Source organism: Chiloscyllium punctatum, chromosome 17, assembly GCF_047496795.1.
Source record: "Chiloscyllium punctatum isolate Juve2018m chromosome 17, sChiPun1.3, whole genome shotgun sequence".
NCBI classification, from domain to species: domain Eukaryota; kingdom Metazoa; phylum Chordata; class Chondrichthyes; order Orectolobiformes; family Hemiscylliidae; genus Chiloscyllium; species Chiloscyllium punctatum.
Window position 1 is genome coordinate 88,978,122 of NC_092755.1, and position 270,571 is coordinate 89,248,692.

Consider the following 270,571-nt stretch of genomic DNA (forward strand, 5'->3'; position numbering starts at 1 on the left):
TTAATGCAGCATCTCTCAGGATCAAAAGCAATCTTTTAAAACAAATATAAGAATAAAATGTTAGCAGAGCTTATTACAATTTATACACAAATAGATATCTTGTAACATCGTGAAGGTGAGTGATATCAAATTGCATGTATGTTTGAAGAAATCTGTACAGTCTAACAGAGGGTACACCTAGGATTATGCCAAACTGCATAAACATGGAATTTAATTGATTTTTTTGACCTATTAACACCTACACTTATTTGAAAGATCAATCAGGCTTGATGTATTTTGTCTGAACTACTCAGGAAGTATGAAAGCTTATTAATTCTTTCTTTCTTACATTTTTCATGTCCTATATATCTTTCAGCCAACATCTGCATTCACTCCATGTGCATTTTTGTAGCGTTCATTATCTAACCATCAAAGTGATATGAATTCAATTATCTTTGCAATTTTTTTACTTGTCAACTGTGCTGTAAACAGACAGTGCAAAAAAAGGTCCAACGTTTTTGCACTTGATGCCATTGCGTTCACTAGGATTAGAGTGACTTAAAGCAGAGCCTGTGGTGGATGCGTAAAGTGGAATTGAGATGTGAATGTATAAATGAGTGGACCACTTTGGTAACACTTTTCCATTTGAAAGTGAAGTGTTTTTCTATTGCTGATCTGTCTTGTCATCATTGCCATTGTCAGGGAAGGTAGCAAGTTGAAGATGGCCTAGTGCTCAAACCACCTCTACATTTGTTCCTATTTGATTTCTTCCCCAACTCTGGCCTGAGGACCTGCTCATGAGGTTTCTAGTGTGATCAATGTCTGTCTTCAACCAATTTGATTCACTTTGCATATTATGAAGAAATGTCTGAAGACTTTGATTCTGCAAAGGGGAAAGACCAGGACAACATTCTAGCAATAGTACTAAAAGCCTGTACTCTAGAGCCTTAGCAAACAGTACAACTACAACATTGGCATCCACGTCTCGTCTCAGTCAACGAAACAGCTTGTTGACAATGCTCTCAAACAGCACTTACTCAGCAATAACCTTCCTGTTGATACTCAGTTTGTGTTCTGCCAGGTCCACTCAGCTCTTCACTTCGATACAGTCTTGTCCAAATATAGACAAAAGAACTGAATGCAATTTGCAAGATGAGAGTGACTGTCCTTGACATTAAAACACACTTGAGTGTGATCATCAAGGATCCCTTACAAAACTGTAGCAAATAGAATTGGAGAAAGCTCTTTGTTGGTTGGAATCTTGCATAGTACAAAGGAAGATGATTGTAGTCTTTGAAAGCCAATCATCTCAGTTCCAGGATCTATCCCCAGGAGTTGCTCAAGGTCAAGCTGCTTCATAAGGTCAGAAATGAGAATTTTTCCTAATGGTATGCAATGCTAAGAACTATTTGTGATTTCTCAGATACTGAAGCAGCCTGTGTCTAAACAGAGTGGCATGGTGGCTCAGTGGTGAGCACCGCTGCCTCACAGCGCCAGGGAAATGGGTTCAATTCCAGTCTCGGGCGACTGTATGTGTGGAACTTGCACATTTTCCATGTGTCTGCATGGGTTTCCTCTGGGTGCTCTGGTTTCCTCCCACAATCCAAAGATGTGCAGGTCAGGTGAATTGTGTTTGGTGCATTAGTGAGGGATAAATGTAGGGGGATGGATTATTCTTCGGAGGGCCAGTGTGGACTTGTTGGGCCAAATGGCCTGTTTCCACACTGTAGGGAATCTAATATCTAATCTAAATGCAGCAAGACAGTCTCCAATCTCGTGCTGATAAGAGTCAAATAATGTTCATGCCATACAAGTGCCAAATAAAAGCCACTTACAACAAGAGAGAAGTGAACAATGTTCTCTTGACACTCACTGACACCACCATTGTTGAATCCTGGAGTAACCATTGACCACAAATTGAAACAGAAAGACAAGGGCAACTGATGCGTGGAACACCAACCTCCAATCACGTACCATCCTAACTTGGACCTACATTGCTATTCCTTTACGTCATTTAGTCAAAATCCTGGATCTCCCTTCCCAATAGCAGTGTAGGTGTACTTATGCTCCATAGACTGTAGTTGGCCAACACCTTCTGATGGGAAATTAAATAGAAATAATAAATACTGACTAAACCAGAAATACCTATAGCCCATGATTCCTTCATTTATTGCCACCAGCAAAGAGGATAATGTCACTGGACTAATAATTCAGATACTTGAGTTACCTCCCTGGGTACATGGATTGAAATCTGAACATAGAATCTGGTGAAATTTAATTTCAGTTTACTAAAATTCTGGAATATAAAGCTGGTCTCAATAATAGGATCAAGAATGTAACATTGATTATTGTAAAACCCCATTTGATTCATTAGAGAAGGAAATCTACCATCCTTACCCAGTCTGACCTACATGTAAGTCCAGACTGAAAACCAATTGAAGGACCATTTATGATTGGGCAACAAATGTTGATCTTGCAGTGAGACCTGCATTCCATTCAAGAATAACTTTAGGAATAACCTTTCTTGCCATGATCCTTCTTATCTCTCTATTTGTCCAACAGCCTCCCACATTGCAACACCCTTCTCCCCACCACTTCAATGTCCTCCAGGCTCCTAGCCCTCTGAGATAATTGTGATCCACCAATTCAGGTCTCTTGATTGACACTGCTCCACCCTAGCAGCTATACCTTCAGCTAGTGTGTCGTCAGCCTTTGAATTCCCTTCTCAAATCTTATCCTCTACATGTTTAATGTGCATTTTGAAATGCACTAGCTCAGAAAGTGTGTTATAACTTTCTACCTCACCTTATTCCTCTGTGGCACCAGACTTTGTTTGATAAAGCTCCTGTGAAGTGTTTTGCTACTTTCAGGATGCAATATAAATGCAAGTCAACATCATTCTGGAGGTATTCAAAGCTGAACACCTGAAAATATGTTAAGGGAATCCAATTCACAAGTCACATCTGGCTGCCTACATTGCTCTAATACTTCCACCATTTCCCTGACCTAGAAAATAAGCCAAGAAGTAGCAGAAGAATATCTGAAACCCGCTGAGAGGTTTCAGCCCTTAACTAAATTACATCGACTTGGAATTAGTTCAACAACCCTCTCATTTAACTCCAGAAACCAATTAGCTTTCCAGCTGACTCCAATTCCCTTCTTGTTTAAGGCTTACAACTGGAGTCTGTTATGCTCTCTCATCAAAGATTAAAGAATTTAACATAACAAATAGTGTTTGAGCAGAATTATTGCTTTGCACATTCAAGGCACAAGGAAAATGTTCAGTTTAAAGGGCTAGCAAAAGTAATCTTTTCTCTGATACTTCTGTTACAGAACTTCTCTTATATATCTACTGCAGTATTTTTCTTTCATATCTAGAAGTGCTCTTACCCACAACTGAATGGTTTTATTTCCCATTTATTAACCAGTCAATCACCCTGTGTTTTTTCACTGATTAATTTACATGCAAAGCCTCTTAAGAGCATGATGTGAATGCATATCTTAATACCATGATGATGGGTAAGGCAAAGTCACCATAGTCTTGCCTTCTTATTAGATGTGGAGGTGTCGGTGTTGGAGTGGGGTGACAAAGTTAAAAATTACACAATACCAGGATATACTCCAACAGGTTTATTTGGAAGCACAAACTTTCAGAGCACTGCTCCTTCATCAGGTGGTTGTCCTGATGAAGGAGCGGCACTCTGAAAGCTAGTGCTTCCAAATAAACCTGTTGGACTATAACCTGGTATTGTGTGAGTTTTAACTTTCTTATTGGAGAGAGGCAACTGGTTGTGGCTTAACCTGAAGTTCACCATACCTCAGGCAAGGGAAGAGGTTGAGAAAGTGGGACAGTCATGGTGATCTCAGCCAGTGTAGGAACTGAACCCTTGCTGTTGACATCTCCCACCAGCCATCCAGTCAATTAAGGCAACTGACTACCTCCCCCATTCCTCCCATCATCGTTCAGTTCCATGTGTAGAAGCTTCAGGTTTTTCCAAAAATATCTTCTCCGTGGCCCAGATATTTTTTCCATAATCTAATGATAAACCTCTCTGCTATTTCTGTGAAACCGACACCAGCTCTTTGAGTTGGGGAGAGGATGAGGAGTGAGTTGCAAATCAGAAATCACTAGGTGATTTTTACACAGTTGCCCCACGAGCTTTGTAAAAACAGGGTCTCGCCCTCATGTTTTCCCCACGACCACCGAGGAAATGTTGCGTTTGATTCATAAATGTGAACTAAATGTGCCACAGAAATGTAAGACTGCCAGTTAATGACATGGAGTTCTTTCTTAATTTTCGTGATGCCTCAGTGGAAAGCATGCATCTTTGAGTCACAAGCCCCATTACAGTACCTCAGAATTTGAGTAAAAACTAAAGGTTACCTCTCCAGTGCAATAGTGTTGGAGTGTTGCTCTTTTGTAGGATTTGTCTATCGTAAGGCCATAAGAAATAGGAACAGGCCCTCAAGCATGCTCTGCCATTCAATACAGTGAAGGCTAATCCAACATTCTATACATCTACTTTCCTGTCCTTTCCCTATAACCCTTGATTAATCAAGAATCTATCTGTCGCAGCCTTAAATAAACATAGGGACTCTGCCCCAACAACTCTCTATGGTGAGAAGCTCCAAAGACTCACAATTCTTAGAGAGAGGAAATCCTTCCTCATCTCAGTCTTAAATTGACACCCCTTTATTCTGAGACTATGCCCTCTGGTCCTAGACTCTCCCATAAGGGGAAATATCCTCTCAGCATTGACCCTGTCGAGACCCTTAAGAATTCTGTACATTTCAATGAGATCACCTCTCATTCTTCCGAACTCTAGTGAGTACAGTCCCAATCTGCTTCTCCTTTACTCATAAGTCAATCCCTCTGTACCAGGGATCAGTCAAGTGAACCTTCTCCGAACAGCCTACAAATAAAGATGATCTTTTCATAAATAAGGAATCCAAAACTGCTCACAGTACTCCAGACCGTCTTACCAGCACCTTGGACATTTGCAGTAAGACTTCCCTTCTCTTATACTCCAACCCCATTTGAGTAGGAATGGAGGGTAGCAAATGGTGTTCCCTTCATCAAGAATGGAAATTATAGACTTGTGAGCCTTACTTCAGTTGTGGGTAAAGTGTTGGAAAGGGTTATAAGAGGAGTAAATTGATTAGGGATCGTCAACACGGTTTTGTAAAGGGTACATCATGCCTCATAAATCTTATTGAGTTTTTTAAGAAGGTGACCAAACATGTGGATGATGGTAAAGCAGTTGGTGTGGTGTATATGGACTTTAGTAAGGTATTCGATAAGGTTCCCCATGGTAGGCTATTACACAAAATACGGAGGCATGGGATGGAGGATGATTTAGTGGTTTGGATCAGACATTGGCTAGCTAAAAGAAGACAGAGGGTGGTGGTTGATGGAAAATATTCATCCTGGAGTTCAGTTACTAGTGTTGTACAGCAAGGATCTGTTTCGGGGCCACTGCTGTTTGTCATTTTTATAAATGACCTGAATGTGGGCATAGAAGGATGGTTTAGTAAATTTGCGGATGCCACTAAGGTCAGTGGAGTTGTGAATAGTGACAAAGGATGTTGTAGGTTACAGAGAGACATAGATAAGCTGCAGAGCTGGGGTGAGAGGTGGCAAATGGAGTTTAATGCAGAAAAGTGTGAGGTGATTCACTTTGGAAGGAGTAACAGGAATGCAGAGTACTGGGGTAATGGTAAGGTTTTTGGTAGTATAGCAATCTCGGTGTCCAGGTACATAGATCCTTGTAATTTGCCACAGAGGTTGATAGGGTTCAGAGTGTGGTGCTGGAAAAGCACAGCAGGTCAGGCAGCATCCAAGGAGCAAGCAAATCAATGTTTCGGGCATAAGCCCTTCACTATATCCTTCCTGATTGAAGGGCTTTTGCCCAAAACATCGATTCTCCTGCTCCTCAGATGCTGCCTGACCTGCTGTGCTTTTCCAGCACCACACTCTCAACTCTGATCTCCAGCATCTGCATTCCTACTTTCTCCGAGATTGGTATGGTTGTTAATACAGTATGTTAGCTTTTATTGGTAGAGGGATTGAGTTTCAGAACCATGAGATCATGCTGCAGCTGTACAAAACTCTGGTGTGGCCACATTTGGAGTATTGCGTACAGTTTGGTCACCGCATGATAGGAAGGATGGGGAAACTTTAGAAAGGGTTCAGAGGAGATTTACTAAGTTGTTGCCTGGCATGGGGGGAAGGTCTTATGAGGAAAGGTTTTGGGACTTGAGGCTGTTTTCATCAGAGAGAAGAAGGTTGAGAGGTGACTCAACTGAGACATGTAAGGTAATCAGAGGGTTAGATAGGTTGAGCCTTTTTCATCAGATGGTGATGGCTAGCATGAGGGGACATAGCTTTAAATTGAGGGGTGATAGATATAGGACAGATGTCAGAGGTAGTTTCTTTACTCAGAGAGTAGCAGGGGTGTGGAATGCACTGCCTGCAACAGTAGTAGACCCACCAACTTTAAGGGCATTTAAATGGTCATTGGCTAGGCATATGGACGAGAATGGAATAGTATAGGTTAGATGGGCTTCAGATTGGTTCCACAGGTCAACGCAACATCGAGGGCTGAAGGGCTTTTAGTGCTCTGTAATGTTCTATGTTCAATGCTCTCTGACTTAATATGTTAAACCTGAGTGCTCTCTTAGCTAAACAGAAAGGATTATATTATTATCTTTAAGACGTGCAGCAACAGTATCCTCGGTGTCCTCGACCAATAAGTATCCATTAAAGAACATCACAAAAGTTGAAAATGTCGTCATTATAACATTTCTTTTCTCTCTGTAGGTATGCATAATATTGGCAAGGCAACCATTTGCTGGCCATCTCTAATTAGCCTTGAGCTAAGTTGGCTTACTAGGCAATTGCAGGAGGTAGTTAATTGTCAACAACATTAGTGCTGGGTCTGGAGTAACGTACTGGCTAGGCTTCCTTCTATAAAGGAATTAATTAACTAGATGAACTTTTATGACAATTTATATTAGCTTCATGGCATCATTACCAAACTATATCCAATGTTTACTAAGTGAATTCAAATTTCACCAGCTTCTGTGCTGAGGCCTGAATCCATGTCATGGCTGTCAAGCAGTAAACTTCCTAGACAAATGACGATACTTGCCGATAAAGTGTTATTAGTTCGGCTGAAAATGAGGCTAGTGCTACCATGTTGGTCAAGTAATGGAGCTTTAATGAGTGCCCAGTTCAGTGCATTCAGAGGTCTGATGATAAAATAAGGACAATCATCTGATGAAGGAGTTGTGCTATGAAAGCTGGTGCTTCCAAATAACCTTGCTGGACTTAGCGAGTTTTGAGAAGATTTGTAGTTCAGGTTGAGGTTTTTGATATGGGTTTGCTCGCTGAGCTGGAAGGTTCATTTCCAGACCTTTCATTACCTTACTAGGTAACATCTTCAGTGGAACTCATGCGAGGTCCTCCAAATAATGATAACATAAGGGTTGGTGTTAATCTCTCTGTTCTACCACCAGATTAATGTTTGTAAGCAGGGAAGATCCACAGAGAAATGGAGACATTACTTGGTTAGTGTTTAGAACCAGGTTGACCCAGTTGATTGGAGTTGTTAACCTGGGGCAATCAGGAAAGCCCTGGCTGACCAAAATAACCAGGAGATTTGGAATCTATTCAGTTCAGGATTGACAGCAAGCTAGCAGGTCACAGCCAGTGTAGACTAGACTCCCTACAATATGGAAATAGGCCATTTGACTCAACAGGTCCACAGCAATCCTCCAAAGAGTAACCCTCCCCCTCCCACCCTATATTTGCCCCTGACTAATGCACCTAACACTATAGGCAATTTAGCCTGGCCAGTTCACCTACACATCTTTAGACTGTGGGAGGGACCCCATGCAGACACGGGGCAAATCTGAAAACTCCACACAGACAGTTGCCTGAGGAATCAAACCTAGGTCCTTGGTGCTGTGAGGCAGCAGTGCTAACCACTGAGCCACCATGCCACCCCTCTGTACTGAGCACTGGTAAATAAAGAGTGACTTGGTGGTGGGATACCTGCCTCTGTACAGTTTTTCCAAGTTGGAAAACCAGATCAGGATATGGTCTGATTATTTGAATTAATCGACCTGAATTGTACCAGCAGGAAAGAAGCATTAGAAAAGATGCAGTGTCTGTGCTAATGATGATGAAATTGATGAAGGAGGAAGTGTAGACGGGCCATAGTCACCTTTATTTTCCAGTGGATTTCCAGCCAGTAGAGGATGGTTTGGTTTTAAATGTGTTTCCATGATGTGCAGTTGTTGAGGGAGACTACGTTAGTCAATCATGCAGCTACAGAGGTGCGATGAAGGGTGAAGGTGCCAGGCTGAGCTGCTGTCTAATTTAGAAAAACAGGCCTGTTCTGGAAGAAAATGCCAAATCTATAAATATAAAATGTGTGTATTGTTTTTCTTTATTTTTCTTATTATTTTCTCTCTCTCTTGATTTAATCTTTGCTCTCCCCTCTTTACTTATCTTCCTGCCTTTAATTTTATTCAATTTACTCTTTATTTTTCTCAGTCCTTTATTTTTCTTTAGTTATGGTGACAGAATATTTACCCATTTGTTTACCAGATGTCCCATTGCTCTTGTCATTATCAACTTACACTTCCAGGAAAACCCAATATCTACAGTTAGATGTGATTCTGCAAATAGTCAACACTTGCTGAATAATCCTGAGTGTGTAAATGGCTATCAATTCAAGATGATCAGTTGAACTTGTAATGTGGTTCATTGATGCTTACAAAAATGGCATTGCATTTGTACTTATGGAGTTTGTCTTGGTTAGCAAAAGGAAGATATTCAGGTATAGCAGGGAATGGCAAAACTATACATAGTGTTTTGATTAAAAAAGAGAGAAATAGCAAACAGGTAAATAAATTTAAATGACCTGCAGGTACAAATTCAAATTGGATATTAAGATATAGTAGCCATTACTGAAATATGGTTGCAGGGTGTTTGGGATTAGGAATATATCAGGATATAAGGTTTATAGGACAGACAAGAAAAATGGCAGGGGTGAATGAGTAGCCTTACTGATTAGAAATAAAATTACTTCAAAGGTGAGGGAGGATATAATGAAGGCAAAACATTCAGTGGAGGTTGTATGGATGGAACTTAGGAACCCTAAAGGATCTAAATCTGTAATAGGTGCTGTGTACAAACCCTTTGGTAGCAGCTCTGAACATTGCCAGATTGTACAAATGCAGAAATTAGGTGTGTGTAACAAAGCCAGGGTAGTATTAATGGGGAATTTAAACTTTAACATAGCTTGGAGGAGGCAGACAAACAGACAGGTTTGAATTTAAATGCCAAAGGTAACGAATTTCCAGAGTGCCCTACTTCAGTATGTCCAGGATGTAACAAGAAGACAAGCGATATTGGATTTAGTGATGAGTGATTTCATTAGTAAACTAACTGTACATGAACATTTATCAAATGTTGATTATAACATAATCAGAAGTCACACGACACCAGGTCATAGTCCAGCAGATTCATTTGAAATCACAAGCTTTCAGACCGCTGCTCTTTCGTTAGGTGAAATCATCTGGTGAAGGAGGAGCGCTCCAAAAGCTTGTGATTCCACATAAACCTTTTGGACTATAACCAGGTGTCATGTGACTTCTGACTTTGTTCACCCCACTCCAACACCGGCATCACCACATCATAATCATAACATGATCAAGGTCAATGTAGCATTTGAAAGTCAAAAGTACAGATCAGCTACTCGAGTTTTAGATTTAGGTAAGGCCAACTTAAAAAAAAACTGGGAGAGAGAATATTCACAGTCAACTGGGAAAATCTGCTCATGGGTAAAACAACTGAAGGACAGTGCAGGATATTTAAATACAACACACTTAATACAATACAGAGCCAGTTTTCTCGGAGAGAAAAGCTCTACTTCATAGAAGGACAGCTATAGACAACGAAAGAGATAAAGGATTGCAAAAAACTAAAAGACAGGGCCTATAAAAATGCAAAAAACAGAACAGGTCCTACCAAATGGGAAAGATGCAAAGACCAGCAAAGGGCCACCAAACAACTTACAAGATCTACTGAAAGGGATTGTGAAAGGAAAGTTGCCAGGGACACTAAAATCAATAAGAAGAAATTTTATAGTTACATAAAGAAAAACAGATGGTCAGGAGCAATGTTGGTCCATTAAAAACTGAAAGTGGTGATTATTGTCAATGACTTTGGGGAAATAGCAGACATGTTGAAGCTTCGCCTCAATATTTACAGTGAAAACAAGGATAAGTTGCAGTATGTCCCAAGGAAATTAATAGGAAGAGGGACTGATTAAAATGAATGTAAGTAAAACATTGGTAATGAGGAAATCAATGGAATTATGGACTGACAAATCTCTGACTGTTTTCATTTAAGAGTGTTAAAGGGAGTAGGGGACAATAATGTGGATGCTCTGACTATAATCTTTCAGAATTCCCTAGATACAGGGATCATCCCTCTGGATTGGAAATTTGTTTGTGTCACTCCACTTTTTAGAAGGACAGAGGAAGAAAACCAGGGGATCACAAACAATTCGCCTAACATCTGTGGTAGAGATGTTGGTGGAGTCTATAACCAAGGATGAGGTAAATCAACACCTTAACAAATTTCAGTTAATCAGGAACAGCCAGCATGGATTCATCATGGGTGGGTTATACCTGATAAAACTCACTGAACCTTTCGAAGAGGTGACAAAGTTAGGGGACAGAGGAACAGAAGGCATTTGATAAAGTTCCACATAAGAGATTGTTAACTAAGGTAGAAGCGCACGGAATCAAAGTCAAATTATTGACATGGCTGGGAAATTCATTGAGTGGCAGGTGACAGTACGTGGAGATAATGGGTATGTACTCAAATTGGCAGGATGCGAACAGTGATGTCCCATAAGCATCTGTGATGGGGCTTCAATTATTCATAATATTTATTAATAGCTTGAATAATAGCAAATATTCAAATTTGTACAAGACATAAAGTTAGATGAGATTGTAGACAGTATAGAGGATAGCATAAAAATTATAAAGGGATGCTGATAGATAAAGTGAATGCACTAAACTGTGGCAGATGAATCTCAACATAAACAAGTGTGAGCTTATGCATTTTAGAATGAGAAAGGATAGATCAGGGTACTTTCTAGAGAACTGCTTAGGAATACAAAACATAATTACTAGAAAGAAATATGACACTTTTTTGCCCTGACCTCATCAAGTTTACATACTAACATCAAGTTTACATACTAACATCAAGTTTAGAAAGGAAAATGTATATATATTATATATATAAAATAGCAAGAGAAGAGGGTGCTGATTGGTTGGACTATGGTCGGAATGGTGAAGCAGCAGGAATTGTTACCGGTCTTAGTCCAACTGATTAACATTGGAACAAGCTTGAGTAGCTGACTATACATCAGGAATTGACATACTTTAAATATCTCAATGAGCCTATTGAATTAAAACTCCAGCTGTTTGCAAACAGTATGAATCTTGTAGAAATGAGAAAGTGAGAAGTTTATAGAAGCTTTACAAAAGTACTGTATCCAAACAGCTCATATTCTTATCCAAGTGACAAAGCAGAAAGAGATATCGATGGACAAGAAAAGTGTCCTTGTTACTGAAATGTTCAGAACTTTAAAGTCATTGTGAATGATTAGCTGAAATAATCTTTCTACTCTAGTTAATGAACAATGGCCCAGTCTTTCAAATAAAAATACTGAAGAGCGAGTGGGCGAGAATCTTCATTTCTTTATTAATGACAGAGATCACCTGATGAAGAATGTTGTCCTTCAGGTAGTTCTGAAAATCAGAATACCACACAAGAATTTCTTATTTGCTGTGCTTTGGCAGTTTATTCTGTTGCCATAATGGTACAGTCCTTCTGTATCTTGGGAGTCCCTGAGGTGTCTTTGCCTACACCTCAGCAGCCATATACCACAGCAAGTGTTGAGGTACTGCTCACAGAAAGAGAAGCTCCTCTTCTGGGCGTAGTGGAGAAATTTTTATTTCCTCAACATGTATCTTCAGCATGCCCTTTGCTCCTCTCCTGATCTATACTTGTTCCTAGATCAGGGAGCAATGTCGTAGAGAACTGTGTTACATTTTCACTTCTTTTTCTTCTTTTTCAATTATCCATGACATCATTTAAGTCCTGGAGTCTTCTCTGTTGACGATTTTCCTTGATTGATCTGCAATGCTGTTACATTCAAGTCTTCATCTGGGTCACAACCTAAAGAGCTGCCATTGTTGGAAGCTGTCAATACACTCCACCAAGGTTTTAGCCCTCCAGAGAAATAACAAGTCAGTCTATTCTTCCAATACCTCATCGAAGAGGAGCAAGAGCCCTGTTGGAGATTAGACCCTCAAGCAAAAACAATCTATGGTGATGGGATCAAGTGGAGTGAAATTGTTAAATACACATGGTTCCATTTTAAATGCTAAAAGGCAACCAGAAAAGACACTTGGGGGGGAGCGGGGGGGTGATGTAGAGTAAATTAAATGGTATCTTTACTCTAAATACAACTATTTACGTGTGTGTAAGAAGCTTTACCCAAGAGAGGTCAGATCATATGAAACCGGAGCCTAGGTCCAGACAAGATATCCTCTCTTTCCACTTTCTATGAATTATGCTCAACTATACCTGTTATCATTCAAGACAAGAGTTCAGACCTTACTGTATTGCAATAAGTTGGCAGAACCATTTCCTTGCCTACCTTCCACTCAGTTTTCTTTTCTTATGACTTCAGCATTTTGCCTGCTTTTCTGTACCATCCAGGCCCAGGCTCCCCCTGCATGTGTCTTGTAACTATGTTTATTATATCAAGCTATGAGACATTACAGCACCATGGCAGGGTAAGAAAGAATAGTAAGTTTCCTGGCAATATTAATTTTCACAGGTTACAGCACTACCTCTGGGCAAAAGAACAACACGAGACATCAAAGATTTCAAATGAATGCAGGCAATGCCAATTCAACAATTCTGATATATTATAGATGTAGCATATCTATGCAGTCATAACTGTTTTTCATCTGCATTCAATAGCCTCATGAGGAACCTAGTTATTTTCATTCAAAAGGTGACTGTTTAGTACACTTAAAATGTGCAGTAGGCTTGTTTCTTGTGTGCTGTGGCATCGTGAGGTGAGCAAAGATCCCCAATCTCTCGGGCAAAATGAATTGAATCAATTTACAGCTAATTAAACCAGCAGCAAATGCATTCATTAGCACTAATGTGTTATGACACTTGTATGCTTTCTGCTGTGACAAGTGTTTCTCTAACATCACAATCACCTCTGTAATTTGCCGTGATTGATTGACGGATGCTTGCTAATGCCGGAGAGCTGTGTTCTCTATCTCATACATATTCATAACCTGAAGCAATCGAACAAAAAAAAGAATTATCATAATGGACTTGAATATGCAATGAGTAAATCGGTATCTCCATGTAATAACTTCATTTATGAAATAATTTAAAATGACTGTTTGAGTTTTGCGATTAAAGAATAATTTGGTGTTCTTGCGGCAAGTTATTAATATTTTCAATTTTTTTTCAAAATAATGTCTTAAGAATTCAAAGCAAATGCTAATCAGTACAGTGTGGTAGTGAGACTTCATTAGTAGCATCTCTGTACTCTTAGGTATAATGAATTGACTCAATGCCGACTTGTACTGTGTTAAAAATCACACAACATTTGTATACACCAGTCCAATACCAGCACCTCCAAATCATGACATGTACCGTATAATGTTGACTATGGCTCAATTGGTAACATTCCTGACTTCTTAATTAGATGGTCATGGGCTCATTTTCAGTTCAAGAGATTTGAGTGCAAGATCTAGACAGATGATCTAGTGCAGTATTCAGCAAGTGCTGCACTGCCAGAAATGTTGTCCTTCGAGTGAAATCTCAAACCATAGCTAGGTCTGGTCTCTCAGGTGAACATAAAAAGTAACCTCCTGTTAGTTCTAGCTTAAAGAAGAAAAAGAGACCAAGTCCTGGAGAATAGTCATCCCTCAAGCAATCCCACACGAAACAAATGATCTGATTTAATTGCTGATTGTGGGAGCTTGCTGTGTGGAACTTAACAAGTGCACTTGCCACCTTATGCCAATGTTTAAGTGATGGGTCCTCCCTTTAGAATCTTTTTAATGCTTATGCTGAGTAATCTGAGCTATCCATTAAATGTCTGCTCTTTGTCTCTATTGATCTATTACCCAACCTAGCAAAGGAGTTCCCTTCAGCTAACTCACTTTAATGCCCACATAGTTGCCTTTAGAATCTTCAGGTATCTCATTAGACACACAGGGGCGCATGGTCATGGCTGATCTTATCCTGGACTCCACTCCACCTCGCTCCCCTCCCCCCCCCCCCTCTTTGCTCACTGTAGCCCATTCTTCTGCTTTTCATCAGAAACGTATCTATTTCTTTCTTGAATCTGTTGATTGATTCTGCCTCCATCACACTCTGGGGCAGTGAGTTCCCCAGATTCACAACGCTCTGAGAGAAGTCGTTTCCCCTCATCTCAGTTTTGAACCGACCTCCTCTCATTCTATATCTATGCCCTCTTGTTCGAGACTGTCCCACAATGGAAAACATCTCTTCAGCATCCACCTTTTCAATCCCCTTTAGCATCTAATATCCCTCAATCAAATCCTTCATCCTTCTGAATTCCAGAGAGTACAAGCCCAAACTATTCAACTGCTCCACAGTTGACAGCTCTTTCATTCCTGGAATCAACCTGGTGAACTTCCGAACAAGGAGGAAGAAGTTAGATTATGTGAAGAAGCTAGCTACAAATGTGGAAATGGATAGCAATACTGTTACTTTATAAAACAAAAGTGTTGGTGTCCTCCACAAAGTGATAATGGAAACTAAGTCTGAGATAGTAAGCAGATGGTGAATGAAATGAACAAATACCTTGCTTCTACCTTCTTTCTGGAAAATGTCAGTAACATCTTAAAGCAGGGGGTGGAATGGAGTGAGGAGCTGTGTGATATCTCTGGGGGAGCAGTGCTGAGCAGATTGATGGAAATGTGAGCTGACAAGTCTTCAGCTCCAGATGAATTTCATCCTAGGGTCTTCAAAGAGGTTTCTAATGAGGTAGTAGATATTTTGGTGTTAACTTTACAAAAGCTCCTGGATTTAGGAAAGGTTCCATCAGACTGGAAAATAACAAATATAACCCCTCTTTTCAAGAAGGGAGAGGGAAAGAAACAGGAACCAATAAGCTAGTTAGCTTGATGCTAGCATGGGAAATTTGATCTTGAGGTAAGTTACAGTGGGAACTTTGAAAAGATCAAGATAATCAGGGAGAGCCAGCACGGTTTTGTGGTGAAAAATCATGTTTATTCTATTTAATAGAATTAGTTAAAGGAATAATATGCTGTGGATAAATGGGAGCCTGTGATAGGCACTACGATAAAGTTATTGGGGAAAATGAAAACTCCTGGTGTATGGTGTGATATACTAACATGGATAGAAGACTGGCTAGCTAGAGAAAATCAGAGAAAATCCAAAAAATGGGCCTCTATTTGATTGGCAGCATGTGACAAGTAGAGTCCTGCAGACATCTGTCCCTTTTACAATTCACATCAATTAATGAGATGAGAGGAGGAAGGCCATTATAGGTAAATTCGAAGATGACCCGAAGAGATGTATTAAAATATGTTGTTAAAAAGGAATAGAGTTTGTACGGAGACGTGGATAAATTGAGTGAGCGGACAAAAACCTGGCAGATGGAGTCGATGTGGGAAAATATGAAGTTATTCATTTTGGTAGGAAGAATAAAAAAGTGGAAGAATGACTGCAGAATTCTGAGGAGCAGAGGGATCTTATTGTTCACATGTGTGAGCTACAAAAGGTTAGGGTGGAGGTACAGCTCATGATCAAGAGGCTAATGGAATACTATGTTTTATTATGAAGGGGGCTGAACCATAAGGTAGAACATAAAATGTTCTGTTTCAGTTATACAGGGCACTGATGAATTCACCTCTTGAGCATCATGTCCAGTTACAGTTTCTATTTAAGGAAGGATGTTAAGTGTTGGAGGTGTTTCAGAGGACATTTATCAGATTGATACCTGGAATCGACCTTCTATCTAAGCTATGTGACCATGCAGCCATTTCGAGGCTCTGTGTTCACCAATATTAGTGACCGCACTGGCCTACCCTCATTTTGAGAAGTTGATGCCATGCACAGATATTGGGAGCTTGTGCATCAAAACCAATAACTGGAAGTGTGAAGATACTATGCTTTTAAGGGAGATATGTTCTGGTCTGTTTCTCTAGTACAGAGGGGCTGCCACAATGGTGATGAAATGTCTGCTTCAGATAGGCAGTTGGTAAACAGCTTTTGAGTTCTCCCTGGGAGTTTTTTATTAATGAAGAATTATAAGTGGGCAGGATTAGGGTCCTCATGTACCCAGGAAGGTATTTAGTTTTGCTTTCGGTTAGTTAGTGCGAAGATCTCTGCTGGCTGTTGAACTAAAAGCTTGAGTTCCAACCTGTTAGAGTGAAATTTTAGATGAGAAGCTTCCTCTTAAAAGTCCAAAGGGGCAGATTCTTTCTTTCTTCTGGATTGGAGAGAGGCAACACAGGAGAACTGGAACTGTTTTATTAAATTGCAATTGTTGCCAGAAGGTGTGTATTTGGGATGCTGCACATAGTGGAACAGTTGATGATTAGCAGTTACATAATACATTATATTGTTAAGTATTTCAATAGAGTTGAGGTTATGCCAATCCTTTTTTGGTTTTGTGTTTTAACTGTGTTGTAAGAATAAAGTATGTTTTAATTAAAGTCTAGAGGTGGACTTGGATCACAGCACCTTACACTTACCCAAGACCCTAGCTCTCATATTTCTCTAAAGGCATCTTCTTTCAATACTTTTCAGGGATTCTGATCTGGTCCATAAGAGAAGGCTTAATGCCTCTTATGAGGGTAGGTTGGACAAGCTTTGCCTGTTTCTACTGGAGTTTAAAAACAGTGAGGGTAACTATATTGAGGTGTATTAGAATGGTCTTGACAAGGTGGGCATAAAGAGGATATTTCCTCTAGTCAAGATTGTGGCGAAAACACAGCAGGTCAGGCAGTGTCCGAGGAACAGGAGAATCGACCTTTCAGGCAAGAGCCCTTCATCAGGATCGAGGCCTGTGGGCCGAGGGGGTGGGGGGAAAGTAGCTGAAAGTGCAATATGTAGATGGAGATGGGGGTAATGGCGATAGGTCAGAGGGGAGGGTAGAGTGGATAGGTGGGAAGCAAGAGGGACAAGTAGAACAGGTCAAAAAGGCAGTGCCGAGTTGGAAGGATGGAACTGGGATAAGGTGGAGGGGAAGGGGAAATGAGGAAACTGGTGAAGTCCACCTTGATGCACTGGGGTTGAAAGGTCCGAAGGCGGAAGATGAGGCATTCTTCCTCCAGGCATTGGGTGGTAGGGTGTGGCAATGGAAGAGGCCCAGGACTTGCGTATCCTTGGCAGAGTGGGAGGTGGAGTAGAAGTATTCAGCATGGGTGGTGGGGTTGGTTGGTGCGGGTGTCCTGGAGATGTTCGCTGAAGCGCTCTGCAAGTAGACATCCTGTCTCCCTACTTGCAGAACGCCTACTTGCAGAACACCTACTTGCAGAGCTGTGCTTGTCGAGGGACTCTGATCTCCAGCATCTGCAGCCCTCACTTTCTCCCACTCTTTCCTTTTGTCAGTCAATCTGAAAATAGAGGCAGTGTTTTAAAAATGGAGGGACACAATTTCAGGACTAAGATGAGGAGAGGGTTGTGTGACATTGTACCTCTGCATCAGAAGGTGGTGGAATTGGAGTCTTCCAATATTTTTAAGTCAAAGGTGAATAGATCCTCATTCTTAAATAGGAGAATCAAAGGTTGGAAGGACAAGATGGGATTGTTGAGCTTGAAACACAAACGGAACAGTTTTGATCTTATTGAATAGTGGAGAACGCTCAAGGGGTAGAATGTACAATTTCTGCTTCTAATTCACATGATTTCACGCTCATAATGTATCACCACGAAATTGATAAATGCACTGGAGGAAATCACCAAGTTCTCTTTGAAATCTGTGGCTATCAAAAACATAGAAAATAGTAGCTGGAGTAGGCCATTCAGCCCTTCATGCTCGTTCCACCATTCAATATGATCACGGCTGATCCCCTTTTTTTTCCCATACTCTTTGATCCCTTTAGCGCTAAGAACTGTCTGTCTATATTTTCTTGAAAACAAAATCAATATTTTAGTCTCAAATGCTTTCTGTGGCAGAGAATTCCATAGGCTCAACACTCTCTAGGTGAAGAAATTTCTCCTTATTTCAGTCCTAAATCACCTACCATTAAACTGTGACCTCTGTTTCTGGACTCTCTGATCATGAGGAACAGCCTTCCTACATTTTTCCAGTCTATTCCATCAACTACAAGATAATCTCCAAGTCTCATGACATCATGACATGGAGAAATATCACCATTATCTGTAGTGTTTGGATATCATGGCCACGAGGCTAAAGCAATTCAAGTCGCAGTCTTGAAAACTAATTTCTCAAGGCAACCAGAGATGGCAACAGCAATGTCTATTGCCATTCCCACATCACAAAACCAAGGAAACATTCAAAATGCCAGAAATTACCAGGGTGACAGCATAGATGTCACAAACATTGTCCTCCCCTAGCCCACACCTATGAACTTTATATAGGATGGTCAATACAGTCAAAATCCAACATTGCTTCATAGGTGATTATATACTCTGAATGATATGATACAATATTGAGCTCAAAAGCTTATCCAAAAAGTTTTAAGGTGCATGTCAAAGGAGGAGAGTAAGGTGTACAGCTTTGAGTAAGGAATTTCAGAGTTCAGAAGGCTGTGGAGGTTATGTCTCTTTAAGTCAGAGATAGACAGGTTCTTGATTGGTAAGGGGATCAAAGGATGTGAGGAGAAGGCAGGAGAATGGGATTGAGAAACAAAATAGCCATGATTGAAAGGGGGAACAGATTCAGTGGGCTAACAGTTTGATTCTGCTCCTTTATCTTACTGTCTTATAGTCTTAGGGCTTAACAGCAAAAGGCATGGTCACCAAAAGTGGAACAATGAACTGAGACTGAACAAGAGGCCAATTTTGGAGGGGTACAGATATCATGTCGAGGTACAGGAGTTTACAATGATAAGAAGGGATGAGGGCATGCAGCGAACTGGAGACAAGTTTAAGATTTTTAAAATCGAGTTATTCAATAACCCAGAGCCGATGTAGGTCAGAGAAAAATGATGTGTGAATGGGGCATGGTGTTCACACCATTGCAGGACTCAGTTCACAGCACTCATCAGGGCTGTAACATGGACCTGTATCTTTCCAAGTGAAGTAAGTTAATTCAAGAAAGACTTGATATCAAACCAAGGACTTCCCTTAACTGGAAAGCAACTTTGGAAGCATTTATCGATAGAGCCATGGAAAGAGCTGACATCTGACAGATCCGATAAATAACTTCAGCGGTTAATTCTGGTGAAACACTTCCCGTTGCTGATCATCAGAAGTGAGATACTCATTAATGCAAGACAATCGTTCCTCTCATTTTCCGGCTAAGATCTCTATTGATTGTCAGCGAGTGGAGAACGAAACACATTGCATCTGTCTTCAAGCAACAGAAATCACAGAATTAATTGGCAACACTTGGCTGGTTTCAGAATGAAGAACTCATCACATTGTTCTACTTCATACAGGCCAATGGTTCAATTTTGAAGAATCAGATCTTGGCAGATAAAGCGTGCCCCATCCCCTCCCCTTACTGATGAACAGTCTTTCAGGTACTCAATGAAGTGTAACAGTGTGGTCAATTAACTGTCACTAATCATCATCAATGAATCACATTGTTAACTTTTAAACTATTAAATTGAAGACCTTTTAATTTTTTGCTCTATTTCACTGATTTGATGGAATGGTAGATTGCACCATCATTTTTTATATTAGCTCTCGGAGTGTGGGAGTCATTTACAGAGCCAGCACTCATTACCTGTGCCCTTGAGAAGGTGGTGATTAGCCGCAGTTGGGTGGAAGTACAATCTCAATGGGCTGGAGTTTGAGGATTTTGACCCAAGTCAGGATAGTGTAAGTCATGGGGGGAAACTTGCCGGTGGTGGTGGAAAAATGGGATTCCATTTCATGGGCATTGGCATCGGTTTTGGAACCGGGGGATACGTACTGATGGGACGGTCTCTACCTGAACTGATCTGGAACTAGTAAGTTGGGGGAAAGGGAAAGGGAAGATGACAGGAAGTATGATGGTAAATAAAAAGGTATCCAGCAGGTTGGCATGTGTGCAGGGGGATTTAAGTTCAAGGCAGACTATGAAAGAAGCATTAAGGAAGGATAACTCAGGTGATATTATTAAAGATGTTGGAAATCATGAGGGTAAGAAAACTAGCATAAGGACACTTTACCTAAATGCTTGTAGCATTCTTAACGTGGTCGATGAGTTAACGGCACAAATCATGGCGAATGAATATGATTTGGTAGCCATTACAGAGACATGGTTACAGGATGGTCACAACTGGGAGTTAAACATTCGGGGGGATCAGACTATTCAGAAGGACAGACAGGATGGTAAGGGTGGTGGTGTAGCTCTGATATTCAAGGACGACATCAGGGTGATGCTGAGATGATATTGATTCAATGCAGAATAAGGTTGAATCCATTTGGGTGGAAATTAGAAATTCTAAGAAGAAAAAGTCATTGATAGGCGTAGTCTATAAGCCATCACATTAATAACACCGCATTGGGGTGGGCAATAAACAAAGAAATAACTTATGCCTGTAAAAATGTTATGGCAATTATCATGGGAGATTTTAATCTACACATCGATTGGTCAAACCAGCTCGGTCAGGATAGCCTTGAGGAGGAGTTTGTTAAATGTATCCGTGATAGCTTTCTTGAACAGTTTGTAATGGAATAGATGAGGGAGACAGCTATCCTAGATCTGATCCCGTGTAATGAGACAGAAAAATTAATTACCTCATAGTTTGGGATCCTCTTGGAAGAAGCGATCACAGCATGGTTGAATTTAGAATACAGATGGAGAGTGTGAAGATAAAATCCAATACCAGGGTCCTGTGTTTAAACATGGGAGACTACAATAGAATGAGGGAGAACTTCATTAAAGTAGGCTGGAAACAAAGATTTTATGGTGGGACAGTTGACAAACAGTGGAGGACTTCCAAAGCAATTTTTCAAAGTGCTCAGCAAAAGTATATTCCAGTGAAAGGGAAGGACTGTAAGAAAAGGGGGAATCTGCCATGAGATAAGGGAGGCTATCAAATTGGAAGAGAAGGCATACAAAGTGGCCAAGATCAGCAGGAAACTAGAGGATTAGGGAAACGTTAAAGATCAACAGAAAGTCACAAAAAGAGCTATAAAGGAAAGTAAGATAGAACATGAGAAAATAAAACCTACACAGAATATAAAGACACATAGCAAAGGTTTCTATAGATATATAAAACTAAAAAGAGTGGCTAAAGTAAACATTGGCCCCTCAGAGGATGCAAAAAGGCATTTAGATATGGGATACGGTGAAATAGCCGAAGGATTGAACAGGTATATTGTATTGGTCTTCACAGTGGAGGATACTAATGCCATTGGAGAAAGTGAGGACTGCAAATGCTTGAGAGTGTGGTGCTGGAAAAGCACATAAGGTCAGGTAGCATTCGAAGAGCGGGAGAACCGATGTTTCGGGCATAAGCCCTTCATTAGGATTGAGGCTTGTGGGCCGGGGGCTGAGAGATAAATGGGAGGGAGCTGGGGTTGGAGGGGGAAGGTAGCTGGAAAAACAATGGGTAGATGGAGGTGAGGGAGAAGATGATAGGTTGGAGAGGAGGGTGTGCAGATAGGTGGGAAAGGTGACGGACAGGTCAGAAGGGAGGTGCTGAGTTGGTGGCTTGGGACTGGGATAATGTGGGAGGAGGGAAAATGAGGAAACTGTTGAAATCCACATTGATTCCACTTGGTTGCAGGATATCAAGGTGGAAGATGAGGCATTTCTTATCCAGGCATCGGGTGGTAAGGGTTTGGCGATGGAGGAGGCCCAGGACCTGCGTGTACTTGACGGTGTGAGAGAGGAGAGTTGAAGTGTTCAGCCACTGGACGGTGGGGTAGGTTGGTGCAGTGTCACAGAGATGGTCTCTGAAATGATCCACAAGTAGGTGTTCTGTCTCCCCGATGTAGAGGAGACCACACCAGGTGCAACAGATACAGTAGATGACATTGGTGGAGGTGCAGGTAAATTTCTGATGGATGTGGAAGGATCCTTTGGGCCCTGGATGGAAGTGAGGGGAGTGGTGTAGGCACAGGTTTTGCATTTCCTTTGGTGGCAGAGGAAGGTGCCGGGAGTGGGGTGTGGGCTGGTAGGGGGCGTGGGCCTGATGAGGGAGGCGAGGAGGGAATGGTCTCTCCAGAACACCGATAGGGGTAGGGAAATAATTATCACTCTGATGGTGGGGTCCGTTTGTAGGTGGCAGAAGTGGGGCGTGGACAGTGTGATGTATGCGGAGGTTGGTGGGGTGGAAGGTGAGGACCAGGGGGTGCTGTCCTTGTTGCATTGGGAGGGGTGGGGTTCAAGAGCAGTGGTGCATGAAGTGGAGGAGATGCGCTGGAGGGCGTTGTCAACCACGTGGGAAGGGAAATTGCAGCCTTGGAAGAAGGACGCCATCTGGGATTTTCTAAGGTGGAATTGGACATCCTGGGGAACAGATACAATGGAGGCGGTGGAATTGGGAATAAGGAATGACATTTTTACAGGAGGCAGGGTGGGAGGAGGAGTAATCTAGGAACTGTGGGAGTCGGTGGGTGTGTAGTAAATGTCCATGGTTAGTCTGTCAGCAGGGATGGAGATGGGGAGGTCCAGGAAGGGAAGGGAGGTGTCCGAGATGGTCCAGGTAATTAGAAGTCGGAATGAAAGGTGTTGGTGAAGTGGATGAGCTCCTTGTGGGAGCACGAGGTAGCGCCGATACAGTTATCGACGTTGGGGAAGAACAGGTCGGGAGGGTGTTGGTATAACTGTGGAAGATGGACTGTTCCATGTACCCAACAAAGAGACAGGCAAAGCTGGGTACCATGCTCCAGACACACTCCAGGTCCTAGCTCCCAGCCTTGCCATTTGTTTACTATTCCCTCAGACCTCCTCCTTAATGAGGATGAATGTTTAGTCCTCAGCAAAGGTCTCAGCTTCATCCCACTGCGCTTCCAGATTAATGAGTTTGACACGTGTCGTGACCTCGAACATTTCTTCCGCCACCTCCGCCTCCGGGCCCACTTTTTCAATCAGGATACCCGCGCACCCACCGAAGATCTCCCGCTTCCAACATACCCCATCCACCTGGACACCCCATGCTGACCTGTTACCTGCCCTTGACTTCTTCATTTCAAACTCCCACCGTGACATGGACCACCTCCACCTGTCCAGCCCTCTCACCTACTCCAACCTCCCGCCCTCACAACATGCATCCCTCCACTCCCTCCGCTCCAAACCCAACCTCACCATCAAACCAGTGGACAAGGGGGGGGGGGGAGCGCAGAGTAGTTTAGCGCACCGAACTCTACACCACTGAAGCCGGCGCCAACTCGCCGACACATCCTCCTACTGTCCCCTCGACCATGACCTCACCTCCCATCACCAAAACATCATCTCCCAGACCATCCACAACCTCACCACCTCTGGGGATCTCTCATCCACAGCCTCCAACCTCATTGTCTGTGAACCACACACTATCCTTTTCTACCTCCTACCAAACATTCACAAACCTGACTTCCCCAATCGACCCATTGCCTGCTCCTGTCCCACTGAACTCATCTCTGTATAGCTTGACATCGTGCTGGCCACCTTAGTCCAAGAACTCCCTTCCTGGTTCAGGACACCACCCAAGCCCTTCACCTTCCCCAAGTTTTCTGTTTCCCCAGTTCCCAATGCCTCATCTTCACTATAAACATCCAGTCCCTGTACCAATCCATCCGCAACAACAAAGGTCTCCAAGCCCTTCGTTTCTTGTTCTCACACTGTCACAACCAGTACCCTTCCACTGACACCCTCATCCACCTGGCTGAACTGGTCCTCACCCTTAACAACTTCTCCTTCCAATCCTCCCACTTCCTCCAAACCAAAGGGGTATTAAGGGGAAGCTATGCCTGCTTCTTAGTTGGGTACGGGGAACAGTCCATCTTCCACAGTTCAGAAAATCCCAGATGGCACCCTCCAGCACATCTCCTTCACTTCCCGTGTCACCATCCTTGAACTCCACACCTCCGAACACAACAAGGACAGAACCTCTCTGGTCCTCACCTTCCACCCCACTAACCTTCGCATACATCACATCATCCTCTGCCACCTTCTCCCTCCCTCCGACCTATCGCCTTCTCTCCCACCTTCGTCTGCCTATCGCTTTCTCAGCTACCTTGCCCCCAGCCCCACCCCACTCCTATTTATCTCTCAGTCTTCTGCCCCATAAGCCTCATGAAGGGTTTATGCCCGAAACGTCGATTCTCCTGCTCATCAGATGCTGCCTGACCTGCTCTGCTTTTCTAGCACCACACCCTCAATTCTAATAACATGCCAGTAATTGACAAAGAGACAAAGGTAGGTGAGGACCTGGAAGCAATCATTACTATGGGAGATGTAGTGTTGGGCAATCTAATGGAGCTAAGGATTGATAAGTCTCCAGGCCCTGATGGAAAGCACCCCAGGGTATTAAAAGAGATAGCGGGAGAAATAGCAAGTGCACTGGCGGTAATTTTCCAAACTTCGCTGGACTCTGGGGCAGTGCCAGCAGATTGGAAAGCAGCAAATGTGATGTCACTGTTTAAAAATGTATGTAAGCAAAAGATGGGGAGTTATAAACCAGTTAGCTTAATCTCTGTAGTGGGGAAGTTACTTGAGTCTAATATCAAGAAAGGAATAGCAGAGTATTTTGATAGAAATTGTCCCATTGGGCAGATGCAGCATGTGTTCATGAAGGGCAGGTTATGCTTAAGTAATCTTTTGAAATTCTATGAAGGCAATAAGAGCAAGGTGGACAACGGGGACCCAGTGGATGTGGTGTACCTAGATTTCCAAAAGGACTTCGACAAAGTGCTGCACAAGAGGCTGTTCCATAAGACAAGGATATAGGGCATTATGGGTAAAGTATTAGCATGGATAGAGGATTGGTTGACTGACAGGAAACAGAGTGGGAATAAATGAGTGCTGTCTGACGGCTATCAGTGACTAGTGGTCCGCCTCAGGGATCGGTGTTGGGATCGCAATTATTTACAATTTATAGAGATGGCTTAGAGTTGGGGACCACATATAGGGTGTCAAAGTTTGCAAATGACACTAAGATGAGTGGCAGAGCAAAGTGTGCAGAGGACTGTGAAACTTTGCAGAGGAACATAGATACATTGAGTGACTGGGCAAAGGTCAAGCAGATGGAATACAATGCTGTAAAATGTGAAATCATCTATTTTGGTATGAATAACAGTAAAAAGAATTATTACTTGAATGGTAAAAGGTTGCAGCATGCTGCTATGCAGATGGACCTGGGTGTCTTTGTGAATGAATCACAGAGGGTAAGTCTGCAGGTACAGCAGGTAATTAGGAAGGCAAATGGAATTTTGTCCTTCTTTGCTAAAGGGATTGTGTTTAAATGCAGGGAGGTTACGTTGCATCTGTATAGGGTGCTGGTGAGGCCACACCTGGAGTAGTGTGTGCAGTTATGGTCTCCTTACTTGAGAAAGGATGTACTGGCACTGGAGGGGGTGCAGAGGAGGTTCATAGAACATAGAACATAGAAGAATACAGCGCAGTACAGGCCCTTCGGCCCTCGATGTTGCGCCGATCAAAGCCCACCTAACCTACACTAACCCACTATCCTCCATATACCTATCCAATGCCCGCTTAAATACCCATAAAGAGGGAGAGTCCACTACTGCTACTGGCAGGGCATTCCATGAACTTACGACTCGCTGAGTGAAGAACCTACCCCTAACATCAGTCCTATATCTACCCCCCCTTAATTTAAAGCTATGCCCCCTTGTAATAGCTGACTCCATACGTGGAAAAAGGTTCTCACTGTCAACCCTATCTAACCCCCTAATCATCTTGTACACCTCTATCAAGTCACCCCTAAACCTTCTTTTCTCCAATGAAAACAACCCCAAGTGCCTCAGCCTTTCCTCATAGGATCTTCCTACCATACCAGGCAACATCCTGGTAAACTTCCTCTGCACCCGTTCCAGTGCCTCCACATCCTTCCTATAGTATGGCGACCAAAACTGCACACAATATTCCAGATGCGGCCGCACCAGAGTCTTATATAACTGCAGCATGACCTCAGGACTCCAGAACTCAATTCCTCTACCAATAAAAGCCAGTACGCCATATGCCTTCTTCACTGCACTATTTACCTGGGTGACAACTTTCAGAGATCTGTGTACATGGACACCAAGATCCCTCTGCTCTTCCACACTACCAAGTATCCAACCATTAGCCCAGTAATCCATCTTTTTATTACTCTTACCAAAGTGAATCACCTCACACTTAGCTACATTGAACTCCACTAGGTTGGTTCTGGAGTTGAGGGGGTTGGTTTATGAGGAGAGACTGAGTAGGTTGAGATTATGTTCATTGGAATTCAGAAGAATGAGGAGGGATCTTATAGAAACATATAAAATTATGAAGGGAATAGCTAAGATAGACGTAGAGAGGATGTTTCCCCTGGCACCCTCAAGATTAGAGGAAGCAGATTTAAGAAGGAATTGAGAAGGAACTTCTTCACCCAGAAGGTTTTGAATCTCTGGAATTCCCTGCTGAGTGAAGTTGACGCTAATTCAGCAAACGTTTTTAAAGCTAAGGTAGATTTTGTTTAACAATAAAGGAATGAAGGGATATGGTGAGAGCTCAGGTAAGTGGATCTGAGTCCACAAAAAGATCAGCCATGATCTTATTGAACGGTAGAGCAGGCTCGAAGGGCCGGACAGCCTACTCCTGCTCCGAGTTCTTATGTTCTTATGTACCCATGCATCTGCTGCCCTTGCCCTTCTAGGTGCCCTTCTAGGTGCCCTTCTAGTGCCCTTCTAGTGCCCTTGCCCTTCTCGGTGCCCTTCTCAGTGTCCTTCTAGTGCCCTTGCCCTTCTCGGTGCCCTTCTCGGTGCCCTTCTAGGTGCCCTTCTCGGTGCCCTTCTAGTGCCCTTGCCCTTCTCGGTGCCCTTCTAGGTGCCCTTCTAGGTGCCCTTCTAGTGCCCTTGCCCTTCTCGGTGCCCTTCTAGTGCCCTTGCCCTTCTCGGTGCCCTTCTAGGTGCCCTTCTAGGTGCCCTTCTCGGTGCCCTTCTAGTGCCCTTGCCCTTCTCGGTGCCCTTCTCGGTGCCCTTGCCCTTCTCGGTGCCCTTCTAGTGCCCTTGCCCTTCTCGGTGCCCTTCTCGGTGCCCTTCTAGTGCCCTTGCCCTTCTCAGTGCCCTTCTAGGTGCCCTTCTCGGTGCCCTTCTAGGTGCCCTTGCCCTTCTCGGTGCCCTTCTAGGTGCCCTTGCCCTTCTCGGTGCCCTTGCCCTTCTCGGTGCCCTTCTAGTGCCCTTGCCCTTCTCGGTGCCCTTCTCGGTGCCCTTCTAGGTGCCCTTCTTGGTGCCCTTGCCCTTCTCGGTGCCGTTCTAGGTGCCCTTCTAGGTGCCCTTGCCCTTCTCGGTGCCCTTCTCGGTGCCCTTGCCTTTCTCGGTGCCCTTGCCCTTCTCGGTGCCCTTCTAGGTGCCCTTGCCCTTCTCGGTGCCCTTGCCCTTCTCGGTGCCCTTCTAGGTGCCCTTCTCGGTGCCCTTGCCCTTCTCGGTGCCCTTCTCGGTGCCCTTGCCCTTCTAGGTGCCCTTGCCCTTCTCGGTGGTGCAGGTCACAGGTTTAGACCATGCCGTTGAAGGAATGTTAATGGGTTGCTAAAATGTTGCTCGTAGATATTAATCAATCAAAACCTGCACCCCCATTCTAACTGATTAAAGACTTAACAGCAATCAAAGTTTGTTCAGTACATCACATCATTTGTATGACTCTTCATTCTTTTACTATTAATTCTGTGTCCTATGATCCTGTTCCCACTAGCTACTTGATGATGGAGCATTGCTCCAAACACTAGTACTTCCAAATGAATCTATTGGACTATAACCTGGTGTTGTGTGATTGTTAACTTTGCTGATAAAGGTGCCACTGTGTACCAATGGTAAAAGATGTTGAAGGGGGTTGATAAACCGCCCCGTGTTTACCATGGAGCAAGGCCCACATCGGGAGAGCCAGCAGTATCCATTTTAAAGCAACAGTATTCATTCTAAAACAGCAGCTGCCAGCCTGACCACATGATCGGGAGAAGGGGGCCCAAAGACAGATCCGAATACACACCGGACCAGACACTAGTCAGGACTCCAGACAATGGTCATGACTCACAGATCGAAACCCACCTTATAATCTCGTCAAGGTTCCAACTGACACACACCCATAACCTGATCATGCAAAACAGTCCTACACAAAAGGCAAACACCAAACGAACAGGATGAATCTAACAAACACTTTGGAAGTAACGAAGGGAGGTGCTAGCCTCCAGCCGTCACGGAGAGACAAGCAGATAGCACCCGGATCCATTTACATTAAGATAAACAGCACACCTTTTGTGTATGCTGCCGACTCTCCGAGGACGGCAGGAAGCTTGACATTCACACATACTCCAGCCATGATTGCCACCATTCACACTCATTCATACCCAATCTCCTACACCCTGACTCATGAAGTATATAACTTGTAACATCGCGCAGGGAAGGGGAGAGCGATCGAGATTGGGACCTCGGTTGGTCTCCGCCGGCGTTAAACACTTTAATAAATTACCGATTGTCGAACCGCACTCTGGGCTCGGACTGAGATCATTTCATCCGCGCTAACAATGTGAACATTTCAGTCACTGATGAAGTGATGATCAAGTAGTCTGCTTTCGTCCTGGATAGTGTGCATTTCCATTTCCGACCATATTTTGGAAGGGTCATTGATGAAGTAGCTCAATATGGTTGACCCTTGGACATGATCCTGAGGAACTCCTGTAGCGATGTTCTCTGACTAAGAGGCATAGCTTTGAACAATCATAGTCATTTCCCTTTGTGCTAGGTGCAGATCCAACCAGTGGAGAGAATCCCCTTGAATCTCATTTATTTTTGTTTTTATTTAACCCATTTTTTCTAATCAACCAGTTCAGAGATGTTACTACAAACTTCTGGATTGGATGGGACTTGAACCAGGCCGTCCCAGTCTGGGAGTAGGGGCACCATCAGTGCACAACAAGATGGCCTTGAGATTCCTTGTTGGCCACTTGGTCCAATGCTTTCTTGTGTCACTTTGACTTCTCCTCTGGAATTTAACCCTGTTGTGTATCTGTAATGAGGTGGTGACAGAACTGTGTAGTGTTCACTCCCATTAATAATGTCATGGACGGGTAGATTGGTGAGGATGGTGTTTCTCTCACCAGCTTTCACATGCTCTGGCTCAGGAGCCAACTGAGTCAGTAGTGGCACTCCCAAAAAGGAAAGATATAGAGGCAATAGGATAGTAGTGATGGGAGATTTTAATTTTCCCAACATTGACTGGGATACACTTAGCGCCAGAGGTCTGGATGGGGTAAGATTTGTAAGAAGCGTCTAGGAAAGTTTTCTAGAACAGTATGTCAATAGTCCGATGAGGGAAGGGGCCATATTGGACCTGGCATTGGGGAATGAGCCAGGACAGGTGGTAGAAGTTGCGGTAGGGATTTCTTTAGGAAGAGTGACCACAATTCTGTAAGTTTTAGAATGCTCGTAGATAAAGATGAAAGTGGTCTTAAGGGAAAAGTACTAAACTGGGCCAAGGCCAACTATATCAAAATTAGGCAGGAGCTGGGAAATGTGGATCAGACACAGCGATATGAAGGGAAGTCCACATTTGATATGTGGGAGGCTTTCAAAGACAGGTTAAAGATTGTGCAGGATAGGCATGTCCTGTTGAAGGCAAAGGATAGGAAAGGTAAGATTTGTGAACCGTAGATGACAGGAGAAATCGTACGACTAACCAAGAGGAAAAGGGAAGCGTACATAAGGTCCAGCAGCTAGGAACAGAATGGGCCCTGGAGGAATATCGGAAGAGTAGGACCAATCTTAAACAAGGAATCAAGCGGGCTAAAAGGGGTCATGAAATCACATTAGAGAACAGGATTAAGGAGAATCCCAAAGCATCTTATTCTGATATAAGAAGCAAGTGGGTATCTAGAGAAAGGATTGGTCCACTAAAGGATAATGAAGGCAGGCTCTGAGTTGAACCTGAGAGAATGGGTGAGATTCTGAATGATTACTTTGCATCAGTGTTCACTGAGGAGAGGAACATGATGAATCTTGAGATTAGAGATAGAAGTTTGAGTAGTCTGGATCACGTTAGCATAAGTAGGGAAGATGTGTTGGGTAGGCTAGACGTTAGTAAGGTTGACAAATCCCCAGGACCGGATGAGATCTATCCCAGGTTGCTGAGGGAGGTGAGAGATGAAATAGCTGGGGCCCTGACAGATATTTTTGTGGCATCCTTAAATACAGGTGAGGTGCTGGAGGACAGGAAGGTTGCTCATGTTGTCCCCTGTGCAAGAAGGGTAGTAGGGATATTCCGGCTAACTACAGACCAGTGAGCCTGACGTCAGTGGTGGGAAAGTTGCTGGAGAAGGTACTGAGGGATGGGATCTATTTATATTTAGAAAAGAATGGGCTTATCAGTGATAGGCAACATGGTTTTATGCGGGGGAGATCGTGCCTAACCAACTTATTAGAGTTCTTTGAGGAAGTGACCAAGCTGATAGATGAAGGAAGGGCTGTTGATGTCATATACATGGACTTTTGTAAGGCATTTGATAAGATTCCCCATGGTAAACTAATAGAGAAACTGAAGTCACACGGTGTGCAGGGTGTTCTAGCTAGGTGGATAAAGAACTGGTTGAGCAGCAGGAGACAGAGAGTAGTAATTGAAGGGAAATGGAGAAAGCTGACCAGTGGTGATCCACCGGGATCAGTGCTGGGGCCACTGTTGCTTGTAACATAATAAATTATCAGGAATAGGGCACTGTTGGTATGATCAGCAAGTTTGCAGATGACATGAAGATTGGTGGAGTAGCAGAAAGCATAAGGGACTCTCAAAGAATACTGGAGGGTATAGATAGACTGGAGAGTTGGATGGAAAAGTGGCAGATGGAGTTCAATCCAGACAAATGTGAGGTGATGCATTTAGGCAAGTCTAATTCTAGAAAGAATTATACAATGAACGGAAGAGATTTGGGAAAAGTTGATGAGCAGAGATTTCTGGGAGTACAGGTCCATTGTACCCTGAAGGTTGCCGCACAGGTGGATAAAGTGGTCAAGAAGGCATATAGTATACTTGCCTTCACTGGACGGGGTATTGAGTATAAGAGCTGGCAGGTAATGTTAAAATTGTACAAGACATTGGTTCGGCTGCATTTAGAATACTGTGTACAGTTCTGGTTGCCACATTACCAAAAGGATATGGACACTTTGGAGAGGGTGCAGAGAAGGTTTACGAGGATGTTGCCTGGTATGGAAGGTGCTAGCTATGAAGAGAGGTTGAGTAGGTTAGGATTGTTTTCACTAGAAAAAAGAAGATTTTGGAGGGGACCTGATTGAGGTTTACAAAATCATGAAGGGTATAGACAGGGTAGGTAGAGATAAGCTTTTTCCCAGGGTGAAGGATTCAATAATGAGAGGTCACACTTTCATGGTGAGAGGTGAAACGTTTAAGGGGGATACATGCTGCAAGTACTTTACACAGAGGGTGGTGGGTGTCTGGAATGCGTTGCCAGCAGAGGTGGTAGAGGCAGGCACGGTAGATTCACTTAAGATGCATCTGGACAGATAAACGAGTAGGTGGGGATCAGAGGGATACAGATGCTTAGGAATTGGGCGACAGGTTTAGACAGTAGGTTTGGATTGGCTCAGGCTTGGAGGGCCGAAGGGCCTGTTCCTGGGCTGTAAAATTGTCTTTGTTCTTCATTGATCTTTGTTCAAACCATTCCTAGTAATAGACATGAAAGTTCCTCTTTAACATATACGTTGATGCCACACTATGAGCTGAATCTTACCAGAAATTGGCTCTGATTTCCACGTTTCAAGGTGGGTTTCTCTGCAGGTGGCCTCATGAGGTTTCTCCCACACGGCTATTGTCCCACACTCACATCATCAGTTCGATACGATGCTCCTTCATACCTCTCTCAGGAGCCCAATTCCACGGGTATTTGCCATTCAAAGTTTGGGAGAAGATTTGCAGCTCGGGTGCTCGTTGTTGTGGTTCTGTTCGCCGAGCTGGGAATTTGTGTTGCAGACTTTTCGTCCCCTGGCTAGGTGACATCCTCAGTGCTTGGGAGCCTCCTGTGAAGCGCTTCTGTGATGTTTCTTCCAGCATTTATAGTCATTTGTCTCTGCCGCTTCCAGTTGTCAGTTCCAGCTGTCCGCTGCAGTGGCTGGTATATTGGGTCCAAGTCGATGTGTTTGTTGATAGAATCTGTGGATGAGTGCCATGCCTCTAGGAATTCCCTGGCTGTTCTCTGTTTGGCTTATCCTATAACAGTAGTGTTGTCCCAGTCGAACTCATGTTGCTTGTCATCTGAGTGTGTGGCTACTAAGGATAGTTGGTCGTGTCATTTCGTGGCCAGTTGGTGTTCATGGATGCGGATCGTTAGCTGTCTTCCTGTTTGTCCTATGTAGTGTTTTGTGCAGTCATTGCATGGGATTTTTTACACTACATTGGTTTTGCTCATGCTGGGTATCGGGTCCTTCATCCTGGTGAGTTGTTGTCTGAGAGTGGCTGTTGGTTTGTGTGCTGTTATGAGTCGCAGTAGTCTGGCTGTCAGTTCAGAAATGTTTTTGATGTATAGTAGTGTGGCTAGTCCTTTGGGTTGTGGCATGTCCTCGTTCCGTTGTCTTTCCCTTAGGCATCTGTTGATGAAATTGCAGGGGTATCCGTTTTTGGCGAATACATTGTATAGGTGTTCTTCTTCCCCTTTGCCATTATTTGCCATTAGCAGGACATCCTGGGATTCCTGACACTGGCGCCACCTTTTAAGAGGAACGAGCAACGAATTGAGAGTCACCAGCCACCCATTTAAATGTTCACATTGGGAATTCTGGTTTTGATACACTGGGTGGAAGAATGGGAACCTGCATATTAATGAGGTGAGGGAGGTAATGGGCGATACTCCCCGCTAACAGGCCTCTCACCTTCCATTAGCAAGAAATTCACCGAGATATCTGGGATTTGTTAAGAAAATGCAACATTTTGATCTCGACTGTGAAAATAGCCTCACTCAACATTTCACCCAATATTCCTAAATTTCTCACCATAGTCCATGTCGATCAGACCCTTGGGTTTTGTGTTCTTTAAAAGGAAGGCTAATACAGGAACTGCCTTCAGCCTTAGTCTTCAAAGTAACACTCTCCATTATACTTTAATACTAAATACTGAGGAATATGGCAATAATCGATATAACAGCCTCTTTCTTATAATTACAATAAGTAAGAATGAACCTCTCTGCTTCATATATCCATGTATATGTGCTTGCAGTGTTCTGCTGTCTAGTCTAGCTTAGTCTAGTATTTTTTCCAAGTGTTTTAATTCAGCTCACTCTATGATATTTAGAATTGATGATGAGCAACTCGGACATCGTCACAATGTTGCTCCAGGGCCCTAATATCTTTATACAACAGACTCCCAGAATACATTTGGCGCCCATGATATTCTAAGTGTTACTGTTTCTGTCCTGTGTGGCTATATGACTCTATGATACACTGGTGCAGTACTGAGAAGCTGCAACACTGCTGGACCCTTTATCCACTCAAGTGGATCGAAAAGATCCCAAGGTACTATGACAAAGGAGAGCAGGGGAATTCTGCCTGTTATTCAAGCCATCCTGGCTCTAATCTGTCCTGATATCCACCCCTCAATTGATGCTCATAATTGTTCATCATAAAATAATAATGCTGTGACTGTTTGCAGGAGATTACTGCGCACGAACTGGCTGCTGTGTTTCTTACACTATGATCATCACTACTGTTGGAAAATAAAGTGACCATAAGCATATTGTGACCTCTGGTGGTCACAAAAGGAGCTGTATCAATGCGTTTCTTTCTCATCATGTTTGAATTTTAATGAGTCAGTGAAATAAGGTATATACACTGGCTCAGTGGGTCCAGCTCAAAGAGTCCCAAATCAAATCAAATTGTAAAGCATGTAGGACACACGCCTCGGTACACGTGACAGTAATAAATCAAATCAAATCAAATATGACATTTTGCATTGACAATCGACATGAAAGTGAAAGTGTCTGAGGAATTAGCGCACTGCTGCAAGAACTCCATGGTTTTAGCTGCGGCTCAGCAGAAAGTTCTTATGGTATCAAAATGATTGCAAGTTCCAGTTCCCCGCCTGACAGCTGACCATGAAATCCAAGCTGACTCAGCAGTGTTGTACTGAATGCACGCTGCACTGTGTGGCATGGTAGCGCCAGAGGTTAGCAAACAGCCTTACAGTGCATGGGACTAGGTTCAATTCCACCCTCTCTTTATGGAGTTTGTATATTCTCCCCGAGGCTGTGTAGACTTCTCCCAGTGCTCTGGTTTCCTACCATGGTCCAAAGGTGTACAAGTTATGTGGATTGGCCACGATAAATTGTTCAGGGATGGGTGGGTTAGTGTGATAATGGTGCTCCTTTAACAAAGAGGTAAAAACAATGACTGCAGATGCTGGAAAGCAAATACTGGATTAGTGGTGCTGGAAGAGCACAGCAGTTCAGGCAGCATCCAACGAGCAGCGAAATCGACGTTTCGAGCAAAAGCGCTTCATCCTGATGAAGGGCTTTTGCCCGAAGCGTCGATTTCGCTGCTCGTTGGATGCTGCCTGAACTGCTGTGCTCTTCCAGCACCACTAATCCAGTACATGCTCCTTTAACAAGGCTATGGTGTCCTTGGCTTTTTGTCAGATATCTCATAAAAGACACAGACTCCAATAAGTCTAAGTTTGAAGGGTTTTAGGGCTAGTTTGATCATAGCTAACAGATACACCATCAGGCAAAAGGCTTTTAAGTTTAAAAAAAAATCACTTGTACAATGAACGGGGAGTGGCCAGTTCTCCCAGCTCAGCCTCTCTCTGGTTTGGTTTGGTCTGGTTATTCACTGAAAGCAGTCAGGCAGTGGGAAAAGCTGCTGGACCCAAACAAGCAGGTCCATGCTGATCCACCTCTCTCTCTCTGACTTCTTTCCTGTAAGACCCTGGGTTTCACTTTACCTTTTGTGCCAAGGGGTTTATGGGGATGGTTGCAAGTTTTGGGAACTGCATTATTAAGTTGGGATGATCTGTAGGTTTTTGAACAGGTTAAGTTATTCAGTATTCTGTCTCTTTTGTTTGTGTTTCATTCAATAATCTTCCAAATAAATTCTGTTTTGTTTAAAATTACATGGTTTGACCAGCTGCATCCCTCCTGGAATATCCACATTACACTCACTTAAAAGAACTCGTAAAGTTAGGGTCTGGGCTACTTTTTTGAAATATTTTGAGCGGGTCTGGCCTGGTCCATAACAGATTAGGGGCTCTTTGTGTGATTTGTTCTATCGTTCCAAATGGGGATTAGGATTGTTGGACTCAAAGCCAGAGATATCTGACAAAAAGCCAAGTAGGTGTTAGTGTCTTTGTTCTGGATGTTGAATGTTGTTGGTTTAAACTGCGTTTGGGATAGCAATGGCTCTTTCAATCACCAGGGAATTCCTGGGGGTGGAAGAAGTGACTTTGGGGCCTTTTGAAAAAGGTGATTAAGGCCAATCTGCTGGAATTAGCAGAAAGCAGGGGTCGGAGTCGCCCCCTTCTGTGAGGAAAGTTGAGACAATTACAGCAATAGCTCAGCATTCACATTTGCTGGAAATGCCATCTGAATCTCTAGCGATAGCTAAAATTCTATTGAAAATGAAGCAGCTTGAATTAGAGGCAAAAGAGGAGGAATTACGATTAAAAACAGAGCAAAGAGAAAAATAATGAATCGCTTTAGCAGAACAAAAAGAGAAGGACAGAGAGGAAAGGAAGAAAGAGAGGGAGTTTGAACTTCAGAAATTACCATTTAGACAGGAAAGTCAGCTTAAAAGGATAGAGATGAAGCCTGAAGGTAAGCTGAGTGAGGAAGAGAGTGAGGATGGACAAACACATGGTAGCCAAAGGCCTGGTGAGAAACTATTTAAATATGTTCACACATTGCCTACATTTGATGAGAAGGATGTGGGAGCCTTTTTCATCTCATTTGAAAAGGTTGCTAAACAAATGTGGTGGCCAGTGTCCATGTGGGTTTTGTTGATCCAAATAAAACTTGTAAGTAGAGCTAGTGATGTCTTCACATCAGAGGAGGTATCTGGGGTGTATGAAGAGGGAAGAAAGCCGTCTTAAGTGCACATGAACTTGTGCCAGAAGCCTACAAACAATGCTTCAGGAATCTAAGAAGGGACCCTTGTCAAAGCTACATTGAGTTTGAAAGGATCAAACAACACAGTGCTGATAGGTGAATAAGAGCATTAAAAATAGAGCAAACCTATGATGCTCTTAGAGAGACAATTATTTTCAAATAGTCACTTCCTGAAGTAGTGAGAACTCATGTGGAAGAGCAAAGAGTTAAAACAGCAAGATTGGCAGCCGAAATGGCTAATGATTATGAGTTGGTCCATAAATTAAAGTTTGGCTTCCAAAATCAATTTCAATCCATGAGGAATAGAAATTGGTGAAAATAGAAATTCTCACACTGAAAGGGAAAGGTGAGGGTCCTAAGGATAACCTACCACAGGGTAAAAAGGAAACCCTTGAAAGAGAAAGAGAAGTTAAAAACCTCCAGTATTTTCACTGCAATAAAGTAGGCCATGTGAAACCACAGTGTTGGTGGGTCAGGAAAAGCACTGGGAAGCCAGAGGTAGGAAAACAGGATAAGCCGGTGAACTTTGTTGAAGTGCTAATGGAAAGCACAGTGGGGGCTAAAAAGCTGCACCAGAATGTACAAGCTGGTCAGGGCTTGGTTAAGGAGGAAGTACCAGATCTTCTTAAACCATATACTAATGAAGGTGAAGTTTACTCACATAGAGCAGGAGCAGCAGGTAAAGAGGTTACAATATTAAGAGACACAGGACCATCTTAGTCTGTGATATTGAAAGATGTAGAGATATGTACTTCTGAGGGACTATTGCCAGAAAAGGTGCTATTAACAGGAATTCATGGTGAGACAAGAAGCACTCAATTATTTAAAATGAGTTAGAGTGTCCAGTGAAGAGTGGAGAAGTCGTGGTAGGAATACTGGACAAACTCTCAATTCCAGGAATATAATTTGCCTTTGATAATGATATAGCTTGTTCACAGATAGGAGTGCTGCCTACTGTGGTTGAAAAGCCTGTGGAAACTCAGGCAATGGAATTATTGCAGGACACACATCCTGGGATTTTTCCTGACTGGGTGGTAATGAGGTCACAAAGTCACCAGTTGAAACAGGAAAAATCAAATAACACAGATAAGAAAGTTGAAGTGGAATGAGCAAAGACCCTGTTTGATCAGGTAGTTGAGACAAGCCAGGAGTAGATAGATGACAAAGCAGACATCCTTAGCTCAGATAAATTAACTGAGTTACAACTGAAAGATGAAAATTTAAAGATATTGCATCAAAAGGTAGATGCAGAAAAATGATCCGAATGTATACCTGAATGTTATTATCTTAAAAATGATGCCTTAATGAGGGAATGGAACCATCACATACTCAGGCAAATGAGAATTGGACAGAAGCTCATCAAGTTGTATTGCCAGTCAGTTATAGGAAGGAGGTTTTGCGAGTGGTGCATGAATTACCGGTAGGGGGTCATTTAGGAGTGAGGCAGACTCAAGCTAAAAAACAAAAACCTTTTTTACTAGCCTGGACTGAATTTTGCCAAGCGTGTCATACATGTCAGGTAATTGAAAAACCACTGGCAGTAGTAAAACACACACCTTTAATACCTATTCCTGCATTTGAGGACCCTTTTACAAGAGTCTCAATTGATTGCGTAGGACCCCTACCCAAAACAAAAAGTGGAAATCAGTATTTGTTAACAATAATGGATGTGTCCACTAGATTTCCAGAGGCTGTTCCATTATGCAATATTACAGCCATGGGATCATGTTCAAATAACGACTGAAATCAGTAAGTGGCAAAAATTGCCTTTTATTTGAGCCTATTCCCAAAATACAGTTCTTACAGGACCCCTTTATACACAGTTCTTACATATACACCAGTACTATGGTGTTACATTGTTTTATCTATAGTACACAATGGTTTGAAAGGCTTCTGTCCTGGGAGACAGGAGATGGGGTAAAACTTGCTAAATAGGCAAAAGTGAGGACTGCAGATGCTGGAAACCAGAGTTTAGATCAGAGTGGTGCTGGAAAAGCACAGCAGGTCAGGCAGCATCCGAGGAACAGGAAAATCGACGTTTTGGGCAAAAGCCCTTCATCAGGAATGGAGGCAGGAAGCCTCCAGGGTGGAGAGATCTCCACCCTGCCTCAATTCCTGATGAAGGGCTTTTGCCCAAAACGTCGATTTTCCTGTTCCTCGGATGCTGCCTGACCTGCTGTGCTTTTCCAGCACCACTCTGATCTAAAACTTGCTAACTGCTGACTACTACTTCTGATGGGATTAAGAGTGTCTGTCTGGTCTGCTTGTATAATTAAGAGGTGTTAGTCCTTTTGTTTTTTACTATAGTAAATGTCAGTAAAAATACTAGGCCTATATGCTCTAACTAAGTTAGAAGTTGTATCTGTATTTAATAAAAGAATAAAGGATATTAGACAGCTGGATTGTGAGTTTATTTATTATCTGCTGGTGTGAGTTTCATTCATTCATGCAATTTCATGGAAGCGTTATTTTTCAGTTAGTTTCTTAAAGGGATAATGGCCCAGTTAAAAGGTATTGAACAGGTACTTACTAATTCAGGATCCAGGAGGTAAGGGTTGATCAATATTATAATGTTTTGTGGTATTGTCTGTATGTCACATTTATTCAGAGGTAAACACTGCTTGTAGCAAGGGCTGATAAGGTGTGAAAATGCATTAATGGGTTTGAAAGAGTTGTTTTTTAATTTGGAGACTGCAGAACGGTTATGAATGAATCAATGAAACCGTGTAATAGTAAACAATGGCTTAGTAAAGGTTATGAATGAATGAATGGGAACCTGGTATTAATGAATGTAACGTGCTGGTGGGTGAATTAATAGCGATAACCTATAAGATATCACGATATCTCACACAGCTAAAAGGATTCAAGAGGAATTACTCAAATTTTTTACTAGATACAGACTATCCACAGAGATACAATCAGATCAAAGGTCAAACTTTACATCAAAACTACTCAACAAAGTTATGGATAGTGTAGGAATAAAACAATTCAAATCTACTGCGTACCCTCCAGAGTCACGGGGAGCACGAGGAAGGTGGCATCAGCTTTCATAATACCAAATGGACTGTTTCAGTTTAAAGTCAAGCCATTTGCTACGAAAAATGTGCCAGCCACATTTCAGAGACTAACCACCAAGGTCATTGTTGGATTACCCAATTGTATTGTATATATAGGTGACCTGGTGACTTTTAGTCACACATGGGAGGAACATTTGCAACATTTATCAGACTCGCTCGATCAACTTCGGAAGGCAGGCCTGGTGATAAACTTGGCTAAAAGGGAATTTGCCAAAGCCCAGGTCACCTTCCTGGGCCATGTTATTGGACATGGACAAATGACCCCACAGGATGCAAAAACAAAGGCAATTGGGAAGTTTCCCAAACCAGTACTACAATTCCTGGGATTGAGTGGATTTTATCGAAAATTCATATCAAACTTTAGCAGTGTGGCTGCTCCACTCACAGAATTGCTAAAGAAAGGCAAGAGATTTCAGTGGACAGCGGACTGTCAGAAGGTATTTGACAGCCTGACAGCTGTGTTAACCACCTCCCCGTTATTAGCCATACCTAATTACTCAAAGCACTTCAAGGCGGCTATCAATGCAAGTGATATGTTGGTGCTGTGCTCTTGCAGGAAGATGATGAGAAGGTGGGAAAACCTATTGGGTATTTCTTCTGGAAATTGAACATTCATTGCAGAAATATTCAACAGTTGAGAAGGAGACTTTGAGCTTGATGTTTGCGTTAAAATACTGCAGTGTTTACGTTATCAGTAACACATGTGAGACAATCTTATACACTGGCCATAACCCATTGACGTTTGTGGGGAAATGTAAGGACAAAAAATGCCAGACTGATCAGAAGGAGCTTGCTGTTATTGCCATTCAGTTTGGAACTTGTGCATGTGGAAGGACGGGAAAACGTGATTGCCGATGCAAAATCGAGACTCGAATGAGAAACACAGGCATTCAGCGGCAGGAGTAAAACAGACTGAAGTAGAATGTACTTGTGCATGTTTGCATTTTTATTGTCAATGTAATATGCACGTGTGTTATAGAGTACTAACAGCTTAAGATTAAGGGATTTTAAAATGAAGCCATCTTTGGATATACATTTTTTTTAAAGGGTGAGGGTTAGTGTGATGATGCTGCTCCTTTAACAAGATTAAGTTGTCCTTGGGTTTTTTTTCAAAAGACACAGACTCCAAGAAATCTAAGTTTGAAGGTTTTCAGGGTCAATTTGACTAAAGCTAACAGATGCTGCCTCTGGCAAAAGGCTTTTAAGTTTTAAAAAACACATGTACAATGAAAGGGGAGTGGCCAGTTCTCCCAGCTCAGCTTTGCTCTGGTTTGGTTTTGGTCTGGCTATTCATTGAAAGCAGTCAGGCAGTTGGAAAACCTGCTGGACCCAAAGAACAGGTCCATGCTGGTTGTCCTCTCTCTCTGACTCTTGTATGACCCTGTGTTTCATTTTTTCTTTTGTGCCAAGGGGTGTTTGTGAGAATTGTTGCAAGTATTTGGAACAGCATCACTAACTTGGGATGATCTGTTGGGTTTTCAGATAGATTAAGTTACTCAGTATTCTGTTCTCTTTTGTTTGTGTTTAATTCAGTAATCTTGCAAATGAATTCTGTTTGGTTTAAAACCACATGGTTTGACTAGTGGCACCCCTCCTGGAATATCTGTGTTACACCTGCTTAATACAACTAGTGGACTTAGGGTCTGGGCTACTTTCTTGAATTGGTTTGAGGAGTCTGGCTTGGTCCATAACATTAGTTATGGTAAATACCCTGTGTGGATCTGGGTGGGATGCTCTTTGGAGGGTTTGTGTAGACTTGATGGGCTGAATGGCCTCTTTCTGCACTGTAGGGACTTTATAATTCACTGTCAAAGGTAACATAGAACAGTACAACATAGTATAGATCCTTTGGCCCTCGATATTGTGCTGACCTTTTATCTTACTCTAAGATCAGACTAACCCACATACCCCTCATTGTACTATCTTCCATGTGCCTATTCAAGAGTCGTTTAAATGTCTCTAATGTGTCTGACTCTAGTACCACCTCTTTTAGATAATACTGTGAACCAACTCAGATGTCACAATGCAGAATGAATGCTTCACAATACTACTCTCCTCACGACTTTACCAACACCTATTTATTGGATATGCCTTAGCACCTTAATCCTTACAAAGGCCTTGGATGAACATTTGAAACGTCATAATATTCAAGGCTATGGGACAAGTGTTTGAAAGTGGCACTGGCTTAAGCTTAGAAGGTTTGTTTTTTTTGGTGGGATTTGATGGACCGAAGGGCCCCTTCTGTACTGTATGGTACAGTGAAGAAAATCTTCCAAAAATGCTGAGCCAAACTGAGAGGTTTTCATTTTTTTAAGATAAAATTCTGTTTAGCAACATGAATTTAAAGTTGTTACCCTTAACAAAATCCCATGGCTTTGTATCGTTAATATGTCTTTATTAAATCCCTTTCTGTGCTCTGGAAAAGAGTACTGGATCTAAGGAAGAGTAATGCTGGACCTAAAGCATTCACTTTATTTCTCTTTCTCCACAGATACTGCCAGACCTGCTGAATTCCTCCAGCATTTTCTGTTCTTTTTAACCATTCCTATGCTCCGAGGAAAAGCTATTGGCTTAAGCAGAGCTACGCTTACATTTCTGACCCAGCGTTTTTTTGATTTGCAATTTCATCATATACTTTCTGCTGGAGAGTGTTGCTTCCTCCTGCTTGCTACATTCAGTATTGCTGGAGGTTAACTAAGTGAATGGCACTGCAGCATCAGACAATAGCAGTCTATGCAGGGGACCACGTTAACCTAGAGCAGCTCCAACATACACACAGCTCTTGAATTCATTTATAATGTGAATTCAATGCTGTTCCTGACCCTTTGAAATTGTTAGCAGAGCATGCAATTCCTCTTGCCGGTAATGTTTTTATTCCATTTAATAGCTGGGGTAGTTGTTCTGACTAAAGTGATCAACTGTATGAATTTCTACCTCCTGCTATTATTATTTCAGCCTGAATAGCAACATCCATTTGGTTGGAAAGTGGAAATGACAATGACATGCCTCCATTGTCTAGCGATCGAAGAAAGCAATATGCTTCATTTACTAAAATGCCACATTGACCCAAAAGGAAAATATCCTGCTTAACAGATGGTGCCAGCTGTGCTATTGATCCCTTCTTGTCTTACTTCAGGAGTAATGTATACACTATCCATCTAGAGGGACATGGGTAGCAGTTGGAGGGGAACATGCAATTTCACTTCCGAGCCACTCACCATTCTGACACAGGAACACTACAATTCCAGCCAGAACAGCGCTATGGGTGTCCCTACATCCCAAAGATTGCAACAGTTCAAGAAGTGGAGGAGCCAGTGTTGGACTGGGGTGGACAAAGTTAAAAATCACACAACACCAGGTTATAGTCCAACAGGTTTATTTGGAAGATGAAGGAGCACTGCTCCAAAAGCTAGCGCTTCCAAATAAACCTGTTGGACTGTAACCTGGTGTTGTGTGATTTTTAACACGGTTCAAGAAGGCAGCCCACCACCACCTTCTCAGGAAGGGTAATGAATGCTGGCCTCATCACCAAAGCTCATGTCTCATCATCAAAGTAAAGGTTAAATAGTCACCATCGTTCTTCCATCTGTCTTGCTTTCAGAGTAAAGTGCATTAATTATGACAAGGATGTTGCCAGGATTGAAGGGTTTGAGCTACAGGAAGAGGCTGAATGGGCTGGGGCTGTTTTCTCTGGGGTGTCAGAGGCTGATACAGGGTTATAAAATCATGAGGGCCATGGATAGAGCGCACAGCCAACATCTATGTTCTATGTTCTATGTCTTTTCCCCAGGTTAGCACAGTCCAGAACTAGAGGGCATAGGTTTAAGATGAGAGGAGAAAAATTTAAAAGGGACCTAAGGGGCAAATGTTTCATGCAGAGGGTGGTGTGTGTGTATGCCAGAGGAAGTGGTGGAGGCTGGTATAATGACAGCATTTAAAAGGCATCTGGATGGGTATATGAATAGGAAGGGTTTGGAGGGATATGTGCCAAATGCTGGCAAATGGAACTGGACTAATTTAGGGTATCTGGTTGGCATGGACGAGTTGGACTGAAGAGTCTGTGTCTGTGCTGTACATCTCTAATACTCTACGGTTCTATGGTTCTTGACTTGGTGGTAATCTTCCAGATTTCGAACAGAGAACATAGAACATGGAGCAGTACGGCAAAGAAACAGGCCCCTCAGCCCACCATGTCAGTGCTGACCATAATGCCAATCCAAAGTACTTCCATCTGCCTGCACATGGTCCTTATCCCTCTATTCTCTGCCTGTTCGCATGTCTGTCCGAATGCTTCTTAAACTTTGCTATTGGGTCTGCTTCCATTACCTTCCCCTGGCAGCACATACTAGGCACTGACTACCCTCTGTGTAAAAAACGTGTCTCACACATCTCCTTTAAACTTTCCCGCTCTCACCTTAAACCTGTGTCCCCTAATATTTAATATTTTCATGCTGGGAAAGAGACTCTAACTACTACAATCAAAACCTGTTTTGAACATCAATGCCCAACAAATCAAATCTACTTCCCATACAGAGAATTTGAATGGTGTGCTTCACATTTCACCACTGGACGCAATCCTTTTATTCAATGTTCAAACAGGTCTCTTTACTGAAGAAAGTGAGGACTGCAGATGCTGGAGATCAGAACCAAGAATGTGGTGCTGGAAAAGCAATCGGTCAGGCAGTATCCGAGGAGCAGGAAAATTGACGTTTTGGCCATAAGCCCTTCATCAGAAATGAGGCTCTTTACTGAAGACCCTAGGCCATAGAATGACAGCGTACCATAAAATCCCTACAATGTGGCAGCAGATCAAACGGCTGAGATTCTGAACAGCATCCCACCCAGACTCAACCCCCTACCCTATCATTCTGCATTTCCCATGACTAATGCACCTAACTCGCACATTATGGGTAATTTAGCAAGGCCAATCTACCTAACTCACGTATCTCTGGGGCAGCAAACCAGAGCACTCAGAGGAAACCCATATAGACATGGGGAGAATGTGCAAACACCACACTGACAATTGCCCGAGGGTGGAATCAAGCCAAAGTCCTTGGCGCTGTGAGGCAGAACAACAGAGCCACCACACCGCTCTGAATATTCTCACATGATACCATTAACTTAGACTTGCCAAAGACTGTAGCCAATGGGTGGAAGAGAGAATAAAATCTTAATTAATACTTACATATCCCTCAGCACCTCCCAACTAACCATGACTCTGTGAGAATACTCTTGCCTGTAAGGTTGAGGGGCCAGTTCTCACTCCACAGATTTGAACAGACTGGGGCGGCATGGTGGCTCAGTGGTTAGTGCTGCTGCCTCACAGCGCCAGGGACCTGGGTTCGATTCTTGCCTCGGGCGACTGTCTGTATGGGGTTGGTACATTCTTCCCCATGTCTGTGTGGGTTTCCTCTGGGTGCTCTCACTCCCTCCCACAATCCAAAGATGTGCAGGTTGGGTGAATTGGCCATGCTGAATCGCCCGTAGTGATAGGTGCATTAGTCATGGGGAAATGTAGGGGAATGGATCTGGATAGGTTACTCTCTGGAGAGTTGGTATGGACTTGTTGGGCCAAAGGGCCTGCTTTCATACTGTAGGGAATCTAATCTAGACTAACACCAGAGGGAGTGCATTACAGAGGGAGTGCTGCACTGTCCAAGATGCCATATTTCAGTAAGATGCTGAACTGAGACTCTGGACTGCATTTTACATGGGGGCGATGGGAGGGAAATGGCAGTTAAACATGCCTATTATCACCACGTCCAGAGGGGGATGGATAAAATCCTCTTTGTTCATTCCTGAGATGAGTTTGAATTTTTTTAGAAATATCTTTTTCATCTCAATATGTGTTTGACCTTGTGTAAAGCTAAGAAGGAACAAGCAAGCCAGATTTTACATTAGCAAGTAAAGAGTTTGTTTCATTATTATTTAAAAATTCACTTGGTCAAAATATAAATATTATTAAAATGTAAAACCTGTCCTGAATCTCACAATACACACATGTGGACACATAAATATACACAGGCATGCAAGGAAACAGAGTTGACAGGAGGTGAAATTGAAAAATTGTAATTTTTAAGAATTTTTGAATGCGCCTTTTTGTTGTCTGGAAGTCCAGTGGCCTAGTGACTAATGTAAATTGCTTGTTCTTCTGCAGACAATATCTTTAGAACTATAATCAGTCCCTTTTCCTCAAAATTAAGTGAAGTTTTCTCAAAGTGAGTGAAGTTCCTTTAGTTCTTCGTAAATCTCTATCTCTATGAGATATCCCCATTTGTAACAGAAATAGGGTCTGAGCTTGATAAAACTGTTGAAAAATAGTTGCTATATTATTATTACATCCAGCATTGATGACACTGCCTTCTGTAGCAAGCCAAATAATAATGTTTGTTTTTCCCAGGTGGGGTTTTGATCATGTGACTGCCAGCTATTGGCACATAATAGAGGCAACCCATTCCCCCTTCAACTCTATTTTGATTTAATCCCTGCCTTCCCCTTTAGATTAGATCAGATTCCCTACAGTGTGGAAACAGGCCCTTCGACCCAACAAGTCCACACCGACCCTTCAAAGAGTAACCCACCCAGAACCATTTCCCTCTGACGAATGCACCTAACACTGTGGGCAATTTAGCATGGCTGTGCTAATTTAGCATGGCCAATTCACCTAACCTACACATCTTTAGACTGTGGGAGGAAACCGGAGCACCCAGAGGAAACCCACGCAGACACAGGGAGAATGTGCAAACTCCACACAGTTGCCCGAGGCTGGAATCGAACCTGGTTCCCTGGTGCTGTGAGGCAGCAGTGCTAACCACTGAGCCACCATGCTGCCCCTTACTTTGTTGATCACACAGCATTGCCCTTTGTCGAGAAGGGCACTGCTTGTCACTGGCCACTCGGGTGTTTCTTTTCTTCCTGGTGGTGGAATACTCATAAAGACTGTCGTCTCTCACTGTGTCTCACACCCTGCACACATACAACATGGGTGCTGGGGAAAATACAAGCACTACAGCTGTTAGGTGGTAGTGTGGGGGAAGGGAAAAAATATAACCAGATTTAGAAAAGGTAAAAAAAGCCAACCCATGTGAATGAAGGAGTTTTGATCTCCCATTGTCAAAGCAATCAGGATACCTTTTGAATCAACAATGGGTCTTCAGCTGCCTCTTTACATTTTGAGACATGAGAGTCCACCTTTGTCTCTGGTCATTCCTGCAGACAAGATGTTTGCTGTTCATTGTCACTTTCAACTAGCTTAATGAAAATAAGTTCTTTAGCAGTGTTGTTTCAGTATCTGTTTTTAATTCCCTGCGGAGTTTTGTCATGTGGCTTCTGGAACCATTTTAAAACACCCTTTTCCGACATGTTTAAAGTAGCTTTTCTTTCAAACAGAAGTCCCAGGCATCAAATTGGACAACAGAACGAGGGGTTAGTAGTCTATATGTGACAGTGTCACAACACACTCTCTCGTAAAGGTTGAGGTTGTACAACCACTCCATTTGGTTGACACTCATTTAGTACCATGAACCATCAATTGGCTCAAGATGGGCCTTCCAATCTATTTGGCTATGTTTTAATCAACCATGAGCAATTAGAATCCCTACAGTTTGGAAATAAGCCCTTCAGCCCAACAAGTCACAATGACTCTCCGAAGAGTAACCCACTCAGACCCATTCCCCTACCCTATATTCATCCCTGACTAATGCACCCAACCTACACATCCCTGAACACCACGGGCTACTTAGCATGGCCAATTCACCTGATCTGCACATCTTTGGACTGTGGGAGGAAACCGGAGCACCTGGAGGAAACCCACACGGATACGGGGAGAATGTGCAAACTCCACAGTCACCCAAGGCTGGAATTGAACCCGGGTCCTTAGCACTGTGAAGCAGCAATACTAACCACTGAGCCACTATGCTGCCCCAATATGAATGAATGCATTTCATAGAATTGCTATAGTATGGAAACAGGCTATTTGGCCCAACAGGTGTAGACCGACCCTCTGAAAAGTAATGCACCCACAGCCATTCCCCGACTACTCTACATTTCCCCCTGACTAATGCACCTAACCGATACATCCCTGAATGTAATGAAGGGGAGCAATGGAATCCAGGGTTAAATATAAGCCTGAGGGTCTGGCTGGCAAATCCCAGAGGAGGGGTCGCTACAGGAATAGGCAGAGCAGTGGGGAGGAGTAGGGGAAATGTAGGGAGGAGGAATACCTTGGTGGAGACTCTGATGTACATAAGCTGCCAGAACCAGAGGCATTGCCAATCTCCTGCCCTCGAGCCCAATCTTGATGCCACAATTTAAAGGCTTCAATTGACTGATGGATGAGTTGGTGACCCAATACATTCCCCAAAATGGGTGAAATTGGGACAGGCAAAGGTGGATAAGTGATTTTACACCCACCACAACTGTCATCCCACCCAGAATAGGAATTAAAGTTTTGTCCTGCGGTCACTTTTCAAAGAAGATATGGTGAATCATTGCAGTTTCCTGGAGAGGATTTATTTCTCAGTCGAGATCACTCAAACAGATCATCTGGTCATTAACAGTGTTCTGCTTGTGGGAACTTGTGCACAAATAGGTGATCCTGGATCCTAGACTACAATAGTGATTACACTTCACAAGTTGTTACAATGAAATTTGGGACATTCAGAGGTTCTGAAGAAATCTATTTAACTGGAACTTGTTTATTCATTTCGACTGGTTCACATACAATTCATTATTTTATGCTACAGTGATTATTTTTTTAAAAGTGCAGCAATTTGTTCATGATGCATTATTTATTGAATTGTTTTTTTGCTGGATATAGAACAGAGGAAGGGTGCAATGCTGTACTGCTAACTGCTTTTGTAAGCTGTCAAGGATAATTTCTGAGATCCAAAGACCATGTCAATGGAGAAACATTTAAACAAGGCTCCCACTTGCTTCATAGGAGCATACCAGCTCCTAATTTTAAGGTCCACATAAAAGTCAGTAGGTTTTGAGTGACAAGAGGGCACTATAATACTTTTTTTTAAAAATAGCATCTGAATTTAAAAAGACATAGAGTCAAAGAGTCATACTGCACAGAAACTGACCCTTTGGCCTAACTTTTAAGTTATTTTTCAACATGAATGGGTATGTAGGCAATGCTTCCATTTCTTAATCCCCCTCTCATTGATCCATCTTCTCTCTGTCTCACTGTCTTTGCTTAATACACTTTCTAAGGTTTAAACAGTGTCAGAGTAAAGCTATGACATATGTGGAGGTTGATTTTCACATTCACCATCTGGACAGTAGCACAGCGAAGAGGATAATTTACCTGACCAAGAGCCTGAACGACTTTTGTCAGCTCTGCAAAAAACAAGTCTTGACAATGAAAATTACTCAGTGCTGTCAGAACACTGTCACACCATTCTGTCACTTGCTCACACAAACATATGCCAGCATGCAGTATTCCCCTACTTGCTAGCATAAATCTTTCATCGACTGTCTGGTGATGGCGTGGATAACCTTCATGTCTCTGAACCAGATGCTCCAGGTTCAAATCCTGCTGCAGAACTTCATGATCAAGGCTCATTCGTAAAGTAGCCAGACAGGTTGTCGACTAACTTGTAAGATCTTCCACAACAATCCAATGGCAGGCAAGAAGGGTGGGAGAGATTTCTGGTCATATAATGGAAAGTACATTGGAACCCCCCCACTCACACAGACAGCTGTAATGGAAATTACAAGATGAATGTCAGGACAAATGGTACAGGTTGTACCTCCTTAATTCAGAAACCTCTGGATAATGTGAATAGCAAAGGTCTTTTCCCTAAGGTGTGGGAGCTCAAACCTGGGAGGAGTATTTTCAAAGTGAAACAGGAAAGATTTGAAAAGGACATGAGAGGCAACGTTTTAACACAGAGAGTGGTTTGTGTGTGGAATAAACTGTCTCCATGAATAGAAACGATTTGGCAGGGTTCAGGCCAAATCCAGGCAGGGGAGTTTAGTTTAGTTTGGAACCATGGCTGGCGTGGACTAGTTAGACTGAAGGGTCATTTTTTGTGCCCGATGACTCTTTGAATCTATGTCTTTTTTTAATTTTGAGGATGGCTGGCTAGGCCATTATTTATTACCCTTGAAAGGAGAGACTTGTTAGGCCATTTCAGAGGGCAGTTATGGGTCAACTGCATTGCTGTGGGTCTGGAGTCACCTGTAGGTCTGGTAAGGAGGGTAGATTTCCTTCCTTCAAGAGAATTAATGAACCAAATGAGTATTTATCACAATTGACATCACTAGACTAGCATTTAACTCCAGATTTTTTACTGAATTTAAATTTCACCAGTGGCTTGGAGTGGAACTTGCAGGTGGTGATGTTCCTATGTATCTGCAGCCCTTGTCTGTCTGGATGGAAGCGGTCGTGGTTTTGGAAGGTGCTGTCTGAGGATATTTGGTGAATTTCTGCAGATTTTGTAGATAGTACACACTGCTGCTACTGAGCATTGGTGATATAGGGAATGGATGCTTGTGGATGTGATGCCAATCAAGTGGCCTGCTTTGTCCTGGATGATGTCAAATGCCTTGAGTGTTGTTGGAGCTGCACCCATCCAGGCAGGTGGGGAGTATTCCATCACACACCTGACTTGGGTCTTGTAGATTCTGGTGTCACATGTAGGTCATACCAGGCAAGGACTGCAAGTATCCTTCTCAAGAGGATGCTGGAGAGCCGAATGGGTTTTTGTGATGGTTGATAATCATCTCATGGTCTTCACCATCATCACAGATTCACTTTATTCGTTGAATTTACGGTCCATCAACTTCCACAGTGGTATTTGAGATTTAGTTGTAACAATCAGTTGATGCAGCTCAGGAGTAGCTGGGAGCTGAACCCAAGCCTCCTGGTTCAGAGGTAGGGACACTACCATTGTTCCACAACAGTCACCAGAATATTAACAGGAGGCTGTAGATTATGCGTCCAATGGCATTGACACTACACTATCACCATCTGAACATTAGAATTTAAATTTATGCAGAAGCCTGGATCCTCATGTTAGAAACATATTGACATGACCATTGTGCTATCTTCTCCCCATATGCACCTTGCTGATATCCATTAGAGTGCTGTCCACAGGATTACTGGATGGAAACAAATTTTGTGTTGAGTAGTCTATAGAAAGAGTATATCCTATGCTGTTTTCTAATCAGCCTGTTCAGCAATGTTATTACACACTTTTGGAGCAGATGGGACTTGATCCCAGTCCAGGGGTAGGGACATTACCACTGCGTGACATTCTGCTGCAGTCAGCTCAGCCCGATTTTGGCAGTGTACCTATTTAACTGTGCCACTGCAATGCCTATGTATTGTTCATTCCCTGTCAGCTGTGAGCCAATCTCTCTGGCCTCGTTAATTCCCGTGACTCATTGTAATGCAGAGAACTACTGCAGTGATCTTCTATTAGAAGCAGCATTTACAAAGACATTGCAAATCAGTAAATCACTAGGTGCGCTATCAGGCAGTCACTCAGCCATCAAATTGCCTTAAATCACTCTTCAGAGAAAAAGTAAAAGCATCTAATCATGATGAAGTCAACATGCTCTTTCCTTCAAATTGGAGCAATCTCTGATGAGACGCATTGAGCTACGGAACTCAAAGTTGAATTGTATTGTTTTTTTGAAGGTGTTTATCATCAGCCATTAGTTAATCAGCAAGGGAAACATTTGCAATGAGGTCTGTGAGCAGTTCAACGAATTTTCAGAGATATTTGACCTGGGGGTCATCTACGTTCACCGGGCTCAGCAGGCAACCGCCTCAGCCATTGTTTAATGGAGCATCAGTCCCACAGGTCTCTGAGAGATGTGTTCAGCGGGGAATGCTCATTCTGGGTCAGTCACCGGGGCAACTGTGAGGCAGCAGACAGAAGCCTGTAGATGTCAAAAAGCCTTTGAGAAGAAAGCAAGTAACATATGTACAGTGGCAAGGGGAGAAGGTCACAGTAACAGTTCTGTCCAGCAATTATCCCGACAGTGTTCAGTCTATTCCTCACTACTAGTCTTGTGGACAGAGTTCAATTTGAATACTTCACCCACATCCATTATCACAAATCTTCTGTTACTCTTCTTACTTTGTAAGCTGCCTCGTGAGTTTACACATACCTGTGGCTCAGTCTGCCTGATGCTTTCTCGATTTGCTGAGTAGGCGATTTTTGCAAATCTCAGAACTGGAGACCTTTTTAATCAACCTGTTCAGAAATGTTATGACGCATTCAATTCAAAGCAAAAGGTGTTGAAAATCTGAAATAAGAGAAAATGTTGGAGAAACTCAGCAGGTCTGGCAGCATCTGTCGAGTGAGAAACAGAGTTGACTGAGTTTCCAGTCTGATGTGGCACTTCAACAGGTTCTGAAGAAATGTTATTTCTCTGTCTGCTGATGGTGTCAGATCTGCTGAGTTTCTGATGTTGTCTGGGTGAGGTGTGATTTGAAATTCGGCCTGGGGTGGAGAAACGACTAGTGCGCCATAAGACGCTCAATCTCAGGATTAAGTGCTAGATGCCAAGACCGAATCCACACTCTGCTATATTATTAGTTAATAAGCTTGTTTCGAATTTATTGCCACCCAGACATTGTACACGACGACACCAATGTTGCACTTTTATCTCTTCATACATGGGATGTCGGGGTCACTGGCTGAACCAGCATGGTTTTTAATCCATTCCTGGCATGAAGCGTTCTTGGCTAAGCCAGCATTTATTGCCTATCCCAGAGGGCAATTAAGTATCAACCACATTGTTGTGGGTCTGAAGACACATGTCAATAAGGATGGCAGTTTCCTTCCCTAAAGGACATGAGTGAACCAGATAGGGTTTTTCCAACAATTGGCAATGGATTCATGATCATTAGACTCTTAATTCCAGATTTTTACTGAGTTCAAATTCCACCATCAGCTGTGGAGGGATTCAAACCCAGGATCCCAAAACATTACCCTGGGACATTAGATTAACAGTCCAGTAAGCTTTGTCACTACTGACAGCAGATAAGAGTCATCCACAATGTGGTGGTTCTGGAGTCACACATAGATGTGGGTGGCACGGTGGCTCAGCAGTTAGTGTCAAGAATGTAGTGCTGGAACACTGTGTGGAGTTTGCACATTCTCCCCAAGTCTGCGTGGGTTTCCTCTGGGTGCTCCGGTTTCCTCCCACTGTCCAAAGATGTGCAGGTCAGGTGAATTGGCCATGCTAAATTGCCCCATAGTGTCCAAGGATGTGTAGGTTAGGTGCATTAGTCAGGAGTAAATGTATGGTAGGGGAATGGATCTGGGTGGGTTAATCTTCAGAGGGTTGGTGTGGATTTGTTTGGCTGAAGGGCCTGTTTCCACACTGTAGGGATTCTATGATAGACCAGGTAAGGATGGCAGAGGACATTAGTGAACCAGATAGGATTTAAAGGTAATTAATATTGGTTACATAATCACCATTAGGCTAGGGTTTTATTTCAAATTTGTATTGAATTCAAATTTTACCAACTGTTGCCATGATGGAATTCAAACTCATGACTGGGCATCTGGACTGTTAGTCTATTGACATTAGCACAACTTCACCACTTCCCCTGACCAGGGGAGCTCAATTGTATTCACCAAATATTCCAAGTTTGATTCCCAAAATCTATGGTTCCTCTCCCAGGCAAATCATAAAGATCTACTACATAGAAAAAGGCCCTTCAGCCCATTGTGTCCACTCCAGTCAAAAGCAACCAACCAGCTATCCTAATCCCGTTTTCTAGCACTGGCCCATGGCCTGTATGCTTTGGCATCCTCTGGAAGAAGCGCCTCCTCGGATGCTGCCTGAGCTGCTGTGCTTTTCCAGCACCACTCTAATCTAGACTCTGGTTTCCAGCATCTGCAGTCCTTGTTTTTACCTGGAAGAAACGCCTGTTAAGTCACCAGTTCCAGCATGTTCCCTGGTGTTGCAGCCTGTCCCTGAATGTATCTGAGAGGGGTAATGCTCTCCCAGACCTTTAATTGTGTTCAAGTCCCACTGGATTCCAGTTGCCACCCTCTGACCAGATGGCTATACGTCATTCACCATATTACCAGAGACTGACTGCCATGCCTCAAGAACGATGTATTTTTAAAAACTTATTCATTCACAGAATATGAGCATTTCTACCGGAGTTATCACTTACCATCCTAAATCCGCTGGCAAGGATGTATAGTAAGGCTACCTTGTTGAATCATTACCGTTCATGGTACCTCCACGGTGCTGTTGGGTAGGGAGTTCCAGAATTTTCACAGTGACACTGAAGGAACGATGATACAGTTCCAAGTGAGGATGGTGTGAGTCTTGCGAGGGAACATGAAGATGGTGGTATTCTTATGCATCTGTTTTCCTTGTTCTTTGAGATGGTAGAGGCCACTAGTTTGGAAGATGCAATCTCAGGAGCCATGTTGAATTATTGCTGTGCATTATAATTGACACTCTGGTACACACTGCTACTACTGTGCATCAGTGAAACAAGAAGTCAACATTGAAAGTGTTAGATGAAGTGCCAAACAAATGGCAGTTTTGACTTGGATGGGTGTAAGGTCCTTGAATGAATTTGCAGCAGCACTCATTCAGGCAAGTTGAGAGTATTCCATCACATTCCTGGCTTGTGCCTTGATAGTGGACAGGTGTTAAGAGGTCGGTACTCACTGCAGGATTCCTAACCTCTGACCTGCTCTCATCACCATAGTATTCTTGTGGGTGCTCCGGTTCAGTAATGGCCACCAAATCAATAATGACAAGGTCTTTAAAGGTTGATAATTGGATTGTCTTGTGTTGGAGATGGCTATTGCCTAGCATTTGTGTGGTGTGAATGTTGTTTGCCACTTATCAGCCTCAGTCTGCATGTCATCCAGATCTTTCTGCATTTGGACATGGGATGCATCAATATCTGAGGAGTCACAAATGATGCTGAATAACTCTGGCAGAGATTGATGAACATGAATCTTTTTGATTCGATGTTATCTCAAATCTACATTGTGCATCTTTTAATATTTTCTCGTTTGTGTGAGTCTCAGAGAACATTGAAATCAAAAGTGGGATATGATTAGTTTAACTGCTGAGAGAAAAATTACTTTTTAATGTTGTCAGATTGTAACTGTGAAGCTTAGTGCCTGAGTTCTGAATTATGAATTTATTAATAAATGATCATATAAATGGAACCATGTTGTATGATTTGTCAGATACTCATGTTGATTTCATAACTTGAGTTTAGCGAAGCAAAGATCTGATTCTGCTATTGTTACAACTGGTGTCTAAAAAAAAAGGAAAATTGAACAGGAAAGCAGTAGGTACCATCTGAAATGAGCCTGGACAAGTCCTCAGGACTGCAAGAAGCAAAGATGTCGGGTCCAGCCAAGACTCAAGTCAAAGACTAGCCAAAACTAGGGAAAGAATCCATCATGGATTCAACAAACAGACAGACAGAAAAGGTGGAATAAAAATAGGCTTCCTGATGAAGGGATTATATCCAAAACATCAACTCTCCTGCTCCTCGGATGCGGCTGTGCTTTTCCAGCACCACACTCTCAACTCTGATTTCCAGTATCTGCAGTCCTCACTTTCTCCTGCAAAAATAGATAGAAATTCACATTTAGAAGGTAGGGATAAGAACTAAAGGGGGAAAATGGAGAAATAGGAGAATAAATATAAGATTTCAAACCATTAGAGACCAGATCCAATAACAATAGTGTCCATTTTTCATTTATCCTTATGTGGTCTAAGCTCCCATTTTAAACTGGTATAAATAACATTTATTTAACAAACAGCTAGACTAACAACACTGAACGCAGGCTTTTGTCAATAGGAAGCTTGAGGCTGCTGTCCAAATGCAAATTGTTTCTTCTTAAATAGAGATTTAATGCACTGGTTGATGCTAAAGTATGTATTCTTTATGGGTCAGCTCTGTGACCAATATAGAAACATGCAAGACTTCATATTATCCACTGGGTTCATATTTTAAAAGCTGTTTAAAAACAGCTTTCATTTAATGAGGTGGTTTGCAGAAATACATTGGCACTAATAGCATGAATTAAGCATTTTCTTTGAAACACTGTTTTACTATATTAACAATAACAGAACAATATTTCTCACTTATACTTTTTTCTCTTACTTTATTATATTTGTGCATTGTGAATATTCCTCTGAATTTTTTTCTCTAATTTCTCTGACATTCTGATTCCACTGTCCTACATACTTTTACTTGCTGTTTTGCAAAAGCCTCAATTTCATCTCCCTCATCTAGTAGAACCCAGGTTAGTGTGGGGAGTGGAATGTGTAAAAGCTATCTCCCACGAATCCTTTTTCCTTCTGTGGAAGGATCACTCGACCCAAAACGTTAACTCTGATTTCACTTCACAGATGTTGCCAGACCCGCTGAGACTTTCCAGCAATTTCTGTTTTTGTTTCTGATTCACAGCATCCACTGTTTTTTTCAATTTTTAATCCTTATTCCTTTCTCTCTGCGTTCCAACATTTAATCATCAACAAGTATCTGCAAAAAAAGTAGATAGCCATTATCTCATTGTTTCTTGTGGGAACTCACTGTGACCAAATTGGCTACTGTGTTCTCTGTATTATATCAGTGACTACACTTCAGAAGTACTTCACTGACGGTAAAGAATTTTAGACAGTTTGTGGCCCTGAAGGTCGCTACATAAGTACAACTGGGTTTTTTTCTCCAAATTATATTCATCTATTCTTTGGAGTAGGTGAACAGCACACTTATAGAACGTTAGTTGAGTCGCTTTTATTTAAGCAGATTGAGTCGGCTGATGTCGTTCCAGGATTTATAAAGTGGCAACTCCCTTATCAAGGTTATCAAGAACAGAACTGGGTCAAAAGAGGCTATTGCCAGCAGGTAATGTCGTCAAATGGCCAATGGCTAAAACAACTCGGACCAACCTTAAATTGGTCACTCTGAATGAAACAAAGCTTCTGCAAGAAGGCTTGATGGAACGCAAAGAGGCCAAGTTTACCACAGGTTGAAAGCCAACAGGGATCAGTGCAGACATATTGAACAGAGATGCTCGAACATAACAAAGGCAGATGCTGTGACCCAACACTCCTTACAAGTTCTGGATTAGTGGTGCTGGAAGAGCACAGCAGTTCAGGCAGCATCCAAGGAGCTTCGAAATCGATGTTTCGGGCAAAAGCCCTTCATCAGGAATAAAGGCAGTGAGCCTGAAGCGTGGAGAGATAAGCTAGAGGAGGGTGGGGGTGGGGAGAAAGTAGCATAGAGTACAATGGGTGAGTGGGGGAGGGGATGAAGGTGATAGATCAAGGAGGAGAGGGTGGAGTAGATAGGTGGAAAAGGATATAGGCAGGTTCGACAAGTCCGGACAAGTCATGGGGAGAGTGCTGAGCTGGAAGTTTAGAACTAGGGTGAGGTGGGGGAAGGGGAAATGAGGAAACTGTTGAAGTCCACATTGATGCCCTGGGGTTGAAGTGTTCCGAGGCGGAAGATGAGGCGTTCTTCCTCCAGGCGTCTGGTGGTGAGGGAGCGGCGGTGAAGGAGGCCCAAGACCTCCATGTCCTCGGCAGAGTGGGAGGGGGAATTGAAATGTTGGGCCACGGGTCGGCATGGTTGATTGGTGCAGGTGTCCCGGAGATGTTCCCTAAAGCGCTCTGCGAGGAGGTGCCCAGCCTCCCAAGTGTAGAGGAGACTGCATCTGGAGCAACGGATACAATAAATGATATTAGTGGATGTGCAAGTAAAACTTTGATGGATGTGGAAGGCTCCTTTAGGGCCTTGGATAGAGGTGAGGGAGGAGGTGTGGGCGCAGGTTTTACAGTTCCTGCGGTGGCAGGGGAAAGTGCCAGGATGGGAGGGTGGGTTGTAGGGGGGGCGTGGACCTGACCAGGTAGTCACGGAGCGAACAGTCTTTGCGGAAGGTGGAAAGGGGTGGGGAGGGAAATATATCCCTGGTGGTGGGGTCTGTTTGGAGGAGGCGGAAATGTCGGCAGATGATTTGGTTTATGCGAAGGTTGGTAGGGTGGAAGGTGAGCACCAGGGGCGTTCTGTCCTTGTTACGGTTGGAGGGGTGGGGTCTGAGGGCGGAGGTGCGGGATGTGGACGAGATGCATTGGAGGGCATCTTTAACCACGTGGGAAGGGAAATTGCGGTCTCTAAAGAAGGAGGCCATCTGGTGTGTTCTGTGGTGGAACTGGTCCTCCTGAGAGCAGATACGGCGGAGGCGGAGAAATTGGGAATACGGGATGCCAATTTTGCAAGAGGTAGGGTGGGAAGAGATGTAATCCAGGTAGCTGTGGGAGTCAGGAACTGTAAAACCTGCGCCCACACCTCCTCCCTCACCTCTATCCAAGGCCCTAAAGGAGCCTTCCACATCCATCAAAGTTTTACTTGCACATCCACTGATACCATTTATTGTATCCGTTGCTCCAGATGCAGTCTCCTCTATATTGGGGAGACTGGGCGCCTCCTAGCAGAGCGCTTTAGGGAACATCTCCGGGACACCCGCACCAATCAACCACACCGCTCCGTGGACCAACATTTCAACTCCCCCTCCCACTCTGCCGAGGACATGGAGGTCCTGGGCCTCCTTCACCGCCGCTCCCTCACCACCAGACGCCTGGAGGAAGAACGCTTCATCTTCCACCTCGGAACACTTCAACCCCAGGGCATCAATGTGGACTTCAACAGTTTCCTCATTTCCCCTTCCCCCACCTCACCCTAGTTCTAAACTTCCAGCTCAGCACTGTCCCCATGACTTGTCCGGACTTGTCCTACCTGCCTATCTCCTTTTCCACCTATCCACTCCACCCTCTCCTCCTTGACCTATCACCTTCATCCCCTCCCCCACTCACCCATTGTACTCTATGCTACTCTCTCCCCACCCCCACCCTCCTCTAGCTTATCTCTCCACGTTTCAGGCTCACTGCCTTTATTCCTGATGAAGGGCTTTTGCCCGAAACGTCGATTTCGAAGCTCCTTGGATGCTGCCTGAACTGCTGTGATTTTCCAGCTCCACTAATCCAGAATCTGGTTTCCAGCATCTGCAGTCATTGTTTTTACCTCATTGATTTTAACTCCTTACAAGTTACCCAGCCAGACCATTAGGGAGAGACATTGTATTGCCCAGTTTCAGGCAGAATGTTGGTACCTTGGAGTAAACATATCTTGGAAAGGGGATGGGTACACCTGGCGTAACCTCAATGGGTGCTGTGACCCCTGCATTGTGACCCCATTGGCTGAAGAAGAGAGAGGATAAGAAGGGACACCTGGTAGCCATTCCTTCAGCAAAGTCTTGGCCAACTCCATACAAGACTGACCCTGAGTGCACCCATCACTGAAATTCAGTGAATCAAATTCAACAGCAAAATCAAATCCATCACAGCAGGTAGTATTTGTGTTTTCCAGGCAGTCAGACTAGCTTGGGAACAAGTTAATTTAGTTTGTTGTATAAGAGTTGTTTCTTTAATTTGCAAGTGGTTTAATAAAACTTAGTTTGAACCATAGTCCTTTGTTGGTCTTATACATCGGGGTAAACACATTTCAGGAGTGATAAACTGGTCAAAGTGGTTGTATAGAATATCTCACAGGCAACACTAAAGCTAAAAGTTATTTTGTAATTTCCTTGTAGACCAGAAGTGTGTCTCTCAGCATCATGAGAAACAAGAGGATAAATCTTAATCTAACTAATTGCTTTACATTCACTCACAACTGCAGAATTCTTGAATTTCTATTGGTTGTGAATTGAATTAGCCTTATTATCACATGTACTCACATGTATACTGTGAAAAGTTTATAAGTCCCCACTTACAGCATCATCTTAGGTACAAAGGTACCTAGGTACAGATTCCTGAGTACAGATTCTTATGAAAATAAAATTAGAGAAATAAAGAAATAAAGAAATAAAAAGTTCAGAATATAGGTCATTCTGCTATAATGCGACCGCTGTATTCCTCTGCAACCTCACACTTTGGGAAACCACGCTATGGAAAACCACTATAGAAAATTGTGCTGTAGATGATAGCTAATAGAAAATCGTTCTACCCATTCAGTAGAAAGTTCGTGTTATCCAGACTGCATCCACCATTTGCCAGCTGAGTTATAGCCAATTCGTGCTGACAAAACACGCATTATATCAGAATGCCCTGCAACAGTGCTTCCACCATAGTACAAGAAAAAAGAAATTTTTTTAAAACTAAGACTTAGTCCAGTACATGTCTCTGGGCTCGAGAGCTCAAACTTCAGTACCCGCCCCCCCCCCCCCACCCCACCACCCCCCCCCCCCCCCCCCCCCCCCCACCCGCCCCCCCCCCCCCCCCACCTCCACACCTGCTGCCATGTGAATCCCGGGCCGGACCCACCACAATGTTGAAGAAAACGCCACATGGTGTCACAGACTGACTGTAGCCCCCCACAATGAGACCCAGATGGACACGGACAAAACCAGCCACTGAAGGAGTCCCAGGCTGGGTTACACCAACTGTGCTGCAATGAAGACATTGCAGAAGCTGCAAAGAAAACCCGGGCCATTGAAATTTCAGGCCCGGACCCACCTCATCTTCAGCTGTGACCTAGTCAAATGACCCACCAAAGAGGCAGCGACAAGGAAAGGCCGGATCCACACTGCGTTCTGCATTGCAGTAGCCTCCCGGAGCCTCCTTCCTCGCCCAAAGCTGCCAAATGAGGGTTGAGGTGAACCTGACGTTGAGCTGGCACTGAGGCCACCTCGTTAATGTGAAAGCTGCAGGGAACCCAAACATTGCCACGAGTCCACACTGCTGGGCCCAGTCATCACCGCCAATTCCATTACCACAACCAAGCTCCTCCCCAAGAGGTAAGTAAAATGAAATAAAAGAGAAAAGAAAATGAGAACAGAGAGGGGAAAAATAAACAAATGTTGATGGAGCGATTGAGCCCCATGCTCAGAAGGCATCACCCACCGCCATCTTACTGAAGGTTTTACTCCCATTAAAAACATCTGGTTTTAAGAATTCAAACTCAGCATTAACTGTTTTTTGTTCATTCATGGGATGAGGGTGTCACTGTCTAGGCCCAGCATTTATTGCCTGTCCCTAATTACCCAGAGGGCAGTTAAGAGTCAACCACATTGCTGTGGGTCTGGAGTCACATGACAGCCAGACCATGTAAGTATGGGGGTTCCCTTCCCTAAAGGGCATGAGAGAACCAGATGGGTTTTTCCTGACAATCGATTCATTGTCATCATTAAATCCTTAATTCCAAATGTATTTATTGCATTCAAATTCCAACATCTGCTGTGGTGGGATTTGAACCCAGGTCCCCAGAACATTATCTGGGTCCCTAAATTATTAGTCCAGTAATAATTAGGCCATTGCCTCCATGTTACCGCTCAACTCTCCTTCCACTCTTTAACTCTAATCACCTATATTGCCAATTTTCTCCCTTTGCTTGCAAGGAGGAAAATATAAGATAGCAATTGTGTATCACAGCAACCAAAGACTTCCTCATTATTCTGCATGTCTCCCTCACTTATTCAAAGTGTCTGACTGGCCTGACAAGAACATTTTTCTAATATTGATTTTTAATTTATTTCCGTTTATTTCCTCAGTTCGGCATGTAGACCTCAATGCTGAATTCCATACTTGAACACAAATGATCAAAATATACTTAATGACCCTTTCCCTGCAATTTTGCAAGTTCAAATCTTGAACAAAATGGAAATAATTCATCACTGTGGATTCAATGAATGAAGCAATGATAAAAATGTTCACATTTGAAGGGTAAGCGTCTATTTATCTTGAGAGGGGAACAAGAGATTTTCTTTTTGAAAAATTGGGATGACTTTTACCAAATTTTGAGGAAAATTCCTGGAGAGTTTCTCCCTGTGAGTTTTTCTGGAGTTTTCACACACAGTTCTGCCCTGCTCGCCCATTGTGTGTTGTTATGGACCAGGCCAGACCCCCCCTCAAAATGTTTCAGGAAAGTAGCCCAGACCCTAACATTGCAAGTTGTTTTAAGCAGGTGCAAAGTGGATATTTCAGGAGCTTTGCAGCTGGTCAAACCACTTAGATTTAAACAAAACAGAATTTATTAACAAGATTACCAAATGAAACACAAACAAAACAGGGCAGAATACCAGTAGATTATCCCAAGTTAGTGATGCTGTTCCAAATACTTGCAACAATCTCCATAAACACCCCTTGGCACAAAAGGTAAAATAAAACACAGAGTCTTAAAGGAGAGAGAGAGAGAGACAGTGAGAGAGAGAGAGAGAGAGAGAGAGAGAGACATGGCATCGTAGAATACCCTCTTCCATGTAGCTGTTTCTTGGAGCAGCAGCCCCAAAACACCAGGCAAAAGTGGATACTGCAGATGCTGGAGTTTAGCGTCAAGATTAGAGTAGTGCTGGAAAAACACAGCAGGTCAGGCAACATTTTCCTGCTCCTTGGATGCTGCCTGAACTGCAGTGCTTTTCCAGCACTACTCTAATCCAGCCTCAAAATACTATTGATTGCTTTCAGTGAATGGCCAGATTGCCAAGAAACAAATCAAACCAGGGAAAAGCCGAGCTGGGAGAACTGGCCACTCCCCTTTCATCGTACAATAGTGTTTTTTTTAAACTTGAAAGCCTTTTGCCTGAAGCTGTATCTGTTGGCTACAATCCAATTGGCCCTAAAATCCATCCAAGCCAGACTTTTCAGAGGTGTTGCTTTTACAACCTCTCTGAAAAGAAAAGCCAAGGACAGCATAACTTTGTTAAGTGAGTATTATCATCACAGTGTGTGTCAAGCCTCTATGCATCTACTCAGGCTGTTGTGCATTCATAGTGATGGAGGTACTGGGAGCTCCCAGGATTCCCAGTGTTGGTGTCTTATTTAAATCCCAGCTGAGTACCAGGTCAAGCACTGCCAACCAGGAGCTGCTGTCAATATTGTGAGAGAGAATCAAACAATAGAAGTTCAGGTCACTCTATTGTCAAAAAAATGTTATTAAGGTGGAGAGGGCTCGGAAAAGATTTTCCAGAATGTTGCCGGGAATGGAAGGTTTCAGTTATAAGGAGAAGCTGAGACTTTTTTCACTGGAGGGATAATCATATCGAGGTTTATAAAATCTTGAGGGGTATAGATATGGTGAATGGCAGATGTTTTTCCCTTCGGTGAGGGGGGTTTCAAGACCAGGAGGCGTATTTTTTAAAGTGAGAGGAGAAAGATTTTAAAAAGACACGAGGGACAACATTCTTATGCAGAGAGTGGGTCATGTGTGGAATGAACTTCCAAAGGAAGTGGTGGATGTGGGTGCAGCTACAACGTTGAAAAGACATTTGGATACGTACATAAATAAGAATTGTTTGGAGGGATATGGGCCAATCGCAGGCAGGTGGGACTAGTTTAGTTTGGGATTATGATCGGCATGGATTGTTTGGACCGAAGGGTCTGTTTCTGCACTGTTTGAATCGATGACTAAAAGCTTCTGTGTGCACATGGGTGGCATGGGTGAAACTGCATTGCAAACAGAAGTGCACATTTGTAACTATATTGCTATATTACATCATTGCCAGTCTAATTGACTATCATTGCAATCATGGCTACAAGAATTAAGCTGCACAGTTACCCATCCTAGTGCTATATCATTTAGAACAATGTCTAAGGCTGTACCACTCTTTTCCTATGCCCGGTATAGCATAACTGTATCGCATTGTGCAACAGGCAGGCATCATATACTGAAAAGCCTTCAAATGGTTGAAAATATTACCTTTTCTGGAACAACGGCAAAAGTGAAGAAAAATCAAGCAAGAAACGTTGCATTCATTTCTGGGAACAAAAAGGAGCCACTTACCTTTCAAGAAACAACAAATTTAGTCAATGATTTACAGTCAAAGGGCAGCACAGTGGCTCAGTGGTTAGCACTGCTGCCTCACAGCACCAGGGACCTGGGTTCAATTCCACCCTTGGGTGACTGAATGGAGTTTGCATATTCTCCCTGTGTCTTTGTGAGTTATCTCTAGGTGCACCAGTTTCCTCCCATAGCCCAAAGATGTGCAAGTTGGTGGGTTAGACATGGGAAATGCAAGGTTAGCAGGGTAAGGGTAAGGGGGGGTTTGGGTCTGGGTGGGATGATCTTTTCAGAGTTGGTGTGGGCTGAATGGCCTGCTTCCATGCTGTAAGGATTCTATGATTGACTTTTCTGCCTGGAACAGATATCTCCTAAGAGGCAACGTTGTCAAAGAATGCATCATGCCGGATGGAAGGTTCGACCAGTCCTTTGGGAATAATCTGCTTCTTGCAGTCAACAAGGTGATTGTTTGTGCGAATCTTCATTTAATAGGAAGAGCAAAGAGATGCCCTAGAGGGCATCTCTGATTTTCAAAAGTCTTACAAATGTTCGTATTTATGAACACAATCTCATATGGGGTGAAATTTCAAAGAGCTGATAGCACATTTCTTGAACTTATGAACATCTCCTTAGTATTGTCCTGCATTCTGTTTTGACTTGCATAAAAATCAACTTACAAATGAACTCAGGAATAGAATCCAATTGTAGATTCCCACAGTATGGAAAGAGGCTATTCAGCCCATCAAGTCTGCACTGACCTTCCACCCCAGTCCCAGCCCCAGCCCCAGCCCCAGCCCCAGCTCCACCACGGCTGATCCATCCCCTGGACACTATGAACAATTTAGCATGGCCTATCCATCTAGCTTGGAGATCTTGGTTTTCCCACATCGTGGGTTTCCTCCGGGTGCTTCGGTTTCCTCCAACAGTCCAAAGATATGCAGGTTAGGTGGATTGGCCCCGCCCATAGTGTCCAGGGATGCATAGATAAGGTGCATTGGCCATTGGAAGTGCAGGGTTATAGGGATAGAATAGGAACGTGGGGCTGAGTGGGATGCTGTTCAGAGGGTCGCTGGCCTGTTTCCATACTCTAGGAATTGTATTCTATTCTTTGGATTTTGGGAAGAAACCAGAGCACCCAGTGAGGACACACTCAGAGACACATGGAGAATGAGCAAATTCCACACAGACAATCTCCTGAGAATGGAATCAAACCCAGGTCCCTGGTGCTATGAGGCAGCTGTGCTAACCACTGAGCCACCATGCCACCCAACCACTTGCAGCTGTTTATATCCAATACCGTAATGAAAAGCCTGACCCCAGTGATTGGTTTTGGATTAGAGAAACTATGAAATGAATCTCTGCTACCAGGGTCTAGTCTGTTCTCGACATCTGACTTGGTTTGATCCTCTCCCCTTGTGCTGGCTCAGTTAGCAAATTGTACCTGGCCTGCTGAACAAGTAATCTGAATTTAGGACCGATAAAGTAATTTCAATTCTTTATTCACCATAAAGCTATTGCTACAGCCTTGGTTGGAACCATATCTCTTGTAAATATTTCTCACATAGTCTCCTATCAGACTGGATTCTGCTTATATTATGTTTACCGCATCAGTTGTATTAAAGACCGATTAACAATATCATCTTAATCCACAGTGGGTGGCTGCTGAAACTAGATCCTAAACTCCCATTTGTGGAATCTGGATTCATATCTTACATAGACCGATGGGACTTAATGCACTGTAATGGTACCGTGGAAATTGAATTCAGAAGCCTAGCCCCTACTTTTTTATGGGTAAAGTTTAAAAATACTTCCAAACTAACAACAATTGGCATTCAGAGGCCACAAGGATTGCAGATGGTCGAAGTCAAAAAGTATTTGTTACTGCAGACAGGGATATCCCTCCAAGTTGGAAAAAGCATTGTTGCAAAAGAGGGAAAGAAATATTTACTGCAAAGTTAGCTATGTTTCAATGAACTGAGGATATTTGATTCTGAAAATGGCTAGAAGGAGCACTGTCCTGAAAGACATTAAAAAAAGGTCACCCTGTCTTGTGTCATATAGGAAAAATGTAATCGCGAAGAACAAGATAAAGAAGGACAAAGGTATTCATTAAAAGAACTGGATATAAAGACAAAACTGAAAGCTAAGGTGTCTTTCAGGACTGTTGACACATCGTGTTCTCAAAATATTTCAGTCAATAGCCTGAAAGAATGTGACCCTATGAATAATATGGTACTGGTCAGTAGGAATCTTACCTCTGCACTATTGCAACAGCATCCCTCAAATGGTCCTTTCCATATGTATCATGAGGTTGCAATATCGTGAATATCATTGCTATTAGTAGATGATTGGGCAACAACCTCAATTTCTGATTAAAATGGAAAGATGATTCTAAAAAAAATAAAATGTCATTCATTCACACAGATGTTTTACAGTGCACAACGAGGCCAGTCGGCCCATCATGTCAGCCCTGGCTTGCTGCATGAACAATTCATTTGGTGCCATTCTCTCTGTCTTCACTCCATTAGCCTGCATGAAGCATCTTATTGCCCCAAATCACATCCAACCAATGAAGAGCGTTTTGAAGAGCAGTCAAGGCTATAATGCAGTACAGGATGCAGCTAATTTCTGCACGGCAGAGTCCCAAAAGTAGGACAGGATAAACAACGGGATCTTTTATATTTTAATTGTTGGTTAAGAAATTAAATTGGAGAAAGTGAAGACTGCAGCTGTTGGAGTTCCCCACCTACATTCAGGATACCACCCATGCTCTACACCTCCTCTAAGACTTTCGTTTCCCCAGCCCCCTACGCCTTATCTTCATCATGGACATCCAGTCCCTGTACACCTCCATCTGCCACAACAAAGGCCCTCAAGCCCTCTGTTTCTTCCTGTCACACCATCCTAACTAGTACCCTTCAACTGACACCCTCATCCGCCTGGCTGAACTGGTCCTCACTCTTAAAACTTCTTCTTCCAACCCTCCCACTTCCTCCAAACCAAAGGGGTAGCCATGGACACCTGCATGGGCTCCAGCTATGCCTGTCTCTTTGAAACAGTCAATCTTCTGCAGTTACACTGGCGCCATCCCCCACCTGTTCCCCTGCTACATTGATGACTGTATAGGCGCTGCCTGATGCTCCCACAAGGAAGTTGAACAGTTCATCCACTTCACTAACACCTTTCACCTCAACCTCAAATTCACCTGGACCATCTCAGACACCTCCCTCCCCTTCCTGGACCTTTCCATCACCATCTCTGGTGACAAACTAACCATGGAATCTACTACAAACCCACTGACCCCCACAGATACCTGGACTACACCTCCTACCACACTGCCTCCTGTAAAAATGCCAACTCTTATTCCCAATTCCTCTGCCTCTACCGCATCTGCTCCCAAATTGACCAATCTCACCATAGAAAATCCCAGATGGCCTCCTTCTTCAAAGACTAATTTTCCCTCCCACGTGGTCGATGAAGCCTTCCAGAGCGTCTCCTCCACTTCCCACACCTGGGCCCTGGAACCCCACCCCTCCCAACATAAAAATGGCAGAACCTTCCTCGTCCTTAGCTTCCATCCCACCAACGTCCGGACACATCCCATCATCCTCCATCACATCCGCCACCTACAAAAAGACCCTACCACTAGGGATATATTTCCCTCCCCACCCCTATTAGCATTCTGGAGGGACCATTCCCTCCACGACTCCCTTGTCAAATCCACACCACCCACCAGCTCTCAACCCACTCCTTACACTCACCCTTGCCACTGCAGGAAGTGCAAAACCTGCACCCACACCAGTCCCCTTACCACTGTCCAAGGCCCCAAAGGATCCTTCCACGTTGAACAGAAATTTACCTGCATCTTAACCAATGTTATCTACTGTAGTCGTTGCACCCGATGTGGTCTCCTCTACACTAGGGAGACAGGATTGCGGATTGTTTCAGAGAACACCTCTGGGACACACGCACTAAACAACCCCTCCATCCTGTGGCTGAACACTTCAATTCCCCTTCCCACTCCACCAAGGACATGCAGGTCCTTGGCCTCCTCCATCGCCAAACCCTAATCACCCGACGCCTAGAGGATGAACGCTTCATCTTCCACCTTGGGTCCCTGCAACACACGGGATTGATGTGGATTCCATCAGTTTCCCCATTTCCTCTCCCCCCCCACCTTATTCCAGTCCCAAGCCTCCAACTGAGCACCGCCTTCTTGATCTGTCCACCACCTTTCCCAGCTATGCGCCCTACCTTCCTCTCTGCCCTATCACCTTCTCCCCCACCTTCATCTACTGACTACATTCCCAGCTATCATCCCCCCCCCAATCCCCAAACCCCTCCCATTTATCTCTCAGCATCCCCAACCCACAAGCCTCATTCCTGATGAAGGGCTTACGCCCGAAAGGTTAATTCTCCTGCTACTCGGACACTGCCCAGCCTGCAGTGCTTTTCCAGCTCTCAACTAAGAAATTAAATTGGCCAGCACACCAGGGAGAAGTCTTCTGCTTCTCTTCAAATTGTGCCATTCACCCAAGAGATGTGGTCTTGGTTTATTGCTGCCTGAGAAAACTAGTCCCTCCAAAGGACAACACTACCTCAATACTAGATTCTGATTTCAAGTCCGAGTACTGAGTATTAAGTCCTCAGCTTTCTGAGTGAAAGGTGAAAGGGCAATCTATTGAGTCAGCATTGACACTTTGGAGGAAATTGATCCCACCGTCCAAAGAACAAGATGATGCCAAGGTGTAGGTTTTAAGTGGTATCTTGTCTTCCTTGGTAACAACTGGACTTAGCTAACAGGCCCAAATTTCCTTGTATGTGCCGTCAACACCAGAATTACGAAGAAGAAATTGCAGGTCCAATGCTTTTGACGTTAGATCCATTAACTGAAGGAAACTCATGAGCCTTACTCTATTCAATAATTCAGTGCTTGATTATGTGTCTGGTATCTGTTCTCTGTGTGTGATTAATTAAACCTTGGTGTGGTGACCGAGAAAGAGAAATTGAATGGTAAGTATCTGTAAGCATGAAAGCTGAATTTTAGACAATTGAATAAAACTCCTCCACACAGCCTAGAGTGAATCAAGTTTGCATATTGCAGAGACATACAGCACAACAGGCAATATAGCTCGAATTTCTCACTGTGCATGACCTCTGAACTAGAGTGGTAACACTGTGGAAAATGGTACCTAATATTTGAGACAATTTCACTTCATATTTACCAAGAACAAGTAAAAACATTGTTTAGTAGCAAGCAGTTAAAAGCACAGGTAGGTTTTGCGCATTAGCCTCCTGAGTTTCTAATGACTCCAGATTTCTGAATTTCTTTGCATGAAGGAGAGCTGAAAATGTGTTGCTGGAAAAGCGCAGCAGGTCAGGCAGCATCCAAGGAACAGGAGAATCGACGTTTCAGGCAAAAGCCCTTCTTAGCGTATGCCCGAAACGTCAATTCTCCTGCTCCTTGGATGCTGCCTGACCTGCTGCGCTTTTCCAGCAACACATTTTCAGCTCTGATCTCCAGCATCTGCAGTCCTCACTTTCTCCTCTTTGCATGAAGGAGACCCAATATTACATCAGCCAATCTTTTCACCTGAGCTTTCCAACTGGTAGGTGATATCACTTTTACATTTAGAACAGAATTAGGTTTATTGTCACACGTACCCAAATTACAAAAGAGTTGGAATACAGTGAAAACTGTACAACGTCACCGGAACACGGTACCATTTTAGGTACAAAAAAAAGAGAAAAATGAAGAAAACAATGTTACACTACATTACAGGTATGCATAGCACAAGATGGGAAAATAAATAAAGCTTACAGTCTTTCAGAATTGTTTAATAGGTGGAAAAGGCACGAAAGATAGATCACTGACTTACTATTGATTAGTAAATAGAGAGAGATGGATAGGTAACATGAAAAAAATGATAGAACCATTTGGCTTCATATTCAATATACATAAATGTGTATTCCCCATACAGCAATGGACTTTATAGTAATATTCAGTGATACACATGATACAATATGGGTTGTCACTGTAAATTCTCTGAAGTTATGGTCTCGACATTGATTTTGTTTGCTCTAAAACTCTCTCTCCCAAGCTGAAGCTGTTTCACTGTTATTACCATAGTGTTGTTTTCACATCACATATAGAATCATACAGTACAAAAGAGGTCATTCAGACCAATAAGTGTATCCTGCCAAAGCTACACTAAATCTACACTAGTGCCACTTTCCTGTACTAGGCCCACAATCTTGAATGTTTTGACACATCAAGTGTTCATCTGAGTATTTCTTAAAGGTTGTGAAGTTACCCTCCTGAATTACCCTCCCAGGTAGTTCCCACCACCTTCTGGTTGCAAAGACCTTTCTTCAAATCTCCTCTAAGCCTCCTGCCTTTCACCACGAAATTATGGCCTGTTGTTATTGACCCTTTGACGAAGGGAAACCGCTGCGTTCTATTCAGCCTGTCCCTCTCCCTCATAATCTAAAAAGAGAAACTTTCCAGTTTCCGGAGAGCTGGTGAGCAGAGGACACAGATTTAGGGAGATAAACAAAGAAGTTAGAGATGACATGAAGAATCATTCTTTTACAGAGCAGGTTATGATTGTATGGAATGCACTGCCTCAGTGGAGTGTAGAAGGAGGTTTAATAGTGATTTTTGCAAGAAAACACTCTAAATACTGAATCTATAAGATTACAGGGCTATGAAGAGAGGGCAGAGGAGTGAGACTAATTTAAAACCTAAGCAAAAGGCTATGGGCACCATAGTTTGCGCCCTTTTTGTGTTGTATCATTTGAAGATTCTATATATAGACATGTGATCCTGATCAATAGCTTGTTACTTCAAACTTAGTGATTAAGTGTTTTGGAGTAGTTCTGTAATTGATGTTTTTCATCACATTGTAATTCCCTAGTGCTAACCGCAACTGAAAACATAAATGAAAGATGTGTATCTTCTAAATCTGTACTGCATCACACAAAAGAATAAAGACGATTGACTCCATCTGCGTACTTGTTACAATTTTCAAGTCATTTGAAGGGAGATGGAAAGGCTGACCAACATGTATTAAAGGGCTCTCAATGCCTACAACTATAAATATTTTTAAAAGATGATTTTTAAATTATGATTCTTTTGAAAACTGGATTCACTTTGCACAGATAATAGTGCGTGAAAGAGAGGGATTGTTAACGTCAATGGCTCAAGTAATCGATCAGCTCTTTCTATTGATCAAACAGGAGGTAGCTGTGGGACTGTCTTTTTTCATCGAAATGAAGTGAGGAAAATGAGATTTTGTCTGATGAAAGCACAGTCCTTCTGCCTACCATAACACAGGCACAAATCATCTGGCACAAACTTGATAGAAGTCAAGGAGAGGACTGGAAAAGTTGATACATTTCAGATTAGATGATCTATCATTTTTTTTAAATAGCACAAAAATGAAAAAAAAAATGCACATTGTAATAAAGGCAATTATTTCCAGGAATGAAATCGCCATTGTGAAAGGACACACTTGCAGTTTCTTTATTAGCACCAGATTACGTTAAACATTTCGATCAGTATGAAGAATTTTCTGGGAGGTTTAGATAAGGTTGATAATCCAGGACACTGCGATTGGAGACAGGTAGGCTAGAAGATGAGGTAAATCAATTCATAGAGCAAAATGTCGCAACATTTAAGGCTACGGGCCATGTGCAGGATAATGGGATTTGTGCGTGTAATGACGTTATTTTTGGCGGTGCACACTTGATGGGCTGATAGGCCTTTTCTGTATTGTACGACTCTATGAAATTAGGGGATTTACCAAAGACATCTGCTGGAATCTTGTACAGCCTGGTGGGTAATTGTTCCCTGGCATATTCTCCATGCAACACCATAATCAATCATAGTCCATAGTCCATAGTCTGCAACGTCGCTGTCTTGGCAAATGTAAGTTGCTTGGCCTTTGAAATTTGATGTTCTTGCATCTGCCCAAGATGAAGATTTGATGGTATTGTCCTTCTTTTCAGGAATACTTCACTCGAAGTATATTTGCACTGTTTTATAGGCATATGGGTGAAAGGAAGTGGAAAGATATTCGGCAAGAGTCGAAAGAAAAAGGAGTAATGGAAGGACAGTGATATTTAAAGTCAGCAGCTGAAAATTTCACAATGACATGAGTGTGATAGGACAAATGACCACCCTGCGTCCTGTGGTGATGCGATTCCATCTGAAAGAAACCATGTCAATAAACAACCTTTCAGTCTGTGGATTTGTATTCTTCTGGAACACTGCCATGTGTTGAAAGGATTGACAAAGATCAATGTTGCAATATTACAAGAAGAGCATTGATATCCTAGCCTAGCACTGGCAAGTTATAAGAAAAGACGTTATAGGAGCAAACGGATTCACCAATAGAGACAAAAGTTATAATGTAATCAAGGACATCATCAGCCCAATTCCAATAGCTCAACGACAAAATGGAATTGTGCTGTTCGATATTAATAATGAACATGACTGCATTTGAGATTATCAGTGACTCAATGGTTCGCACTACTGCCTCAAAGTACCAGGGACTCAGGTTTGATTCCAGCCTTGAGTGACTGCCTGTGTGGAGTTTGCACATTCTCCCCCTGTCTCTGTGGTGCTCCAGTTTCCTCCCACAGTCCAAAGATGTTAGATGGATTGGCCATGCTAAGTTGTCCATGGAGTCACGGGATGTGCAGGTTAGGTGGATTGGCTGTGGGAACTACAGGGGCTGGGTCGGATGCTCTTGGAGGGTTGGTGTGCTGAATGGCCTGCTTCCACACTGTAGGCATTCTATGTTATTTCATTGATGATTTAAAGTAAATGAACAGCACCTTCCTTAACAGTAATCAAAGGAAGAACTTCACAACAATATTTTAAAATACTTGTCAATGTTCATGCAATCACAAAATTTAAGGTTGGAATGCCATTTCTCAGCTGAAGGGCAAAAATCAACACTGTTTCTACAATGCAACAATCAGGAAGTGCTGCACTGTTGGTGGTGCTTGTGAAAGAACCAGGTAAATACAGTCTTTTTTTCTTCCTTTCTGTGTTCCCCAAGCAACCAGGTAAAGTATCTCCATGCCCCTACATCCAGTATCCCACCTCCAGATCCCAAAGCATTGGTCATTTGTTCATTATATTAAAAGATTATTGGTCTTCCAGCATGTGCTTTACATTTATTTATGGTCCTGTAAATAGCACACAGCGGGGGTCTTGTGGATAGTGCCATTACCTCTGAGTTGAGAGGCCTGGGTTCAAGTCCCACCAGCCCCAGAAGTGTATCGTTACAGGTTGAGCCCTCCTGAATAGATAGATTAAAATATCACAAATAACAGACAGCAGAGACCCTGCTGAGGCACAGTGGGTAGTGTGTCTATCTCTGAGCCAAGTGGCCAAGGTTCAAGTCCCACCTTTCCTGAGGCATGGCTGAGTAGTTCAACTTTAAAATGTTATAAATACCACACAAACAAAATGACCATTAATGGTATCCTCTGTAGACTTTCCCTAAGCAATGAGTGATTGCTCCCAATGGAGATTATAAGTCATCAGGAACTAGTTGAGGTGAACGATTTCTCCATTAACAGACCCTGATTTCATGATGGCTTGAATCTGGGCCTCTCGGCTCAAAGGTAGATACACTACCAACTGAGCCACAATGCCCCCTCTGTGTGGCATTTGTAATCATAATGACCTGGAGAATCAAGGCCTGAGGATCTCCTCCTGCTTTTCTGAAGATTCAAAAACCTCCCCTTGTCCTCCTGTGGCCAGTCTATAGTGATTCTCTCTCTGCCAATTTTGACACCTTACTCAATCTTCCTCCAGGGTGTTCAAAACAAAATATGTTGCTGGCATCATTGCACCAGGACTTATACATCTAAATGAACCCTTCTCTGGCCTAAGTGGGATATTCAAGCAACAATTAATGTGGTAGAGTAGTGTTAAGAGGGCTTGGGCTGATCATAATCCCTTCCCATACACCATTCTCACTGAGTAGAATCAAGTTAGAGTCAACATGATAACTTCTATGTTTCTCTGTGCGTGCTCAAAATAGCACACAGAGAATGTTATAAAGCAGGAGAAGATCACTCAAACACAGTTAAATCACAGGGAATGCTCTGCAAGAATTAAGTGCTTGTCACAACTCTTATAAGCATCTAGTGCACCAGGTTGTAATATTCAAAGCCATGCCACATATAACTGCCACGCGATGATGTTTGTAATTGAGAATGGCCTAGACCAGTACGTGGCCTATGAAGGTTCTAAGCTGAACAGCTTGCACTTATTAATAGGTCATTCAGTTTATTTAATACATGTTGCGAGGGGATTCTTGGGCCATCATAATGATCTAATTATCTCTTACATTTATTCACCTAAATACTGATGCATAGTTGTTGCTTTTCCAATGATTTCAGCACCGTGAATTTCATTTAAAAGTGTAATTTGAAGGTGGTTTTTAACAAGGGTGCTGGCAGTTTGTTGTGTAAGGGAGTCCTCAATCTCTTTCTGAAAAGCTACTTCTGTTTTGCATTTCATATTTAATACTTAACTGTAATTTACAGTAATTATTGAAAATAAAAGCCTCAAAGTCTCTCAAGTTGCTCTCTCCAGTCCCTAAGCTTAACGTTAAGTAAGATTTTTTATGCAGAGCTCTAAAATGATCAAATACAAGTTTTTTAAGTTATAAAGAAAGGCTGGATAGGCTGGCACTTTGTTCACTGGAGCAGAGGAGGTTGAAAGGTGATCTTACAGAACTTTATAAAATAATGAAGGGTATCGGTAAACTTAATGGTAGTTGTTTTTTCCCCTAGAATGGAGGATTTTAAGACCAGTGGAGAGAGATTTAGAGTCATAGAGAGTCATAGAGCTGTACAGCATGGAAACAGACCCTTTGGTCCAACTCATCCATGCCCACCAGATCTCCTAAATTAACATAGTCCCATTTGTCAGCATTTGGCCCATATCCCTCAAAACCCTTCCTATTCATATACCCATCCAGATACATTTTAAATGCTGTAATTGTACCAGCCTCCACCACTTCCTCTGGCAGCTCATTACATACAGGCACCGCCCTCTTCGTGAAAAAATTGCCCTCAGGTCCCTTTTAGTTTTGGACTCCCCCAAGGGCAAATGTTTTACACAGCGGGTCGTTCGCATGTAGAATGAACCTCCTGAGGAACTGGTAGATATGGGACAATTACAATGTTTAAAGACATTTGGATAAATATATGAATAGAAACGATTTGGAGGGATATGGGCCAGGAGCAGTCAGTTTAGTTTGGGATTATGGTCGGCATGGACTGATTGGATCAAAAGGTCTATTTCCGTGCAGCTGGTAAGTTTGCAGATGACACCAAAATTGGAGGTGTAGTGGACAGTGAAGAAGGTTACTTCAGAGTACAACGAGATGTTGATCAGATGGACCAATGGGCTGAGAAGTGGCAGATGGAGTTTAATTTAGATAAATCTGAGATGCTGCATTTTGGGAAAGCAAATTTTAGCAGGACTTATACACTTAACGATAATGTCCTAGGGAGTGCTGCTGAACAAAGAGACCTTGGAGTGCAGGTTCATAGTTCCTTGCAAGTAGAGTCACAGGTAGATAGGATAGAGAAGAAGGCGTTTGGTATGCTTTCCTTTATTGGTCAGAGTATTGAGTACAGGAGTTGGGAGGTCATGTTGTGGCTGTACAGGACATTGGTTAGGTCACTGTTGGAATATTGCATGCAATTCTGGTCTCCTTCCTATTGGAAAGATGTTGTGAAATTTGAAAGGGTTCAGAAAAGATTTACAAGGATGTTGCCAGGATTGGAGGATTTGAGCTATAGAGAGAGGTTTAATAGGCTAGGGCTGTTTTCCCTGGAGCGTCAGAGACTGAGGGGTGACCTTATTGAGGTTTATAAAATCATGAGGGGCATGGATAGGATAAATAGACAAAGTCTTTTTCCTGGGGTGGGCATAGGTTTAGGGTGAGAAGGGAAAGATATAAAAGAGACCTAAGGAGCAACATTTCCACGCAGAGAGCGGTACATGTATGGAATGGTATTGCATGGTGGTATGTGTTTGGAATGAGCTGCCAGAGGAAGTGATGGAGGAGGGTACAACTATAACATTTAAAAAGCATCTGGATGGTTATATGAATGGGAAGGGTTTAGAGGGATTTTGGGCCAAGTGCTGAAAAATTGGACTAGATTAATTTAGGATATCTGTTCAGCATGGATGAGTTGGACTGAAGGGTCTGTTTCCGTGCTGTACATCTCTCTGACTCTATGGTTCAATGAGAGGTTTTAAACAGCTTGTGAGGCCTTGGGTTTTTTTTAATACTGGAGCAACAGAAGCAGCATGAATGAATACAGTCAGGCTCACACAGAACCAGGGTTTTAGATTAGCTTTTGGCAGTTGTTGGGGTTTCAAATCTGGTTGTGGAAGCTGCTGCTTCTGTCTCTCTGTTGCAGCTTGGGTTCTCATCCTGCTGCTAGAATCGTACACGAGACTATCTATTTTACTGAAATTGCCTTTACCAAGGGTGTGTTCATGCGATGTTACTATATTGCAACAGTTGCTGTTTAGTAGTTAAATAATCTATTAATCTGTTAAATTTTCCAATGGAAATTATACCAATTCTTTTGTTTGTATTTTAACTGGGGGTAAGACCAAAATGTTTTTTAATCAAAGCCAAGTAGTGTAACTAATTAAATTACATCTGGAACACAGCACCTTATACTTGCCTTTAAATAAAATAAAATTTAGCGTCTAGTCGATCTCCTTGATATATTTGAAGGGAGTTTGATCTGGCAAATTACATCTTATGGCACTGTCTCCTTTTAGACGTTTTCAGGCAGGTGTACCCAGCGCTCAAGTGATACCTGCTGGGGTTCTCCCCACAAAAAAATCTGAAAACTATTTGATTTATTCATTGTCACATATATTTTGTTACAAAACACCTTGAAAAGCACTGTTTAGCGTCGCCACTCTCTGGCGCCATCTTAAACACAGAAAAATGAAGTAATAAAGAAAAACTGTTCATCTTTACAGTCTTGTTAAGTGCTCTGCCATGGGAAAAGTAGGGAAAAGAGGGAATAAAAAGAAAAGAATGAAAGGAAAAGCAGGCACAGCAGATGAGCCCCAGGTTCAGAATTCTTACTCCACCATCATCTGACTGGAACGACTATTAAGCACCTAAAGAAAAACTTGCATTTATATCTCATCTTTCATGACCTCAGAAGTGCTTTGTAAATCATAGAAGCGCTTTTAAAGTATGGTCCCTCATGTAAAGCAGGAAACTCTCAATGGCACGGTGGCTCAGTGGTTAGCACTACTGCCTCACAGCACCAGGTTCAATTCCAGCCTTGGGTGACTGTCTGTGTGGAGTTTGCACATTCTCTCTGTGTCTGTGAGAGTTTCCTCCGGGTGCTCCATTTTCATTCCACAGTCCAAAGATATGCAGGTCAGGTGAATTGGCCATGCTAAATTGCCCGTAGTGTTAGGTGTATTAGTCAGAGGGAAATGGGTCTGGGTGGATTACTCTTTGGAGGGTCGGTGTGGACTTGTTGGGCTGAAGAGCCTGTTTCCTATTAGTGAATCTAATCTAATTTAATCCTGGGCATTGCTATTGACCAGAAACTGAACTCCACCAGCCATATAAATAATATGGCTCCAAAAGCAAGTCAGATGCTGGGAATACTGTAGTGAGTAACTCACCCCCTGACTTCCCAAAGCCTGTCCATCATCTACAAGGCACAAGTCAGGAGTGTGGTGGAATTCTCCCTATTTGCCTGAATGGGTACAACTCCAACAACACTCAAGAATTTCAACATCATACAGGACAAAGCAGTGACGGGTACCACTTCCATGTTAATTCCCTTGTTGATCGATGTACAGTAGCACCAAGGTGTACCATCTAGAACAACTCGCCATGGATGCTCCAACATCATCTTCCATAGCCATGACCTCTAACACCTAGAAGGTCAATAGCTAGAGATGTATGGGAATATCAGCACCTGAAAGGTCCCCCTCAACCAACCAACATCCTAACTTGGATTCAGTGATGATCCTTTCACCACCCTAACGTATAAACAAAAGTAATGCTCACTATACCTCATCCACTCACCCCAACCCAATTCCCCACCAGGTAAATTGTTTGTGAGTGGGAAGAACATGTTTTGCATGTTGCAAAATTCCACACCTCTCTCTACCTGCCCCGAAAGTGAATTAAAGCATCAGCCTTCTGTTTGGACAATAAAACACCAATAAAATTATACATAGTGTCATAGTGTACAGGGATGTATAGGTGGATTAGCCATGGGAAAGTCAGGGTTACAGGGATAGGGTACGGGGATGGATCTCGGTGGAGTGCTCTTTGGAGGGTCGGTGTGAACGTGATGGGCCGAATGGACTGCATAAGGAATATGATTCCTTGAAAATAATTTGAGTGGTGGAAATCTGAAAGAAAGTGCATAAAGATGCAGAAAAAATACCGGGCAACACTCTCTTGTCTTGCTTGTTACATCTTATTAATCTCTGTAACAGCAAGTAGGGATCCTCAAAGTAGAGGGTCTTCTTTTGGTATTCGGAAGGACGTTTTCCGAATTTAATTTCCTTCCTTGCCAGTGGAGACTTATTTTTTATTCTGGAGAAAAGAGCATTGGCACTGATGAGCTGTCATTGAGAGGGCACTATCAAGGGAGGACTTGCTGCAAATGCTTGAATTCAATACTTTAATGCACAGCAGGCAATTATTCTCCATAGCCCTGTCACTGAATTGTGTTTGCACAGTCATTAAAATGGGTTGATGCCAATTTAGCAAAGGGAAAGAGGTACGGGTGATTTTTTTTTTAGCAGAATAAGGTCCCAATTAAGGTGTTCTTTCAGGGATGCATACATTTTTCCGTACAGTTGCTGTCAGAGACAGATGCCATGACGTGTGGCAGATAGTGTGAAGCTGCACTGTGAGGTGGAACTAAAAGGCCACAAGTGGCTTAGTTGCCATGATCACAGTGTTTTACCTTTAGATATGAAATGTAATTGAGAACCGAACTGGAGCACTGTTGAAGGACATGAACATTCCTCCATTAGTCAGTTTTTCTTTCATTTTAAAATAAAGTGCAGTCTTTTCCAACACAGAGGGAGGTCCTGTCTGCTTACAAAGGAAGCTCACTTGAGGGCAGGCCAATGGGGACGTGTCTGCTATGAAGTACACAACCACATAAAAACTGCTTTCAAGTACATTAAATAAGGAATCAGTGCTCATGTTAAAATTTTAAGGCCCTCTTGTGGCACAGTGGTAGTGTCCCTACCACTGGTCCATGAGGCCCAGGTACAAGTCCCACCTTCCCCAGAGGTGTGTAATAACATCTCTCAATGCGCTGATTAGAAAAGTAGGTAAAATATAAATGATGGTTGAACCCCAGCAATGGCTAGATGGGCATATTCACTACATTGTTGCATCAAGATGGTGACGTCTTGAAAATTGTCTATAGTACAGAGGAGGAAGGGGATAAATCCCAGGACCTGATCAGGTGTACCTGAGAACTCTGTAAAGTTAGGGAAGTGATTGCTGGGCCTTTTGCTGAGATATTTGTATCATTGATAGTCACAGGTAAGGTGCTGGAAGACTGGAGGTTGGCCAACCTGGTGCCACTATTTAAGAAAGATGGTAAGGACAAGCCAGGGAATTATAGACTGGTAAGCTTGACATTGGTGGTGGGCAAGTTGTTGGAGTGAATTCTGAGGGACAGGATGTACATGTATTTGGAAAGGCAAGGACTGAATAGGGATAGTCAACATGGTTTTGTGCGTGAGGAATTATGTCTCACAAACTTGATTGAGTTTTTGAAGTAACAAAGAGGATTGATGAGGACAGAGTGGTAGATGTGATCTATATGGACTTCAGTAAGGTGTTCAACAGGGTCCCCATTGGAGGTTGGTCAAGATACATCTCATGGAATACAGGGAGAACTAGCCATTTGGATACAGAACTGGCTCAAAGATAGAAGACAGAGAGTGGTGGTGGAGGGCCGCTTTTCAGACTGGAGGCCTGTGACCAGTGGAGTGCCACCTGGGTCCACTACTTTTTGTCATTTATCTAAATGATTTGAATGTGAGCATAAGAGGTATAGTTAGTAGGTTTGCAGATGACAACAAAATTGGTGGTGTAGTGGAGAGTGAATAAGGTTACCTCAGATTACAACGAGACCTTAATCAGATGGGCCAATGGGCTGAGGAGTGGCAGATGGAGTTTAATTTAGATAAATGTGAGGTGCTGCATTTTGGAAAGGCAAATCAGGGAAGGATGTATACACCTAATGGTAAGGTCCTGCAAATCTTAGCAGGACTTATGCACTTAATGGTGAGGTCCTAGGGAGTGTTGCTGAACAAAGAGACCTTGGAGTGCAGGTTCATAGCTCCTTGAAAGTGGAGTCGCAGGTAGATAGGATAGTGAAGAAGATATTTGGTATGCTTTCCTTTATTGGTCAGAGTATTGAGTACAGGAGTTGGGAGGTCATGTTGTGGCTGTATAGGCCATTAGTTAGGCCACTTTTGGAATATTGCATGCAATTCTGGTCTTCTTCCTAGCGGAGGGATGTTGTGAAGCTTGAAAGGATTCAGAAACATTTCCAAGGAAGTTACCAGGATTGGAGGATACGAGCTATAGGGAGAGATTTAATAGGCTGGGGCTGTCGGAGGCTGAGGGGTGAACTTATAAAGGTTTATAAAATCATTAGGAGCATGGATAGGATAAATGGACAAGGTCTTTTCCTTGGGGGGTGGTGGGGGGTGTGGGGGTGTGGGGGTGTGGGGGGACGGGAGTCCAGAATGAGAGGGCTTAAATTTAGGGTGAGATGAGAAAGATATAAAAGAGACCTAAGGGGCAACTTTTTCACACAGAGGGTGGTGCATATGTGGAATGGGCTGCCAGAGGAAGTGGTGGAATATTGAAATATTTAAAAGGCATTTAGATGGGTATATGAATAGGAAGGGTTTGGAGGGATATGGGCTGGGTGCTAGCAGGTGGGACTAGATTGAGTTGGGATATCTGGTCGGCCTGGACGGGTTGGACTGAAGGGTCTGTTTTCGTGCTGTACATCTCCATGACTCTATGACTTTATTTGTAGCAACCTCCGGCTCTTACATCTTCTGCAACCTTCCAATGTTCTGGTTGTAATCACATATACACCCACCCACACAATTCAGCCCACCGCTGGCAGTCAGCTTTCAATCCCTCAGCCCCCGGCTCTGGAAGTCCCCCTGTATGCTAATCACGCCATTGGGATTTTGCCTAGACCTGTTTTCTATTAGGAGACAGAGGAACTTAAAATCAAACAGAATGAGGCTGCAATAACTGCACCAAGTCCAGTATCCCGTCACCAAGTCACCCTATACAAAGAAACCTTGATTATCTAGCATTTGATTATCTGAATTGCAGATCATCCGGACAAGATCGCAAAGTCACAATGCTTGGCTAAGTTGTGTTATCCAGCATTCAATTATCCACACATTTGATTATCTGAACAAAACACTCTCCACCTATGTCATTCAGTTAATCGGGGTTTCTCTGCTTTTACATTTGCGCAATACATGGGCTGTGACCAGTCAGCTCAAAACTGATCCTAAAACAGCCCCTAAACTGAGAAGACCTTCTGAATCTCCTGTTTATTTTTTTCCTTTCTAACTCTACTCAGTACAATGGACTGTGACTGAGCCAGTCTCTAGAATTAGTAGACTCTCTGATTCTCCTGTTTATTTTCTTTTTCTTTTTTATACTGAAGAAACCTTCTGAATCTCCTGTTTACTTACTTTTTGTCACTAATCAGAAAACTTTCTGAATCTCCAGTTTATATCGGTCAGCCAAAACTCCCTGTTTGGCCCAGGTTAACAACCCTACTCAGGGCTCTCATGGTCGATGAGCTCCACTAGGCCATGGTTCCAATACTAGAGAGGCCATTGGTTAATCTGTGACCAACAGCTATGGAGGGAGTTCAGTGAAGGTTTACCAGACTGATTCCTGGCATAGCAGAACTGATGTACAAAGAGAGACTGGATTCTTCAGGACTATGTTCACTGGGGTTTAGAAAAACAACAGGGCATGGATCTCATAAATCTATAAAATTCTAATCAGACTAGGCAGGGTAACATAGATCTTCCTGATGACTGCGGTGTCCAGAACCAGGGATCATAATCTCAGAATATGTAGTAGGCCATTTAGGACTGAGATGAGAAGAAATTTATTCACCCAGAGAGTGATGAGCCTCTGGAATTTCCTGCCACAGAAAGTGGTTGAGGCCAAGACATTGAGTGTTTTCAAGAAGGAAAAATGGTAGTGTTCTTTGGGCTAAAGGGACCGAAGGGAATGGGGAGAAAGAAAGATCAGGAGAAAGAGTGGGACTATTAGGCCATTATCATATTGAAGGCTGGAACTGTCTCAAAGGGCCAAGTGGCCAATTCCTGCTTCTATTTTTTATTAAAATTTGCCCTAATACCTGTTTCTATCTTTCTAACTTCATATAGCCACCTTTGATAGAATTTGTAATAAATGAAGTCAACAAAAATCCAGCATTCTCGTATTTCAAATAAACAATTAATCCAACATTTATTAATATTTCCACCTTTCACATATGTCATTCCTGAAAAGTCTAATCTATTAGACTATGCCCCTAGTTTGAAACTTGCCAGCTCCTACCCAGCAGAACTAGGAACATAGGACCTAGGAGCTGGAGTAAACCATTCAGGCCTTCAAACCCTCTGTACCATTCACTAAGGTGGTGGCTGCTCTGCTTATGGTCTCAACCCATTTTTCTGACTACCCTGACAGCTTTTTTTAAAATATATTTTTATTGAAAAATAGATTTTTTAATATTACAACAAATACAAAATAATACAATTCAAAACAGAACAAAGAAGAACACAAAAAAATTTTAAAACCCAAACCTCCTTTATGTACAAATGTATAAATATATATAAAAAACCCAACTACCTACTTAACTAAATAAATAACAACTAGCAACAAACTAATAAATAATAATAATATATAGCTCAGCAAAACAAAACACTAACTCTTGAATATCAAGATCATTAATTTTCACATATACATACTAGCGAGATTTGAGAAGATTTGTAGCTCAAGTTGAGCTTCTGGATGTAGGTTTGCTCGCTGAGCTGGAAGGTTCATTTTCAGACATTTCGTCACCATACTGGGTAACATCATCAGTGAGCCTCTGGATGAAGCACTGGTGGCATGGGCAGCTTTCTATTTGTGTGTTTAGGTTTCCTTGGGTTGGTGATGTCATGTCCTGTTCTTTTTCTCACGGCGTGATAAATGGTAAATACCACCCCTGGAGAAAAAGAACATGAAATGACATCACCACAGGAAATGGCATCACTATAGGAAATTCTCAGTTTTGTGGTGTACCTTATTTGTTAGAATACCCAAGGGAATATTCTCCATTACAATCTTATGCCAACCCAACAGATCTGGGGGATTTTCGAACATCCAACCTAACAAGGTATTCTTTCTTGCGTAGAAAGTGAGGATCTTCAAAGGTTTTTCTCTTATGTGCATCCATAGGGAATACAGTGGGCAGGCCAAGAAGAAGAGAGATCGGGTCCTTCCCTACCCTTACACCCAAAATCCCCTCCATTGCACCTGCCACAGCGCTCCAGTATGTTTGAAGCCTACCACAGGACCAGAGACAATGGGTAAGAGTGCCCGTACTAACCTTACAATTGGGGCATGTTGAAGATAACCCTGGTTTTAAATTTTGACAAACGATCCAGAGCCAAATGGACCCTGTGAAGAATCTTCAACTGCAAAGCATGGCTCCTATTGCAAATTGATAACTTTCTTGCATTTTCCCAAATATCTTCCCATGCCTCTGAGGAGACCTCAACACCTAGCTCTGTCTCCCACACCCTGCAGAGTCAATCGAACTTATCGGAGGGGCTACCCCCCAGTTGAAAGGATAAAGTGCTGACAGAAAGTGTACTCTTAGTACTCAGCACCCTCCTCTCTATATTAGATTTGTAGGAATCAGTTAAAAGTGTACCCTTCTTTTTGAATAAAATTCCTTACTTGTAAAAAATGAGAGGTCCCTGCTAGATAGCTTGTATTTCCGCGCTAACTGATCAAAAGATATCATTGTGTCTCCCTCAAATAAATCACCCAAGCGAGAAACACCCCTAGCTGCCCAATGTTTGAATTCTGAATCCAGCATCCCCAGTTGAAAACCCAGCAAACCCACTATAGGTGTAACAAAAGATGTTTTGCCAACATTGCCTTCCCTCTGCTGAATTGCTCTCCATGCTTTAACAGTATTGATAACTATTGGGCTGTGGCAATATTCCTTAACTCTCCTCATTTTGTCCAAAAACAGCAAACTAGTAAGGGGACACTTTGCCTGAGAGATTTCAATATCTAACCATATTGAAAGAGGGTTCCCAACGGCCCAATCACTCACGTAAGATAAAAACAAGCTTAGTTGATAGTTTTTTGATGTCTGGGAGATCCACTCTCCCCAATCTGTGAGGTACTTGCAGTTTAGTTAATTTAATAAGGGGCCACTTACGATGCCAAATAAAATAGCTGAACCAGCTGTTTAATCTCCTGAATGTTCGCTTATCAAAAATCAGGGGGTGCATCCATATAGAACACAACAAACAGGGGAGAATATTCATCTTTATAAGAGCTATCCAACCTAACCTTGAGACCAGAAGCACCTCCCATCTTTGAAGGCTTTGTTTGATTTTGTCGAGTAATTGGACAAAATTAGCTTTAAGCAACCGATCAAGAACTGGAGTGAGGAATACGCCCAAACATAGAACCTCCTGTGACCAGTTAAATGGGAATCAAGATTCGCCCTCAAGACCAAGCACTTTTGTAGACCACCTGTAGGCATAACCTCTGATTTTGCAAAATTAATCTTGTACCCCGAAAAGGTGCTGAACAAACTGATGCATTGTATCAGGCAAGGCACCGAAACTGCTGGGTTTGACAAAAAAAAATGAGGACATCATCCGCGTACAACAAAATCTTATGTAATTTTGACCCCATTTCTGGAGCCGATATATTGGGATTCCTGTGAATGGCCACTGCCAATGGTTCAATCACCAATGTAAAATGCAGTGGCAACAGGGGAACAGCCTTGCCGGGTGCCCTGAGAAATACTAAAATTGCTTGATCGTACCCCATTGGTGATGACCACAGCAAAAGGGTCACCGTACAGAACCTTTAACCATCTTATAAAGGCTTCACCCAAGCCAAACTACTCCAGGGTATAGGAGTAGAAAAGGTACAGCTACTCAACTCAGTCAAAAGCCTTCTCTGCATCTCAAGAAATCACCAATCCTTGTGTTGACTGCTGTTGACACGCTTAAATTACATTAAACAGCCTCCTAACATTATTGGAGGATCTGCAGCCCTTTATGAAGCCCGCCTGGCCCTCTTTAACAAAACAAAGGTAACATAGTTACCAGCCTTAACATAAGGGTCTTAGACAGGATTTTGAAGTCAACATTTAAGAGTGAAATGGGCCTGTAAGACGCACAGTCCTCCAGGACTTTCCATTTTTTAAGAATAAGCGAAATATTGACCTCTCTTAAAGGCAGGAGATGATCATAACTGTATGAGTCATTGAACATGTTCAGCATCAGGCCTGACAATATGTTTATAAATTCCTTAAGAATTGGCTGGGAAGTCCATCAGGACCCAGTGCCTTTCCATTCTGAAGCTGCCTCACAGCCTCCTGCACCTCTTGCTCTGACAAGGGGGCGTTGAAGAGAGACTCTTGTTCGGGAATCACACTTGGGAGCTCCAGATCCTCGAGAAAGGATTCCATCTTGGCCCGCCCCTCCTCACAATCCTCAGATCTCTGGAATGCCGCATTAATCTTTTTAGGATTACATGTTAGGTTCCTAGAGCCTTCCCTAATCGATGTAATGGCTCGAGGGGCACTCTTTTTCCTGGTGAGATATGTTAGGTACTTGCCCGGTTTGTCACCATGATCATACAATCTTTGTTTTGTGAAAGTAAGCTCCTTCTTTGCTGTCTGTGTGAGCACGGAATTCAATGCAGACCGCAGCACCATCATCCTCTGTAGCTTGACCAACGAGGGACGGTCAAAGTAAGCCTTCTCGGCTGCCTTCAACCGTGCTGTTGCTGCTGTCTTCTGCCACTTCCTGCTGGCAGAGTAGGAAATAACTAACCCCCAGCATAGGCTTTGGCAATTTCCCAAAGAACGGATGGGCTACTAACTGAGCCTGAGTTAACGTCTAGGAACATTCGAAATTCTCTAGAGAAGTACTCCACAAACTTATTATCCTTAAGGATAAAGGGATCCATTCACCAATACTTTGGGCCCACTATTAGCATCCATAATCTTAACCAACAGGCACACTGGAGCTTGATCAGACATGGTAATATTACCAATCGTACAAGATGCCACCAAGTCCAAGGTTGCCACAGGGGTCAGAAAAGAAGTCAATCCTGGTGTGACATCCGTGTGGATTGGAAAAAAAATGTAAAATCCCTGCCTGTAGGGTGGAGACACCTCTAGATGTCCACCAATTCTAACTCCACACACAGATCCACTAACTGTTTAGTTTGTACGGAGGGTATCTGGGGGCCTTTGAGCAGCCTGTCTACCGTGGGGTCTATAAGACAATTAAAATCTCCCCTTGTAATGATATGCCAGGACTTGAGACTGCTCAATTTAGAGAACGCATCTAGCAGAAATTTGAGAGGATGGGCCAGAGGCAGTAAACATTTCAAACACCATATTCTTCCGCGTTTATCAGGGCTTTGAGGATTACAAACCTCCCGTGTATGTCCAGAAGAAGGGCTTATGCCCGAAACGTCGATTCTCCTGCTCCTCGGATGCTGCCTGGCCTGCTGCGCTTTTCCAGCACCACACTTTTCAACTCTGGTCTCCAGCATCTGCAGTCCTCAATTTCTCCGATGTCTTTAACACACTCTGGTAACTTAAATGGGAGATTCCTCCTAACCAATATAGCTACTCCCCTACTCCTGGTATTAAAAGATGAAAACTAAACCTGATCAAAGCCATTCTGCTGTAGTTTCAAATGCTCCCTATCATCCACCTGCTACAATAAAGCAATATCCATCTTTTCCTTTCTAAGACTCGAGTGTAACTTTTTCCTCTTAATTGGTGAGGGACAGCAACATTTAGATTCCAGAGAGAAGGAACTCAAATTACAAATTGCCGAGCAAGGTCCACCAAAAATAAACACTACATAAACTAAAACCACTACAGTTAACAAACCTACAAAGCTATGTACAATAAAAAGCAAAAAACAAACCAACATATAAAGCGCCAATACCCAAAGGGGGAATCTACACATTCCAAAACCCATTACCCATCCCGCTGTCATTAATGCAACCAGGGAATTTACATACCTGAACCAGGCATAAACTGCTTAAAAATATGTTGCTGGAAAAGCACAGCAGGTCAGGCAGCATTCAAGGAACAGGAGAAACGATGTTTCGGGCATAAGCCCTTCTTCAGGAATGAGGAGGGTGCGCCAAGCAGGCTAAGATAAAAGGTAGGGAGGAGGGACTTGGGGGAGGGGCATTGGGAATACAATAGGTGGAAGGATGTTAAGGTGAGGGTGATAGACCGGAGACGGGGTGGGGGCGGAGAGGTCGGGAAGGAGATTGCAGGTCAAGAAGGTGGTGCTGAGTCTGAGGGTTGGGACTTAGAAAAGGTGGGGGGTGGAGAAATGAGAAAGCTGGAGAAATCTGAATTCATCCCTTGTGGTTGGAGGGTTCCTAGGCGGAAGATGAGGCGCTCTTCCTCCAGACATCATGTTGCCATGGTCTGGCGATGGAGGAGGCCAAGGACCTGCATGTCCTTGGCAGAGTGGGAGGGGGAGTTAAAGTGTTCAGCCACGGGGCGGTTGGGTTGGTTGGTGCAGGTGTCCCAGAGGTGTTCTCTGAAACGTTCCGCAAGTAGGCGGCCTGTCTCCCCAATGTAGAGGAGGCCACATCGGGTGCAGCGGATGCAGTAAATGATGTGTGTGGAGGTGCAGGTGAATCTCTGATGGATATGGAAGGATCCCTTGGGGCCTTGGAGGGAAGTGAGGGGGGAGGTGTGGGCGCAAGTTTTGTATTTCTTGCGGTTGCAGGGGAAGGTGCCGGGAGTGGAGGTTGGGTTGGTGGGGGTGTGTGAATCTGACGAGGGAGTCGCGGAGCGAGTGGTCTTTCCAGAACGCTGATAGGGGAGGGAAATATATCCTTGGTGGTGGAGTCCGTTTGGAGGTGGCAGGAATGACTTTTTCCCCGGGTACAACAGAGTGTTACAAGGGGACATAAATTTAAGGTGAAGGGTGGAAGGTATAGGGGAGATGTCAGGGGTGGGTTCTTTACCCAGAGAGTGGTGGGGGCATGGAATGCGCTGCCCGTGGGAGTGGTAGAGTCAGAATCATTGGCGACCTTTAAGCGGCATTTGGATAGGTACATGGATGGGTGGTTAATCTAGGTTAGAAGTTCGGCACAACATCGTGGGCCGAAGGGCCTGTTCTGTGCTGTATTGTTCTATGTTCTATGTTCTATGTTCTATGATACGATGTATCTGGAGGTTGGTGGGGTGGTAGGTGAGGACCAGTGGGGTTCTGTTCTGGTGGCGATTGGAGGGGCGGGGTTCAAGGGTGGAGGAGCGGGAAGTGTGAGGAGATGCGGTGGAGAGCATCGTCAATGACGTCTGAGGGGAAATTGCGGTCTTTGAAGAAGGAGGCCATCTGCGTTGTTCGGTATTGGAATTGGTCCTCCTGGGAGCAGATGCGGCGAAGGTGAAGGAATTGGGAATATGGGATGGCGTTTTTACAGGGGGCAGGGTGGGAGGAGGTGTAATCTAAGTAGCTGTGGGAGTCAATCGGTTTATAGTAAACGTCCGTGTTGAGTCAGTCATCCGAGATAGAAATGGAGAGGTCTAGGAAGGGGAGGGAGGAGTCTGAAATGGTCCAGGTAAATTTGAGGTCGGGGTGGAAGGTGTTAGTAAAGTGGATGAACTGTTCAACCTCCTCATGGGAGCACGAGGTAGCGCCAATACAGTCATCGATGTAGTGGAGGAAAAGGTGGGGGGTGGTGCCAGGAAGATGGACTGTTCCACATATCCAACGAAGAGGCAGGCATAGCTGGGGCCCATGTGGGTGCCCATGGCTACTCCTTTGGTTTGGAGGAAGTGGGAGGATTGGAAAGAGAAGTTATTCAGGGTGCGGACCAGTTCAGTCAGTCGAAGGAGGGTGTCAGTGGAAGGGAACTGGTTGGTTCGGCGGGAAAGGAAGAAGCAGAGGGCTTTGAGGCCTTCATGTGGGATGGAGGTGTATAGGGACTGGATGTCCATGGTGAAGATAAGGCGTTGGGGGCCGGGGAAGCAAAAATCATGGAGGAGGTGGAGGGTGTGGATGGTGTCCCGAACGTAGGTGGGGAGTTCTTGGACTAAGGGGGACAGGACCGTGTCAAGGTATGCAGAGATGGGTTCGGTGGGGCAGGAGCAGGCTGAGACAATGGGTCGGCCTGGGCAGTCAGGTTTGTGGATTTTGCGCAGGAGGTAGACACGGGCGGTGCGGGGTTGTGGGACTATGAGGTTAGAGGCGGTGGATGGGAGATCCCCTGAGGTGGTGAGGTTATGGATGGTCTGGGAGATGATGGTTTGGTGGTGGGTGGTGGGGTCATGGTCAAGGGGGCAGTAGGAGGAGGTGTCCGCGAGCTGGCGTTTAGCCTCAGCAATATAAAGATCGGTGCGCCAAACTACCACTGCGCCTCCCTTGTCTGCCAGTTTGATGGTAAGGTTGGGGTTGGAGCAGAGGGAGTCAAGGGCTGCACGTTGCGAGGGTGAGAGGTTGGAGTGGGTGAGAGGGGTGGACAGGTTGAGGCAGACAATGTCGCGGCGGCTGTTGGCTATGAAGAGATCGAGGGCGGGTAAGAGGCCAGCACGGGGTGTCCAGGTGGATGGGGTGTGTTGGAGGCAGGAGAAGGGATCGTCAGAGGGTGGGCGGGAGTCCTGGTTGAAGAAGTAGGCACGGAGGCGAAGGCGGCGGAAGAAATGCTCGATGGCTCGCCATGTGTTGAATTTGTTAATCCAGGAGCGTAGGGGGATGAAGGTGAGGCCTCTGCTGAGGATTAATCTTTCATCCTCAGAGAGGGGGAGGTCTGGAGGGATGGTGAAAATACGGCAGGGCTGGGAGCTCTCATCACCTCCCACCACCAAACCATCATCTCCCAGACCATCAAGTCCCTATACATCTCCATCCCCCATCACAAAGGCCTCAAAACCCTCCACTTATTCCTTTCCCGCCGAACCAACCAGTACCCTTCCACTGACACCCTCCTTCGACTGACTGAACTGGTCCTCACCCTGAACAACTTCTCTTTCCAATCCTCCCACTTCCTCCAAACCAAAGGAGTAGCCATGGGCACCCGCATGGGCAACAGCTATGCCTGCCACTTCGTAGGATATGTGGAACAGTCCATCTTCCGCAGCTACACTGGCACCACTCCCCACCTTTTCCTCCACTACATCGATGACTGTATCGGCGCTACCTCGTGCTCCCACGAGGAGGTTGAACAGTTCATCCACTTTACTAACACCTTCCACCCCAACCTCAAATTTACCTGGACTGTCTCAGACTCCTCCCTCCCCTTCCTAGGCCTCTCCATTTCTATCTCGGACAACCGACTCAATACGGATGTTTACTATAAACCAATTGACTCCCACAGTTGCCTAGGTTACACCTCCTCCCACCCTGCCCCCTGTAAAAACGCCATCCCATATTCCCAATTCCTTCGCCTTCACCGCATCTGCTCCCAGGAGGACCAATTCCAATACCGAACAACCCAGATGGCCTCCTTCTTCAAATTCCCCTCAGTCGTCGTTGACGATGCTCTCCACCACATCTCCTCCACTTCCCGCTCCTCCGCCCTTGAACCCCGCCCCTCCAATCGCCACCAGGACAGAACCCCACTGGTCCTCACCTACCACCTACCACCCACCAACCTCCAGATACATCACATCATCCTTCGTCATTTCCACCACCTCCAAACAGATCCCACCACCAAGGATATATTTCCCTCCCCACCCCTATCAGCGTTCCAGAAAGACCACTCCCTCCGCGACTCCCTTGTCAGATCCATACCCCCCACCAACCCAACCTCCACTCCCGGCACCTTCCCCTGCAACCGCAAGAAATGCAAAACATGCGCCCACACCTCCCCCCTCACTTCCCTCCAAGGCCCCAAGGGATCCTTCCATATCCATCAGAAATTCACCTGCACCTCCACACACATCATTTACTGCATCCGCTGCACCCGATGTGCCCTCCTATACATTGGGGAGACAGGCTGTCTAATTGCGGAACGTTTCAGAGAACACCTCTGGGACACCCGCACCAACCAACCCAACCACCCCGTTGCTGAACACTTTAACTCCCCCTCCCACTCCGCCAAGGACATGCAGGTCCTTGGCCTCCTCCATCACCAGACCATGACAACATGATGCCTGGAGAAAGAGCGCCTCATCTTCTGCCTAGGAACCCTCCAACCACAAGGGATGAATTCAGATTTCTCCAGCTTTCTTATTTCCCCTCCCCCACATTTTCTCAGTCTCAATCCTCAGACTCAGCACCGCCTTCTTGACCTGCAATCTTCTTCCTGACCTCTCCGCCCCCACCCCCTCTCCGGCCTATCACCCTCACCTTAACTTCCTTCCACCTATCGCATTCCCAATGCCCCTCCCCCAAGTCCCTCCTCCCTACCTTTTATCTTAGCCTGCTTGGCACATCTTCCTCATTCCTGAAGAAGGGCTTATGCCCGAAACGTCGATTCTCCTGCTCCTTGGATGCTGCCTGACCTGCTGCGCTTTTCCAACAACACATTTTTAAGCTCTGATCTCCAGCATCTGCAGTCTTCACTTTCTCCCAGTGTCCATAAGTAGGCATCTAACCATCCCAACCATTTTCTCTCCTCCTCGCTCGAGCTGCACCACCAACTCAAACAGCAAATTTTGAAAATAAAAGGCAAGTACCCCACCCATCCTTTGGTAACTTAACTACGAAATTGAAAGCACACATCCCAACCGCCCCCAAGCATAGTTCAGCCCAGATTACTACCAATAAAAAAGATAGAAAAAGGAAACCCCAACCAGATTTCCCTTTTTTTTTAAAAAGAAGAGAAATACCTAAACAACATTACAATTTGTACATACTAAATTGTTCGGATTAAGTTAATTATCCACACTGCACTCTCTCCTATTAAATGCTTCCTAAGGTATGGTGCCCAGAATGATTGGTTCACAATCCGACAACTGTGGTCTAACCACGGCTTTGTACAGCTCAAGTGCAACTTCTACCCTGCTGTGTCCATCAATTGTAGCAATAGGAATGACAGTAATAAACTTTACAGATCGGAGAACTTCCAGTTTCAATCTCCAGGCTGTGCTGCATCAGATGAGAGGCACCTGGGTGATTAGCATGGGTGGGAACTATTCTGAACCACCCACCAACTCTGGCACTTAACTAGCCTGGAACTTGTAGAACAATAACAATCTGTATTTTAGTGATATGATGATGTATGTGTCACTGACATCAGCAGTCACATGCTATCAAGATTCTAAGAAGAGAGGGTGGAATGGGTTGTGCAGTGATCAGTATTATGTATATTAGTCAAAACTTTAAAAGAGTTATCCTGCAGCTCCGAAGGTCAGGCAATAAACACTCTTAGGTAAGGTTTAGGTAAGCTACCTGGATGTAGCTTACTAAGAGTCGGCAATAGTACAGTCTAATGGAATAGACTCTTACAAATGTAGGACAGAACACCAGAGACTAAGCTGTATGGCAGCCTAACCCATGAAGAATGACAAAATAAGGCTTTTAAAAGTAAAAACGAAACTCAATTTTTGTCGGTATCTCTGCAATAGCCAATCAGCAAGTCTCCGCTGATGAGAAGTTGAATGTAAGAAGATTTATCACAGGGTCATAGGGTCATAGAGTCAAACAGCAGGGAAAGAGACCTTTTGGTCCAACTTGTCCATGCTGACTAAGTTTCCCAATCTAAACCACGTGTCTGCAGTTGGCCAAACCTTTCCTATTCATGTAGCTGTCCAAATGTCTTTTATCACTCACACTGTACAATCTTGGGATTGTCTGAAAGACTTTAAAGCACTTAACTGACTTATATAAAGGCATGAGGTCTTGAAGTTGTAGATCCGCTGATCCCTTGAAGTAAAACAAAGGAAAGTTTGAAGGGACCCAATCCATACATAGCAGCGAAAAGTAAAATAATGCGGAAAATTAGATTAGATTACTTACAGTGTGGAAACAGGCCCTTCGGCCCAACAAGTCCACACCGCCCCGCCGAAGCGTAACCCACCCATACCCCTACATCTACATCTACCCCTACTTAACATTACGGGCAATTTAGCTTAGCCAATTCACCTGACTGGCACATTTTTTGGACTGTGGGAGGAAACCCACACAGACACGGGGAGAACGTGCAAACTCCACACAGTCAGTCGCCTGAGGCGGGAATTGAACCCGGGTCTCCGGCGCTGTGAGGCAGCAGTGCTAACCACTGTGCCACCGTGACGCCCATAAATCTGATACTAATAATGCTGGAAACAAATAATAGGCTTATCAGTATCAGAAAATTCTAACAAGGGTTAATTTTTCTAACCTCTGATGCTGATAAGTGCTGTTGTATATTCCCAGCTTTTTCTGCTTTTATTGTGAGTATATACCACCATCTGCTGGTGAGTAAAGTTACAACCGATATTATTCCTTGATGTTAAATACCATAAAACCCAACTTGAAAGTTACAAGAGGTCAAAATAATTGCAGGTCAGAAAAATCATCTTAGCAAGAACCAAACAAAAGCCATCTCCCAAAAGCATTCCCAGATTGGTGCATGTCCCACTTAGGCGAGTCCCAGAAAATCCGAACAGACAGCAACCCTATCTTTAAATATTGTGACACTATTCACAATGTCAAGATCGGAGTGGTGCTGGTAAAGCACAGCAGGTCAGGCAGCATCCGAGGAGCAGGAAAATCGATGTTTCAGGCAAAAGCCCTTCATCAGAAATTTCCTGCTCGATTTTCCTGCTCCTCAGATGCTGCCTGACCTGCTGTGCTTTTCCAGCACCACTCTAATCTTGACTCTGATCTCCAGTATCTGCAGTCCTCACTTTCGCCTAACTGACTATTCACATTGTGTCCTACCTATTTGTCCTTGTCGACTTGCAGTGCTCTACTCTAGTCCATGTTATGTAATCTCCCATTGTCCTCACTACTTTCATATTTCAGCCAATTCATCCTGCTATTTTTAAAGTACTTCCTCCTGATTTTCCTGATAAAATTTTACTTGACCATATAGGTAGCAACAGAAGTAGGACACTCAACCACTCTAACCTGTTCTGCCACTCAACTAGGTCAGAAGGGTTTGTATTTGGTTCTTCAAAGAGTTTATTTGGATTCTGACATTGAGGGACATTGAGGACTGTAAAGTTCAATGGTTCTCCGACAGTGTGGGACACACTCTGTGGAATTCTTTTTGCATGACCATACTACCTGCATTCATAACAAGAGTTTAAAAAAATACACTAGAGATGGCACTGATGTAAGAAATACCCAGGGGGACAGCATTTGACCTTCTGAGGAAATTCACCAGCCAGAGCCTGGTTAGGCGAAATTTTCAAACTGTTTTCATGGGATTTGGTTGGTGGATCAGTTTGGGTCAAAGGGCCTGTTTCCGTTTGTAGGACTCTATGACTCTATGTGGGTGCCTTGCTTGCCAGCTAAGAGTCAACAACAATGTTATAGATTTAGTGTCACAGACAGGTCAGACCAGGTAAGGATGGCAGATTTCCTTCCCTAAAGCGCATTAATGACTCAGAAGGGTTTTTGCAACAATGTCAGATTTCTTGACATTGTTACTAACTTGAATTCTCTCTACTGCTATAGTGGGATTTGAACCTCTTCACCTAGAGCTTTAGCCTATGCCTCTGGATTAGTTATCCAGTGACATTACCACAGTGCTGTCCACTCAATTTAAGCTACATGCCAACCAGAGAGAGAAGATCTAATCTCATCCAAAATACTAGCCTACATTTTATTATGTAATGGTTGACACCATGACCAGTCATTTGAAAATGGAATTTAACTAATGCACAGAATCTAAACAGTTTCAGTATTTGATGGGTTAATGAGCTTCCCCATACATACACTCATCAGAGCAGGCATTTGGTAATGTGGATTTCATCTGCTGGCTGCAAAGTTGACAAGCAAATTCTGAACAAATTTAACTAGATTTCAATCTGAGATCACTGGTGGATATTTAGCTGCAATCAGCTCCCTCTGGAGGAGTAGAAGACCACCCCTCCCCTCTCCCAGCTCCGGTCACCCAGAGGTCAGCACTCAACAGAGCCACCTAGGAAGCTGTGGTCTATGCCAAGAAAACAACCATGGAATCCAAATCCAAGGGCAGGACGAGTGGTTGGTGGAGTGGGGTGGGTTTTCAGAGCTGGGGATTGTGGGAAAGAAGGGTCTGCGAGGTCAGAAAGAAATGCAGGGGTTTGCAGTAAGTGGAAACCCTCCCTATCTCCTGCCCTTGTTCACGCCCTCCATCAGACAGTGAATGTCGCACACACGCCTGCTCCCAACTCCCCCACACCAGCAGCCAACAAACACCTTGCATTTCTTTTGCCACTTGAAGGCAAATTACTCCCGACAGGGGCTCTTATAAACAGTCATTAATTGGACACTTAATGATTGGACAGGAAAGTCTATTAGAGTTTTTCCCACCTGCAATGTAATTCTGGTGGAGGGGGCAAGGTAGCAAGGGTTGAATACACCTCCACACCATCTAAATAAATGCCCTTCCTTTCTTTCCTTACCAACTCCTGGATTGGAAGACTTCTTGCACAGTAACCAGCTTCAATTAACTTGTACATTAACATGAATGTTAGAACATACAAAATTAACAGCAAGAAAAGACAGTATTGTTCCACCACAGGATGGTCAAATCATCATGACCATATATATTATCGTCCCCGTCCTACAGTTTCTGTAACGTAACAGCCAACCCCAAACTTTCCAAATAGCAGTTGGGATTCCAAGACCTTTATTAAAAATCACATAACATCAGGTTATAGTGCAACAATTTATTTGGAAGTGCTAGCTTTCGGAGCGCTGCTCCTTCATCAGGTAGCTGTGAAGCAGGATAATAATTCACAGAATTTATAGTAAAGTAATAGTGTCATGCAACTGAAACAATATATTGAACAAACCAAGATTGTTGTTAAGTCTTTCATCTTTCAGAATGGGTTGCTGGTTTCGATTCATGAATATGTAAATCCCAGAACTTATTTTAAGTCACATACGCAAGATAACTTATGGTTTTATAACAAAAGGCATTATCTCAGCTCAGACAATGTATTGAAGGTGTGAGGTCTGTGGGTCTGTGGAGTGAATTTGCATTTGCAGAGTTGTGTTTGCGGTATGTTTTGTTTTGCTCAAGGACAGCACAATCTGCAGGCAGTCAATTCAGGCAGTCAATCCACGTAACGTCTTGTAGGTTCCTACTTTGGAGGTGGAACCAGTCTGGCTCAGGATTGGGATGCAAAGACACTATGATCTTTTGCTATGAATTCTGTGTCTTATGATCCTGCTCCACAGTGACCTGATGAAGGAGCAACGCTCTGAAAGCTACTGCTTCCAAATAAACCTGTTGGACAATAACCTGGTGTTGAGTGATTTTTAACTTTGTTCACCCCAGTCCAACACCAGCACCTCCACATCAAGATCTTTATTGTTATTTTGTCAGGCATATTCCATGTGTGCAGAACAGCTGAAAACTAATGGATTCAGGTCAATGATAAATAAAGTCAGCATTGTCTTAATTGACCACAGAACTCCTCTCTCACTACAGAGCGACATGACTGGTGATGGCTTAAGTCGAGAGTGTGGTGCTGGAAAACTTGTTTTGAATTTTTTGAAGAAGAAATAAAGGAGATTGATGAGGGCAGAGCAATAGATGATCCACATGACTTCAGTAAGGCGTTCAACAAGGTTCCCCATGGGAGACTGATTAGCAAGGTTAGATCTCATGGAATACAGGGAGAACTAGTCATTTGGATACAGAACTGGCTCAAAGGTAGAAGACAGAGGGTGGTAGTGGTGGAGGGTTGTTTTTCAGACTGGAGGCCTGTGACCAGTGGAGTGCCACAAGGATCGGTGCTGGGTGCACTACTTTTTGTCATTTACATAAATAATTTGGATGCGAGCATTAGAGTACAGTTAGTAAGTTTGCACATGACACCAAAATTGGAGGTGTATTGGAGAGCGATGAGGGTTACCTCAGATTACAACAGGATCTGGACCAGATGGGCCAATGAGCTGAGAAGTGGCAGATGGAGTTTAATTCAGATAAATGTGAGGTGCTGCATTTTGGGAAAGCCAATCTTAGCAGGACTTATACACTTAATGGTAGGGTCCTAGGGAGTGTTGCTGAACAAAGAGACCTTGGAGTGCAGGTTCAGAGCTCCTTGAAAGTGGAGTCGCAGGTAGATAGGATAGTGAAGAAGGTGTTTGGTATGCTTTCCTTTATTGGTCAGAGTATTGAGTACAGGAGTTGGGAGGTCATGTTGCAGCTGTACAGGACATTGGTTAGGCCACTGTTGGAATATTTTATGCAATTCTGGTCTCCTTCCTATCGGAAAGATGTTGTGAAACATGAAAGGGTTCAGAAAATATTTACAAGGATGCTGCCAGGGTTGGAGGATCTGAGCTACAGGGAGAGGCTGAACAGGCTGGGGCTGTTTTCCCTGCAGCGTTGGAGACTGAGGGGTGACCTTATAGAGATTTACAAAATTATGAGGGGCATGGATAGGATAAATAGACAAAGTCTTTTCCCTGGGGTCAGGGAGTACAGAACTAGAGGGCATAGGTTTAGGGTGAGAGGTGAAAGATATAAAAGGGACCTAAGGGGCAACCTTTTCATGCAGAGGGTGGTATGTGTATAGAATGAGCTGCCAGAGGATGTGGTGGAGGCTGGTACAATTGCAACATTTAAGAGGCATTTGGATGGGTTTGGAGGGATATGGGCCGGGCGCTGGCAGGTGGGACTAGATTGGGTTGGGATATCTGGTCGGCATGGACGGGTTGGACCGAAGGGTCTGCTTCCATGCTGTATATCTCTATGATTCTATGATTCCATTACACAAGACGTTTCTCAACCCCCTTCTTCTGCCATCTCCCTGGAACCCTTGATCTCCGTATTAATCAATAACCTATCTATCCCCACCTTAAACATACTCAATGACTTGGCCTCCATAGACCTGTGCCATAATGGGTTCCACAGATTCACCACTCTCTGGGTTATCTGGTCAGCATGGACAGGTTGGACCGTAGGGTCTGTTTCCATGTTGCATTTCTCTATGACTCTATGACTGTAAAAGCACAGCAGGTCTGACAGCAACCAAGGAGCAGGAGAATCAACGTTTTGGGCATAAGCCCTTCATCAGGAATGAATCTGAGGGTCATCATTCCCCAAGCATGGGGAGAGATTAAACATAGAAACATGGAAAATAGGTGCAGGTAAGACCATTCGGCCCTTCAAGACTGCACCACATTCAATATGATCATGGCTGTTCATGCAATTTCAGTATCCCACCCCCGCTTTCTCTCCATATCCCTTGATTCCATCTAGCTCCCTCTTGAATATATCTAACAAACAACCCCCAACAGCTTCCTGTGCAAGAGGATTCCACAGGTTCACAACTCTCTGAGTGAAGAAATTCTTTCTTATCTCAGTCCTGAATGGCTTACCCTTTATTCTTAGACTGTGACCCTTAGTTCTGGACTTCTCCAATATCGGGAACAATCTTCCCGCAATCTAACCTGGAGAGTCCCATCAGGATTTTCTATGTTTCTATAAGATCCCCCCTCATTTTTCTCAATTCCAATGAGTACAAGCCCAGTAGATTCAGTCTTTCTTCATATGTTGGTCCTGCCATCCCAGGAATCAGTCTGGTGAACCTTCGCTGGACTTCCTCAATAACAAGAATGTCCTTGCTCAGACTAGGAGGCGAAACCTGCACACAATACTCAAGGTGTGCCCTCACCAAGATCCTGTATAACTGTAGCAAGACATCTTTACTCCAATACTCAAATCCTCTTGCTCTGAAGGCCACCATGCCATTAGCTTTCCTCACCACCCGCTGTACCCTACATGCCAACCTTCAGTGACTGTTCCACCATGACACCCAGGTCTCATTGTACCTCACCTTTAAACTGCCACCATTCAGATAACCATCTGCCTTGCTGTTTTTGCCACCAAAGTGGATAACCTCACATTTATCCACATTATGTGGCATTTGCCCACTCAGCCAGTCTGCCCTTGTCACCCTGCAGACTCTTAGTGTCCTCCTCACAGCACACACTGCCACCCAGCTTAGTGTCATCTGCAAATGTGGAAATTTTTGCATTCAAATCCATCGTCCAAATTGTTAAAGTATATTGTGAACAGCTGGAGTCCCAGCACTGAACCCTGCGGTACCCCCTCGTCACTGAAAAGGATCCATATATTCCAACTCTCTGCTTCCTGCCTGCCAACCAGTTCTCTGTCCACATCAATGCATTACCTTCCATACCATGAGTTTTAATTTGCCTTACTAATTTCTTGTGTGGAAAAAGCCTTTTGAAAGTCCAGATACATAATATCTCCCAATTCACTCTTGTCCACTCTACTGGTCACATCCTCAAAACATTCCAGAAGATTCATCAAGCATGTTTTCCCTTTAGTGAATCCCAAGTTGACTAGGACCAATTCTGTCACTGTTTTCCAAATGCTCAGTTTTTACATCCTTAAGAATTACTCCAGTGAGGTAAATAATAGGTGGAATTTATCTTCCACTTCAGTTTATAATAGAATAGATTACAAACAAAAGCCAAGAATGAAGATTTTCAGCCTTTGACTTATTGCACTTGCCAAGAATGTTAATTCTAGATAAATATTGTTTCCATTCAGCATGTCATGCGATGAAAATTCATTTGGGACACTCCATATTATGCAGAAGATACATACATAGTAATATAGGAATAAGGGGCAGTAGGAATATATGAATTAGGATTCTACCCATCAAGCTAATTCTACCACTTAATGGCTAATCTGATTATGGCCTTAACTCCACACACCCACTTACCCTTGTACCCTTTGATCTATTTATCAGTCAGAACCAATCTAACTCAACATTAAAAATGTGCAATGACCAAATCTCCACTGATGCCTCTAGAAAGTAATTTCGCAGACTAACAACTTCTGACAGAAAAAGATTCTCCTCATCTCCATCTTGTTTGGGAAACCCTTCAATTTTAATTTGTATCCATTAGTTCGAAACTCTCCCACAAAGGGAAACATCCTCTCAGTATCTACCTCGTCACATATTATCAGGATCCTAAATGTTTCAATCAGGTCACCTCTCATTCTTCTAAACTTCAATGGGTACAGGCTCAAGCTATCATCATCCAAGAACCTCAGAACTAAGAGGCACTAATTTAGGGCTGAGATAAGGAGGAATTTCTTCTCTGTAAGGACTGTGAGTCTTTGGAATCCTTGCCACAGAGAACTGTGGGGACACTGACCTTGTTTATACTTCAGGCTGAGATCAAGATTCTTGATCGGCTGGGGGATCAAGGGTTTCAGGAAAATGCAGGAATGTGAACATGAGGAACCTCAGTTTGGCCACGATCCTATTGAATGGCCGAACAGACTTGAGGAGTTAAATGGCTTGTTCCTATTTATCATTGTCTTAAACCAGCCAGCCAGGGATCAACCCCAGGAACCATCTCCACACTGCTTCTAATCACCTTTTCCTTTGTCAAGAGCTGAGCTCTGTGAGAGAATGACTCACTCATTGACAAAGTCCAGAGAAATACCAGTGTTTTGGTAATTTTACATTATAAGAGTGAGCATTATCACCACTGTAACAGTAACAGTTTCTTAATGGCTACACCTTTCTTCCTCCTCAGGCCATATTGAGCAAGTGCTAGATGTGATTCAGTGGGCAATGTCCCTGGCTCTGAGTCAGCAGGTTCAAGTCCCTCTCCCTCTTTCCAGCACCCTTCCCAGCCTCAGGCTCCAGAGACTTGTGAGAGCAATCCAGGCTGATACCTCAGTGCAGTACATAGGGAGCATTGCATTGTCAGAGATGCTGCCTTTGGCTAAGAAATTCAGTTACAACCCATCTGCCTCCTCAGATAGATAAAGCCATTTGCAAAGTACAATTTTAAAGTGTTGGAATTTCCTATGCTAGTGGTCTCTAGATGAATGATAATACTTACAGGGTATCTCTGGGAATCTCTTGGTAGTTGTGAGAGGTCCCAGGAGTAGCTTAGAAATTACAAGCATCATGTCGGGAATGTATCAGCAATTATATGAGGTCCCGGTGTTCTGTGTGTGTGCCAGTATTCACAGGTAGTTCCCAGGTGTACATCAGTATATGTAGAGGAGGATGTTGTGTTGTCATTGATGCATTAGTAAACCAGAGTCCCAGCAATTGCTTTGGGGACATCACCTTATACCCCACTATGGTAGATGATGAAATTTAAATTCAATTAGAATTCTGAGATTAAGAGCAGCTATCTAATAATTATCATGTAACCATGGCCAGTGAGTCACTAATGTCCTTTAGGAATCTGGTCTGCATGTGACTCCAGACTCCAGCAATGTAGATGACTCTGAAATGGCCTAGACAGCCAGTAAACTCAAGGAAGATCAAAGATGGTCACCAAATGTTGCTCTCTAGTAACTCCCACATCTCAACTAAGAATAATACAAATTACAGGTGGTCTTCCGGCTGTATTTACAGGCAGTGTACTGGGGGGTTGTCAGTATTTACAGGCAATTTTCCAGGTTTGCACCGGCAATTTCAGACAGTTCTCCAGGTGGTCCCCCAGGGTATATGTCAGCATTTACAGGCAATACATTAGGAATCTGTCAGTATTTACAGGTATTTCCCCAGGTGTGCACATGAAGTTACAGTCAATTCCCCAGCTGTGCATCTGTATTTACAGTAAATTCCCTAAGCGTGCATCTGCACTTACAGTCAATTCCCTAGGTGTGCACCTGTGTTTATATTCAATTGCCTAGGTGTTCACCTATATTTAAGTCAATTGCCCAGTTGTGCACCTGTATTTACAGTCAATTCTCCAGGTGTTCGCCTGTATTTACAGGCAATTCCCCAGGTGTGCACCTGTTTTTACAGATGGTGCCCCCAGGTGTCACCAGAATTACAAGCAGTTCCTGAGGTAATCCATCAAAAGCATGAATTAGAGTTATAGTACATGATAGTTCATCACGAACAGACAGTGAAAACAGAGGGATGAATTGCTTGTGAGGATATGTCTTTGGAGCCTGGGAGGAATATGAAAGAAAGTTTCAGAGAACCAATAATCATAGTAACCCATCCAAAAAGAAATGATGAGAAAAGCTTCTGACACATTGATATTGGGGCCAACAGTGACAGAGAGAGGTTAATCCATGAGGTGGATTAACCTGGATTTTGTATCCTGTCCAAGATTGTGAGAGAGTGCCTTTAATTCCATGAATTTTGTTTTGCAACATTTATTTTATAAAGGAACTATCGTTTAAACAAATACCACAGAACCACAGAAGCATTGAAAAGTAAAATTAATATTTTGCACTTCAACTAATTTCATTCTGAAATGAAAAGAAATAGAGACTCAAGCAGATCCTTGCAGCTGTGTTCAAGGCATTTAATTATTCCATGCAATTATTCACATTTTCACAGCTCAGTGTACAATATTTAAATTATTCACAAATTCTCCATGTATTGTGAAGATGCGTTGACTTGCAAACCCATTACTGAATTCATTGCGAATCCAATCAGCCTGTTTTGTGAAATTGCCCTTTGCTTCTTAGAATGAAATTCTGTGGTTAATCTAAATAATGCTGGCTCTACAGCAATTTGCAGCTAATTTGTACTGAAATGTACACATAACTATCTTCCAGGTACAGCAGCTAAGGAACTCTTCTTATTCTTTGTTCCAGATACTACTTGTATAATTCCAAATTATAACCCTATCTTTCCTGAAGGCACTGAATCCAATACTTGCCTCATGTCACACTGTGAGGAAAGCACAAAAAAACTGGGAGGCTACCCTCAAAACAAAGCAGAAGTGGCAGATATTCTACATATAAAACTCTACTTGTCCTTACCCAATGTGTTGAATATGTGGAGACCTCTTTGGATTGTATTTGGCAAAATAGACCATAAAATATAGAGCAGAATTAGGCCATTCAGCCCATGCTACCATAATTCTATTTGTTTTAAAATAGTGATGGAAAAGGATAGACCAGATCTAAAAGTTGAAGTTCTAAATTGGAGAAAGGCCAATTTTGACGGTATTAGGCAAGAACTTTCGAAAGTTGATTGGAGGCAGATGTTCACAGGTAAAGGGAGGGCTGGAAAATGGGAAGCCTTCAGAAATGAGATAATAAGAATCCAGAGAAAGTATATTCCTGTCAGGGTGAAAGGGAAGGCTGGTAAGTATAGGGAATGCTGGATGACTAAAAAAATTGAGGGTATGGTTAAGAAAAAGAAGGAAGCATATGTCAGGTATAGACAGGATAGATCGAGTGAATCCTTAGAAGAGCATAAAGAAAGTAGGAGTATACTTAAGAGGGAAATCAGGAGGGCAAAACGGGGACATGAGATAGCTTTGGCAAATAGAATTAAGGAGAATCCAAAGGGTTTTTACAAATCACATAAATGATTTTGATGCGAGCATAAGAGGTACAGTTAGTAAGTTTGCAGATGACACAAAAATTGGAGGTGTAGTGGAGAGCAAAGAGGGTTACCTCAGATTACAACAGGAATTTGACCAAATGGGCCAATGGGCTGAGAAGTGGCAGACGGAGTTTAATTCAGATAAATGCAAGGGGCTGCATTTTGGGAAAGCAAATCTTAGCAGGACGAATACACTTATTGATAAGGTCCTAGGGAGTGTTACTGAACAAAGAGACCTTGGAGTGCAGGTTCATAGCTCCTTGAAAGTGGAGTCACAGGTAGATAGGATAGTGAAGAAGGCGTTTGGAATGCTTTCCTTTATTGGTCAGAGTACGAGAGTTGGGAGGTCATGTTGCGGCTGTACAGGACATTGGTTAGGCCACTGTTGGAATATTGTGTGCAATTCTGGTCTCCTTCCCATCGGAAAGATGTTGTGAAACTTGAAAGGGTTCAGAAAAGATTTAGATTAGATTAGATTACTTACAGTGTGGAAACAGGCCCTTCGGCCCAACAAGTCCACACCGACCCACTGAAGCGCAACCCACCCAGACCCATTCCCCTACATTTACCCCTTCACCTAACTCTACCGGCAATTTAGCATGGCCAATTCATCTAACCTGCACATTTTTGGACAGTGGGAGGAAACCGGAGAACCCGGAGAAAACCCACGCAGACACGGGGAGAATGTGCCAACTCCACACAGAGAGTCACCTGAGGTGGGAATTGAACCTGGGTCTCTGGCACTGTGAGGCAGCAGTGCTAACCACTGTTCCACCGTGCTGCCCACAAAGTTGGGTTTACAAGGATGTTGCCAGGGTTGGAGGATCTGAGCTATAGGGAGAGGCTGAACAGGCTGGGACTGTTTTCCCTGGAGCATCGGAGACTGAGGAGTGACCTTATAGAGGTTTACAAAATTATGAGGGGCATGGATAGGATAAATAGACAAAGTCTTTTCCCTGGGGTCAGGGAGTACAGAACTAGAGGGCATAGGTTTAGGGTGAGAGGGGAAAGATATAAAAGAGACTTAAGGGGCAACGTTTTCACGCAGAGGGTGGTACGTGTATGGAATGAGCGGGCAGACGATGTAGTGGAGGCTGGTGCAATTGCAACATTTAAGAGGCATTTGGATGGGTATATGAATAGGTAGGGTTTAGAGGGTATTGAGCTGGGTGCTGGCAGGTGGGACTAGATTGGGTTGGGATATCTGGTCGGCATGGACAGGTTGGACCGAAGTGTCTGTTTCCATGCTGTACATCTCTATGATTCTATAATTCTAAGTTTGCTCCATTACACAAGACGTTTCTCAACCCCCTTCTTCTGCAATCTCCCTGGAACCCTTGATCTCCTTATTAATCAATAACCTATCTATCCCCACCTTAAATACACTCAATGACTTGGCCTCCATAGCCCTGTGCCATAATGGGTTCCACAGATTCACCACTCTCTGTCTAAAGAAATTACTCCTTATCTCATTCTTTCACTTGGAGGCTGTGCCCTCAGGCCCTAGACTCTCCTATCAGTGGAAACATCTTCTGCACACCCACTCTATCCAGACTTCTCAGTATTCTGTCTATTTAATGAGATTCTCCCACAATCTTCTAAACTCCATTGAGTACAGACCCAGAGTCCTCAATCGCTCCTCATATGACAAGCCCTTCATCCTCTGGACCCCCTCCAATGCCAGCACATCCTTCCTAAAATACATGGACCTTCTTTAGCCACTGCCCAAATGTATTAGTTCACTTATCCAGCAGCTCCTGTGTCTGCTATGCTGATTCGTGAGATAAGTATTTAATATTCAAATTTACCTTGCCAGCAGCCCCCTGGCTCGTGCTCTCTCGGCTCCTGCTGCTGATAAAAGTTTGCTCTCTTCTGACTGTCCATACTTCAAATGTGATAATTCTTTGAAAGAGCCAACATGGGTAGTTTGGCTTCCTTTTGTGTTGAAGGTTCAAATTATACAGTTGGTAGAATGTTTAAGCATCACTAATTCACAATATGTTCCTGCAGGTTTTGATTCCTCGCATGACAGGCCAGCCACTTGATGAGACAAAGCTGAACAAAGCTCTGGCTGAATTGAATGGAACCTTGGACATTTTAGAATCAATGTTTCTGAAGGACCAGGCCTTCCTCTGTAGTGATGAGATGACATTAGCTGATCTGTTGGCCATCTGTGAACTGATGAGGTTTAAGAATGTTGTACATACTGTCATCACCTAATTTGGTTGATGTTGATAAAACCATAGCAAAATTTGCAAAAGGAGAAATGGATAAAATGGTCCAAAGATGAAGAGTACATTTCTACCAATCCTTCCATTGTTTTGGAATTGAACTTCCTCTGCACATCAATTTTGTCTCCTCTTACTATTTTAAGAGACAGACTCCATCCATTGTGCCCACAATTTGTCATCAAAAGAAAACTTGAACTACTGTACTGCACATTGATAAATATTCTGGACACATGTGAAGGAAAAAGGAAATAATTAGAGAAATCCTAGATCTATTCCTCTATTTTTTAAAAATGAATCTGAATTTCGGTCTGACCAGAAGCAGTATACCTCACAGAAGTGACTGCAGCTGAAAGCATTAATTCCATTTTATTTACCCTTTAACTTTACATTAAGCGGAGATCAACTCCTGGCTAAGTATAAAATCAAACCTAGGTTCTACTGCTGGCACTTAGTGGTATGTTGCCAACCATCGTGGTGCTGCTGCACATTAGTTCTTAGATTCGCTGAATAACTCCACGCTTTGAAAATTAAGGCTCAGCTACTGCAAGCCAAATAAAAGTAATAAAAAAATCAAACTGATCTAAAAAGAATCAGTTCTTTGTAAATATAAACTAAATCAATCTATGATTTACAGCTTTTGCTTCAAGCCTTTTCACAGTAATGCAGGTGGGAAAATAAATCAGGTCTTGCTACTCCTGTACTAAACTGACTGAAAATGTAACACTGATTAATTTACATTTTTGTTTTGTTTTTATAAATATTCAGCCACTTGGAGTAAATCGTGACTATTGAAAGATCGTCCAAAATTGATCGCCTGGCGTAACAGAGTGCAGTCGGCACTGGGGAAAACATTTGATGATGTGCATTCTTTCCTTTATCAACTAAGAGATAAAGCCAGGCTTTAAAAGTTAAACCATGTGGTATTTCAGAACAATAGATTCCTGCAAATTAGTCTACTTAATGGGACTAAAATTAACCTATCAAAACCACATGCCTTTAAAGCATCATTTGATTAGTAAAACATGGTCCAAGTAATATTAATAACCATACAATTAGTTAATGACAGCAAATCACTAAATTTGGGGTAAAATTATACCAAGGCTAAACTATCTGGGCCTGTGGATTGTGAAGGAGCAAAAATGGCCTTTAATAGAGTGATATGTATTTCTTGTCAGATGTAGGAGTTTAAAGAGAGTTTAAGGGTTACTGCCGATTATATCTGCCATAAATGCTGCTGGTTGCAAATCTTATCAGATCGAATGGATTGGTTGGAGAGACAGTTAGAAGCAATGAGGAATTTGCAACAGCAACAGTATGTGATGGATGGCAGTTATAGGAAGGGGTGAAAGTCTCAGATACAGTCACATAGCTGGGTTAACTCCAGGAAAAGTAAGAGAGGTAGGCAGCTAGTGCAGGAGTCTTTTGTGGACATACCCATTTTGAAGAGGTATGCTGTTTTGGAAAATGTTGGGGGTGATGGATTCTCAGGGGAACGTAGCATGAACAGCCAAGTTTCTGGTATGGAGACTGGCTCTAATGCAACGAGGGGTACGTTGGTTTCCAAGAGATCAATTGTGTTAGGGAATTCTCTGGTTCGAGGTACAGACAGACGTTTCTGTGGCCAGCAGCGATAAAGCAGAATGGTGTGTTGTTTCCCTGGTGCCAGGATCAAGGATATCTCAGAGAGGGTGCAGAATGTTCTCGCGGGGGAGAGGGGCCAGCAAGAGGTAATTGTCCACATTGGAACCAACGACATAGGAAGGAAAAAGATTGTGATTCTGAAAGGAAATTACAGAGAGTTAGGAAGAAATCTAAAAAGGAGGTCCTCGAGAGTAATAATATCTGGATTACTCCCAGTGCTATGAGCTAGTGAGGGCAGGAATAGGAGAATAGAGCAGATGAATGCATGGCTGAGGAGCTGGTGTATAGGGAAAGGATTCACATTTTTGGATCATTGGAATCCCTTTTGGGGTAGAAGCTACCTGTACAAGAATGATGGATTGCACATAAATCGGAAGGGGACTAATATACTGGCAGGGAAATTTGCTAGAACTGCTTGGGAGGATTTAAACTAGTAAGGTGGGGGGGGGGAGGGGTTGGGGGGGGGGGGTGGGATCCAGGGAGATAGTGAGGAAAGAGATCAATCTGAAACTGGTACAGTTGAGAAAAGAAGCGAGTCAGTCAGGGCAGGCAGGGACAAGGTAGGACTAATAAATTCAACTGCATTTATTTCAATGCAAGGGGCCTAACAGGGAAGGCAGATGAACTCAGGGCATGGTTAGGAACATGGGACTGGGATATCATAGCAATTACGGAAACATGGCTCAGGGATGGGCCAGACTGTCAGCTTAATGGTCCAGGATACAAATGCTACAGGAAGGATAGAAAGGGAGGCCAGAGAGGAAAAGGAGTGGCATTTTTGATCAGGGATTGCATTACAGCTGTGCTGAGGGAGAATATTCCCGGAAATACATCCAGGGAAGTTATTTGGGTGGAACTGAGAAATAAGAAAGGGATGACCACCTTATTGGGATTGTATTATAGATCCCCCCAATAGTCCAAGGGAAATTGAGAAATAAACTTGTAAGGAGATCTCAGCTATCTGTAAGAATAATAGGGTGGTTATGGTAGGGGATTTTAACTTTCCAAACATCGACTGGGACTGACATAGTGTTAAGGGCTTAGATAGAGAGGAATTTGTTAAGTGTGTACAAGACAATTTTCTGATTCGGTATGTAGATGTACCTACTAGAGAAGGTGCAAAACTTGACTTACTCTTGGGAAATAAGGCAGGGCAGGTGACTGAGGTGTCAGTGGGGGAGCACTTTGGGGCCAGTGGCCATAATTCTATTCGTTTTAAAATAGTGATGGAAAAGGATAGACCAGATCTAAAAGTTGAAGTTCTAAATTGGAGAAAGGCCAATTTTGACGGTATTAGGCAAGAACTTTCGAAAGCTGACTGGGGGCAGATGTTCACTGGTAAAGGAACAACTGGAAAATGGGAAGCCATCAGAAATGAGATAATGAGAATCCAGAGAAAGTATATTCCTGTCAGGGTGAAAGGAAAGGCTGGTGGGTATAGGGAATGCTGGATGACTAAAGAAATTGAGGGTTTGGTTAAGAAAAAGAAGGAAGCATATATATGGTATAGACAGGATAGATCAAGTGAATCCTTAGAAGAGTATAAAGGAAGTAGGAGCATACTTAAGAGTGAAATCAGGAAGGCAAAAAGTGGACATGAGATAGCTCTAGAACTCTGTGGAAAGCGAGAGAAGTGATTGCTGGGCCGCTTGCTGAGATATTTGTATCATTGATAGTCACAGGTGAGGTGCTGGAATACTGGAGGTTGGCTAACATGGTGCCACTGTTAAGAAGGTGGTAAGGACAAGCCAGGGAACTATAGACCAGTGAGCCTGAAGTTGGTGATGGGCAAGTTGTTGGAGGGAATCTTGAGGGACAGGGTGTACATGTGTTTGGAAAGGCAAGGACTGATTAGGGATAGTCAACATGGTTTTGTGCATGGGAAATCATGTCTCACAAACTTGATTGAGTTTTTTGAGGAAGTAACAAAGAGGATTGATGAGAGCAGAGAAGTAGATGTGATCTATATGAACTTCAGTAAGGCATTCGACAGTTTCCCCATGGAAGACTAGTTAGCAAGGTTAGATTTCACGGAATACAGGGAGAACTAGACATTTGGATACAGAACTGGCTCAAAGGTAGAAGACAGAGGGTGGTGGTGGAGGGCTGTTTTTCAGACTGGAGGCCTGTAACCAGTCAAGTGCCACAAGGATCGGTGCTGGGTCCTCTACTTTTTGTCATTTACATAAATGATTTGGATGCGAGCATAAGAGGTACAGTTAGTAAGTTTGCAGGTGACACCAAAATTGGAGGTGTAGTGGAGAGCGAAGAGGGTTACCTCAGATTACAACAGCAATTTGACCAAATAGGCCAATGGCTGATGGAGTTTAATTCAGATAAATGCGAGGTGCTGCATTTTGGGAAAGCAAATGTTAGCAGGACTTATACACTTAATGGTAAGGTCCTAGCGAGTGTTGCTGAACAAAGAGACCTTGGAGTGCAGGTTCATAGCTCCTTGAAAGTGAAGTCGCAGGTAGATAGGATAGTGAAGAAGGCGTTTGGTATGCTTTCTTTTATTGGTCAGAGTATTGAGTACAAGAGTTGGGAGGTCATGTTGCAGTTGTACAGGACATTGGTTAAGCCACTGTTGGAATATTGCGTGCAATTCTGGTCTCCTTCCTATCGGAAAGATGTTGTGAAACCTGAAGGGGTTCAGAAAAGATTTACAAGTATGTTGCCAGGGTTGGAGGATTTGAGCTATAGGGAGAGGCTGAAGTGGGGCTGTTTTCCCTGGAGCGTCGGAGGCTGAGGAGTGACCTTATAGAGGTTTACAAAATTATTAGGGGCATGGCTCGGGTAAATAAGCAAAGTCTTTTCCCTGGGGTCAGGGAGTCCAGAACTAGAGGGCATAGGTTTAGGATGAGAGGTGAAAGATATAAAAGAGACCTATGGGGCAACTTTTTCACACAGAGAGTGGTACGTGTTTGGAATGAGCTGCCAGAGGAAGTGGTGGAGGATGGTACAACTGCAACATTTAAGAGGCATTTGGATGGGTATATGAATAGGAAGGGTTTGGAGGGTATTGGGCCGGGTGCTGGCAGGTGGGACTAGACTGGGTTGGGATATCTGATCGGCAAGGACGAGTTGGACCGAAGGGTCTGTTTCCATGCTGTACATCCCAATGACTCCATACATTCAAAACCACCTTACAAAAGGAACTTAGGAGTGTTTTTGGAAGCAATCTTAATTTCTCAGACATAATCACTGTAGCAATATAGTCCCTCCATAAATAAGATCTTCATCTACTCCAGGCACCAAGCAGAGTAACAATTTCCACATGGCATCATCAAGTGGACTGTGCCACTTTACCATAGATTAGAAGTCCCATGGTTTTGTCATCTCCATGTGGGCACTGGGAGTGTCCTTGGGATTTAACAAATTCGGATTCATATACTTTAAAGCACAAAAGAACTGCTAATCTTCCTCTTTTCTGTCTAGCTGAGGCAAGTGAACATAAAGCTTCTGATCCAAATAGGAAAAATCTAAGTCTCATAACATTTTTTGTTAATTCAGATCCCATCAACGACCATTGCACTTGTCAATCAGCAACAACCTGGAAACATCTGGTACTTGTCTAACATTAGAACTCCTGATTCCTCCCACTCCTCCACTCCTCCCTCTACGACAAATCGCCCCCAAGTGGACAACAAACCACTGGACATTTGGGCTCTGTTCCATGCAAGCATCACAGTACATACCACAACTCTTCACTGAAAGCAGGCACACCACACGTTAAACAGTGGTCAAGGACTACAACAGAGTCTGAATTTCTGACACATGGTTCAGACAGGATAAAATTCTCAATAACAACTTCTCAGTAGCTTCTGGTCAAATGCTGAGAGTTCCTCCACTCTATATCACAGACATCTTTCAGTGTTTTGTTCAGACATTAAAGTTGAACAGCTTGTAATATGCCAGGGATTTTATTGCCACCATGACTGGGCAGGCTCATTAGTCACCGAAAATCAATAATATTGAACCCAACTCCGAGGTGAGAAGGACCAAATGTGCCAAATAATAGTGATCTAAAGTATTCATCTTTTGAAGTATTCTAATCCTGATCCATCTTTTGCAACCTTTAAAACATCCTCTCACTGAATCAATTAGCTGTAGTAATGAAGATTTTAAATGGCTTATCACGTGGTATAATGTGATATTATAATGTGATATCAAGAAACAACCTGATCAAAGTATTTGCAGCAATTAATTTAATACCAGGTAAACAGATTCCCCCAATCAATTCATAATAAAATGTATAATTCTTGTAAATCATTTATTGAATTTTGTACAAAATATTTTGTCAGCTTTGATTTGTAAAACAAGTTTTTATGTAAACCATCTTCCCTAACTATACAGTGAATGAAAGTCATCGAGAACCACAGATGAAATTAGCTGCTGAGACATTTGAAGGTTCACTGATGCCCAATTATAAAGTTTGTCAATATCAAAAATTCCTTGTTAGCAGGGGTGACAGGCAGTCAGGTTAATGAATTACAGAAGCAAGAGCATAGCACTAAATATTTAGTGAACCTCTATTCTGAGCTTGTTCACAGAATACAGTGTAAACCAAAGTCGAAGGCTGGAAGTAGACATGCCCATTTTGGTGAACCATTGGATCCAATAACCACGAATACAAACAGAGTCAAGAGGTACGTATCCAAATATATATGGAAAAGCCCTGATTTGTACTTAATCATCCTGCTTTAAAAGACAGCCACTGTACTGCCTTATCAGGTACCAAAGTCATAAACGTTCTGTCCACATAAAAGACCCTGAGCATCCAGCTGCCTGCCACTTCAATGCACCACCATATTTCTTGGCCAACATCTGACTCAGCCTTGCTGCAGTGCTTCAAGGAAGCTCATTGCAAGCTGGAAGAACAGCACCTCATTTTCCACTTGGGAACTTTATAGTCTTAAAAACATAGAACACCAAAGTGTCCCTTTGGCTCTTGATGTTGCACTGGCCTTCTATCCTCGTCTAAGATCAGACTAACCTACATAACCTTTTATTGTACTATTTTCCGTGTGCCTATCCAAGAGTCGCTTAAATGTCCCTAATGTATCTGATTCTACGACCACTGCCGGCAGTGCATTCCATGCACCCAACACTCTGAGTAAAGAACCTATCTGACATCTCCCCTAAACCTTCCTCCAATTACCTTAAAATTATGCCCCCTCGTGATAGATATTTCCACCATGGGAAAAAGTCTCTGTCTATCCACTCTATCTATGCCTCTCAACATCTTGTACACCTCTATCAAGTCACCTCTCATTCTTCTTCACTCCAATGAGAAAAGCCTCAACCTTTCTTCATAAGACATGCCCTCCAATCCAGGCAGCATCCTGGTAAATCTCCTCTGCTCCTAAAGCTTCCACATCCTTCCTATAATGGAAATGGACTCAATATCAAGTTCAACAATTTCAGACTTTAAGGCACATTATCCTGTGTCCTTTTACCCCAAACCCCACACACCAGGCCTTGTTGTCACATGGTCTGCTTTTCCACACACTCCATTGTTAGCCCCTAACAGTCCGCATCCACAGCCATTCATTCTCCTAGGCTGACTATTATCCACTCCTTGGTCCAAGTGTTCTTTTCTCTCTTTGGGCTCTATCTTGACCTATTGTTTCCTCCTTACTCCCTACCTCCACCCTATCTTCTACAAAAAAACTTATTACAACATATAATTTCTGAAGAAGGGTCACTTGACCTAAACCATTAATTCTGAATTCTCTACAAACATGCTGCCAGACCTGCTGTGGTTTACAAGCAATTTCTGTTTATTGTTTGGCTCCCTAGATGACTTGGATTCAAATCCCACCCATGGACTACAATATTTAGATGTCCAACACAAAGCAAAACAGAAATTGCTGGAGAAGCTCAGCAGGTCTGGGTGCAGCTGTGGAGAGAAATCAGAGTTAATGGTTCCAATCGTAAAAGTACAACGTGGTGTGAGATGGGGGAAGCGGGGGGCAAACCATTGCATAGAGCCTGGCAATCACACCCGATAATAAAAAAAAGTTTAACACTTGGAATAATGTTGCCTGGGTGAATTTTGTCTGCGCTCTACAGCGGGGGCTGTATCGGTTTGGCAGCTGTCGATTGTATCGCGCTCTCTGCAGCTTTTGATTGGCCGCTTGTTGGTTACATTGTATCAAGCTCCATGTAGCAAGTTGCGGGAGTGAGTGCGCTGTTGTGTGTGTACTCTGTTAGCTGCTCCACCCCTCCACCATGGCTTCTCGGCTCCCCTTACGAGTATACTTCGACTTGTTGTCCCAGCCCTCCAGGGCCGTCTTGATCTTCCTCAGACGCACCGGAATCCCGCATGTGGAAAAACCCGTGGCCCTCCGGAAGGGTAAGCAAAAGGAAATCGCTCGCATTCCTGCCAAACAGGGCTGGGGTAAATCCGGTGCCTTCCCCTCCACCCTCTTTCTCCCCTACATGCACAGTTTCTAACATTAGGTATGAGCTTTTTTTTTCAGATGTCAAAATCGTGTAAATAACGTCAGTTGGTGAATTTGTACAGCCGAGTTCAGAGTCCAAGTTAAGCGATACAGAGGGATCGTGGTTAGCCCAGAAGTGAGGGGGGAAAAAACCAGCGGCAGGAGTTCAAACCCTACGACAGGAGTTAGAGAATTTCAGTTCGGTTACTTAAATAAATCTGCGATTTCAATTATTAAACAGTGGCTCAGTGGTTAGCACTGCTGCCTCACAGCACCAGGGTACCAGGTTCGATTCCAGCCTTGGGTCTGTGTGGAGTTTGTACATTCTCCCCGTGTCTGCATGGGATTCCTCCGGGTGCTCCAGTTTCCTCCCACAGTCAGATCAGGTGAATTGGCCATGCTAAATTTCCCCATGTCAGTTAGTCAGAGGGGAAATGGATCTGGGTGGATTACTCTTCGGAGGGTCGGTGTGGACTGGTTCGGCCGAAAGACCTGTAGGGTATCTAATCTAATAATAGATCCTTGTAAAAATCCATCTGGTTCCTATTCTTACCCATTGAACTCGCCATGCATTTGTAACAGCTTCAACAAAAAAAACTAACATTAAAATCAGACAGACTGCCCCACTGTGATCAATGCAGAGACCTAGAGATTTGCACCAAAACTTGAATTATGAATGTCACATGTACTTGAGTACAGTGAAAAATTTTGTGTGCAGTACAGGCAGTTCACATTATACAAAGACCATTGAACAGAGTGAGAAATAACAAGTTACAGCTGCAAAGAAGATGCATAAAAAGCAAAGTCAGCAATAGATTTGAAATTTAAAAGATCCATTCAGAAGTTTAATAACAGCGAGGCAGAAGCTGTTCTTGATCCTGTTAGTACATGGGTTTAAGCTTTTGCCTTAAGGAAGAGGTTGGAAGAGCTTATAACTGGGGAGGGAGGACCTTTGATAATGTTGGCTGCTTTTCTGAGAGAATGGAGGGGTGTAGATGGAGTTAGGAAGGTTAGCTAGTGTGATGGATGAAACTGTGTTCATAACTCTCTGTAGTTTCTTCCGATCCTGGGCACAGCAGTTGCCATACCAAGCCATGACACATGCAGATTGAACATTATCAATGATGCATCAATAAAAGATGGTGGGAGGCCTCACAGACGTGATGAGGTTTCTTAGACTCCTGAGGATTGAGGAGGCATTTTTGTGCCTTCTTGACCCTTGCACTAAATGGATAGCATGTTGGTGATCATCGCTCCTCTCCACCTCACCTCCACTGATGTAGACAGGGGCTGGCCCTCCAACTTGCTTCCTGAAGTCAACAATCAGCTCATTAGTTTTGTTGACTTAGAGGGAAAGGATTGGATTACTTACAGTGTGGAAACAGGCCCTTCGGCCCAACAAGTCCACACCACCCCGCCGAAGCGTACCCACCCATACCCCTACATCTACATCTACATCGACCCCTTACCTAACACTACGGGCAATTTAGCATGGCCAATTCACCTGGCCTGCACATCTTTGGACTGTGGGAAGAAACCGGAGCACCTGGAGGAAACCCACGCAGACACAGGGAGAATATGCAAACTCCACACAGTCAGTCGCCTGAGGCGGGAATTGAACCCGGGTCTCCGGCGCTGTGAGGCAGCAGTGCTAACGGTGCCGCCCACGGTGGCACAGTGGTTAGCTTTAAACTGCATCATCAAGCTCTCTCTTTCCTGTGTTCTATCATGCCATTGTTTGATATCCAGCCTCCAACAGCGGTGTCATCAGCAAACTCGTAGATGGAGTTAGGACAAAATTTGGTTCCATGGTCATGAGTGCACAGGGAATACTGTAGGGGGCTGCGAACACATCCTCATGGGCCCACTGGTGGAGGTGCTGCTGTCTATTCTCACTGATTGCAGTCTGTGGGTCAGGAGGTCAACGATCCAGTTGCAGAAGGAATGTTATGTCAACTTGAACTTGAGAGCATTATGTCAAGTAACAACTTACAATGTCATACAGCATCACGCCTTTTGGCCAAAGCTCAAAATTTCTCCTTTGGCAAAATTGTCCACAGTTCAAAGTCCTCAAGATTCATTACATACTGTCTTTGGGTGGAGAAATGGGCAGGCTTAACATGCGGTCCACATGGAGATGGTTGAGCCATCTCTGGACTGTGATAGACTAATTAGATATATTTACAAAGACTGTGTAACTTGTACCTATTGCTATTCTTGCAATAACGTACATTTTATGTAAAACATGTACTTCTTCCCATTAAGATTCAACAGTAGTTTACCCTCTAACACTGCTAATGAGAAAGTTCCTCAGATTAAGTGATGGGGTTGGTTAAATTAGTGTATGGATGGCTGGTTTGTTATCAAGAGTGACACCAAAAGTGTGGGTTCAATTCCAGCACTGGTCAAGGTTATCATGAAGGAAATGCCTCAAACCTCTCCCCCTCACCTGAGGTGTGGTGATCCTCTTGTTAAATCACCACCAGTCATCTCTGTCTCTATTGAGAGAGCCACTATATGCTGTGGTGGGACTATGGTGACTTTACCTTTTTTTTAAAAAAGAGCTGGTATGGACTAGAGGTCTGGTTTCAAGTCCCATCTGTCACATCATGTCGAAACACATTGACTAAATTACAAATAATTTAGAAATGAAGATATCTGGAGCACTCTACCCCAACTACAAACCACTAGTAGTTAGGACTGCAACATACAGCACTATCCTTTGTCAACTAGTGAGTCATTATCAATCTAATGGTGAACATCACTTGGAATAAAGGCTGTGCTGGGTCTTTAAACAAATTATCCTTTCTCCCTAACTTTGTTCTTAAAAAAAATCTATTTAATCCTCTTTTGAAATTTAGTTTCGAATCTGCTTCCTTGCAGCTGTGCGTTCCACACCCTTAGCTCCTATCCACTTGGTTTACTTTGGTAGAATGTTATGGCTTAATAGCACCATTATCTGAACCATTTAAATGTTTGTTAAAATTCTGTAAGTTGCCTTTCTTTCTGATCTGTGGAGGAGTAGAACACATTTTGCAAAAATGTAAAATATCTTGGATCAGTTGTCCTCAAATTTGGTTGAAACTGTAGAAAATGTAACCAAAATCAAGGAAAACGAGCCAGAGATGTGGCTATGAAGGACAGTTCACTGCAGATCTACTAGAAAATTCAGTGACATTACCCTGATGCCTTTGCTCTGTCCATTTTTCTTTATAATATCATTGATTCAGAGTTAATCTTTATCAGGTTTATTTGAACAGGTGAACAGAGGAGCCCAGAGTTCACTAAACTCAATCCAAATCAGAAAGTGCCAGTTATTGTGGACAATGGATTTGTTCTGACTGAGAGGTGAGGTTTTTATTTACTTCAATATAAAAAAACTGAATTCTCCTTACTTTTCTGGCTGAGTTTGTATTGTTATAGTAAACATGAAGAGCAGTCTTCTTAAGTGAAAGGCTAGTGAGTTAGTTTAGACGGCGTGCTTTACAGCACTACCCAACCTACACTTTTCTGGTTCGTGCCTAATTGCCCACAAAACTATGAGATAATCACTTGTTCGTGCCATGGGATATTTTAAAAGTGCTTTATTAATGCAAGCTGTTGCTTTAAGCACATTAGTAACCATTATAATGGTTGTGCTGTCAGGTGCTTCTTGGTCTCTGTCCCAGAACTGCAGCTGATGTTAACGTATGCATCCTAATGGTTTTAAAGGAGGAGTTAGAAAGCTTTTTTTTTAAACAATATATAAAAGCCTCGTGTGTGCAGGTGAAAAGCAAGAATCAGAAAATCACAGCTTTGAAATTTCAAAGAGAAGTTCATAGTACAGTGAGTCTTAATCACAATCAAAAGCAATGCTTAGTACTGTATATCTTTGGTAAAGAACATTGAGTTCCTCTCCCACAGTCTTCAATAAGATACATAACACAATCCATTCTTTAGAATTCCTTTTTCTCTTTAGATCTTCAGTCTCCCACGTACATTACATCAGACGATATACATTGGGGTTGCTTAAGTATGTCCCACATGCAATATTAAATTTGGAGTCAAACAGCATCAAAGTCATGAATGCTGAAAGTTGGTCATTAAAGCCAAAACTTGGTTTTAAATAGTTTGAGGGGAGACCATCAATCCTTTGTACATTCTTATGGTGAAATAACAGCAAAAAAAAAACCTGTATGACACAAAAATGCAGCTTACCGAAGTGCAACTAGCAGTCAAGAGTGTCGAACTGGAAAAACACAGCAGGTCAGGCACCATCCAAGAAAGAGGAGAATCAACCTTTCAGGCATAAGTCCTTCAGATGCTGTCTGACCTGCTGTGCTTTTCCAGCACCACACACTCAACTCTGATCAGTTGCAGGGACAAAGTGAGGACTGCAGATGCTGGAGATCAAAGCAGATTGTGTGTTTTCTACATTTCAATTATTTTATTTTCCTGACCTAAGAATGTTGTTTGCAGCGTTGCTATTCTGAAGTACCTGGCAACAAAGTATGATATCCCTCAATTCTGGTACCCTGTAGACTCAATGCAGAGGGCAAAGGTGGATGAGTACATGGCATGGCAGCACGCTACTGTGAGATATCACGCATCAAAAGTCTTCATCCTGGAGGTATGGACTAAAAAAAGTTTCTAATCAACGTATTTTGCTGCCATGATATTTGGCTCCAGCCACATACTGTAGAGCAAAGAGCATGTGTTTTTAGGCTGTAGGTGTACTTCCACCACATGTACTACAATGATTCAAGAAGGCAACTTAGGAGCAGAGAATAGGCCATTTCGATCATCGTGTCTGCTCTGAAAACCTATCAGCCATGATTGAATGGCAAAGTCAAAAAGTGTGGTGCTGTAAAAACACAGCCAGTCAGGCAGCATCCGAGGTGCAGGAGAGTCGACATTTCGAATAGAACCTCTTCATTCCTGCTCCTCGGATGCTGCCTGACCTGCTGTGCTTTTCCAGCACCACACTTTTTCACTCTGATCTCCAGCATCTGCAGTCCTCACTTCCCCCTGATGGGAGTTGAAAACCTTTTTTCCCACTTTCTTACCATCACCTTTGATCCCCTTGGCAGTCAAGAACTTATTGATTTCTGTTTTAAAACATACTTGATGACCTGGCCTCCACAGCCTTCTGTGGCAGTGAATTCCACAGTTTCACCACACTTTGGCTAAAGAAGTTTCTCTTTAACTCCATTCTAAAGGGTTTTCTCTTTATTCCAAAACTATGCTCTCAGGTTCTTGTCTCTTCTGCCGCTTGGAACATCTTCCCAATGTCCATTCTGTCCAGGCTGTTCTTCTAAACTCCTCAGAGTATAGGCCCAGAGTCCTCAAACGTTCCTCATATGTTAGGTCTTTCACTCCTGCAGTCATTCTCCTGAACCTCCTCTGGACCCGCTCCGGGCCCAGTCCATGGTTCCCGAGGTATGGGGCCCAAAATTGCTCATAATACCAGTAATGTGGTCTGACCAGAATTTTATAAAGCCTCAGAAGTGTGTCCCTACTTTTATATTCTAGTCCCCTTGAGATGAATGACAACATTGTATTTGCCTTCCTAACTACCAACTCAACATACAAGTTTACCTTAGAAGAAACCTGGACTAGGATTCTTAAGTCCCTTTCCACTTCAGATTTCTGAATTTTCTCCCCATTGAGAAAACAATCCACGCCTCTGTCGTTCCTAGCAAAGTGCATGATCTCACACTTGCCCCATTTGTGTTCCCCTCACTTTTATTTCATTTGCTACTTCATTGCCCGCACTCCGAACCTGTCTAAATCTTTCTACAACCTCCCTACCTCCCCAATACTACCTGTCCTTCCACCTATTTTTGTATAGAACATAGAACATTACAGTACAGCACAGCACAGTACAGGCCCTTCAGCCCTGGATGTTGCACCGACCTATGGGACCTATCTGAAGCCTATCTATCCAACACTATTCCATTTTCATCCATGTGTTTGTCCAATGACCATTTAAATGCTGTTAAAGTTGGCAAGTCAACTATTGTAATAGGTAGTGTGTTCCATGCCCCTACTAATCTGAGTAAAGAAACTACCTCTGACATCTGTCCTATATCTATCACCCCTCAGTTTAAAGTGAAGTCCCCTCGTGCTATCTATTACCATCCAAGGAAAAAGGCTCAAAGTGTCCACCCTGATTATATGTCTCAATTAAGTCACCTCTCAACCTTCTTCTCTCCAACGAAAAACAGCCTCAAGTCCCTCAGCCTTTCCTCATAAGACCTTCCCTCCATACCAGGCAACATCTTAGTAAAATCTCCTCTGTACCCTTTCTAAAGCTTCCACATCCCTCCTGTAATGTGGAGACCAGAACTGTATGCAATACTCCAAGTGCGGCCACACCAGAGATTTGTACAGCTGCAGCATGACCTCTTGGATCCAAAATGCAATCTCTGTACCAATAAAAGCTAACACACAGTATGCCTTCTTAACAACCCTATCAACCCGGATGGCAACATTCAGGGATCTATTAACATGGACACAAAGATCTCTCTGCTCATCTATACTACCAAGAATCTTACCATTAGCCTAGTACTCTTTATTCTTGTTGCTTCTTCCAAAGTGAATCACCTCGCACTTTTCCTCATTAAACTCAATTTTCCACCTCTCAGCCCAGCTCTGCAGCTTATCTATGTCCCTGCGCAACCTGCAACATCTTTCAGTACTATCCACAACTCCACTGACCTTCGTGTCATCCAGGAATTTACTAACCCATCATTCGACGCCCTCATCCAGGTCATTTATAAAAACGACAAACAGCAGTGGCCTCAAATCATCTGCAAACTTAGCCAGAATGCCCTCAGTTCTTTCATCCAGATCATTAAAGTATAAAGTGAAAAGTTATGGTACCAACACCTCTAGGCACCAGCTTCCAAGCTGAGAAAGACCCTTTTATCCCCACTCTCTGCCTTCTGCCAGACAGCCAATCTTCTACCCATGCTAGTACATTGCCCCTAACACCATGGGTCCTTACCGGACTCCTATGTGGCAGCTTATCAAAGGCCTTCTGGAAATCCAGGTAGCTTACATCCATTGGCTCTCCTTGGTCTAACCTGCTCATTATCTCCTAAAAGAATTCTAACAGATTTGTCAGGCATGACCTCCCCTTAATGAAACCATGCTGACTTTGCCCTATTTTACTATACACTTAAAAGTACAGAGGAACCTCGATTATTCAAATATCAATTATCAAATTTCAAATTATATGAAGATCTCAAAGTCCTAATAAAAACATTACATCAAAGAGGTGTTTTCCAACACTGATCGTGTCTTTTGTTTACAATGATTAAAAGTGAATTTGACTTACTGAAATGCTGCAGAGAACAGTCCTGGACATCGATGGGAACCCAGACACAGTCTCCAAATGACTGACCGCATGCCCTCTCTCTCTCTCCTGCCCCCCCCCCCAATACTTTCCTGGGGTTCTACACAGGGGTGTACTCTAAACCCTCCCTTCCCCAGATAATCTTTCCGACATTGTCCTGTACAGGGCAAAGGTGGTGGGGGTGGGGGCAGACAGGGGCTCACAAGCGGTGTGCTGCTGCCTAGTCTCCTGAATGGGGAGCGGACTTAATAGTACTCTCTGTGTCAATCCCATTGAACTGATGGGGAGTGGAGAAGCGGGAGAGCGGGAGGCTTCAGCAATGCTGCAGTTCCCTTACACACAAGTGTGTGTCTGCTCAGAAACAAACCCTGGGACAGAGAGAGAGCAAGGCAGGTACAGCGAGGAAAAAAGAAACTTCAGAGTCCCAGAGGAGAGGCATTGAATCAGTTATCGAATAATTAATTATCCAAACGAACTGCCTGCACACCTCGCTTGGATAATTGAGGTTCCTCTGTATTCGGAAATCTCATCCTTTACAACGGACTCAAAAATCTTACCAATGATTGAGATCAGTCTAATCGGCATATAATTTGCCTTACTCCCTTCTTAAAAGGGGGGTGGGGGTGGGGTTACCTTAGCAATTTTCCAGTCCTCAGAGATTCTCCCCGATTCAGTGATTCCTGAAGGATCATTACTAAAGCCTCCACTATCTCTTCAGCTATCTCCTTCAGAACTCTGGAATGTAGCCCATCTGGTCCAGATGATTTATCCACTTTCAGACCTTTCAATTTTTGTAGCATCTTCTCCTTGTTGATGGCCACCATACTTATCTCTGCCCCCCCCCCCCCCCCCCGACTCTCTTGAAATTTTGGGATGTTACTAGTGTGTGCCACGGTGAAGCCTGACACAAAGTACTTATTCAGTTCCTTTGCCATTTGTTTGTTCCCCATTCCAGCCTCATTTTCCAGTGGCCCAATGTCTATTTTGGCCTCTCTTCTGCCCTTTATATATCTAAAAATAAACACTTTGAGTCTTTTTTTTTTAATATTACTGGCTAGTTCCCCCTCATATTTAATCTTTTCCCTCCTTATTTCTTTTGTTGTCCTCAGTCGGTCTTTGTAGATTTCCCAATCCTCTGGCTTACCACTGTCCTTAACCACAATATATGCTTTCTCTTTTGCTTTTATACTGTCCCTGACTTCCCTGGTCAGCCACGGTTGCCTCATCCTCCCTTTAGAATGCTTCTTTTTCCTTGGGATGAATTTTTGCTGTGCCTTCATAGGTAGACTCACTGAAGAGCAGACATAACTTCAGTCATATTTATTCCAATGCACTTTTCCAAATGTCCCACCCTTATCATCACCAAAACAACTTGCACCCAGTTTTCCACCAATCCAGTGTTTGAGGCAGGTGTAACAGTGACGTAGGATGGTACCCTCAGCCTTATTTTCCTTTCCTGTTCTTTGGTGTGTGGCCTCCTTCATTGCCACAACGGAACCTCCCAGTCACCGCACATTTTAATTTCCCTTCCCACTCCCTTTCTGACATGACGATCCTTGGCCTCCTCATTTGCAAATTGGAGGAACAACACTTCATCTTCTGCCTGGGCAACCTGCAGCTCTGACGACTCAACATTGAGTTCTCTAATTTCAAATTACTGCCCTTCCCCCAGCTTCCTTTCTAGCACTTCCCCTTCCCACAATCATTCCTTCACTGACCAACCAGGTCGGGCCCTCTATCTGTCTTCACCCATGCCCAGTTCACTACCCTGCCCCTGCCACCCCCTTTATCTGCAGCTCCCACCCACAGTCCTGAAGAAGGGTTACACCTGAAACATCAACTTCTCCACCTCCTGATGTTGCATGGCTTGCTGGGTTCTCCCCAGCCTCATGCTTTTCTACCGTGTATTATTGTCAACCTATCTTAATGAGTAAGGATCCAGAGGGGAGTAGGGGAGAAATATTAAAATATATTGAATCATTCCAGGGAAACCAGAATACTCTTACAGAATTGACTTCCACTATCTTTTCACTTTAAAAGGAAGTTGGGCAGGTATCAACATATCAGGAATTTAGTTCTCTCTCTTCTGATCATCCATACCCTAAATGTGACTGCTCTTTGAAAGAGCTGAAAATGTGTTGCTGGAAAAACGCAGCAGGTCAGGCAGCATCCAAGGAGCAGGAGAATCGACGTTTCAGGCATGAGCCTTTCCTGAAGAAGGGCTCATGCCCGAAACGTCGATTCTCCTGTTCCTTAGATGCTACCTGACCTGCTGCGCTTTTCCAGCAACACATTTTCAGCTCTGATCTCCAGCATCTGCAGTTCTCACTTTCTGCTCTTTGATAGAGCCAACATAGGTAGTTTAGCTTCCTTTTGTGTTGAAGGTTCAAATTATACAGTTGGTAGAATGTTTAAGCATCACTAATTCACAATATGTTCCTGCAGGTTTTGATTCCTCGCATGACAGGCCAGCCACTTGATGAGACAAAGCTGAACAAAGCTCTGGCTGAATTGAATGGAACCTTGGACATTTTAGAATCAATGTTTCTGAAGGACCAGGCCTTCCTCTGTGGTGATGAGATGACATTAGCTGATCTGTTGGCCATCTGTGAACTGATGCAGGTGAGGTTTAAGAATGTTGTACATACTGTCATCACCTAATTTGGTTGACGTTGATAAAACCATAGCAAAATTTGCAAAAGGAGAAATGGATAAAATGCTCCAAAGATGAAGAGTACATTTCTACCAATCCTTCCATTGTTTTGGAATTGAACTTCCTCTGCACATCAATTTTGTCTCCTCTTACTATTTTAAGAGACAGACTCCATCCATTGTGCCCACAATTTGTCATCAAAAGAAAACTTGAACTACTGTACTGCACATTGATAAATATTCTGGACACATGTGAAGGAAAAAGGAAATAATTAGAGAAATCCTAGATCTATTCCTCTATTTTTTAAAAATGAATCTGAATTTCGGTCTGACCAGAAGCAGTATAACTCACAGAAGTGACTGCAGCTGAAAGCATTAATTCCATTTTATTTACCCTTTAACTTTACATTAAGCGGAGATCAACTCCTGGCTAAGTATAAAATCAAACCTAGGTTCTACTGCTGGCACTTAGTGGTATGTTGCCAACCATCGTGGTGCTGCTGCACATTAGTTCTTAGATTCGCTGAATAACTCCACGCTTTGAAAATTAAGGCTCAGCTACTGCAAGCCAAATAAAAGTAATAAAAAAGTCAAACTGATCTAAAAAGAATCAGTTCTTTGTAAATATAAACTAAATCAATCTATGATTTACAGCTTTTGCTTCAAGCCTTTTCACAGTAATGCAGGTGGGAAAATAAATCAGGTCTTGCTACTCCTGTACTAAACTGACTGAAAATGTAACACTGATTAATTTACATTTTTGTTTTGTTTTTATAAATATTCAGCCACTTGGAGCAAATCGTGACATATTGAAAGATCGTCCAAAATTGATCGCCTGGCGTAACAGAGTGCAGTCGGCACTGGGGAAAACATTTGATGATGTGCATTCTTTCCTTTATCAACTAAGAGATAAAGCTAGGCTTTAAAAGCTAAATCATGTGGAATTTCTAAACGATAGATTCCTGTAAATTAGTCTACTTAATGGGTCTAAAATTAACTGTCAAAACCACATGCCTTTAAAGTAATTGATTAATAAAACGTACTACTTAATAGTTCCAGTAACTTTAATAGCCATACAATTAATTAATGAAAGCAAATTACTAAGTTTGGAGTCAAATTAGACCAAGGCTAAAACTACCTTACAAAAGGAATTTAGGAGTGGTGTTGCAAGCAGTCTTCATTTCTCAGATATAATCACTATAAAACAGTGCCTCAATAAATAAGGTTTCAGTTGTTTAGAGTTTTATGCAATTTCTATTCTAGGCACCAAGCAGAGTAGCAATTTCCACATTGCACTTCATGATGCCTTGTGCCACTTCCATAGATTAGAAGTCCCATGGTTTTGTCATCTTCAACAGGAGATTGGGAGGGTCCTTGGGATTTAACAAACTCGATCCATGTACTTTAAAAGCACAAAAGAACTGTTAATTTTCCTCTTTTCTGTCTAGCTGAGGCAAGTGCACATGGAGTCTGTGATCCAAGTAGGAAAAATCAGAGTCTAGTGACAATTATTCTTAACTCAGATCCCATCAATGCACCACTATGCCAGTCGAGCTGCAACAAACAGAAAAGCTGCATATATCTGGTACTTGTCTATCATGAAGGCTTCATTTCTCAACATCAAGCCTCAGAAAACGACATCAGAATTCCTGCTTCCTCCCACTACCACAAATCATCCCCAAGTGGGCAACAGACCACTGGACATTTGGGCTCTGTTCCAAACATCACAGTAAATACCACAACACATCATTTCAAAGAGGCACACCACATGTTAAGCAGTGGCCCAGAACTATAGAGTCTGAATTGCTGTCACATAGTTCAGACAGGATAAAATGCTGAATATGGCATTCTGAGTAACAACTTTACAGTAGCTTCTGGTCAAAAGTTGAGAGTTCCTTTGTCCTGTATCATTGACATCTTTCAGTGTTTTGTTAAGACATTAAAGTTGAATATCTTGTAATATGCCAGAGACTTTGTTGCTATCGTGACTGGCAGGCTTGTTCTTGAGCAAAAAATTAAGACTGAACCCAACTCCTAGGTGAGACGGATCAGTAATATCAAGTAACAGTGATCTGAAGTATTCATCTTCTGAAGTATTCTAATCTTGGTCCATCCTTTACAACCTTTAAAACGTACTCTCATTGAATCAATTAGCTATAGTAATGAAGATTTAAAATCACATGGCATAACTTGTTTCCTCTAAAATATAATCTGAGCAATGTACTTGCAGGAAACCAGTTTCTCTCAAATAATTTGTAATAAGATGTATAATTCTTGTAAATCATTTATTGAATTTTGTACAAAATATTTTGTCAACCTTGATTTATAAAACAAGTTTTCACATAAACCATCTTCCCTAACTATACAGTGAGTGAAAGTCATCCGGAACCACAGATAAAATTAGCTGCTGAGACATTTGAAAGTTCACTGATGCCCAATTATAATATTTGTCAATATCAAAAATTCCTTGTTAGCAGGGGTGACAGGCAATAATGTTAATGAATTACAGAAACAAGAGCATAATAATGAATATTTAATTAACCTCTATTCTGAGCTTGTTCACAGAATACAATGTAAACCAAAGTCAAAAGGCTGGGAATAGAAAGATGCCCATTCTGACTAATCGTTAGATCCAACAAGCATAAATCGAAACAGATTCAATAGGTCCGTGTCCAAATACAAATAGAAATGCCCTGAAGTGTACTCAAACCCTCTTCATTAAAAGTCAGTCCAAAGTCATGATCGTAAATTTTACCTACCGTTCCCCTGCTTCACTGGATTGAATCTAGCATCATCACCTCTAAATGCTATAATAAATTCAAATCTTCCTGGTGCTGGTCAGAGGTAGTTAGGAGCAAATTTGTAAACTTTAACTGCCAAGCTCCTTCATTATCATCTATAAAATGGCCAAAATATTCATAGTGAGGATAATTGTAGCTGCTTCCAGGCTCCTCAGATCAGTAACAGTTGTAACTGGGCTCCTCAGATCAGTAACGGAGCTGTAACTGGAAGGTCAATAACCAACTATGTATTTTACTTTGCAAAACTGTTTGCAACAATAACTAGGTGTGATGGCCATACACTAGAAGGGGGGACTTCTACATAAGTAATATTTACGAAGCAGAGGAAAACAGCTCTTGAGAATTTAGTTTCCCCAGAGCTTTTTAAACACACTGCTTAATTAAATTCAAGCATCCACCAGTTTAGAGAAAACAGACAAACCAGTATACAAAAAAAAGCACACTTTAGAGATCAAACCCAAAAGTAAGGGTTTCCTCAACTAAATCTCTAAATGTTTTAACTTCACTTCCTGTTCTTCAGGCCTCTCTCATTCAAAAGTTCAATTTACCAAAACGAAAATACAGCAAAGCAACATTTAACCACCTCCATCTTCCAACAGAGTTTGCCTATGTTTGAACAGCATGGAAATGTTCAGATTTTTGGGACTAAGGCTCAGTTCAAGTACTTAGTGAAAAAGAAATTTAAAGGTGGAATGATGCATTAAATAGTATCTTGGGATATACAAGTTCAAGTTTTATTAAAAAGTAAATAGAAAGGTTGAATTGTTGTTTAGTCTAATTCTAACCTTTTTTGTTTACTTTCCTTGGTTGAAGCTAGTCCAGAAGAAAAAAAAAGTTATCCCTTGACAAAACTTAGAACAGTTAAACGTTATAAGGATGATGATGTTGAGATGTGGAAGTGCAGACTGTATAACACAAAACAAAATCATTGAAAAAAAAACTTATAACCACAGCGGATGGAATCTCAATGCCACAAGATATCTTGGACAGATTCCATGAACATTTGTTAAAAAATACAATTTGAGGTGTATGACCCAATGTTACATTCACATTAGAATTACACATGCTGCAACCAATTATTTCAACATGCTCCTGGTTGTTTGCCACTTTTTCAATACAGATCGAATCAGCAGCCATCCTCTATTAAATACCATCTAAATATTAGTTAAATCTGAAGCAAAAGGAAGGTTCTGTTTGCCAGAATCATACCATTCAACTTGAGGTGGTACACTAAAGGTTTCTACATTTCGCACTGATGCTTGTATCTGTAACAGAAATATAGAACTGATCCACATGAATTAAATTACAGATGTGTAAAGTATTCAGAAAGGAACAATGAGAATCCAGGAACACAAAGAAATGCTATTGCAGCAGAAAACCAATTGGGCTTACAGAAATTCACAAGGAACGACATAACTACACCTTCAAAGTCCAACCAAATGAGTACACAACTCATGTGTAATAGCTTTTTAGGTGATGAAAGATAAGAGTTGCAACACAAAGTGCAGTTGTCATCAAGACTAGTTAAAATATTGAGTATTAGATCATAAAATGTTGGAACGGGTGGAAAATCAGTATGTGCATGTTCCACAATGGAACAATATTTCAGCTTTCAGCAAAATGACATTAAACGCCACTAAAGTTTGTATGATTACTTAAGACGAGGAGCCTCAGCTAAACACAAATCTGGGAATAACCTCCCAACATAATGGAATGAAAAAATGGTTGCAACATGTGAGTAATTTTGGCAGCAGAACCAAGATTACACCGATTGACATCTGGTTTTCCTTTCTATATTACCTGAAATACTCAAAGAATTTTACCTCAGTCAACATTCTCCCACTCCATGCAAATTCCTGTCTCCTTGAAGACACCACTTCATAGAAATGTATGGTTATGTGTAGCACATCTCTAGCATCTTAGACAAGAGCCACCTTCGACATAACTGTGTGCCAGTCTACAATTAAATGGAAGGCTATTTGTCAGCATCATAAATTGGCACAATCCAACAGCCCAACAAAGCTTCACATGAACAGTTTTCTATAGTGAACTATCAGACGCAGGAAGCATCTATCCCAGCATGACGCCTGGGAGGCCAGTTGTAGTGATCCTCCTACTATCTGGCTGGGATCAATTAATTCAGAATAGAGTAAGGAATTGAACTTGGCATCCTTGTGATCTAGGCAGTGGATACACCAATTAACACACAGGGATACCAACACACAATTCTACAGAAATTTGAGGAAGTGCAAGGACAACCTTTCATTTCAATGCAGTATTTGCAGTTCATATGAAAAAGTACACTTAAAATGGCACTTTTGCAGTTTTTGATCCAAATACCAAAAAATATGTTTGCCAGAATCTTCATTTTCCATATTATATTTAAAGTGTCTCTGCCTTTGCCATCCATGGCAAAAAGCCATCAGAAATGCAACCTAGGGATCCAGCCCATGGTGGGTTGACAACATTAGAGTCAAATACAACCATTAACAGCAGCAGTAATTAAAGTGGTCATTTACATTAGGTTTTCCTTCATCTCAATGTCCAATTATTTTCCCCAGCTTTCATTTATTTTGGGAAATTTGTGACGCATTGCAATATTCAACAGCACTTTTAGACCCCATTTCATTAATATTTTTAAAGATATTAATGTTAAATCACCAAATTTTACCAGCGGAAATTTATTGTGTAAAGAAACATTAAGCTCTTCAAGCTCCTTGCTAATTATAATTGTAAATACTCTCATTGATTTTTTTTAATCTGTGCAACACCTTTATGGCACATAAAAGGTATCGTGGTTTAAAACAAAGCAAATTATCTGTATAATGGGACTACAAATGACTGACTATATACCGTTATGGTCTCCAGAGAGTATGGGATGAAAACCAGTCAACTTTTTATTCTGAAACAAGATTTCAGGAAAAATTCTAGATGCATTGATAGAATTAATTACAGTAATAAAAGAAGCAAAGCACAAAAACAACAACTAAAATGGGCCACAGGCGCCTGATGCAAATCAAATGAAGCAGTTTCTTGGAGATCTCCACACACAGCAGGTAAACGCTATGCTGCATCCACTCAAATTCCCCTAATCATGAGTAACCGGTTTGCTTAGTGAAGAGAGAGAGTGGGTCGTTTGGTATTCGAAGGATGGTCCTCTTCGTGTGGCCTTTTCCTACCAGTTGATGACTGTAAAGAAAGAAAACAAAAACCCTACCTTTATTAACCAATACCATTTCACTCTTGCTCCTGATCATATCTTCCCAATTCATTGGTACTAAAGCACTCTGCAATTCCCTGATGTTGGTGAAACCCTATTTTAAGTCAAAAGAGCAAATCAATAAAAAGAACCAAAGGGTTGGGACATGGAGGAAAAGCTGTGGATTCAATGTTTTTAGCAACCTTAAGCCAGCCAAAAAAAAAGCCTCAGTTGGTTCATTTACAGACAACATCTAAACTAGTATGGCCACATTCATGAACAGCTAGGCATAACAATATGCACCTCAGTTTGTTTTTCCCATTTTCCATGCAAGCAATCAACTATTTGCATTCGCATGGACAACCTCAAAATCTGCTAGCTACCAAAGCACTGACAAAAAGCACTCGGAATGATTTCTGACGCACATTTGGATTAATGACAGAGGAAAATTTCTAATGCTAGTCTATTCCTTTAATTTTCAGGCAGCATGAATTTATGTAGTACAGAGATAAGAAATACTAACAATTTAATAGGTTCTTCATACGACAATACAAAAGGGAAGAAATAGACCATTTAGCCCTTTGAATCTGCTCAGTTTTTCAAGATGATCACCACTGAACTGTTTGTGCTTCACATTCCACATTTCCATCTACCCCAGTAACCTTAGATACATGAAACAAAAAACAGAAATTGTTGGAGAAAATCAGCAGGTGTGGCAGCACCTGTGAAGAAAAAGCAGAGGCAAATGTTTTGGGTCCAGTGACCTTTCTACAGACCATTAGATATTTGTTCGGGAAGGGGATTAATCCACCTCTGAGACGTGAACCTGCCTCCACCACTTTTGGAGGCAGTGTTCCAAACTCTCTCAAGCTTCAGAAAAACAATTCTTGTCTCCATTTTAAAATGGCAATCTCCAATTTAATAAGTGTCCTCTGGTTCTGGAGTAACACCCACATCCCTTCTACATCCAACCTGTCAAGACCATGCAGAATCTTGAACACCTCACTCAAGTTGCAATCATTATTCTAAAGTGCTGTGGCAACAAGCCCAACATGTCCAACCTTTCACAACAGGACAACCCACTTATTCCAGGAATCAATCTAGTAAACACCCTCTGAACTTCTGTGCACTAGTTGCCCTTAAGACAGTGGTGGTTAAGCTGCCTTCTTGAACGGCTAGAGTCCATGTGCTGCAAGGCAGACCTATAAGGGAGGGAATTCCATAACACTGACCCAGTGAAACTGCTGTATACTTACTTTTATATTCCTCTCATAGTAAAAGATACACCAGTGAGTTCCCTTGATTAAGTGCATATTAACTTTACATGACTCATACACTAGAATACCTAAGCTTCTCTGTGTAATGAAAATTCCAATCTTCAGAAGTTAGACGTCACTGTGTTGCTACTCATAAGCTTTTGGAGAATGATATAGGATACATTTAGGTTAGCTGTGAGCTTACTGAAAGAGGGACTCAAGCTCAGCAAAAGAACCAGAACAGAGTGAAAGGTTTAAAAAACATATTGGTCATGTCATTTAGCAGTAAACTTAGCACCAGTGTGACATTCAGCAGTATGCAAAGCAGAAGGATGGATTTGTTTCAAAAATACCCGTATGATAATCTGGAATGCACACTTGAAAGCAGACTAGATAGTAGTTTGCAAAAGATAACTGAATATATGTACGAGAGGAAAAAACAAGGAAAGCACAGCAAATTAAATCAATGTTTATTTAAAAACATAAATGGGTTGAATGGTGTCTTCTCTAACTGTATAATTCTATGAACTAGCAACAGAGTAAGGAAAGCAGACAAGTGATGAAAGTTTCAGTATGAAGTGAAAGAGGCAAAGCATTCAAATGGGCAATGGGAAAATTCGAAAGGCAAGAAGGGTTCCGAAGAGATGCAAATCACTGATTTAGATCCACAGCAGCTGCCAAAACATATGCCATAAATTTAAACCAACAATTTATGCCATAAAAGCACAGCAGAGATTAGAGAGGATCCCATAATTTAGTTATGTTACATCATGTGGAGTCCATCAACACTTACAGTGAACTTTAATATTACAATAAAACGTTATAATATCTAACAAAACCAACTGTTAGCCCACAGCTGCAAAGCTTCACAGGACCTTGGGGAACATCGACAAATTCAACAGATATCCTACTTTCAGAGTGGATGTCCATCTGCAAGGTCTTGTCTCCTCCATTTCCCTGTTGACTTACTGTAAAAACAAAACCTTTCCTACACAGCTGATTTACAGCATTCTCCATTCAGTTCACATGTGTGTTTGCTCTGTTATATGGAATTTGGATAGTGGTACTGCTGGACATTGGGGAAGTGGACAAACAAAGAATCTCATTTCATGTTTAAACCCATGTTTATTTTGTGTAAAACGAAGAACAATCAACCTTAATATCTCAGCTGGTCTACAGTTTGAACCACTATTGCACATACATGCTTTTCACCACAAAGGTGACCAAACCTGAATGCAGCACTTCAAATCCGATCTGACTCATTTATTAAAAAGTTTCATTTCATGGAAGATTATGTTTATTCCTGAAGGCAAAAATCATGTGCAGCCTCTTGTATATCAAAACACCCACTGCATTAAGAATAAATAAAGTTGTGCTAACAGCAAAAGCGAGCACTGTTGAGAATGGAATTACAACTGCAAGGGTTGGCTTTCCTTACCTGATCAGTTGTGCTTAGGGGCAACATTAATTCCGTCCGGGCATCCATCAGCTGTTTCGCTTTTTTCTTCATATCTTCATCCTTGTTTGAAGCATAATTCAGCATGATAAAAATTAATAGCTGGTGTCATTCGATAGAAACTATGTACAATTCTATAAAGTAACTAAGCAATTAAAAGTTGAAACTGTCTTTGATGAAGAAATTAAAATTAAAACAAGACTTTAAAAAAATGCATTACCCAAGGAAAATCCTGAACCCATTCCAACCATAACAAGGTCCTGATCCAGACCAGCCAATTGGGCCCCCACCCTGCCTCTAAGTTCAAGCTACTGTGATAACTTACAAGTTGTAACTTGAAACTATAGAGAGCACTGGTAGAAGCCCTAATATTCCATTCATCATATAACTGACCATGACTCTTTCCTGTTGTCACTGACCGTCATTTATGTAGGTGGGAAGGAATTACAACAAAGGAGGCGGTCATTCAACACACACCCCTGTTCCTCACCCAAATCTCAAAGATGTTGGCATGTATCCCAGAACACAGGAAAGCCCAGGGGCAAGATAATATCGAAGCTTCTGACCAGTCTTTCAAATGATTTTTGAATATGGATGTTACACCAAGGCACTGGAGAAATAGCAGTGCAAATAAATAAACTGTGTTAGATACAGACGAGGCAACCAATTTCATTTTGAGGAGATGAAATAGGACAAAATTACTACACGTTGTGAATAATTAGCTAAATCCAGGTCTTTCTGATAAATAGAAAAGAAAGAGTTTTTAAAGGTACTAACAATATTGATAAAATGAAATGCACAGAATCTTGTGTATGTATTGATTTTTTTAAAAGTACTGCCATAACATGTAGAGAGAACAGATTAACAGATTGGAGAGATAGCAGTCAAGTGAAATTTAATATTCAAAAGGTGTGCTTCAATGCATCTTAGAAGCAGAAGTGAATTCAAGTGCAAGGGCAAAGTGATAAAGCCAGTCTTAAAAAAGATGTGATACTAGATTGTACACAACAGAAGCAGAGATGACAAAAGTAGTGACAACATTAAACTGCTTTGAATTATTGATTAGACTATTAGAACAATGTTGAAACGTGTGGTGCTAGAAAAGTACAACAGGTCAGGAGCAGGAGAATTGGTGTTTCTGGCATAAGCTCTTCATCTCTGCTTTTCCAGCGCCACACTTTTCAAGTCTGCTTCCAGTCCTCACTTTCTCTGTTAGAGCACCATCTAGTCTCAAAGTCTTACTTTAAACCCAGGTTTTTGACTATGATTAATGCAAAGAAACCTCAGCTTTTTTGTAAGTGCTGGGAAATTCAGAAGGCAACTTGAAAATTATAAACACTGACTGCAAATAAAACAATTTGACTGGTTATGTCTGGTATAAGCTAAACAGGTATAATTTTACAAAAGGAAAGGGTCAGCAACTTTTTCTCTCTTCGGTGGTTAGAATATGATTCACCAGATATAAAGTTAATGGAGTAGAATTTTAAAAATTCAAAACACAAACAGAGTATTTGGAAAAGTATATGTATCTAGATAAATTACAAGGTTTATGGTTGGGTCGTTGAGAGCTGGCAGAGGCAAAACACACCAAATTGCCTGGTATATAAAATTCCAGAATTTGAGAGAATAACTACAGACAATTAAGCTTTTCTGAAATTGCAAAGAAATCAAACAAATGTATTTCCTAATATTTCTAATCCTTATCTCCATAATATGCATTAGTCTGTTCACTTAGGTATTTTTTGGTAACACCCAAGCCGACCCAAGAAATAAAAGCAGCAATAGTTTGTGTGACCTTTCAAGCCTGATCCACCATTCAATAATTTTAATTAAATTTAAATTAATAAGTTAATTATCATTCACCATTTGAGTAGTTTGATTAACTTGTGGTCACCCCAGTTGATAATGGGGTTTGCGTATCAGCACACCTTCCCAAGTGGGTTATGACGATTATAACGACTAGCTATGAGCAATACTACAAGACAACAGCTGGTGTCCATGCTTCAATAATTTTAAAGGATATCTCTACCTGCATCCAAGAGTGATTAAGAGCTTCCTTTGTTGTGAATCTTTTATTTGGGTCCACATTAAGCAGCCGCTTCACCAAGTCCTTTGCTAAGCAGAAATAAGGGTGGAAATTTATTGTGTACAGAAGAAAGTCATACAAATAAAGTTGCCATTTAAAGACAGGATAACATTACCAATTAATTCCTCATGCGCAATTTTTTTTTAATTCTCAGCTTCCGACCATCTGTTCAGCTATAAAGGAACATAGCTTTAATTTAGGTTGGGAATGAGCATTAAATATTTGGTGTCTTTCATTCAAATCTTGCTACTAAAAATTATCAATATCTTTATTAAATTTAGTTTTCTCTGCTTTCTTACATTTTGTCTTTAAAGAAACTGGTAATCCCTCCATATAGCAACTATGTTGCCCAAATACTTTCCACAAGTGTCAATACTGAATTGAACATTAAAGAATTCCAATGTTCATAAATAGCAAAAACAAAAAAACAAGTTGGTGGTGCGAGTGGAGGAGAAGTTGGAAAAAGAGAGAGAGAGAGAGAGAGAGAGAGAGGCGGAGGGGGGAGAGGATGACTTAATAAAATTTTAATGCTTTGAATGCTGATCACATTTCACTCAATCTTTTCCCTTAATTACAAATTACACTTACCTGCTTCAGAGACATTTGCCCAGCACTGCGGGATGAACTTGTAATGTCCATTTATGATTTGATCCCTCAAATTCATGTCTTTGATTTGATCACTAAATGGTGGATACCCACCCAAGCTGAAAAACAAAATGCAGTCTCCATTCTAGTAACTATAGAGGGACTTGGTTATTCACTTTGCCAATTGCTCACCAGATATTCTTCGAAAATAATACTTTGTACAAGACATGGATGCCAAGCTCCTTTTGTTAGACTGAATTATGCAATAAGACAAAAAAATTCATCCTATGAAACATTACATTATCGCTAAGTATCTGGTCTTTGTGCATATGTTGGTGTTGCCTCAAATGCAAGACCAAACTTTTTTGAGGTCTTTAGTATTCACCAATTTTCATGGTCTACTGAGGAGGGTCATGCCCTCCTTTCTCACCAAATAGCAGCTGCATTTTAAACAGAAGTCAAAACAAATTGTACAACTTATGTTCACCCTCCATTTAATAAAACAAATCTGTTCAGAAGCCATAATAATCAATATAGATGAACTGTGTCTTTTTCAAAACTTAATAAATCATTCTGAAGTTTAAGCAAGTTAATATTACATTAATTTCAAACACCGATTAATTCCACATATACTTTAAGACACTTTCCGGCTGATATTTTTCATATAGGAAGAATTACCTATTTGAACTTTTACAGAGTACAAAAAAACAACACAAAGAATGTCTAAACATATGACAGTACAGTTAAGAGTGCACAGAAAAAGACCCACTAGTCCACTCAGCCTATGCCTTCCAGTTCATACATTGCAATACATGAAATTCTCAATGCCAGCTTCTGATTTGCACACAGTTCAAAACCACATGTTGCCAGTCTTTTAATGATTTTTTTTTTAAAATGGGCAAGAAAAAAAACATTGCAGCCTACCTTCAGATGCTATACCTTTCTATATTCTTAAGAAGCAATAACTTTAATTGGCCCACAAAGAAAAGATTTGATCCATAGTGGATGCATTCTAGTAAGACAAATAACTGGAGATGCTGGAAATTTGAAACAAAACCATGCTGGAGCAAGTCAACAAGTCTGGCAGCAACTATAAAGAGAAAAACAGACTGGCCATCTGCTTTTCAAAGCAAGTCCTGCATGCCATCAAGTCACTACAAACACACAAGTGTTTACAAACTAACAGTTCACTTCAAACAAAGTGAAAATTGCAATTAATTGTGCTTCAGTTTACTAGATCACTGTTCAAATAAAAATTTCTATCCGAAAACCAACACTTGATCAGATGAAATTCATGCAAAGCAAATGACTTACCATATGAAAAGTATAACTCCTAGGCTCCAGCAATCCACCGCTTTGGAGTACCCTCCTGCTCCAGCACCCAGCAACACCTCTGGAGCTAGATAGGTGGGTGTTCCACATAATGTTTTCATCAGGGATGTTTCTCCCAAGATCTTTGACAGACCAAAATCAGTAATCTTAGAAAGAATAAAAATAGTGTTCGAAAAGATTAAATTCAACTTTTTAAAGAGACAAGTCTTTGTTATGTATTGAAGGATTCCAGTTAAGCACTGCCATGTTCTCTGTTATATGAAAGAGAATGGAGCAATTACTAAATACAGTTTGCATGGAGCTATCAAGATTTCCCAGCAGTTTGCACAATTTATACAGCATTTAACATGGTTCACCATCTATTATATGAATGCGTGAAGGGTGGGCAACAAATGCTGGCTTTGCCACAACATCTGCAAGCAACTGAAGAGTAAAGGAGCAAGGCAAATTTAAATGGTAGATTTTTTTGAGATAACTGCGCAGGGGGAAAGTTCAATTAATATAAATGAATAATTAGGATAACTTCTTTATTTATTTAACCTATTTTTGTAATCAAACTGTTCAGCGACATTATAACACATCCCTGGAGCAGGCAGGACTTGAACCTAGGCCTCCTGGTCTAGGGGTAGGGATACCACCACTCACCCCATATGCTACTGCGCGCAATACTAGAAATACATCGGATTCAAGTTAGGTCAGATTAACCTATTCGTATTGCTGTTTCTCTGCGGATAATAAGCCAAGGAGATGCAACAACAACACCATGCATTTACCATTGGACTAGTGGGGAACCAGTTCAAATTCCACCAAGCCAGCTGGAGTTCAAAAGAAAATTTATAAATCTGGAAAATAAAACTAGTCCTGAAATGGCAATTGTTACAACACAGGGTAAACCCTCCTGCTTAATTTACACCAGCAACACAGAAAAGATTTATTCCGTGCAATAATGTATGAAAATTCAAGAGGTCAAAAACTACTTAAAGTAATTTTATTTCTTAAAGGATAATGAACTAATAAATATTTATAACTCCTTCCTTTAACCTATCTTCCCTTCTATAATACTAGTCTGATAATAACCTCTGATTAAGATTTACCAAAAATTCAAGTTTTCAAACCCAGCCAGCTGTCAAATCTTCTATTTGAATCTCCCAGTGTCTTTTTTTCTTCTTCTTAGAGATTATGCTTCACAGGACACTAATCGATAAGAGTATCTTTAAAAGCTATTTTTCAGACAATCTCTACCTGCTGGTGGCATGGCAGTTCTCTTCCCAACTGTTCAACGTTCCCTGGTCTTATACCACCATTCTCCCCCCCGCCAAAGCAAAGCATCGGATTGTGTCATTGGCTTTTAAAGATTATCAATATACTAAATTCAAACTTGACTGGAATTTGGTTTTTTTTGGGGGGTGGGATATAATTTAAACTGATTGGCCTAATTAAAATCTGTTTTTGTCTCCAGGCAACCAGCTACCCCAGTAGCTGGACCACATGTTACATTGTATCTTATTCAGAATACTTGGGGCTGTCAGGTAGTTCTGCTAGTTTTTAAACTCCCTTAAAAGGTACAGTACACCCACAATGATGAAACAATCATCATAAAAACTCATCCATTTACTAACATACTTTAGGGAAAGAAATTTGTTATCCTTATCTAGTCTGACAAACACATCCATTCAGACCCATAGCAAAAGTGGCTGACTCTTACCCAACCTCTGAAATGCCCTGAGTGGCTAGAAAAGCAAGCCGCACAGCTCTCAGGATGGAAAACAAATGCTGACTTTGCCTACATCATTCATATTCCATATAAGAAATGAATTAAATTTGAAACTTTTTTTAAACAAACACTAATGAAACATTTTAGGAGATGCTGCTCTCAAATCAGATAGCAGACAAGGGTTTGGGCTATAAAAAGTGTTTTAAAAGGATAGATACATTTTCAGGAAGAAATTCCAGAACTTGACCTAGACGGCTGCTAGTGATAGGAAAATGTAAACTAGGGAAATTTAGTCTGGTCTGAGTCATGATCATTGCATTCCCGTGAAGATTTGCTGTGGTTCGCCAGTGTTGTGTAATTTAAAACCAGGTGCACAACAAGATCCACAAGGAGGATGAGATTTAAAAATTAAGAGCCAGAAAGGAAGATGGTAACAAAAATTGCCATTTGGTCAAGTAACAGTTGATATCAACCAGCTTATCACAATGAGAAGATAAAGAAAACAAAGGTGGAAGTCTTCAATAAACAGAAGTTTAGAATGTTGCCTAATACCAAGGGTACAGATTGTTATGGGGTGAAGTCATTTTAAATACCAGTATATAGAAACAGTCATAATCAGAATCAATGCAGCTACAGAATGTTACTGTACGAAATTTCATGCAGAAAGAAGATAAATGGGTAAAATAGTCCGTATACCATGTAGATGAGATGCAACAGTGGCTGATGTTCAATGCATCGTTTTACTGCCACTACATTTGGTACACTCTCAATACTATTTCAGTTTTACCAGCAGATGGCATCAAACTGCATCAGAATCCATACCTTAATGAGGCAGTTCTCTTCATTGTTCGCAAGCAGTACATTCTCTGGTTTGAGATCTCGGTGGGTGATGTTATTTTCGTGAAGGTACTGTAATTAGATTGAAAATTTAATGTCTTCTGATCTTTTGCATTTTAAACTAAATTATAATTTTGTTATGTTATATTATTCCAGTGTGACTTAGAATCTATGGACATACATAAATATCCAGAATTCCAGATTAATCACTAATGCATCACTCAACATCGAACTAACAACAATTGAGTCTACTGCAGTGACAAGGAAAATGGAGCTTCATCAGAGTTTAAATGTCTTGTTTCAAGCTTCCTAGAAGACAAGATACAATGCATTCACTTGCTCTCTCCTCTCCAACTCAACACGCTGATTTCTTATCTTCCTAATTCTTTGATCTGTGGCTAAAAAAAGGAAGTAAAACCCTTCTGGCCTTGCAACCTATAACAATATCATCTAAATTTTAAAATATTCTCAAGAGAGGAGTAACAACAGCAAAGCCACATTTATTGCCCTTTTCCTGCTGCCCTGCAAGGAACCAGTGGGCCAAATCTCAAATAGCAATTATTCTTTCTTAAACTGCAGTTTTTGCCAGCTCACACCAGAGTTAATTAAAAGATCAAACAAATAATTGGAATAGAAACTGAAAATGCAGGAAATACTTAGATCAGATGGCATCAGTGGAGAAAAAGTTGTTTTAAGGTCAACGATTTTATACCAGAACCAGAGAAAAAGTTAGAAATGTAATAACTTTTTAAGTGAGTGAAAAGAGGAAACGGTGGATAAAGATGAACAGAAATGGTTTGTGAAAAAGTAGCAATCTACAGATATTAAACAAAGAAGTTGGTGGGACAAGTACAAGAATGAATGGTCAACATACAAGAAACAAATAATCAGTCGAGAAGAGGTGTGAAAGGCAGAATTGATGAACAGCTTCCATCCAGAGAGAGAAAACAGAGTAAAATTGAAACCTGTAAAGCAAAAACGAAAGAATATCCGTGCAGAAACTGTTGAAAGTAAAACTGATTCCGGAAAGCTGTAAAGCATCGAACTAAAAGATGAAATGTCATTTGAGCATATGTTGAGTTTTAATGGAAAACCAAAGGATGTCAAGGACAGAAGGGTCACTGCAGGAAAAAGTTGGAAAATTAAAGAAACAGGAAACCAGGAGTTGGGGAGAAGCTGCCTTGCAGACAGAATACAGATGTAGCACAAAAGTGATGACCCAATCAGCTAAGTTTCCCAATGTTCTGTGAACATTAATATATCATGTTGGGAGCCTTGGGGGGGGGGGGAAGGAAGAAGAAAAGAGAGAGTCTTGGGAAAGGGAGCAGAAGATGGATCAGGTGATGGCAACAGTGGCAAAACTAGAGGATGATCAACTGAAATTAAGGCTAGCTGTGTGTAAAGTGAGCGCTAAGAAACCCTATGATAGTCTGGGAAGAAGGAGGATGATTGAAGTGTGGAAAATCAGTTGATTTGTGGGGAGAGGCAAATCCTTAGCAGAGGTAAAGGGAAGATATGTCAGAAGTACTGGTATGGAAGACTGCATCATCAGAATAGAATGGAGTTTTACAGGAAATAGGACATGGAGGTAGATGTGCAAGTTTGCAGCCTCAGCTCAGAAACAGAGAAATCGAGAAAGAGAAGCAAACAGGCAGAGATGACGACATTAAAGTGGGAGATTAATGTGAAAATTGGAAGCAAAGTTGATGAAATTTTCCAGCTCAGGTAAATAACAGAAAATGGCACTGATATATGAATGTATCAGTGTACTATAAACAAATAAAAAAAAGGCAAGAAAGGGTCTTCAGAGGGATAGAAACAAGGAAAATTTAACTGATCTTGCAGTTTTACTTTTCCCACAAGGTAAATTACCTGTGAAAGAGAATTGTTTCGGTGAGGGCAAAGATAACAATCTTTTAAGTAATAATAAATGAACTACTTTAAGCATGCAGAAAGGGAGAAAACGCAGTAAGTAATAAATAAAACATTTGGAACTACTTGGGCTTTTGGCAAGAATGCTAGAATATCCTAGAGATTTGTTTAATTTCCTTCTCTTAGGTTATGGCTGCAGGGAGGATGAATCATGGGTTGGAATATGGGAGTTAAAATTGTCAAAGAATGGGAGGGGGCATATAGTTCTGATGGCCTTTTCTCATCCTTGACATAACCATAAAATTACATGAAACTGTCAAACACAGAATCAAAACAAGTGACAGTTTTTAAAAACAAATAAGAGTTTTAAAAAATCACAATTCTAAATACTAGATATTTAACTAGAGATTTATCACCTTTTGAGACTTCTGAGTCTTTTTTCTTAGGCCCCTCGGAACTTTTGGTAGCGTTTTGACAATGCAAAGTCGTGCTCCCACATGAAGTTCACCAGTGTGACCATTCGTTAGGAGGCTGATGAGATGCGAATAAGTTTAAGCCTCAACCACCACATGTACAAACACATTAAAAGTCAGATGTAATTAAGTCAATTTTCAGGTTTAAAATAGGTTCCAGTAAAATGTTAAATTGTAGTTGGTGGAAGACAGACAGGACTACCTTTGTAGTTCTGGGAGAAAGAGTAACAGATAAATTTTCCTGTGCTTTAGCAATGTCTAGTGTAACACCAAACTATGTAACATTGGTTCAAATTCTACTTCATGCAATTAGCCAAGTTCAGTAAAGGAAGCAGTATATGTAATACTAGTCCTATTCTTGTGATAGTCAATTCATAGCCTGATTTAGTTTCTACCTGCTGGTATAATATTTTTATATTTCTTATTCCAACTCTCTCTCCTAGAACTGCAGGCTTAGGAAATTCTATTCTCAGTAGTAAATAAATGAAAAATGTTATATTCACCAACATGGGTTAATCTAAGAAAATCCCTTTGAATGCAGTAAAGGCAACACTATATTTAGAAATGTCTTTGGTGACTAAAGAACAAACGTGTCCCAAACAATTATATTAAAAGGAGTGAAAAATAAATAAAGGAGATCGGAGGGTAAATTCAGTGACAAATCAGATTTAGAGAGACAGAGAGAGTCACAGACAGAGAGAGTCACAGATAGAGAGAGAGAGAGAGAGAGAGAGAGAGAGAGACAGAGCACAAGCTCATTTTAAAATTTGATACTTTTAAAATTTCAACAACTCAGAACCTCAAGACAACTTCTTTCCACATTTTAAATTTTCATTTTCTGGGCAAAAGAAGTGGTTTGGCAGTCATTATCATTGTTAAATGAGTACTTGCATCAACTTCTACCATTCTACGTGGTGAATTGATGGAACAATTACCAAACTTAATAACTACATAAATATCACCAGAAGGTTAAGGTGAATGATGCTGTTTCACAAAGCTAATAACAAAATTATACAAAAATTGGCTAGCAACTTATGACAGTTCAGTTACTGCTTCTTTTCTACAAGATTTACTAATCAATTTGCACATCATTTACATGCTATTATTTTTTTCCCAGTAAATCCTTGGCATTTACTGGTAAAAGGTATTTTAAAATTCATGCATACTTCACCACTCTTAAAAAAAACTTGGTATTTTGCAGTCCATATTTCTGACACAAATTAACATGTCTGCTTATTTAAATTCTGGAAATCTATAATATTCCACAAGTTCAAAATACTTTGAGATTCAAGCTGGAAATTCAGATAAAGTTAAGCCAGTAGTAACAGGTTACTAAATCTGATGTGCGGCAAGACAACGAGGCACTGCAATGGAATTAAGTAGTAAAAGATTTTAGCAACACATGAAGAGGAAGATCTCTTCTTATCAGCAGAGTAAGGAAAGAGGAAACAAATGAGAATGTTCATTTGAAAAGTGTCTCATGAGACTATTATATTCATGTTGGTGGATTTCTCAATGAAAATCAGTGGCAGAAATTTCGAGGGCCAGAGAAAGCTCACCTCACCCCAGAAGGAAAGTCACAGATGTATAATAAGTCTGTGCCACAACATATTGCAAACAACCCAGATTAGTAGAGGCCATCATCTCTCTGGAGGAATATCCATTCTTTTGAGCTGCCAGAGAATCTGATGTGGGGGTGGTCAGAATGGGTTTGAAACTATACATTCAGACATGTTATGACGCATCTCTGGCTCAGTGAAAGGCTTAAGTGAGATTTTTTTTTTACATACTTTACTGAACCTTAGGTATTTATTTACCATGGTGGGCAGGCTGATTGGTTTGGCATCCACCCATCCTTTGTATTGTGGGGATGAGCTCATGGTGCTTGGCCATGTGGGGAGTACCCATCCTACCATACATGCATTCTATCACACAAGAGCAGGTCTGTTCTTTGTGTGGTCCTGGTGGTGGTGGTGGTGGGTTGGGGGCAGAGGAAGAGAAATGGAGTAAGCAAAAGAAAATAGTGATCATTCCTAAATCTGATCATTACATAACGACTGAGAAAAGGCTGATGTGAGGAAAGGATTATGCAGTCCCAGGCTCCTTGTTCTTTAGATAAGTGAATGGGCAGCTGGAATTCATGACAATATTCCAACATGAACTAACATCTTCTGGAGAAGAAGTAATTAGTTAGAAAAGCAGGATAGGAATAGCGGTTGGGATAACAGACATGTTTCTAAACCAAAATAAAGGGTTAGCTGCTTTTAGTTCATCAGCATAGAAATGAGTTACATTTGTTGCTCACAACATATAATACAAATTGTAGCTACATACTTGGACTGCAAGAAGCATCTGATAGAACAGCAGTTTAGTCGTTTGTTCTTTAAGTCCTTTTGAGCGGACAACTCGATCAAAAAGCTCACCACCTTCCATCCTTTAAAAAAAGGATTAAATTTATCAAAAAGAATTTATTTAGCTTTACAAGATAATCTCCAATTCATACCAAAATAAAATTATTTGTAGCATATGACAAAGGGTGCAAATGAGAAATTATTCAATTGTGTGTAACCATATTTTAATCAGGACACAGATTCAATTGAATTGTAGCTACCGGATAGAACTATTCTTGTGTACGAATAATCACACTGGGATCATTTGGCAAGTTCAACTGAGATATAATGCTTAATACACAAATTTTGCAGCAACCATGCTATAATCCCGTTTCCTTTCAGTGAAAAATGAAATTGGTCAAAAAATTCAAAGCAGCAGCTATAAAAATGCACTGATCATACATCTGAATAACACTTTATGCTAATAGTCATTTCCATTCCATACTTTGTGATTTCGGACACATCAGTACTTTTCTATTAAAAAGGTAGCCTATTGCAAAATATACCTAGTCTCCTAACACAAGGCAAATTATTTCCATGTCTCTTCTTTCATTAATAGCTAAGTTTCTAGAAGGTATTTGATAAAGTGCCATGTCAAAGGTTATTTCAGAAAATAAAAGTTCATGCTTTAGGTGATAGAATATAGGCATTGATGGAACATTGGTTTGCCAATAGGTAGCAAACAGTAGACACAAATGGGTCTTTTTCAGGTTGGCAAAATATATGTGTGCTGCATCACAGGGATTAGTGGAACCTCATCTCTTGACAATTTATATAACTTATATGAAGGGACCAAGTGTACGATTGCTAAATTTACTGATGGTACAAAGTAAGGCAGAAAGGTAAGCTGCGAAGAGAACCAACAGAGGCTACATAGGGATACAGATACTTGAGTAGGCAAAGAACTGGCAAATAGAGTGTAATATGGAAAAGTGAAATTGACTAATTACTTTAAGAAATTTAAAATAAACTTATTACCTAAATAGTGAAAAGGAATGCAGAGCTCTGCAAAGCAGAGGGATCTGGATGTCCTAGTGTATGGATCACAAACGGGAAGTATGCAGGAACAAGGTGCCCTTGGTTAAAGTTGGAGCTGCATTCCTGGAAATTGCAACTTTAAGTGAAACAACTTGCAGTGAACCATGCTTTCCCAAAGCAACTAATGTTAAAATTAGAGTCAAGTTCCAGAGGACAATGTTTATGTAGAGCAGCCAAGTGTTAAAGTTGAAACATTGCACCAGACGTGTGCAGCACTATACATTCCTGGTTGAAATAACATGCAAAATAAAACAAGGAAAACTCCAGTGAAAAGAAAGCAGGCTCCATTCTTATAGAGAAGTCTTTAAAATAAATTTACAGTCCTGGCCGAGTGCAAGTTCCTCGACCACTGTGCCTCTATCTGTAAAGTAGAAAATTATTTTAAATAAATCATTGACAGAAGTTCTTCCATTAGTATAGATAGAAACAGAATTTTTAAAAACTAAGGTTGAAAATGAAGTTTACTTCAGCACCCAAGCAGAGAAATGTTTAAACAAACAAAATTTTTTGACTGTAGGACACCAACAGTTATCGAATGTGGTGCTGGAAAAGCACAGCAGGTTAGGCAGCAGCGAGAAGAAGGAGAATCGATGTTTCGGGCATAAGCCCTTCATCAGGAATTGCCAGCCCTTCAGATGCTGCCTGACCTGCTGTGCTTTTCCAGCACCACACTCCTGACTCTGATATCCAACGTCTGCTGTCCTCACTTTCTCCCATAAAGTCAGTGGTGTCAGCTCTAGCAGCACAACTGGAGGTGTATCACTCAAAATGCTTTACACACAATGAAAATAGATATGACCAGGAATTAAGGAATGTTAAAAGTGGAATAGCACTTTAAATGGGAGAACATTTTAAACATATTAAAGCGAAGACAAGTTTTAAAGAAAATTAAAACGAAGTCTCCCTCCACAGTAAGTAATGAGAAAAGCTATTAGGACGTTATAATTTATTGCAAGGGAAATTCAACACAAAAAGAGGGAGATATCATTCAGGTATACAGGGTACTAATGAAGCCACATCTGGAAATATTATGTAGAATACTGGTTGCCTTGTTTTAGGAAGGATGTAAATATATTGTAAACAGTTCATAGAAAGTTTACCAAACTAATACTTTGGAGTGGGAGGCAGTCTGATAAGGAAAGGTTGGACAGGGATTACTCTCCTGAACTCTACTGAATGCAAGTTGTGATTGTTTTGAAGTACAAGATCATGCAAGTTATTCACAGGATAAATGTGGAGAGGATGTTTCAACAACTAGGAATCACTGTTTAAAAATTAGAGATCTCAAATTTAACATAGATGAGGCAATTGTCTTCTCTCAGAATGCGGAGTTGTTAAAACTCTTTTTCTGAAAAGGTGGCAGAAGCCAAGTCCTTTAAGAAGGTCGTCAGGGATAGACGAATTTTAGATTATAGTCAGATCAACCATGGTCTTACTGAATGGTGGTGCAATCTCGAGGACAGAATAGCCTCCTCCTTACTTTTTTTATGTAGTTTTAAACTAAGTTTACCTGGGGAGAGGCAATCAACATTAGCAGAAAACAGACTTTTATCAACAGTCTGAAGAGAAAAACAAAAATCATTCCAGCAGTTAAAGTGTTAGTGAATACTCAATAAGTTCACCATTTAGTTTTCTCCCCTGTGTCTCCACTACGTTTTTTTTTTAAAAATCTTAATTTTAATCTCTCTCTGACTACACCATAGATAAAGATGGTTTTGGAAGTTATTTCACACATGTACATGCATGGAATTGATCAGTGCACAAGTATTTCCTTTTAAACTTATCTTTAACTTGCTTAATCCAGATGCCTGTTTAAATGATCTATAGATTTGTCAATTTATTACATTTTAGACCAAAGGAATGTTAACGTCATTAAATTTATTTTAGTTCAACCAGTATCATTACAGAAAGAAACAGGACAAGCAGAGGAACCTCAATTATCCAAACATCAATTATCCGAATATCAGATTATCCAAAGGTGTACACAGGGGAGTCCTAAACCACCCTTCCCCAGATAATCTCTTCAGTGTTTCCCTGTACAGAGCAGAGGTGGAACGTGTCAAAACGTTGTGCGCACGTATGCATGTGTGCTACTTGGAGACTTACCCCACAAAGGCAGGAGCAGTCTTACTGTTGGTGTACAGTCTGGCTGCCCTGAAAGGGGTGGGGGGTGGGAGGTGGTGGTGGTGATCAGGCGGGGTGCATGGGCGCAAACGGGGGTCGGACGGTGGTACGGGATTGGAGGCAGGCGGTGATAGTATTGGACGGGATTGGAGTCAGGTGGGGGTGGGGTGGGAGCGTACAGGATTGGGGGTGGGCAGGGTCTCACACACACAGTGTGCTTTTGCCTTGTCTCCTGAATGGGGAGCAGACTTCACAAAAACTCCAACCCTCAGAGGAATCAATTAACCAAATAATCAATTTCCAAACGAAATAGTGCCCGCCCATCTCGTTCGGATAATCAAGGTTCCTTTGTATAAAAAAAATGCAATTTCCACAGAAGTAAAATCAAAAAAGGTGCAACACTTACAAATCCAGTACAATGTAGAACGAGTCTTCAAAATCAAACACCTCCTCAATTTTGATTATGCAAGGCTTTAAGAAAAAAAATTAACAGTATTTATCAGAAATTAATATTTCAATACAATAAAGTAGACACTTTCTGTAACTTACATGGTCCAATTTCTTCAGAATTTCAACTTCTGTTGCAACATTTGAAGTGGAACACTTTGCAGCAGCATCCTGTAGAGGAACTGAATTTAATTAGAAACTTGAAATAAAACAGTTCAATGCAAACAAGCTTGATTCACGTAGTATGAGAATGGCTAAAATTTTAAGACTGTTCAAAGCAGGAATGGTATGAATGAGAGGCAAGACTTCCAGCATCAAAATGAATTGTCAACTGTTCCATCACATGCAAATATTCTGGAATTGCAATTACATTTGGCAGCCTTTAATATATTAGCATACTCCTCAGTAGGAGCAATTACTTTAGAGCAGGACACACCTACAGAAAAATGAGTACTATGAGACATACACTGTCCCGCTCAGGAGATACATTGCATTTAATAGCTTGTGGACAGAATTTCAGGAGCAAACTGGCAAACAAAAGAATGGCTGAACAATTTTTAGATTGACTTGTACACAATGGAGACTGAAGAATTAACAGAATATTTGGCATATTAGTTTACATGAAAACATTCCAAACAGAATTTACAGCTACCTAGATATGTTTGTTAAATCTACTATCTGGTAGCTCAAGACTCAAAGCAGTTCGCAGCTCTAGTGAAAAGTTCTGATCATTTCATTGTCAGAGCCCTCATTGTCACATACGCTGTTGATATTTAATTCAACAAGCACATACACATACTCACACTTGTTACAAATTGAAAAGCATGCATAGAAGAGAATAATTATATGAGATTGTAAAAAAGCCTGTGGTTGATTAAATAAAAAAGGATTCTGTTTTCACAATAAATGTTCCTCCATTAGTCATTTAAATACATAATTTTCTTTCTAGTGAAAATTAGAAAGGATGCAGCTTGGTTACTTGGGTAACCAACAAGCATGGAGCCAGGAATCCAAATACTTTCTTTCTTGAAGCTTCTGACTTATGTCCCATGTCAAGTTCTGCTCCAAAAGGCACTAACTGTTGCTTGTAACTGCTATCAAAAGTAAACTGGGCAATGTGGTCATTCTACAGGTATAAGCCTAAACACATGAATGTCTGTTGACATCTCTAAAATGCCCTCATTAAGTGCACATCCAATCCCAGAAGCAGAGGACAGCTATATCAACTAATTATTGCCTCGGATGGTATCAACAAATTCAATACATTAAGAGGGAACAAATCAGACATTTAGGTTTGTGCGACATAATAGCACATTGCTATTCATTTAGATGCTGAACATTGCCCGACACCAGTGAGGTTCGTCCAATCAGAATTATTACTCTGCCCCTGTAAAATGACGAGAATAAATATCCCACTATAAAGCCATGAGACATATTGTAAATTACAAATCTCATTTCCCATTTCAACTTCTCATTTGTGCATACAAACATATAATCTCCAGGTATGCGAAAAAAAATTGATAGAATAGCAGGTGCTGAACTTGGTCATAAGAGACACAAATTTTTTAAAAAATCAGTAAAGATCCTCCAACATTTTTAAAATGAATTCATGGGATGTGGGCATTGCCGACTGGATCATTTTTGCCCATCCTTACCAGCCCTCGAGAAGGTGGTGGTGAACTGCTTTTTTGTGGTGTGTGTGTTGGAATTCCCATGTAAATGCTGCTTTTTACTTCTAAATGGCAGTCATGGATCTATAAGGTGTGGTCGAAAGAACTTCAATGAATTTCTGCAGTGCATTTTGTGGATGGTACAAACTGCTACTACTGTGCACCTGTGGTGAAGGGACTATATGTGCAACTTACGTCTGTCAAGCAAACTGCTTCAGGTATCAAGCTTCTTGAGTGTTGCTGAAGCTGCACTTATCCATACAAATGGAGAATACTCCATCACATGCCTGACCTATGCCTTTCAGATAGTGGACAGCCTTTGGGGATTCAGGAAATGAGTTAATCAATCCAAGATTTGTGCACTCAGACATGCTCTTCAAGCATCAGTTTAATATGGCTAGTACAGATCGGTTTTCTGTCAATGGTAACACCCAAGATGATGATATTGGCATTGCTATTGCTGAATCCGCCACATGACTGTTCGATTATTTCTTGTTGGAGACAGTCAATGCCCAGCACTGGTGGGACCCAGATTTACTTGGCACTTATCAGCTCAAACCTAATTACTGACAAGGTTTTGTTAGATTTGGATATTATTAGTAGAGGAGTCACAAATATTGCTGAACTCTGTGCTGTTATTAACAAATACCCCCCACTTCTGGTTTTATGATGGACGGAAGGTCATTAGTGAAGGAGGTGAAGCTGGTCCAACCTAGAACAATATGGAGAAGAACCTCTGTAGAGATCATAGAGCTGAGAGGGCTGACATCCAACAATCACAGCCATCTTTCTTTGTTCCAGATTTTACTCCAGCGAGCAGAAAATTCTCCTCTCAACCTCCCCCACCCCCACTCCAGTTTTGCTCGGGCTTCTTGATATCATTCTTGATCAAATACAGCCCTGATGTCAAAGGCAGTCAACTTCCACCTCAGCTCTGGCATTCAGATTTCTTTTATCCACATTTAAACCATGGCTGAAATGAAGTTAGGAGCTGAATGGCCCAGTAAAGCCCAAGCTGAGCATCAGTGAACAGATTATTGCTGAGCAGGATGCTACTGGATAGCACTGCTGATTATCCTGCCAGGACTCTCCTGATGACCTAGAGAAGACGGATGGGGCTGTAAACAGCTGGGTTGGATTTGCCCTGATTTTTATGCACTACATAACTGGTCGATTTTCTACCTTGTCAGATAAGTGTTAGTATTGTAGCTGCTTTGAAACAGCTTGGCTAGTGGAGAAGCAAGTTTTAAAGCACATTTTCAGTAACATTACTGGAATACTGTCAAGGCCCATTGCCTTTGCAAATTAGTGCCTTCAGCCATTTCGTGATATCACATGCAATTGATCAAACTGGCCAAAGAATTCCAGATTCTGGAAATCAGAAACAAAATCATAAATTGCAGATAAAGCTCAGCAGGTCTGGTAGCATCATAGAGAGAAAGTAGACAATATTTCAGGTCCAGTGACACTCCTTCAGATATTTTATCTACTCATCACATCTGGCTGAATATTGCTGGAAATGCTTCAACCTTATATTTTGCACCAATGTATTATGTTACCCCTTTATTAAGGATGGAGATACTCATGGTATCTTCTCCTCCAGCGAGTTGTTCAATTGTCCACAATCATTCACGACTGTATGTAATCGAATTACAGAATTTAAATTTGATCCATTGTTTGTGGAACTGCTTAGCTCAGTCTGTCACTTGTCGCTTATGCTGTCTGCCCTGCTAGTCCAGATCTGTTGTTTCACCAACTGACACTTCGTTTTTAGATATTCTTGGCACTGCTCCTGGCATGTCATCCTGCACTTTTCAATAAAGCAGGTTGAACTCCTGGCTTGACAATAATGGCAAAGCAAGGGATTTTCCAAATCATCAGGTTGCAGATTGTGTTGAAATACAATTGTGCTTCTGCTGATGGCCCACAGCACCACTTGGATGCACAGTCAAGTTGCTAAACATGTTTGAAGTCCATCATTTAGCATGGTGATAATGTGACACAACAGGACAGAGGAGATCCTCAGTGTGAAAACAGGACTTAGTCTTCACATGGGCTGTGCAATGATCAGTCTGTCAGGGACACATGCATCTGTGGCAGGCAGATTAGAGAAGATGAAATCAAGTAGTTTTTCCCTTTTGTTTACTCCGTCACCACCTGCTTCAGACTCAATCTAGCAGCTATGTCTTTTAGGGCCCAACAAGCTTCATCAGTCAGGTGCTCATGGTGACAGACAATGAAGTCCCTCAGCCAGAGTACATTCTGCAGCCTTGCCACCTTCAGTGCACCCTGCAAGTGGTGTTCAATATGGATGACTATTCATTCATCAACTGAAGTGGTGGGGTATTACATGGTGACCAGCAGGAGGCTTCCTTGACCACGTTTGACGTGGGGGCTTCCAGAAGTCCACAATCAATGTTGAGGACTCAAAGGACAACTCTCATTCTAACTGTATAAACAACGTTATCGCCTTGTTAGTGAGTTTACCATGTTAGTGAGACAGGACATTCTGGGAGATGATTTGTTTCCCGGAACAGTGTGTGCAAGTATACTTGCACAAGTAAGACTGTCAAACACAACAACCTGACTAATAGGAGACATCTTTCTCAATATTGGCATTAGCACCCAGATATTGAGGATGACATCTTTTCATAATCAACTAGGCTGAGTTTGACATTGTGCCTTAGTCAATATTATGGTTTCATTTCTTTTTAAGACATTTTAAGCATACAACAGAGAGGTTTGCTAGGCCATTTCACAGGGTCGACAATATTGCTGTGTGCTTGGAGTTACATTTAATAACAGAAAACTTATTAAATGTAACCAGATGAGTTTTCACAATAATATTTAATGGTCATTATTAGACTTTCAGTCCCAACTTTTATTGAATTTAAATTCCATCTGCTGCGATGGGTTTCAGACCCAGGTCCCCGAAACATTACCTGGGTCTCTGGATTACCAATGCAGCAACAATGTTATCACGTCAATACTACCCCAGATTGCATTTAGATGTTTTGGCTCCAACTGAGGCAGTTACGTTTCAGTTGTGGTTGATATATTGTTTTCTCCTAGAATCACTGATGTAGAAAATTTAACAGTCTTTAGTAGAAGCCCTCACTCTGCTGTAGAGATCTGTATGATATTCCTGAAACAGGGTTCAGAACTTAATCAATCACAGTATCCCTACAGTGTGGAAGCAGTTTATTTGGCTCATCGAGTCCACACCAACCCTCTAAAGAGCATCCAACCCAGACCCTTGCCCCCTATAACTCCACAGCCAATCTACCTAATTTGCACATCTTTGGAAACCGACCCAGGCAGGGGGAGAATGCGCAAATTCCACACAGACAGTTGCCCTAGGGTGGAATTGAGCCTGGGGCCTTGGCATTATGAGGCAGCGGTGCTAATCACAACCACCACGCTGCCCAACTCGGATGGAATTAAGGGGAGAAAGGTATAGCAATTCAGCCACCCTGCTATAATATCATTCCCTGTTGCCCAATTCTAAAGTCTAAAACCCAAAACACTAAAAGGATATTTTGTGACCTCCTCTCCATGATGATTGTGTATTTCATACAACAAAGATCAACTCTGCCTTGCATAGCCTCTCTTTAGCCATCGTTTCACAGCAAAAATAATTAATTTTTAATACAGGAAATTACTTTTTGACCAAATAATTCCCCCATACCTTGTTGAGAATTCCCTATCATGTTCGAGACAGAACATCTTCATAACACTAGCTCCCTTCCTACCCATTCAACCACAGATTCCAACCAGTTCTTAATGAACTACAAGGTTCAGTACTCACAATGTCTGTTAGGGACAATTGCCAGATTTTAATCCTAAACTTGTTCATCAACAGTTGCAGTCTGTGCTCCTGGCACTATTTTCACAGCATACTTTGAATAGTGTCCAGATTTCTACTCAATTTAATAACTTGCATAGCAAGAAGGTTTGAAAAGTACAACAGGTCATGCAGCATCCGAGGAACGGGAGAATAGACGTTTTGGGCATAAGCCCTTCATCAGGAATGTGGGGAATGGGGAATGGGGAGAAGGGGGCTGAGGGATATATTGGTGGTGGTGGTGGTGTGGTAGGAGGGAGCTGGAAAGGCAATAGATGTTTGCAGGTGGGGGATGATGATGATAGGTCAGAGTGGAGGGTGGAACAGACTGTGGGAAGGTGGAGAGGTGGGACAGTTCAAGAGGGAGGTGCAGAGTTGGAGGGTTGGATCTGGGATGGGGGGGGGGGGGGGGGGGGGAAAGAGAGAAGAGAAGGGAGGTGAGGAAACTGGTGAAATAGATGTTGATGCCATGTGGTTGGAGAGTCCCATGGTGGGAGATGAGGCATTCTTTCTCCAGGCATCAGGGAACGAAGATTTGGCAGTGGAGACAGCCCAGGACTTTCAAGTCCTTGGCGGAGTGGTGGTGGCGGGGGGAGGGGGGTGGAGGTGGTTGAAGTGGACAGCCACAAGGTGGTAGGGTTGTTTGATGCATTGTTCTCAGAAACGTTTCACAAGTTGGCACCCTGTCTCTTCAATGTAGAGGAGACCACAAGAAAAGCAACAGATACAGTTCATGAGGTGTATGGATGTTCATGAAAATCTCTGCCGGATGTGGAAGGATCCTTTGGGGCCTTGGATGCAGGTGAGGAGGGAGGTGTGGGCACAGGTTTTACACCTTTTACAGTGGTATGGGAAGGTGTCAGGAATGGAGGGTTGGTTGGTAGGGTGTGTGGACCTAACAATGGAGTCGTGGAGGGAATGGTCTATGCGGAATGCTGATAGGGTTGGGGAGAGAAATATATCTCTGGTGGTGGGGTCTGACTATTGGTGGCAGAAATGGCTGAGGATGATGTGCTCTATCTGGAGATTGGTGGGTGGAAGGTGAGGACCAGGAGGGTTCTATTCTTGTTGCGGTTGGAGTGGTGGGGTTCAAGTGTTGAGGTGCGGGATTTGGAGGAGATGCACTAGAGGGCATTGTTGACCACATGAGGGGAAATTGTGGTCCTTGAAGCAGGAGGCCATCTGGGATGTTCCGGAGTGGAACTGCACCTCCTGGGAGAGAGACACTGCCGAGCCAGAGAAGGCGCCCTCACTTTAATGGTGTTAAACGCCTTTGGCTTCAAAACAAAATACATTTAGATTAGATTACACAGATACTGTGCAATTCATTTGGTCATACTTACGCCTCGTTCAGACACAAGTTGTGCAAATTTGGGTTTATGTACAATCTTCACAGCTACTTTCTTGCAGTTTGCCTTTTCAAATGCCAGCTTCACTTCTCCACAAACACCTCTGCAGCATTAAACATATTGTAAAATTAGAAAATAATCAAAATTACATATTGAAGGATAAGACAAACTGCACATAAACCTAAGTTACAGAAGGGACATGTCTTCCTCACACTGAAGATTATACCTGCTGACAATATAACAATTTGCAAGTGCAGTGCTGCAACTCCTTGTCTACAAGTTTGAAATGCAAATTTATAAAATTGGATAGCTCTCTACTTCAATATATGAAGAGCTAAACTGAAATAAGAAATTGCAGAGTTTATAAATGGCACTCAGACTTATTAGTAATAAAATCAATTCAAGAAGAATATACTGTCCATCCTTCATTTTAAATGGTGTAGTTTCACAACAAAAAAAAACTGAGTATTACAGCTCAGAGCTTGTTTACGCTACTGTGGGAAAAGGTCTGCCACCCTGCCTACCCACAGTATGCCCACACAGAAATAAGGAAATCAAATCTGGCCAAACTGTACCAGAAGCATTGACCAACAAGCTGACAAGTGGAACCTGACAGAACCATAGTCATTCACAGACAAGGGAATACAGTTCCCAAAACACACTAACAATAAGCTTCCTGGACCCAGTCAGCACAGCTGTCCCAAAGCCCAAGGGCAGTCTGAAAACACAGGAATACCAAAGCCACACAAAGGACAGGTCAGAGCTTGTGAGAAGATTTGTAGCTCGGGTGCTCGTTGTTGTGGTTCTGTTCACGGAGCTGGGAATTTGTGTTGCAGACGTTTCGTCCCCTATCAAGGTGACATCCTCAGTGCTTGGGAGCCTCCTGTGAAGTGCTTCTGTGATGTTTCCTCCGGCAGTTATAGTGGTTTGTCTCTGCTGCTTCCGGTTGTCAGTTCCAGCTGTCCATTGCAGTGGCCAGTATATTGGGTCCAGGTTGATGTGCTTATTGATTGAATCTGTGGATGAGTGCCATGCCTCTAGGAATTCCCTGGCTGTTCTCTGTTTGGCTTGTCCTAGAATAGTAGTGTTGTCCCAGTCGAGCTCATGTTGCTTGTCATCTGCATGTGTGGCTGCATGCGGATCGTTAGCGGTCTTCCTGTTTGTCCTATGTAGTGTTTTGTGCAGTCCTTGCATGGGATTTTGTACACTACATTACCCAGCATGAGCAAAACCAATGTAGTGTACAAATTCCCATGCAAGGACTGCACAAAACACTACATAGGACAAACAGGAAGACAGCTAATGATCCGCATCCATGAACACCAACTAGCCACGAAACGGCATGACCAGCTATCCTTAGTAGCCACACACTCAGATGACAAGCAACATGAGTTCGACTGGGACAACACTACTGTTATAGGACAAGCCAAACAGAACAGCTAGGGAATTCCTAGAGGCATGGAATTCATCCACAGATTCAATCAATAAGCACATCGACCTGGACCCAATATACCGGCCACTGCAGCAGACAGCTGGAACTGACAACCGGAAGCGGCAGATACAAATCACTATAAATGCCGGAGGAAACATCACAGAAGCACTTCACAGGAGGCTCCCAAGCACTGAGGATATCACCTAGCCAGGGGACGAAACGTCTGCAACACAAATTTCCAGCTCGGCGAACAGAACCACAAGGACAGGTCAGACGGAGAGGCACCAAAGGTCCTCACTCTGAGGACAGGAACAATGGAAGCACCTTACTGTTTCAAAACAGGCATTCTCACCTACCTGCAAAGAGCTGGAATCTCCTGATCCTATCAAGAACTCATTGTCAATACAACGTAACATCTTGACAAGATCAATCAGGACATTCTTCCGATAACTGTTTTTCAATTATCATCATTGTAACTGGATTACTTAATTTCCAAACACATTGTATCTTTCCCCATTTTAATTAACCTTATTGTACAAGATTCCTATAAAACTTGGCTTCGTCCTCAGCTCAAGGAAGAAAACCCTTTATCCACCTGTACAGACTGTCAGTTCTGTGTCAGCCTCATCAATTTCTCTTCTAGCGATATCACTTGTAACAAACAGCTTATCAATTTCACCCAATCTGTCTTGTGTGGTCTCTGCTTTATTGCACTAATTTCTCCAACAGCAACATTAATTTATTCAGTCAATACATTTTCTACTTGATGCTAGATTCGTTTTTTTTTAAATTAGATGGGGAATAGCATTGAACAACTGGAGTTGCATCCCTCATCACCATCCAGGTAACTTTACTAAAAGTGTAGTCAGTTCAGTTGAAATGCTTCTTCCTCCAAAAAGGTACCTCATGCAAACTTAGATCACATAGATGAATGATCATTTTGGGAAAGTAGAGAGGAATCCAAGAGTTCAGCAAATCTTCGAAAAAGAAAATATTAAACTGCTGCTAATAGAAATATCCAAGCACTGCAGAAAATAATGATCTCAACTGGCCTCTTTTCCAGTTGGTTACTGTCTGGTGTTTTCCTAACAATTGTACAGTTGTCAGTAAGAATATTCCAATATTCTAAAGCTTGAATGAAAGATAACTTATACTTACGAGCCAAGAGGTTTTGAAATGATGTATTTATCCCGGAACTCTTTTGGCAAGTTCAATTGGTCATCAGTTGTGAGGTCAGAAAAGACAAAAACTAGAAGTAGAAACATAGAGTAAATCATCTGCTTCATTTAAAACACTGTTTTACAGAAACCTTCCATTTTTTAGCTAACTGACCTGTAATCAACTTAATTAAGAGCTGTCCCACATTCCAGCTTTGCCCAGTCTAGAGTAGAGCAATAAGGAGGGAGTTCAACATGGACCCAAAAGACTGGCCATAGAAATACCATGTTGAATCACTGATAGGTAAGAATTGATTTCCAATTATCTGGCAACAGTAAACAACAAAATGTGGTTGAGGGGGCCAGATTAATAGTCACCCAGGTGTTAGAGGAAGTTTTTCATCCCATCACTTTCTTTGGGCAATTACAGATGAACCTCGATTCTCTGAATACCAATTATGTGAAAATCAGATTATCCCGACAGAAACATTATGTCAAAGACATGTTTCCAACAGTGATCATGTCTTTTGTTTGCAGTGATTAAACAGGGACCGTCTCCAAATGAATGACCTCCCGCCCTCTCTCTCTCTCTCTCTCCAAACTTTCGCTGAGTTCTACAGAGGGTTGTACCCCAACAACTAACCTCTTCCCCAGATAATCTCTCCAACATTGTCCTGTACAGGGTAAAGGTGGAACGTGTCAAAAAGTTACAGTAAAATGTTGTGTGTGCGGTATTTAGAGACTTACCCCACAAAGGCAGCTGCAACAGCAGCAGCACTCCTGTTGTTGATGTCCAGTCCGGCCCCCAGAGAGGGGGCGGGGAGGAGGAGGGGGTTGGTGGGTGGTATTGGACAGGATTGTGGGGACGGGGGAGCGGCGTAGTCAGTGTTGGACGTGGGGGGCAGCAGTGCTGGAGGGCAGTACTGGATGGGGGGGGGGGGAACCGAGGTGGGAGTGCGGTGTTGGACTGGGTTGGGGGGCGGACGGGGCAGTGTTGGAATAGGTTGGGGCTCGGATAATTGATTAGCTGAACGCAATAGTGCCCAGCCATCTCATTCAGATAATTGAGGTTCCCCTGTATTAAGTTTGACTGAGTCAAAAGACTCCAAAGTTTCCAATTTAAAAGAACCTTTTACAGAGGATTCCAGAAGCATAGGAGCTGTCATCACAAGTTTCAATTTCCTAACCAGTTCCTATGGAGTCAGCCATTTAAGCATTCAGCATGGTCCCAAAGCACAGGCAAGAGTGGTGTAATTTCAACAACTATTTGGCCATCGGAATAGCAGGATCAAAGCTTTGATCTGTACTGTGAGAGTTTTCTCTAGATTGTAAGGTACTAGTGCACGTATTCTGAAAGTTCCACTCTGCTATTCATTGAACACCTACATTAAAAAGAAGCACAAGCACCAGTACGGGCATGTCTCTTAAGGAAAATGTTGAAAAGGTTTCAATCTCAAAAGTATTAACTTGAATTCGTGCATCCGCTATCATGACTCAGCATGCTCCAAACTGCTTGATATCCAAATAAAATACTTTTGAGATATAGTCACTGTACAAAGTAGACAATCACACCAGTTAATTCACATACAGCAATGAGATGATTGATCTCTTTTGATGATGTTGGTTAAGGGACTAACGTAAAGCATAATAATCAGAAAGCTTCCATGCTCTTCCTTCTTTAAGTGCTTCCCAGGAATATTTAAATCCCCAGGTCACAGAAGTGAATTTAGGAAACAACAGAAGCCTCCAGACTAACTTCTGAAAGAAATATTTTGAGCGATTTAATTAGTCCACTTTTCAATTTTGGTAGTTTCACTTGAAGCAGATCATCAACTTCCAATTCTCAATTTTTAGCTTTTGGCCCCACTTTCCTGCAAATAAATTTATGGCACTTAATTATGGTTTCTCACTATCATTTCAGCCCCTCTGGTGCACATGACCGGTTTGTTGATGTGACAAACCCCAACAAAAATTAAAACTAGTAAGACCTAGACTGCTTAAATTAGCATCCAAGAATTATAACAAAGATCAGCAATCCCTGCACTTGATCAACTTGGTCCAAAGGAATAACCAAAATTGGAGTTCTCGCAAGCTACGGATGGAGAAAGTGTTCCCAATCCATAAAAGGTATTTATAGACAACGGCCATAAAGTAACATAAGGCACGAGTCCAAGCACAAATTTGTCAGTGATAAATATTTGAAGCAAATTTCCAAGTATACTTGCAAGCAGGTCCAGAAAAGATGCGACCAAATTGGACCAACTACCAATATATTAAAAATACGTTCTTACCTTTGTGTAATTCATGATTAATTGCAATTTCTGCATTGTTGCACAATGGTAATCTTCGATCTTTTCCAATTATCTGGCCATTCAGGAAGGTACCATTCGAACTGTGATCTTCAATGAACACTACGAACGTGCTTCCAGGGCCCTTTTCCTAAGTAAGATCAGGAAATAAATTCTGAAACGGAGGTGTACGCTTTCAATTATTGAACTGGTTTGCTAAAATTGCTGGAAGTAGCACATCTATACCAATTCTACACATGCCATTTTGTACATGTGAGCTAAAGTGTAATGGTGTGCTTCCACCCACAAAGTCAGCCAATGTTAGCATTGGCTATTCTAAGCTTATACAGGAATACAGGTAGAATAGCAACAATCAAACCAAATGGGCAAAAAATGTTGCATTAATTGATCTTTAGATTTCGTTTGGAATTTAAAAGCACTCACTTCCAATTCCACAACCTTGCATTACCAGAAACCTTCAATTACAAATAACATTCCCAATGATTTTAACTGAAGCTGTTAAAAGTTCATCATTTCAGCAGGATATAAAAGAGGCATTCACCCCAGGACACCAGTCACTTTAAAGGATGCATAATTTCAAATTTTAAAATGGACTAATATGGCTGTACCAAATAAACCATATCTACTGAGATTAGATGAGCTGCATTTCAACAGGTCTTGGTTTGTAATTCCACTGTATGACACGATGTTTCACAAACCTCAGGAAGCATTGGTAAGCAAATTAAAGTAGTAATTACAATAACTAACTTTATAAACGTATACTGATCGCAATACAGAATTTCCAAGTTTGTGATTTTTTTTAAGAAAGGAACCACCATCTTTGGAGTTAGGGGAGAAAACTGGCAGAAAACTAGCCCTGGGTGAGGCAGTCTCTGCATCACTAGTAGCCTTCTGAGTATTAGTTTTCCAATTAACAACGGTTGACAGATTCTGCAACTGAGTGGCGCATCACAGCAATCACAATCAGGTTACTTTTCTTGCACTTATGCTCGAACAAGGACATATTTTAAAAAGGCAATCAAATCAATTTTGTTCAAATATGAATCAATATTACGTTTCTTAGTTTTCATATACAGAATATGATTCAGAACAACAGGTCGTATAAACTGACATTCAGATTCTATTCAACCAGACTCAAAAGGAAACCTTCAATGTCTTTTTATAGTCCGAGCTACAGTGTTGTCATAGCTTACTCTGATAATTCTGCAGTGTTTCTTGCTGTACGATTTGAAGTGCTCCTTCCTCTTCAACACTGGATGATCAAAACAATAGTGACATGATTTATCCCTTCCGAACCAGTACTCGTTATCTAAGCAATCTGTGACAAAAAAAAGACGTGGTTGGATGGACAAATCCATCTCAAAAGTTCTCAAATATCTTTCCACAAGATATACTCTCCTAGAATAATCAATGCAAATCAAAACTCGGATAAATAAAAAACATTTTTGAGCGAGGTGCTGGAGGGCGAATGTGCTCACAGAACCATACATTAAGACAAGCCCAACGAAAAAATCAGAAACAAAAACAGAAATCGCTGGAAAACCTCAGTGGGTCTGGCAGCATCTGTGGAGACAATACAGATTTTCCATTTTGGTCCAGTGATCGTTCTTCAGAACCTTCAGTGCTTTCTCTGCACAAACACTGCCAGACCTGCTGAGCTTTTCCAACAATTTAGGTTCTGGTTTCTGACTTCCAACATCCATGGTTCTTTGGTTATTTTTGTCTAATAAAAATCACCCAGGTTTGGAAGAAATTCTTACATACAAACTGTCACTAAGTGAATTAAGTTAATCGGCCATGAGCAACATTTCTCTGCAAATATTCTTAACTCGGCATTGAGTCAAATAGCTAGTGCTCCTCATCTGACCTCACCACAAGTTTCAAGCTGTCAATGAACAGCAGCTAGCCACCAAATATCATTAAGTGTACAAAAATAAAAACAGGAAACAAAGCATATCTGGATATCTGACTTCAAAGTATTATATACTTGTCAAAGTACACAAGGCTTTTCAAAATCATTTCAATAACTACCCTCATGTTTAAATAAATCAAAAAGGAAAGAAGTTTAAAAAGATGGTTAATTTAAGGTGTCTCTCACTGTTGCAAGTCAGCTGCTTCGTCAATTTCTAACACACAAGATTAGGACATTTGCTTGATGACACATTTATTTGCTCGTTCTTTGCTTCCTCAATCTGGCTCAAACAGAAACATCCAAATAAAACTTGGTCAAAAACAGACACTACATTATTGGCCTGTAAAATTTAGAAAACAGAAGCTCAACAATATGAAATGAACATTGAAGGTTAGTATCAGTGCTTCAAACCGGTTTATATCTAAAATATGTTAATTTATTACCAAAAACTTCTACACAACGTCAAGACCATTTTCAGGACAATTCCAAAACTGTTTATTACTCAATGTTTCTGGATCAAAATGTTGATCATTAGAACATAATATCGAGGAGCAAGAAGAGGCCTACTCATGCCTAATTCACCACCTCACACCTGCTCCGCCATTTGATATGATCATCACAGCCACAGCTCCACTCTCCTGCTAACTCCCCATAATCCTTCAATCCATTATTAATTAAATATCTGTATATCTCCTCAAAATTATTCAATGTCCCAGCATACATCCTGCGCTGAAGTAGTGAATTCCAGAAAGTTCCAACACAGAGAGAAGTAATTTCTCTTGATCTGTTTTAATTACTACCCCTTATCTTAAAATTATGACATTGTTTTAGATGGCCACACAAGGAAACATCCTTTCTACATCTACAATCCCCTTAAGCATCCTTTACATCTCAATTTGACCTGCTCTTTCTAAACTCTAGAGAGTTTAGGCCTGAAGTGCTAAATCTCTTTTTACAACACAAACTCCTCATCTGTGAAATCAACTTAGTGAACGTCCTCTGAAGTGTCGCTAACACAACTGCTTCCTCAAGCATGAGGACCAAAATTGTGCACAATATTCCAGGTACTGTCTCTTGTTTTTCAGCCTATTCCTCCTTCCAATATATGATTTATAGTGTCTTTCTTTCCACAACACTAGACAAAAATGAACAAAAATCAAATTATGAAAAGTATTATTGTTACTTCAAGCTTCATTTTGCACTTGGCAGGTTTATCAGACAAGATTCAATGTACAACCTTTTTATTGTAATATCTGAACAATGTTCCAAAATATTTATATTACTGCAGAGATTAGGGACCTGCAATACTTTACTACTTTCCATTTTATAAATGAGAATTTAGAAACAAGCACATGGCCCTTTCAGGTATTGACTCCTTAGGTAAACAAATACAGTGTGATATTTATAATTTCAGACATCTGATTTCATTTTTCTCAACTCAGAACAAGTCTCAAGCTATCACTTCAATAACATTACTTTTGTGCCAACATAACACTACCCAGATCTTTATGTTATTTATAGCCATGACAAAATTCAATCCACACAATTTATACATTTTATATAATCAATTCTCTGTACCACCACAACCTTCTCCTCTCATGTCTTAATGGCATTTACCCCTCGAGTAACTTCAGTTTGTTATACCAACTACTCAGTAAAAGGAGAAACCTCAAATTAAAACAGCTGACTAGAAATTACAGCTATTTTGGGGTACTGAATGGCAACTTAAATCACCAAATCAGCACAAAGAAAATGTAGGGTGGTTAGTGAGCTGGACGCAATAAAAGCTTTAAAACCCTGGTGTACAATGCCCACACATGGAACAGGTTACAAGCTTTTTGAATTTGAAATTTAAGGGCCTACTGACAATACTGACCCTCCCAATCCTGCAAGAAGCACTACACTCAGGCAAAACTTGAATGGGCAACATATTAGACTTTAATTAACAAAAGTTGCTTTTATTTTCATCACGAAGGGAATACTGCATTCTGTAGGTGTTTCTTTTATACTTGAAGGTTTTTTAAAAATAATCTAGCTGACATCAAAAAGTGAAAATTGAAAATTAATGAAAAATAGTCCAATAATAGAATCAGATCAGCTACAGTTTGCGAGCAATTACTGCAAAATTCAATTTAAGCTTTCAGTTTAGAAACATTTACACCACTTTACAAGATTTCAGAGCAGACTTCCATACAGGAGTATAGTTTGGCTGATTTTCCCCTTTGTGTCAATACAAAAAGATCGAATGAAAAAAAAGTGCAGAGGCCGAGGTTCAAGTTCTACCAGTTTCAGAAGTGTGTAATAACATCTGGGAACGGGTTGATCAGAACATGCCTAACTACCAGTCCAAACTCAGAAGCTCACCCAGATACCTAATACAGTACTCAGAATTACCCAGGTCAGTTCAACTCTAAGCACCTAAAATACGTAGGATAGATCAAAACTGAAGTGATGCTGGCTCTTGCCATGTCCATAAGAGTGGATACCTTTCAGAATCAATTGCCTGAAGCACAAGTTCTACAAGTTTTTGTTTTAAAAGGCACTCACCAAAGTTCCAAAATCCTTTTTCTAGCGCCCAGAGGCGTCCCCAAGGTTTAGGCAATTCTTCCACTTCTGGAATGGTAGCAAGATCCTGGGTAGGGTTGGAATCCAGGATGACAGTGCCTGCTGAGGATAGGCTGCTCGATCCAGTGCCGCTGGTGGACGAGGCGGACTGGGACTGACTCTGGGACTGTGATTGGGATGTGCTGGTAACGGTCTCCTTCGACATTGTAGGCTTGAGACCAAACAAAAATGACGATAAAAATAGGAGAGTTTGAGGAGGTGGGGGGGAAAGGCGAGAATGAACACCTCTCCGCAATTCTCGGCGACGTGGTGAATTAAAACAAAAGATGTTCAACCCCAACTTTAAAAAAAAAGAGCAGTGGACATAAACTATGGGAGATTTTCGGTGAAAATGGACATTGTTTATTCTGCTGCATTAAAAAGAGTTGGTGCTAAATCTCAACCCATCGCAACTCGGTACTGAGTTTGCTTCCCATCGGCAAAACAAAAAAAACCTAACTGAATGGAATCAAACGCCAATTAGGCACATATAAAAGGTCCAGGTGTGAACAAAATGTGTAAATCCACATCAATGGCAATAGATGAAAATAATATCAGGGAAGGCTGACAAGGTCCCCAGAAAGTGTCTTTCTCCAAGAGACCAGCTCAGTCTCAACCTCTTCAGGGCAACGTGTACAATTAACCCTATCTTTCCGCAGTATCTAACACACTAACATCTTATGTCCTTTACAGATATAGAAAGAGATTTCGCTTTAAAGCTGTTTACATCCCTCCCATTCTCCCGCCCGAAACCGAGACATGCTGCAACCACGCCTTTGACTTTCACCTTTGACCTCCCTCCCAACCGCTACCCACGGCGCGAGCAAAATATCTTTATCATTCTATTATATCTTTGCGGGCAAACACAAATCACTCCGACATTATGATTCTAAACCCTCCTTGGATTCGTAACGGTTTTATTTATCTCCCGCCCCCCCAAAAAAACGTGGCTGCTAACGCAAGGAATTCTGGGGAAGGGGGTGACGGTTGGGCTTTGACGGTTATATTTTTTTTAAAAAACGAGGACGGGCGATGGTTTGGATTCGACTTTCTTCGACGTCTTTCGCTTCTGCGGTTGTTAAAAGGAGGTGGGAATAACTTTTGGAAAGGCGGAACATTGGGAAAAGTGGATTGTTTTCGGTCGCCATGGCAACCGGGGAGCCCATCGAACTTGCTGTTTCGCCTCAGAGACTCCCATTGGTCAATTGGTCACGTGAATGTCAATAATGGGAGCTACTATTGGTTAACTCGGGTGCCAATCATTACACGGGCGGGGACCGCTTCATCATCAAGGCAGGTTGAGGGGTTGGTTGGGAGGTATGGGAATGAACTGTTTCTCCCTTATCTGGCGGGTAGAAACGGGATTATAAACAACAACAACAACAATAATGTTGTTATTATAATTTTTGGAGGAAGAGTGGTTTACGCTGTCAGATATTGGAGATTGACAGGTTTTTATTTTGGTTTGAATTCTGCTCTCAGTTTGAAGGCAATGGTGCTCACCGAGAAATCTTCCAAGGAAGATGCTGATGCTGGGGCAGAGGCGGGAGAGGGAGAGACTGATAAGGTGGATAAAACAGAAGGAGTTCAGAAGGTTCGTGCAGCAGGTGTTTACCTACATCAACTCGGGGGTATCAGCAGCAAGCCCCCCAGCAGACCCCGCAACTCTTTCAGCAGGGGCAGCGTCGACTTCAAAGTAGGTTCGATGTGTTATTCTGTGCATATGTTCGCGCATGTTATAGCCTGGGCCAGCATTTGTTGCCCGTCCCTTTTTATTTTGTATTTAAGAGCCAACCGATGGAATAGAGTCACAGGTAAGGTCTCCATGTCTTATCAGAGCATAGTGCTGCTCTCCCGTTAGAGAGAGAGAGAGATGGTGTTAGAAATAAAATTCAGTAAAATTTAGACGAGACCCCCGAAACTGGGAACAAGACAATTTATTACGAAGTTGCAGGTAAGGGCTTCAATTGCATAAGCAAATTAGAACTTAGGTTAGTGTACAGTTATACCCTTTGAGCTGAGTGTGGTTATCTCTCCAGACTCCTAATTACCCAATCTCTCTTACTATTTCGCCTCTACCCATCTATGCTCCATGCCCATTGTCCCTTTCTTTCCAAGTTGGCAATTTCCCCCTTGCACCTACTGTCATAAGGCTAAACCCTTACCTCGATGTTCCCCTTTGTAACTTCTTTCATTATCCAAAGGCACATTCCATCCTTGTACATACATCTTAACAATGTATCTTTTTCATGTTTCGCTTATATGTTTCAGTAATCTTAGCTTTTTGCTGAAACTGTTGTTTTAAACATTATGGTAAAAGGAATTATTTTCTTTAATAAATGTACATTAATGTTAGTACTTAATTATCCATAATTATGCACTGAAAAGTAGAGGTACTCTTCCCTAAATACCTGCAGAGTTAACAGTTCTCTTGCTATACCCCTTTGCTGTATGCTTTTTCTATATCTGCAAAAACAACACTTTTCCCCATTTCTAACAATGGTGAGTGGTGGCATAATTGGAGGGTCACCATGCTTCGGGTGAGGAGAGAGATTGAGAAGGAGAGCCCTTCGTGGTAAGCTCAGCCAGTGTGGAAATTGAGCCCATGGTGTTGATATCACTCTGTGTTGCAAACAAACTGTCCAGCTAACTGACCCAAGTAGGCCAACTGACAAGTGTAACAATTTTATATTTTTATTTGTGGGTGTGGCTGGCTGTGCCCATCCCTCATTGCTGTAGGTATAGAGTCGCAGGTAAGCCAGACCAGGTAAAGATGATGGATTTCCTTCCCTAAAGTACATTATTTAACTAAATGTTTGTTTTTTTTTAAAAAATGGCTATCAACAGCAGTTACATGGTCAACATTTTTTTAAAAATGATTTCACATTTCACCATCTGACATGGTGGGAATTGATCCATTGTCCACAGAAATTAGCTTGGGGTTCTAAATTACCAACTCAAGTCCTTTCCTGACCTGACCCAGGGCATCTAGCCTGTCCCTCCATTAAGATCAAAGGAGAAGTCCTCCCAAATGTGGAACAATTCCCCAACCTGGAGAGGCACTTGTCATCTAAGGCAGACATTGATGCGGAGATCCACAAGTGCTGCCTTCAGCCACCTTCGGATGAGTGTCTCCAACAACCATGATATCTGTACTGATATAGAAAACTTATCAATAACTAGCATCTGTGGGCATAGGAGTGTGCTAGTTGTTCAAATATTCCAACTGATTATGTGAATCTCTTGATCAATTTAAAAACACACTAAGTAATAGAAACATAATGCAAGAGGTATACACATCACTGTTATACTTTACTTACAGCATAAATCACTTCAATAATGATGCAACCTAGCCTTAAATAAAACTTAATGGCAGCGAGCCTTCTCACTCTCAGCCTCAACTGGTTACTTGAATGTTGCGGAGATTGCGATAATGCAGTAAACTTGGGGTATTTCAATGAGGTTATTTTTTGCCAGTTTATTGAGAGTGCAAGTTCATAAGGTTTGCTTAAAACAAAGTTTGCTGTGCTAGGATCCTCAACTATAAGGCAGTCAGTGTTCAAATTTTTCTATATTGTTTAGAAATGTGGACTACATTTTTCATCCATGAAGGGTTCAGAAAAGATTACAAGGATTGCCAAGTTTGGAGGATTTGAAATATAGGCAGTGGCCAAATCGGCTGGGGCTTTTTTCCCTGGAGCGTTGGAGACTGAGGGGTGACCTTATAGAGGTTGTTATGAAGATGTGGGTGTACTGTACTTTTAAAAGCCAGTAGAACTACCTGACAGCACCAAGTGTTCTGAAAAAACAGGTTACATTTGGTTGGTCAACTGGGTTAGCTGGTTGCCTGGAGACAAAAACAGATACAAAATCGGCCAATTAGTTTAAATTAAACCATGAAAAATACCAAATTCCAGTAAACTTTGAATTTACTATGTTGACAATCTTAAAAGCCAATGACACAATCTGGTGCTTTGGGGATATATGACCAAGGAAAATTGAACAGTTGAGAAGAGAACTGCCAAATACCAGCTTGTAAAGACTGCACAAAAAATAGCTCTCTTAAGGGTACCTTTATTGATTGGTAACCTGTGAAGCAGAATCCCCAAGAAGAAGAAAAGAAGACATGAATACAGAGAAAACTGAAAGCTGCCTGGTTTTGAGATAAGAAGTTTTGTTTTGTAAATCTTAATCGGGGGTGTTATCGGACTAATATTACAGAAGGGAAGATAAAAGCTATGTTAGAGGAAGGAGTTGTAAGTAGTTGTTTACTAATTACTGATTACAGGATAAATCTGTTCTGTATTGCTGGTTTAAATTAAGCAGGAGGGTTTACCCCATGTCGTAACAGGTTGGGGGCTCATCATCGGGATTTGAACTGGTTTAGACAGATTTGAATAGATTTGGGGGTACATAAAATCCCAGCAAATTTAAACACCTGCAGGTTAGTGTCCTAGATCTTTAAGTAAAAGTTAGGAGAAACCATTTGTTTCCTTTGGTGGCTTGTGGTTGATTAAAGTAAAAGTGAGAGAAATGGCTCTTAAAATTGCTAAAGAGGTTCTGGGATTTGAAGGTGATTCTCAAATTTGCCAAGAAAGTTTAGAAGTTTTAACCAGGGTTTAACCAAGGATAAAAGTAAATCTGAAATTTTAAGGGAATTACTCAAACACTTAGGTGTGGTTCAAGGATTTTTGGATAATGCTTGGTCAGACTAAACTGGTAGGCCGAGCGAGTGAAGGTATTTGCCGCATTGTCAGAATCGTAGAATCCCTACAGTATGGAAACAGGCCATTTGACCCAACCAGTCCACACTGCAGAGTATCCCACCCAAACCCACTCCCCTACCCCATTACTCTAGATTTCCCTTAACGAACACACCTAACCTACAGCTCCATGAACACTACAGGCAATTTAGCATGGCTAATCCACCTAACCTGCACATCTTTGGATTGTGGGAGGAAACTGGAGCACCTAGAGGAAACCTATACAGAGACTGGGAGAATGTGCAAACTCCAGATGGGTCCCTGGCACTGAGGCAGCAGTGCTAACCACTGAGCCACTATGCAACTGTTTTTTTTTCTCTCCGCCTCCCCCCGCCCCCCCCCTTTCTATTCCTACAGTTCCTCTCTCCTAATCTTCCTAAAGTATCTGCAGGTATATATTGTTTACCACTGTGACTCAGTTGAGAGAGTTATTAAGGCCTCTCTCCACAAGTCAAAATGTCTTATCTGGATCTGTTTGATCCAAACTGCCTACAGACAACAATCCAGGTCTTCAGGAAATTTGTTGGGAATTCCACAATTAGAAGATATTCTGGAATGGCAACAGGAAGCAGCAGCCTTTCCCTGAGGATTGGCTGAGAGTGTAGCAGGTTTATTTACTTGAAAATCCTGCTTTATGCCACCCATTGCCCTTCTCAGAGGCGCATTTGTCTCAAAGCAAGCCACGTTCTGTCCACTGTTCTCTGACAAGAACACTGCCTCCCCCCAACACTGCGCTCCTCTCCCTATCAACCAGTCCGGGCCATATACGCATAGAGCTGCGTGCAGCCGGTTTCTGTGGAAATGCATTCAAGTGTGTTTCAGATGCCTGGGGACAAGGAAGAGGGAGTTGGGCCAAGAGGGAGGCTCAGATAGCAGAGTGTTGGAGAAAGACAGAGCAGTGCCTGACACTAACACTACGACATGTACCTTCACCACCCTGTCCCTCTCTCTGTCTCAAATACACAGACCCCAAGAAATCCAAACTTCGCAATCCTCCAGCTCAGCAGCCCAGCTCTTCCTGGAGTGATTACCTCCCTCTTCCTGGTACTCACTGTTTGGCAGGGAATCCTTCTTGCTGTTCTCGGAGGCTAGGAAGAGGTGAAGATGTTGTGTATTGAGCTGTGCCCACTCCAACTGCATTCCCCCACGGTCATGGCATCTCTCTCTGTCTCTCTGTATCTCTCTAACACACAGTATCTGCATCCAGCAATCAAGGCCTTCCTCTGCTCCACAGCAGTTTGCCCAGGCGCTCGAACTGCAAGGTCAGTGGAAAATGCCCAATCTCCCTTTGACCTCCGGCTCTGCCTGAGGCGAGTCCCTTGCAGCAAACCAACGCTTATCTGCATATTCAGATGAGATGTCAAGAGATTATGAAGAGGTTAAACAGGTTATTTTAATTGCTTATGAATACTACTAGAAGCATATATACAGTGGTTCAGAAACATAAAGAAGGAACCAGGTCAGACTTTAGTTGTTTGAAAGAATTAAGCATAATCATTTTGACCGATGGGTGCATGCTTTCAAAATAGATAGGACCTTTGAGGCTCTAAAAGAAATCCTTATGCTGGAGGAGTTTAAAAACTTCCTTCCAGAGATGGTAAGAATTCACGTGGAGGAACAGTAAATTCAGGAAGTGAGAAGGGCAGCAGCATTAGCAGATGAGTACACGTTCGTGCATAAGACCAGCTTCTGGCCAGAATTTTGTCCTGTGAGGGATAGACCATAAGACATAGGAGTGGAAGTAAGGCCGTTCGGCCCATCGAGTCCACTCTGCCATTCAATCATGGCTGCTGGGCATTTCAACTCCACTTACCCGCATTCTCCCCGTAGCCCTTAATTCCCCGAGACAACAAGAATCTATCAATCTCTGCCTTGAAGACATTTAACGTCCCGGCCTCCACTGCACTCTGCGGCAATGAATTCCACAGGCCCACCACTCTCTGGCTGATGAAATGTCTCCGCATTTCTGTTCTGAATTTACCCCCTCTAATTCTAAGGCTGTGTCCACTGGTCCTAGTCTCCTCACCTAACGGAAACAATTTCCTAGCATCCACCCTTTCCAAGCCATGTATTATCTTGTACGTCTCTATTAAGTCTCCCCTTAATCTTCTAAACTCCAATGAATACAATCCCAGGATCCTCAGCCGTTCCTCATATGTTAGGCCTACCATTTCAGGGATCATCCGTGTGAATCTCCGCTGGACACATTCCAGTGTCACTATGTCCTTCCTGAGGTGTGGGGACCAAAACTGGACACAGTACTCCAAATGGGACCCAACCAGAGCTTTATAAAGTCTCAGTAGCACAATGGTGTTTTTATATTCCAACCCTCTTGAGATAAGTGACAACATCGCATTCGCTTTCTTAATCACAGACTCAACCTGCATGTTGACCTTTAGAGAATCCTCGACTAGCACTCCCAGATCCCTTTGTACTTTGGCTTTACGAATTTTCTCACCGTTTAGAAAGTAGTCTGTGCTTTTATTCTTTTTGCCAAAGTGCAAGACCTCGCATTTGTTCACGTTGAATTCCATCAGCCATTTCCTGGACCACTCTCCCAAACTGTCTAGATCCTTCTGCAGCCTCCCCACTTCCTCAGTACTACCTACCTGTCCACCTAACTTCATATCATCTGCAAACTTCGCTAGAATGTTCTAGGTAGGATAGAATAGAATGCAGGAGAGAGAGAGAGAACCTGCACAGTTACCGCCTTTGCTGTTTGAATTCATGTATCGCTGGACATCGGAGTGCATCTGGGAAAATTAACAAATGGTGAAATTCACAACTAATCTTGGAGAAACTGTTGGGCAAAGTTCACATCACAGAATCAGGTAAGTTAATCATTGTTTTAAGTCTGTCCAAGAGAAAGGCTATATTAGTGAGTACAGTGGGTTCTTTCTTGATTATATGTTTTTGGAGAGAAGTCTCTTGATTAAGCTTAAAATATAAGCCACAGCTATTAATTTTACCTGGGGCAGTGTTTGTAGAGGAATAAGACGGTGTTATTTTCTGGGTCTGTAGATTGTGAAGGAGCAAAAATGGCCGTTGCAGTGATATGTACTACTTGTCAGATGTGGGAGTTTAAAGGTTACTGTGGATTATATCTGCTATAAATGCTGTTGGATGCGAATCTTGTCAGATCGAGTAGATCGGTTGGAGAGACAGATAGAAGCGATGAGGAATTTGCAACAGTATGTGATGGATGGCAGTTATACGAAGGGGGGAAAGTCTCAGATACAGTCACATAAATGGGTTAACTCTAGGAAGGGTAAGATGGGTAGGCAGCTAGTGCAGGAGTCTTTTGTGGTTATACCCATTTCAAATAGGTATGCTGTTTTGGAAAATGTAGAGGGTGATGGATTCTCAGGTGAACGTGGCACAGACAGCCAAGTTTCTGGTATGGAGACTGGCTCTAATGCAACGAGGGGTACGTCGGCTTCCAAGAGATCAATTGTGTTAGGGGATTCTGTAGTCCGAGGTACAGACAGACGTTTCTGTGGCTAGCAGAGAAAAAGCAGAATGGTGTGTTGTTTCCCTGGTGCCAGGATCAAGAATGTCTCCGAGAGGGTGCAGAATGTTCTCACGGGAGAGAGGAGCCAGCAGGAGGTCATGTTCCATATTGGAACCAATGACATAGGAAGGGAAAAGGTTGAGATTCTGAAGGGAGATTAGAGAGTTAGGCAGAAATTTAAAAAGGAGGTCCTCAAGCGTAGTAATATCTGGATTACTCCTGCTACGAGCTAGTGAGGGCAGGAATAGGAGGATAGAGCAGATGAATGCATGGTTGAGGAGCTAGTGTATGGGAGAAGGATCCACATTTTTGGATCATTGGAATCTTTTTTAGGGTAGAAGTGACCTGTACATGAAGGATGGATTGCACCCAAATTGGAAGGGGACTAATATACTGTCAGGGAAATTTGCTAGAACTGCTTGGGAGGATTTAAAGTAGTGGGGGGGGGAGGTAGGGTTCCAGGGAGATAGTGAGGAAAGAGATCGATTTGAGACGGGTACAGCTGAGAACAGAAGTGAGTCAAACAGTCAGGGCAGGCAGGGACCAGGTAGACTAATAAATTAAACTGCATTTATTTCAATGCAAGGGGCCTAACAGGGAAGGCAGATGAACTCAGGGCATGGTTAGGAACATGGGACTGGAATATCATAGCAATTACGGAAACATGGCTCAGGGATGGGCCAGACTGTCAGCTTAATGGTCCAGGATACAAATGCTACAGGAAGGATAGAAAGGGAGGCCAGAGAGGAGGGGGAGTGGCCTTTTTGATAAGGGATAGCATTACAACTGTGCTGAGGGGGGATATTCCCGGAACTACATCCAGGGGCGTTATTTGGATGGAACTGAGAAATAAGAAAGGGATAACCACCTTATTGGGATTGTATTGTAGACCCCCCCCCCCGCCCCACCAATAGTTCAAGGGAAATTGAGAAACAAACTTGTAAGGTGATCTCGGCTATCTGTAAGAATAGTAGGGTAGTTATGGTTGGGAATTTTAACTTTCCAAACATCGACTCGGACTTCCAATAGTGTTAAATGTTTAGATGGAGAGGAATTTCTTAAGTGTGCACAAGACAATTTTCTGATTTCAGTATGAGGATGTACCTACTAGAGAAGGTGCAAAACTTTACCTACTCTTGGGAAATAAGGCTGGGCAGGTGACTGAGATGTCAGTGCCGTGAGCACTTTGTGGACAAAAGGATAACTAGGGAGAGAATAGGGCCCCTCCAAGATCAGCAAGGCGGCCTTTGTGTGGAGCCATAGAAAATGGGGGAGATACTAAATGAATATTTTCATCAGTATTTACTGTAGAAAAGGATATGGAAGACATAGACTGTAGGCAAATAGATGGTGACATCTTGCAAAATGTCCAGATAACAGAGGAAGAAGTGCTGGAGGTCTTGAAATGTTAAAAGTGGATACATTCCCAGGACCTGATCAGGTGTACACGAGAACACTGGGAAGCTAGAGAAATGATTGCTGGGTCTCTTGCTGAGATATTTGTACAATCAATAGTCACAGGTGAGGTGCCGGAAGACTGGAGGTTGGCAAACGTGGTGCCACTGTTTAAGAAGGGCAGTAAAGACAAGCCAGGGAAATATAGACCGGTGAGCCTGATCTCGGTGGTGGGCAAGTTGTTGGAGGGAATCCTGAGGGACAGAATGTACGTGTATTTGGAAAGGCAAGGACTGATTTGGTATAGTCAACATGGCTTTGTGCATGGGAAATCATGTCTTACAAACTTGATTGAGTTTTTTGAAGAAGTAACAAACAAGATTGAGGGCAGAGCAGTAAATGTGATCTTTATGGATTTTAGTAAGGCGTTCAACAAGGTTCCCCATGGGAGACTGATTAGCAAGGTTAGATCTCATGGAATACAAGGAGAACTAGACATTTGGATACAGAACTGTCTCAAAGGTAGAAGACAGCTGGTGGTGGTGGAGGATTGTTTTTCAGACTGGAGGCCTGTGACCAGTGGAGTGCCACAAGGATCAGTGCTGTGTCCTCTACTTTTTCTCATTTACATAAATGATTTGGATGCGAGCATAAGGAGGTACAGTTAGTAAGTTTGCAGATGACACCAAAATTGGAGGTGTAGTGGACAGCAAAGAGGGTTACCTCAGATTACAACAGGATCTGGACCAGATGGGTCAATGAGCTGAGAAGTGGCAGATGGAGTTTAATTCAGATAAGTGCGAGGTGTTGCATTTTGGGAAAGCCAATCTTAGCAGGACTTATGCACTTAATGGTGAGGTCCTAGGGAGTGTTGCTGAACAAAGAGACCTTGGAGTGCAGGTTCATAGCTCCTTGAAAGTGGAGTCGCAGGTAGATAGGATAGTGAAGAAGGCGTTTGGTATGCTTTCCTTTACTGGTCAGAGTATTGAGTACAGGAATTGGGAGGTCATGTTGTGGCTGTACAGGACATTGGTTAAGCCACTGTTGGAATATTGCGTGAAATTCTGTTCTTCCTATCGGAAAAATGTTGTGAAATTTGAAAGGGTTCACAAAAGATTTATAAGGATGTTGCCAGGGTTCGAGGAATTGAGTTACAGGGAGAGGCTGAACAGGCTGGGGCTGTTTTCCCTGGAGTGTCGGAGGCTGAGGGGTTTACAAAATTGAGGGGGATGGATAGGATAAATAGGGAAAGTCTTTTCCCTGGGGTCGGGTAGTCCAGAACTAGAGGGCATAGGTTTAGGTTGAGAGGGGATAGATATAAAAGAGATCTAAGGGGCAACTTTTTCATGCAGAGAGTGGTACGTATATGGAATGAGCTGCCAGAGGATGTGGTAGAGGCTGGTACAATTGCAACATTTCAGAGGTATTTGGATGGGTATATGAATAGGAAGGATTTGGAGGGATATGGGCTGGCTGCTGGCAGGTGGGACGAGATTGGGTTGGGATATCTGGTCAGCATGGACGGGTTGGACTGAAAGGTCTGTTTCCATGCTGTACATCTCTATGACTCAAAGTTGGGAGAAAGGGAGATAGTAACTACTAAACCAAGAGTAGAGAACACTGGTAAGAATTTAGCACAGGATAATAAAGAAGCCCAAGAGGGTGGACGAGGTGAAAAGCCTCAGGTATTTTCACTTAATGGAGTGGGACACAGAAAATTCCAGTGCCAGTGATTTCACTGCCAGAAGGTGAGAGACAAAGTCACAGTGCAGGTCGTTAAAGAAAGGCACTGTGGGAAAAGATGTGGTAAAAGAAGCTAAGCAAGTGGCATTAGTGAAGGTAATAAAGGAGACTCCACGAAGAGCTGAAGAACTGTAGGAGAGTGCACAGCCTAGGCAGGGGCTTGGTACAGAGTTAGTATCTGATCTCTACAAAGAATTAGCCTCTGTGGGTAAAGTTTACTCAGAAAGAACAGGGGTAGAAGGACAAGAAGTTTATAATTTTGACAGATGCAGGATCTAACCAGTTGCTGACGGTAAGGGATGAGCAACTATGCACTCTTTCTGATCTGTTATCGGAGAGTGGTCATTTGTGGGATAGATGGACAGAAAATTTGCATTCCCCTATGTAAGATCAGGTTGGAGTGCCAACCCCAGGCTGGGGAAATTACAGTGGGAATGATTGACAGAGTGTTAGTCCTAGGAACTCGGTTTGTTTTTGCAAATTATTTGGCAGGATCCAAGATGGGAGGGACACCCCATGTTGTGGAGAAGCTCAAAGAAGACCAAGAAACTGAGGGAGTAATATCCTGATATTTCTGTGTGGTAACCAGATCCCATTATCATAAGTCAAAGTGCAAAACAAGAAGTGAAGAGAAAGAACAAGGAGTTGAGATTCACTTAGCAGATACCCTGTTTGATGTAATGGTGCATGAAAGACCTGAACAGGCAGGGGGTCAGACAGATGTGTTTAGTCCTGAAAGGCTAAGAGACTTGCAACAGCAAGACAAGATGATGTAAGATATGTATATGGATGCGTACTCCAATAAGGAAGCAGAGAATATTCTGGAGGGTTATTATCTGCAAGATCGAATCCTAAGATGGAATGAAGACCACGGCAGGTTCGTGCAGAGGAGAAAGGGGTCGAAGTGTTGCCGGTAGCATACAGGTAGCACATGAACTAGCTGTAGGAAGTTGCCTCTGGGTACGAAAGACTCAGAGTAAGGTACAAAAACATTTTTATTGGCCTGAAATGCACAAGGATGTAGCTAACTTTTGGTATACATGTCATACTTGCCAAATGGTAGGTAAGCCACAGGCAGTTATAAAACCAGCACCTTTGTTGTGAAGAATCTTTCACATGAGTTATAATTGATTGTGTCGGTCCCCTCCCTAAAACAAAAAGTGGGATCAAGTTCTTGTTAACCATTATTGCTGTGTCTACAGATTTCTGGAGGCAACACCATTACAAAGTATCAAGGCAAAAGGGCGGTAGTAGGAGTTAGTAGCTTTCTTCACACTGTATGGGATACCAGAGAGATTCAGTCAGACTGAGGGTCAAATTTTACTGCTAGGCTGTTTTAAGGAGGTTATGGATAGCTTAGGTATACAGCACTTTAAATCCAGTGCATATTATCGTGAATCCCAGGGAGCATTTGAAAGGTGGCATCAGACTTTGAAGACCATGTTTAGAGCATACTGTCAGAATTACCTGAACAATTGGGATAAAGGTATCCCATTCGTATTGTTTGCCATTAAAGATGCCCCAAATGAATCTACTCCATTCACTCCCTTTTGAGTTAACATTTGGGCATGAAGTGAGAGGCCCTTTGAAATTAATTAAAGAAAAACTGACAGGACCAAAGTCTGAGATCTCACACTTCGATTATGTATCGGAGGTGGGAGAGATTAAATTGAGTAAGTGAGTTAGCTAAACAGCACCTAAAGAGGGCATGGTATAGAATAGGGGGCAGATAAAAGTTCTGAGATTTGGATGTTTTCCCAAGGGGATGACATGTTAGTACTGTTACCAGTAATAGGAGATCTCTTCAAAGCTGGATTTAGTGGTCCCAATCAAATTAAGAAAAAGTTGAGTCAGGTGAACTATCTAGTAAAGATGTCAGATGGGGTGATAAAAAAGGTATCGGATATGTCCTGTGAACATGTTGAAACCGTATTACACTAGAGAGAAAGAACTGGAGAAACAGGTGTTAGTTTCTGCCCTGCAGAATGAGGAATCCAATCCAGAGGATGTGGATTTTGATGTGCCTCAAAATAGATTAAAAAATAGAGTAGTTATTGAGGAGTGGGATAGGTTATTAGTAAGCTGTCTTTCTCGGGAACATAGAATGCTGTTGAAACATTTGTTACTGCAGTAAAAGGACCTGTGTAAGAATCAGATAGGGAGGACTAATGCAGACGTAGGGAATATTGCTCTGATAAAACACCACCCCTATCGGCTTAATCCTTTCAAAACCAGACAGGTCCAGATGGAGGTGGAGACCATGCTCGACAAGAACATCATCGAACCAAGCCAGAGCGAGTGGAGTTTGCCAAGCGTCTTAGTTCCCAAACCTGATGGACTCAATGATTCAGTGTGGATTATTGGGAGTTCAACACTATTACAAAATCTGACTCCTATCAACTTCCTAGGTTGAATGACTATATAGAGAAAGTCGGACAAGCCAGTTACATCACCAGGTTGGACTTAAACGTACCTGCCAGTAACCATGCATTTTGTAACCCCAAATGGGTTATATCAGTTTAAAGTAATGCCCTTTGGAATGGAAAACACACCTGCCACATTCCAAAGACTCAACAGAGTTGTGACTGTGCAGTCTATTTGGATGATGTAATGATCTTCAGTATGTCCTGGAAAGATCACATGGTACATTTGGCAGAGCTCTTTTGAACAACTATGAGAAGCAAAACTGGTGATAAGCTTAAACAAAACTGAAATCGCGAAAGCAGAGGTGACGTTCTTGGGACATAACATCAGTCATGGAATGTTGACCCCACAGAATCCAAAGACGAAGGCCATTGAAGAATTTCCATGACCAAACTCGAAGAAAGAGGTGCTTCAATTCTTAGGACTCAGCAGATTCTATCGGACGTTTTTCCAAATTTCAGCAGTAGCACCATTAACCGTTTTGCTAAAGAAAAACAAAGTTTTGGTGGACAGAACCATGTCAGGAGACATTTGATCATTTGAAAGCCATAGTAACCACCAAACCAGTTTTAGTTGCACCAAACCTTTCAAAACCTTTTAAAGTCGCCATCGATGCTAATGACATTGGAGTTGGAGTTATAGCCCTGCAGGAAGATGAGGATGGGATTAAACTGCCAGCTGGTTACTTTTTGAAGAAAATCAACATCCACCAAAGGAAATACTCTATGATGGAAGGAACTATTGAGTTTGGGACTGGCCTTACAATATTTGTCCGTGACATCCACATTAAATGTGTCGGAGATGGTTGTGTACACGGATCACAATCTGCTTACATTCTTGGAACGCTTTTGTTGGAGTCTTAGGTTCCAGACTTTAAATTTAAAAATCACACATGTTGTGGGTCGTAAGAATGTAATCACAGATACATTGTTGCAGATTTAACTGATAAATACAAATCTCATCTAAAATGTATTTAATGTATATGTTAACAACTTAAGGTGAACTTAAATTAATCTGTTATTAAGGTAATGTGTTTTTTAAAAAAAGAAAATATGATTAGATTACTTAGTGTGGAAACAGGCCCTTGGCCCAACAAGTCCACCGACCCGCCGAAACGCAACCCACCCAGATCTATTCCCCTACATTTAGCCCTGCCCCTAACACTACGGGCAACTTAGCATAGCCAATTCACCTAACCTGCACATTTTTGGACTGTGGGAGGAAATTGGAGCACCCAGAAGAAATCCACGCAGACACAGGGAGAATGTGCAAACTCCACACAGTCAGTCGCCTGAGGTGGGAATTGAACCCGGGTCTCTGGCGCTGTGAGGCAGCAGTGCTAACCACTGTGCCACCGTGCCGCCCTTTACTTTTCATCTTTTCATTATGATGGTCCCTTTTTTTTTCTTTGGGGGCAGGTGTTTTGAAGATGAGTGTACTGGACCTTTTTAAGAAAGTTAAAAGCTAGTAGAATCACCTGACCGCACGCACCAAATGTTCTGGAAAAAAAATGTAACATTTGGTTGGACAGCTTGATTAGCTGGTTGGCCAAATTTGAATTTGTTTTTGTCTCCAGGCAATCGGTTTAAATTATACCATGAAAAATACTAAATTCCAATCATTTGAATTTAGTATGTTGACAAGCTTCAAAGCCAATGACATAATCTGATGTTTTGGGGATATATGACCAGGGAAAATTGAACAGTTGAGAGGAGAACTGCAAAATACCAGCTTGTAAAGACTGCACAAAAAATAGCTCTCTTAAAGCTACCTTTATCGATCAGTAACCTGTGAAGCAGAGTCCCCAAAAAGAAGACAGGAATACAGAGAAGAACCAAAAGCTGCCTGGTTTTGAGATAAGAAATTTTTTGTTTTGTAAATCTTAATCGGGGGTATTATCGGACTAGTATTACAGAAGTGAAGATAAAAGCTAGATTAGAGGAAGGAGTTATAAGTTATTTATTCTCTGTTATACTTTAAGAAATAAAGTTGTTAATTCTTTTAAATTTTTCTTGCCCTCTCAAATTTACAGATTACTGCACGGGATAAATCTGTTCTGTGTTGCTGGTTTAAATTAAGCCAGAGGGTTTACTTTATGTCATAACAAGATTTATAAAATCATGAGGGGCATGGATAGGGTAAATAGACAAGGTCTTTTCCCTGGGATGGGGGAGTCCAGACTAGAGGGCATATGTTTAGGGTGAGTGGGGAAAAATTTAAAAGGGACCTAAGGGGCAACCTTTTGCTGGTGCATGTATGGAATTAGCTGCCAGAAGAAGTGATGGATGCTGGTACAATTACAACATTTAAAAGGCATCTGGATGGGTTTAGAGAGATATGGGTCAAGTACTGGCAAATGGGAGTAGATTATGTTAAGATATCTGGTTGGCATGGAGGAGTTGGAGCAATGGGTCTGTTTCCATGCTGTATATCTCTCTATGGCTCTACTAATCTAGTGATCGTACCACTCTGCCACAAGTAGGAAGTAAATACTTAAATTTGCATAGTGGGCTCCTCCCACGTCCTAAAGCTACCCGGTCCCCATAAAACATTTTTGTTTTCATAGGTGCAATGCATGCCATTATTTAGGATTTTATATTTTAACATTGTTGAGTCAAATACCCTTGCCCACAAGGAAACCAGTCAAAGCGTAACTTTCAAAAGGGAATAATGTCAATTGCTAACTCAAGGTTTTCACAACTGCTGGATTACTAGCAGCCAATGGAGTACTTTTTGATGTATAGTCTCTGTTGTATTATAGGAAATTTGGTAGTCAAATTGCTCAGGAAACTCTCACAAACAGCAATATGATAATGCCAGAACTTCTTTATGACATTTTATTGTGGAGAATGTGCACAGCAAAGTCTGTCAGATGACATTGAATACGTGATCCTGGATATATTTTTAAATTAGTTAGTTTAAAAAAATAACAATTAGCCAGGACACTGGAGAAACCTTTCCTTCAAATGGTACCAGGGGAGGGTTCAACAGTGTTTATCCATTTATTAAAGTACACCATTATGACCAGGTCTGGTTTGAATTGTTGGATGAACAATCTATTGAAACTATTGCTTGTGTTCCATTGTTCAACAGAATAGTTGCTTGACATTTTGAAATTCTTCACATACAATTGCTTTCACATTTCAAAAAGACACAGTCAGAGCACTTTGTCTTGCACTCATCAGGGCATGAAAGAAATATGCAACCTCATCCTCTGAGAGCCTCAACAACTTGTCATTGAGCAATGTTTTAAGCTGGACACTACCAGAGTTTTACAATTACTTTACTCCGTGTTATTGTCAATGCAGAACTGTAACTACCTGCATTTGTAAAGCTCTCAAATGCTCGAAGTTGCAACCCATCTTTGGAAGGGCTTTACGGACAATTGTCCTGCCAAGATTGTCCACAATTCAAACAAATACCAAATCAGAGCTTTGTACAACTGTAACAAAACTTGCACCATTTTATATTTCAACGTATGTAGCTTTCATTAATAAAGCTACTTGCCAATGCTAAAGATCAAGGTTTGAACATAAATAATGCCCACATCTGTATCAACATCCTACATGCTTGCAAAGAATCAATATCTTAATGAGTCTTCCTTTGGTTGTGGTTCTGTTCGCCGAGCTGGGAATTTGTCTTGCAAACGTTTCGTCCCCTGTGGCGACATCCTCAGTGCTTGGGAGCCTCCTGTGAAGCGCTTCTGTGCTGTTTCCTCCGGCATTTATAGTGGCCTGTCTCTGCCACTTCCGGTTGTCAGTTCGAGCTGTCCGCTGTAGTGGCCGGTATATTGGGTCCAGGTCGATGTGTTTGTTGATAGAGTCTGTGGATGAGTGCTATGCCTCTAGGAATTCCCTGGCTGTTCTCTGTTTGGCTTGCCCTATAATGGTAGTGTTGTCCCAGTCGAATTCATGTTGCTTGTCATCTGTATGTGTGGCTACTAAGGATAGCTAGTCATGTCGTTTCGTGGCTAGTTGGTGTTCGTGTATATGGATCGTTAACTGTCTTCCTGTTTGTTCGATGTTGTGTTTTGTGCAGTCCTTGCATGGGATTTTTGTACACTACATTAGTTTTGCTCATGTTGGGTATCGGGTCCTTTGTTCTGGTGAGTGTGGCTGTTGGTTTGTGTGCTGTTATGAGTCCTAGTGGTCGCAGTAGTCTGGCTGTCAGTTCAGAAATGCTCCTGATGTATGGTAGTGTGGCTAGTCCTTTGGGTTGCGGCATGTCCTCGTTCTGTTGTCTCTCCCTTAGGCATCTGTTGATGAAATTGCGAGGGTATCCGTTTTTGGCGCATACATTGTATAGGTGTTCTTCTTCCTCTTTTTGCAGCTTTGGTGTGCTGCAGTGTGTTGTGGCCCTTTTTTTTTCACTAAGAAACGATAAGAACATAATCGTACTACCAGCAGACAAAGGCAGAATGACGGTCATCCTGGACAAAGCAGAATATATCCAAAAAGCACAACAACTACTTGCAGATACCAACACCTACCAAAAGAGGGAGTTTGACCCCACCCCACAGCTCACCAATAGGATAACCAACACACTGAGGAATCTACAAAAAAAGGACAGATAACCAGGTCTGACCTACAAAGAATGAAACGTGAAAGCAGCAACACCCCCAGATTCTATGGACTACCTAAAGTGCACAAACCAGACATCCCACTCAGACCCGTAGTATCACTACCAGGGACACCATCACACAAACTGGCTAAAGAACTACAGCAGAAACTGAAACACCTGATCAGCGGATCCAGACAATCTATACAATCAACACAGGAGTTCTTGGACATCATCAGAAATATAGGCAAGGAAGAAACCATGGTCTCATTTGATGTAACGGCACTGTTCACCTCTATCGACAAAACCCTAGCCAGAGAAACAATACCCAACCTGCTGGACATACAGAACAGACAACAGGACGTTGAACCTATCAACAAAGACGGCATACTTAAACCACTGGACCTGTGCCTCACAACACACTTCACATTCAACAACCAGATATACGAACAAATCAACGGAACACCCATGGGCTCACCGATCTCTGGACTCATAGCAGAAGCAGTAATGCAAAGGTTTATGACCGAGTATTCTTTTCATCCATTATGACTAAAAGTAGGGGAGTGGCCGTACTTAGCCAGAAAAATCTACTGTTCACATTATTAGAGCAGGTGAAAGATGAGCAGGGATGGTTTGTGATACTTAAAGCCTGATACATGGCGGGGGGCAGGTGGGGGTGGAGAAATATGGCATTTTAAATGTCTACTGTCTTCCGGTGCATCCCCTCAAATTTTTGATTACTGCTTTCTCTAAGCTGAGTGTCTTTGGAACACAGCACATTATTATGGGGGGAGTCTTAATTGTCTTTTGGATCCAACAATGGGCAGGATGCCTAGTGGGCCCCCAACTAGTGCTTCACAGGCCAAGCAGGTGGCTGACTTATGCGAGGAGTTGAGGTCGGTGGATATTTGGAGATGTCTTCACCCTACCGGCAGGGATTTCACTTTTTTTTTTCAAACCCACATAAATGTCACACTAGGAATGATTTCTTTCTGGCTCCCTCAGCCCTTCTAGATTCGATGATGGGTTGCAAGATTGGGAATATAACTATCTCTGATCACGCAGTGGTATATTTGGAAGTTAAGGCCAAGAGTGAGGGGCTAGGTTTGCAGACCCTTTTCTGCTTAAGGATTCCAAATTTGTGGAATACGTTTTTGAAAGAATTTCAGGAATTCTTGACTATCAACTCAGGCACGGCTAGTAGTCTGTCTATGCTATGAGAGACCACTAAGGCCTTTGCTAGGGGATTAGCTATTTCCTATTCAGCTAGCTGGAAACTACTGAAGGAGGAACAGCAGCATCTCCTTGAGACACAGTTGAAAGCCGCCGAGGCGGCATATTTTGCACTATCTTCGGTGACTAAGCTACAGCGGGATCAAGGCCCTTCTGGGCTGCCTTGAATTCAATACTGACACAAAACGTGAAGAAAGATCTTGCTTTTGCTAGACAAAGGCTGTTCGAGTATGGGGGGTAGGCCGGAGAAGTATTTAGCATACCTGACTAGGAAAAAATGTGCTCCTCAATCCATTACACCAATCAGAGACAGCGCCGGGGTCCTTGCATACAATGCTAAAATGACTAATGAGGCCTTTTGGAGACTTTACTCTGAATTGTATCAGTCTGAAGGTTGCAAGGACAGGAGGGCTACAATGGAGGCCTTTTTTAAGAACCTAGACCTCGCAGGGGTAACCTTGGCACAGGCCTATCTCCTTAATGCCCCCTTGACAGTTCAGGAAATACAGGAGGCAGCTAGGCAGATTCAGAGTGGAAAAGTGCCTGGCCCTGATGGTTCCCTGGTAGAGTTTACAGGGATTCTGTCAGGGTCGATGTTGAAGATGTACAATCACTCCTATATGCATGAATGCCTACCACCATCTTTTGAGAGAAGCTAATATTTCCTTAATTCTTGAGAAGGGGAAGGTTCTTGAGGATTGTGCCTCATACAGGCCCATCTCTATTGAATTCAGATTTCAAGATTCTGTCAAAGATCCTGGTGCTGAGATTGGAATAGGTGTTGCCCCATATTGTTAAAGAGGACCAGAGAGGCTTTATAAGGGGCTGTGAGTCCTCTAATATAAGAAGATTGCTGAATATGGTCCAAGTTTGTCAGCAACGGTCGATTCAGGGGTTGGTGATTTCCTTAGATGCAGAGAAAGCATTTGACTGTGTGGAATGGCCGTATCTTTTTTATGTCTGAGAACGGTTTGAGTTGCGTGGGGTCTTTGTTAGGTGGGTGGAGGTTTTATATTGCCACCCTCTGTCTGCGGTCATCACCAAAGGGGTGAAGTCTGGGAATTTTAGGATTGGTAAGGATAGTCGGCAAGGCTGCCCTCTCTTACCGTTATTGTTTACATTGGTGATAGACCCGCTGGCAGAGGCCAATAGTCAGAACGTCCACATAACCGCTCCGGAAGTGGGATCGAGGGCACACAAGATTACACTGTACGCGGATGATGTCCTTCTGTTTTTATCCAAGCCGATGACCGCCGTACCCCATTTGATACCATGCATCAATTCATTTGGGGCTATTTCAGGAAATAAGATTAACTTTGCAAAACCGGAGGAACCGCTAGGCCCTAAGTTCCCTTTTAAGTAGTCATGGGCAGGGTTCCGATACCTAGGCATTACCTCCAGGTTTGATCTGTTATTTTGGACTAACTTTGCTCACTTGCTTGACAATATTAGGCGGGATCTCCAGGGATGGGAGGCTCTTCCAATTTCATGGCTAGGCCAAATATCTCTCATTAAGATGAATGTTCTTCCTAGTTTGCTTTATCCTATGTGTACGCTCCCTATAATGTTTCCCAGGTCAACATTGCGGAAGCTTATGGGATGGTTTGGTTCCTTTGTCTGGCATCATGGGTGGCCCCTCATCAAACTTACTAAATTGCAGTTGCCTTAAGGAGGGGGAGGAGTTGATTTCCCAGACATCAGGAGGTATCAATCGAGTTCCCTACTGTCCTTTGTCTGCGATTGGGTAGGTAACGACCCAAACTCAATATGGCTGTATATCGAGGCCTCCTGGGCAAAGTGCCCTCTTATTAACCTGTTGTTCACGGATAAGATGAAGACAGTTATGGACCACTGCTGGAACCCTATTGCCCTCCACGCCTTGACTGTACCAATGACAATGTGTCAGAGTGAGGTCGCTTATCCAAGACTTTGCCACTTACGCCTATAGTTGGCATGCCAGGGTTCCGACCAGGGGTGATGGACTCAAAGCTCAAACTATGGGCAGCGAGAAAAGTTTCTAGTTTGGGAGACTTGTTTGAGGGGAGGTTATGATGTTTTTTGAGCAACTTAGCCGCAAATACGGGTTGCCCGTCAGATCTTTTCCATTTTTTTCAGGTTAGGGATTTCATCCAGAAGAAGACTACACTTCTCACTAAGCCCTATAAGCCCCATACAGAGAGGTTGTTGCTACATTCCACAAGCACCCTTTTGATTAGTGCCCTCTATCACCTGCTGGATGGCAGGGCCTGGCAGGATATTAACCGGTTATGTGAGATCTGGAAGCAAGAGCTAGGAGTGGAGATCTCTTCTCAAACATGGGAGAATACTTGAAAGATCTCAATCTGTAATAGGACATGCACTATGCAGTTAAAAGTTCTGCATAGGGTTCATATGGCAGTGGACCATCTGGTGAAGTTTTTTTAAAAAAAGGGGCATCTTCAATGTGCCCCAAATGTAAAATAAGTGTAGGCACTCTTACCCATTGCTTCTGGACATGCCCCAGGCTCCGTGTTTATTGGAGCGCTGTGGCAGGAGAGAGAGGGAGGCTATTGAGGACTGAAGGTAAAAACAAGAACTGCACATGCTGGAAACGAAATTCTGGATTAGTGGTGCTGGAAGAGCACAGCAGTTCAGGCAGCATCCAACGAGCACCACTAATCCAGAATATTGAGGACTGAAGTCAAAGTAGACCCGATAACTCTCCTCTTAGGTCTACCGAGTTTACTATCTTTAGACGGGCGTGGGAAGAAACTATTTAATGTTCTTGCGTACTGTGCATGGAAGAATATTCCAATGAGCTGGGTGTCTGAGAACCCACTGGGCTTGCTGGGATGGTAGAAATTTAATTCTGGAGCACATTCCCTTGGGCCTTTTTACAAACATGGTTTACCACACAACAGACCATTTTTATAAGACATAGCAGCCCTACTTGAATTATTTAGGTATAGATTTGTCAGCTATCTTAACTAGGGCATTTGTTTAACCAGCATGGTTAGGTTTGTCGAACCCTGGGCCCTGAAGGGGGTCTCCTGAGTTAATACGGATATATATACACAATGCTCCCATTCCTTTGTTTGGGAGTTTTTATGCCGAGCATAGCTGTTCTGTATTGTTCTTATTTTTTATTTTTACTTTTTTTTTTGATCTATTAGTTATTTGCGTATTTATTGGTGTTGCCTTGCAAGGGGTAGGTTAGTAGTTAGTAGACAGTCGTTGTATTGTAATTTGTTTTTTTTTCTTTTTATTGTACCGATTTAAAATTATTGAAAAATACAATGTGTTTGTGAAGTTAAAAAAATTTGCTAATAAATATATTTTTTTTTAAATCTGGTCCAAGAGCAGATCAGAGACTAAGGATACTGCAGTGAGTAAGTTGTCTCCTAACACCCCAAAGTCTATCTACCACCTCCAAGGCACAAGTCAGGAATGTAATAGAATACTCCCCACTTGCCTGGATGGGTGCAGCTCCAATAACATTCAAGAAGCTTCACATCATCCAGAACAAAACAACATGCCTGATTGGCACCATGTCTACAAATATTCAATCTCTTCACCACCGATGCTCAGTAGCAGCAGTGTGTACTATTTACAAGATGCACTGCAGAAATTCACCAAAGATCCTTAGAACCTTCCAAACCTACAACCACTTCCATCCAGATGGAGAAGGGCAACAGGTACTTTGAAACACCACCACCTGCAAGTTCCCCTCCAAGCCACTCACCACCCTGACTTGGAAATATGCTGCTGTTCCTTTACGGTCGTTATGTCAAAATTCTGTAATTCTCTCCCTCCCAGCATCATGGCTGTACAATAAATGGGCTGCAGCGATTCAACACAGCAGCTCACCACCACCTTCTCAAGGGTAAATAGGGATGAGCTATCAATGCTGGCCAGCCAGCAGCATCCGTCCCACAAATGAATTTTTTTTTAAATTGTGATGGAACATTTAATAGACCTATGATTTGCTGGTATAATTTCCAATATGAGGCTAATGTAGATTGATTAATCTGATTTCGTTTCAATTTTATACTTTCCAGACAGTTACTCGAGTGCAAAGCAGCTTTCAGGCAAAGGAATACCAAGAAGAAATCTGCACACATGAAGCACCTATCCACAAAGTATCTGAATTATTTGAGGATATTTCTGATGATGAAATGCTAGATAATGGAGAATTAGATGAAGATCTGGATGGTAAGAAAAACTAAGAATGCCATTGGATTAATGAGAAGCCCAAAATACATCCCAAACAATGGGATGTGCAATCAAAGATAATGAAACTTCTTCAGTAAAGCATGAAAACTTAAAAAAACTGCCCAAGAAATAATCTCCATGTTTTAGTGGGTAATTCCAGTGTTTGATGTGACAGTGCACCATAAACATGAATAAGATACCAGCTTAATGATTGTAATGATTCAATGTCTTTTTTTTTAAAAAAAAAAAAAAATTTTTTTCTAATCAACCTGTTCAGAGATGTTATTACACTGCTCTGGGGCAGATGGAATTTGAACGCAGGCCAAGGTTCTGTCGGTCCACAGGTAGGACCCTACTTCTGCATCACAAGAGCCCCTTTCAAATTCAAATTATAAAATCTACCATGATAGGATACAAACCTGGTTCTCTAGAATGACATTTGGGTCTCTGGAGTCTAGTAATTCTCCCACAAAGCCATAATAATTCAATAAACAGTTGTTTTCCAAATAGGAGCACAATTGGCCTCCATATTTGAATTAAGGAAGAGTGCAATTGATCCAAGTTTTCACTCCTGCCTAAATAGAGCAATCAACTGGGGCAATAATTATTCCAGTTGTTGCCTGGTTATTTAACTTTGAATACTATCTCACTATGTCAATCACTTCAGATCATTCAGGAGGTGGAACTTACCAGGTGTAAGCAATGGGGCAGAGGTCTCTGGCACAGAGTCTGTCCCTGTTCCTCCAAAGGGAAGGCAAAAGAGGAGCAGACCATTAGTATTGGGGACTTCATAGTTAGGGGGGCAGATGGGAGGTTCTGTGAGAACAAGAGAAACTCGTGGTTGGTGTGTTGGTTCCCAGATGCCAGGGTTAGTGATGTCTCTGATCGTGTTTTCAGGATCCTTGCAGGGGAGGGGGTGCAGCCCTAAGTTGTGGTCCACATAGGCACCAACAACATAGGTAGGAAGAGAGATAGAGATTTCAGGTAGAAATTCAGGGACCTAGGGTAGAAGCTAAGAGCTAGGACAAACAGTTGCTATCTCTGGTTTGTTACCTATGCTACGTGCTAGCAAGGTAAGGTATAGGGAGAGAGAGGAGTTGAACACATAGCTACGGTTTTGGATTCCTGGATAATTGAAGCTCTTACTGGAGTAGGTGGGACCTCTGCGAACAGGATGTTTGGTCTTCACCTGAACCAGAGGGGTACCAATATCCTGGAGGTAGAATTTGCTAATGCTCTTCAAGTGGGTTTAAACTAATTCAGCAGAGGAGTGGGAACCTAAATTGTAGTTCGAGTATAGAGGAGCTTGAGAGTAGATCCAAAATAAAGGTTCAGGGTTGCAAGAGACCATCGGCAAGCAAAACGTTGGTTTAAAGTGTGTCTATTTTAACGCCAGGAGCATCTGAAATAAAGTGGGTGAACTTGCAGCTTGGGTCTGTACCTGGGGTTTTGATGTTGAGGCCATTTCAGAGACCTGGGTAGAGCAGGGACAGGAATGGTTGTTGCAAGTTCCGGGATTTAGATGTTTCAGTAAGAACAGAGAAGATGATAAAAGAGGTGGTGATGTGGCATTGTTAGTCAAGGACTGTATTATGGTTGCAAAAGGACATTTGAGGACTCATCAACTGAGATAGTATGGGCTAAGATTAGAAATAGAAAAGGAAAGGTCACCTTATTGGGAGTTTTCTCTAGGCTTTCAATTAGTTCCAGAGATGTGGAGGAAAGGAGAGCAAAGTTGATTCTCAATAGCAGCGAGAATGACCGGGTAGTTGTTATGGGGGACTTCAACTTTCCAAATATTAACTGAGAATACTATAGTTCAAATAATTTAGATGGGTCAGTTTTTGTCCATTGTGTGCAGGAGGGTTTTCTGACACAATATGGAGATGGGCCAACAAGGGGCATGGCCACATTAAATTTGGTATTGGGTAATGAACCCAGCCAGGTATTATGTTTGGAGGTATGGGAGCACTTTGGTGATAATAACCATAATTCAGTTAGGTTTACTTTAGTGATGGAAAGGGATAGGTATACACTGGAGGGCAAGATCCGCAGCAGGGGGAAAGGCAATTACGATGTGATTAGACAAGATTTATATTTAGGATGGGGAAGGAAACTGCAGAGCGTGGACACAATAGAAGTGTGGAGTTTATTCAAGGAACAGCTACTGTGTGTCCTTGATAAGTATGTGCCTGTCAAACAGGGAGGAAGTTGTCAAGCGCAGGAGCTGTGGTTTACTAAGGAAGTTAAATCTCTTGTCAAGAGGAAGAAGGCTTATGTTAGGATGAGATGTGAAGGCTCGATTAGGGTGATTGAGAGTTACAAGGTAGCCAGGAAAGACCTAAAGAGAGAGCCAAGACAAGCGAGGAGGGGACATGAGAAGTTGTTGGCAGATAGGATCAGGGAAAACCCTAAAGCTTTCTAAAGGTATATAAGAGATAAAAGAATGAGGAGAGGAAGATTAGGGGCAATCAAAGACAGTAATGGGAAGTTGTGTGTGGAGTCAGAGGAGCTAGGGAAAGGGCTAAATGAATATTTTTCATCCGTATTCACATTGGAAAAGGACAATGTTGTCAAGGAGAATACTGAGAAACAGGCTACTAGACTAGATGGGATTGAGGTTCACAAGGAGGAGGTGTTAGAAATTCTGGAATGTGTGAAAATAGATAAATACCCTGAGCCAGATGGGATTTATCCTAGGATTCTCTGGGAAACCAGGGAGGGGATTGCCAAGCTTTTGGCTTTGATCTTTATGTCGTCATTGTCTACAGGAATAGTACCAGAAGACTGGAGCATAGCAAATGTTCCCTTGTTCCAGAAGGGGAGCAGAGACAACCCTAGTAATTATAGACCAGCGAGCTTTACTTTGGTTGTTGATAAAGTGTTGGAAAAGGTTATGAGAGAGGATTTATAATCCTCTCAATAGGAATAAGTTGATCAGGGATAGTCAAAACAGTTTTGTGAAGGGTAGGTCATGCCTCACAAACCTTATTGAGTTCTTTAAGAAGGTGACCAAACAGATGGATGTGGGTAAAGCAGTCGATGTGATGTATATGAATTTCAGTAAGACATTTGATAAGGTTCCCCATGCTAGGTTACTGCATAAAATACAGAGGCGTGGGATTGAGGGCAATTTAGCGGTTTGGATCAGATATCGGCTAGCTGAAAGAAGACAGAGGGTGGTGGTTGATGGGAAATGTTCATCCTGGAGTTCAGTTACTAGTGGTGTACCACTAGGATCTCTTTTGGGTCCATTGCTGTTGGTCATTTTTATAAATGACCTGGATGAGGGCATAGAAAGGATGGGTTAGTAAATTTGTGAACAACATAATTGTGGTACAGTTGTGGGTACTGCTGAAGGATGTTGTTACAGAAGGACATAGATAAGCTGCAGAGCTGGACTGAGAGTTGACAAATAGAGTTTAATGTGGAAAAGTGTGAAGTGATTCACTTTGGAAGGAGTAACAGGAATGCGGAGACCTGGGCAAATGGTAAGGTTCTTGGTAGTGTGGATGAGCAGAGAGATGTGTGTCCATGTACATAGATCCCTCAAAGTTGCCACCCAGGTTGATAGGGCTGTTAAAAGCTAACACACCGTATGCCTTATTAAGAGAGGGATCTAGTTTTGGAATCATGTGGTCATGCTGCAGCTGTGCAAAACTGGAGTATTCCGTGCAGTTCTGGTCACTGCATTATAGGAAGGATGTGGAAGCTTTGGAAAGGCTTCAGAGGATATTTACTAGGATATTGCCTGCTATGGAGGGAAAGCCTTATGAGGAAAAGTTGAGGAACTTGAGGCTGTTTTCACTAGAGAGATGAAGGTTGAGAGGTGACTTAATTGAGTCATCGAAGATAATCAGAGGGTTAGATCAGGTAGACAGTGAGAGCCTTTTTCCAAGGATGGTGATGGATAGCATGAGGGGGCGTAGCTTCAATTTGAGGGATGTCAGAGGTACCTTCTTTACTCGGTAGTAGAGGCATGGAACGTACTGCCTGCAACAGTTGTAGACTTGCCAACTTTACAGGCATTTAAATTGTCATTGGTGAGGCATATGGCCAAGAATGGAATTGTGTAGGTTAGATGAGCTTCAGAATGGTTTCACAGGGCGACACAACGTCGAAGACTGAAGGCCCTGTACTGTGATATTATGTTCTTTGTTTGCTATTGCTATGTTGTATTCAGAAATTGCATGTACACAACTATTGTAGAATCATTACCATCCTGACTTGGAAATATATCACTGTGCCTTCACTGTTGCTCAAAAATTTGGAATTCTCTTTCTGACAATGTTGTGGGTCAACCTACAGCACATGGACTGCAGTAGTTCAAAAAAACAGCTAACCACCACCGTCTCAAGAAAAACTAGGAACTGGCAAGAAATAATGGTCCAGTTTCCAAATCCCGTAACTTGAAAAACAAACGAGTTGGTGTCAGTAGCAACAGTAACAAAGGAAAGAGGAAAACCTATCTTAAAATAACAATCTCTCTCTGTTTTCAATGCATCAATTAGTAAAGCAATTGTGACTGAGCCAAACACATTAAAAATGCTTCAGTTCAATTCCTGGTTTGAATTAACAGAAGATTACCTTAAAGTCCCCAGAAAGGGGGAACGGGGGTTCAATTCTTTACTGTCCTATAGAACCATTGTAGGAAGATGTGCATTTGTCAGTGTTGAGTGACAGTTTGTTTCACTTCAGATCTGGTGACCCCATCAACCAAATAGCTAATTAGGTTCGTAAAGAATGATTACTTGGGTGGGACTACAGAGGCAGTCATGTTCTAAAATCATGCAGCAGCAAGGCAACTTTGCTATATTTGAGCGTGAAGAATTTTCACACAAATATCAGAACAGTGTGTGTTGTGACAGGTTGTATTAAAACTACAACTTTAATTTAAATAAGGGTATAGCATATTGCATTTCATTATTGTAATATAAAACTTGCTAACTTTCTAAGTGTTATGTGTAAATCTCTTCATACATGTTATGACACATTTCTGGAGCAGATACAACTTGAACTGGTGCCATCTGGTCCAGAGGTAGGGCAATTACCACTACAGTACACCAGAAGACCTTCATTAAATTTGTAATGTTCTATTTCAGAAGGGGTTTTGAAAGCCTATGATCACACAGGGAAAACCAAGTATAAACAAGCATGTGAAACATATGGTGTGGTACCAATCTCTTCCTTCCTGCGGAACATGAATCAAACAGAACTCGTTATGATGCATTATGGGCTTGGCCCTCAGGTAATTTTTTTAAATTGTTTAAATTTGTTTCTTTTTAAAAGAACTGATACATTCTTGTTATTGACAGTCTGCTGCCCTTTTATCTTGTCCTGACTCTTCGGCCCAGATGTTTTCAGAGTTGAAACAAATCCAGAGCTGCTTAAAATACGGTCAGGTTCGAATCCTCGGACACCTGGCATTTCGCAGTTTTCACTGGGTACTAGAAAAGGGTGCAGATAACACTCTGCACTACTTCTAAAGAAGAGTCATACTGAACTCAAAATGTCAACTCTGTTTCTCTCTCTACAGATGCTGCCAGGACTACTGAGTTCCTTCAGTATGTTCTGTGTTTATTTCAAATTTCCAGCATCTGCGATATTTTATTTTTATTCAAGCCCCTTCCATACCCATTTTAAATATATCCAATAAGCCAAATAATAACCAGAACAAGTGTGGAACTCCTGATCAAAACATATCCACTTGAAAATCTTTGGGGAAATAAAACTTCTGTTCCATCAGCAAGCCTTTTAAAGTATCATTAACGCCTACTTAATATTATCAATCTTATCCAAATACACATTGAGATAGTAATCAAAAAAATCACGTAAAGACAAACTTGTTTGCACCCAAAATTCGTAATATACAATTTCTGCAAAACATGTAAAAGTGGATGACCACCTTTTTAAAAATAGCTAGCTGAGCCCTAAATATGAGAACTAAATATATACAATGGGAAAAGAGATGCGTGTCCAGTCTGTAAAGAAGACTATCACTTTAAAATAACTTAATATCTTGAAAATTCTTTTTATTGCACTGTATTTCATCAGTTCTTATCAGGGTTTTGTGTCCAAATGTAGCTAGTTTTTCCTTGGAAACTAAACCTTCATGTCAAGTCAAAATATTTATCTTCAAAGGGAGTACACTGAGTGTGAACTATTGCTATAGCTACAACAAATTGTATAATATCAGAATTGTAAAAATCTAAGAGATATAAAATCATAATTGTTGCTGTGGCAGAATCTTTTGAAAACTGGGAAGAATTTCCAATGATAAATTAATTCAGAAAAGTTAAAATCAGAAGGTCTGGAGCTTTTCCTTCTCAAGCTTGGAAATGTTGACTTTTGATTCTATTTGATATATTTTCCAGCATTGTTAGTTATGCTGAGATCCTGCCATTAGGACAATTTAGTGAATTTTCATTGATGTTTTATGATATTATGATTTTATTTGTTATGATTTATATTGTGGTTTCTTGGCATCAATTACATTTGATGCACTAGTAGTAGCAAAGCCTTGCTTTTTTTTTGGTGATGCATGTTAGTTTGTGATAAATGACTAAGTTGAATGTTTCCAGCATTTTCAGTCAGTCATCACCATGAAACACTTGTATTATTTCTCTCATCAAAATGCTGAATATTTGTCTTTTTGAAGTAATTGCGATAAATGGTGTTTGCCAGTGGAGATACCACACTTGCTCCCCCACCCCTCCACCAGCAGCAATATTGCCACTACCACCCCCAGGACTGAAGTTGATATCTCCTCCACTCCCCGCCCTATCTGATTATCATTTATTTTACAACATTATGCTTAGATTGTACTATAATAAAAGTTGTGGGTAAGATTGAGGAGGTTTATGGTTGACTGCACTTGATTGTTTTGCAACCTGTATTTTTCTTTAATTTGCTGATGCTCCATTTGATTTACTGGTGAGCTATTGCGTACAAAGGAAATATGATGAAAATTGCATTTGGCTTTTTTTGCTTCTCAAACTGAGATAATATCATATTACCAGTCCAAAAAATCTGACTTGAATTTACATAGTATATTCGTGACCACAAGATTTCCGAAACATTTTTATGGTGATACAAAGATTTGAAGAGGTATATTTTGTGAAGGAAGGTTGATATAGAGGTGATGACCAGTTTTCTCCAAAGCCAATAAAGTAAACAGCTTATGAGACCTTGAAACATTTAAAGTTGGGACAATAGAAGCAGCATGAATGGGGTAGGGTCAAATTCTACAAAACCAGGATTATTGGTTTAAGCTTGCTGCAGTTTCTGAGGTCTTTGAAGCTGGATGTGAAAGCAAGTTTTGAGAAGATTTGCAGCTTAGGTTGAGGTTCTGGATGTAAGTTTGCTGACTGAGCTGGAAAGTTCATTTTCAGACGTTCCATCACCACACTAGGTAACATCATCAGTGAGCCTCTGGTAAATCACTGGTGTTAGTGACCCGCTTTCTATTTGTGTTTAGGTTTCCTTTGGTTGGTGATGTCATTTCCTGTTCTTTTTCTCAGTATGGTAAATGGGGTCCAAGTTGATGTGTTTGTTCCGGTTGGAATGCCATGCTTCTAGGAATTCTGGTGTGTGTCTCTGTTTGGTTTGTCCTAGGATGGATGTGTTGTCCCAGTCAAAGTGGTGTCCTTCCTCATCTGTATGTTAGGATACTAGTGAGATGAAACTAACCACAAAAAGACATGACAACTCTCACTAGTATCCTAACATACAGATGAGGAAGGACACCACTTTGACTGGGACAACACATCCATCCTAGGACAAACTAAACAGAGGTATATACAAGAAGTCCAATAAGCATAGCATTCCAACCGGAACTCTATTAACAACCACATCAACTTTGACCCTATTTACCACCCTCTGAGGGGGAAAAAAACAAGAACTGGCATCACCACAAGAAATGATATCACAAACCCAAGGAAACCTAAACACATTAAATAGAAAGCAGGTCACTAACACCAGTACTTTACTGGAGGATCACTAATGATGTGACCTAGTATGGTGGCAAAACATCTGAAAATGAACCTTCCAGCTCAGCGAGCAAACTTACATCCAGCTGGACATGAAAGCTCATATTCCTCTCTCTTTGTTACAACTAAAGTCTGAGGTTCTCCTACTGCTGGAATTGCATGTGAGACAATCTGTTTTATTGAATTTGCCTTTGCCAAGGTTGTGTTTATGGAATGTTTTTGGAACAGTTAATTCATAGTAGTTCATTAACTATTTTAAGCATTTTTGTAGTTACAGTTAAAGCCAATTATTTTCTTTTTATTTTGTCTGTATTTTAACTGTAACATACAACAATCTCCTGCAAACAACATTGTGATAATGACCAAATATTCTGTTGTGATGGTGTTGTTTGAGAGATCAATATTGACCAGGACACTGAGGAAAACTTCTCTGTAACGCCATGGAATATTTCACATCCATCTGAGATGGTTTGTCATGTCATTCAAAAGACAAAAAAACACATTTTTCAGTGATTTGTTGGACAAAACTAACATCACCTTTCTTCATTGCAGCCAGTGTTTCACATTTTGGTAGTCTCACTGTGAATTTTATATTACTGTTTTGTGTATTTTGTAAAATCTCTCAAGTAAGGCAATTTTTTATTCATTTATAGGCAATTTGGGCCTTGCTGGCTGGCCAGCATTTATTGCCTGTTCGTAGTTGCCCTTGAGAAGAATACGGTGATGAGCCTTCTTGAGTGTCTATAATCCACCTGTTGTGGGTTGACCCACAATGCTCTTAGGGAGCGAATTGCAGGAATTTGACCCAGTGACGGTGAAGGCACAGCGTATATTTTCAAGTCAAGTTTGTGAGTCGCTATGATGGGACTTACATGTGGTTGTGTTCCCATGTATCTTTGCCCTTATAGATTATATAGTCATTGGTTTAGAAGGATTTGAGGAAGTTTGGAGAATTTCTGCAGTGCATCTTTTAGATAGTACACACTACCGCTACTGAGCATTATTGGTGGAGGGATTGGATGTTTGTGGATGTAGTGCCAATCAAACAGGCTGTTTTGTCTTGAATGGTGTTGGAGCCTCACCCATCCAGGGAAGCGGGGATTATTCCATCACACTCCCAAGTTGTGTCTTGTAGATAGTGGACAGGCTTTGGGGAATTCAGGAGGTGAGTTACACTCCACCATATTCCTGTGGCCTGTGACCTGCGCTTGTAGCCACTGTGCATGTGCAAGTTCAATTGAGTTTCTCATCAATGGTGACCCCCCCGCCCCCGCCAAGGATGTTGATAGTGGGGGATTCAGTGATGGTAACACTATTGAATATCAAAGGCCTGTGGGTGTCTGTTATTGGGAATAGTCATAGCCTGCCCATATGTTACTTGCCATTTGTCATCCCAAGTCTGAGTCTCCTCCTCCTCTTCCTTTCCACTCCCCCCCCCCCCCCCCCCCCTCTTCCTTTCCACTCCCCCCCCCCCTCCCCCTCTTCCTTTCCACTCCCCCCCCCCCCCCTCTTCCTTTCCATTTCCCCCCCCCTCTTCCTTTCCATTCCCCCCCCTCTTCCTTTCCACTCTTTCCCCCCCCCCCCCCTCTTCCTTTCCACTCCCCCCCCCCCCCCCCCCCTCTTCCTTTCCACCCCCACTCCTCCTTTCCACCCCCTCCTCCTTTCCAATGTCCAGATCTGGTTGCATTTGAACATGCCTTAGGAATGGTCAATGGTACAAGCATTGTTAAATCTTTAGCGAACATTCCCACTCATGACCTCACAGAAGGAAGGTCATTGATGGAGCAGCTGAAGATGTTGTGCCAAGACACTACTCTGAGGAACTCCTGTAAAGATGTTGTGGAGCTCAAGTCATTGACATCCAACAACCACAACCACCTTCCTATGTGCCTCCTGCTGCCCATTGATTTCCAATTTTGCTCCTTGAATGCAGCCTTGATGTCAAGGGCTGACACTCTCTTCACCTCTGGAATAGAGAAATTTCACTTAACTTTTTGTTTTACTTTCAGGGTGCCAAGGCAATTTCTGTTTCTCTGATAACCAACACATCAATCACCAAGTTAAATCTGAAGGATAACTGGCTGGAGGCAGAGGGTGCCAGAGCTATTGCAGAAATGCTGATGGAAAATTGTTACATTACAGGTTTAAATATCTCAGCACTATCTTTAATGTATTACCCTGATCCTGCAGAGCAGTGTGTTGTACGTTTTGCCACATAATTCCACTGTGACATTATCTCCTGTAAGAAATGCATTTTTCTGGAGGGAGCTAGAGAACCAGGAACACATCGGACAATGTTTAAAAACTCAATTGGTGGACTCAGTTCATCAACTTCAATGGACAAGATTGTCATATTTGGTAAAAAGCAGCTTCTGATTAGCTGTGTGCTTGAACTAAATTTTGCCTGTGAGCTTTAGAATCCTACCATCAATCTCAAATGGTTGAAGTGGGGGAGGATTGGCTGCTGACCCCACACTTCTGAGGAAGTCACTCTGATACGAATTTTCCAGTCCAGTTAGTAGCCAGAGGTGTGATCAGCCACTGATCGTGAAAGCTGAAGAACCAGTAGGGAAGCAGACTCTTGTGTTTCAAGTTAAGGGAGATGGTAATTGCAATGTGTAGGTGCCATTTCTTCAACTTGGCAACTAGGCCCCTATTGAGGAGGTTCACAAAGCCTACCTAGTGCACTGACAGCCCCGGTCGACTGTGAGAAGGCCACCTTCAGTCAGCTACACTGTTCCTTTCTGTTTCTGCACACCTGGAAAATCTAATTGGCATCTGACAATAGACCTAATTAGTGGCCTGTTAAGGCAAGTAGGTTACCCACCTTTTAAGGATCGCTAAGCAGCCTGCCAGCCAGCAGCGCAATATTCTACACCTATATACCTTGATCAGTACCTAAAACCATTGCCCATTGTTCCGCACTGTTAGAGTGGATTAATTTTACTGTGTGCTAGCTTAAAGTCTTATTTCCGATAATTGATGTTTTTTCTATGTGACATTGTAATTTTGGAGTACAAACACCCCCGGTAAGTTCTTTGTAAATATAAAATATTTGTTGCTGGGTTTATGATTCACCTGATTTCTGCCTTGACTTCTAATTATTAGTTTCGAGTTCCCCACCCACTTAGCTTATAGTGCAGAATGCACCATATTATTGACACTAAGCTTTAAAACCCAGCAATCCTTGAAATAACTCTAGGCCAGTACCCCGTCACCAAGTCCATCTTTATTTGCACATGGAGTGTCCTTGACATTAATCCAACTTCCTCAGAGCCAGCTCTGAGTGAACGGAAACTCTGAAACTCCTGTTTAGATCTGTCAGATAGGGGTTTCTGATTCGGGCAGTTAATCTGGTCCAATCATGGAACTCTTATTCAATGAGGTCCATCTGCCTGACCTCCATTATAATCATTACATCCCTCCCTGTCTGAGTCTGATGACATAAGTCAGTTCTTTCCTTATGTAGATCCTCCTGGGGCATTTTAGCACTGGGTCAGGTTCCTCCAACTCTGACTCTGCCTCTGCCTCTGATACAGATGACATATAACACACAGTAGCTTGCCTCTTGCACCCAGAACATCTCGGAAAAAAATTCATCCCTTCAGGCAGCAAAGGTGTGGTGATGGTGCCATCCATCCTGCCCATTTCCAATTCCGAGGTATCTTCAATGCTTTATAGAGAGGAAGAACTGACAAAATGGCTCTCGAGGACTCAGGCATGTTTTTCTTCTACACAATTTGCAAGTTTGCAATTTTCATATAGTCCATGTGCTTGTTCAGGACCATCGCACCTACCTGAAGTTTATATATCACTGGATCTGACCTCGTGTTGACCATGTCTCTTACCCAGGTATGGCCATTCCTGTAGTTCCTATGCCAAGCTTCAACCCTTGAAGTAAACTGTCTGTCTCCCTTAATGGAGTTTTGCTTTTGATGTTGGCATTCCTGATTGTGTTTTCCACTCCAGCCCCTGGCCTGGAAAGATCAGGTTTAACCTGGTGCGGAGTGTTCTACTCAAAAGCAATTCTGCTGGAGCTATCCCTATAGTTGCAAGAGAGGTGGTCCTATAATCAATTGGGACCCTGAACAGTTTAGTATCTAGTAAAGCTGTAGGCTGTATCTTTAAGCCTGCCTTCAAAGTTTGGACTGTTTCTTCTGCTAGAATTGCTTACCCCAACTTAAAGATATCTATTGTGATTGAATTTCTTCAGGAATATGCTTTTCTGTCATTAAAATAACTTTCATCGAGGCTGGTATTCCACCACCCTTTATTTACACATGTCGTGTCCTTGATACTGATCTAGCTATCTCAGAGCCAATTTTGAGTCAACAGAACCTCAAATATAAATAGGAATGTCAATCAGCCACGGCTCCCTGATTTGAGGCTGTTAATCTGGTTCAATCAGGGAACTTGTATTCTATGAGGTCTGCCTGACTGACCCTGTTCCAATCACTACAGTCCCAAGTTGTGATTTCACATTTAGGTAATTAAGGGTTCCCAGCTGGCTTTGGTCTCCCTAATATAAGAAATGGGGATGTTAACCTGGATTTTGGATTCTTATTTCTATCCAGTGACTTTTGCTGAAAAATGCACTTTTATAGACATCTGCTAAAAATGTGGAATAAAGCCAGGATCAGACGTGAACCACTCATTAGGAATCAAAAGCTTAATTTAAAATACTGAAACCTTGGTGTTTTAAATTTTAACATAAATTGGAAGCCAATCATTATTAACCACTCCTGTGTCTTTTTCTAACTTTTACAGATGTTGACTTATCAGACAACCAGTTGGGAGTTGATGGGGCTAAAGCAATTTCCTCCATGCTCATGGAAAATATAACACTCTTGCGAGCTACCCTTTCTGGGAACTATTTTGATGATCAGGCTGCTGAGCACCTGGCTGAGGCCATAAGCACTTCACATAAATTAAAATACTTGGATCTAAGTCACAACAAAATCGGCAATACATTAGGTATGTTTGTTAAAAACAGTAAGATATAGGAACAGAATTGGGTTATTTGGTCCATCAGGTCTGCTCTGCCATTGGATCATGGCTGAAAAGTTTCTCAACCCTATTCTCCTGTCTTCTCCCTGCAACTCTTGATCCTTACCAATCAAGAACACATTAATGTCTGTCTTAAATACACTCAGTGACTTGGCCTCCATAGACCTCTGCGGCAATGAATTCCACAGATTAACTATCCTCTTTCTGAAGAAATTCCTCATCTCCATTTTAAAGAGTTGTCCCTTCACTCTGAGGCTGTGCCTTTGAATCCTAGTTTCTCCTACTAGTGGAAACACTTTCTCCCCATTCAATCTATCCAGGCCTCTCAGTATTGTGGAAGTTTGAGTCCACTCCTCCCTCATCCTTCTCAACTCCATTGAATACAGAGTCCTCAACCTGCCCTTCCTCCCCAGGATCATTCTTGTAAACCTGCTCTGGATCACCTCTAAGACTAGCGCATCCTTCTTTGGATACTGGGCCCAAAACTGCTCATAATTTCCAAATGCAGTCTGACCATAGCCTTGTACAGTCTCTTTAGTGTGTCCCTGTTCTTATATTCTAGGCCTCTTGAAATGAATTGTACATTGCATTTTCCTTCCTAACTGCCAACTATACATCTAGGTTAACCTTAACAGAATCATAAATTACAATTCCCAAATCCCTTAGTATCTTGGATTTCTGAAGCCTTTAACCATTTTTTAAAAATCTATTCTTCCTATCAAAGTACATAACTCTTGCCCACATTAAATTCCAGCTGCCACTTCTTTACTCACTCTCCTAGCCTATCCAAGTCTTTCTGCAGTCTCCCTGCTTCTTCAACAGTACCTGCCCCTCCATTTACCTTTGTGTCATCTGGAAATGTAGTATCAAAGCTCTCAGTTCTTCATCCAGATCGTTAATGTATAACATGAATAGTTGTGGTCCCAACACTGACCCCTGAGGAACTCCACTAGTCAGAGAGTCATAGAGATGTACAGCAGGGAAACAGACCCTTCGGTCCAATTTGTCCATGCCAACCAGATATCCTAACCCGATCTAGTCGAACCTGCCAGCACCCGATCCATATCCCTCCAAAGCCTTCCCATTTTTATACCCATCCAGATGCCTTTTAAATGTTGCAATTGTACCATCCTCCACCACTTCCTCTGGCAGCTCATTCCACACATGCATCGCCCTCTGCGTGAAAAAGTTGCCACTTAGGTCTGTTCTCCTCTCACCCTAAACCTATGCCCTCTAGTTCTGGACTCCCCCACCCAAAGACCTCGTCTATTTACCCTATCCATGCCCCTCATGGTTTTATAAACCTCTATAACGTCACCCCTCAGCCTCCGACGCTCCAGGGAAAACAGCCCCAGCCTATTCACCGTCTCCCTATAGCTCAAATCCTCCAACCCTGGCAACATCCTTGTAAATCTTTTCCAAACCCTTTCAAGTTTCACAACATCTTTCCGATAGGAAGGAGACCAGAATTGCACGCAATATTCCAACAATGGCCTAACCAATGTCCTGTACAGTCGCAACATGACCTCCCAACTCCTGTACTCAGTACTCTGACCAATAAAAGAAAGCATGCCAAACCCCTTCTTCACTATCCTATCTACATGCGACTTCTACCTTTTGAGCCAGTTCTGTATCCAAATGGCTAGCTCTCCCTGTATTCCATGAGGTCTAACTAGTCTACCTTGTCAATACTATCTGCCATTCTAAAAACACTACCTTTATCCTTGCTCTGCTTTCTGCCAGTCAGCCAATCCTCTATCCATGCCAGTACCTTGCTGCTAACACCATGGGCTCTTATTTAGCAGCCTCCTGTTGTAGAGAACCATGTCAAAGTTCTTCTGGAAATTGATCATTTCCATTAGTTCTTCTTTGTCTAATTTATTAATTATTCCTCAAAGAATTCTAACAGATTTGTCTGATGAACGATCCAGTGTCCACACTTGCCTCTTAATTATATTTTTAAAAATTTTTGAATTCTTTGGTAGTTTATTAGATAACTTACTCTCCTATTTCATTTTTTTAAACCACTTATTGCATTTTTAGTTATCCTCTGGTTTTTAAAGGCTTCCCAATCCTTTGGCTTCCCACTTATCTTCATCACATTGTATGCTTTTTCTTCTCTTTTAAGCTGTCCCTGACCTCACTTGTCAGTCTCATCCTCCCCTCTAGTGCTTCTTGGGATTAATTTCTGCTGTGCCTCCAGAATTATCTCTAGAAATGTCTGACATTTCTGCTCCACTGCCTTCCCTGCTAATCAACTCTGGCCAGCTCCTCCCTCATGTCTATGTAGTTACTTTTATTCAGTCGTAATACTGATACGTCTGATTCCAGTTTCTGCCTCTCAAACTACAGGGTGAATTCTATCATATTATGGTCAGTGTCCCCTCTGGATTCTTTCACCTTAAGCTCCCTAATCTAGTCTGCCTCATTACATGTCTCTAGTTCCAGAATTTCCTGTTCCCAAGTAGGGTCTCCAAAAGCTGCTCCAAAACAAAAATCCATTTTGTAGACAATCCACCAAATCCTTTTCTTTGTATCTGCTACCAATCTGATTTACCCAGTGCACCCGCACATTGAGGACTCCCATAATTATTATGGTAATGCCTTTCTTACAGGCCTTTTCTATCTCCTGATTAATTTTCTTCCTCACGTCCTGAATCCTGCTCGGATGCCTTATGTAATTCCCATCATGGTCTTTTTTCTTCACTGTGCCTTAACTTTATCCACACAGATTCCACACTTTCTAATTCTACATACATCTTGCTATCAATTTTATTTCATTTCTTACTAACAAAGGAATTCCGGTCCCCCTGTTCATCTGCTTATTCTTTCAATAGGATGCATATCTTTGGATATTTAGTTCTTAGCCCCGATACCCTTGCAGCCACATCTGTCATCTGCCTTCCCTGAGATTAGATTCCTGACCCTTTTCTATACTCTTTTGTCCTATTACTCCTTCTGAAAAGGCTTAATAACCTCTGACCACCTTACCTCACTTCACCCTCCCCCAACTCCCCATCCTTAAATCTTTATCCATAATTTTCCATGCAACTGAACTCTCCTCCCAATATTTAATGTTCAGGTTTCATAAGTTATTTAAACACCAATAAATATTATGCTGTGCTGAAAACCCAATGCACCTTTATTGTACATTGTAATGGACGTTATCGAGGTAAGCGAAAAGAGCTAGGGCTTCCACTTTGGACAAATGTAGACATTGGGATGCTCTGATCAAAGGAAAAATTTGTATTCAGTTTTGACAATTTTCTTCATTTAAGTAGATTATAGGAAGTAATGGAGGCAGAATTTCAACTTGTATAAGAGTCAATCCAGTTTATTATCTATTGGTTCTTTTCCAATAGATAATGAACTTCTCAACTGGTTTCTCACTTGTGCAGTGAATTCCCTCAAAAAGGTCTGTTTCTGGATATGATGAAGAATATTTCTTAAAGTCAGCGCTGATTTATCATGGTAAAAGTGATCTAGATTATTCTTAATAGGAAAGGGAATTAGGAGAGAAGTATCTTGATTTTCTTTCCTCCCATTTGGTCTGAGATTTTCTGAATTTTCTTCTCACTCAAGAAAGAGAAGAAAAAATGAGAATAAATGAGGAACACCAATAAAATGGAAATATAAGGTCCTCTAAAAGCATACCAACATTAAAACTAGATAGGTGCAATGAAATGAATTAGGATCCGTAATGGAAATCTGTTAGTGCAAACAGGCAGAGTGCTTTGGCAAAGTACTTTGCATCAGTCTTTACTAAGGCAAGGGATTATCTATTTTTGTTGTATGTAGTATCTGGACAACCTGCTTGTTTATTGTAGATTTGGTAAAGTCATTACATAGAAAGGTTGAGTGCATCAAGGAGTTCTAGTAAAGTTGAATTAATTGGGAATCGGGGAAAACTTTCCACTGTTGGAACCATAGCATAAAAGAAGATGGTTATGGCTGTTTGAGGTTAATCATTCCAGTGCCAGTATATCACTGCAGCAGTTCCTAAGAATGGTATTCAATGCACAACCATCTTCAGCTGCTTCTGAAAGACCTTCCTTCTATTGTAAGTCAGATACTGGGATGTTTGCTGCTAATCATACAATGTTCAATGGCATTCATATCTCCTCAGCTACTAAATTGGATTGTATCAATAAACATCAAGACCTTGATAATATTCAGAGGTAATATAATAAGTAGCAAGTGATATTCATGCGAGGCAAAGGCCAGGTAATGACCACCCCCCAAAAAGTTGTGTGGCTCATGTTTCAGCAACTGCAAACACATTGTGCAAGTGGCCTTTTGTGTGCTGAAAACCTTCTAAGAATCTCACCATCTCCTTTGATATTCCATTGCATTATCATTTTGGAATCTCCACAATCCTCAGTGTTCGCATTAGTCAGAAACAGGAACTGAATCAACCATTCAAATAAAATAATTACAAGAGGAGGTCAGAGGCTAGGACTTATGCAGTGAATAACACTTCCTAACTCCCCAAAACTCTGACCACCATCTATAAGGCATCATTTTAAGTATGATGCAATAGCCTCCATTTCCTTGGATAAGTACAGCTCCAATATCACTCAAGATAATTGACGCCTCCAGGATAGCAGCCTGCTTGATCAGCATTACATCCACTAACAGTAACACCATATCTGTATCCAAATTCATTACAGCAACTTCCAAGATTCCTTTGACAGCACTTCCAAGCACTTAACTTCTAACAGCTAGAGAGATGGGAGTGCCATCACCTGCATATTCCCCTTCAAGCCATCCACACTCTTGGTTTGGACGTATTGCTTTCCTTTTCGTTTAGATGGGTCAAAACCCTGGAACTTCCTCTCTGACCACTTTATGGATCTACCTACACCAACTGGTCTGCAGTGGTTCAAGCAGCAGCTCACTGCCACCTTCTTGAGGGCAACTAGGGCAGTAAATACTGACCTGGCCACCCATCCCATTGAAAAGGAGAAGCTGTTTTGAATGGATAAGAGTTCATATTCACAGATCCATAACTAATGTCTGGATTTACCATGTACTACTAATAAAATGGTCCAAATAGTCCACGAGCAGCTTTGAAAAGAGAATTCAATAAATACCTGAAGGAGAATTATTTGCAGAAAATGGGATTAACTGGATTGCCCTCTAACAGTGCTGCTGCATATTCAGTGAGCTGAATGAAGTATTTCTGTGCTCTATAATTCTATTCTACAGGGTGGCATGGTGGCTCAGTAGGTATCACTGCTGTCTCACAGCGCCAGGGACCAAGGTTTGATTCCTGCCTTGGGCAACTGTCTGTGTGGAGTTTGCACGTTCTCCCCATGTCTGCGTGGGTTTCCTCTGGGTGCTCCAGTTTCCTCCCACAGTCCAAAGCTGTGCAGGTTATGTCAGTTGGCCATGCTAAAGTGCCCATTGCGTTCAGAGATGCATAGGTTAGGTACATTAGTCAGGAGTAAATGTAGAGTAATATGGTATGGGGATGGACGGATTAGTCTTCAGAGGGTTGGTGTAGACTTGGGCCAATGGCCTGTTTCCACACTTTAGGAATTCTATGATCCATGAGTCTATGATCTAGAATATGATTTTCAATTACATGGAAGATTCTGGATGGACTAAGGGTCTTTCCCTGTTCATCATTGTTATCTAATGTGTTTGTAAAGCTAACCATACATCTACCCCTCTGGTAAATATCTGACTTGCTGACACACAATTTTCCCATCTTCTACAATTTCTCACAAGCTGGAGTTCTAACTACCCTCCAGTATTTATCAAGTTTTATACAGTTTATTAATTTTTTTTACAAACATGTCCAAGCTTCAATAACTTATTTGTTACTTTGTAAAGGTGAAGAACTTGGAAATGCTTTAGCAGATAACAATGGAATAATAGAATTGGACCTAAGTTGGAATTATCTACGTGGGAAGGCTTGTACAGCAGTAGCAGAAGGCCTCAGCGTGAGTACTGCAAAGCAATGGGAATTCCAATGACTGTATTCAGATGAATAATTATAGTTATACACTATGAAAATATATGCACATCATGGTGTACAGGGCAGCAATATGGACAGTAAATCATTAGTAAATACAAAGCAAATTAGAAAAAAACTTGCAACACTTGGAGTTAGTTAGCAAGATGACTAATGTGGTTCAGATTCCTGTTCAATTGGATTAGACATTTGGATCTGCCTCCTCGCCCTGCTTGAGAGTGGAAAGCAATGGCAAGCCATCACGACCAGAAACTGCAAAGTGATTGGCTCAGCATAAAACTTTAGAAGATGACAAGCCAAAGATATGCCACTGGACAGAGTATACATAAATTAACTACACCATTCAATAAAAGTTCAAAGCATGCAGCACCACCTTAGATATAAAACTGGCAAAAATAAAGAAATTAGCCAGACCATACCTTTTTAAGACCGACAACTCAGGAAATATCAGTACCAGTTTCTTTATGGTGGCTGTCTTATCTTCCTCTGCATTGTAAATGCAGAATGGAAGTCAATATGTAAAACCATCTCATCCCATGTAATGTGTATTTTCTATGCCATGTATAAGTACAGAGTTGTAGTCACCAGAGAAAAGAAAATCTACAGAAAATGTCTGGCAGCAACAGATTACTATTTATCTAGGGAACGCAAGAAGTAGCAGCAGTAAGAGACTGTTTGGCCCATCAAGGTTTCTGTGCCGTTCAAGAAGGTTGTGGCATATCTGATCAGAACTTCAAAACAGTCTCTTGCCAGTTCCCCAGATCACACTATTCCCTTGTAGGTCAAAAATCTGTTGACTCCCCTTGAATATATTCAATGATCCACTATGAGTTTTTTTCTTCTGCATTATTATTCCAGTACTATTTGAGGGCAGAGCAGAGGAAAATTTGTTTCAACATTACTTAAGTTTAAATTGTATGTATTTATATTGTCTCACTCTAACCCACAAATATTCATGCATAATTCTGTTTTATGATTTAGCATGATTACTATATATAAAAGAGTTTTGAATTTGAATTAAAAGATTTGAGGATATTTCAAGATCATAATATCAGATGATATTAACAAACTAATCAAACTTCATTTTAGTGATATACTGTGATCTAAATCTTTCCTGTGTTTCCACCTAGTTACACATTCTTATTTGATGAAATGTTAGATTGAATAAGATATTCTCTCAATTGTAATGCACTCCAAAAAGCAATCATGTGGCACTGTTTTTTTGCTTACAGCAGTTAAAGCATATCCAGATTTCTTCAATAACCTTTGATGTTAAGAATTAGGCATTTGCTATCAAGAGTCCTTTATTTAGCATAATTAAGGTTTTACATTTCAGCATTGTATCGTTATAAAATGCTGTGTCATGCTGTAGTTGTATGTGAATGGTACTTGGAATTCCCCATTAGTTCTTAAAGCATAAGACATAGGAGCTGAAGCAGGACATTCAAAGTGGTCATAGCTGAGCTGATCATTTTCAACTCTAATTTCCTGTCTTTTCCATATTGATTTAAAAATCTATCTATATCAGCCTTGAACATACTTAATGACCCAACCTTAACAGTAAAGAATCCACAGATTTACTACTGTCTGAAAAAAGAAATTCTTCATCATCCTTATTTTAAATGTGCGACTCCTTAAACTGAGATTATGCCTTCTGGCCCTACATTTTCCACAAGTGGAAACAACCTTTCCACAGTTACTCTGTCAAGTTTCCCAAGAATTGTGTCTGCTTCAGTAAGGTTGTCTCTTCCACTTACAAAATTCTAATGAGTGCAGGCCCAGTCTATTCAACCTGTCCACATAAGACAATCTTTTCATACTTGCTATCAACCTAGTGAACCTTCTCTGGACTGCCCTCTAATGCCAATATATCTTTCCTGACATAGGAGGCCTAAATCTGTTCATAGAATTCCAGTTATGGTCTGACCAGTGCCTTGTACAGTTTTAGCAAGACCTCCTTAGTTTTAAAGTCAATTCCCTTTGAAATAAAGGCCCACGTTCTATTTACCTTCCCTATTACCTGTTGAACTTAGATACTAGATTTGAAGTTCGTGGACAGGAACTTTCAAATCCCTCTGTTCTGTACCTTGATGTTGTCTTTATCTATTAAAATAATATTCACTTCCTCTATTCTTCCTGCCAAACCTCCTATTTCTACTTTATATCCAATCTACTGAGTTTTTAACCACTTGCTTAACTTGTCTATGGTCTACATATTCTTTGTGTCATCCTCACTATTTGCCTTCCCACCATTTTTTGTGATGTTCACAAACTTGCCTTATAGTACATTCACATTCCACAATCTTGATCCCTGTATTACTCCACTAGTCACAGGTTGCCATCCTGAAAATGCACCCCCTATCAATCCAACACTCTGACTTTTATTAGTTAGCCAGTCCTCTATCCAAGCTAATATACTACCTCAAACAACATAGGCTATTGCACTTTTAAGTAGCTTAATGTGTAGTTTAATACTCTGTCCCCTGCTTTTCCTTTTTATCCATCCTGTTTCTTAACACCTTAAAGAATTCTAGTAAGCTTATCAGGCATCATTCCTTCCTCATGAAGCCATGCTGACTTTCCTTGATCTGTATTCATAAATTCTCTGTTTTTTCCTTTATAATAGATTCTAATACTCTTCTAATAATCGACATTAAGCTAACTGGCCTATAGCTTTTGTTTTGTCTCCTTACTATTTTAAATGAAGGTGTTATATTGGGAGTGTTCTAATCCTCTGGCACTTTTCCAGAATATAAGGATTCTTGGAAGATTTTTCCTAGTACACCCACTGTCTCTAGTTACTTCTTTTTAATATCCTAGGATACATCCCATCAGGCCAGGATAGTTGTTGGCCTTTTTGCCCTGTTAGTTTCACTAGTACTTTTTCCTCTCAACAGCTGTATTTATTTCTTTGCCTTTTTTTGCCCCATGATTATTTAATAATTTTTGAATGCCAATGGTGACTTCTGCTGTGAAGATTGATACCAAGTATTTTTTTCAACTCCTCTGCTCTTTCCATTTTCTTTTTGGCTTCAATCTCTAAAGAGGCCTATGTTAACTTTGCTTCTCTCTTTTTTATATAAATTTAAAGAAGCTCTTGCTGTGTGCCTTGACACTACTTGATATCACAGAGTGGTACAGTGGCTCAGTGGTTAGCACTACTGCCTCATAGTGCCAGGGACCCAGGTTCGATTCAAGCCTTGGGCTTGAATTCTCCCCATGTGTTAGGTGCAATAGTCAGAGGGAAACAGATTTAGGTGGGTTATACGTCATAGGGTTGGTGTGGACTTATTGGGTTGAAGGGCCTGTTTCCATACTGTAGGGAATCTAATCTACTTACAAGTTTCTCCTCAAAGTTTATTTCCTTCCTCTTTTTATCATTCTTTGGTTGTCTTTTGTTGGCTTTTAAAAACTTTCCCAATTATTGGGCTTAGCACAAATCTTTTCCACATTTTCTGTTTTTCTTTCAATTTGAAGCCCTCTTTAACTATTCTGGATAACCATGGTTGGCTCATCCCTTTTGTATAATCCTTCCTCACTGCACTGTGTCTTTGTTGTGTAAACATGTCGTAATAGATAGAACAGAGCAACACATCTGTGAAAGAGGGAAAATCAAATGCACACCAGCCTCTAGCCAAATCTGCAGCATTGGCAAAAACAATTTTGTGTATTTCAAATAAGGTTTCACTACGCATCGTTGTTATTGTGTTGTCTAGCAGAATATTTGAGGAAACTCAATTCTATAAGTATTTCTTAGTATCATTGTTGGCAATGGGTGTAGGATATTATAAAATCAGCAGTTTGTTTTTAACCTCAGTCCAATTTTGTTACAATCCAGTTAGGGTCCAGTAGTTTATAGTGAAAAGTAGATGTTGCAGTTGATGAAAACCAAAAAGGTTTCAAAGTTTTAGTTAAACAGATTTTTAATAGAGTTATAATTATAGAGGCAGATAGTCATTGTAGCAACATAGATTGGAGGTGTACATCAAGACCAGGTGTTGATATTTCAATAAATATTATCCGTACTATAGTTTAACATCTAGAATTGATGAGTTTAGCATCAACTAACAGTCAATTTGTGATCGAATATAAGCTATATCCCACCCCATAAATGACCGACTGAACTAGTTCAGATCTTACTTATTGATTGAATAGTCCACCTAAAGTTTACCAATTGCCATGAGTTATAAAGTCCATCAAATTCTATCTTCCTCAAGGGATTTTAGCCCCACTCCTTCAAGCATTTAGGTTCTTATTTTTCTTTTAACAGCAATTCTAACTCAACCTGGAGGTAATGAGTTATCATGCAAGAATATTCCAGCTCCAATGACTGCTCACCATACAACTACTCAGTCATTTTGTTAATACTGCAGCCAGACTTCATTTCGGAGCCTAGCTCAGACATTGTTTTAGCTCTCCAGCTGAATTTCTGCCAACAACTGCTGCTAATCTTCTGTGCGGACTAATTTTGTTGTAGGCTAGTCTTAATGCTGCAATTAGGTCTCATGATTGAATTCTCATGCAACACACAGGAGTGCTACCAATCTATCCCTTGGCATCCTCTAACCAGGACTCAGCCTCTGCCACAAAGCAGGGCCTGTCCTAAAACATAGTCCAAAAGCATAGATTCCTTTACATTTCATATTACTGTTGACTTCAAATTCAAATAAAATTTGAAGTATGTAAAACAGGCCTTACAATATTAGTCTTTCAGGGCACTTCAGCTTCACACTGTTGGTCTCATTGTTATTGACAAACAGCTTTTTACTCATCAGCTTTTAAGATGCAAAAAAACTGAACTGATTTGTTAAAACATGCATTTGAGTTGCAAATACAGGTACAATGACCAAGATCTTCCACTTGGCAGATAATCAGTGTAGCAGCATAGATTTGAGGTGTACATCAGGACCAGGTGTTGAAGTTTCAATGCAGCTGATTTCACCGGAATTACCCAGAATATATAAATGCCCAATAATCAGTTACCCAGCATCTAAAACCCTCCACAAAGTCCCAACTCTAAATTAGTGTCAAAGACTTGAGATGATTTTGACTGACTGACTGACTTGAATAGTTATCCGGGGAATAATTTTAGGAAAAGTTGAAGTAATTAAAACCTGGTCCTACTCTTGGCTGAATAGTTGGAGAACTAGCTATTTGGAAACAGTATTGGCTTGAAGGTAGAAGACAGAGAGTGGTGAGGGAGGTTTGCTTTTCAGACTGAAGGCCTGTGACCAATGGTATGTCACAAGTATCAGTGCTGGGTCCACTACTTTTTATCATTTATATACATGATTTAGATGTGAACACAGGGGGTATGGTTAGTTAGTTTGCAGATGACACCAAAATGGGAGAAGTAATGGGCAGTGAAGAAGGTTATTTCAGAGTACAACGGAATCTTGATCAGATAGGCCAATGGGCTGAGAAGTGGCAGATGGAGTTTAATTTAGATAAATGCGAGATGCTGCATTTTGAAAAGGCAAATCAGGGCAGGACTTCTACACTTAATGGCAAGGTCCTAGGAGGTGTTGCTGAACAAAGTGACCTTGGAAAGCAGGTTCATAATTCCTTGCAAGTGGAGTCCCAGATAGGTAGGATAGTGAAGGAGGTGTTCGGTATGCTTTCCTTTATTGGTCAGTGCATTGAGTATAGGGGTTGGGAGGTCATGTTGAGGCTGTACAGGAGATTGGTTAGGCCAGTATTGGAATACTGCATGCAATTCTGGTCTCCCTACTATAGGAAGGATGTTATGAAACTTGAAAGGGTTCAGAAAAGATTTTCAAAAATGTTGCCAGGGTTGAAGGGCTCAAGCTATAGGGAGAGGCTGAACAGGCTGTTGTTTTTTTTCCCTGGAATATAGGAGGCTGAGGTGTACAGAGGTTTATAAAATCAAGAGTGGTGTGAATAGGGTGAAGAGCCAAGGTCTTTTTCCCAGAGGAGAGGTGTCCAAAACTAGAGGTTATAGGTTTAAGGTGAGAGGGCAAAGATTTAAAAGGGACCTAAGGGGCAATATTTTCATGCAGAGGGTGGTGCATTATGGAATAAGCTTTGAGAGGAACTGGTGGAGGCTGGTCTTATGAAGATGTGGATGTACTGTACCTTTCGAGAGTTAAAAGCTAGAAGACAAATCTGACAGCACAAAGTATTCTGAAAAAAGACACAATGTAACGTGCTCTAGTTACAGGACTGGTTGCCTGGAAATGACAAAACCGATTCAAATTAGGCCAATCGGTTTAAATTTTACCCCGAAAAATATCAAACTCCAATCCAGTTTGAATTTAGTAAAATGACAATTTTAAAAGCCACTGACATAATCTGATGCGTTGGGTATATAATACTGGGGAAAATTGAACACTTGGGAGGAGAACTGCCAAGCTATCAGCATGTAAAAACTATCTGAAAAATAGCTCTCTTAAAAGTACCTTGATCAATCAGTAACCTGTGAAGCAGAATCCCCAAAAATAAGACAGGAATACAGAGAAAACTGAAAGCTGCCTGGTTTTGAGATAAGAAGTTTTGTCTTCTAAATCTTAGTTGGGAGTTTTATTGGACTATTTTTGCAGAAGAGGAAGGTAAAAGATAGGTTAGAGGAAGCCCTTGTAAAAAGTTATTAGTTATTTATTCTCTGTCATACTTTAAGAAATAAAGTTGTTAAGTTTTACTTTAAATAGTGCTTGGCTGCTCGAATTTTCAAAGATTACTGCACAGGATAAATCTTTTCTGCGTAGCGGGTTTTAAATTAGCAGAGGGGTTTACCCCTTGTTGTAACACTGGTACAATTACAACATTTAAAAGACATCTTGATGGGTACATGAATAGGAAATCTTTAGAGGGATATGGGCCAACTACTGTTAAATAGGACTAGATTTACTTGGGATATCTGGTCGGCATGGATGAATTAGACCGAAGGGTAGGTTTCCATGTTGTATATCTCTATAACTCAATGGCTGTATAACTGAACACCCCCATTCTTGCCTCAACTCCCCGACTCAACCCCAGACCTGACACCATTCCTCTTCGCCACCTCTGATATAACCTTACTGGACCAAACAGCAGCATCACCATTGTCCCGCCCCACCCCCACTCGCCTGCATCCCCACATCACACCACACTTGCTGGCATCTCATTCCAAATCTTTCAAAAGACCCTACATCTCTCCAACTCTTAAACATATTCCCCACCCCACCCCCCTGACTTGACTTTACTGCACTGCATTACCCATCTGCCATCCAACTCCACTTCATCTACCCCTCCTTCTCCAATTGGCACACTGCCATCCTTCCCTCGCCTACTTCACACACTTACTTACCTTCTTTCAGAAGCTGTCAAAGTGACTTTTTGTGAGCTTTAAGTGACAGAATTGGCATGCTGATAAAGAGAATATGATTCAGTGTTGATCTTCTTCACTGTAGGCTGTGAAGACCCCTTTTTTTCTTACAGTCCTTTGGGAATAGGGATTCAAATCCAGATCAGAAGATTTGATTCAGTGTCTCAAATTTGGCAACTTTGGAACCAAGTCCATTTCAGATCTTGCTGGTTTTTGGGCCCAGCAGTTTGGGTTGGGTGGTTGATGTCAAGTTGGATCAAGGGTTGATCAGACCATCCAAGGTACGTGAAAAGATGTGCATTAAGGCAATAACTAGTGTAGCATCTACTGCAACAAGCCTGCAAGTTAATAATATTCATCTACTAACAATTAAAATTAATACATAGTAGTTCATAAAGGTTTTCAGTGTCACTACTTTTCAGATAGCCAGATTTGAGGCTCTGTGGTGAATATGTCTTGAATCTGATGCCCAGTCCAGGAAACTGAATTGACCAAGGTTGACAATTCCTGCAATTAGAAAAACAGTTGAGTGTAATCTATTTTTTTCCCCTACCTCCCCCCTCCCCCGCAGGATAATATTTATCTGAAAGTACTGAATTTGTCCTATAATGGATTTGGGAATGAGGGTGCAAAAGCCCTTGGCATCGCTCTTAAAGTTAATAATGTGCTTGAGGAACTGAATATCAGGTATGTCAAGACCTACCTTCTTTTAATCCAGATTGGGTACCATTTTTCTGTTTGTATAAAGCAGTTTCTTTGTAGGCTATCATGAAATAGGTTGCAATTTATTGAAATGATCATTTGGAATTTGCACAGACTGGATTTCTTTCCCTACAAGTCTTTATTTTAAGACACAAACTGGGAGTGGATATGGTGATCAGCTGATGTTGCATACTGCCACAGTCATGGATGGCACAGTCTATTAATATGATTGTGTTTAATAACACATACCACAATATCAGGTGCTCAGCTAACTCTGGGCCTGTGAAAAAGGTAGGTCTAAGAGGGAAATCTGTTCTCTGTTGGAAAGAGAATGAATTGGCCTTGCAGCATGATAGTATCAGTGAATGAGAGCTTTTCCATTTGCATGACTTTGAAGGGAACTCAATTGGAATGATCTCTTCTTTTTTTTAATTGCTTATCCACTGTTCTAAAAACACTGATTCATGCTAGGCATCTTAAGCCTTTGCTACTATATCCTTCTTGTCATTCTTTTTGTGGGGACCTAATAATTAATGTCAATAGCCAAGACTAATCTCACTCAAAATCTGCATATAAGCACTACCAGTCAAAGGGATTGGTTCACAATTGAGAATGGAGCCCTAATCAGTCTCCCACTCCCCACTTCCTTAATCCCATTCAGTACAAAGTGGAACTCTAGATTTCAGATCTTACTGTCACGTATATTCAAGTACAAACTTATGACATCTTTGGTCTGTATGACTCAGTGTGATAATAGGTGGTAGATTTTCTTGGCTGTCCTGTGAAATATTAAAATTCTGAATTTTAAGATTTAAATTACAGAACAAAAAAGAAGTAACAGTAGCTTTTCACTCATCATTATTAAAGTGAAAAAAAACCTGAATCCCATAACCAGTTTCAGGAGTAATTAGCTATTGCAGAATGCTATGAAATATTTTTGTAATCTAGATGATATGTGAACTTGACTGGACAGTGAACAGTGTTTTTGTATGAGAAAGTGAATTATTTACATTTAGCTGACATTTTATGACATCTTTCGATGTGTTCGCAAATTATATGGACAAATGCAGCAAACATTTTACCCATAGCATAAACTCACAGATGGAAAAGAGATGAACAACTAATTCATTTGATTTTGATTGTGTTGATTGAGGGAGAATATTACCCTTCACACAGCTGGTGAGCTCCTGCTTGAGTAATGTCAATGGCATTTCTAATGCACTACAGGCATGTACCATATATTTCAAAGGAGCATATCTCTGATAATGCAGCATTCCTTTAATACTGCTCTATACTATTAACTGTTTGTTATGTATACTCCAACCCTGGAGTTTAAATACACAACTACATGACTAAAGCAACATTGGTACCAACTGTATTAAATTTGTTTAAAGTAAAAGAAAATGGATTTTTGTGATTTAAGATGGAAGTGTAATCAACACGTATAACTACAATCATGATAAACTTAACTTGTATTTTTTGTCCTGTAATTATATCATATTGTTTTAAATCACTAAATCCAGATCAATTTTATGGATTTGAGATTTTAAAGCTTTCTGATTTATATTTTGGTTTCTTTTTACAGTAATAATCGTATTTCTCCAGAAGGAGCAGTATGGTTATCAATGGGACTGAGAAACAATAACACACTAATTGTACTTAATGTAAGTATATTTCCAAACTGGTATATGCTACTCAAATGGCTCATTGAAATAGTTCGATCCAACCATTCATTTAATTATTAAATCCATAACTTCAAGAAATCTCTATCTAGAAATTGGATAAGGTGAAAAAGGTGGAGTACACAGACTTCTTGCTCAGTTAGGACTCACTCAGATGTTACATAAAATCACTGCTACTTGTGCGTTGCAATAATTCACATGCAAGTGTTTCTATGGGGCTGAGAGGATTAATATCAGGAGGCCAAAATGCTACTCAAAGGCAACCAATGCCTCTTAACAGGAGAGGTACAGTCTGCTTACAAAAGTATGCTGCAGTTTGGAAGGTGATGACAAAGAAGGGAGAGAATGGGCATCATGGTTCTTTCAAAATAAAAAGAGGGAGACAAAGGTAGGATTAAGTGAGAAAAAGCAAAGTAATTTTTTTGTGAAAGTGAGTTTTATTTGAATTTAACAATTTAAACGGAATCACTAAATTCATTTCAGTGCATTTAGCAGTCATAGCTATTTATCATGTCATTAAAAAGGATGCTTGAGATAGACATAAATGAGCTTTTTATGGCAAATTTTAAGTTCATATCTACTGCACCAGCACAGAAACTCCAAACCGTTGAAGACATTTGAACAGTGGGGCAAACAGCAAGATATCATTTTCATATCACATCTCTGTTCTCTCTTGGAATGCTGTGTGTAATATCCATAAAAATGAGGTTCATTTACAGTTATTGTGATGGTAAATTCTGGTCAAATATGTTTCAGTGGTGTTGGTTGAAAGCAAATATTAGCCAAGGCACTGGAAGACTTATCCTTCTCCTGTTCAAGTAATGCCATGGAATTTTTTATATCCATTTCCGCATGCACCATGGAATTCAGTTTACCTGGCTTACCTAAACCATATTATCTTTAATAGTTATGAACAACCTTCTAATGATAGACGAGTGCTGTATCAAAGAACAAGGTTAGTATATTGGCAGTCTCTAGTCTCTGCTCAGTTAGTTGATCTTGGCGGTCACACACATCTACAGCACTTAAGTTTAGGTACAAAAAAAGGTAGCCAGGGGTTCCCATTCCCAATTCCTATCCAGTATCCCTTTTTTTAATTCATCCTCAAGAATGTCTAGTAAAACTAGCATATATTGACCATCCCTATTTTGCCCAAAAATGTGGGGTGATTTATTTAGAAGCCCTGCATCTTGTGTGGTGGAAGCATTCCACAGTGCTCTTAGGTACGAAGTTGCAGAATATGGACCTAGCAACAATGAAGCAACTATGTCTGAGTAGAGAAAGTGCATGATTTGGAGATAATAGTGTTCCATATATCTGCTCATTCTGCTCTTCTAAGTAGTAGATGTTATGAGTTTGGAAGAAATATTTGTGAAATGCATCATGTTGGTAAGTGTAGAGTGTAACTATAGTACACCGTGGTTGAGGAAGTGAATGTCTGAGGTATTGGACAGGCTGTCAATCAAGTAAGCTGTTTTGTCCTCGGTGGTGTGAAGCTACCTGAGCATTGGCACAACTAGACTTATCTGGGCTAGTTTTTTAAAAAAAAAGTCCCATGGCCCTCCTGACTTGCGCCTTAAGTGACAAGTTTTGAATAGTGATGACAACAGTAATTCATACCAAATACCAAAAATTGATTTGTTCCAATGGCTACAGTGATTAAGTGGCTAATCCAGTTAAATTCTAGTCAATTGTGATCCTAGGAAGTTGATTCAAGACAAATTTGACACAGTAATACCATTTACTATTGTAAGTAGGTTGTTAATCTCTCCGATCCCATTGATTTCAGTTTTACTCTGGCTTGTTGGCACCACACTTGATTGAAAACTGCCTTGACATCAAGGGTGGTCACTCTCACCTTACCTCCTAGAATTGATTTTTTTTTTCCATATTTGAACATAGGCTTTTATGAGGTTCAGAACTGAATGGTACAGGCAGAATCCTAACAGAGTATTAGTGAATAGCGTATTTGCAACTGCTGCTTGCCAATGTAGTTGGTAACCTTTTCCATTACTTTGATCAAGAATGAACTGATAGAAATTTGTCCTTTTTGTGGGTGGATATACCTGGGCATTTTTTTTTTACTACCAAATCAATGTCAGTTGTAGTTTCATAAGAACAGATTGGCTCACGCTACAAGTAGATCTGGAGCACAAGTCTTTAGAACTGCATTTGGTACATTTCAGCAGCTATAATTTACCCATGTCCAGTGCACTCAGCCATTTCATGATTATCATATGGAGTGAATTGAATTGGTTGAAGGTTGGCATCTGACATGATGGAAACCTTGGACAAAGACTGAGTAAAATCATCCGCTTGGCATATTTAAAGTGAACACATGAGTGTTGGACGAAAACATGATGAATCTTGTATTTGATGTGAAATAACACACTAATTCATCATTTGTTAAAAAGAATTGCCACGGAGCAAAATAGGAATGGGCTGCAGGTGTTAACAGAGGAGAGAAGAGGAGGATAGGAGTGTACATTGAAAAGGTGATTTAATCATTCTAAATGTCACTTTTGAATAATTAAACTCATGTAAATTATGTTCGTAGATGGCCCGAAATCCAATGCAGAGTGCTGGCTGTTACGGGATATTGAAAGCTTTAAAAGAAAATCCGAAAAGTGCCATAGAATTTTTGGATTTCTCTGTAAGTATATTCTGCTCCTTTTAATAAATGGTACTTTGTAGTTCAACAGTGAGTACACTTCAAAGTACTTCATATCTTATAAAGCACTTTGAATCGCCTGATTGTCACGATAGTCACTATATAAATGTAAGGTTTTCTTTTTTTTTCCTTTCCCTCTCTCTCATCTAAAAATATAATTGACTCATTTCCAGTACTACTTCCTCAGTTCTGTAATAACATGCTCTTTTTTTTCCATGAAACTTTACTAACTGAAGAGGCATTTCCATTTTTGATTTGTACTGTTGAGCCACACCTGTCCTAAGGCTAATAGAGGTTCACCCATTACTGCGGTACAGTTACAGAAAACATTTTGAAGCTGTACGTACAGTCATAAAATGAAGAACTACTGTTTCCCTCATCCTTATGATGGCTCTTTGAAAGACATATCAAATTTGCCCCACTCATGTATTAAGCACAATCCACTTTAAGTATATCTCACTAATGCAAAATTTAGTTTAGTTCAGAAGAAATGCCTTCTGTCATAATAGCACCTCCACGTAAATGACAGAATTGGGATTGGATAGTCTCCTAGGTTAAAAACAAAGACTGCAGATGCTGGAAACCAGATTCTAGATTAGAGTGGTGCTGGAAAACAGCAGTTCAGGTAGCATCCAAGGAGCAGGAAAATCGACGTTTCAGGCAAAAGCCCTTCATCAGGAATAGAGCAGGAATTGGATGGTCTCTGCCATGTGAATTCCAGGAATTCCTAACAACTCTTCATAATTTGCACTATGGTAAAAAGATGGAGTTTGCTGAGATCCATTCAAAAGAGTAAAATATGATGAAGCTAAATAAATATGTGAGCAATAATGAAGTAGAAGAATGGGTTGAAAGGAGGTTTGATTGAAGTAGAGTGGGAGGAGACTCATTGGAGCATACAGAATGTCTAAGATCACCTAATAAAAATGATCACCTGAGGCAACATTTTAAGCAAGGAAATTCAAACCTGCCAATTGTTTCTGATGTTTTGTTAGTATACTTCTCTCATGACAGAACCTCTGACATAATCATCATTTTACTCTTCAGCCAGTTAATGTATTGTAAGTCTCCTCTAGTCAAGTATGCCAGGAAGCAATTCCACCTGTATATCATCTGATTGCCTATTTCTTTGGTGTCAATTCCTTATCTATACTAAATCTACACTTCTGGCTGCAAGTCTCAGAGATTCTGTGTACAAGAGAAAGAATCATCAGGTTAGTATTCACCAGCTCAATAGTGAAGACTGCAAATTCTTGCTGTTCAGCAGTGTTCTACACTGTGTCCTAGTTTGCCGTCTCTGGTGGAAGAAATTTTAGCTGACATTGTCATCCTTGAATAATAATCAATCATGTATTTTGTGGATTTCTTGTGTAACAAGCAGTAGCAAAGAGAATTCAATAATACTTGGAAACATTACAAAATCTAGAATGCAGAGTCCCAGTGTCTGCCGAAAGTTGAATTTGAATTTCGTATGACTATTCTGGCCCACCTTGCAGCATTTTCTGTACATTGCCAGGTAGCTTGCCCTTCAGAAGGATTCAATTTTAGGCTGCTTGCCTTGTAAGCAGTAGCATCTGGTAAGTCATAGGGAGGAAAGGAAATAACAGCTGGTGATAAGTGAGGTATGGATACAGGGAGTATCGGAAATCATAGTGACAATCAAAATTGCTGTGAAGTTGGGAAGACCATTTCTATCCAACCCGACTGTTCCACTCATTACTTTTTAATTCCTCCTTTTCAATCAACTAACTAAATCCCATCTGAGACAATTTATGGCCTCAGCTTTAAGAGTTTGTGATGGACAATTCCACATTGTAATTGCTCTATGTGTGAAGAGATCTTTTTTCTAACCACATTATAAAAATGTTGTGATTATTTTATATTCATCTTCTTTCCACCTTTCATATCCTGACGATATCCCAAATCTGGTACTTCAACTGAAGTACATAACAGTCAATATACACAAGATCCCAAAAACAGCAGCAAAATAAGTACTCAGATCTACTTTAGTGATTTTGGTAGAGGGGGAGGTCTTGGCCAGAACATAAGGAAGAACTAGCTTTAATAAGAACGTGTTTTACATCCTTCTGAGAGGACAGACAGGGACTAGCTTTAACACCTTAGTTGTAATGTAGTATCACCTATTGTACAACAATAAAGGTTTCAGACTAAGTTATGTAGGCTTGTGTCTGGAGTAGGACTTGAACATGGCATTATCTGACTAAAAGGGTAGAGGGAGAATATCGGTCTTGACTCTTTTGTAAAATCCTCTCTTCTAGGTCAGAAGACTGTAGATTCAAACCCCATTTGAGCACTTACTTTAGCACATAGAGTTAAAAGTTTATTTATTGCATCATCTTTTATTCATAATGATCAGAGCAGTGTGGCATTTTATGTCACATGCGCATAAGACAAAGAAAATTCTGAATGTTTTCAAACAATCAAAATATTCATTTAATTAGATGCAAATTAATCAAATTTATTTTTATTTGATAGTTGGTACAAATGAAGAAAGATTAGAATATTGAGCAATCAATCTGCTTAACTTTTTTTTTCAGTTACCAATTCCATATCTATAAGTATTACAAACCAAACCATCAAAATGGAGGTCAAATTCTTAATCAGTGATTAGAGTTCAAATGGATTGAATCAGGTTGGTTAGTCAGTAACTTTTGCTCCATGATGGCATCTTGAGGTGTCCCATACATAAAGATTTCAGATTTTAAAAGCCAGCTTCCAACAGTAGTTATGAGAGTTTGACATTCTTTAGTGGCATGAGCTATGAAGTCACTTAGAAACTTAAATCAGTGTTCTACCTTGTACTTTCTGTACTTCCATATCACTATACTTTTGAATGTTTTTAATTCTGTACAGGATATTAGAGTTAACAAGGATTTTGAGGACTTATTCAATGATGTAAAACAACATGTACCAAAGCTTGTAGTGAAACATGAGAAAAATACAGATCTGTTCAAAAAACCAAGATCGAAGGTAAAACAAGTTCTCATTAGTTTTATATCAGTCAAAGTAATAATTTCTGTAGTTTCATGCAATACTTACTGTTTTATGATATATGGGTTGTTGTTATCATGCGACAGTTGTGTTCCTCTGCAACTTTGCGCTGTAGAAGATTATACTATGGAAAATCACGCTATAGAAGATTGCTAATCGAAAATCGCTATAGCCATTCAGTAGAATGTTTGGATAATGCAAACTATGTCCACAATTCGTCAATCACATTATAGCCAATTCATGCTGAAACAACTCGCGTTAAAGGAAAGCAACCTGTATAATAAATTCTTCAGGTTGTATTACAGTGAAATATATTTGTCCATCTGCTGATGTTACTTGATTGTCATCTATTTCACAACCTAATGCTTTACAGCTATCTCTAAGAAACAATTTACCTAAGTATGGTCAGTCTCATGGCTTTTACCTTGCAGTATAATGACTTTAAGTTCTATCAAATGCAACAGTAATCTCAGTGCTGTGTTATCGATGTGTACTTTCATTTAAAACATAATGACTGTTTCTCCCCATGCTGCCATTGCACAGCAATTTCTCAGAGTGGATCATTAGTTCTGTTATATCACTTCCTTAGTTCCCTGTCTGTTGGTAATAAAATTCACAACAGACAGAAGTGGAAGTCAATGTCCCTCTGCTTAAAGGACAGTCTTAATATATTTTTACATGGGTAGTTTTTCAACACTTCTCTGTAGCCACAAAAATTGGCAAAATCACCAAAATAAATTGTGTACTTTGAAGATTTAACTATATATCCACAAAGTTCCAGTACAAACATATGGAAGCAATCTAATTATGAAACAAAGTTTAATAGGCATGACTACTTGAGGGCAAGCAGGTCACTTACTCTTGTCGGTAAAAACAATGACTGCAGATGCTGGAAGAGGTGTCCTCGAGTTGGCGTTTGGCTTCAGTGGTGTAGAGGTCAGTGCGCCAGACTACCACTGCGCCCCCTTCCACCACCAGGGATATATTTCCCTCCCCACCCCTTTCCGCCTTCCGCAAAGACCGTTCCCTCCGCGACTACCTGGTCAGGTCCACACCCCCCTACGACCCACCCTCCCATTCTGGCACTAACCCTGCCACCGCAGGAACTGTAAAATCTGTGCCCACACCTCCTCCCTCACCTCTATCCAAGGCCCTAAAGGAGCCTTCCACATCCATCAAAGTTTTACTTGCACATCCACTAATATCATTTATTGTATCCGTTGCTCCCAATGTGGTCTCCTCTACATTGGGGAGACTGGGCGCCTCCTAGCAGAGCGCTTTAGGGAACATCTCCGAGACACCCGCACCAATCAACCAAACCGCCCCGTGGCCCAACATTTCAACTCCCCCTCCCACTCTGCCGAGGACATGGAGGTCCTGGGCCTCCTTCACCGCCGCTCCCTCACCACCAGACGCCTGGAGGAAGAACGCCTCATCTTCCGCCTCGGAATACTTCAACCCCAGGGCATCAATGTGGACTTCAACGGCTTCCTCATTTCCCCTTCCCCCACCTCATCCTAGTTTCAAACTTCCAGCTCAGCACTGTCTCCTTGACTGGTCTGGACTTGTCCGACCTGCCTATCTCCTTTTCCACCTATCCACTCCACCCTCTCCTCCTTGACCTATCACCTTCATCTCCTCCCCCACTCACCCATTGTACTCTATGCTACTCTCTCCCCACCCCCACCTTCCTCTAGCTTATCTCTCCACGCTTCAGGCTCACTGCCTTTATTCCTGATGAAGGGCTTTTGCCCGAAACGTCGATTTCGCTGCTCGTTGGATGCTGCCTGAACTGCTGTGCTCTTCCAGCACCACTAATCCAGCACCTACTCTTGTCCCCTACAACGCTATTCTGTAATTTCGCCCCAAGGAGGTGCAGCAGACCTACTGGATTAATTCTGCTTTTTTTCACAACCTCTGGCTCTCTGTCTTTTTGTTTTGTTTTTTTTCCCCCCAGCACCCATGGTGTGTGTGCAGGTGTGAGACACAGTGAGAGACACAAGGTGCATGGATCTTTATTCAATTTCCACCACCAGGAAGAAAAGAAACACCAGAGTGGCCTGTGACAAGCAGTGCCCTCCACATCAAAGGGCAATGCTGTGTGATCAAACAGTGAAGGGGGAGGGCAGGGATTAAATCAAAATAGAGTTGGACGGGGAAATAATGCACTCCACTCCCTGCGGCGCCCACCTCTCCCTGAACAACTCCAGGGTGTTGGTGGACACTGCGTGCTCCTTCTCCAAGGACACCTGGGCTCTAACATAACCGCAGAAGAGGGGCAGGCAGTGGGCCCTAACAACCCCCTCCACGGCCCGCTGCCTGGACCTGTTGATGGCCAGTTTGGCCAGGCCCAGGAGCAGACCCACGAGGAGGTTTTCAGACCTGCCCTCCCTCCTCCATACCGGGTGCCTGCAGATCAGGAGCATGGGACTGAAGTGCAACCAAAAGCAGAGGAGGAGGTTTTTAAGAAAATCAAAAAGGGTGTGCAAACGCCCACATCCAATATACACGTGGTCCATGGACTCCACAGCGCCACAGAACAAGCAGTTGGGCTAGGAGTCCGTGAACCACCGCAATCTGTGGTTGCAGGGATCCGCTGCGTGCAGCACCCTCCACCCCAGATCCCCGAGAGAAAAGGGGAGGACTCCCGCATAGAGAGCCCTCCACTGGGGATCCCCACCGCCCAGTGGCAAATGGGCACACCAAGGTGTGTCTGGGCGGTGGATGAGGGAGAAGAGGTGGATTGTGTGCAGCAGCAGTTGATACACGGCCTGCCTTTTTACGTCCTTAAAAGGGACAAAACTAAAATTCCAGAGGCAACTCAGGTTGTGGGGCACAAGCTCCCGCGGGAAGTAAGGGACCTTGGGGCCAATGTGAAATTCTCTCCGGGCTGGGGTGAGCGTGGACCGGATCCCACCACACACCTGAGCGTGCTCCAACTGGTGCACTACGTCGGGTCCGAGCACCACCGTTTTAAGGCGTCGGATGGCGGTGGCCATGTACCGGACGTCTACCGCTGCCCTGCTCGCTATGTCCTGCGGCAGCATCCAGCTCAGGCCCCTGGCACCCAGCACGTCCCTGACCCTGGTCACCCTCGCCGCCATGGCCCTCCCCTCTGACAGCCACTCGAACCCGCGAGTACGGAGGTGCGGATTCCTGAGCAACGGCTCCCTGACGACAGCCGCTACTCCAGCCGGAGGGTAGGCGTGACGCGATTCGACCATGTTCCAGATAGTGATCAGGTCCTGGTAAAAGACAGGCAGCGTCTTGAGGGATACCTCCAAGCCGTCACGGTTGACGAACAGGAAATGCGTGTCATAGTTGAGGTTACGCACCTGGCGGAAAAAATACGTCGCCAGGGCGCACCACCTAGGAGGAGACTCGACGTAAAGGTATCGCTGCAAGGTCTGAAGGTGGAATGTCGCGACCTAGGTGCGGACGCACACCAGTGACTGACCACCCTCCTCAATAGGGAGACTCAGAACCTACGCAGCGCAGGTATCTTTTTGTCCCAGAAGAAGTCGACCAACGATCTCTGGCTGTCAGAGACAAAGCCAGGAGGAGGGACCAAAGTGACCAGCCGGTACCACAGCATGGCAGCCACCAGCTGGTTTATGATCAGCACTCGACTCCTGTAAGATAGCACTCTGAGCAGTCCTGTCCAGCTGTCTAGGCGAGCCGAGACTTTGGCCTCCAGCTCCTGCCAGTTAGCCGGCCAGGATTCCTCAGCCGGGGTGAGGTCAACCCCCAAGTAGAGGAGATGGGTGGTACTCCAGCTGAACTCCCCCGTAACTCCTCCGGCAGAGAGTCCACCCGCCACAGACCGACCAGTAGTCCGGAACATTTGGCCCAGTTGATCCTGGCGGAAGACGCTGCCGAGTGCACGGCCTGGCACTCGCACATCCTCCCCAGGTCAGCCGGGTTGGTGAAAGTGAGGAGCACGTCGTTGGCGTAGGCCGACGGGACCACCCCCGTGCCCATGTAATTCTCCTTTTTATATAGAGAGGTTGCTCAACATAATTGGTAGGCATCCTCTGTGCCTCAAATGTGTGCAGAACTTCCTTCCAGTTACTGAAGAAGACATTTCATTATGTTCTATCCATACCAGTACCTCCTACAATCCAAAAGAAATCACACTGCTATATTTTCTTCCTATGTGACCTAGACAGATTTGTAATCTTTATCCCTATTTTGCTGATTTTCAATTCATTTTGTTAAATTCAGTCACATAAAATATCTTCTCAGGTTTTTTACAGCCCATAAATCTTTCACAATCAAAATGGTTGTAACCATAAGATACTTTACATAAAATTCAAATTAATGCTTTATGAAGATGTTTAATGTAAATATTTATGAAATTGCAGTAATGCCTGCAGCTACCTCTTTGAAAAATCTGTTATAGTACTCCCATAAGTATCATTTTATCTTATCATAACTTTAGATTTATGGATACACAATATTCCAAATCATTGCTGAGTTAGAGATTGTCATAGAGCATGTAGCCTTGGTTTCAGAGGAGATAATCACTCAGGGCTCCTGCTCCTGGTTGCCTTCCAGTGACACTTTTTTTACTTTCCCTTCCCCACTATCACTCACTCCCACTGGAAGTAGAAAATTGTGAATAGTAGGTAAGGACAAGGACAGATTTGGTTGTAATTATTCTGTTCAAGTATATTCTCTGAGTTTACGGAGATAATCATAGAATCCCTACATTGTGGAAGCAAGCCATTTGACCCAACAAATGCACACCGACCCTCCAAAGAGTATCCCACCCAGACCCATTACCCTACTATTACTCTACATTTGCACCTAACCTGCACATCTTTGGATTGTGGGAGGAAACCAGAGCACCTGGAAGAAACCCACACCGACACTGAGAGAATGTGCAAACTCCACACAGTCGCCCAAGGCTGAAATCAAACCTGGGCCCCTGACACTGTGAGGCAGCAGTGCTAACCACTGAGACACCCCGTCACCCCTTGATATGTGAGTGACCAATGGGCTGTACTGCAGAGAAGAATGGAAAGGTAAACACTGACAGGAGAAAACAAAATCCAGAAAAGTAGCAGAAAAGAAATCTGAGGAGTTTTATTAAGCATATATCACTTTTCCATTGCTAGTGACTCTTGTAGTTCTTTAACATTTGTCGCAGGCCGATCCCCTTACTAAACTGAAAGAATTCATGAAGGTGCACCATCTACAGTTGGAACATTTCTTAGACAACTTCGATATAACTGAGAACCGATTTATTAATTTAAAGGAGTTCCGGACATCACTGGAGGTCAGTATTACACTGCATTCTTCATAATGAAATGCAGCAAAAGTTCCATAAGCAGCCCATCTTGAAAAACGCATATAAAAATACTCAAATAACTTGGATTCAGCTTGAAGTGTTTTTATCTTGTGAAATTCTTCCAGTTTAGTATTTGTCAAAATGAAATTACTTGTGGAAGGAAACTTTTTGCCTAACCTTTTTTTAATACGCTCAACATTTCCTTTAATGATACTGAGCACCTTACAGTTTCATTTTATCTGCCATGGTCTTGACATGCTTAAAAATAATGAAGCAGCTGTTTCAACTAATTTTGAAAGCAACATGAAATATTTGGTGGTACACTTGGTTAAACACTGTCATTGATATTAAGGGCATTCACTTGTGCGGCCCTCTAGAATTAATAAGAGCACAATAAATAGGAGCAAGAGAAGACCATTTAACATTCAACAAGGTCATGGGCTGATTTGCCCCAAGTCTCAACTTTTGTGCCTCTAACTCTTTAAAATTCAAGATCTGACTCCCTTCTCTTCAAATACTTTCAGCAATCTAGTCACCATAACACTCTGCTATAGAAAATTCTGGACATTCACTGCTCTCTTAAAAAAGAAATTTCTTTGCATCTGTTTTGAATGAGTATACCCTTATTCTAGAACTATCTCCCACTACTGGAAACATCTCAGCATCTGTCAAGCCACCTCAGAATTTTGTTTGTTTCAGTAAGATCACCCTCATTTTTCTAAACTAATGAATACAGGCCTAACATGATTAGTCATTCTTAGATTAGATTACTTAGTGTGGAAACAGGCCCTTCAGCCCAACAAGACCACATCGACTCTCCAAAGAGCAACCCACCCCAGACCCATTCCCCTAAATTTACCCCTTCACATAACACTACGGGCTATTTAGCATGGCCAATTCACCTAACCTGCACATTTTTGGACTGTGGGAGGAAACCGGAGGAAACCCCCGTAAACACAAGGAGACTGTGCAAACTCCACAAGACAGTTGCCTGAGACGGGAATTGAACTCTGGTCTCTGGCGCTGTGAGGCAGCAGTGCTTGCCACTGTGCTGCCCATAAAATTTCCATTGCCTTCTTTCAAAAAAGAGTAGAAAGGATTCCCAGTCTATACCCTCTGCAATCTCTTGATAACTCAACATTTTCATCCCAGCGATCGGCGCAATGAATCCCTTTTGAACTGCCTCCAGTGCCAGTGCATTGTTTTCTAAATACAGGGACCAAACCTGTCAACAGTATTCCAGGTGCAGCCTCACCCAACACCATATACAATAAGAAAAAGCTTCCCTATGTTTAAATTTCAACCTCTTAGCAATAAATGCCAAAATTCCATTTCCTGTCTTAATTATGTGCTGCATCTCATCTGCATGCTAACATTTTGTGTTTTCTGCACAAGAATAGCCAAATCCTTCTGTGCTGCGCATTTTTTGGTCTCTCTTTCTCACCATTCAAATAATGATGTGGAGGTGCTGGTGTTGAGCTGGAATGGACAAAATCAGAAGTCTCATGACACGAGGCGATAGTCCAACAAGTTTATTTTAAATCACACAAGCTTTCAGAGCACTGCTCCTTCATCAGATGAAGTGTGACAAAGGAGCAATACTCAAAAGCATGTGATTTCAAATAAATCTGTTGGACTATAACTTGGTATCGTGTGATGTTTAAATAATATTCTGCCTTTTGATTCTTACTACCAAAGTACATGATTGAACACTTTCCTACATTAAACTCCATCTGCTCTAAGAAGCAATCCCTGGTGCACCCTATAAATTAATTTCATGTTACCCAAGCCCATCTGACTTGTCCAGTCAATATGAAAATTCAGATTGTAATATTCTTACATGTTAGATAAAACAAGGGCTGCAGATGTTGGAAGCCAGAGTCTAGATTATAGTGGTGCTGGAAAAGCACAGCAGGTCAGGCAGCATCCAAGGAGCAGAAAAATCGAAGTTTCGGGCAAAAGTCCTTCATCAGGAAAAGAGGCAGGGTGCCTGCAGAGTGGAGAGATAAATGAGAGGGGGGTGGGGGTGGGGAGAAAGTAACGTAGAGTACGATAGTTGAATGGGGGTGGGGATGGAGCTGATAGGTCTGAGAGGAGGGTGGAGTGGATAGGTGGAAAGGGAGGATAGGCAGGTAGGACAGGTCATGAGGGCGGTGCTGAGCTGGAAGGTTGGAGCTGGGGTGAGGTGAGGGAAGGGGAAATGAGGCGACTCTGGTTCAGGACATGGTTGAAGAGTTTCAGGGCAGAGGAGATGACCTGGGGGGTTGCAGTGAGAGAGACTCACTGAAATTCTTGTAGACAGAGGAGGAAAACTAAGAGTCAGAGAGATGTACAGCATGGAAACAGACCCTTCAGTCCAACCCGTCCATGCCAACCAGATATCCCAACCCAATCTAGTTCCACCTGCCAGCACCCGGCCCATATCCCTCCAAACCCTTCCTATTCATATACCCATCCAAATGCCTCTTAAATGTTGCAATTGTACCAGCCTCCACCACATCCTCTGGCAGCTCATTCCATACACGTCCCACTCTGCGTGAAAAGGTTGCCCCTTAGGTCTCTTTTATATCTTTCCCCTCTCACCCTAAACCTATGCCCTCTAGTTCTGGACTCCCCAACCCCAGGGAAAATACTTTGCCGATTTTTCCTATCCATGCCCCTCATAATTTTGTAAACCTCTATAAGATCATCCCTCAGCCTCCGACACTCCAGGGAAAACAGCCCCAGCCTGTTCAGCCTCTCCCTGTAGCTCAGATCCTCCAACCCTGGCAACATCCTTATAAATCTTTTCTGAACCCTTTCAAGTTTGACAACATCTTTCCAATAGGAAAGAGACCAGAATTACACGCAATATTCCACCAGTGGCCGCAACATGACCTCCCAACTCCTGTACTCAATACTCTGATCAATAAAGGAAAGCATACCAAACGCCGCCTTCACTATCCTATCTACCTGCGACTCCACTTTCAAGGAGCTATGAACTGCACTCCAAGGTCTCTTTGTTCAGCAACACTCCTTAGGACTTTACTATTAAGTGTATAAGTCCTGCTAAGATTTGCTTTCCCAAAATGCAGCACCTCGCATTTATCTGAATTAACTCCATCTGCCACTTCTCAGTCCATTGGCCCATCTGGTCAAGATCCTGTTGTAATCTGAGGTAACCCTCTTCGCTGTCCACTACACCTCCAATTTTGGTGTCATCTGCAAACTTACTAACTGTACCTCCTTATGCTCGCATCCAAATCATTTATGTAAATGAGAAAAAGTAGAGGGCCCAGCACCGATCCTTGTGGCACTCCACTGGTCACAGGCCTCCAGTCTGTAAAACAACTCTCCACCACCATCCTCTATCTTCTACCTTTGAGCCAGTTATGTATCCAAATGGCTAGTTCTCCCTATATTCCATGAGATCTAACCTTGCTAATCAGTCTCCCATGGGGAACCTTGTCGAACGACTTACTGAAGTCCATATAGATCACAAGACAGGCATCCTTGCAAGACGATTCGCAGTAGGGTTAAAATCAACTAGGTAAAATCAAGGGCTGCAGATGCTGGAAACCAGAGTCTAGATACTCTTACATGCCTCTAGTCAGTTCTTTTGTCTTTATTTGTTGCAAAGTTGAAACATAGCTTTTTGATTTCTTTCACATCACTCTTTGCAGTAAAACAAAGATAATGTTTGCTTGTTTATAAAGTGACAACTCCTGTTCATTGCAGAATGCTAAAGTCCCTTTGAATGATGTTGAACAGGATAAGCTGATGATTCTGTTGGACAAAGATAAGGAAGGGGAGATTGATTTCAGGTAAAAGACTCAAAATATTTACAGAACAAAATTCTGTGTTCATTCAATACTGTATAAGAAACTGAGACCTGATTGACAGTGAGGTATAATAATAATAATTATAGCCTATTCCACAGTAATTTTGCTTGCAGGATGAAAATTAGTTTCTTTTATTATCTGATTAGACAATATTATTCAGCAAATACCATTGCAATAATCTCTCTAGTGATTAATCAATATAGTCTCAGTGCAAGGAAAAGCTGTTTTCTTTCTTTTGTACTTTTGCAATACATAAACATGACAGTAAATGCCTGGACAATGGAACTTGGGTTATCAATGAAGACAAAAAAGAACACCATGATAGTTTCTTCTTTATTCATTATTGGGATGTGGGCATCATTTGCTAGGCCAGCATTCATTGCTCTTCCTTGTGATTAAGAATTACATTGCTGTAAGTCTGGAGTTGCATGTAGATCAGACCAAGAAGTGATGTGGATTTACTTCCCTAAAAGACATTAATGAACGTAGTGTTTTAAAACAACTGATGGTGACTATATGGTTGTCATTGGATTAAGTCAATAAGAAATAAAATAAGAAGCTCAAATTGCACTCAGTGGTACAGGGATTTGCACCTATGTAACCAGAATATTAGCCTACGTTTTGGATTACAAGGCCAGTGACATTACCACTGCCAATGCTACCCCCTACCCCCAGAAATAGATTTTTCCATTGTCCAGCTATCTACTCTGAGAGACCTGCTAAATAATCTTCAATAAAGTTAATCCTATGGTATGAAATATTTGAAAAGGATAATGACCCATCCTTAATGAGGTGCAAGAATTTACTGGTCAGTCAGTGAGTTTAGCCGGTATTCATTGAGGGGCCTTCTTATGGTGCAGAGGCTTGCCAGTTTTTTTTTTAATTAACTTATTTTTCTAATCAGTCTGTTCAGAGATGTTATTACATGCCTCTGTAGCAGTAGAAAGTGAGAACTGCAAAAGCTGGAGAGGCATAATTGAAAATGTGGCACTGGAAAAACACAGCAGATCAGGCAGCATCCACTGAGCAGGAGAGTCCATGTTTCAGTGCCTGAAAAGTCGACTGTCCTGCTCCATGAATGCTACCTGACCTGCTGTGCTTTTCTAGCGCCACACTTTTCGACTGGGCCTCTGTAGCAGTTGGGACTTGACCCCAGGCCTCCCTGTTCAGGGTAGGGACTCTATCTCTGTGCCACAAGATGTCCCTTCTGAATAGGTTGAATAGAAAAATAGGTTTCACAAACAAGGCAGTGTCGAACTTTATCCCAACACAGATGAGTTAGCTAATTTGAACTGGATTGCAATAAGGGCGTTGCTATTGACTTTGGGCACAGTATTTAACAGAGGAGAAAATTCTCCAGGCTTTCTTAATGATTATTAATTAACCTGTGGTAGCTGTGTGGTCAGAAGCATACTGTGTGGCATCCAAGTGTTTGAATAACCTGTTGACTATTATTCCCTGGGCAAGTGCAAGAAAAATGACCACATGGGCTAGATTTTAGAGTATGAACTAGCAGTGAAAGATGTTAGCTAAACCTTATCAGCTCTACCCAATGTTATCGTCTGTTTTATTGAACTGCTTAGTCTAGCCAAGATGAGCACTTTCATGCACAATTTATTGATTTTAGCAATGTTATTTTAATAGACAGATTTCACTGGGATGGAAGAAAAAAAGATGTTAATTTCTCTCTTTCCACCTAACTCCATGAATAGTGTACAAAACTCAACAATGTAAAATCAATAAATTTGTAATGCAATATGGATATTCTATTTTGTCTCAAACTGTTGAAACACATTTTGATCAAAATCAGATTTAGGTTAGAGTTGTTTGAGCTATAAAATAATTGAATTGGAGTCAAACTGCATTGTTAACAGTTTTATGGAATCATCTGAAAAGTGTCTTCTATGATCTTACAATTTTATTTCTTTTTTATTCCAGTGATTTGAATGATTTGCTACTAGGCACTAATTTCGGTGCAAGCAAAGTCTTTCGTAACTAGATGCCCAAAAGAATGGCTTCATAACAAGAGAATACTTAAGAATTTGCTTGTAAGGACATGAAAGCAAACACATGTTTTATTATAGCACTAGCCATGCATTAGTCACCTCTCAGTCCTACAGGAGATAGTTCATGTATTTTTAGCAAACCTTTACTTTTCTGGTCAAAATGGAGAAAAGGGTATTTCAAATTGTGTCGGTGTTTAGATTTTTGGAAATATGTACTGAGTTTTTTTTTTCTTCCGAAATAAAATGTTGCATTTTGTAGCTTCATACTAACTCTTACCTGAAGGTAACAATTTTATCATTCTACGAACTTGTGGATTAGAAGGTGCACATTTAGGGCATTATAAATCACCTCACTCAGGGCTGAGGATCGTACTCCTGACCTTGAACTATTGGCCTTTGCTTGAAAATGCGCTTGTGTGGGAGTTGCGGAGGTATGAGCCAGATTGGACTTGACAGATGTACTCCATGGTTGACTAGCTTGATGTCGCTCATTGTCCAGCCTTGCTCATAAAGCCTTGGAGAAAGTACCAGATGGCTCCTGCATCACCCATTCATTTCAAAAAAACTCTAATGTTAAATTTTCCATTCCTTAATTGATTTAATTGAGACTGGAAATGTTTCTTCTATCATTGTTAGGTTGTGCCTGTAAAATATCTGTTTCAGCTGATTCATTACAGTCAGTACTGTGCAGTTTTAAAAATGCAATTATATGAGCCAGACACACAATGATATCACTCCAAGAGCCTTGTTTGTGTAATATCTTCAATGATGTGAACAATTTTGCTTTCTTATTTCTGTGAATTAAACATGTTGCTACTAAAAAACTAATAATATTGAATGTAAGTCTTTCTTAATTAGATGTAAAACAAGAATTACTTCATAACCTTAGAAGCATTCAGAGGTGGGAATCTGTGTCTTGTTCACATAGAGTGGCTTCCTAAGGATAGCTGATGTTGGGTCAATCTATTATTCAAGCATCCATAACGATCATCTAAAATAGACAAAAACCCCTTTGTATATGAGGCTCAAATATAAGGTCTCATGTAAACCAAATTACTTCTCTGCTTGCCTCTGTTACATTATTATTTTCTCTTTTTTTAATTTTTAGTACTTTTAATGATGCTTATGTAACATCTCCCTCTCTTTTTAAAAAAAAAACTGCTTTTGTGTACTGAGTACAAATCTGAACCTCTTGGTAGATTAGCTTTCTGTAACCTAAAACTGTTATATTTACTTTAGTATCATTCTTCACAAGTCTGTCTGAAAAGTGTTGTGAATAAAGAATGCGAAGGAGAAAAAATGTCACGTTACATACATTTTTGTCCCAAAATTACTCCTTGCCAAGCAGTAACACAAAACCCACCATCTCAATATATCTGGAGGCAAACTTAACAATCAAACAATCTGGTGTTAAAAATCACCAGTTATCTTAATAATTTCAAAGATAAAGCAATATGTATTGACTATTGGTTCATAAACTTAATTAGTAGATCTTCAAAAGGTCGTGTGAAGCTGCACTGAGCCCAGCAACTTACCTATAGTTCAGAAGCAGACCCACAATGGGAGGCTCAAAGATTCTTCGTCCCTTTGCATCATTCTAGCCACATGTTTTTCTTTTTGCTTCCATTCCAAATTGAAATTTGATTAACATTCTTTTGAGACAGGAAATTAGGTTTCATGCTTTTATATTTGGTTAATCTTGCAGTTTTTATCATCAGAGTGAATGATGGATTGGCTTTCTTGGTTAACATTGCTAAATTTTTCCCCCTTGTCCTGTCCTGTTGACTCAAATATTTATGTATTCATGATCCTATTGCTTTGATGCAGTTGTAAATTTTACAATATAAACAAATTGAAGTATACATCTTCCTCTCAGTAATATGAAAATGTCATTAAGGTATTGTCGCCTTGCAAAGGTAGACCATCCTAGTAACAGTTGTATGAGCAGATAAAAACAGTATTCAATGCTGAAGCCATGTTGGTTGTTTGACTCTAAAATTATTACTTTCCTTGTTTTGAGATTCATATTTCATCACCAAAATTGAATCGACCGAGCAATGAATTATTTTAAATTGTTCAATGCCATAAAACCGGTTCTACTAGATGCTTTTACATAATGCAAATATTTGTGAAGGATAATGTATAAACTATTCAGTAACTGTAGTGCTGCAATTGTTTTATTCAGTTAGTGTTCTTTGTGCGTTTAACATAGCATTTGCCTCTTTTTAGAAGTAGTGTATGCTGTTTTGTTGGAAATGGTCTGGGCCTGACTACAATGCTTTTTTTAAAACAAGTCAGTGGAAAAATCATGTCCTTGCACACCTGCTTTCTGTAACCAAGCAGCTGATCAGCAGAGCTAGAGTCAACATCCTGAGCATCAATCAAAATCAAACACTGAAAAATGCAAAGTAAGATCTACCAGTTTGTTTGTATTTTAATGCGAACTTGATCTAGAGATGCTGGAGTCAGTCAAGCAGAGCAAATATATGATAACATTTTAACATCTTTTCCAAATATTCAGTCCAAAGTGATGTTGCCATAAGTTATATTAATAGTTTCTAAGAAGATTCCCAAGTTTGTCTAAAGATGGGGAACTATTCCAGGATTTAAGAGCTCTCGCGAAAGACTACAAGAGGGGCTTAATTTTGAGAAATCCTTTGTGATAGAATCATTAAAGTGAGTAGAAGAGTTTTATGTGAAATGATTGATTAGAATGAACCTATATGACTTTAGAAAAATGAAGAGGGTAGACACTGAGGCTGTTTTTCCTGTCAAACAAATCTAAAATAAGGGGTCAAACAAGAGCAAAATACTGCAGATGCTGAAAATCTGACATAAAAACAGAAAATGCTGGATGTATTGTAGCAGCTTTGAAAATCGGAACAGTTAAAGTTTCAAGTCCAAAGATTCCTGTTTAGAACTCAAATTGAGGTAGAATGCAACCCATGCTTTGACAAGGGCTGTGCTGGAGCCGAGTATGCAGCTGCTGAATATGTTATTCGACTGTTTGGTCTGGTCTTTGGAGGTTAGGAGTCACTCTTCAGTATGGACTGAAGTGTGTCATATCATCCTGGTATAGGCAGGCAATGAAGTGTTGTGCTGGATATTTAAAACTGGAGGAGTTTTCTTCTGAGGAAGATATTGGGGCAGAAGTTCCCCTTGACCATAAATTCTCAGCTGTGTGTAGTGCTACAAGTCAGTCAAGATCTGACTGACAACCCCCCTCATCAGTATATGGGAGCTGATTGGAGTAGACCATTATACAATGGAAAATAGTCATTGTTCATAATGCCAGCACTTAATTTGCAACCACAATGCAAACTAATATATCTCTCTTCTGTTTCTGTTCCTTTTAGTGGATATAAGTAAAAACTTGTGTTTGGAATTTGCCCAATTACTGACTGTGATATTTCCTTACTGGACAATGACAAGATATGGGTCTCCAGTGGGCACTGGGGACAGATTAACGGTGACCTACTGAGGGCTTTTAGATAGGATGAAGCTAAGGACAGGTAAAGTATAGTCTGAGCTGTAACAGGGATTCAGCTGAGAGAATGGGTTTGAGAGTATGAGGGAGTATCAGCCATGTGCCATGAGCAGCATGGATTTGTGAGGGCTCTACCATTACATTGACAGTGAAGTGCAACAGCCAGTTTCCAACATTTGTTCAGGTATATGGTCACCTGTAAAGATGGTGGAGGCACAAGAGATTATGGTCTTTTTGGCAGATATCCTCTGAGTGGCAACTTATGCCAGGAATAGTACATGGTAAGATGCTCTCCAGCCACCCATGGCCCCTTGTAGCTTACATGCCAAATTAAGTCAACCCTTGTCCCCTCACCCACCATCAGCATTGATAATGATCCACCAATAGCAAAACTCAGTAGCTATACTAAGATGAAGGGCATAAAATCAGTAATAGATATTTATATTTTAATTTTGTTACAGTAATTACATTTGTAAAAGTTCATTCAAAACACTTAAATCCCTTAAAATACTTTATTCATACAAAAAGACTTATACTCAAGCCCTCCGTTTCTTCCCCTCACACCATCCCAACCAGTACCCTTCCAATGACACCCTCATCCGCCTGGCTGAACTGGTTCTCACCCTTAATAACTTCTCCTTCCAATCCCCCCTTCTTTCTCTGATCTGCATCTCCATCTCCGGTGACGGACTAACCACAGACATCTACTACAAGCCCACCGACTCCCATAGCTACCTAGAGTGCACCTCCTCCCACCCTGCCTCCTGTAAAAACGCCAGCCCTTATTCCACCTTAGAAATCCCAGGTGGTCTCCTCCTTCCAAGATTGGAATTTCCCTTCCCATGTAGTCGACAATGCCCTCCAGTGCATCTCCTCCACTTCTCACACCTCCGCCCTTGAACCCCACCCCTCCCAATGCATCAAGGACAGAACCCATTGGTCCTCACCTTCCACCCCACCAATGCCACCTACATCGGACCCTACCACCAGAGAGATATCTCTGTCCCCACCCCATCAGCATTCTGGAGAGTGCATTTCCTCCGTGACTCCCTCATCAGATCCACATCCCCACTCACCCTCACCCCACTCCCGGCACCTTCCTCTGCCACCGCAGGAAGTGAAAAACCCGCACCCACACCTTCCCCCTCACCTCCGTCCAAGGCCCCAAAGGATCCTTCCACATCCGATGGAAATTTATCTGTACCTCCATTAATGTCATCTACTGCGTCCGTTGCACCTGATGTGGTCTGTTGTATATTGGGGTGACAGGATGCCAACTTACAGATCATTTCAGAGAATAACACTGGGATACCCATACCAACCAACCCCACCGCCCTGTAACTGAACACTTCAACTCCCCCTCCCACTCTGCCAAAGACATGCAGGTCCTGGGCCTCCTCCATCACAAAACCCTTACCACCTGACACCTGGAGAAAGAACACCTCATATTCTGACTTGAGATCCTGCAACCACACTGGATCAACATGGATTTCATCCATTTCCTCATTTCCCCTCTTTCCCCCCCCCCCCCCCCCATAGCCTCCAACTTGGCACCACCCTCTTTGAACTGTCCATCACCTTTTCCATCCATCCGCTCCACCTCACCTCCGACTTATCACCTCCCCCACCCCATCTTCATCTACCTATCGCATTCTCAGCTACCTTCCCACCTCCACCCCCAACTTATCAGCTATGGTTGAGTGGCTGGGCAGACTTGAATGTCCTAATTTCAGCTCCTATGTCTTATGGTCCAAGCAGCCTGAATGGGTAGTGTCAAGGTCCCACAGAATCCGGATTTTTTTTTTAGTTTTAGCCTTCAGTGTAGTTGCTAGGATCTTGAATCTGAATATGGAAGCTGTTATTCTTCTCTCTGTTGCAGCTAAAAGCTGGGGTTCGCTTCCTGTTTCTAGAATTGCGTGTGAGACAATCTATTTTACTGAATTTGCAATTGCTAAGGGTGTTTATGGGATGTTATTATATTGAAACAGTTAATTAGTTGTTAATATATCTGTTATTTTGTTAAAATATTTGAATAGAGTTAAAATTAAGCCAATTATTTTCTTTATTCATTCACTTCTTATTTTGTCTGTATTTTAGTTAAAGTGTGTTTTGTTTCAAGTCTAGCAGTTCGACTAATTGAGTTGCATCTGGAACACAGCACTTTACACTTATCCTTAAAATTAAAAATATGAAAGTGTCTAGACTATCTTTTTAATATATTTTGAGGGGGTTTGGTCTGGTTCAAAACATTAGGGAAATGTCAACAAACACTTATAATAACTGCTGGAAAAGCAAACATTTCGATCCTCGTAGACACTGCCAGCCTTATATTTTTAATTTTCAAAGGAAAGGTGAATTGAATAATTTCACGACTTGACAGTTTCACAATTCTTCTCTTCATGGGAATTTACACCATCTCTTTAAAAAACTGTGACTTTCCTACAGTATGGATTCGAACCCTTGCAATAGCAAAACTGGGTAGGCAAGCAGGAGCCTGGAAGAACACAGCAAGCCAGGGAACATCGGGAGGTGGAGAAGTCAGCATTTCAGGTGTAACCCTTCTTCAGGGTTCTAAAGAGGGATTACATCCAAAATGTTAACTTCTCCACTTCTGATGCTGCCCGGCTTGCTGTGTTCTTCCAGCCTCCTGCTTGTCTACCTTGAATTCCAGTATCTACAGTTTTTTTGTCTAGAACTAGGTCAGTTTGAACTTAGAGTTCAAATGTCCCTGTAGAGTTTAGGTTTCTCCCATATGATTCGCACTCAACACCTTGCCTCCACCAATGAAATATGTTGGAAATGAGAGCTAACATACTTCATTGGTGGGGGATGTCAGAGCCTCACCTACATAGTTTTTAGAAAGTTTATCAAGTCTCCCTGACAAAAATCTCACCCACAATGTCAGAATGAGAGGTCAGCCATATGGAAAATTCCTCAAAGGGTTACTGGAACTATGGATGCAAAGTCATTGAGCACATTCAAGATGGAGAGTAGTAGACTTTTCGATACCAAAGACTACATGAATGATGGGGTAGGGAAAATGGAGATGATATAAGATCAACCATAGTCTGTTGAAAGGAGATCAAATATAGCTGTATGGTTCATTTTGCTCCTACTTCTTGTGCTTTGATGAATTATTAGTAAAAATTAATGTTCCTCACAATATCATTTGTGGATTCTAATTATAAGACTGGTCTCTTTAAGTTTGTGACCATCATTTTGACCGTCGCCCATAGTTGTGGTATTTACTGGTGCTGGTAGTTAATAATTAATCATAAACAGCAATGGTATTCCTATTACATCAAGGAGAATTTGGAAACAAATATGAAGAGGTTGAGTATGCGTTGAGATGGTGGAAGTGTTCAAATGAATAAAACAATCCAAAGAGCTGGATGAATAGTTTTAAGCCAGATTTCTATTCACTAGAATTGAGAATTAGTCTCTAAATCTTCCTGATGGCCTCTGAAACCATTAGAAATCTTCTGCTCCAACCAGTGCTAAGTGTTTTAAGTATCCAGCTTCAGGATTTCAAATTGTTAGTTGCGAGTATTCAATTATCCAACAATCAATAAAATAGATACACACTGCTGCTTGTAGGACATTGTTGTGCATGCATCACTGGCAGTGCTTCCTTCAGTATGACAGTGAAAATAGAGGAAGGCAGATTGAGTTGTATTTAAGTAGATGGTGTCCTACTGTATTTCCCTCCAACATTACTCCTCTGCACACTCCCCAGAAGATCCTGTGAACAGCCTAAGGTAAAAGTAAAAGTCTCCACCAAATGAGGGAGATGCGCCAACTAATACATCCAAAGATTTTTTTTTCTCTTGAGATGTGGGTATTGCTGGCTGGGCTGGTATTTATGCAATAGAATAGGGCACAGAAACAGGTCCTTTGGCTCCCAAAGCCTGCACCAATTTGTAATCCTTATTTTGACACACTACTTATTGCCCATTTGTGGTATCTATCCCTCTGTTTGCCTCATGTTCATGTGTCTATCAAGAGACACCTCAAACATTGCTAACCTGTCTGCTGCTACCGCCTCCACTGGCAGTGCATTCCGTGCACCCACCACTCTCTGGGTGAAAACTTTTCCCAGCATTTCTCTCCTGAACTTCCCCCTCTCACCTTGTTGACATTTCCACCCTGGGGAAAAAGCCTCTGACTATCCACCTTATCTATGCCTCTCGTAACTTTGTAGATCTCTACCAGGTCGTCCCACCCTCAGCTTCCATCTTTCCAATGAAAACAATCAGAGTTTCTCCAACCTCTCCTCATAATTAAAACTATCCACATCAGGCAACAGCCTGGTAAATCTTCTCTACATCCTCTGGTAGTGAGGTGACCAGAATTGCAGGCAATATTCCAAATGTGGCCTAACTAAAGTTTTTTACGGTTGTAACATGACTTGCCAACTTTTATATTCAAAGCCCAAGCTGATGAAGGCAAATATGCTGTATTCCTTCTTGACCAACTTATCCATCTGTGTTGCCACTTTCAGGGATCTGTGGACCTGTGTGCCCAGATCCCTCTATGTCAAAGCTCCTAAAGGCTCTACCATTTATTTTATAATTTGCACCTGAATGTGATCTTCCAAAATGCATCACCTTGCATTTGTCTGTATTAAACTCCAAGTGCCATTTCTCTGCCCAAGTCTCCAAACTATCTATATCCTACTGTATCTTTTGACAATCTTCCGCACGATCTGCAACTCCATCAATTTTAGTGTCATCCACAAACTTGCTAATTAAACCATCTATACTTTCCTCCAAGCAACAAAGGTCCCAGCACAGATCCCTGTGAAACACCACCAGTCACTGATCTTCATTCTGAAAGGCACCCTTCCATCTCTACTCTTTGTCTTCTATAACAAAGCCCATTTTGTATCCATCTAGTCAGCTCACCCCAGACAGACTTTACCTTCTGTACCAGCCTGCCACAAGATACCTTATCAAATGCCTTACTGAAGTTCATGTAGGTAACATCAACATCAAGTTGGTGAGACATGACCTTTCACGCACACACCCATCCTGCCTATCTCTAACAAGTCCAATAACTTCCAAATATGAATAATCCTGTTGCCAATATCTTCTCCAACAGCTTTGCCACTGTTGACAGCAGGCTCACTCACTTGTAATTATTATCTCTGTTTCCCTTTTTAAAAAAGGAAACAACATTGGCCATTTTCCAGTTGTCTGGAACCTCGTGTGAGGTAAAAGACGATGCAAAGGTATCTGTTAAGGCCCCAGCTGTTTACTCCCTTGCCTCTCACAGTATCCTGCCCCTGGAGATTTGTAAACCTTAATGCATTTCAAGACACCCAATATTTCCTCTTTCGTTATGTTGACCTGCCAAAGCGTATTCACACACCTTTCCGTAACCTAAACATCCCTCACATCCTTCTCTTTGGTGAATACTAATGTAAATTACTCATTAAGGATTCCACCCTCTGGCTTCACACATAATCTCCCTCCTTTATTCTTGAACACGCCTATTCTTTCCCAAATTACCCTCCTGCTCCTAAATATATGCATAAAATGCCTTTGAATTCTCCTTAACTCTGCTGGGCAAGGATATTTCATAGCCCCTTTTAGCCCTCCTAACTCCTTCAGAAGATGGTGAAAATACAGAGGAACCTCGATTGTCTGAATACCAATTATCCGAAAATCTGATTATCCGAAGGAGATCTCGAGGTCCCAACAGAAACACTGATCATGTCTTTTTTTTTACAGTAAATAAAAGTGCTGCCGAGAACAGTCCTGGACTGTTGGGAGCTCGGGCACTGTCTGTAAATGACAGATCTCTCTCTCTCTCCCACACTTTCCCTGGAGTTCTACACAGGTGTGTATCCTAAACCCCTCCGCCCCCGCCCCAGATGATCACTCCACCATTGTCCTGTACAGGGCAAAGGTCGAACCTGTCAAAAAGTTGCAGTAAAGTGTGTGTGTATGTATGTGTGTGTGCGTGCACGCGCCCGCACGCAGTATATGGAGTCTCACACTCAAAAAGGCAGTGTAGCAGCTGTCTTGATGTTGGTGTCTGGTCCGGCTGCCCTGGAGAGGGGGCAGGGCAGTGTTGGACGGGGTTCGGGGGGTGGGGGTGGTGTTGGGTGGCAGAACTGGGGGGAAGGGGACGGGGTTGGGGGAGGAGGGCGGCGAAGCTTGCATGCGCTGTGATGCTGCCTTATCTCCTGAACAGGGAGCAGACTTTACAGAAAACTCAAAGCCCCAGAGGAAAGGCATTGAATCAATTAACTGAATAATCAATTATCTGAACGAAATAGTGCACACCCATCTCGTTCAGATAATTGAGGTTCCTTTGTATATAGCTAGGACCACACACCTGGACAATTCCACATAATGCTGTGAAGCTGATGACTGCAATTGCCTATTAGACCGTGATGGTTTCTTGCCAGTATCTCCCAGGAAACCAGCTGGGCCTGCATAAAAATAGTAACTAACATATTTCAAGAGAGCTGCAAAGTTATTGCACAGCAGTAAAACATTATGTAGCTATCATGTCTCTTCACATTGCTAGGTTCCCCAAAGTGCATGCTGCGATAGTTGGCATTATGCAGTACTGTGAAACCTTACTGGTGACTCTCTCAACATGCTTATCAGAAAAGGGGTTCCAGATTGTGTGTGACCAATCCATGTCCAAATGCAACAAAACATGGATAATATCTGAGGCTGACCAGTTGCAAGTAACATTCATACTACCTAAGTGTTAGGGATTGATCTATCTCCAACAAGCGAGAATCTAACCATTGCCCCTTGACATTCAATGTTATTGCCAATGCTCAATCCCCTATTATCAGTATCTTAAGAGTTACCATTGATCAGAAACTGAACTGAATTAGCCATATAAGTACAGTGGCTATTAGAGTAGGTCAGAGGCTTGAAATCTTGAAATAACTCAATTACTAACTCCCCAAAGGCTGTCCACTATCTAACAAGATTCAAGGAGTATGATGGAATACTCCCCAGTTGCTTAGATGTGTGCAACGCTAATAAAGCTTAAGAAGCTTGACACCATCCAAGACAAAGCAGCCCACTTGATTGGCACCACTTCTACTAAACATTCATTCCCTCCACTATCAATGTACAATAGCAGCTGGATGTACCATCAACAAGATGCACAATAAAAATTCACAAAGACTCCATTGACAGTACCTTCCAAATCCACAACCATCTAAAAGGTAAGGGGAGAAGATTATATTGAAACACTATCATCTACTACTTCAACTATAATCTGCCCACCATTCTACTTGGAACAATACAGCAATTCATTCGGTGTTTCTAGGACAAAATTCTAGAAATCCATCCCCACCTTTTGTTGGTGTATCTACACCAAGTGGACTCCCACAGTTCAAGAAGGCAGGTCATCACTGCTTTCTCAAGGAGCTTCAAGGATGCATAGTAAATGGTTGCCCAGCCTAAAAAGCACTGATCCTGTCATGACTCACATGGCAAAGTGCACTGATACTGGAGCTGCGCAGTTCCAGTGACATCACAAAAGAGAAGGATTTAATCAAAATACTTAAAGTCCCCAATTTCCCCATCTGATGGTGAGAAACCACTGAACAAGTTCCTGTACTTGAAAGGATCTACTATTTATTATAAACAAATAAATTGCAGCTGCATATATCCAAATTATGAACAATCACTGTACTAATTGAAACTTTAACCCATTTTTAGAACCACTGCACATGCAGACAAACAAAAAATGTTATAATGGGTGGCGTGAGGAAACACTGGGGAAATACAGTTCATATCAACAGTCCACGGGTTGCAAAGGTTTTTATCTTCCAAACATCATCTGTTGGCCGATCTTCTTTCCAGGTTATTTCAATTCTTTGGAAAAGACACAGGGTGAGTATACATTAATTGTTCAATTTCACAGTCACTGGGTGGAGACAAAAGCTGAGAGCAAATTTTGGGAGAGAATAAGTTGACACGATGTAGGAGGGGTAAGCCATTCATTGTGATATTTTAATATACCTTCACAAATATAAATATATTTCACAAAATAAAGTATATTTGCTGATACAAAACTGGTCATAAAACAATTTCATGTGCCCTCGGGTTATAAAAATCTTCATATAAAATAGGCAGAGGTTGAAAAGCATTTCAATGAACAAAATGTATAACTATGTAGATTTTGCCATGAGTTGTATATTGTGCATCTCTGTATTTGTTTCCACGATATACAAGAAAATCAGTGCATGCCTGATAGTCCTAATAGTTTTCAACATAAACTTGAAGCTCGTTTAAACTAAAAGCTTGCTTGCACACAGTAGTTCTGCCTTGGTACTCCATTTAAATTTCTAATTTCATACACTCAGACAGCCCTTCCTTGAACCTGATGAATTGTAATGCAGCTCTGCCACAGAATCCTGTATGAGTGATGTTCTGCTGTCGAATGTTTCCTACATTATGAGACCCCTGTGTTATCAAAGCATCAACAGGGAGATTTATGGATGGGGCTTCTTAGCTGTAGTTCCAAGAGGAATACACAAACACATTTCAGTAGTTTATTTCCAAGCAGCTGTTTTTGCCCTGTCTTCTGAACCATATGGAGAAATCCAATTTGCAATGTTACCACTCATCACAGTGGAGCTGACATTCCAGGTTTTTCTGTCGCTTGGTTCTATTTGGGAATGTTTCATCACAAAAATGATCCCAGTTTGGAATCATTTGAAGTAGTCAATTGAAATTGCATTTTGCAACGGTTCCCTGCTTTTTTGCTCCCCCGGGCCATTGTACTTGGTGAATCATAAGATCATAAAAAGTAGGAACATGAGTAGGCCATTTGGCCCCTCAGACCTCCTCCATTCAATGGGATCATGGCTAATCTGACATGCCTCACATCTACTTTCCTGCCCTTTCTCTATTACCCTTGATTCTCCAACTGATCAAGAATCTGTCTCATCCTTAAATATATGCAGAGATGCTGCTCCTACAGTTCTCTGTGGCAATGAATTCCAAAGATTTACAACACTTTGAAAAGAAATGCTTCCTCGTTTTAGTTTTAAATTGGTGCCCCATTATTCTGAGCCTATGCCCTCTGAGCCTTGACTCTCCTATGAGGGGAAACATCCTCTCAGCAATTCACCATGTCAAGCCCCTCAAGAATCATATATGTTTCAATGAGATCACCCCTTATTCTTCTAAACACAAATTCCCTTCATGTTTGATTAGATTATACCTTTCCAAATGTGTTGCTATTAATAATTGATTTCTAAACCTGTCCAACAATAGGCTAATTGGCCTATCGTTACCCACCTCTTGCCTCCCTTCCTTTTTGAATAGGGGTGTCAAATTAGCATCTTTGCAATCCTCTAGTACTTCTCCAGTATACAATTTTTGGAAAGTTACAACCCATGCATCCACTGTCTCAGTAGCTACTATTTTTAGGGTCCTAGGTTAGAAACCATCAGTCCATGGGACTTATCTGCCTTTAGCCTTATTAGTTTGTCCTATGGTGACAATATTTAATTCCTTCAATGTATTCTTTAGTATTAATGGGATGTTCAAAATACCTTCCACTGATGCAAACTAACTTTAATTCTGCTGCCAATTTCTTGCTCCCCTCACTGTCTCTCCATATTCATTTTCTAAAGGGCCTATGTTCACTTTGACATCTCTCTTCCTTTTAATATATTTAAAGAAGCTCTTATTGTTAGTTTTTAGATTCCTTGCTAGTTGGCTGTCCTAGTTTATTTTCTCTGTCTTTATTATCTTTTTAGTCTTCTATTGTTGGATTCTGAATTGATCCCAGTCTTCAGAGTCAGCAGTGACTTTGGCCTCCAACTTTATACTCTCCTTGACTTCCTTGATTAGTCATGTTGGTTTCTCCCTCTCTTAGAATCATTCCTCCTTACCAGAATATATTTTTACCGAGAGACATGAATTGCCTCCTTAAAAGGGTGACACGGTGGCTCAGTGGTTAGCACTGCTGCCTCGCAGTGCCAGGCTCGATTCCAGTCTTGGGGACAGTATAGAGTTTACACGTTCTCCCATGTATGCGTGGATTTCCACTGGGTGCTTCAGTTTCCTCCCATAGTCTAAAGATGTGCAGGTTAGGGCAGATTGACCATGCTAACTTTCCCCGTAGTGTCTAGGGATATGCAGTTTAGGTGGGTTAAATAAGGTAAAAGTGGGGATACATGGATAAATGGTGGACTGGGTCTGGGTGGGATGCTCTTCAGAGGGTCGTTGTAGATCTGATGGGTCAAACAATATCTTTCTGCACTGTGGGATTCTGTGATTCTAAGTGTCTGCTACTGCTTGCTTACTGTCATTCCTGAAAACCTATCTGCCCAGTTCACTTTAACTAAAGCTACCCACATTTCATTATAATTTCCTTTTATTCAAGTTAAACACAGTTGTTTCTGACCCAAGTTCCTCACTCTCAAACATAGCATTTAATATTATGATCACTACTTCCTCGAGAATCTTTCACTCAGAGGTCATTTATTAAACCTGCCTCATTACCCAATTTCGCCTGCTTCCCTGTTGGGTGCATGATGTATTGCTCTAGGAAACTACCCCTAACATACTAATTCCTATTGATAACTCACTGCATGTTCTGACAGGCAGGAACTGGAGTTTGTGAACATTTGATTTTGAAGACACCCAATCATTTCTTGGCATTCTTCCCTTTGAAGCTTCATCTGTGAAATCTGCCATTACCCAGTTAAGGAAGCAGATAGATAGCCTGTAATGAGACCTTAGATAGTCTTAACTGAAGATTTCGGGTTGATTTGTGCTATTTTGCACTTCGGTTACCATAGGAGAGTAAGTGGTAAGCACAATCAATCCTCAATCAATCTTTAATTCCTCAATCAATCTTTAATTCAGTATATTGAACCATCTATGTGCCTTGACATTCTCCAAAATAATGATCAAAAAGTAGATCTGCTGAAACAATTTAATTGGAATTTCAAATGTTGCTTTATGGTTTGACAAAACAGTAACATTGTTCAAGTCAACCCTAATACCCAAACTAGTGTGTTCCTATTAACCCAAAGGGGACATCGGACCTGTCGACCATCTTCGTAATTCAAACTAAATATTGTGTTAACAAATGATTTTTCTTTTCCTCCAAGAATCTGCTTACCCTGAGATGGTTCATGACAGAGTCTTCATCGATATCACTTATATATTTCATGCTTGAAGGCAATTGTGCGGAATATCGGGAAAGTTCAGTTATGAATGTATCGATTAGGAGCAGGAGAAGGTGGTTCAGCTACCACAAACACCCCACCTCAAAGCCATTCAATAAAATTAATCAACTCCACCTATTTCTATTCCCAATTAGCCAAAATCTATCAACCTTGCCCGTCAGCGATTGTCTCCACTGCTCTCTAGGAAAGAGAGTTCGAGGTTCATGACCCTGAGGGAAGAAAATTCTCCTCATCTGTCTTAATGTGGGGTGGGGGGGGGGGGGGGTCTCCTATTTTGAAATGTGTCCCTTAATTCTAATCTCTTCCGCAAGAAGAAAAAGTATTTTAGCATCTACCCTGTGAAGTCCTCTCAGGATGTTATAAGCCTCAGTAAGATTGCCTTCTATAATTTTACACTCCAATGGATTCAAGCCCAGGCTGCCCAACCTTTTGTCATTAGATAATTCCCCACCATCATTTCAGTGAACCTTCTCTGAGCTGCTTTTAATGTATTTACATCCTTTATTAAATGAGACAAAATTGTGTTGTCTTACCAACACCATGTATAACTATAGCAAAGCCTCTCTACTTTTATATTCTATTCCTCTTGCAGTAGCCACCAACATTTCAGTTTCTTTCCCAATCAATTGCTGTACCTGCATGCTAAATTCATGTGACGCCCAAATCCCTCTGTACCAAAGTGTTCTATAATCTCTCTCAATTTAAATAACATGCTACAAGTCCATGCCAACCATAATCCCAAACTACACTAGTCACACCTGCTTCTGCTTGGTCTATATCCCTCCAAATATTACCCATCCATTACTTATCTAAATGTCTCCCAAATGTTGTAACTGCATCCTAACAATCACCTCTTCTGGAAGCCCACCCCACACACAAACCAATCTCCTTGCGAAAAAATTGCCCCCCCCCCCCCCCCCATATCTTTCTGCTCTCACCCCTAAAATATACCTTGAAATCCCGCACTGTAGGGAAAAAAAACCCTGCCATTCACCTTATCTACACTCCTCATGATGTTGTAAACCTCCACAAGGCCACTCCTCAACCTCCTACACTCCAGCAAGAAAAGTCCCAGCCTATCCGGCCTCCCTGCATAACTCAAACCCTCCACTCTTGGCAACATCCTGGCAAATCTCCACTGAAGCCTCTCCAATTTAATAATCACTTTCTGATAACAGGACAACCAGAACTCGACACAGTACTCCAGAAGAGGCCCCACCAATGTCCCTTACAATCCCAACATAAAGTCCCAACTTGTATACTCAGAGGTCAGAGCAATGAAGGCAAGCATATTAAATGCCTTCTTAACCACCCTATCTATATTCCATTCTTCCTAGCAAAATGGACAAGCCCACCTTTTCATCCGCCAGACTCGTGCCTCTTCACTTAACCTCTCTGTATCCATTTGCAATCCTCCTTATGTTCTCCTCGCAATTCCCCTCCTGAATTACAACATGGCCTCTTATTACATTGATTGATTTATCCCTTTTTTTTAAAGCTTGTTCTGTATTTTTTCAGAAAATCGATTGTTTATTTGAAATAAAGGGCTGAGTAATGGGGCTGAAGTTTCGGAGCCGTTAATTGCTGGTTCAATGAAAAGCTCGCATAGTGGTTATTACTCCTGTATTAGCACAAGCAGAACTGGGAATCAATACAAGCTGGGAGATCAGCCAACTTAAACAGTCTTGATTGCTTTCAAGATTTCTTTGTTGCTAACAAAATAAATTATTAATGTCATCAGGTTACCTGTACATACACAATGTTTTACTAACAGTGCATCAAGGCCCAGCCAATACTTTGCTTGAGGACCGCTATCTAAAATACTTTGTATCATGGAGAGTTTAGTTAGGTTCAGTGTGTTATAATATCTTCCACATTTTGTGTCAGAAGTGCCACTGAGAGGGGCCAACAAAGCACAACAGTGCAATTAAAGAAAAATATTTAAGCATTGAGGTTTGCCAGTGACAGGAAAAGCAGGATCTGATTCTGCAATAATAATTTGACAAGACTAATAATCCAGACTTCCAGGTATTTTGAGGCACACAGGTTCACTAGTCACTGTGATCTGAGTACTGTTGGTGTACAGGGAATTCGCTGTACAATGGACATACTGAGAGACTAAAACTGAGATGACCTCATTCAAATCACATCCCAAAATAACACTTTTCCACTTTTGGCCAGTCACCAAAATGTCAGTTTGATTTTGAAAGAAAAAATTAGCATTAGAACATAAAATTTCTAAGCACAGAATGGTAGAAAATTCAACTGCAAGAATTTGGATGAACAATGTTTGTAAAATTTCTGTCTTATAAAGTGTTCAAAATGTTTGAATCTAGTGAAGTCTTCACAGCTTGCATTTATGTAGCACCTTTATCAATAATAAATGTCCCAAGGCACCGCACAATGACATTAAGAAACAAAATATGACAATGAGGCACAAAATGCAATGTAAGGCACTTGCTCATTCCAAAAAGCAAGTTTTAAGAAGTGCAAAGGAGGAAAATAAATGCGATTCTTGAATTTGAGGAGAGAATTCCAGAGTTCCTTGGGCAATTGATGGCATGGCCAAAAATGAAGTGATTAAAATCAAAGATCCTGAAGAGCACAGATTACAGGAAGGCAGGTATCTCAAAGGATTATGGGGACAGCAGAGCAGATTACAGACCTAGAGAAATGCAAGACAATGAAGGTTTTGAAATCAAGGATGAGAGTTTTAAAATTGTGACCTGACTTAATCAGAGCCAGAGCTGGTCAGCACATATTCAATGGGGTGCATTTAGCATTTGTTAATCAATAAAGTTTTATTTTGAAGATGTTCTGCAGACTAATATTTATGATAATAGAACCTCCTGCTTATATGTTCTCTCCACTCCCTGGGTCTTCATGGGATCAATAGACAGCCTGCTCCAGGCTTTCACTAATGCATTTCTGACACATGGAAATCTACAATCATTTTAAGTTTTAGAAAAGTCTCACATGCTCAACAACCTTATATTTCTGCCTCTCTCAACTGCCCTTCTCCTCAAATTTCTCACACACCCCATTGTCTCACATCTCCAACTGCCTCACATTTCTGCCTTACAGCTTCAGCTGCTTCACATCCTGTGCCTTACCTCCTCAACTGCCAAACACACTCTACATGGCAATGTTCATAGAGGTTGCCTGGAGCAATGTCAAATTTGTTATGATTGTTGGGAATGTACCAGTATTTGCAGAGGGCCCCAGCATTGTGTCAATACTTGTAGTGTTTGCTGGGACCGTGAGACACTTGGAGCAGTTGCACTGAGTGTGTGTCAATGTTGGTGGTTATTCATGCAAGTTCCCACCTAAGCAAGAAATATGAAAAGACCCAGACTGTAAAAGATAAATCAAAATGAGGGGATACATAGAAATGATTCATGCTGCCATTATGGAGTTTATAACATTAAAATTGAGGACTGTAGCTTAAATTTAAGAGTAAGTGAGGGGAATTCCATCTACCTGACAATAAGCCTTGCTGGTTTAGTTATCAGACGTGACGGTTTACTGAGAATATGCTTAGACACAATAGTAGCAAAGTTTATGTTTTCAATGAGTAGACTGAGAGTCTGCCAAAGACTCGGAAAGGAATTGAAGGTACCGAGTCATACGAAGTCATGCTTTAAAGTATTTGTTTCTAAGTTAAAAGAAAATGAGGTCAAAGATAGCCAATTATCAGTTCTACGCAAAGCCAAGGTTAATATGTTTCAGTTCACTTTGGTTAAGATGGCAGAGGAAACTATTTTTAGGTCAGATTACTGGCTTCCTTACGAGTCAGTAAAATATCTTAAACAGATAGCACATCGCAACACATCCATATACATCTATGGATTTCAGGAGCTTTGTCTTCGCAAGGCCAAGAGTCATTGAAGCAGAACTTACTGTCAATTACTGAAACCAAGGAAAGACAATTCCTCCAACTAACTCCATAACAAAACATTCATCTGGAAAGCCTTTGGAAGCTGGAAGTTTCTGTGGATTGATGGCTAAAAGGACTATAATTGCCTAGAGATTGTGCTAGAGTAACAAGGTAATGTCACTTTCTGTAGTTTAAAGTGTTAGTTGCTGAAAGAAAATAGAATTAAGAGTGGGTTTTAGTAATTCGGTACAGTGAAAGTTTCAAAGCAGGGACTCTGGTCAGATTCTTTTGCCTATTAACTGCAGGTTTGAAGCTCTTTGAAGCTTACTGGACACCACAGATGGAGAGATCTGTCAATTCAACTATAACACTCTCTTTATGTATCCTGCCCTTCAAAGGATTCATTTATTGCCCATCCCTAATTGCTCTTGAGAAGTTGAGCTACCTTCATGGCTATGCCTAGTTAGGCTACTTCTGAGTCAACCACATTGGAGTGTGGAGTCACACAAAGGCCGGATCGAGTAAAGGTGGACAATACCCATTCTGCTGCGGACATTAGTGAACCAGATGAGTTTTTATTTTTTTTTATTTCCCACACTACCGCCTAACTGCGGTAGTGCTAATTTTTTCCCCAGCACCCATGTTGTGTGTGTGCAGGTGTGAGACACAGTGAAAGACACAAAGTGCACCAATCTTTATTCAATTTCCACCACCAGGAAGATAGGAAAACACCAGAGTGGCCAGTGACAGGCACTGCCCTTCACATCAAAGGGCAATGCTGTGTGATCAAAACAGTGAAGGGGAGGGTAAGGACTAAATCAAAATAGAGTTGGACGGGGAAATAATACACTCCACTCCCTGCGGCGCCAACCTCTCCCTGAACGACTCCAGGGTGTTGGTGGACACCGCGTGCTCCTTCTCCAAGGACACCCGGGCTCTAACGTAACCCGGGAAGAGGGGCAGGCAGTCGGCCCTAACGACCCCCTCCACGGCCCGCTGCCTGGACCTGTTGATGGCCAGTTTGGCCAGGCCCAGCAGCAGACCCACGAGGAGGTCTTCGGACCTGGCCTCCCTCCTCCGTACCGGGTGCCCGAAGATCAGGAGCGTGGGACTGAAGTGCAGCCAAAAGCAGAGGAGAAGGTTTTTAAGAAAATCAAAAAGGGAGTGCAAACGCCCACACCCAAAATACACATGATCCATGGACTCCACAGCGCCACAGAACAAGCAGTTGGGCTGGGAGTCCGTGAACCACCGCAATCTGCGGTTGCAGGGGACTGTTGCATGCAGCACCCTCCACCCCAGATCCCCGAGAGAAAGGGGGAGGACTCCCGCGTAGAGAGCCCTCCACTGGGGATCCCCACCGCCCGGTGGCAAATGGGCACGCCAAGGCGTGTCCGGACGGTAGATGAGGGAGAAGAGGTGGACGGTGTGCAGCAGCAGTCGATACAGGGCCTTCCTTTTTATGTCCCTGAAAGAAAAAAAATTAAAATTCCGGAGGCGGCTCAGGTTGTGGGGCACAGGCTCCCGCGGGAAGTACGGGACCTTAGGGCCAATGTGAAATTCCGTCTGGGCTGGAGTGAGCGCGGACGGGATCCCACCGCACACCTGAGCGTCCTCCAACTGGTGGACTATGTCGGGTCCGAGCACCGCCGTTTTAAGGCGTTGGATGGCCAGATGAGTTTTTATTATGGTCACCATCATTGATCCTAGCTTTTCACGCCAATTATTTTCAATTTGCAATATGTAGGGGCTGTCATGCCAATGAATGAAATCATAGAATCTCTACAATGTGGAAACAAGCCATTTGGCCCAACAATGCTAGGACTTTGAATAAAGTTAAGGAGCAGGTAGACAATTTTGAACTCGTGATGGGTTGAAGGGATCTGGAGAGCCAGCAGGAAAGTGCATTTGAGGCCAATATATGATCAGCTATGATTGTATCAAATGGTGCAGCAGGCTCAAGGGACTGAAAGGCCTACTCCTGCTTTTGGTTCCTATCTTCTTATGTAACTGAATTTGAACTCCCCAGTTAAATGTGAACTTTATGGACAGAATGTTCTAGTGCCCTGCTCGTGGATTTGAAGGTGGGGTGCTCATTAAAGGCAGACTGACCTGTCTCCCAGGGATGGAAGTGGGGGTGTCAGGCAGCCTGCCATCCCTTTGGCCTATTAATGACCTTCAGAGGCTAATGAATATTAAAGTGCTTTGTCCTCTATTGTTTTACCCACTGGCAGGGGGAGACCCATTCCAGATAGGCAAATTTGTTTATAGAATCCTTACATTATGGAAACAGGACATTCGACCCAACAAGTCCACACTGACTCTCCGAACAGCATCCCACTCAGACTACCCTATCCTGTAACCCTGCATTTCCCCATGGCTAATCCACCTAACCTACACATCCCTGGACACTGCAGGAAATTTAGCATGGCCAATCCACCTAACCTGCACATCTTTGGATTTGGATTGTGGGAGGAAACCCACGCAGACACAGGGAGAATATGTAAACTCCACATGGACAGTCACCTGAGGCTGGAATTGAACCCAAGTCCCCAACGCTGTGAGGCAGCAGTGCTAACCACTGAGCCATAGTGCTACCTCTTGATGCAGAGTAACACGTGGATTCAATTCCTGCACCAGCTGAGGTTACCATGAAGGACTCTCCTTCTCAACTTTCCCCCTCACCTGAGGTGTGGTGACCCTCAGGTTAAATCACCACCAGTCACCTCTCCCTCTCTCATTAAAGAGCAGCCCTATGATCTGGTAAGAATGTGGTGACTTTACCTTTATGTTCGTCAGAGGCATACACCGCCTACCCCAACTCTCTCTAAGGCAAGATTTCACCCCTCGACTCACTCTTATCACCCTTTTGAACGTAAAATGGCTGCACGGAGCTGTTATCTGGCAACTCTTTCACCACCTAAAACACTGCCACCCAAATGTCCTGCCCAATGCAGTAATGCAGGTCTCGAAATTCCAAGTCCAGTAATATAAACCCTATGCTACTAAATACTCAATATTAAAATATCACAGGATTTGGTGATTTATCTTTCTATTGATCGGCTATAATTCCATCCTCAGTCACCATAGGGAATTGGCTCCTGTGAGTCACAATTGGACTAGATTTGAAGCTGTCGCAAGGCACTAATCACCATGAAGCAGTAGGGGTTCAGTCCTCTCTTTGACGGCATGCTTTTAAATTCCAATCTATGACAACGATTCCGGATGTCTGCAAGTGAACTACTTACAGTCCATTACTCACCATTCTCCTCCCCTCAGTGTACCCAGGAACATCTTTCCATCTCATTTCCTCCAACCTGAAGCAAGCCACAAAGTGAAATGACCTTGAGTTGCAGGAAACAAACACAGTTCATTTTCAACTTCACAGCTTGTGACTCACCAATCTGGAGCTGTAACAGAGAGGCACATATCCATAGCAACCGCCAGAAAGAGCAGATTAAATTCATCTGGAATGTAGCACAACCGTAATGAGGCATCTGTCACTGAATTGTAGTGTTACTTCAGTGAGAGTTTCACCCCTCTATTACTCATCCCAGGGGTCATTCTGCACACATACAGCCCTAACAACAGTGTGCACATATACGTGGCACATTTTAACATTGCAAGCATTTTCATCGTTGAAGATTGTACCTATATTCCAAAAAAGAAATCAAAGAAAGGATTATATTTACATTTTCTGTCCTGATGATGCCAACTTCAACAAGGGAGCCTCTAAAATGTCCATCTTCTTCCTCAACTGAGGATTCCCTTGCACTGTAGTTGACAAGGGCCCTCAACTGCTGCCTCGGATTCGATTTCCACTTAAGGTGACTGTCTGTGTGGAGTTTGCAAGTTCTCCCCATGGCTATGTGGGTTTCCTCCCATAATCCAAAGATATGCAAGTCAGGTCGATTGGCCATGCTAAATTGCCCATTGTGTTAGGTGCATTAGTCGGGGCAGATGTAGGAGAATGGGTCTGGGTGGGTTACTCTTCGGAGGGTTGGTGTGGACTTGTTGGGCTAAATGGCCTGTTTTCATACTGTAGGGAATCTAATCTAATCACATTGCTGTGGGTCTGGAGTCACATGTAGGTCAGACCAGGTAAGGATGCTGTTTCTTTCCCTCAAGGACATTAGTGAACCAGGTGGATTTTTCCTGACAACCAACATTAGATTCATGGTCGCATTAGACTCTTAATTCCTGACATTTATTAAATTCAAATTCCACCATCTGCCATGAGAGCATTGCCTCCCCTGCTGATTTTCCCCCATTTCAGCCACCTCCAGTGGGATGCTACCACCAAACTCATATTCCCCTCCCTTCCCTTGTTCCCTCTGGGAGACTCCTCCTTCACTCCCAGCAAACCCCCAAAGCTCCATGGTACCTTCACCCGCAATCACAGAAAGTGTAACATCTGGCCCTTTACTTCCCCCCCCCCCCCCCCCCCCCTCCTTGCGTTCAACAAGTTTAGGCTTGAGCACTTTCTCCCATGTCCCTACCCCAATCCCCAAACTCCAGGCCTTGTCGTCACACGGGTGGCTACTCACAACCCATTGCCAGCTATGATTTGGAGATGCCGGTGTTGGGCTGGGGTGTACAAAGTCAAAAATCACACAACACCAGGTTATAGTCCAACAGGTTTAATTGGAAGCACACTAGCTTTCGGAGCGACGCTCCTTCATCAGGTGATTGTGGAGGGCTCGATTGTAACACAGAATTTATAGCAAAAATTTGCAGTGTGATGTAACTGAAATTATACATTGAAAAATTGATTGTCTGTTAAGCCTTTCATCTGTTAGAATACAGTGATAGTTTCACTTCTTTCATGTGTAAATCACCTGATGAAGGAGCGTTGCTCCGAAAGCTTGTGTGTTTCCAATTAAACCTGTTGGACTATAACCTGGTGTTGTGTGATTTTTAACATTGTCAGTTACTAATAGTTGCAATTAGCAGCTATTCATTCTCCCTGGCTGATCTTTACCCAGTCCTTTGTCCAGTTGCTTTACTCTCGTTGGGCTCTATCTCCATCTGTCGTTTACTGCTCCCCCCCCTCCCTCCACCAAATCTTCTGCATAAATGCCAATATTTTCCTAGCCACCATCAGATCTGAAGAAGGGTCACTGGACCTAAAACATCAACTTTGTTTTCTCTCCACAGATACTGCCAGACCTGCTGAGTTTTTCCAGCAATTTCTGTTTTCATTACTTACAATGCCTTTCACAACCACCAGACATCCCAACGTTCTTTATAGTCAATGAGAAACGTAGATTTTGTGCTTTCAGCCAATACTATACATTGTGATACTAGTCTGGAGTATCTCGGACTGTGGGACATGGCACACACATTGTCCCTGAGGTGTTTGTTCCTTCTGACCTAACATAAGGCTCATGATCTCCTTATGTATGGTAAGATCTTTCTTTACATGTGCACATAAAATGTTCTTAAGTACAGCTCCCTAGTGTGGTGTCAAAGACTTCCCCCTTCATCTGTATGTTCTAGGCAGGTGTCTTCACTCTTTGCTGATGCCAGAGTCATGTGATCAATTTCATCACCATGCTATACATGAATCTCATTATGCCACGTCATCATTTCAATGTAGGAAGTTTGACACAGCAAGCTCCCACACACAACAGTGCAATAATAACCAGGTCAACTGGATTATTTAGTTATAAAGCCCTCATCAGGTGAACTGGTAAAAGGCAAGATCAGGACTGAAATCAAATCTAAGATTGCGCGGAGATCTTGATCAATTGGGTTAATTGGCTGAGGAACGGCTGATGGAATTTAATTTGGATAAATGCAAGGTATTGCATTTGGTAAAACAAACAAGAGCAGGACCTATACAATTAACAGCAGGGCCTTGGGTTGTATTGTAGAACAGAGAGACCTAGGGGTCCATGCACATAATTCTTTGTAGTTTGCATCACATGTAGACAGTGTGGTGCTAGAAAAGCACAGCAGGCAAGGCAGTATCCAAGAAGCAGGAGAGTCAACATTTCGGGCATAAACTCTTCATCAGGCTTTTTCTCCTCACATGTAGACAGGGTGGTTAGGAAGGCGTTTGGCATGCTTGTCTTCGTTGTTCAGACCTTTGAGCTGGGACATCATGTTGAGGCTGTTGGTAAAGCCTCTTCTGGATTACTGTGGACAGTTCTGGTCACCCTGTTATACGAAGGATATTATTATTACAAGGGGGCATAGCTTTAAATTAAGGGGGGGTAGATATAGGACTGATGTTAGGGGTAGGTTCTTCACTCAGCGGGTCGTAAGTTCATGGAATGCCCTGCCAGTAGCAGTAGTGGACTCTCCCTCTTTATGGGTATTTAAGCGGGCATTGGAGAGGTATATGGAGGATAGTGGGTTAGTGTAGGTTAGGTGGGCTTTGATCGGCGCAACATCGAGGGCCGAAGGGCCTGTACTGCGCTGTATTCTTCTATGTTCCATGTTCTATTAAACTAGAGAGGATTCAGAAAAGATTTATCTGGATGTTGCTGGGAATAGAAGGTTTGAGTTATCAGGAGAGGCTGGATAGACTGGGACTTTTCCTCTGGAACAAAGGAAGTTGAGGGTTGACCTTATAGAGGGTTGTAAAATCATGAAGGGTATAGACAAGGTGAATGCCAGATGTCTTTTCCCTAGGGTGGGGAATTTCAAGAATTGGGGGGTGTTATTTTTAAGATGAGAGGGGCAAGGTTTTAAAAAGACATGAGGAGCAACTTTTTATTTAGACAGGAAGTGATTGGTATGTGGAATGAACTTTCAGAGGAAGTGGTAGATGCAGGTACAATTACAAGTTTTTAAAATCTTTTGGATAAGTCCAGGAGTAAGAAATGTTTGAAGTTTAGTCTGGGATTATGGTCAGCATGGACCAGCTGAACTAAAGGACCTATTTTTGTGCTGAATGACTCTATAACTCGATAATTGGCTGAGGGATAAATACTGGCAAAGACACTCACCTACACGTCTTTGAACTAGTCTTTTCCATCTGTCTGAGAGAACAGACTGGGCGTTGCTTTAACCTTTCATCCAAAAGCTTTGATAGTGCACCACTCCCTCAGTACTACATTGGTGTATGAACATTCAGCTCAAGTCACTGCAGTGAGACTTGAATTCACAAGGTTCAAACTCAGAGGCAGCAATGGTTCCAACTTGACCAGGCTGATGCCAAAAGGAATTAAGAAGCATAACATTAACAGCTAAAAAGGCAGGTTAAGATCACATAGCGAAAGATGTCTAATTTGACTAGATGGGATACTTAGGCTTGGTATCATAAAAAATTCAAAATAGGAGCAGGATTGGCATCTGGCCTCTCAAGCCAGCACCACCATTCAATGAGATCATGGCTGATCTGTCTGCCATCCACCTCCCGATAGCCCTTGATACCCCTACCTAACAAGAACCTATATATGTTGGTGTCAGAGATATCCAACAACCCCTGAGTCTACCTGAGGCAAAGAGCTCCAAAGTTGCAGAGACCTCTGGGAGAAGAAGTTTCATCCTTGTTCTCTGTGGTGAAACAAGTGCCTGGCCTTGCCTGATATTCACTCACAGGGAGTGAGTGAGGACTGCAGCTGCTGGAGAGTCAGAGTCAATAAAATGTGGTGCTGGAAAAGGCACACAGGTCAGGCAGCGTCTGAGGTGCAAGCGAGTCGACGTTTCGGGCATAACCCTTGATCGGGACTGGTGAAGGATTATGCTCGAAACACTGACTCTCTTGCTCCTCAGACGCTGCCTGACCTGGTGTGCCTTTTCCAGCGCCATACTTTACCGACTCTGATATTCACACACTTCCAGAGATCACTAAGTAGCATTTGGATGGTTTTCCGCTAATCTGGGTCGTCGAGTGTTTTTTCTGAGACAAGCCAAGTAGGCAGAGGCTATGATGTCAGTATATTCCCATTCTGTAGGGAAACAGTGGCACGTCAGCCAAGCTGCAAAAGGGGAGTTGTAATAAGTCTAAGATTAACAAGGTTCCACTGCCTCAGGAATGATAGAGGCATGGCCCAGAGATAAATAGGGCAGGGGAAGAGTTAAATACGCAATCTCCCAACATTGGCTGTCTCCCAATGAGAACAGTATAATCTGTTCACACTGACTGTCTGATTTGCAAATGCAAGGTAGAATAAGTTAATTATGAAATAAACCTCCAGCAATTAGCTGCTGCTGAAGGAAAGCCTTTTTGTTTGAAATTACACCGTTCCCTGCTCTCACCACATCAAGGTGATGTGAGAAGTGAAGAAAACATGTTTTATTCACTAAAATAAAGCAAAGAATTTCAGAAATCTGAAACAAACGCAGAAATTGCTGGAGAAACTCAGCAGGTCTGGCAGCATCTGTGGAGAGAGAAAAAGAGCTAATGTTTCAGTTCTGAAGATAAGCATCACTGGACTCAAAACGGTAACTCTGCTTTCTTTCCACAGATGCAGCCAGATCTGCTGAGTATCTCCAACAATTTCTGTTCGTGTATTATTCACCTCAGTTTGATGTAGTGGGAGTTACAGTCTCTTTGCCACATCCACACTACTCTGCTGTGATGCCTAGTACATGACATTTGAATGATGGATACCAGATGAGAATCCCTAATTGTTTACACATTTTTTAAAAAGTTATTATTATTTTACTCATTTCAAGGATAAAGGCATTACTGGCTAAGCCAGCATTTATTGCTCATCTTGCCCAATTAACAGTGTCAAGAGCGTGGCACTGGGAAAGCACAGAAAAGCCCTTCTTGCCCAAAGCATCGATTTTCCTGCTCCTTGGATGCTGCCTGACCTGCTGTGCTTTTCCAGCACCACACTCTCGACTCTGATCTCAAGCATCTGCAGCCCTCACTTTTGCCCAATTAACAGTCAACCACACTGCTGTGGGTCTGGGGTCAACATGTAGGCCAGACCAGGTAAATATGGCAGTTTCCCTAAAGGACATTATTAAACCTGGTGCGTTTTTCCTAAGAATTGATCCATGGTCAGCATTAGACTCTTAATTATAGTTTTTTAATTGAATTCAAATTCCACAGTGTACTGTGGCAGGATTCAAACCCAAGTCCCCAGAACATTATCCTAATTTTCGGGAGCAGCAAGAGCAAGGACCAGAGGGCTGTTGGGAAAGTAAATGTCCATCTTAAAAGGACTTACCTTGAGCGTCAGCAGCCTTCATTTTCAGGAGCAGTGAGAGTGGTGAGAGTGAGGAGCTGAGTAGGAGCAGTCAAATTGCGCTCTGGGAAGGTGAGTGAACCGATATATTTGGGCAGCAGCTGAACCCGAGACGCTACACATTTAAGTGTCTCCCACCCACCCTCCTCCTCTAACCAAAAAAAAGGTATTCTTTAGAGTGTTGATAAGGTATTCTATTTCTTTTTTACTTATTGTATGATTGGCAAAAACTTTTCTTGTCTTTCCTTATTCATTTTTCTAAGTTAAAACTAATTGAAGTCCCTCTATTGAATATAAGTTTGTTATTAATTTTGTAGCAACTTGAACTAAGCTTTCTACTTTAGTACTGAGTGGGTGTTCAGATAAGTCGGGTATGGATGCTAGGGCAGTTGCTTGCTCCTCCTGCTGGCTACATCTGCAGGAAGTGCACCCAACTCCAGCTCCTTGAAAACCGTGTCAGGGAATTGGAGCTGGAGCTGGATGAACTACAGATCATTTGGGAGGCTGAGGGGGTAATGAAGAGGAGTTACCAGGAGTTGGTCACTCCTAAGGCTCAGGACAAGGATAGATGGGTTAGAGTTAGGGGGAGGAAAGGGGACAGTCAGACAATGCAGAGATCCCCTGTGGACATTCCCCTCAGCAATCAGTATACCGTTTTGGATACTGCTAGGGGGCTATGACCTACCTGAGGAAAGCCATAGCAGTCAGTTCTCTGGCACTGAGCCTGACACTGTGGCAAAGAAGGGAAGGGGGCAGAATAGAAAAGTACTCGTGGTAGGGGACCTGATAGGGGAATCGACGGGAGATTTTGTGGTCAGGATCGGGATTCCCGGAAGGTATGTTGCCTCCCTGGTGCCAGGGTCTGGGACGTCTCTGATCGAGTGTATAAGGTTCTAAAAGGGGAGGACGAACAGCCAGAAATCATGTTACATATTGGCACTAATGATAGAGCCAGGAAAAGGATCGAGGATATAAAAAGTGATTTCAGGGAATTAGGATGGAAGCTGCAAAGCAGGACGAACAGAATAGTGTTCTCGGGTTTACTACCGGTGCCACGAGATAGCGAGGTGAGGAACAGGGAGCGGGCACAGCTTAACACGTGGCTGCGCAGCTGGTGTAGGAGGGAGGGCTTCAGATATGTAGATAATTGGGATGCCTTCTGGGGAAGGTGGGACCTGTACAAGAAGGACGGGTTGCATCTGAACTGGAAGGGGACAAATGTCCTGGGCCAGTCCAACACCAGCATCTCCAAATAATGTCCTGGGTGGAAGGTTTACTCGAGTAGTTCGAGAGGGTTTAAACTAGTATGGCAACCTGAGAGTATACCGGAGGTGAGAGTTGATGCAGATGAGGCAATAGCAAGAGGTAGACCAGCTAGTGGGAAGGATTTTCCTGGGAAGGAACCAAGGGATGGGTTAAAGTATGTTTGCTTTAATGCAAGGAGTATCAGGAATAAAAGTGATGAACTTAGAGCATGGATCAGTGCCTGGTGCTATGATGTTGTGCTGAAAATGTGTTGCTGGAAAAGCACAGCAGGTCAGGCAGCATCCAAGGAGCAGGAGAATCGACGTTTCGGGCATCAGGCCTTCTCCTGAAGAAGGGCTGATGCCTGAAACATCGATTCTCCTGCTCCTTGGATGCTGTCTGACCTGCTGCGCTTTTCCAACACATTTTCAGCTCTGATCTCCAGCATCTGCAGTCCTCACTTTCTCCGCTATGATGTTGTGGCCATAATAGAAACATGGGTTTCTCAGGGGCAGGAATGGTTGCTGGATGTTCCAGGGTTTAGACCATTTAAAAAGAATAGGGAGGAGGGAAAAAGAGGAGGGGGTGTAGCACTACTAATCAGAGAGGGTATCACAGCTACAGAAGCTTCTATTGGCGAGGAAGATCTGCCTACCGAGTCAGTATGGCTGGAAATTAGGAACAGCAAGGGAGCAGTCACCTCTTTAGGGGTTTACTACAGGCCCCCCCAATAGCAGCAGAGAGATGGAAGAAAGCATAGGTCGGCAGATTTTGGAAAAGTGTGAATGTGGAGGGTTGTTGTAATGGATGACTTTAACTTTCCCAATATTGATTGGAACCTCCTTCGAGCAGAAGATTTGAATGGAGCTGTTTTTGTAAGGTGTGATCAAGAGGGTTTCCTAACTCAGTACGTTGACAGGCCGACGAGGGGAGAGGCCATTCTAGATTTGGTGCTCGGAAACGAGCCGGGACAGGTATCAGATCTTGTGGTGGGAGAGCATTTTGGTGATAGTGACCACAACTGCTTCACATTCTACATAGCTATGGAGAAGGAGAGGATTAGGCAAAATGGGAGGATATTTAATTGGGGAAGAGGAAATTATGATGCGATTAGACATGAGTTAGGAAGCATGGATTGGGAGCAATTGTTCCAAGGTAAAGGCACTATAGACATGTGGAGACTGTTTAAGGAACAGTTGTTGCAAGTGATGAATAAATATGTCCCTCTGAGACAGGCAAGAAGGGGTAAGATAAAGGAACCTTGGATGACGAGAGCGGTGGAGCTTCTCGTCAAAAGGAAAAAGGTAGCTTACATAAGGTGGAGGAAGCTAGGTCAAGCTCAGCTCTACAGGATTACAGGCAGGTGAGGAAGGAGCTTAAAAATGGTCTGAGGAGAGCCAGGAGGGGGCACGAGAAAGGCTTGGCAGAACGGATTAGGGAGAACACAAAGGCATTTTACACTTATGTGAGGAATAAGAGAATGGTCAAAGAAAGAGTAGGGCCAATGAGGGATAGCATAGGGAATTTGTGTGTGGAGTCTGAGGAGGTAGGGGAAGCCCTAAATGAGTTTTTTGCTTCTGTCTTTACGAAAGAAACAAACTTTTGTAGTGAATGAAACCTTTGAAGAGCAGGTGTGCATGCTGGAATGGATAGAGATAGAGGAAGCTGATTTGCTGAAAATTTTGTCAAACATTAAGATTGACAAGTCGCCAGGCCCGGACCAGATTTGTCCTCGGCTGCTTTGGGAAACGAGAAATGCAATTGCTTCACCACTTGTAAAGATCTTTGCATCCTCGCTCTCCACTGGAGTCGTATCTGAGGACTGGAGAGGGGCAAATGTAATTCCTCTCTTCAAGAAAGAAAATAGGGAAATCCCCAGCAATTAGAGACCAGTCAGTCTCACGTCTGTCGTCTGTAAGGTGTTAGGAAGGATTCTGAGGGATAGGATTTATGACCGCCTGGAAGAGCATGGCTTGATTAAATGCAGTCAACACAGCTTTGTGAGGGGCAGGTCATGCCTCACAAACCTTATCGAGGTCTTTGAGGATGTGACTAGAAAAGTTGATGATGGTCGAGCTGTGGATGTGGTGTATATGGACTTCAGCAAGGCATTTGATAAGGTTCCCCATGGTAGGCTCATTCAGAAGGTCAGGAGGAATGGGATACAGGGGAACTTAGCTGTCTGGATATAGAATTGGCTGGCCAACAGAAGACAGCGAGTGGTAGTGGAAGGAAAATATTCTGCCTGGAAGTCTGTGGTGAGCGGTGTTCCACAGGACTCTGTCCTTGGGCCTCTACTGTTTGTAACTTTTATTAATGACTTGGATGAGGGGATTGAAGGATGGGTCAGCAAGTTTGCAGACGACACAAAGGTTGGAGGTGCCATTGACAGTATAGAGGGCTGTTGTAGGCTGCAGCGGGACATTGACAGGATGCAGAGATGGGCTGAGAGGTGGCAGATGGAGTTCAACCTGGATAAATGTGAGGTGATGCATTTTGGAAAGTCGAATTTGAAAGCTGCGTACAGGATTAAGGATAGGATTCTTGGCAGTGTGGAGGAACAGAGGGATCTTCGTGTGTAGGTACATAGATCCCTTAAAGTGGCCACCCAAGTGGACAGGGTTGTTAAGAAAGCATATGGTGTTTTGGCTTTCATTAACAGGGGGATTGAGTTTAAGAGTCGTGAGATCTTGTTGCAGCTCTATAAAACTTTGGTTAGACCGCACTTGGAATACTGTGTCCAGTTCTGGTCGCCCTATTATAGGAAAGATGTGGATGCTTTGGAGAGGGTTCAGAGGAGGTTTACCAGGATGCTGCCTGGACTGGAGGGCTTATCTTATGAAGGGAGGTTGACTGAGCTCGGACTTTTTTCATGGGAGAAAAGGAGGAGGAGAGGAGACCTAATTGAGATATACAAGATAATGAGAGGAATAGATAGAGTTGATAGCCAGAGACTTTCCCAGGGCAGAAATGACTAACACGAGGGGTCATAGTTTTAAGCTGGTTGGAGGAAAGTAGAGAGGGGATGTCAGAGGCGGGTTCTTTACACAGAGAGTTGTGAGAGCATGGAATGCGTTGCCAGCAGCAGTTGTGGAAGCAAGGTCATTGGGGACATTTAAGAGACTACTGGACATGCATATGGTCACAGAAACTTGAGGGTGTATACATCAGGATCAGTGGTTGGCACAACATCGTGGGCTGAAGGGCCTATTCTGTGCTGTACTGTTCTATGAAGCTTAAAGGTTAAAAATGGCAGGCGATTTCAGAGCCGTGTTATGTTCGTCTTGCTCAATGTGGGAGCTCAGGGACACAGCTGATGTCCCTGACTCCTTCACGTGCAGAAAGTGTGTCCGGCTGCAGTTTTTGTTAGACCGCATGATGGCTCTGGAGCTGCGGATGGACTCACTTTGGAGCATCTGTGATGCTGAGGAGGTCGTGGACAGCACGTTTAGTGAATTGGTCACACTGCAGATTAGGATTTCTGAGGGAGAAAGGGAATGGGTAACCAAAAGGCAGAGAAAGAGCAGGAAGGCAATGCAGGTGTCCCCTGAGGTCATCGCCCTCCAAAACAGGTAAACAGTTTGGATATTGTTTGGGGAGATGGCTCACCAGGGGAATGCTGCAGTAACCAGATTCATGGCGCCGTGACTGGCTCTGCTGTACAGAAGGGTGGGAAAAGAGTGGAAGGGCTGTAGTCATAGGGGTTTCAATTGTAAGGGGTGTGGATAGGGATCTGTGATCGAAAACAAGACTCCCTAATGATGTTGGCTCCCAGGTGCATGGGTCAGGGATGTCTCAGATCAGCTGCACAACATTCTGAAAGGGGAGGGGGAACAGCCAGTTGTCAAGGTGCATATAGGCACCAATGATATAGGTAATAATGGGGTGATGTCCTAAAAGGAGAATTTAGGGAGTTAGGAGCCAAGTTAAAAAGTAGCACCTCAAAAGGTGATAATCTCAGGATTGCTACCAGTGCCACATGCTAGTCAGAGTAGAAATGCAAAGAATAAGCAGATGAATGCATGGTGCAAGAGGGAGAGGTTCAAATTTTTTAAATATTGGGACCAATTCTGGGGAGGTGAGACTTTTACAAATTGGAAGGTCTACACCTGGGCTGGACTGGAACCAATCTACTTAGGGTGCTTTTGCTAACGCTGCTGGGGAGGGTTTAAACTAATGTAGTAGCGGAATGGGAACCAAATGAGGAGGTTAGTGGACAGTAAAGAGGTAACTAAAACCTGTAAGGAACTAGATAATAAAGTCAGCATGACTAAGGGGAAGAGTAGGCAGGGAGCAGATGATGAACGCAAAGGGACTGATGGTCTGAGGTGCATTTGTTTTAATGCGAGAAGTGTAGTAGGTAAAATAGATTAATTTAGGGCTTGGATTAGTACCTGGGAGTATGATGTTTTTGTATTATTGAGACTTGGTTGAGGGAAGTGCCTGATTGGCAACTAAATGTCCCAGGATATAGATGCGTCAGGCGGGACAGAGAGGAAGGTAAAAGGGCTGGAGTAGTTGCATTACTGGTCAGAGAGGATATCACAGCTGTGCTGAAGGAGGGCACTGCAGAGGGCTCGAGCTGTGAGGCAATATGGGCAGAGCTCAGAAACAGGAAGGGAGTGGTAACAATGTTGGGGCTGTACTACAGGCCTCCCAACAGCGAGTGTGAGATCAAGTTACAAATATGTAAACAGATTTTGGACAGATGTAGGACCAACAGAATGATGGTAATAGGAGATTGGAGATTTTAATTTTCTCAACAATTGACTGGGATTCACTTAGTGTTAAAGGTCTAGCTGGAGCAGAATTTGTAAGGAGCATTCAGGAGGGTTTTCGAGAGCAGTATGTAAATAGTCCAACTCAGGAAGGGGCCATACTGGACCAGGTGTTGGGGAATGAGCCCAGCCAGGTGGTTGAAGTTTCAGTGGGGATTACTTTGGGAATAATGATCACAATTCTGTAAGTTTTAGAATACTCATGGACAAAGATGAGAGCGGTCCTAAAGGAAGAGTGCTAAATTGGGGGAAGACTAAGTGTACCAAAATTTGGCAGGAACTGGGGAATGTAGATTGCAAGCAGCTGTTTGAAGGTAAATTCACATTTGATATGCAGGAGGCTTTTATAGAGAGGTTGATTAGAGTTCAGGAGAGACATGTTCCTGTGAAAATAAGGGATAGAAATAGCAAGATTAGGGAATCATGGATGCTAGGGGAAATTGGGAGACTAGCTAAAAGAAAAAAAGGAAGCATACATAAGGTCTGGGCAACTGAAGACAGATGAAGCTTTGGAATAATATCAGGAATGTAGGACCATCTGAAACAAAGAATGAAGAGGGCTAAAAGGGGTCATGAAATATTTTTAACAAACAGGGTTAAGGAAAGTCCAAAAACCTTTTATTCGTATATAAGGAGCAAGAGGGTAACTAGAGAAAGGGTTGGCCCACCCAAGGACAAAGGAGGAAAGTTATGCATGGAGTCAGAGAAAATGGGTGAGATTCTTAATGAGTACTTTGCATCGGTATTCACCAAGGAGATGACGGATGTTGAAGCTAGGGATAAATGTTTGATTACTCTAGGTCAAGTCGGCATAAGGAGGGAGCAAGTGTTAGGTATTCTAAAAGGCATTAAGGTGGACAAGTCCCAAGATCCAGTTGGGATCTATCTCAGGTTACTGAGGGAAGTGAGAGAGGAAATAGTTGTGGCCTTAACAGATATCTTTCCAGCATCCTTGAACATGGGGAGGTTCTGGAGGAGTGGAGAAATGCTCAGGTTGTCCCCTTATTTAAGAAGGATAGCAGGGATAATCCAGGTAATTATAAACTAGTGAGTCTAACGTCAGTGGTAGGGAAGCTGCTGGAGAAGATACTAAGGAATAGGATCTATTCCCATTTGGAAGGAAATGTGCTTATCTGTGAGAGGCAACATGGTTTTGTGCAGGGAAGGTCACGTCTTACCAACTTAATAGAATTCTTTGAGGATTGATTGATGAGGGAAGGGCTACAGATGTCATATACAGTAAAGCATTTGGTAAGGTCCCCCATGGTAGGCTGATGGAGAAAGTGAAGTTGCGTGGGGTCCAGGTGTACTAGCTAGATGGATAGAGAACTGTTTGGCCAACAGGAGACAGACAGTAGTAGTAGAAGGGAGTTTCTCGAAATGGAAATTCGTGCTGGGACCACTGTTGTCTGTGATTTATATAAATGATCTGAAGGAAAGTAGGAGTGATCTGATTAGCAAGTTTGCAGATGACACTAAGTTCGGTGGAGTAGCAGCTAGTGAAGGGGACTGTCAGAGAATACAGCAGAATATAGATAGATTGGAGAGTTTAGCGGAGAAACGGCAGATGGAGTTCAATTCGGGCAAATGCAAGTGATGCATTTTGGAAGATCAAATTCAAGAGCAAACTATACAGTATGTGAAAAAGCCCTGGTGAAAATTACTGTACAGAGAGGTCTGGGTGTTCAGGTCTGAAGATGGCAACGCAGATCAATAGAGTGGTCAAGAAGGCATATGGCATGCTTTCCTTCATCGGACAGGGTGTTGAGTACAGGAATGGGAGGTCATGTTCCCATTGTATGAGACTTTGGTTTGGCCACATTTGGAACACTGCATACAGTTCTGGTCACCACATTATGAAAAGGATGTGGATGTTTTGGAGAGGGTGCAGAGGAGGTTCACCAGGATGTTGCCTAGTATGGAGGGTGCTAACTATGAAGACAGGTTGAGTCGATTAGGATTATTTTCATTCGAAAAATGGAGGTTGACGGGGGTCCTAATTGAGGTCTACAAAATCATGAGAGGTATAGCCAAGGTGGATAGCAAGAAGCTTTTTCCCAGAGAACGGGGGACTCAATTACTAAGGGTCACGAGTTCAAGGTGAGAGGGGAAATGTTTAAGGGAGATATATGTGGAAAGTTCTTTACGCAGGGAGTGGTGGATGCCTGGAACGTGTTGCCAGTGGAGGTCATAGGTGTGGACATGATAGCATCATCTAAGATGTATCTAGACAGGTACATGAATGAGCAGGGAGCAGAAGGATACAGTTCCTTAGAAAATAGGCGACAGGTTTAGATAGAGGATCTGGATTGGTGCAGGCTTGGAGGGCCAATGGGCCTGTTCCTGTGCTGTAATGTTCTTTGTTCTTTCTGGATTTCTGGATTACCAGTCCAGCAATAATGCCACTAGGGCATCATCTCCCCTTCCATTTCAGAATCAATACCAGACAGAATGAACAAAACCATGTTTAAACTTGGGAGGTCAAAAATGTCATATGCTTCGCTAGGTTTTGTAATGTCAGCAGAAGGTCTCAATTAATTTATAGATTAGATTCTCTACAGTGTGGAAACAGGCCCTTCGGCCCAACCAGTCCACACCGACCCTCCGAAGAGTGACCCACCCAGACCCATTTCCCTCTGACTACTGCACCTAACACTTTGGGGCAATTTAGCATGGCCAATTCACCTGGCCTGCACATCTTTGGACTGTGGGAGGAAACCGGAGCACCCGGAGGAAACCCACGTAGACACAGGGAGAACGTGCAAACTCCATACAGACAGTTGCCCAAGACTGGAATCAAACCTGGGACTCTGGTCTTTTGAGGCAGCAGTGCTAACCACTAAGCCACCACGCCGCCCCCAATTACAACCCTCTTGCCCCCTTCCGATGATTTCATAATCGTAAAGGTGAAATGGATCAGGAGATAGCAACAACTCACTTCACTTCAAATAGCAACCAATTCCATTGTAATGAAACAGCTTCTCAGTGTTAAACCAATGACTGGCCTGTCCAGCTCAGGCACTATAACAATTGTGACAAGTCACGCAACATATGCTCAACAAATAATGAGCAGAGAGTGCCTCTGTACCTGGTGTTAACATGAGCAACTGGCACCCTAGTGCCAGCTTTTCCATTGCTGCGTGCAAATTAACCCTCTGACCACAGACTTTGTTTACATTTCTCCTGAATTTTGCTTTCCAACCGCCATCCCTTATATCAAATCAATGGGTGTTAGTCATGTTGCAGAAATCCTAATCAAGAGGATTCACGTCTGGGGCCTAGGTTTAAATGCCATCAAATACCTGCTGGTATTTAAAATTCCATTAATAAAATCATTCCATTAATAAAACTCACAGCTAGTCTTTGGAGTGGCGATCATGATTGTTGTAAAAACCTGATATGATTGATTAAAGTAAAGCAAAGACTGTGGATGAAAGAAACCTGATACAAAAATGGAAATTGCTGGAAAAACTCAGCAGCTTAATGCCCGATTGGTAAGAAAATCTGTCATCCTTACTTGCTGTGACCTAGATGTGATTCCAGACCCACGTCGAGATAACACTTTACTGCCCTAGCAAGCCACTCAGTTCAAGGGCAATTAAAGACGGACAATAAATGCTCCCCCTGCTAAGAATGCCCACATTCCCATTGAAGACATTTTTTTGGTAAATGCCCCCACCAAACTAACGCCTCCTTTTGAGTTTATATCTCCTGTGCTTGCTGACTGCAGAATTAATTTCCATAACCACTAACCAATCTTTGATACCCCTTCTGATGTGGTTATTCCCTTTGTCTGATACTTGACAGTGAGGGCTTGTAGCTGTGGGGTACAAGAATCCAGGGGACACAGGCTAAAAGTTTCATAGCATCTTTCACAATGTCAGGATGTCACAGAGTGCTTTGCAACCAAATAAAGAGATGTTGAAGCATTGGTTGATGTTGTAATGGAGGAAGGTCCAAAGCCAAAGGGCTTAAAGATCCCACACACTGCAGTGGGATGGTCTATTCTCAGTGGTGTTTGATGTTGCTTGAATATTGGAGGGAGCATGAAGGAGAACAAATCTCTCACCCCACCCAACCCTGCTTTTTTCTTTCTGGTTTGTGCAACAAAGGAAGTATTACTTCTGCCTGAGAAGGCAAATGGGACCTCAGTTGTTTGTTTC

General features: G+C 42.0%; 3 protein-coding genes across 7 annotated transcripts; 2 read left to right on the forward strand and 1 right to left on the reverse strand.

The window, feature by feature from the left end:
- The first annotated feature begins 113,196 nt into the window (after positions 1-113,196).
- gstt2 (glutathione S-transferase theta 2) lies at positions 113,197-125,455 on the forward strand. Its single transcript, XM_072587836.1, has 5 exons — positions 113,197-113,412; positions 116,761-116,848; positions 117,959-118,109; positions 123,285-123,461; positions 124,277-125,455. The coding sequence occupies exons 1-5, from the start codon at positions 113,289-113,291 to the stop codon at positions 124,415-124,417; spliced, it is 681 nt and encodes a 226-aa protein (XP_072443937.1). The 5' UTR covers positions 113,197-113,288; the 3' UTR covers positions 124,418-125,455.
- A 307-nt stretch (positions 125,456-125,762) lies between these two features.
- chek2 (checkpoint kinase 2) lies at positions 125,763-164,344 on the reverse strand. 3 transcript variants are annotated; one of them, XM_072587835.1, is made up of 14 exons: positions 163,322-164,344; positions 160,056-160,114; positions 158,845-158,992; positions 156,555-156,645; positions 153,959-154,067; positions 147,204-147,272; positions 147,061-147,125; positions 143,437-143,536; positions 138,743-138,829; positions 136,189-136,352; positions 134,878-134,993; positions 134,233-134,318; positions 132,186-132,266; positions 125,763-129,481 (listed from the first exon to the last, which is right to left on the reverse strand). In XM_072587835.1, exons 1-14 carry the CDS (start codon positions 163,542-163,544, stop codon positions 129,404-129,406), a joined length of 1,476 nt encoding a protein of 491 aa, XP_072443936.1. In that variant the 5' UTR covers positions 163,545-164,344; the 3' UTR covers positions 125,763-129,403. The 3 variants fall into 3 exon arrangements, with proteins under 3 accessions (XP_072443936.1, XP_072443935.1, XP_072443934.1); XM_072587834.1 differs by having other exon boundaries at positions 136,189-136,328; positions 160,056-160,180; XM_072587833.1 differs by having other exon boundaries at positions 160,056-160,180; positions 163,322-164,342.
- A 74-nt stretch (positions 164,345-164,418) lies between these two features.
- LOC140488091 (uncharacterized) lies at positions 164,419-233,981 on the forward strand. Of its 3 annotated transcripts, none has more exons than XM_072587831.1 (14): positions 164,419-164,466; positions 164,861-165,074; positions 187,042-187,195; positions 192,298-192,443; positions 197,193-197,325; positions 199,951-200,157; positions 206,029-206,138; positions 214,066-214,181; positions 215,782-215,860; positions 218,436-218,531; positions 221,424-221,540; positions 226,714-226,842; positions 230,572-230,657; positions 232,614-233,981. In XM_072587831.1, exons 2-14 carry the CDS (start codon positions 164,871-164,873, stop codon positions 232,672-232,674), a joined length of 1,638 nt encoding a protein of 545 aa, XP_072443932.1. In that variant the 5' UTR covers positions 164,419-164,466; positions 164,861-164,870; the 3' UTR covers positions 232,675-233,981. The 3 variants fall into 3 exon arrangements, with proteins under 3 accessions (XP_072443932.1, XP_072443933.1, XP_072443931.1); XM_072587830.1 differs by lacking the exon at positions 164,419-164,466 and adding an exon at positions 164,666-164,695; XM_072587832.1 differs by lacking the exons at positions 164,419-164,466; positions 226,714-226,842 and having other exon boundaries at positions 164,660-165,074.
- Positions 233,982-270,571: the final 36,590 nt, after the last annotated feature.

What these genes read in the sequence shown, in the direction of transcription:
- LOC140488091 (XM_072587831.1), top strand. Translation starts at nt 164,871, where the DNA reads ATGGTGCTCACCGAGAAATCTTCCAAGGAAGATGCTGATGCTGGGGCA. An exon ending in GGGGCAGCGTCGACTTCAAA is followed by an intron (nt 165,075 to 187,041) that starts GTAGGTTCGATG and finishes TATACTTTCCAG; the next exon opens with ACAGTTACTCGAGTGCAAAG. An exon ending in ATTAGATGAAGATCTGGATG is followed by an intron (nt 187,196 to 192,297) that starts GTAAGAAAAACT and finishes GTTCTATTTCAG; the next exon opens with AAGGGGTTTTGAAAGCCTAT.
- gstt2 (XM_072587836.1), top strand. Translation starts at nt 113,289, where the DNA reads ATGGCTTCTCGGCTCCCCTTACGAGTATACTTCGACTTGTTGTCCCAG. An exon ending in GGATTTGTTCTGACTGAGAG is followed by an intron (nt 116,849 to 117,958) that starts GTGAGGTTTTTA and finishes TGTTGTTTGCAG; the next exon opens with CGTTGCTATTCTGAAGTACC. An exon ending in CAAAAGTCTTCATCCTGGAG is followed by an intron (nt 118,110 to 123,284) that starts GTATGGACTAAA and finishes ATGTTCCTGCAG; the next exon opens with GTTTTGATTCCTCGCATGAC.
- chek2 (XM_072587833.1), bottom strand. Translation starts at nt 163,544, where the DNA reads ATGTCGAAGGAGACCGTTACCAGCACATCCCAATCACAGTCCCAGAGT. An exon ending in AACTTGTGTCTGAACGAGGC is followed by an intron (nt 147,273 to 153,958) that starts GTAAGTATGACC and finishes GTTCCTCTACAG; the next exon opens with GATGCTGCTGCAAAGTGTTC. An exon ending in AAGAGAACTGCCTCATTAAG is followed by an intron (nt 136,353 to 138,742) that starts GTATGGATTCTG and finishes ATTCTTTCTAAG; the next exon opens with ATTACTGATTTTGGTCTGTC.